The 288358-nt window shown below is 41.9% G+C and overlaps 4 protein-coding genes across 21 annotated transcripts; 1 reads left to right on the top strand and 3 right to left on the bottom strand.

The window, feature by feature from the left end:
• Nucleotides 1-64813: 64813 nt before the first annotated feature.
• GADD45G (growth arrest and DNA damage inducible gamma) lies at nucleotides 64814-66649 on the bottom strand. The gene is made up of 4 exons (XM_074569477.1): nucleotides 66392-66649; nucleotides 66174-66275; nucleotides 65867-66080; nucleotides 64814-65495 (listed from the first exon to the last, which is right to left on the bottom strand). Exons 1-4 carry the CDS (start codon nucleotides 66442-66444, stop codon nucleotides 65385-65387), a joined length of 480 nt encoding a protein of 159 aa, XP_074425578.1. The 5' UTR covers nucleotides 66445-66649; the 3' UTR covers nucleotides 64814-65384.
• Nucleotides 66650-115060: 48411 nt separating this feature from the next.
• Nucleotides 115061-220059, top strand: SEMA4D (semaphorin 4D). 10 transcript variants are annotated; one of them, XR_012584988.1, is made up of 20 exons: nucleotides 115259-115353; nucleotides 181820-182207; nucleotides 184531-184676; nucleotides 185931-185993; nucleotides 189507-189605; nucleotides 190846-190939; nucleotides 191884-191997; nucleotides 192886-193037; nucleotides 194749-194924; nucleotides 195036-195192; nucleotides 195989-196211; nucleotides 196650-196765; nucleotides 200992-201164; nucleotides 201393-201436; nucleotides 202561-202887; nucleotides 205432-205638; nucleotides 214316-214337; nucleotides 216902-217111; nucleotides 218540-218637; nucleotides 219205-219769. XR_012584988.1 is itself a non-coding variant. In XM_074570890.1 (20 exons), the coding sequence occupies exons 3-20, from the start codon at nucleotides 182117-182119 to the stop codon at nucleotides 219232-219234; spliced, it is 2520 nt and encodes an 839-aa protein (XP_074426991.1). In that variant the 5' UTR covers nucleotides 115274-115353; nucleotides 169070-169174; nucleotides 181820-182116; the 3' UTR covers nucleotides 219235-220059. The 10 variants fall into 10 exon arrangements, 9 of the variants coding, with proteins under 9 accessions (XP_074426988.1, XP_074426990.1, XP_074426989.1 ...); XM_074570890.1 differs by lacking the exon at nucleotides 214316-214337 and adding an exon at nucleotides 169070-169174 and having other exon boundaries at nucleotides 115274-115353; nucleotides 219205-220059; XM_074570889.1 differs by lacking the exon at nucleotides 214316-214337 and having other exon boundaries at nucleotides 115257-115353; nucleotides 219205-220059.
• Nucleotides 220060-223680: 3621 nt separating this feature from the next.
• SECISBP2 (SECIS binding protein 2) lies at nucleotides 223681-258294 on the bottom strand. 9 transcript variants are annotated; one of them, XM_074570876.1, is made up of 18 exons: nucleotides 258176-258292; nucleotides 256363-256508; nucleotides 254301-254493; nucleotides 252157-252286; nucleotides 251517-251740; nucleotides 250326-250413; nucleotides 248605-248750; nucleotides 247927-248085; nucleotides 244994-245095; nucleotides 243094-243213; nucleotides 241803-241935; nucleotides 232280-232449; nucleotides 230592-230730; nucleotides 229355-229484; nucleotides 227400-227620; nucleotides 226503-226657; nucleotides 225918-226119; nucleotides 223681-225114 (listed from the first exon to the last, which is right to left on the bottom strand). In XM_074570876.1, exons 1-18 carry the CDS (start codon nucleotides 258215-258217, stop codon nucleotides 225005-225007), a joined length of 2610 nt encoding a protein of 869 aa, XP_074426977.1. In that variant the 5' UTR covers nucleotides 258218-258292; the 3' UTR covers nucleotides 223681-225004. The 9 variants fall into 9 exon arrangements, with proteins under 9 accessions (XP_074426977.1, XP_074426979.1, XP_074426980.1 ...); XM_074570878.1 differs by having other exon boundaries at nucleotides 247927-248082; XM_074570879.1 differs by having other exon boundaries at nucleotides 251586-251740.
• Nucleotides 258295-259959: 1665 nt separating this feature from the next.
• CKS2 (CDC28 protein kinase regulatory subunit 2) lies at nucleotides 259960-263503 on the bottom strand. Its single transcript, XM_074570896.1, has 3 exons — nucleotides 263162-263503; nucleotides 261492-261619; nucleotides 259960-260418 (listed from the first exon to the last, which is right to left on the bottom strand). The coding sequence occupies exons 1-3, from the start codon at nucleotides 263218-263220 to the stop codon at nucleotides 260366-260368; spliced, it is 240 nt and encodes a 79-aa protein (XP_074426997.1). The 5' UTR covers nucleotides 263221-263503; the 3' UTR covers nucleotides 259960-260365.
• Nucleotides 263504-288358: the final 24855 nt, after the last annotated feature.

Here is a 288358-nt window from a genome sequence, read left to right as displayed (position 1 = left end):
TGAATAATGTGCTGCACTGTGGAGAGAAAAAAAAGAGAGATGGGAAAATATTACCAAGAAAAATGCCACAGGAGAATTCTGAAAAGTCATTAGTAGCTTATTACGCCAAAAAGCTTTTAGCAAGCTATGAATGAATACCCTCTGGAATAGCAGTCAAATATATTTATCATATTTTTCAAAAGCCTTCAAACAGTTTTAGTTAGAATGTAGCTGTAAACAAACAAATGAAAGCATGTTTGTTTTAAGAAAAAAAATATATTGCTCCAGTTATTTGTAACATGACACCCTCAGCAAGCTTTCTGCTTGCGCCTGTCCTTGGCCATACTATTTTGGTGGCCAGCAAAGGTGTATGGTACTGCATCTGGATTCACAGAATGTACAGACAGGTTAAGTCTCTGTCTGCACTAGATGACCTCAAAAGCTCAACACTATAAAGACTAAACAGTAAGTGGGTACACACTGAGTCAGTGTTTGGATGATGTGTTTGTCAGTGCTTCAGCAGCACATATGCTAATGACGAAGTGATGCCCATATTACGAAAGCCACTGCACAGCAAGGGACCCTCAGGTCTACGAAACTGAAACAAAGGGTAAAAAAAAACCAACCCAACACTGTCATCTGCAGTCTCTATACCAGTGACATCTGCGAGACAACCACTGAAGAACAAAGTTTGGTGTTGGGGCTAGCAATAACACACATGAAATTAAAAATGTCTGAAGAATGAAAAAGAGGGAAGGGAAGGGAAGGGAAGGGAAGGGAAGGGAAGGGAAGGGAAGGGAAGGGAAGGGAAGGGAAGGGAAGGGAAGGGAAGGGAAGGGAAGGGAAGGGAAGGGAAGGGAAGGGAAGGGAAGGGAAGGGAAGGGAAGGGAAGGGAAGGGAAGGGAAGGGAAGGGAGAAACAATAGGTTAGGTCCAATAAATCCTTTTATGAAAAATCAGACTGTAATAAACTAGTGAGCTGGAAGGTACCCTCTTTCAGTCCATATGGGAGAAGATCCACATTCCCTTCCTTCCTAAGAAGGAATTTGTTCACAGGCTACTGTTTCTTGCAGAGATTATTTTTAATGTTTTCTAGCTTGCAGGAGATCCAGTCTTTCTATAGGTAGAAAAATTCAGATGACGGTGACAAAACAGAAAAAACAATCACCCGCTGTGAAAAGTCTATTAACATATTAAGTAAAATGTTCTAACAGAGGGTTTTTTTTAAATCAAGTTCTGTCAAAATTTACTGATGCTTCATCCCAGTTCTAAGCACACTGAAACACTATCAGAAACAGTAAGTAACCAACTAATTATAATGAAGGTGTTCTTCCAGGAAGAGTATGATCCTGGAACAAAGTATTACAGAAGCACAAGGGTTTACACTTATATTGAAGTTTGCATGAGATAAAAAATCATAATGTGTTAAATATATGTCCCTAATGATAGTAAGACTTATGTACCAGGGAACAAACAGCTGACAACTGCGAGAGCTTTGTAACTCAAATTATTACTTGTGTTTACAAACTTTATAAAAGTAAATTCAAGCCATGATAAATTTTTTCCTGTCATTTATATACACAGCTATGATGCTGCGAAAAGCAATTTGACTTCAATAGCTCAACCTCCAAAACCGAGACTGGCACAAAGGTGCATCTCATAGAAAAACCATTCATTTTTTGCAGGTATTTTGTTTCTTTGTTCTGGTAGGAAGTGAGAAGGCTGTTTATTTTTCAGGTTGCAGTGGAATACCCAAAGCAATCTTCTGCTTCTTTTTTCATAGCCTCTCAAAGAAAATGCAAATATCGTAAGTCGAATTCTAACCACAAGGAATACCGTTCATTGCTGCATTACTCTTGATGCCACTCCTTTCGTTGTTACGCTGGTTATACACGCTGTAATGGACAGGACACGAACAAAAACCATCCACACAAAAGGTCTGTGCCATGTAGTTCTTCAGCAGTTCCATGTATTTATCCCTGTACAATGAACTTCTACAAGGCTGTTTTTTACCTGTGCTTACATTTCATTCAGAAACTGATGGGAATATGATGCATGTATAGATCCTCCCTCCCCTGCTGAGCAAGAAAAAAAAACCGAAGAAAGACATTTCACCCATGGGAAAGAGTTTGATTAATGTGTTCAGAAGAGGACACCAGAAGATGGTCTGCAGCAACTTTCATTAAAGCAGATAGACTGACTATGACTGCATTGTTTAATGCACCCATCAGAGACTACTGTAAACAAATTGACAGTGGAAGAGCACAAGGAGAAAAGGCAGTCAGTCCACCCACACACAGGGAGCCAGGTAGCACACTCATGGGAAACACTGGTGATGGTGGTGATGCAATTAAAACTCACTGACACTCCCATTCTCCCTGCTGGGTTTCCACCTCAGCTCTAATGCAATTACCCTGCCTGCCTTATGCCTGTGCCTGCACACTGCCACTGTGCTCTGAGGGGCCAGCACAGAGAGCCCTGCAGCAAGGTCCTCACCACGCCACTGCCCTGCGCACCAGGCCCACGGGGCTGCCCCTCCACAGGGCATCTCCTGCATCTGCCAAAGGTCTGCTGTGTCCCACTGGGCCCTGTGGCAATGGCTGCAGTGACTAGAAAGGTAACAAACACCCCTATTCCCACCTGCTGTTCATGCATAAACTTTATTTTAGATTTTATGAGGAAGTTAAGCTGCTTTTCCTTAATCTCACTGACTACTTAGAGAGCTGTGGTGCATGCATTCCTGCTAAGGAATATGCTATGGGAGGAAGCGTCAGAACTCCTGACTCACTCCGCCAGCTTACTTAGCTTCCCCGTCCATCAGAAAAGGGCAAAAGACTGTAGTTGCAGCTACTTTAGCACGTCGAGCCTATGAATGACCATTCTTTGGCATGGAGGGCAGCTGGCACAGAGTAGCCTGGATCCTCACTTCTTTCCAGAAGAGGATGGCTGGATGCAAGCCACCTGCTGGATGTGGGCCCTGGCTCACGCTAACTTCCAAATAAGTGCCTGGCAATTGTCTAGGGCAGCACCAGCTCGCAGGGTCTGAAACTGCAAGCAGGACTGTTTTAACAATTTAAGAGTATAGATAGTCAGGTTCCAGCGCCTGGGAACATTCCTTACACTGTACAGCTTACAAATATAGACCCAGCCAACATGCATAGCTATGCACTGCCCTCACCCCCATGTGAGCATGGTTTGGCAGCTAGGGAAGGGACCAGCTAGAGCATCAGGCTACACTCTGCAAGGCACAGTGCATCACAGATGAATCACAGCCTTCAAGGCTGATTCATTGCTAATCTTAATTATGCACGTTTTATTTCAAACTGCATCACTGGAAGTTAAAAACTACTCTTTTTCCCCAATATAGGAACAAAGAGGACTGTATGACCACAGGTATTCTTCTGTTCTGTTTGGATGGGAAGTAGCAACAAATTAATTTTTACTTCCGTGCCACCAGGACATGACCTAGACTATGTCTTGAACAGGTATTCCTGGAAGAGACTTGAAATATAACATACAATAAGTATGATAAATCAGTGTAAAAAGAAGAAGAGAACTAAAATTGAAAATGTGATCATTATAAATTATTTTTGCGGACCATAAATAACACTAGAAACCATGAAGTAACAGTACCGAGAGCCATAAGCATCAAAACATCAGTCATTTCCCACAAAGCAGGAAATAAACTAAACCCAGGTACTTTTTAATAATATTAAAAGAGAAAGATTTGGGCAGGGTTTTTTTTATTATTATTATTTCTGAAGCTTCCCTTCTTCCTTTCCCCCATATCAAGATCTCACAGCAACAAAACAGTACTAGGAAGACAGCAGCCCATGCTTTCTTTAGAGGGCTGCATGCAAGGGGGAGAGGAGTCTCATCCTCTGCCCTGTTTGAGATGCCCCAGCAAGGAGCAGAGTCTCCCTCAGCTCTTTCTGCAGGCAAGGGTGGAGAAAGTCCCTGAGAGCCCAAGCCACCTTGCCACTATCCTCCTGCAAAGCGGCAGAGCTCCCAGGTATGAGACCTATCAAATACTGACAGGCCAGCACAGAAATGGTCCACAGGAAGAGATCCCATTTCACTCTGTTCCTGTAGAGAGTGAGACTTGTAACCAACCTCTCATAAGAGAAAATACCATATATTGAACTCCATGTCAGTATTCAGATAACAAAGGAGGCAGCAGGAAGCTACTTGGAATTCATGTTTCAAGAAAGAAGGGCAAGAGCACAAACTGTCTGGCACCACCACAGACACCCATTTCCTACAGTAAGGTTCATTACTGTGTTCATTACCTCTACCTAGTGGGCAGCAGAATTCAACTGATGGCTATAAGCAAATGGATTACATTTCAGGTGTTAGAAAAAACTTTGAGGTCTAACCCTGCCCAGAGCAAAAGCTCCTTCTTAAATACAGATGGCTGTATTACAGAGAAAGAAAACAGATGTGAACAGGTATCTTAAAGCAGAAGAAGCAGACAGACAATCTCAAATGTAATGTCATCTCCAAGGGGATGATTTTAAACAATTCTCAAGTATTCATCTAGTTGCAATACATGACAGAAAACCTCTGACCATCATTTTTCACCTTTCGGGAAAGTCCCCCTAAAATGTGCTTGAATCATATTAGATTTCGTGTCCCTGATCCAGCAATGGCATGGGGGATCTGGTCCCCCAGATGTTTTCCGAAGACTCCACTTTTCATATTCAAGGCGGGTTTCAGACATAGTTTTCTATGCCTATATTAGAAAATAAAAAATAAACTAAGGCATCCCCATCTAACGCTTTCTTTTTTCCAATACATGATCTGGCCAGTAAGGATTCCCTAACATCATTGCATTGCCAGTACTGTGGCAAATACACAGTACAGAGGTACTTCCCAGCCCAGATTTAGGTATGCTTTACAGAAAAAAATAATTAAATTATTTTTCTGAAACATAAAACTTCATGCAGCAGGTGGGACAAACAACTACAGTTGTCATTTAACCACTTAAGAATAATTAATTGCCTTTATCTGACAGCTGGATCCAGTAAAACTAGTAGAAATCGGACAGCTGCTGGAGCTTAGGACCTGACTGGCTTCACTGTGATATGAGCTGATCTACTGCTTCACATGGATAGCGGGTGAGGGAAACAAAGATCTACACTGTGCATCAAAACTTTTGCCAGTGCCATCGTGTCAGCAAGGGGAGTGATTTGTAATGACAACCCTGTAATAGGAAAAGACCTGGTTTGTTATAGTTAGATGCTGCCAGAAAAGTGCTTGGCCGCTGCAGGTTTTTTTCGCCATTTAAGCGATACGACTAATGTCCCTTTAAAAATATACTCAGTAAAGAGAATCTGCAAATATATCTATCCAGGCAAACCTTTTCAATATAGACCACAACAAAATAAAACAAGCTACACTTTCATCAACTCTACAAATTTAAATTCAGATACCTTTAATAAATGTCAGTGTCACCCAGTGACTTTCATGCAACTGTAGTTTCTGCCACTGAGAGATGACATTTTCCAGGTCAGAAGACAAAAGGTAAAATAGTCAAAGACAACTTGCTAGGCTGAAACACCACACTTAAGTAGGCATTTATTCCCAGAAAACATTTGCTCTAATCTCTTGATACAGCTGCAAAATTAAGTATCTTTAGAGTTTGAGGTGCAAGGCATTTTCTGACAAGACTTAAAACTTGCTTCTTCATGTCACGAGAACCTCATTGTTCTTCCCTCTTTCGATTTAAAAAAAATGCCAATCAGAATGGAGGTGGTCATGTTAGCAAGGGAAGTCAGCCCCTGGCAAAATGGGCCTGAAACATAGTGTATCACTGGGAAGTACTCAGCCCAGATCCCAGCCCTGCTGCTGGAAAAGTAACATCATCCCTAATGCACAGATGTCATCTCTGCTTGGCCGTCCTCACCAGGAGAGGTGGTTTGCAGAGGCCAAATTCACAGAGAGTGAGATCTGACACTGGCTTTGTAATCTTGGGTGAGTCACTGCACCTCACCAATTCTTCTTCTGCAATATTACTGTCTGCCAGGATGAGGATTTACTAATGGTGACAGTTAAGAGAAATCAATTAAACTTCAAGGCATCTAAGGGAAATCAATTAAAATTGAGACAAACCTCTATAAAAGCCCCTAGGAAAGAAGCAATCATAGAAAACAGCACTCTTGAAGTTGTGTCGCAGCAGCAGGTCTTGCTTCACACTCCCAAGGACGTTGTACGGTTGCTCTGCTCTGGCTTTTCCCAGCATATCAGAAGCACAAAAGGATAGGATGGGCACCTCAAGCATTGGGCATGGCGCAAACTGTGCACTGCTTCCCAAGGGCAGGGCACGCAGCTCAGCAAGCCAAGCTGGTTGCTGAGCAGGAACAGCGGGCTTGCACAGCACCCAGCGCAGAGCACCCCTGGGAGGGAGCGGTGTGTGCTCCCAGCCATAGTGCTGGCTGCAGCACCTGCCCATGGTCCTCTCTCTATTAAGGGAAATAGCCCACAGTACTCACCTACACAGAAAGATGTCATCCCAGCACGTTCCCTTGCAGACCCCTAAAACCTCTTGCCAAGTACTCTACACTGTCTGGATGGTTTGTGTCTATCAAATGTCACCATGATGGGAGAGAGAGAAAGTGATTTAAGATGGCATGAAAAGGCATTTGAAAATGCTCTCAGCTCAATATAAAATCAGTATTTTAACTGATGAGAAAAGCACTATCCAGATACTTTTTTTTTAAATGCAAATATCCACAACTTATTTACATGCAAAATATGCATCCACAAACCCTAATCTAAATACATGCACAGTTACCGTCAAGTGCTTAGAAGTTTCATCTGCAAGTGCAAGTGAGTACTAGTCTATGCCAAAGGCACTGCATGTCCTGAAAGAAGATCATCTTCAGTCAGGAGGGCTTGAGCCAGATATGTTTTAAAAACGTCATTAAAGTAACCACTACACCCTAGTGGGAGACCCAATCATAGTATTACTTGAACTGCATTCTACAAGGGATCATAATAAGTGACTTTGCAAAAACTACTTCTCCCCAGCATAAGAGAGTTACATAGATTTTTCACAGATTTGAATTTCTCAAACCAGAAAAAAAGGTGCAGGGGGGAATCTGAAGAACAGCAAATGTTGACTTGTTGATTTACACACTGAAGCATGTTATATTGAAAAGAAATCCATTTGAGGAAAACAAATGCAGATTCCAATTAGTTATGTAAAGCCAAACTGATAACTATGTGTGTAATGAAGAAAATGAAAAAATAATATAGTGTACTAAAACTGTTTGTGTGCTTTCTCTATAATCTCTGAAATGTACTGGGGAGTCTTGTTTTGTTTTGCTCTTTCATACAAAAGATCTGCTTTTTCTGTCCTTCAGAGAAGATCTCTGGGTCTGTAACATTTTTATTTGGATGTGCACATGAAAGTGCCGTTTGATTCGTTTCACTGATGAACAACACTGCCCAGCTATTCCACTGCAACTAGATTATGACTGTATGGTATGTTCTGACTGATTTTGTGACCTTGTGACTCCAGTGTTTGTGCCTGGAATAGCAAAAATACGAGAAAAAAATTAAATAGACAAGCTGTTTACTTATCATTGTGTTTGTCTTAAATTTTGGGCGTTGTTTGAAAACGATTTAGTGGAGCTGAAACTCACATGTCACACAAACAGAAACTATCAATCTATACTAAATTCATCAGGGTTTGCAGAAATTTTGTATGGAAAATTATGTCTCGTTTGGATTTTCAGTCTTTGTGTTCCAAACAACATATTTGAAGTCTTTGCTTCTGCATCTGAGCTCAGGTGCTCCTCCAACTTTGGATGGGACTGTGACATGTCCCTGATTTTTACAGAGCAAGTCTGGGTGAACAGCAGCATTAGTAAGAAAAAAACCACAATATTTGTTCCCAACAAGTTATATTCAAAGACTGTGCAATGTCCCATGATACAGTTTTTAAAATGGCCTGTTAGTAAAGCAAAGCCTGTACTGCTGTCAGCCTGAAACTACAGTCCCATTCGGTCCTGCTCGCTGGGGATGGTAGGTCTATGGAGGAAGGCCACTTGTGGAAACCTTGCATCTTCTCTCCTCTTCCATAGCGTTCACGGTCAATAAAGCACTACTTTGAATGACTGTGTCCTGCCCGACTGGTTTATTCAAGCAAACCAATAAATCCATGGCAAAGAGTGCCTTCCTAACAGCTGCAGACACACGAGCCAAAGGAATTGATTTTTACAGAACAGAGAAATCTGAGAAAGTTTACACAGCCCTAATATAGCTACAACTATTTTGAGCTTCAGAAAAAAAAAAAAAAAAAAGAAAATCCCCTGGCTAAATGCACTTCACAAGTCAGTGATTAACACAAAACACAACTTTCTACCCGATCTGCATAAATTGTGCCCAGCATGGAAACAGCTGCAGAGCACAGCACGGTTCATTGCAGTTGTGCTACTGAGTTTACACCAGCACCCAGCCCAAGCAAGTAACCCCAGAAAGATTAAACATGCTTCTTCCCTTTCACATTCAGTCAACACTAACAAACATAGCACAACTCTCGTTTTCACAGAGGGACTCTCTCAAACCCACAGAAACTGCAAAGAGAAGCACGCAGATGCTACAGAGATGAACGCAGCATGAGGAACACCCCAACAAGATGCTGTTCCTCTTGATGAAATGGTAAAACCAGCGTATCACTGAATACGCCTCTCACAAGCTCTCTACTCTTCTGCTGTTATCTCTCACCAGATTTCTAGCAACACCACTTCCTGCTCTTCCGCAGCCATCAGACCAGAGTTTTCTTCATTTTGTGCATTTCCTTTTGTGTGGGAAACCAGCACTTACACAAGGCCAAAGTTTATAAGTGGGGAAACTTAAGTCCTTTTTTCGTAGAAGAGGTACCCTAGGAAGAGCTGCTACTTCAGACGCAGGCAGTGTGCTGCACTCACTCACGGTTCAATTCAGCCCCAGCACTGCTTTTACCCTCAGTCTCTTTGTCTATGGCACTTGCCCATTAGCTGGCACAAGCAAGAAGTACAGAGAGAGCAACTCATTTGGAGAGAAAATGCCAAGCAACGTATTCAGTTAGCCTCAAATGACTGAAGTCCACTCGACCCAAGGGAACTATGCTGATTCACTGCAGCTGAAGGTCAGCTTCTCCCTCTGTGCTACATGAAATCCTGAGATGCCTATAGGTATTTTTTCAGGCAGATCTCAAAGGCTGGTTACAGAAGAAGTTGAAAGTCTGGCTGGCTGGTGAGAGGGCTGACAAAGGTCTTAGCAGCAGAGCAAATCAAGGAAGACACGGGGAAAAAAAAGTCACTTGCAGGGTTAGCCAAGCAGGGGCCTTGGTGAAGGGAAAACCAGAAATTGCTTGGGCCTGTGTCCGGGCTGTTGAAGTGAATCTCACCCAGGCCTCCAATGGCAAGAGGATGACAAAATCTGCAAAATGCTATTGCTGTAACAGCTGCTGCTGGAAGTCCTTTCCTGCGAGCAAGTCCTGGGAAGAGCACCGTTGCACTGATCACATCGATGCCTCCAGGAATCATAGAATCATAGAGCTGCCTAGGTTGGAAGGGACCTTTCAGATCTAGTCCAACCATCAACCTAACTCTGACAAAAACCATCACTGAACCATATCTCTAAGCACTATGTCTACTCGTCTTTCAAATACCTCCAGGGATGGTGCCTCAACCACTTCCCTGGGCAGCCTGTTCCAATGCTCAATAACCCTTTGACGGGCTGTCATCTGCAGCCCTTCTCTGCTGTCACCTGTCCTTGCAGTGGGTTCAGATCCCTCCGTCCCCTTCCCCAGAACAATCTCCCAGACAAACTTTTATGACCTCTTTAACAGCAAAGCAAATGACAAGAACAGATTATCAGTCCCCTTCATCACAGGTTTTAATGCTGAGGGGGGTTACAGTGTTGTTTCATTGATGCTACTTTGGCTCTCTTCCTTGCACCAAAACTCGAACATAGCACAAAACTCAAGTGTGCATTAGAGGAGGAGCTGAGCACGTTTGCTTCTGCAAAACAGTTCACTTCCCCTGCTTAAGATTGCTCATCGGCAAGTAAACTGTTCCCAGACAGACCACTCGAGCAGAGGGGATAGGCATGACCAAGCTGTCTGTTGGCAGGAGTTATATGATGCACTATATGATGCACCTCTTATTTTCTCATTAGTGTTACTTACAATTTCTAACAAGTACATTAAGAGCTGATGGGTTTTTTTACCTACCCTTACAGGAGACATTATTTTTAAATTGTTCCCTTCCTTCTTTCCTTTAATGATTGGAAACCTTTGCCCTTCACATAACGGTTTGTAATACTTCCCTCTAGTGAAATATGAGTTAAAGCTGCCACACTTTTGGCCTTTCTAAATATTACACTTTAATAATTAAAGATGTCACCAGGCTCTCTCACAGTGTGGTTGGTAGGCATAAATTAACAGGAACCCTCACCAGCCACAAGCAATCACAGGTACGTCTTTTCTTCAGGACATGAAAGAAACAACTAATATATTAAGCAAGGCATCATGTTCCAGGCCGTGTAGACCTTATCCAAGGTCAAACACTTCCACCTCTATACACCACAAGCTGGTTTTGACAGCAGGCAGGGACTGTTTTGCAACAAGCAAGCAACAAAAAATTATCTGTCTGTGAGGAGATACTTCATTGAATGTTCTTAATCTCCCTTTGCAGGGACCCTGGCTCTCATCAGCGCACTGCTGCTTTTCACTTCAGCTTCTCCACTACCTACCCAGGAAACTGGGGGTCACAGAAAAGCATCCCAGCACCTGAGCATCCCAAGGATGATGGCTCTACTGTCGAAACACCTCCCAGGGAGGCCTTGTAACCTCCAGCTAAAGCCAGGGAGGCTGCACCAGGGACACACACCCACTCTGCACACAAGCACACCTCTGGTGTTCTGGGAAGCCAGGCCGCAAAAAAACAACCCACAGATTTTGGGTTTAATATGCATAAAAATTGAGCTATGCAGCAATATATTGCATGCAATTTAAATTCTCTCAGATGAAGAAAAATCACAAAGGATCTTTTTTTCTGGTGATTTCTGGTGATTATTGAGCACTGCTTCCCTATTTCTTGAAATGAAGTATAAATGGGCTGCAAATAAATTAGAAAGACCAACCTGTACACTTCCAGCTCCAAGAAAAAACTTAATGCAAAGGAATAATTGTATTAGAACTGTAATTGTGCATTTACTTGAAATCAACTATGTAATCATTTGGGGTATTTGTGACATACTTGCCAATAAGTCTGGAGAAGAGTCAGGGAACAGCTTCCCAGGCAACCCCTAACAATATCTTCATATCATGTTATCAAGGCATTTGAACATAGTAGATAAAGGCCAAGTATGGCATGGCCCAACTCAGATGGAAAGTAGTGCAAGTACCACTGTACAAAGCCTAGAAGACAAAGTGAAAGGGAGTTGCATGGGAAAATATGTGACTGGAGAAGAGAGTAAGATCAGGAATTTTTGCAAGAGTTTTAGTAATAGCATCACATTTGCAACACAGATCCATGCACTGCAAGAGTTAAAAAAAAAAAAAAAAACAAAACAAAGAAAAAACGAAACAGGGTTAATAATCTCTGCTGTTTACTCCACTGTTATGGATTTTGGAATGTTTTTGCAGAAGAGAGGCTGGTCATGATATCTTCATTGGTCAAAACAAAGGCACATGTTTTGCTTCCACGTACAGGCACATTCCTAAGGCCTGCAGTAAGCTAATTCACTAGAAAACACTGGCGATGATTTTCTGATAGACAACATGTTCTACTTTGGAAGCTAATCTTTCACTTAAGTAAAGCTAATTCCCCAGTCCCTGGACTGTACAGACAGCTTTAAGGGAAGAAGAGGGTGCAAATCAATACTGCAGTTACGGCCAGGTCTGTAAACAACCTGTAACAACAGCTTGAAAGCTGTGCACTCCTATGATTGATATAAAGTGAACTCTTACTTCAAACCATTAGCAGCTGTTCAAAGAAGGGAAATGGGAGCCCTTTTATTGATATTTTTCAATTTTCTCTGAAATGCAGAATTTAAGACCTCATGCAAGGATACACCTGGTAGCTTTTGATACCCCTTAAAATATATATGTATTATTTATTACAAATTCAATCTCAGTACTACCACACAGCACTTTTCTTTTTTTATGGGTGATGACTGTAGTTTCACAGAAAAATGAAGTCCATGAGTTGACACTGATAGCCTGCTACTCTACCACAGCAGGGGGAAAAAGGTTTCCTTCTAAAGAAATATTAATTAATCTTCAAATCATTGCTTAGCTGGCCTCCTAGGATTTTTTATTGGTTTTGCTCCGAGTTACAGTTAAGCTTCCTGGGTAGGTACATTTTAAGGTAAGCCTGAATCTTGAACAAAGCCACTTGAAATGACCTTTAGCACATCTGGAGTATTTTGCATCACTGAACTGAGCGCCCTTTTATACTGAAGACAATACTCCACTGTTGTCTAATGTGGATAAAAACTTAGTCTTCAGCTGGAACCCACAGTTTCTTCTTATTAAAGTAATTACATAAGAAACCATGTCTTAAAATCAGTTCTTTGACTGACATTTCTTATCAGGAACATTCAGTTCACTCTTAAATGTTTCATCAAGCCATTGTTTGCATAAAAGTAGAAGTTTATTTGTGTTATTCTAAGTTTATAGTCACTTTGTAAAATATTGGCTACAGTCAAGCATACCTATGCATGCAGCATTTGTTTATTTTTACAGCTTTATTACATGGAAACAAGGAAGATGAAGACATACTAACTCTGAAAAAGGTAGGAACCTGTTGATGGAAAATAATATTTCACCCAAGTAGTCTGGAGAAGATTACAGTGTTTTTTAAAATTTGATCACAGGGACCTTTCTTTATTACTAAATCACTAATTTTTCCAGGTAAAACTAATGGTACATCAGGGTAAGCCTAGATAATGAATGCCTGGCCATTGGAAGTCTGACTCGAACTAGCATTTTGCTTAAAAAATGTTCTTGATGTACTAACATTTTAGGGCACAAAGCAGAGGAGGTTGCATGCTTTATTAATGTCCTTATCTTGTACCAGTGCTGTTGAATTGCTAAGATGAACATGTGACCAAACTGGGGGCCTTCCTCACCAGCCACACACTCTTTCTTGAGGTTAATTTATTTTTAATATACCAGCTAACAGAGGGCTAAAGTCACTCCACTGCCTCAGAGCACATGACAGCTGGCAAAGCTATCTATACACTGGAGATTAAACAAGTTTGTCCTCATCTGCTTTACAAAAAATGTAGTATTGGATTAACTCATCAACAGCCATAAACTGTACAGAAAACTTTACAAACCTCCTGTTGCTGTGAAGCTGCTTTCAGCAACTATGAACATAGCCTGTTACCTCACCCCATATGAAACTTTTCCCTCAATTTTTTTGTTTTCACAAGAATTTGCAGAGCCCAAGGCTTGTATGGAGAACACCTTGAGGTTATCAAAGTGCCTTGTTGGTGTAAAGTAGATATCTCTCTGAAGGATAAACTGGAGACTACACCACCCTACCATTCAAATTAATTGCTTGATAGAATTATAACCCAAAAAAAAAGAAAGAAAACACCCATAATCTGATATACAGAGGCCAGGGCAGAGGCTGGGAGGGGTTGGGGCTCCCTGGTTGGCCATGTCCCCAGCTCCAGCCCCTCTTCCCCAGTGCATCGCATCCACACTGCACATTCAACCTCCTCATGCCATGGAAGCAAACGTGGGGCATTTTGGGATGGACAGACTGATGGTCAGAGGTTTCCTACCTCCACTCAGCCCCATGCATACAGCCACCCTCCAGGAGGGAAAGTCCGCTGGGCACTGGCTCCCCACAGCAATGGGGCAGCCCCATCCAGGAGAGGAGATGCCAAGGTCACAGCAAATGCTGTCTGTGTGGGATTAGGAAAGCTTTGCTGTCATCTGTCATCACTGCGGTGATGACTCATTAACATTCCTAACCCTTCCTTTCCAAACCTCTCTCTAATGTCATCCCTTGAGGGTTCTGGCCACTGCTCTAACCTTAGCAGGTAAATGCAAAGACCTCTCCATCGCTGTGCTGCTAAGCCTGTCATCCAGACCCTCTTTCCCCATCTCCATCATGGGCCTTTCTGGCCACTCTGATGTCCACATGCCCTTCGCTTCCCTCTGTGGAAGAAGACAGGTGCTGCGGTCATTGTCCTTACCCACCACCTAACAGCATGACACCCTTCTATCTTATGCAATTTCTTTTATATACCCATGGCCTCCACCTTTCTGCGGTTAAAGCTCGAAGTCTGTGATTTTCCCTGGAGTTTGTGGATAGCTCTGTCCCTCCTCCACCTCCCGTTCTGATCCCCCTCCTAGAGACATACTGGCCACCACCCTCACGCTGGATTTGAGTTCACTGCAGAAATGGGAAGACTCAGGAGTAGTCAATGAAGCAGTGAAAAGAGGGACATTTCTGCATTGTCCAAATTAGACATGGAAAAGTCTCCTCGTTTGTGCAGGCACACAGCTGCTCCATGGGTACTCCATGCATTTACTTTTTGACCAATATCCCTGCCTTCAGGGTAGGGTAAACTCACCACCCCTCACTGCTCCTTCCTCTTGCAGTCCCTCTCCTCAAGCCTCCTTCAGTTTTCTAGTTAGTTCACCATGGCTAAATACAAAGCGTTTAAGAACACTGCCGTTACATGTGATACAAGCTGCTTTAAAATCCAGATCAAGTTTGTAGTTCTCAGACTCACAACTCTGAGCATCTTTCCAGATGTAAATGCAATCCAGACCAAACCACCACTTTTTGGGTCCTGCTGCCCTCACTCACAGCACCTGCAAAAAGGAGGCTCAAGCTGCTTGTGCCCTCTCTGCCGGGCAGGTGTACTCCTCACCATGCTCTGCAGCCCGCATCCTGGGGCTCAGGCCTTGGACAGCACAAGCTCCTTGGCATCACCAGTTTTCCCTGCAACTGGTCCTCCTCTTCAAAGGAACAGCAGGATGGCTACAAACTCCTCCATTGTCTACCTGTGGCAGGACTCATGTCCATCTGTTGGTAAATCCGAGCACATCCAAGAACCCACCTGATACGCTGATGGCAGGCAATGCACCACCACATGGGTGACTCACCCACATTGACACCGCGGGAGACGAGTTCCCGCCACAGCATTTTGGTCCAAGTGTAAACCTTCACCTATTTTTGATCCTGTCTCCTGAAAGTGACTAAGAAAAACTCTGCATTAACAGATCTTCCCCCACCCACCTTGGAAAACAGCACCCCCTGAGAAAAGCATTAACACTAACCCAGAAATCCCAGCAGAGCTTGGTGAGAATTGGCATTACTCATATTTAAAAAGGGCTACTACTGCTAGCAGATCTTCCAATTGTAGAAAATAACTGGGAACAGAACACCAATCTGCTGACCCTCAGTAATGGGGCAGGTTTGCACCCACTGCCAATTGAGAGCCCAAGCTGCAGTTTCTGATGTGCACAAATTAATGTGATACTGCTTGCGTCCTCAGCAACACAGAAACTGCTGCAGTGTCAGAAGCTGCTGTTCAAGGCCCCCACTTTTGACCGCCCCCACTGGACGAGACCGGGTGCGCCGAGCTACAGAAGCAGCTAATGCAACCCATCATGGAAAGCACCACCTACAAACTGCAAGCCCCTACCACTGCAAGGCCTGAGGCTCTGGGGAGCTACCTTGCTCAACCACACAGAGCTATCACCAAGCAAGACTTTCAAGTTCATGGAAAAGTACATGGAGCAACTGAAGGAAGGACACACTCGGCTGCTGAAGGAAACGTCGGTACAGCTCTGGAGAAAAGAGGGAATCCCCAGATACATACAGTCATTCAACCTTAAAATAAAGATTGCTAACATTGACGCGAAGTTGGCTAAGTGGTCTGTAATAGTAATCAATGATAAATGGTTGGTTTAAGGCATAATGTCTGTATGTGGTTGTATTCAGAAATGTTGCAGCTCCTGTACCTGACGTTCCCCAAGCACTTTACAGAGTGTATGCACGCAATCTCCCTTCACCGCTACCACTGTTTTACCAGAGTTTCTGTTCTTCCAACTCCTCCAGGGTGTATACAGGCACCATGGCAGTGCCTCAGGGTATGCACCCCCCATCCTCCCAACAGCCTGTGTTACCCTTCCTGTGCTGGGACTGCCACCACAGCCCTGGGGCAGCAGGGTGACTCTCTCAGCAGGTACTCTGGCCTCATTAAAGGTAATTCTCATTTGGGCTAAACCCAGAAGCAGGCTGAAGCATTTCTGCAGAGCAGAGGTATAAGCCAGCATACACTGTAGGCAAAGGGCACTTGTAAGAGCTCTGCTGAACGAGAGCCAGGAAGGCAGCGCAGCACTTAAGGGCCATCTTCCCTTTTCCTCTCCTTCATTTACCCCTCAATTCATGCAGTAATGTACAGTTTCTCCCAGTTGTGCTTAAGCTTCTGCAGGGAAAAAAAAAAAAGACAAGAGGAAAAAACATCATTGCAGTAGGGTTGAGACAATGCAGACAAAAGTTCTTGCCTCTCACAAAACCAGCAAGGAGAGAAATTTTGTTCCAAGCATTGCACAAGTTCAGAGAGCTCTGTACCAGCCTTTTTTTTTTCTTTTTTTTTTCTTTTTTACCTTGTTTTATGGAGAAATGAGAGCAAGCTTGCAGTAAAAAAACCCTTGACTGCAGGAAGAAAACAATTTTGATGCTTACAAAGATACTGTCAATATTTCCCTACAAAAAACATTGAAATTGGGGCAGAGAGGAGGGGGGATCAGGATCTGCACATGTGCATGTATTTATTAGGCCTCACCCTCACGGAGAAGTTAGAAAATCCTGGGCAAGCCCCCAGCCTGGCAGCACCGAGGCAGGGGCTTGTCCCTTCCCATGGGAAGTCCCTTGAGCCCTTGCCAAGTGCTCAGGGTGACCCAAGGAGTTATATTTCACTCAGGATAGAAATCAGTATTTTCCAGCAGCTGCATGCGGAGATAACTCAGTTGCCAGCCACAGCACACATGGTTCACCCAGGGCCTCACATTGTTCAGACTCACAAGAGAAAGGATCCCAATGTGTTTTAGAGGACACACAGGATGCGTGTGACGCTAACTCCCCTTCTCCAGCACAAGGGAGGGATGAAAAACAGCTGTTAGGTGTTTCCCAGTACATTTGGTCCACATTTGAGAGCTGCTGTTTTCTTTATCACAACTGTAAACTGCTTTTTTCCTGCCTCCCTTTAAACTCCATTATTCCAAACCCTAGCAGTGCGGCCCAGCGGTGCATCTCACATACAAATTTTTGCATATGTAAATGCCACAGTAAATTTTGGCCACACAAATTTCCTGAAGATTCTGGTAAACATACCTAAGAGGAATCTTGTTATTTGAGTCAGAAATAGAATTCTGTCACCAAAAACTATTAAATTTTCAAATAAGTTTCATTGACCCACCACGTTAGCTTGCTGTAATATAGTAAGCCTGAGGTGCAATACAGGTACAAGTTTGGGATGTCATGTTGTACAGCAGGTACAATCACTAAATACATAGGGACAGGAGGATCAGCACTACTAGAAAAATATAACTATTCTTACAAGAAACTAAAACATGGCTCAGTTTAGGCTGAAATAAAAAAAAACTCAGAGCTCTAAGCGGATGCATATGGACTGTCACATTTATTAGTGCTACTCTTTAAGCTGAGATACTGTATTTTTCAATAATTAGATTCAAATATTAATTGTAACCATCTTCTATTCAACAATAAACATCTTACAGAGATTGTCACAGATAAGACTTTTTGCAAGGTGATGTTCTCCCACATATCCTTCTATCGGCTTTTGAGTTTCTAGAGCTCTCTTTAAATATTTTAAATACTTCTGCTTTTACTGTCTCCAGGATTGGCCTTGTGGGCTGATCATTTCCCATTACAGCCCCAGAGTTCCTGCTCACTCTGACAAAATTAGGATGTCTCTCAGTTCACCACGCTGCTGGGGAAATCCTCACATTTTCTTTAAATTCACACTATGAACCATGCTATCAGGGGCATCCCCAGTCAGTGGCTCAGCCTAAGTATGCAGTAGGAGGTCTGAGACTAGATTAACTACAAAGAAACCTATTTCCTTACTCCAGTGGCATTTCTCCCAGCTGGAGAGCAAGGTTTTCCTCCCATCTAGAGTGTTTCCAGAGTTCAGAAATAATCTGTGCCTGCAACTACTCAAAGCAGTTACCTCTCCTTGTTGAAAATGTGAGGAATTTCGAGACAATATTTGACAAAAGCATGTCACAAATGTCACCTGGGGAATATCTGCCAACACAAAGCCAGTGCCTTAAAGCAACATGTGTTTGCTATGCTTTGGAAACAAAGGAATTAGGTGATCCAGTGCCTGCTTTTTTCTTGTACTGAAAGGCAGAATGCCCAGAGATTATTCTCACATTGCCATAAGACATATAAACCTATGCTATATGATCCAGAAGTAGAAAACTTAGTTCTTCAGATCTTGGTATTTAATATAGGGTTTTTTTTCCATGATCATGTAGTAACTGTGGGTTTTTTGTGTGGAAACTCACACAGAGCTTAATGCATGCCTCACCCAGAATGATTTATCACTTCCGCACACAGTAGTTGTGCTTATGTTATAACTGGCATTTGGTTTTTACAGGCTGAGTGCTGTGCTGTTCACTGTGTTTTCTCTCTGCGGACTTTTTTTCCTTACCCATGATTGGGTAGAGGTGGGTAGTTCTACTTGTGGCAAGTTCAAGCAGATACTACACATATAACTATGCTTATCATAGTTACAACAATTAGCTAGTTTCCACTGAAACTGAGTCACCAGAGCTCCTCTGGAGTCACTGACAAAGTATTACTGACAGTGGGTGTTCAGCACACGATACCGTATTTCACAATCAGAAGCACTTGACTAAGGTTGTGGTTTACAAGCAGGCACTGCAACAGCGTGACAGTGGCCTGGAATGTGGCCACGGGACTGGGGCTGTCTGGCACCAGTTCTCGCCTGTGCCCTCCACGGCCCTGGGGGTACCAAGCTCTGGTAGGCCCTCAGGGCTGGTTTTCTCTGACCCCAGACCAAATTCTGGATTACAGACATTTAAAGAAAGACGCTACTAGTGCTAAAATGCACGGTAAGATTTGTTGTCAAGTAACATACATCTCAGCATCCAGTAGACTCCACATGAGAAGAGGGTGCTTAACTGCTCCCAGGGTCCCCACTCACCATCTGTTCCCTCCCGATGGAAGAATGGGGGAATGGGGAGGGAACTGCAGTCTTTTCTGTTGCCTATGCTGGGCAATGCAGTGCCGGGCTACATTTGCTGTAAAGTTGGGACTTTCTGTTTTGCACAGATTGCTTCGAACATTCACTGCTCATGAGGATAACCCCTGCTGTACTACATGCCATCCCAAACACGTACACATCCAGCTGGAGAACGGAACAATTTTCACTGCCAATAACACACACCAATAACACACACATTGGAACTTGCATTCCTACCATAATTTTTCTTTCTGACTTTCCATGTTATCCGCAATCTGGAGAGTGCAAGGGTGGCATGCATGGATCTTCATAGATGTAGCCATCATAACTACCCACACAGTAGCAGGGGAAGTCACAGCATCACTGAATCACGGAATGGTAGGGATCGGAAGGGATGTCTGGAGATCACCTAGTCCAACCCCCCTGCCAGAGCAGGGTCACCTACAGCAGGTTGCACGGGAATGCATCCAGACAGGTTTTGAATGTCTCCAGAGACAGAGACTCCACCACCTCTCTGGGCAGCCTCAGTGCTCTGCCACCCTCAAAGTAAAAATGTTCCTCCTCATGTTTAGGTGGAACTTCCTATGCTCAAGTTTGTGCCTGTTACCTCTTGTCCTGTTGCCAGTCACCACTGAAAAGAGCCTGACCCCATCATCCTGACACCCACCCTTTAAGTATCTGTAAGTGTTGATAAGATCCCCCCTCAGTCATCTTCTTTCCAGACTGAAGAGACCCAAATCCTTCAGCCTTTCTTCATAAGAGAGGTGTTCCAATCCCCTAATCATCTTCGTAGCTCATTGCTGTACCCTCTCCAGCAGTTCCCTGTCCTTCTTGAACCAGGGAGCCCAGAACTGGACACAGTACTCCAGGTGTGGCCTCACCAAGGCAGAGTAGAGGGAGAGGATGACCTCCCTCAACCTGCTGGCCACACTCTTCTTGATGCACCCCAGGATGCCATTGGCTGCCTTGGCCACAAGGGCACATTGCTGGCTCATGGTCATCCTGTTGTCCACCAGGACACCCAGGTCTCTTTCCACACACCTGCTCTCCAGCAGCTCAGCCCCCAACCTGTACTGGTGCATGGGGTTATTCCTCCCCAGGTGCAGCACCCTACACTTGCCCTTGTTGAATTTCATAAGGCTCCTCTCTGCCCAACTCTCCAGCCTGTCCAGGTCTCTCTGTATGGTGGCACAGCCTTGTGGTGTGTCAGCCACGTCCCCCAGCTTTGTGTCATCAGCAAACTTGCTGAGGGTGCACTCTATCCCTTCATCCAGGTCATTGATTGAATATATGGAACAGGACTGCGCCCAGTACTGACCCCTGGGGAACACCACTTGTCACTGACCTCCAACTAGACTCTGTGGCCCTAGTCATAACCCTCTGAGCTCTATCTTTCAGCCAGTTTTGAATCCACCCCACTGTCCATTCATCTAACTCACACTTCCTAAGCTTCCCTATGAGGATGCTGTGGGGGACTGTGTCGAAAGCCTTGCTGAAGTCAAGGTAGACAACATCCACTGTCCTCCCCTCATCTATCCGTTCAGTCATTCCATTATAGAAGACTATCTGATTAGTCAGACATGATTTCCCCTTGGTGAATCTGTGTTGACTACTTCTGATAGCGTTCTTTTCCTCCACATGCCTTGAGATGATGCCCAGAATGAGCTGTTCCATCATCTTTCCAGGGATGGAGGTGAGGCCGATGGGGTCGTAATTTCCTGGGTCTTCCTTCTTGCCCTTTTTGAAGACTGGAGTGACACTGGCTTTCCTCCAGTCCTCAGGCACCTCTCCTGTTCTCCAGGACCTTTTGAAGATGATGGAGAGTGGCCCAGCAATGACTTCTGACAGCTCCCTCAGCACTCGTGATTGCATCCCATCAGGACCCATGGACTTGTGGATATCCAGTTTACTTAATTGATCTCTAACTTGATCCTCCTCAACCAACAGGAAGTCTTCCTTTCTCCAGACTTTCCCTGTTACTTTCTCCGAAGTCTGGGACTCCTGAGGGCTGGGCCGAGTAGTACAGACCGAAGCAAAGACGTCATTCAGTAACTCCGCCTTCTCTGCATCCTCCATCACCATGACTCCTGTCTCATTCAACAGCAGGCCCACAATTTCTCTAGTTTTCCTTTTGCTTCCAATATATTTGAAGAAGCCCTTCCTGTTGAACTTGACATCCCTTGCCAGGTTTAATTCCAAGGAGCCTTTGGCTTTCCTCGTTTCATCCCTGCATACTGTGACAGCATTCTTGTAATCTTCCCACGTGGTCAGTCCCTCCTTCCACGTGCTCTAAACTTCCTTCTTCCACTTGAGCTTTTTCAGAAGCTCCCTGCTCAACCATGCAGGTCTCCTGCGTCCCTTGATGATTTCTTGGTCTTAGGGATGCACCGATCCTGAGCTTGGAGAAAGTGGTGTTTGAATACCAACCAGCTTTCTTGAGCCCCCCTGCCTTCCAGAGCCCAAGCCCACGGGATCTCTCCAAGCAGTTTCTTGAAGAGGTCAAAGTTAGCCCTCCTAAAGTCTATGGTTGCAGTTCTACTTCTTGTTGTTTTGTGAATACGGCCCATGATCCTGAACTCTATCTTCTCATGATCACTACAGCCAAGGCTGTCCCCAACCTTAATGTCCTCCACCAGTCCTTCTGTGTTTGTCAGTACCAGGTCCAGTAGTACTCCTCTCCTTGTTGGTTCCTGCACCACCACCTGTGTCAAAAAGTTATCATCAATACACTGTAGGAACCTCCTGGACTGTGCATGCCTGGCTGTGTAGACTTCCCAGCAGATATCAGGGTGATTGAAGTCCTCCATGAGAACCAAGGCCTGTGATTGCGAGGCTACTTTCATCTGTCAAGTCCACATAAGGATGCACACTGTCACACTACATGACATTTATTAACATGGAAAAGCCAGGGAAGACCACCCATTAAGTAATACTCACTGCCTTGGCAGCCACCATTGAAGGATACAGTGTTTACGGCCCTAGCCCTAACAAATGTTCAGCCCAGAGCTGCAAATATTTGCAGGCATGAATAATGTAAATTAATGGAACCCCCCTGAAAGGTCTGTACATGTGTGTGCAATTATTTTCCCACAGCTCTCCAGAACTTGCAGCTATAATGTAGGTGAAGAGCAATAACCTTTGGGCTAAACTTGCCCAAATCAGCAAGGCAAACAAGTGCATTACTGCTCAGCCACGTGAGCCTGGCCTCCCAGAAGACCAGCCCCAGAGGTCGAGCAGATTGAGCCAGCTGATATTCACCTGCTCCCCAAATGAGGCAGCAAGAGGCAGAGAGAAAACAAACGGGACTCCATTGCTGCTGAACTGATGTTATCTGCAGGCAGCTGTGCCTTTTGTGCAAGGAGCACACAGTGCCACAATTTGCAGATGTCACTGATGAATTGCTGCTGTCTCTGCAGCACATTGTAAAGAACTGTCTGCTCTTAATTACCAGGACTTTGGCTTTTTGTAGCAGTAATGCAGTAATGTCATCTAGTAATGAGTAAACCTAGTCCACAGGAAAATTAACTTCACATTAAACAAAGACTTCTCTACATTTTTCACATACTAGCATACAGAAGAAAAAATGTATGATGAATGCAGTTTTCACCTCAGACTCTGAGGCTGACGTGCACGGAGTGTATCGTTATCATTAGAGATGGAAAATAAAAGTTAAGGATTCGGCAGTATATTTGAAGATATTAGAACAGAGGTTCTGTTGCAGATCACTCTAGGATGATGGTCAGCCCTGTGAACAAAGCAAAGAAGTGATCTAGGGGCTCATATTTCAAAGAGAGTTAAGTAGCTGAACACACTTCTGGAGATGAGCCACAAAACCTAGTTGCACAATGTGTATGTCAGTTCCAGTCCTCATCTTGAAAACTCTCATCTTGGACACTGTTCTTCTTCTAAAAAGAACACTTAATAGTCAGTCATTCTATAGCATTAATGAATTAGTCTCCATTTTTCATTTCTCACCTTCTTTGCTGCTGAATATGGGATGCTGGCACTGAGAGGGTAACTTGATTTGTTGGATAGATAGCTAGTAAGCACAGCAATCCCCCTCATTTCCATTTCAAAACCAAACTGCTCCAAAGGTTTTGGCTTTGGGTTTGCATTTCACGCCCCTCCACATTGTACAACGGGAATGGTTTCAAGTTGTGCAGTATGAATGCTGTTGTGTCATAAAATACAGTAAGTGGGTCCATGAAAACATGCTGATTTATGAACTGGTATCACCACTTACTCTTCTGATTTAGCAAGTCATTATTACCACTTTTTCCCCTCTAAGTGTCAAGAGAGAGACTTCATAAATGCCAGGAATGTTTGTTATTCTCCATGCTATTCTCAGCAAATTCTTCACTTAGGCTTTTTTTTTTTTTTTTTTTTTAATGTGACCAAATAGAGCTGATGTGCCTGGGAGACAAGGTGCCAGACAGGAGTCCTTCTTCAGATCAGAACAAGCCTCTAGGTGATGAACTGCATTTTATTATATCAGACTGCTCTCAGAACGTACCATATTCTCAGTTCTCTGTCCTTCCTGTCACTTGCGGTGTTTGTGCAGGCCTTTTTGCTCTTCTTAATGCTTTGCAGAAGACTAGCCACTACTTCAAGCTTTTGAGAAGTTGCCGATGTGCACTTTGAATGGGCTAGCACATGAACACTGCGTAAACATGAGGGGGAGCACAGTACAGCCTTAGTCCTTGGTGGCACACTGAGGCAACTAGTAAGCTCAGTATCTTCCTAGGTTAACATCACAAAGATTAACCTTGAAATTTCTTGAACTATTGAAACTTCTTTAACTGCCTTTTTTTTGTCTGAAACTATAGATTTTGCCTCCTTATTCCCTAGGACAATAATCTGACATACTTTTGATTTTGGCAAACAATCAAGGATTAATTTGATACCTGTGTTGTATGCCCAAGGGTGATTCAAGTTTTACTGCACAGTGACTCTGGTGCAGACTACCATTTTACACCTGTTTGCATTGCATAACATGTACAGCAGTGTTACACCACTGCTGTAACTGGTGTCTCACCAGCTGTAATTTTTTGGCCAAAGAGAAGCCTGTGCTATATAACTATTGAAGGACATTCTTGTATCTCTAGTTCAAACAAGATCAAAATGTATATCCTTGCTTTAACAACAATTCCTGGTGCATCTTTCTTTTATCATTAGAACATTTTGTCTGCGCTTTATACTACATCTTTCAGACATGGTCCCATGTTGTTTTGTCATTCAAACTTCTGTCCTTGTTTTCTGGGAAGAAGAGCATAATGCTTAGGTAGAATATGGTTCCTCTGACATTTTAGCACCAATCCAACTTTTTACCTTTGAATGAGTTCAAAGTCATTCAGAAAAAATGGCATAATCCTAGCGAAAACAAACGTACATGTTTTTATTGAGTTGACCTATATTGAATCTTTTCACAGAAAACTGGAAAAAGTCTAAAATGCAACTACAGTGGCTTGAATGTACGCTGTAAATAAAACTAATGCTTCTATTTAGTAAGAAAAAAGGTGCCAGTAATCCCACAAAACAAAAAGACATTTTTGTCCCGATACATAGGATTTTTTGGACATGATATACAGGATTCTTACCCCTACGCCAGTACTTTCTATACATTCCAGGTAGGGCTAGAGTCCTGTCCTAAATGGTAACTATAAAAATGTCTGCCTTGAAGGTGTCACACTATATCACACTGATGATAATCAAGCATCCACTAGTAAAAGGGACATTTTATATCAGTGTGATCCAACCAGTTCAAACCAGTGTGCATCTTGCCCACTATCCTCCTCCCCAAAGAGGGCAGAAAATGACTATTGGGGCAGGATGGGCTGTCCAGGGAGCCAAATCTTCGTCTGTGCATGGCACAACACATAGCCAAGGAGCTGCCCCTGGCAGTAACCAGCCTATGAACACGGGTCATGAACTGGGATCCCACCCCAGTTCAGCCACTCTTTTGTACTCAAAGTGCCACAGACTTCTTCAAGTAAATTACCTGAGCTACCTGAAGTTGTGTTAATGACTAAAGGGTCATCATTGGCCCCTTCTATGCTCTCTTTTTTCCTACCACTTTTGTCAATTTGCAAAGTCATCGTAAGAGTATAAAGCACTTATAAATTCCCTACCATTTTTGTCATTTTGCTGTTTGGCCTACATTCTTCAAATTCCCTGCTCTCATTCGCAGCATAATCTGCTTCAGTTATTTCCTTCTTTGACCATAACATGATCCATCACAAAGTTAAACGCATAACAGTTTTGCCACTGAATTGTGCAAATCCTGCTGACTCTGTTGCAGAAAGCTTTAGTGTCACTGCAGAGATATACCTTAAAAGAAGATCTGCACTACAGTACCCAAAAATTCAGTGAATATATACTTGCAGATTTCCAAGTGACATTCAACCACCTTTCTGCCCAAAAGCAGCACAGGGGACAGCAAACCTCACTGTATGGGTATCCGCCAATTTTTACTGACTAGCTGTGACCTTCTGGAAAAACACTACACTCATGTTTATTTGTCATTTATTAATGTCAATATCTAAAACAGTGTATCTATACCTCAGTCTTGGGAAGAAACAGGGGTGATGCTCTAAGAGGCCTTTCCTATGTGAACTCATCTCCACTCCCTGTGGTGTGCCTTTTTTTTTCCAAGAGAGAAGTACTAATAAAATCTTTGAGTAGCCTTCCCTGGCGGGGTTTTTCACAAGGAGTATCTGGCGCAGTGATTTCATGGGGAGGCAGATCACCAGCATACTCAGCATGGCTCTCCTGACTTCTGATGTGAGTGGTCTTGTCATTTCTCAAGCAGGTGCAGCTTATCGTAATTTCAACCAAACTGCTCCAACTGTACCAATAAACTAGATTTCAGCTCGAGGCCAGCAGCCTGGCAAAGCACCACAGTAGATATACATACATACATACACACGTACATACATGGATGCTTTCTTCTGTATCACTTGTTGTGGAGAATAGCTCTTGCATAAACTTTTAATAGCAGCGCAGGGATTTACTTCCCCCTCTGGTCTGCGGCACACTTTTCTCCTGTTCTGTGATGTACTTTGACTAATCATTTCTTAGTCCTCTAGGTGCAGACCTTTAAAAACACAACGAGCTCTCAGTTCCCCTTTTCAGTTGCAAACGATTCATTTTTGGTGAAGTGTGGCCTCCCTATTCTTCTGCCAGCCGTTGTGTTTGTGAAAGGACCGTCTCAAATTTCTTGTGCAGGAGCAGCTGTTCCTGGACCAAGGCAGCCTTTTCAGAGCCACTCCGCAGCCGCTTTTCACTTCACGTCCTCCTCCCCTCCTTCCTCCCTCCTTTTGTCTCCCCCAAAGCAAGACCCCCCCGACCCTTCGCCTCCCTCCAGCCTACCTCCTTTGTCTGCTGCTGCAGACAAGTTCCACCCTAAATCAAGCATTGTCTCCATCTCCAGAAGCCAGCACGTGCCCACATCCCCCTAATCTTTCAATTTACCCCCAGGAAAAGGCAGCTGTTAGCGATACGCGTAATGCACAGCTGTCAGCTGGGGCCTACCGCCTGCCCACACCGAACAATGAGGAAGGCAGAGCCGGGGCCGAGGAGAATTAATATCTACATATATGTGCCTTTGGCAACAGTTGGCAGCACGTGCTCTGAAATGTGGCATTGTTGGAAAACCCACCCCTGCCTTCCCCCACCGCATCTCTGCACACGTATGAGCTTGAACTTTGGCTGATTTCTGAACAAAACACTGGGCTTCAAAGGGCAGGACTCCCCGGATAGCTGCATTATACCTTCGCTGCTGAAACAATCCCCTGCAAAATTACAGGGTATGAAAGGGACAGGCCTCCAGTAGCCCAGCGCGTGGTTTGCACATTCTCGTCTTTTACACACCAGTGGTTTGAAAGTTTTGTCCTGGAGGGAGAGCAGCATAAACAATTTGGAGCGGCAGAAAAAACCTGTACATCATGATTTTACCTATTTCCTTGGATGGTGAAGGGGGCTGGCATTTTAAAGTAAAGCAGGGACAGGCATGAGTACATGTGGCTGGGCCAGTGATCTAGCTACATTAATGTACATGGGACAATGACTTCACATCAAGATGAAGAAAAACATGGTTATTTAGGACCAGAAAAATGCAAGGCATAATTGCATCTGCGCAAACATATGCACATTTGCATGCCAAATTTGTACCTGCAAAGATGACAAGACTGCACACAAATTATAAATTGCACAACACCGCAGTCATTTGCCAGTGCAGTTGCTGGAAGTGAGCATGCAAACATAGTAGTTACAGACCCCCAATTAGTCATGTAAATGTGCTTCCCTCATTTCTTAAGTACCATGGTGCACGTAACTTTACAAAAACTGTACCTCTTTGCTCCACATTAGCACCTGCGGAACACACAGGATTTTCTTGAGGAAATTCACTTTGTGTTGAGGCTGTATAAAAACCTCATACATTTATAACTGTTTCATTTCCTTTTCCCATGTATATTACTTTAAAGTATGCAAAGTACACTTGTATTCCTCTCACCAGCCTTCTGGCTAATCATTAAATAGGAATTTGATTGATTTCTACATGCAGTGGTTCCCAAAGACTAAGCATTTAAAAAGTGACCGTCTCATCTGTTGCTTTTGCAGGGGTCTGTCACATAGTTTTCTCTCTAAGCAATAGAACAAACAAGCCTCCTTCCCAAACCTTTCATTGCCATAACCTTTTTGCAGTCAAGCAGACAATTCTGTGTTTACTTCACTGCTGTTAGTCATTTTACATGATAAGGAACAACTTCTATGTTATTGGTGCATATTCCCCAGCTTGCTCCATACATGTGTTTCGACTTGCTTTATCTCACCTGGCCTGTAATTTAAAGGACTTAAAGGATACACTACGCTAAGTGGACCATATGGCCTATGGTACACCTGCCCCGTGCTTAGCACCTGCTGAGCACGCTGTGTGTGTCAGGCTGCTTGATACAGCACTCCTGGCCAGAGGGCAAAAACATTTCCACTCATTTGCATGCTGGACGGAGGCCACGTGCCTTGGCTGTGAGCAGATCTGTCACAGCAGCCTATCAGTACATTCAAGATTAGCAAATCTGTAGAAAGCAATGGATTTAGCCAACAAAGGAGATGCCACATCGCAGAGACTTACACACATACAGACACCTCAGGGATTCTAATAACCTTGTAGTGATGAACTAGGATCTTCAATAAACGGTAGCTTGCTTTACATGGGGAATGTCAGCATTAATTGTTTAGATGCAGCCAGAGTTTTCCTAAAGTACTCAGAGAAATCACAAATGGATGTATTTTGCTGTCAGTTAGGCAAATACAAATGCCATCCTGACTCACCCCCATGCAGAGCCACGAAGGGCACAGGTAAGAAGAAACATGCAGTCAAAAACAGACACCTCAAAATAAAAATAGTAAGCATCAGGTAGAATGAAAAAGGATAAAACTTTAACACTTACAAGGGTTTAGCAAGCATGGGCCTCTGCCTTTTCATTGCTGGTTCTGCTGGCCTATGACTCACTTTCACCGTATGCAAACTGGGCCAGGAATCCTGCATTTTTGGTGCCAAGTTCTGTGAGATTTATGGATGAGGAATAGCATGCAGAAGTATCAAGAGATGCTATCATTAGGTGATCTGTTATTCCTCCTGGTAGCAGCAGCAGGTGTCCAGGTATCCAGCAAAGGCAGGAGACACCCTTAGCGCCCCATGTGGGACCTGTGGCCTCTAACACTGGGCGACTGGACAAACACATAAAATGGGGCAGCCAAAACGATTTGTCTCTCTCAGGGAGGAAACTTTATCATGCATGTGATCACCAAAGGGACACTCGGGACAGACAGGGTGTCAGGGCCCTGGTGGTGTCCCAGGCAGTGACTGGCAGGCTGCAGAGGAGCTCCGTTTTGCACCAGTGACAGTACTGGACTTTGTGCAGCTGCAATGCCACCACCACAGGAGGGGATACTGCAGGGTTTCTCTTTTTCAGGCATGCTCCAACAGAGACTCTGGAATTGCCCAGTTTAGAAGATTTCCATTTTCTGATGTGCTGCCTTTCAACAGTATGCATTGATTAATCTATCTGAAATAAATTTGGCAGTGATCTTTCTGTCCTCATGTTGGAAGGTTACCAAGTGAAACACAGAGCTATTCTCTTCTTTCATTTGTAGCTGTCTCTCCTGTTACTGGAAAGAAAAATTCTCTGGCCGGAAGGAGGTTGTCAGACTGGCACTGCCTTTATCTTCATTGCTAGAAGGATCCTATGATTGCTTAGGCCTGACAACAGCCACGACCCTGCAACAAGGATGTGTTTTTCCTGGTGTATCTGCAAACCTACCAAGCACATCAGAGCCAAACTGCAGCCCCACTGGGCAGGCTGTTCTTCACAGCACCACTGAGTCTCGCTGTCAGGGGGTTCTCTTCGTGCCATGAAACAGATTCCTTTTGCACGGCTTTCAGCCAGCCCTTCAGGTTGAGGGGGAAAGCAAAGCACTTCCAAATGCGAAGCTGTCGGCATCCCCGCCCCCAACCCGTGCGCAGGGCCGGGATACAGGTGGGCTCCCCTGCCCGCTGTGGAGGCAGTTCCTCGAGGAGCCCAGCCTGGAGGTCCTTCTGCCTTGTTCCTCCATATGGTAATCTGTGGTGAACTGAGCTATCAGCGAGTGCCCCAGGCCCCCGTGTAGCCTCAAACTACCCCGGTCCCATCTGTCACCCTTTCTGGGGCATCTCTGCCGCATGATTGGCACAGGGCTTGAAAAGGCAGCACAAGATGGGCCATGTGGCAACCCTGCTGACGGGGAGGGGGTGGCAGGGGAGCGGGATGAAATATTGTGACAGGACACTTCAAGCCCCAGCTAATCACAGCTGCTGAGGGCTGAAGAGTGCTATACATCCCCTCGCATCAGGCAGTGCATTCCTGGCAACCTTATTAATTCAGAGGAGTCCCTTTAATTTGAAGCAGAGATTAAGACTTTCCCCGGTTGGCCTCACTGTGGCTGTAAAGGCAACAGGCAGGGCTATTGTAAGGCCATTAGGGAAGAACAATAGGACGCTGAAAGGGGGATGCGGGTGAATAGGGGAAGGAGAGCTGGCTTGTGCCAGAGACTGTCTCGGTTCATTACGGGAGCGGCAGATGGAGCGTGGCCGGGTTGCTGGGCAGAGTCAGGGCTGGCAGCTGGCAGCGGCTCCCCCGCACCGCCCTCACCGCACCCCCACCGCACCACCCCGCATCCCCACCGCACCGCAGCCTCTGCCCAGCTCGAGAAACAACAGGTGGATGGAGAACGCCGCCCCTACCAGCAAAAGGAAAGAAATAAGGGCCCCCCTTTTTCCCCCTCTTGCCTCGTCCTCCCCGCGGCACTTTCTCAGGCACCCCTGAACTCTGACGAGCAGAAACGCCAAGGGCATCAGGATGGTATGGAAAGCACGCTTCCTTTTCCTCTCCGTGGTCATGCCAGTCTATGCAGGCATTGCATCCTTCTCAGCAAGGATGAATGACTGCAGAAACATGGTGGCTGTGCAGGAGATGGTGTTTTGGAGATCGTTAGACACAGGCACCTAACTGATTCATCTAACGCCTCACTGAATTTTTAGAAGCACTCAGCTTTACGGTCTTCAGAGGAAATTCCCTGTCTTATACTAATCAAGTTTTTTCTTTTCCTTTGTATGCTTGAACTCATATACGTCATGCCTGAGAGGAATGTCTAAGACACAGGTGAAAGTCCAGCCTTGCAGTCTACCAGGTGCAGTGATGTGAGCCATCCCCCAACAAACCGACTTCTGCAGCTCCCTCCTGGGGTGCAGAAGGGCAGCATGGACAAGAGTACTGCCTAAAAAGAAGCCTTGGGAAGCATCACAGGGTAGTATTTTTTTATCTTAACTGACTTAGTGAAAAAGTAATTTTCTTCTTCCAGTTTTGACAACTACTTCAACTCCCGAAGCTTGTAAAGCAACAGTTCTGGCAAACTGGGGCTGCTGGCTGGAACACTGACAGCTGCCAGGAGAGGTACACACCATTGCCTCTCCCCAGATGTGTCACAGGGGCAGCTGGATGGAGAAACCTGTTTGAATTTGACAGTTATTCCCCTGACAGTCTGGGGAAGGTCAGCCAGAAGATGTTGCTGAACATCCCAACAGAAGGCATAATTTTTTTAAGCAGGTGTTGTTTTATGGTTGGATTTCTTAAAGTTGTTTACAATACTTTTGTGCAGTCCTAAGTTGTTCCCTCTTTGGAAGAGAAACTCCTATGACCTGAAATGAGCTTGTGGCTGAGCAAATTGGCATGGTCCTAAGTGAGTGCAGGACACACAGACCAGGCACTCTGCCTTTAACAAACTGACGTCCCCTTGTCTTTATGGTCTACGTTTCCTTCCAGTTCATGGTCATGCATGTTATGGCTGATCAAACAGCAGCTGCAATGTCTTCCATGGAAAAATAATTTTAGGAAACTATGGAGAGTATTTTTAGTTACAGAGGTGGAAACAAGGAGAAGGAGCCAGCACCCTGTGATCAGGTCATTTTGTGCAGACCATCATCGGGCACTCTTTGGACCAGTCACTCTCCACAAAATGCTCTCTGGGAGCAGTGGGGTTATTAAAGATGACAGCTGCAACACAGCATGCAGAAAAGTCTCAATACTCAAAGTAACACTGTTTAGGCTGCCTTCTTCAAACATCTTTTCCTTCTCTGCACCATAGCGTTTGCACCTTATTTTCTTTCATCTTACCTGAATTTTTTTCTTTGTACTTTATTTAAAATTATCACAATATATGATCTTAAGTTTATTCAGGCTGCAACTCTATTTTCCATTCAAAGAATGCATTGGAAGTGATTATGGAAATTAATTTGATTCCTTTTATTTTTGCCATTGCTGAACTATTGTTTTTATTTTAATTTCTTGTGGTTCCAATGAAAATCAGTTCACTATCCAGCACAGTGCGCTCATTCGCACGTAGCTGCAGCTGCATAACTGGTAGCGAGCTCTTGAAGTGTGACACGAGGTGGCTAGTGGCAAAAACTGTGAGGGTAGCAACTGATGTCTACTTGTCCATTGAAGAGACCACAGCTGACTGAGGCCCACTGACAGTGTAAGTCACAAACACCATCTTAGGTCTGAACTCACACACCAGCCATGAAGCATCTCTGAGTCAGATATGTTTGTACAGATATAGGGGTGGTCAGCTCTAAGATTCCTCTTGCAAACACAGTTATTATTCACCCATAGAAGCAGAAAATGGAGAGGCTTAATGCTCAAATATAAATTTCTGAGAACTGAGAGACCTAATCATGTATGAAATTGTTGTCAGCCCTGGTACCTCTTCCAAGGGAAGACAAAAAATCCTTTCTAGTTACCTAGGCAGAAGCAGCTGATCATTCGGCTCATCCTTAGGTAGCACAGTAATTTAAGAAGTGTAAATACCTGTGCAAACAGCCAAATTTAATTCCAGAAACAGATGCAGCAGGGGAAAGTATAGCAAAGCTGTCATGCGTGGATCTGCAGAGGGTTTGCCCTGTGTCAAGATCAGCGGCACTCACCTGTCCTAGTTGTTTTGAACCGGTAAGCTTTGCTGCTTACTGTTTGCAAAGCCTGTCAGAAAACAGAGAGGAAAAAAGGTAAGAGCAGTAAGAAGCCTTGCTCTGCAACCAGCTATCACTCCAGACATGGGACTGCAATTTTCTGCATTAAACACAAAGTTTGTGCAAGGAAGGATCTAGCTGTCAAAGGGAGTTAAACCTGCTCCAGGAAGCTGGGTAATTTAACAAGCAGAGAATCAGAAACAGTTGCACTATTCTCGCAGGAGAATTTTTGTCTGCACATTTGCAGCAATCCGCTTGGTTGGTTTTGAGACAGGTACCTGAAGGTCTTTCTGTCTTTCCATTGTGAAACCAGGATGTTTATTGCTGCCCATAGTAACTTGGAGGGTCAGACCATCACTGCCAGGAGCTGCAGGCTCCTTAAACTGGCCATTTAGTAACAGCCTTGTACACACATTCACGTACACACATCGGTTCATGTCAACATTAATTCCCTGAATAGCATGTTTGGAAGGCCCAAAGGCCAAACACTTGGATTGCCAATGGAAACTTGCAGGGCAAGAGGAATAGTGAAAAAGTAAGTGTCTGGCTCTGACACCGTGTTCCCGGCACAGAGCTCTCTGTCCTTCACTGCAGGCGAGTTCATGACTCTGATGACAGCAGCTTTGCTCTCTGACCCCACAGCACATTCCCAAATGCCAGCAAACACAAAAGCCAAGAGGCAGGGCAAAGTCAAAGCACACACAGGTGGTGTCAATACAGAGCCTTTCTCCAAGGAGGAGACATGGGCCATAGGGTTATGCTGCTCTTACGCTGAGAAGATTTTAGCCTGTGATCTCTGACAGAGACACTGGCTGCCAGGGGTGCAGTTAGCATAGCTGTACACATATATTGCACATCGCCTCTCTGGAGAGCAAAGGGCAAAAGTACTGAAAATGTAGGAGCGGAGCCACATCTCACAGCTCTGCAATTTCTCTTTTAAAACATGGAGTAAGGTCAAGGACCGCATGCATATTTGTTTGTGTACAGATGTATGCAGCATACCTTAAAAGCCCTGAGAAGTGTTTGACGTCATACAGTTCTTACACCCTGAAAAGCTTCTATCAAGCTCTTATGGTTTAATTCACAGAAATTAAGTTGTACAGAGAACCATCTGTCAATGTAGCCAGGGTCCCATGTGCCAATTAAGTGTTCCAACAGACAAATCCCCTTTTTGCAGCTTTCATTTGTGCACGTAAACAATTTGCATTTGTAACTCTGGGAGCAGTGGCTGCAAATGAAGGCACACCTTTCGCATGTGCTCTTGTTTATGGGACTTGGTGTTTGTTTTTGAAAATACAGTCCTAGGTCACTGCACTGAATGAAATCAGCCACTGCACATGGCTTGAAAATGTGTTTTCTCAAAAAGGTTGCCTTGACCCACTGTCGTCAATAATAAGGCAACAAGATCAACATAAGCGTCAGGTCCTGCAATGATTTTTCATGAGGCTCCTCGCAGGGGAAATAAGGTCCAATTCATTTCTACCTAAAGTAATTAGACCATAAAGCCAGAAATGCAACCTTATTATGTAAAACCTCATTTGAGACAGCTGTTGCCATGTTCTTGTTTTTCAGCCCCTTTAAGTGAGATAAAAGAAATGGGTCTATATATTCTGACCTGTTTCCAAATGACAAGTAGTATGCCTACCATCTTCTTGGAGCAAAATCACATGTACCCTTAACTCATTTCTAGGATGAGTAGACTACCCATTTCCAAGAAAAGAGGCTCCTATAAATCTACACAGTTTGCAGGAATCAAGCCATTTTCTAAAGGATATGTATGTAGACTTTTTCTGCAGGACAAACTGTGGATCTCAACAGGAAGCACCACACATTTATTCCTCTGTAGCTGAGAACAGAGTCTGGTCCATAAACCTAGTGTGATTTGCATGCAGATGTACATTTTCAAAAAAAGTTTCCACACGTGCACTTGGAAAGAATCGCTGCATGCACACTTGTGCCTTTTTGCAACACATGCAAATACCTGCATCTTTAAATAATCTCACATCTGTAAATATGCATACATGTGCAGCCATAAAATCAACTTTGCACGTGCATTCTAGTGAACATCACAGTATAGCTAATGAAGACTCCTTGCGAAACCTATTTTGTGCAGGCAATTTATGCTGGCAAGGCCCTGAGGAGTTGATTGAGCACCCACCCGGATTTCTTGGAGGACACTGGCTAAACTGAGTGTCAGGTTACAATTTGTATCTTTTTTTTTTTTTTGTTAGAGTATATTGGGTAAATTCAAGGGCTATATGACTATACTCAAGCATAAGAGATCTTGGCCTGCACGAAGCTCCTTGAAAACAGTTATGCTTTCCTCCCGGCGGCTGTTCCCACCTGCTTTCCCCGAGCAGGGGTGAGCCAGGAGGATTGTGGGTGCCTGCCCTCTCCAGCCACCTGGTTTGATAAACTTGAGTGGGCACAAGGACCCCCTGCAAACAAATGCCGCTCAACACAATAAAACCTACCTTCACAGTGGGCAAAGTTGTAGCCTTGCAGTTAATACCCCAGAAGTGAAACAGGGTGTTACTGTAGCTATTGAGGGATTAACTGCCAAATTCCATGTACGAATAGCTCCCTAGCACGTGGTAATCATGCAATTTACCCAGCAGGTTCAGCACTTACTGCACAAGGCCAGGGTGCTAAACTGAGAAGGCTTAAAGCAGAAAGCAAATACTCAGAGACAGTCCTTTGTGTGCTGGATTCTGGCCCTTGCAATACATTTTGTGCCTATTAAGTCATCACAGGAAACAATTATTGGGAAGTGAATAATGATGGCCCCACTGCCACAGCACCCTGAGCTGCACAGTTTCTGTGGCCAGTGCCTTCTGTAACTGCAGAGGGTTGTTTTGCAGAGAGCATGTTACAAAACAAGCACCAGCTTCCTTCGATGCCTGCAGAAAGGGAAACCAAGATTTATTTTCTTCCTCTAACAATCATCAGCAGACACTGTTTTCACAGGGATCTTGAGTAAAGAGACAAACAGTGCAAATTGTGCAATTTTCACAGTATTCCTTCTGTCATTCCCCTCAGCTGCCTGAAACCCCTTTTGCTCTATAATGAGAAAGCAACAACACAGGACAGTTTGTACATAAACAGGGCTGTGCCGTGTTAGATGAGCAAAAGCCGAGATGAATTTCATAACTAGATGCCATCCCAGTCAGCAGTTAGCGTGGGAGGTGGGAAGCTGTTTTCTGTCTGCAAGCGTTGGGAGTTCTTTATTAGGAGTTTATTTATAAGCACTTTGTACCAAGGAATAAGAAGCTGCTCTTGGAAAGGACTGTTACGGTCCTATCCTAGCTATGAGGATACTACCCTAACTTAGCTTCACACACACACCCCTCTCTCCTCCCCACCCCACCCGGTCGATCCAGCCCCGCCACCAGCACACCACCCTCCTCCCTTGGACACAGCATTTTGCCTGGAGGGGGTTTTGGCACTGGCCCAGAGAGCCTATTTAAGATTTCACACAAGTAAAAGAGTAAAAGGGAATGGTGTAGCTCTCTACATGCCAACAGGTAAATTCAGCTCCAAACCTTTTCCAAATTATTGGAGAATAATAAATGTAAATGTGATTTCTCAGGGCCTTTCACAAATGCTGAATGCACTCAATATGATTAAGTGATAAACAACAATGTTGGAGAGTTTGTATTTGGTCTGCTGTAGCAGTAACATGATGTCCTGCCAGGGGCAGCACAGAATGCAATGCTGGGAGAGCAGGAAGCTAGTGGGAAAGAAAAAAAAATGCAAGCCTTGTCCTTTACGCTTTGCTGATGGGGAAAGATAAATAAAGAGCATAACCTTTCACAAAGGGCTGACTCTGGGGTCACCCTGAAGGGCTGGGCCATTCACAAGGCAGTAAAGCAAGAGGAGAAAGCACAAGAGCTGTCTTTCCCAAGTGCTGCACAGGAAATAGCCCCTCAGCAAAAACGGCACCAGTGCCTTATCTAAGGACTAAATCCTGCCACAAAGATCTGATATCACAATCCCTTCCCTTCTTTTCCATCTTAATCCCCCGCCCAACCTCCAATCTATAATAAAAGTATATTGGACAAAAGGAAGGGAAACTGGATTTGGGATTTGTTCTAAAGAGCCCACTAACAATGAGCAGGCACTGATTTCCTAGAAGGTATAGCATCCTTCCCCTCTGTAAAGCTATTTCTGCTTTATGTCAGTAAAAGGTAAAGTGGAAGCAAGCATTTCAAATCAGTCAGTGCTGAGTCTGGGCTTTTCTATTTTTAAATTATTGCTCTTGAGTGACCAATTAGTTTGTGGCTAATTCTCTGTACCAAGAGGTAAAAGATAAGCGAAAAAAGTCGCTACATGTCTTGACTGTAGGATAAGGAGGGTGGAGAGTAAGGGGAGGTGGGCTGTGCATGGCAGGAGAGGAGCAGCAATGCTGGGCGTTGTGTGCAAAGCACTTCTCAGAGCTACTCCTGCTGGCAGACGACACCTCAGGCAGCCTCACAGGGCACATGAGGATCTTGGAGAGGAGAGATGCCATCTCAGTTTCACAATTCCCTGCAGACCAACAGTGCAATGCCTGAATCAGTAATTTTTTACGCTGTGGCAGGAGAAATGGTTCTCCCTGTGGTCACACCAGAGCAGCGGTGCCATTAATCAGCACTGGTCTCAAGACATTGGGAAATTTGTCCTGTGAATGTGCACAGTTGTGCACTTACTGCATTTGAGTAAACATTGTTCTTTTCTTACTTGGATTAGCTCTGCTCACTGAAACCACATCCACTTTTTTTGCTGGCTGCTTATACTGTAAACTAACATGGAGATGTTTAAAAAAAACTTCGAGGCCCTTCATTCAGTAGCCTGCTAGTTGTTTTCTCCTTCCCCATTCCTATATGAATAGATGATAACATCACGTAAGGAACTAATACAGAACTTTAATTTTCATTTGAGTCTTTCTTCTCTGACCCTCTCTAGCTCATAGCATCTCTGCTTAAGTTTCCTAATGCGTACATTACTGTAGCATCCAGCTACCTTCCTCTGTCAAAATGGCCATAATAGGTCCCCCTCCGTTTTCTACTAGCAACTGCATTCATGATTCACTCTAGCACTACTGGTGTAGCATGTACCTCTCTTTGTGTGCGGTGAACCCATTTAAACATGCATATGCTATCACCACCTCTCCCGCTTTCAGGGTGGTTGTAAATAGACCATCAAGGCTTGCTGTGGCAACAAGAGTGTACAGGAACAGCGATGCTTCCTTGCAACCTGACAGCCAGGTGCTCTGTTGCCATGCTCTATGGGCTGCCATTCACACTCATTTGAAGTGAGTTAGACATCAGGGACACCCTGAGCTCCTGCTACAGTCCCAGATTTGCACACCATAAGCAATCATACAAGCTGAGAGAAATCCAGCACTCAGAGGTGGCAGTCAAGTGGGGATAGTGAGACTGTGGCACTGGAAGAGCCGTAAAATTTGTGCTCTTCTATGTAAAGAAATATCAGTCTAAGTTTGGTACCCAACAGGGTTTTCATGACCCACAAGAAGACATATGTTTAAGTGGCAAATGTTCTTCTTGTCTCTTAAGAGTCTAAGAGAGAGGCTGAATCTTTCTTGTCCCTGAGGAGCAGGCGAACTGGCTTACTTTTCTGTCACTTAAAAACACTAAGTGTACAACATGTAAGTTAGAACAATAACCTGTTTCTCAGCAACAACCAAAAACCTTTAAGAGAAAACACCTGCTAGCGCATTGCTATTTACCAGACTTATCAAAGGACAAGTTGTACACATAACAAATGCTACACTGCCTCCATAAATAGTCAGGTAGCAGCTGTAGAGACCACAGGAATGGTCACACGAGTGCAAAATTAACCTGTGTCCCAAGCCTTGTGGAGGAGAGCTCGCTAATGTTTTTTCACATGTACCCATGGAGTTCATGTATGGACGAGAGGGGTGCAGCTTCTGTGTTGCTGGGTATGTGGCAAAGACCAGGCCAGCAATCTTTGCGCTAAATCACTTGTAAAGGCAGTTGTTTGGGGTAATAGAAACCGCGGGCAGATGAAAGGGTGTACATTAGTATTTTGCACTTAGGGTTAGGTTAAAGGAAGCATTGCACGTGCAAAAAAATGATTATGAGGTGGGGGCTAGCTGGAATGAGCCAGCAGTATGTCTTGTCACCTACCCTGCAGTATCATTACTCAGTCTACACAAGGAAGAGATGCACCAGGCTACAGTGCCTTGACATTCTCATTGACCCAGCGGTTTCTTGTTTCCTGTGCAGTAATGGCATTGCAGAAAAATCACTACCTTCCATAGCAGTTGTAAGATCCATTTTCAAAGGCCCTTTGCTTTCTCCTCCAAGTGCTTTTACATGCTTTCACGTTGCTCGAAACTTGCATGACACTGCCAGAGGCAGTTCATCAAAGGAGTTCAATGCTCCTCCTGTGACACTGTGAGACAACCAGAAGTCCTGATAATGAAATCCAGGAAGCAGGTATTGTTTCCACATATAACATTGCTTCCCTCAAATATGTACAGAAATTTTCCCTCTTCTACCTATTCTACCAGTTTTTTGGCCTGCCGTGCTTTCGAGGGAGCATCAGCAGTTGCCCCAAAACACAGTAAAACAAACTTAAGGGCAACATGGCCCTTGCAGTGCCATGGCCTCTTCAGGGCTGACAAGACCAAGACTCCTGAAGAAATAGAACTCATGTCCCCATCCCATATAGATGTATAACATCTCACATACTCACATATCAGCTTCTGTCAGTTAGGTACTTCACTAAAACCCTAATGAAAACTACATGCCATCCACAAAATGATGGTCCCTATGCAGGCAGCAAACTGCGTGGTAGCTATAGCCTCCATGGAGTAAAAGAGTATGGGTAAGGAAAGAAGACATGTATGGATATTTCTCTCTCTCTCTCTCTCTCTCTCTCTCTCTATATATATATATATATATATTTATATATATATTTTATATGTATAGTGTCTGTTGTGTTTATTTAAAAAATAAACATTATATAAAGCATGTAATATTTGTAACCCAACTACAGGCATAAGCACTCCTCATTCACCTAAGTGGTCACTAGTTATTAAAACAGTTGCGAAGATGTTTTCTTTAGAACTCACAATGATTTTAGTTAGGCTTTACCGCCCTCCACTTCAGAATATAAAGTCACAAAAGCAGCAAGTACAGTGTCAGGAGGAGGGAAACAGAGCTGATAAATTTTACCCAGTTTGAATAATCCTGGAGACAGTTTGACAATTGTCAGAGATGTGCAGCTGAAACCTCTTCACTTCAGACTTGTACAAGCATTGTCACTACAGAACAAAATTTCGGCTATCTCTGGACTATATTTATGTTGGTTCACAAAACTGTGCTTATAATGGAGTGATAGCTTCATGTATTTGGGTATCCTTCTCAATGAAATATATTTTGGCAAATCCCCTGTATAGTAGTGAACTTTATCAAATTATACGTGCGCTGGTCTGTGAGTATTTCAGATTAAATCAGCCTAACTTCCATATATGTTAGATACAGGCTCTGCACTAATGGAAGATATTGCCTGGTGCTGGTAATTGAGATGTGAGAGGAAAGAAGGATCTGTTAGTTCTGACCAAAGCCAGATACAAGGAAATGAATGAATGTTATTGTGTATTATATGTCTAACCTGCAAAGAGCTTGTTTTGCCTGGAGCTGGGTAAAGCAAAAAGTTTAGAACGGCTTAGTCAATGGCTAAGATGAAGTCACAGTCCAGTCTTACCCCATAGATGACTGCCCCAACATAGTCATCTACCTCTAAATTGAACAGAAGAAGTTAGGCAACTTGTGACAGGTATTGAACTAAGAGCTGAATTGTACCACGGAAACGTGTTTCTCTTTTGCCAGCAGCTAAAGAAGGAGCCCCGAGTAGCTGAGATAAGGCACCCTCAGTGGGTATATCGAGCGAGGAGGAGGGTGTCAAGCTCTGGACAGACTTTGCAGCAAGGCCAGAGTGCAAAATTTTTAATGATCCAGCCCTTGTTTTGGCACCAAAGGAACCAGAAAACCTAAATGGGGATGCTGATACCAGAAAAGGAAAGCCAGTAACACCAGTTTGTGGCAGAAGCTTGGCAATGACTCCCAGCAGTACCCACGCCACCCACTCAAACGAGGGAGTGAATTCTCTCTTCTTTGCACCTTGTTTGAGAAACAAGACTATGCCAGAAGACTACGTGGCTGAAAGGGACATTCTCAGAATCTGTGAATTTTTCAGGTGCATATTAGCAAAACATGCATGTAGAGTTTGTAAAGATAACCATTTCCAGTGGAACACAAACTGTATGTCACACCAGCTCTCTTGACAGAAAGCAGTGACAGTGTTATTCCAGTCAAAACCAGGTAACACTGCTTGTACTCCAAAAGAGATGAGCAGAGTGAGTACCACTCTTTATGAAATGTAGAGTATGACACACCTCTCACCTTGAGCACTTTACAAAGAAGGGCTTTGACCTTGCATAAGAGACCACACATTTAACCTCTCTCACTTTGAGCAAGGGGAGACAGTGGGGTTTGTGAACATGCTGGATGCAGGCATACTGTACTACGACTGGGGTTTAAAGTCCTAATCCTGCAAATACTTCCCTGTGCATGGAGACATGGTGAAACCAGTGACACTCCTCATACTGCCAGAGATGAAGAGCTGAAAAAAAAAATACGCCTTTGCTACATGCCAGGGTGGGATAAAGTGCTGTACAGGTTAACTACATGTAGCTGCTGATGGACTTTTTGCTGTGCTGATTGATCTCACTTAAGGACAGTTTGGGTATCTTCACTTAACACATTTCTCAGCTTCACAGACTGACCTGTTAATCTGCATTTTCTGCCAGCAAGTGGCTGTAATAATGTCAGGCTTTCACTACACTGTCTTTCTAAATCGTTTTAATAATCATGGGATCAAATGGATAACCAAAAGTACACAGTGTGGGGAGACTGTTGATTTCTAACCAGTGCTGTTGTGATCCTGAAACACTGTGTACTTTAGCGACTAACGCTTTGAATGTGTAGCAAACAGAGCAACTGTGTAAGAGCTGCATGCAAGAGACACGGGGGTTTGACAGAAGAGACTGAGACAGCCTCCTGAAGAACTGCCCATAACACACTGAATGGAGTATTCACTGGGGACAGGGGAGATTCAAGTCCATGCTGTTTCTGTGAATAATTTCTAGATGTTCATTTATGTGCTCTCATTAGAAATTCCCCAAGTGGGCACGATACGTATGTTTTGGGTCAGAATTTGTTTTTGCTTGACCCAGAAGAGACATTATTTTGGTTTTTATTTCTGCAAGAAAAGTAAAAGGCAATTTCACTTTTAGTTGGTCTTGAATTTCTCTGGCAGTTTGATAACCAAAACAAAAAATCAGATATTCAGATACAACTTCTACTAGGACACTATTTGTCTCCAGTAGAAAGAAAATAAGTGATAAAATTAACTGCTTTAAGAAAGTTTACTTAATATCTACTTGTCATTATGTTCCTATAAAGTGTGTGATTCATTTCTTGTCTATGTTCCCGTGGAACACATGAAATTGGGATGCTTGCTGTTCCCACAGGCACAAAGTCTCAAGTCCAGGAAGTGAACAGTTAAGATTTTGTAAAATAAAAGTCTGGGCAGCCATGTATGTATCATATTGACTTACGAAGTGTCTCACTTACTCATTGTGCTCATTTTTCATACTATAATGAAAATAAGACCCATTGTCTCCCCAGCCTTTTTTTTTTCCTCCTTTGTTGTCTTTATTTTACCTAAACCTGACTTCTAAAGATCACCTTCACCTGTTCTGGGCCAAGCTGACCTTCTGTAAACAGGCCAAACTGTAGGGACCCATCGGCACACAGATTTATTTCCACTCCCTGCTACACCCATAGACAAAATAGAGGAGAGGAAGCCCAGGCAATTAACCTGCTCTTAGCTCCAGTGGTAAGCTAGGGTTCTGTCCTTGGGACTTGTGTTTGCAGGCTGCTCAAACGGATGCTGAAGGCTCCCAGTTCTGCGTTCCCTTCAGCAGGCTTTCAGCACAGGCAGGATGCCTGAAAGAGGAGGTCACTATAGGTATGACTCAGTGCCTGATGGAGTCATTGGGAGATTTTCCAAGTTGACTTTAATGGGGATTATGCTTGAAGACACTTGCCCAGACGGTATATCCCCAGTCAGACACCAGAAGTGGATCTAGATGGGTGTACAGGCTCCAAAACTATCTGGTGGGCAAGTTTCCATCATGCACCACCAGGGTCCCTGCAGCACCTCATTGGACCTCCTCGAGGCAAGGATCTTCCTAGGGGCTTTTGTCTGTGTCACCTGCAGTGGCAGGGACGATAGGACTGAGTCCTCTGCACAGGCAGCCAGGCAAGCAGCTGCTTTGCTGCCTCTTGCGTGAGCGTGCAGCAGCTGGGCTGGCAGGTAGAAAGGACAGCCTTTACCCCCTCCTCCAGTAGTGTGCCTCAGCCCACCCATTGGAGTTATAGAGCTGTAAAGAGGTCAGATGCATCATGCTCTCTGGGTTACAAGTAGAGGTACTAATTAATGTTTGGGATGTGTATAGCATCTTGAATTTAGCAGAAGACACATTTACAATAGAGCTACTCCCACTGCAAACAGACTCCAAAAAGAAGAAATAGGGTGTCTTTTGGTGAAGTCCTTGATGGGCATCCAATTGTCCTCATCCTCCATCTACTTCAGTAGCACCATGCCATCCTTTGCACAAAACAGAAGCCCTGCCCTTGCATGTGCTGGGAGGGGCAGTACTGAGTATTGTTCTGGGATGCTGAGAGGCTTTCTAAGCTACCAGGAGGACTGGGCCATGAGGAGCTGCAGGAGGAAAAGAGAAAAGCACAAATGGCTCTGAGCTTGCCTGACACCCCTTAGCGCACAGCTGCAGTGCCCTACCAGCCTCAGGCAGGCACAGCAGTGGGTCAGGAATGGAGCATGGGGCATGTAAGGGTTGCCCCAACCCTGTCAGCCACACAGGGAGCTGGGACCTTCTGTAAATAGGGCTCTATTCCCATCGCATTGGGCCCTTGTTTGCCTTGTTTTGTATCCTCACTTGACACAAACCCTTTGCAGCCACTTTCAAAAATCTTCTGTAAAGATGTTATTAGAAGCAAGTAGAGTTTGAGCTCTTTAAGTAGTGTGCAACACCAGGCTGGCCAAGCCTGAGGGTCCTGGGGTGGCTGGCACCAGCTGGGGACCCTGGGCAGGACTTGTCGTGGAGCACCCTTTCCTCTTGATGGGGCTGACATTGGCCCCACGTGGCTGACCCCGGCTTGGCTCCAGGCTGCTCACAGCCTTTGGGACTGCAGACACACCTCCTGCCTGGGTCCCCAGGCCAGCCTGTCCCCAGCACTGCCAGCTGCTGCAGGCTGCAGCCAAAAGCTGTCTGCACCAGTGTCCTATTGAGCAATGTTTCACAGACACATATCTGGCTGCAGTGCACACACAGTGACACACCCCCCTGAATACATTTCAAAGCAGAGAGGAGGATTTGGGACTCTTTGTTTTAAAAAAAAAATTACTTTATGTCTGCAAAGTAAGATGATCTCTGTGAAATCTAGGCACAAAGTGTATGTCTTCTGGAAATATCAGGTTACACTCTGCGTTCTGGTGGACACTTTTTGAAATGTAAGTTTTTGAAATAGAAGCTATGTGAGGTATTGTTTACAACACAAAGCAAGATAAAGCTGATAGGAGATATAGTTACCTTCATGAAAGTAAATTTGTCAAGGAGAGAAGGAAAGTGTGTGTCCTGACACTTCTAATATGAGCAGAAAATGGTTGGAAAATACTTACTACACATTGCTGGCTGAAATGCCCTCTGGACAGCAATGAGTGCGAACCTGTGTATGTGCTTTACTGTTGAGAAATTTGTCTATCACGTCTCAGACACCCATTTGAAGGGAAAGCTCCTCAGAAAAAGCAGACAGGCCTGAAATAACAACACCAAGGAGGAGAATCTGGCAGGTCTCCAGAAAGCTTGCTTTAGTTTACCACTTGTTCTAAGACACCAGCCTGATGACCAATTGCGGGAATGCTGAGGACGCATGGTCCAAACAGAGCCACCGCCAACTCCCTGCTCAACCAAGCTACCGGTCTGGCTTTGCTCTAATACATATTTATGCTCAGCTTTGGGGATGGGAGCCAGCTAAATAATTGCAGACCTTGTTTACGCGTTGTTCTGTTCATGTGACTGCCTGGATCCAGCCCTTTTATTCCTGAAAATAAAGGAATCGCTCTGCTGTCACTGCGGTGTCTGCCACTGAGGTGCATGCCTGCCTGTGGAAGAGGCCCTGCCAATGCTGCTGCTGCTGCTGCATGGAGAGGGGACCCCATCAGGGGAAGCTCCCCTGGGGTGATAGAGCAGGTCTGCATTCCCCAGCAGCCCGCACCCTTGGAGAAGTCAGCCTGTATGTGGAAATGTGCTCCTACTTGTCCAGCCGAAAATCCCAGCAGGAAGACGGAAAACGGAAGGAGGCTCCTCCGGAGTATTGCTTTCCACATGCCATACTTTTTCACCTCTGACCCAAAGATTGGTCAGTGCTGACACAACAGCGAGACAGAAACGCCAGTGCAACGTTACACCAGAAATCCTTCCTTTCGCCCCCGCTTCTGCATGCTTACAACTTGCAGAGAATTGGATTTATGTCTGTGCACCACTTTAATGCCAATTAAACAAATTTTTTAAAGAGTTTAAGCAGAATGCAAATCATGAATAGACTTCTATTGACCACCTGAACAGAGTAAATCTCACTTTTAAGATACAATTCTTTTTTTTTTTCATATAAGCCTCACAGCCTTTGTGTTACCGTATTGCTCATATTCCTGCATACACTCAAGCAGTATAAAGTAGGGTGCAGAGAGCATAGGCCAGCACTGCAAAGAAATCTGTTTTCCGATAGCCCTGACAGCAGGGATTTTCTCAAATGCCTGCCAGCATGCAGGCACTGTCACGTCATACTTTTGTATGTGCCATTATTGCTCTTAGGATTATGATCAGGGGGAGAAAAAAGACCCTAAACAGTGCTGGAGAACTGGAAATCAAAGCTGCTGAGTTTCTAGCATGACATGCTGTTCTAGAAACCTGAAAGAATTTCTGATAACAAGGAAATGGGGGCGTATTTGGAGATATGGGAATGACGGATCATATGAGGATATAGCTTGAACTCCTATGGCTTACTATAAACCAAACTGCAGACGAATCCATAAACACGCAGCAGCAGTGAGCAGTGAATACTAACTACAGATAGTTTTGTGAACTATGTCAAAATACTTTTGTACAAATAATATGTCTGTAAGTCTATTTACAAAAATATTTACAAAACACTTCTTGTGATTTGGCCACTTCTATAACAGCTGGGTATGTCTTGCTGCTGAAAAAGTGAATAATCTGAGGTCGTTTGTCACCAATTACCTATAAATAAGTGCAGATCAATACAAGTTAGTCTAATGTTGTAATGAGCCAAAGAAAAACTGCTGTAACAGATCACTATGGTTCAAGAAGGCAATGTGTGTTTTCCCACAAAAGGCAATACACAGAGCAGCTTATTGAGTGCATCTTGGGAACACCCAGTCTAAAGCACGTAACATGAACATCACTGCACTGTCTGGAACTGACAACATCCATGAAAATTTAGAAACGTTTCTGCCTTTCTGCATTGTGCAAGAGAGGAAAGAGAAAGGTGGAGTCAAGGCATTGCCAAATTTCTGTGTCTGCATTTGCAGGGGCTCTGCCAAGTAAAATTGTTCCTGGAGCTAGACAAGCATTGGCAGGAGCCAGCATCAGGGGATAGGCAGGAAGGAGAAAGTCCTGACCAAAACGGTGTTGAGAATGGGCTACATGAGAGGCCAAGATGTCTTTAATCAGGTGGGAATGCTGAGGGCACAAACGGCTTTTAAGGGCTTTTGCACATGCAGTCCCACGCAGTGGCTGGAGCAGGAGGCAGGAGCCAGATGGAGAGCTCCCTCTGCGCACCTGCAGAGCAGACACTGCAAGCTCCCCACCAGAAACACTCTCCAGTCACCCAACAGGTGAAAGCAGCGTATGCAAGGAGAAGTGTATACTTCACAGGTACGCACCTGAAATCATTTTTCAAATGCTCGCCCAGATACTTTTTTCAGCAGGCTCACCTTAACGTACTAACGGACACTAAGTGCTGATTTGTGTTTCTCTGGCCTTAAATCTGTCCTTGCAAGACAGTTGGGAATGAAGGTGTGAAAGGGTGAATTAACTCCTGGCAGCTCCAGGAGATCAGTAAAGCATGATGTGATCTAACGACGCTTTTCTCCTCCATCTATTCTAAATGGCAATCAGGCAGCTTAGTCTCCCTTGAAGATCAAGGCCCAGAAATAAGCACTGAGAGGCCTGAGAGTGCCCACCAAATAGAAAGGAAACATAGGATAATTTAAGTTGGAAAAGGTGGCTGGAAGCCATGCAGTTCACCCTCCTGCTCAAAACAGGGCTAACTAACACCAAAGTGAGACTGAGACTGTTTTCTATCAAGCTTTGAGTATCTCCAGGGATGGGGATGCCCAGCCTGTCCCAGTGTTCAGCCCCCTCAGGGAAAAAATGTTTTTCTTTATGTCTTGTTACAGTTCCCCTTACTGAAATTTGCAGCAGTTTGCCTGTCATCCTCTTGCTGTGCAAGTCCCGGCAGAGCTTGGCTCCCGTCTTTACTACGGCCACCCATTAGGGAATTGATGACAGTAATAGATCAATTGCTCCAGCCCCCTCAATGCCTGGACTCGTTCCAAGTTATCAATATCTTTTGTGCGCTGGACTCAGGACTCCAGCTGCAGCCTCACCAGTGCTGAGGAGAGAGAAAAAAATCACATCCCTCAATGCAGACCAGTGTGCATTTTGCTTGCTGGCTGGCACACTCAACATGCTGGCCACCAGGACCCTTGCCGTCATTTCTGCACAGATGCTGCTTTGGCTAGGCAGCCCCCCACTCATGCTGTTGCATGAGGTTTTTCCATGCTAAATGGCAGATTTTACATCTCCCATCACAGAGTTTTTGTTAGCTCCAGCTTGCTGAGGGGACCCTGAGTGTCAGCGTTGTCCTGCTAGGCGAAGACCACTCCTCAACAGTCCATCCTCAGACTCCATCAGGATGCTCTCATCCCAGCATCCCTCATGTTGCCAAGATTGGGACTAATGGCCAAATCCTTGGATGGTGGAAATCAAATCACCTACACTTCTCCTATTGGCTTCGTATGTCACTTCAGTAAGTAGTAACTGTGGAACAGCCCCTCCTTCAAAGGCAAAGGAGAGGGGAATCTGTGCATAATAAAGTTACTTTTCTCACGTAAAAGAAATGCTTTATGGAGTCTTGTCCTAAACACTGGGGACAAAGTCCCAAGTGAACATTTTCAGACCTATTTCTAGTAAATTCACAATGCTTTCATCTTTCATTTTTAGTGGTTTTATTATATATGCATTTTTTACTAGTAAATAATTCCTAGAAAATATTTGTCAACAGTCCTTTAAATTGACTTCATACTCTCTGAGGATTTTTGCTGCACACAGAAATTAAAATATTCCTTTAAATGTTGTCCCTAGTAAAATGCAAAATAAGTGTTCACCGCTCTTCTTTCCATTGATGCACAGCATCCCAAGAGTAGAAGTGGTCCCTCAATGTTGCACAGTTAGTTTTATCATCTCTTAATTTTTTAGCAATTAGTTTCTCTTTAGCTGTGCCGTCATGATTTCGATTTATTTTTACAATGAAATTTTAAAGAAATATTATAGATTCTGTAAACCTGCAAGTTTAGGGACAGGTGTTCTGGATCTAAATTTGCCTTTCTTTCTAAGGTGAAGTGAACCCATAAACAAAATCAATTTCTAACTACACTCAATAGCTTTTTTCGTCCCACAAACTAGTTTAAAACCTTAAGATGTCATGCACCCCAACATGTCAAAAGAACATGAAGCAGTTATTTTCCTCATTTCTCCTTCCTTAAGATAAAATATTGAATCAGACCCACCTGTGAAATAACTGCAGACCCACCACTCTCTTCTTTAAGCCAAAAGTTTTAATTCTTTTTCACAGAGTGTAGTTTCTGAAGGATATCAGGCTCTGCAAGCATGCTTTTACTCTGAAATGCTCTCTCCACTTTAGCTGATGGAAGGTTTTGAACCCAGTGATGAAAAAATTACAATGAGCTCCAGACCTTGACCTGCAGGCAACATCCACTAAGCAGCCAGTTTTGTAAGAAAGATCACCTTGCCTTTGGCTTCAGCTTAGCCTAAAGAGAATATGTCCAATGTTTTTGGCCCACAGAACTCCATTTCTGCAGAAAAGGTTGTGGTGGCCCAGGGATTTGTAGGGAATGTTCAGAAAGCCAAAGTCAACCTGAACGCAGAAGCTGTCTTCAGTGTCCACACTCTTTGGGCAAGCCAGATACAAGTGTTATTCACTATAGTTCTCTTCCAAGGCACTAGAGTGGAATATCATATCTACTCTCTGATAGGAAAAAAAGAATACAGAAATATCCTTAGGAAAACACAATGGTGGAGTTAAAATTATCTACATTTTACTAAGACTTGCCAGGATATTGGTCCCTTCCCAGGTCCCGTAAAACCTTTAGAGAACAAAGTCTTTTCTGTGTGGGTAAAATATCCTTCTGTACACAGCTAATAACAAATGCAAGGGCCAGACTCTGGGCAGGGAACAAATAATAATAATAAACTCTGCGAGCCTTTCCCAATTTAAAGAAATCTAAACAAAAGGGCATCACCTCACAGCCAAGAGGCTTACCCCAGCTGTCAGGCTCCGCTGACCGCCCTTCACAGCTGTCACAGCCTGTGCTTGTCCTGAGTCCTCAGACCTCATGCTGCATGCAGCACATAGAGCAGGTCTCCACGAGACTTTTCTTTTGTGAAGAGAAAACAGTCCCTAAATTTATAGATAGCTTCCCAAACATAGTGGTTGTTTTATCTTGCAGGGGTCACATCTGTTAAAGAGCTTGCGAGTTCTTTGAAGAAAATTGTGGACTGCAATCACATACACAATGGTTACATTCCAGTTTTATGTCTCTTCCCTGTTTCATTTTTAATTTTGGCTGCATTACTGCCATGCCAGCAAAACATACCTTTGTCTTTTTCAGCCTGCGTGACCCTGTGTGTGTGGGTGAGAGTGCATAGCTGGAGCGACAACCCACATGCTTGCAAGATAGACGTGCTTGTTGGCTAATCATCCTTGCTGAGGAGAGAGAGAGGGCAGCAGCTGTGCAGGAATGCAGTACCCAGCGTTGGTGCCATGATGAGTTTCAGTCCCCCATGCATGCTCAAAAAAACTGTAAGAGCACACTCTGCAATCCTCATTAAGGTTGAAAGGGCAGACAGTACATCTTGGAAGAGTGGTATTGCTTTTCCTACAAAAAGTTTTGTATGGTTTCAGCTGCAGAATCAGAAACCCACTTCCCTATTTCCTCTTTCACACGTTGTGCAAAAAAAATCAGCAGGTGCCAACAAAGGTGAGTTTTCTTGTTCTGTTTTGTTTTTTGAAGCAAGCTGCACACAATGCTTCAGTAAGGGAATCTAATATTTCAACGTTAAGACCTAGATGTTGTCTATAATTAAAAGTACATAGCAAAAGTAAACACAGAAACAGCTTCCAGGTGGGGTAGAAGCTAAGTAAAGCTGAAGACAACTAAACCATAAGGTAACATGCTGTGAGATTTTTTCATCCTACCCAATAAACAGGGACATATCTTAGCTACAACCTGCCCACACTTTGCAAAAGGGTATCCAGCTAAGCATAGGTATCGGATGTTTCAGATCTTTCAGCAACATGGACTGCACTAGCATGATGTTTATAAAACAGTCTGGAGGTCACAGTTCTCATTATCACACAAATAACACAGAGAGTCAAGGATGGGATAAATCTCACAGGACTCTGAAGCATCCGTGCAAGCCTCCCAAGGGAGACAGTTGCAAGATGACAAATTTAGCTCTCACCTCATCCAATTGAACTGGACAGAGCTATCACCAACATAGTTTGGTGTAATGTTTACAGTTCCCATTAAAGCACAGCATCTCTCCTTTTTCAGCAGCAGCACACTCTCTGTGAATTATGTAAGGATGGCAGTTTGCAAAACTGCTTTCAGTGGCTGCTCTTTCTTTCTGAGTTTTCACTCTGTAACAATATCCTGCTATATAGATACATCTGTAAACAAACACCCCATGATTCCTTCAGCTTTTGCAAAACTTAATATTTCTCCGGTGTCATTGCATGTTCCTGACAATGTTTCTGTTTGGGAGAATTTGCAACAACAAAAGATTGACATTCCTTGCAGAAGGGGCTAACTTAAGAGTTAACTCTTGTACAGTTTCATCCACATCTCTCTTCAAGCCACATAGCAATGACTAATATGACTACTGTTCATGTACATATAAAGTGATAGGGCCCAAAATAACCCTGCCTCTGTTGTATGATATGGGTGGGAGTAAAAAACCCTTCAGGTTTTCTCAGCTTTATTTGATGTGATTTTGTCAGCTGTTGGCTCCTCAGCTTGGGACTCCTGAGTACTCAGGGCTCCCTGCTTACTTACCAGTACCTGGGCTGTATAAAATACCACTGTCTTAGCCAAACACCTAAAGATTAAGGCATTTCTTGGTAACTAATAGAGATGGCACTTTGCTGCAGGTAACCCTTAATTTTGGTTTCAGACAATGGCTGTCTTCCCGCGTCTTTGCGCAGGTCCACAGGTTCAGTTCAGAATTCAGGAAACGAGTTGCAGCCTTTGCCTTTAAAGTCTCTCCTGACCTCCATCACAGGACTATCAGAGGTCCTCATGCTTGTCTGGATACAACTGTGTTGACACAGCTCACTAGGCAAAGTAGGCTGAGTGCCAGCCTGGTTGGCCATCTTGCCAAAGTGACATTTAGGTAGTGTAAAGTCTGCATCTCTGGGGCTCTTCAGTGTGTATAAGTTAGAACTAGCCTCCAGCTGATGAAATTAGATGACACTGGAAAGCACCTGGACCTCAAGAACCAACATCTCTTATTTTTGTTCAGTTTCCAAATTGTAAGGAATTTATACATCTTCTTTGAACACACCCACATCCTGGTCATGGTATACAGCTTTTCACAGAGAGCTGGTCCTGCCCAATAATACCAGAAATATCCTCTTTCTGACCCACACGTAGAACTTCACTTCCAGTATCTCTGAAAAGTTACTGGTTATAATTTCTACTTGCATCAAAAGTGTTCCTCCAAATAAAGCTTATTTGTCTCTCTCCCTGTATTTTAAGTTACAATAAAGCGTGCCTCCATTAATCAGATACCACTGAACCTTATTACTCATCTTTGGCAGTAATGAGGCTGTTATAGTTGTCTTTTTTTACTTCAGGGGCAATAACAGGCGTTAAATCATTATCAAAGTACTACTATCATCAGATGCATACATGGAACTGTAATCATTTTTGCTTAGTAAGTGGTACAGCCTTCCTTGAGTTCTAAAATATGACTTAATCAGAATAAAAGGCCTTCCTTCCAGACAAAATTAACAGTGAAGGCTTGCGATCCCTTCGTGGAAAAGGCATACCCATAAGCATGATCATTGGACCTTTGCAATGATATCTCTGCCTTTCAAAGCAAACACAATACGTAGCTTCACCTTTCACTTTTCTAGTGAAGAGAGGATCTATTGAAGCAGGCTGCATGGCGTTGAACACCCTTCTCAGACATCTTTATGCACTGTACCTCTAAACTTCTTGGAACTCTCTTTTTCTGTGTTTATAGGGTTACAGTCTTTCTTCAGGAACCATTTTGATATGCTTTTGACCTACCTGTGCACTTACCGTATACCTGCTGCCAGTAGCTGAATTTTAAGTGTTCAGCCTCTAAGCAGGGTATGTTGAAAATATGTAGTGGTGCCACAGAGCTAGGCATAGAAAGTCCCAGGACTGCAAGTTTCTTAAGAGTATCACATAGGGGAAGGATCCCTGTGTGCTTGACCTTTTCTGGTGTCCTTCTCTAGACATCTGCTCTTGGCTACTGACAGAAAGATATATTAGGCTGGATGGACCTTTGTTCAGAACCTGTATGGTTATGTATTTTGCTGAACTTTGTCCAAAAATCAAGCTGCATAGCTCACTGTTCTCACATGTGAATGCTGTAGAACATATTTTTGAATGACCATTTGTTGATAAAACAATATCTGCTAGAAAGAAAAAATTTATAACATCTCATTGAAACACAAAAATCAACAAAGACACGTTGCATTATCTAATCCATCTTGCCAATGGACAGTATACTCTATGACTTTTTTGTGATTTTTCCAAATTACTTTTAAAAATTATTGTAATGCAGCACACAGAGTCTAGCACTGGTACATCCAATTGTTATCTTATACAAAGAACAAATACAAAGAACTGTTAACAATACACCCCAAACAACTGTAAGTAACCGGAAGAACAATGAATCTCTTAAGAACAGGTCACATTTCAGAAATAACATGATCTTTTTTTCTCTTTTTTTAATGTTTTGTTTTTGATAGCAACTTAGGCACAAATAGCAGCATCAATTGAGAACTTCAGATAATGAAATCCTACATTCTTCAACATTACCTGTGTTTTCTAAATATATGGAGTCTGTCTCTACTACTTAGAAGCAGAAAGTTGGTAAGAAGACACTCTCTGCAAAAAAGGAGAAGGGCTGGCATTAGTACACTTTTAGCAGGGATGATTATTACAGGCAATTAGGCTACATAATTACCCTAGGAGAGGAAATCATCTGCTGCTAAGAAACAAAGAAACCTTAGTTTCTAGTAGCAGCCCTTACCAGCTGATGTGCTGTTGATCTGAAAGGCTTTATATAAGCGTATTTGGTAACCTCAATTGTGGGCTATATTCAGTTTTCATTTCAGTGAACAATGTGCCTGTGGCAGATTAGAATATTACTGTGAAAGCTGAATCAGGTGGCTGCTTTCTTCTGCATTGTACCAGAAAAGGAAATTTTATCTCCAGCCTCTGGAAAGAACTGCAGCTTCTTAAGTTTTCTCCTAGTCTTCTGATATTCCCTGTAGCTTCAGGCAGTCATGGGGAACCTGTCCACATTATACTTTCAGCAGATAAGTGAATGTCTCAGTTGTGGATAAACCATCTGGTCAATGGGGAGCTCTGTGAGGCTGGAGCAGGGAGGAAGCCCCTTCCCCTGGGGCAGGAGAGCGGGTGAGCTGGGTGGCTTGGCCACCTCAGGATCCCCAGGTCTGAAATCTTTGACATCTCAGAAAGTGACAGCTGGTGACATATTTGCTACCTTGTCCTGTTTTTACTTCAGCCCCTGTCAAAGAGACACTGCAGAAACCTAAAGAGGGTAACCATACCTTATAGACAAGCCCCCAGAAAGCCTGGAACAGCCCACTCCTGCCCAGGGAAGCTGCACAGATACGTCTGCAGCTGTGGGCTCTGCAGAGGCAGCAATACAGCATGTGAGCCTAAGGGGGAGAAATGCAGGTTTGGGAGGTGGGAAACCAGTTCTTGCAAAATGTCCTTAACCAGCCAAGGCTTGAGCAGTAACGTCAGCACTTCTGGGAGAAAAGTGTGCTCCAGCATCTTCTCCGCAGGGTCCTCCTGGATCTGGCCTGCATGGGTTTATTTTCCTAATTAACACTGCAATTTGTTTTAAATGACACACCACGCTAAGTTACTAGTAACTTATGTGCAGGTACAGCAAGCCCAGTCAAATGTTTACCTCGTAAACAAAGCATCATATTAGCCTTCACTTCTATGCGGATGGTCACCCGTAACTTACGTGATGCAGCAGGGCTGTTACAAAGTCCATGAGCTTTGCAGCCTGGTTTCCTCTGGATGTGTATCTCAACAGCTGATTGTGCATGCTGCCTGATGCTGTTTCTACAGCTGAAGCATTTAGAAATCCTTTCTCCAAAGAGGATTTTCTGGAGTCTGTAATAACTTATGAGCGCACACAGCAGGCTTGGCATCCGTCAGGGCACTCAGTTGCTCTGATCTATCAGGTCACCAATTTTTAGAGGCCTTGTAGGGCTTAGTCATTTTTCAAAAGTCCTGGCCCTGTAGCCACCTTCTTCAAAAGTTCAGTGTGGAGCTCTGCATAAGGGGTTCAGTGCTGCAATCGTAGGTATAGTACACCTTCTCCTACCACCAAACCCCAGAGGCCATTTTCACACCTGATGCCTTCCATTCAGCCATATCTCTCCAGTCATGCTTCCTCAAAAAGCAGTTTCTACCACATTCTTTACCACATTCAGGCTAGGTAAAGCACCACCTACCTCCTCTGGCAAATCAGGTACAGAGCAGCATGTATTTTTTATTGGTTAGATAAGGAATAATTAGGATGACAAAACCATATTATACTATTGCTTTGAAAAGTACTGCGCTGCGTTGCCTTTAGCTGCTTTGCAAGACAAGCTCTTGCACAACTCAATCCCTTCTTGCTTGAATAAATTTGGTGCTTCCTTATCAGCTCCTGCACCTCAATGCCAAGTCAGGAGCCCTTGATACCAGTGAATTGAAAATTATTCAGAAAAGTAGCACAAGAAAATTTTTCTTTGAAAACCCAGTCCAGACTCACAGAATCACAGAATTACAGAATGGTAAGGGTTGGAAGGGACCTCTGGAGATCATCTAGTCCAACCCCCCTGCCAGAGCAGGGTCACCTACAGCAGGTTGCACGGGAATGCATCCAGGCAGGTTTTGAACATCTCCAGAGACGGAGACTCCACCACCTTTCTGGGCAGCCTGGTCCAGTGCTCTGCCACCCTCGAAGTCAAGAAGTTCCTCCTCATGTTTAGGTGGAACTTCCTATGCTCAACTTTGTGCCCATTACCTCTTGTCCTGTTGCCAGTCACCACTGAAAAGAGCCTGACCCCATCCTCCTGACACCCATCCCAGTATCTGTAAGTATTGATAAGATCCTCCCTCAGTCATCTTTTTTCCAGATTGAAGAGACCCAAGTCCCTCAGCCTTTCTTCATAAGAGAGATGCTGTAGTCCCCTAATCATCTTTGTAGCCCTTTGCTGTACCCTCTCCAGCAGTTCCCTGTCCTTCTTGAACCGGGGAGCCCAGAACTGAACACAGTACTCCAGGTGTGGCCTCACCAAGGCAGAGTAGAGGGGGAGGATGACCTCCCTCAACCTGCTGGCCACACTCTTCTTGATGCACCCCAGGATGCCATTGGCTGCCTTGGCCACAAGGGCACATTGCTGGCTCATGGTCATCCTGTTGTCCACCAGGACACCCAGGTCTCTTTCCACACACCTGCTCTCCAGCAGCTCAGCCCCCAACCTGTACTGGTGCATGGGGTTATTCCTCCCCAGGTGCAGCACCCTACACTTGCCCTTGTTGAATTTCATAAGGCTCCTCTCTGCCCAACTCTCCAGCCTGTCCAGGTCTCTCTGTATGGTGGCACAGCCTTGTGGTGTGTCAGCCACGTCCCCCAGCTTTGTGTCATCAGCAAACTTGCTGAGGGTGCACTCTATCCCTTCATCCAGGTCATTGATTGAATATATGGAACAGGACTGCGCCCAGTACTGACCCCTGGGGAACACCACTCGTCACTGACTTCCAACTAGACTCTGTGCCCATAGTCATAACCCTCTGAGCTCTATCTTTCAACCAGTTTTCTATCGTCCCCACTGTCCATTCCTCTAACCCACACTTCCTAAGCTCCATGGGAGAAATACGGATAGAGGAAGTACAAGAGTTTAGAAACCCTTTGCATAGTTTTCTGAGTGTTGCTGTTGTTTTCCCACTAAGTGACCTGCCCCATGGAAAGCGTGTAACACAGCCAGACCTTCATAGCACAATATCAAGTTTGTTGGTTTGCTTTTTGTATTAAAAAGGCAAGCTTGCAGAAATTGGAAAGCCAGGGAATTCCATTCTCCAGCAGTGTTTCAGTGGTAATGCATCTTCTGACAAAAGACGGAGCAGAGCACATAGGGACAAGATACAACCCTATTTATATAGTGTCAGATATGAATCATTCTGCATCTCCTTCCTGTGTATTTTACAGCAATGCTTAAGGGTGAGACACTCTTTTGTATACATACCACAAGGACATGTTTACTCTGTGTAGGTAATGCATTTTGTCTCTTCTGGAAATATGTCTGAATTATTTTACGAGTACAACTATCATGATTCATTGCTAGCATTATTTATTTGTTTATTTAATTCAGCCACCCAGCTCCTCTAGTGCTTCTCAGGACTTAGCTCTAAATCACAATTTTTTTTTACATATTGCACATATCTTGAAGTGAAGGAAACCTTATAAAAGTCAAAAGGTACCTTAGCATAGGGAAATGACAACTTTCCCAATTCCACGATATTTTCACATGTGTTACAGGCCATGCAGAATGGCTGCATACCCGAAAGCTGCTTTAGAATGATAAAAGCAAACAAACAGCACTTTTAAAAATTTATTTAAATCAAGAAACCAGATTCTGGATTGGAAAATGCCTCTTTCCAGAGAACCACACAGACTACCTTTGTTTCAAATTAGACTTGCTAGCCAGGTGGTTAGAGAGACCTGGAACAATTTTTGTCATCATGTTTAATAGGCAGACAGCATGCTTCTATTACCCATGGCCCCAAAGCACAAGCACCTATTTTTAAACTTGCATGATTCAGTCCAACTCGGTGAGGCAGTGACCTATGCAAGACTGAGCCTGGCATCAGTGGGGATGAGTGGTTCCCACCCCACACAGCACAGGTGGTGCACAGCCCATCTATAGTTCCTCTGCAGCACTCCAGGAGGGGTGGCATCCCAATAACACTGTCATTTAGTACAAATCATGCAATGCTTGTTATTGCTTGCTTCTTCAGCAGTTTATTTGAAGGACTTTATAGCACTACTACATAGTAAACAGAGCAGTATGTAAGACAGAAAACATCTGTATTAGTGAAGGCTAGAACTGATACTTTGGAAAAAGTAAAACACTTTACCATCCTTCTGTTTTTAACTGCATCCAACTAACTTGCACTTCATTGCTCACTTTCTATAAACGTGTCTTCAGCAGCATGAAACCACCTATAATGACAGTATGCATTTTTTTGATGCATTAAGTCTTACATGCAGAAAAAAAAGCCTACAGTAAGGATTTTGTTTTTAACATAGGCAAATATAAAGCACAGAAATGTTGTACAACAGCAATAGACCTTGGCACTGGTGGAAGATTTCATAGTCTCCCATTCAGTAGCTATCACCTCCTACCATGCAAGAAGATGAAACACCTTGCACTTATCTATATTAAAAAAATGTTTTGTGACAATTTAATCCAGTGATTCAGATCTCAATGTAATATTTTCTCTTTGGGTACAGTCCTATTCATCCTTATGTCATCTGGAAATCATCTGCAAGTTTTGCATACCACTGAACCTATGAAGAAAGTCCAGCCGTATAATGAGGACAGGTTCCACATTGGGGACAGCCCCTGCTTTGGCCAGCGTAGGTCTCACATGGTGTCCCGGCTGTCCCATGGCATGGCAGTGGGTCAGGATCACCATGCATGGCCCATGGAGCCACCTGCTCCTCTGGCACAAAGGCAATGGGCCAGGCCAAGCTGTTCCAACACTGCCAGTAGGGCAGTGCTTGTCTGTTACAAACAAAAATCTTTGGCAACCACTTCTAGAAATAGTCCCATTCATCGTTCTTGCCTCAGAAACAATTAAGTTCAGCAAGCTGCTGCCAAAGCAGATTTTTAACCCTGTTAATTCAAGAGCATGCAATTGTTTAAAACAAATTGGTATGTCTATCACACTAAAGTCTGTCCTTTTGTGAAAAGTAGGCCAACGTATTTCTCTTCTCTTATTGCCAAGACTTGCCTGTTTATTCTTAATCAGCAAATAATTGTGCTGTATGTACCTCAAGTGTGGTCCCATGAACTGAATGCCCAATAGCAGCTGGAAAGCATTAGTCAACCCCTTAGAGTATGTCTTCTGGCTTGGTTTCTTCCAAGAGAAGTCCTGTTTACATGCTCCAACTCTGTTCTGCCATGTAAACCAAAGCAGGCTATCAGATGAAAATACACAGATTCATTTCAGCCACTTAACCGACCCAAGCTAAAACACCTATGCAGCTGGGCCTTATGCTACACATTCTTAAGCAGAAGAGTAAAGTCTGAAATCTGGTATGTAAGTTTCTGGGTACACAGTTAAATAAGCTGATTGGTTGGAGAGTTTCAACTTTGGGATCCCAGTTGAGCATATAGGTATCTGAATGTACCTAGTTATCTAATTGAGGCACCTTCTTTCTGAAAGCCAGATTTGAAACTTTGGGCCTTAGTTACTTGTTTAGGCATTTAAATTGAATTTAGCACCATTGCTTCTTACTGGCTTCAGTAGGATGTGAAATCTAGGCTGCTATAGCTCAGGTGCCCCAAAACAGGGAATAGGAAGCAAACCTTAGATTCACCACTCTGAAAATTCTTAACTTCATGGTGTGGTGGGACAGTAAATGTTGCTTTTGATATTGAAATTTGTCTTGGATGTTCTTTATTAAATTTTATCACTATTCTGCAGTGGATTGTAGCACATGGGACTCTATACAGGAAGTTATAACAGCTTTTCTCGAAAAAAGGGTGGCTTTTTTCTCACTAGTTGTAGCTCACAGAAAATACTAAATCCATCAGTAAACCTCTTGGTATATCTCTATAGCTCTCTCCAAAGCAGAGGAAAAAAAAAAACACACAAAAAAAAAAAATCGGCAGTGTGCACTCATACTAATTTTTCAAAATCATGATTTCTAAGTAAAGTCAGCTCTATAGAGAGGGTTAGATACACACAAGAAAATAATTTTGTGTTCTTTCCATGCATAAAAAACAGAAAATAAGCATGGCAAAATAATCATATGCCAGGGCAGTGGGAGACTGGAGGAGATTCTATAGCCACTACAACTGTTATGTCTGGGATCTGATTATACTTTTAAAGACACAAATACATTCAAATTAATACTTCACATACACTCCAATATGCTGAGAGATGTGTATAGGAATATCTTGCTGCAGGACGATGAGGAATAACAGGAGCATTCACTAATTCAGTGTGAATATGCATGTTCAGACTTTAAGTGAGCAAATCATACCTGCCATGATGAAATGCATAAGGAAAGCGAAGGAATGAGAAGCAGTTTTCATAAAAATCTGTAGAAAGAATGTCGTGGTAAGGCGTATATACTGTCTGTACAGCTCCGTCCCTCCACCAAACTCCGTTTCTACCTCTGCTGCTTTACAATGAATGAGGTCCTGTGGATGCATAGTCATGAGCACAGCTGTGCACAATGTGTGTCCCCACAAGGAATACAATATTCACACATCTTTCTCCACACATCTCTCTTACTCACGCAAGTGATGACGTTTGCTTCCACTAATAATATTTGGTCTGTATAGTTGCCATGGTTTAACCTCAGCACACACTGCTTGCTCTTCCTGATGACAGGGAATCTGAGAGCTGGAGTTAATAGATGTGTTGACATCAGCCAGGTCTCCCTTATATGTCAGACAGTGGTGCTATGACATCTTTCTGCATTTTTGCAAAGATTGTCTCCTTGCAGAACATACGTTAATTCTAACAGCATCCATGTACGACTAAAACTCCACCAGTTTGCAGAACTCTAAGACTGTAAATAGGGAACGTCAGCGCTCCTTCCCTGAGCATCCAGTGCTATAAACACTGTTTGAGCAGATTGTCTAACATATGCACAGATTTTATGCAAACATTATTCTGTGCAGCAGTTTGCCTGCCTCTTTCTAATATGCTTTTTATCTTCCTTGTTGTGTTTCCTACTGAACAGCAAAGAGAAAGCATTGTTTAGAACAACTGTATCCTGTGTGCCAGTATGCATATCTATATCCTGATAAGATAATATGGCAGCTAACTCAACATAGCATATACTAAAAGAATCAGACATATGCTAAAGGATCTAAAGAGAAAGATCATCTATAACCACAAGAGAGAGAAAAGTAAAGTCATGCACAGAAGCGCAACAGGAAGAAAAGAGCATTAAGAGAAGGAAACAGCATATGAGAGGAAACTCCTGTCAGTCAGCACTATTAGGTGGTAAAATAGATACCTAGGCAGAGAAATGTAAACCTATTGCTCAAAAAATTTTAAACAAAACTTTATACATCACTTCATTAAAAAATATGTAATTAGAAGAATAGACAGCATAACACAAATGTCTATGATTATTAGACAGTTTTGATTAAATACACAGTTTTGATCACCTAGTGGCACAGAAGTGAAGGGACTGATGGAAAGCAGACCTTCAGAAGCAGAGCCAGAAGCAACACCACTCTGTGATTCCACTCCGTGCCTTGCACCTCCTGCTGTGTCACTAGGCTGGCCCAGGTCCTGGAGAACCACCTTTATTATGAATAACTATTACTCTCAGTCTCCTCCCCAGAGTCCCCTGATGTAGCCTGCCATGGCACAAAGCAAGCTAGACTGTGAGGAGACCACGCAGCACAGCTGGGATGTAAGCAGAACTCCCAACAGTCCTTGCCAGCCCTGCAAACCCTTAGTGACCCTGTCCCAGGCACTTCTGTTTCCTGGGAAGGCAAGGTATGCGGGGCACACTGCTCGCAGAGACAAGAGGTTACTGTCCCCACCCTCCAGATCCCCCCAATACCTGACAAAATGCCCTGGACCATGTGGCGAGCCAACCAACATCTCCCAACCAGCTATCCTCACCACAGTCAGTAATACCCAGGTCTGCTGTGCATCTTTAACAACTGTATACTTGCTCCATGCACAGTTATATGTCTGGGCACATAAAGATGAAGCCTACTCAGAAACAAAGAATCATAGAATGGCTCGGGTTACAAGACCACCACTTAAAGACCACCTAGTTCCAACCCCCCTGCCATGGGCAGGGACTAGACCAGGTTGCTCAAAGCCCCATCCAGCCTGGTCTTGAACACTTCCGGGGATGGGGCATCCACAACTTCTCTGTGTAACCTGTTCCAGTGCCTCACCACCCTCCCAGTAAAGAATTTCTCCCTAGTATCTAATCTAAATCTCCCCTCTTTCAGTTTAAAACTGTTACCCCTCATCCTATCATTCCACTCCCTGATAAAGAGTCCCTCCTCATCTTTCCTGTAGGCCCCCTTCAGGTACTGGAAGGCTGCTATAAGGTCTCCCCAGAGCCTTCTCTTCTCCATGCTGAACAACCCCAACTCTCTCAGCCTGTCCTCATAGCATAGGTGCTCCAGCCCTCTGATCATCTTCGTGACCCTCCTCTGGATCTGTTCCAAGAGGTCCATGTCCTTCTTGTGCTGAGGACTTCAGGTGGGGTCTCACCAGGGTGGAGTAGAGGGGTAGAATCACCTCCCTTGACCTGCTGGCCATGGTTCTTCTGATGCAGCCCAGGATGCGGTTGTCTTTTCTGGGCCGCAAGCACACATTGCCAGCTCATGTTGAGCTTCTCATCCACCAGCACCCCCAGGTCCTTCTCCTCAGGGCTGCTCTCAAGCCATTCTCCGCCAACCTGTATTTGTGCCTGGGATTGCCATGACCCAGGTGCAGGACCTTGCACTTGGCCTGGTTGAACTTCATGAGGTTTGCACGGGCCCACCTCTCAAGCCTGTCCAGGTCCCTCCGGATGGCATTCCTTCCCTCCAGCATGTCAACTGCGCCACACAGCTTGGTGTCATCAGCAAACTTGCTGAGGGTGCACTCAATCCTAATGTCCATGTTGCCAACAAAGATGTTAAACAGCACCGGTCCCAGTACTGACCCCTGAGAAATGCCACTCATCGCTGGTTTCCACTTGGACATTGAGCCATTGAGTACAACCCTTTGAGTGTAGCTGTCTAGCCAGTTCCTTATCCACAAAGGGATCCATCTATCAAACCAATGTCATTCCAATTTAGAGACTAGGATGTCATGGGGGGCAGTGTCAAACTTGTATCGGTACTACTTGTATCAGTAGATACCAGCTGCTGAATTTTTGCTACATTGAGTAGGTTGATCATTGCAGATATTGGCAGCAGCACGTAACTTTCAAGTTACAGTTGCCTTTAGCTGCAATGCCGTATTAATTACTTTTGCAGCCTAACTCAGTTTAATACTAATTGTGTCATCCACACTGAGCCAGAAGGGATTTCAGGAGAATTGTATCGGTCACTAAAATAAGAAATGATACACCTCTCACGATGCACAGCTTACAGCTTCACAAGGCTACTGGGGAGGTGAAGTTCAACCACCTGTCTGCTAAGACACTAGAGGCAACACCCTCACAAGGGTGTTTTGGTGTTGCCTCATTAATTTCGTTGTTTGCTGCATAACATATTTCTTCCATAAAAGCTGGAAGGTTAAACTTCCTACCAGGTACAATTATCTAAGCCTACTTTCTCAGTCAACAAATCAGTTGCACTTCTTTTCTGCAATACTTTAATTGTATATGTAATTGTAATTGTATATGTCCTTGAGAAGTTCCTTCGATCTTCTTGGGCTTTTGTTTAAACCACTCAAGGCTGTAAAGTACTGCTTACACTTTACATAAAAGTTGATTTCAGGACAGTTCACTTTAATCTGTTCTTGGCTCTGAATAATGATTAGGCCCCAAGCAAAGAACAGAAATATGTTTCTCCGCTGTTAAACCATAGAAAATGAAGAAACCTGCATTTGCTAATGGAAAAATTAAAAAAAAAAAGTATAATAAAGCATCCAGGCTTGATATTTTCTAGATATTAACGCAATTGCCTTAAAGGTAGTTTCTGTTAGCACAGCTGCCAAAGCTGTTTATTCTCTTAGCTCCTCCATGTGATTTTTGTCAAAGTCCCAGAGCAGACACCAGTTGATGACTGTGGGTTAAGCAGAAAAACAGGCTGCACAGGAACTCCATCTTAAGTGCAAGAAGGAATACTTGCAGAGGTCTGAGGTCCCTATAGTTTTTGCTTCAGCCTAGACGACTCCGGCTGTGTTGCCATCCTACAGCCTCTCACAACAGAGTAACAAATGCCAGGCAGTGCTAGATAGCTCTTGTACGAGGGAGCATATTCCAGGAATGCTGGGTCTGCATTTGTACTTCCCTTATCAGGAACAATGAAACCAAGAGCAAGCAGCTTCCCAGAAACTGCAGCTATTCAAGACACCCCATGTAGAAATGACCACTTTTCAGCAAGTGCTACTGTCAATCACTGCAAGCCAGACTAGAGGAAATGTAGTTGTGATAACTGTGTATTTTTAGCGTCTGTAGAGGAAGTGAGAAGTTTAGCTTTCTTTAGCTCTCTGGAGAAGGGATCATTACTATGCTATTTTAACGTCAAGTCCTGGAGCACGCATATAGACTGTGCGCAGAAATGGGGTGATATTTTCCTTTTTAACATAGGACCAAATCAGCCTGCCTATATTAACTTTCCATGACAGGATGACTTAAAACAGACACACCATCCTTAAGTTGTTTTGGGCTTAATTTGGAGTCGTCAGGCAATTAGGTTTTGCAAAATTGGCTTCTGGAGTGACAGTTTCTGTTGTTACAGCATATGGCAACAAGAGAGCAGCTTGTGGCAGATGTGATGTTTATTCACTATTAGCTAGTTTTAGATTTAATGGCATCATTCTAATCAAAGCAAATAACAGGTGTGTTTGACATCTAAGGAGTTTTGCAGCCCCCCATCATGTTTAAGCTGCATCTGTCAAGTGGGAACACTAGCTCTGAATGAGTCTAAGTCATATTTAAGAACTAATTATGCAATTTACTGGAGGTTTGTATTCCAAAAATCCATGTGTCTAACATGTATTATGTTCCTTCAGTAGACTACAAAGACCACCTATTACAATAAGTGAGCTCATTAAGCATGCAGCTCCTCAGTCTTGCAAGCTGTTGCAATAGGCAGCTGTTGCAAGAGGGTGAAAGGTTGAATTATCAACTTGGAGAGCACAGTTCTTCAGCCAGCCAGCCCAGGAGAGAAAGTATTTGAGCAATAGCTCCATTACTTAGAGTATACCTTTGTCTACAGCACATGAGCTAAACATCAGTGGTATTTCAGTGGCATGCTTCCCCACCCAGTAAGAAAGACACTCCCAGAAATTAACTGTCAAAAATTTATTATGAAATCTTCATTAGCAGCAAGTATTTCATTAAAAATTATTGCATTATTAAACCAGTTCCACAGAATGACCCAAAAGGCCTGCTGAAGTCTGTCCACTTCGGAGTCTCTGTATTTGTCTTAGCGACCATCAGATATTAGTAGTTCATCAAATATTGAAACTTTCTTCTCTCTCATTTTATAGACAGCACCAATAGTTCCTAGTTACAGTACTCTGTCCAGTCCTTCTGGAAAGTTTTGGCCCACTTCCCCAAACTTTCTCTCTGCCTTCTGAAACAGCTCCACTTGACCAGGAAACTTGCAATACCTCGTTCGGTTCCATGGTATGTTAGCCTCTCCATAACTGCAGCCTACTGAGGCTCACTGGTGAGGTGAGCTGTTCTCCTCTTTCTCCTCCATAAGACCCCACTGCATGCCAGTCTGAGTGACCTTAATCCAGTCTCTTGACCAGGCTAATCCATAGAATCAGCAGCTTGTTGCACACTTTGGTGAACCCACACCACGTTGAGAATGCAACAAAGGTTTCAGCCTCCCCAATGCTCTGGGTCACCATCACTCAGGCAGGGTGATAGTTGGCACCCAGTCATTGACATTTCGTCTCTCTTCACAAAACAAGTTCAGCTTTTCTAGAGCTGGGTCCTTCCAGCCATCTTCATTTGGGTTCTGTCAGAAAGAAAAGAGTTGCACATCATGAATGCTGCCTGCCAGCTGAAGTCATCACAAGCATTAGCTTAGGAAGCAAGGCATTTTCAGGCAGTCTGTCCTGACACAAACAAAGCAGGAAGCAGAGATGTTACCCTTGTGGGCAATAGAGGAAATCCACAGTTAAAAGCAGCATAGACTACTGCTACTAATAGTCAGCTGACTTGCTGTACAGCGTGCACCAAGTCCCCTTTCTTTGCACAGAAGAAGATTTAGCAGGAGATGGGGCTGCCCCTGAAAGGCTCTCTAACTATCCCATCCTGTGCAGAGGCCAGCAGCACAAACACAGCCCCAGAGGAGAGCACACTGAGGACCGCTCACCGGACACCCACCGTGATAAGGATGCAGTGGAGGTCCCGCGTCTCCCCAGACTCCTCACTGGGCCCCACGATGGCCGCCAGCTTGGCCACATCATTCACCCGCACTATGTCAATGTCATTCTCACAGCAGAAGGCCTGGATCAGGGTGAAGTGGATCTGCAGAGCGATGTCCCCCTCATCGTCCTCGTCTGTAGCCAGCACGCAGAAAGCTACGTTGTCGGGATCACTGCAAGAGGCGAGCGGCACGGTGAGGCCCGCAGCCGGCCGGCCCTGAAGCCCCTCGGGCAGCCCCCCCAGGGCCCCGGCCCGCCGTACTTACACATTCATCAGCTTGGCCGACTCATAGACGCCGGCGGTGAGGCAGCCGCGGCGCTGCGCCGACACCAGCAGCTCATGGAGGGCCTTGCCGGCGCCCTGCATCCTGCGCGGCGGGAGAGGGCAGAGAGTCAGAAAGGTGCCCAACCACCCCGCAGCGCCCGCCTCGCTCCCCGCGTTCCCCACCACCGCACCCAGCCCGCCCTCACCGCCCAGGCGTACCAGTCGTGGCCCGCAGGCACAGGCTCCGGTCCGTGGATCTCCTCCAGAGTCATAGCAACGGGTCTCCCACAACACGGCCACCAGCGACAGCACCCCGCAATCGCTCGGCACCGGCTCCCACAGCGCTCTGAAGCACCAGCCCGCCGGCCGCCCAGTTTATAGCCCACGCGGCGGCGGCGCCGGCAGCTGGCGGCGCCTCCTGGCTTCCCATTGGCCGGCAGGGGAGAAAGAAGGGGTTTATCATGGTAATCGGCGCGCGCCAGCAAGGAACGTGGCGGGGGGAAGGGAGGAGGAGCGGGCGGCTCGTGCCGGGAGACCACGTGGGCGGGAGTGGGGCGGGGACGGGGGCGCAGGCACGCGCCGCGCCCCCCCCCCCCGGCCGCGCTGTAGGCAGCTCTTCCCGCGCGCTGCCTGCGACCTGCCTGCTTGCCAGGCGCGAGCTGGGCTGGGGTCAGCTGCGGGCGCTCCCTGTCCGGATGGGTTTGGCCGCTGGAAGTACCGGTGTGACTTCTGTCCCAGGCTTGGGACCAAAAATCCAAATAGCACAGGGAAAAAAAAGAAAATAAATCAGTAAAGGTTTCATCAATATGATTTAAGCAAATGCAGATACTAAGTCCTGATCCCACGAAGGTATAGCGCTTACAGCCACCTGGGCTGGGAATCGGCTCTGTGGAGAAGGCCCTAGGGCCATGGTGGGCAGCAAGCTGGGCATGGCCAGCAGTGGCCCTGGCTGCAAAAAAGGCCCACCATGCCCTGGGCTGCATGAACAGGAGCATGGCCAGTCGGTCAATGGAGGTGATAATTCCCCTCTGCTCAGCACTCATGACACAACAGCTATGCAGTTTCCCAGTTTTGGCACCCCAGGTAGAGAAAAAACATCAGCAAACTGGAGCAAGTTCAGATGAGGGCACCAAAGTCACCGAGGTGTCCAGGGCTGCAGCACTGTTCTGCCCCGCAGGCTGAGGGGCCAGGGCTGGTTCAGCCTGGAGAAGGCACAGTTTGGGGGGCACTAAACAGCAGCCCCCCAAAACCTGTGCGTCTGTCATTGAGCAGACAGGGCCAGGGTCTTCACAGCAATGCCTAGTGGGGGGACAAGACACAATGGGCATAAGTTGAATCGAGAGGCTCAGGTGGGATGTAAGGAAAACCCTTTTCCTGCTAGGGACAGTCAAGCAGTGGAGCAGGCTGCCTGCCCAGGGAGGCTGTGTAGTATCCATCCTTGCAGCGTTGCAAGCCCCAGTGGTACAAAGCCCTGAGAGACCTGGTCTGAGCTCCCCAGTGACCCTGCTGCAAGCAGGAGACCTCCTGAAGTCCCTTCCGGGCTGTATTGTCCTACTACCCTATCATTTAAAAAAAAAAATCCATCAAATAGGGATTTTTTTCAGTTGAACTTTATTAAAAGTAGATCTAAGTTGGATAGTAAGGTGAGCTCGAGTGTATCCTTTAAAATGAATTCAATATGAAATGTGTATCATTGCTGAACTCATATCTGAACCTGTTCATTGGCAAACCAAGCAATAGTAAAACAAATTTTCCCACTGTGAATTAATACTGTTTAAATATTAAAGGACAAATCGCTTTCAAGTCCTCTCAATCTCTGACATCTCAGCTTAGGCTGCCAGTTAGCAGTTGGCTGACAAGTTACCACTTCAGACAAGAACCGTCATTTCACAGAGGTTGTGGAGAGCCGTCTTGCGGTAGACCTATATCTATGGCAAACCTGCACCAGACCGAGCCCAGTGGGTTGCAGAGAGAGCTCTGTGACCTGTCACCTTTGCTGCTCCCTCACCTCCGATCACATCATCCCCTCACAAATGTGTTTAAACTCAGCCCCTGGGATGTCCAGTACTTCTCTGGGAGTCTGTGCAAGCATGGCTCGTCTGTGGCTGTGTATGGTATACGCCATCTGCTCAGTGTAAGCCTCTTTGAGCTCCGTAACTTCAGAAATGCTACTCCAACTGAGCCGCTTCAATGGCTTGCCGTGTTTCTGCTTCCAGTCGTTTCTAGTTAGTGTGACAGGCATTACTACAGGCGACAGCATTGGACTGTGCAGTAATCTCTTAGTGAGCTTCCATTTTAAACTGATGACAATAGCAGGGTCTTCTACATACATCTAACCTCTCTGAGAACACTTCTTGGGTGTAACTATGGAGCTCTCAGGACAGGGGAGACAACTCTTTGCTGTAACCATCAATTCTCAGGCCTAATGATCTTTTTCACACTGCTAACATGCAAAGGTATTCTTGACTTGTGAACCCACACCAGTGACCTGGCACGCTGAATTTGATTGAGCAGGGCATAAATTCTTGGTTTGTTTTCTTTGAAAAATACATGAGAAGTTTTCAGAAAATTATCTCCCAGTCTGTATTCATGAAATGGCAATTGTCTCCACTTGTTGGAATGGGTGTAGTTTGTGTAGGTAAAAAGGTATGAGGGTAAAAATCCTTCATACCTCTCTCTGCCTCTTTTATTATTTTTTTCTCTAGATATATAGCTGGGCAGGAATGCAGAAGACTAGCTGGAGTGATAAATGTCAGCTTCAGTTTTCCTCATTAAATTGGGTTACACACACTAAATGGTACATCTTTTAGAAGTATTGAAGCGCCTGTTTCTGATGTACTGCAGTCTCAGTGCATGATGAAATAGGTGGAAAATCCAGGACTGACTGAGAGCTAGGAAAGATGCTGATATTAACTATGACTTCAATGAGTTTCCCATTACAATGGAAATGAAAGTTACTTAAAATGGATCAAAATTAGTAGGCCAAAGTAACTTGTAGTGGCTAGCAGTGCATATGTAGTAGTGTTACATATATAAGTACTTAAAAAATAAACTGATGTATGAAGCCATGTTAACACATTAATCCTTTCACTTGCAAGCTTCCCATTTTGGCTTAATGATGCAGCACCCTGGAGTTAGGACTTCTTGTCATCACACTTTTCAGTTTGCCCCATTATTCCTGGGTGTCCTAGCACAGATGGTGCTGAAGGCCACAAAGCATTACCAGACACCCGATCCAGCTTATTTCAAACCATGGTATCAACACCAGGCCTCCAATGCAGAAGAGGAGGTGCAGGAAGGAGAGCTGTGCCTGCCCCAGGTCCTGTCCCCATTTTGAAGGCGTCAGCTCTGCCGAGGTGATACCTTTGATGTCTAATAAGCAAACTGAACTTTCATGGAGGATGGGCTCCACTGCTTGCTTTCTTGTTCTTTTCCTCCCATGTTTTTAATACGTCCATGAAAGAAATGGAAAAAAAATAAAGAAATGAGACATCCTTTTTGTTTTTCATCATTCCTGGCTGTGAACACCAGAATAAGGGTGCTGAAGGTTTCTATCTGAAAGTGTAAGTTACATTCTCCATTACCACAGGACAGCTGAGCACACTTAGGGATACTTAAGTGCCTCAGTATGCTTGTGTGCCAAATACTGAACAAAAGTCACTTCTGTAAATGCAGCTCAGTATAATCTATGCATTTGATGGAAAACTGGTGGATCAGCTGTTGAGTGATTGAAGCCATTCTGCAAACCAGGGCAGAGGGGAGTATCACACGGCAACAGCACTCAGACATGAATAAGTGGACTTTGCCGTTATATTTGATGGCAGTGATACAATGCCAGTGCCACTTAGCTGTGCTTTCCATAGCACGAAAAGGCTCATCTGCAAACCCTGGATTTTTACTGGCACCTCTAGGACATGACAAAGGCGATGCTGCATTCACAGTAAAGCTGTGACATCTGGTGGACATCTAAAATATTACTGCTACAAAAAAATTACTAACAGCCCACTAGTAAACGGTACTTAACATTTAGCTCTTATTTTCGTACCTTAATGTTTTTAGCGAAAATTTAGCAAAAAAAAAAAAAAAACAAAGTAGATGTTGGTGTTTCCTACATGAAGAAAACCCCTAAAACAGCCCCCTAATCTTATAAAAAGTCATATGCAGAGTTACAGGGAAATAATAGTGTATTCAAACACAACAAAGGCAAGTAACCTAGCAGAACGTAACAGATAAAACTGCAGATAGGTTACACCCCTGTGTAGCTGGTAGTGTGAGAAATAAGTTCCGGTCCGAATGAAGTAGGCTCAGGCAGAATCCTCGGTGAAGAAAGTAATAATGTATCTCAGCTGAAGAGCAGCAGACACAGACATCACCTTTTGGCCTAACTGAGAGAAGATAAGGCCTTCCACATCAGAAAAGCCATGCAAGCATTGGTAACAGCCAGCCCAGCCTTGAGGCTCGTACATTGCCCCATCCTGTCTGGTGTTTTCCTGGCTCGTGCTGCATTCCTGGACTTCCAATCAGAAAGACGCTTTTTACCAAGATATACCAGCCTTTCACGTTAGATGGAGTACTCCCAACTCAAGTCTTTCCAAATCCATCAGAGCTTCTCTTCTTGCTGTTCCAGTCCTCTGTCCAGTCCTCCACACAGCAAGCTTCTTTCTCCAGATATGGCAGCTCAGACAACAAAAAACAAAGGAAAAAACCTTTCTACAAAACCTAGAAGCTTTAGGAAGCAGGGCTCTGTTCCCAGCTTCCTCTACAAATCCTCTGGCTAAGATCAAGCTGGTTTTGTGTTTTCATCAGACCAACAGGTCACCTACCTAATCTTTGCATTATTTCTTTCCGCTGAACCTGACACAGGTGCTGCTTATCTCTGTGTTTAGTAAACCAGACAGCTCACTCTGCTCACACACTTCGTTCTGTGGCACTTTTGCCACAGGAATGCCACCTGACAAGACCAAACATCCACAATCTATACGCAGCAGAGACGTTTAATTTACTGAGAAAGCAGTGAAGTAAGACTTTTTGTAGCCTCTTCTTTTTCTAAAAAAAGAAACCTGCATATTACAAGTCTTGGTTGAAAATGATGCTGTTGGAATAGAAGCAGTATTCATCTGAATTACGTTTTACTGTTTTGTTAAAAAAAATCGAGTATTCCCACAAATGTAATTAAAGTGCTGTAGAATGAACACTTAACTGGCTACATAGACCTGATTATTACAGAACATAGTGCAGAGAAGCACAAAGCCCTTCTTCTGTCATCTTTTCGGTTTTTGAGCTAAAAAGGGCAAAAGCACCTCTTGCATTAATTTTGATTGGGATTTTGTATAGCACAGAACATCAAGTAGCCAAAACAGTTTGTTTGTAAGTGTTGCTGAATTCAGACTGCTGGTGTTGCTGAATTCACACTGCATTTTTCTTTCTGCAGATGCGATTCTTAAAATAAAGCAAGAAACCAGAAATGTTGATCTAATAATAGAGAAGTACCTTTCTAATAATAGATGAATGTTTCTTTCCTGTTCTAAAAAAAATACAGGATTCCTTTAGAGGTTTTACAGAGATGGCTAGTTTTAGTCAACTCTTTTCTTTTATATAGGTGGGAAGTTGAAAGAGGTAATTCTGAAAACCCATACTTGGAACAGGTGAGAACCATCATAAGAGGAAGAGCCAAGTACAGTGAAGATCAAGGGAAAGGGAGAAATACTGCACCAAGCAACTCATACTGGAGCAACTCTGTATATTCTGCCTTGTTTTGCTTCAATACAGCAGCCCTTACCTGATAATGTAAATGGTTATCACTAGCTCCAACATTTTATAATCTCACATCAGCTAACAGCATCAGCCAGCCTGAGCATTTGGGATTAGGACACAACTGAGCATCCTTGAAATCAGCTGATTGAAAAGGCTCCTTTATCCCCTTCTCACCTGAAAACACGTTGCTATTTTCCCCAGCAGGTTTGCTTTCATTGATACAGTTAAACAGAACTATTCAACAAGTTCAAGCACTTTTTCCTCTGCACACATGATTTATTTACACAGACCCTTAGATTCCTGTACTGCATTTATTTAGCCATTTGATACCTCCATTAAAGATAGTCACGTATCATGTCTTCAACATAGCATTGCATACTTCAGTTTCGTATTTTAAATAAGACATATGTCTCCTGCCCATCTCTGTCCACCAGAAGTCACTAATGGAGTTAAAGACAGGAAAAGTTTCTCTTTTAATGCTTATCTTCAACATGACAGTTCTACATTAAGTTATGCTCCTGAGAGCTCCATCCTTGTGTACATCACCGAAAAAAAGGCAAAAAAAAATATAAACTTGCATTGCCCATTCTGTATTCAGACTGTGGTAAACTGCAAGTGTGCAAAGAATATGTGTCTGGTACAGCTAGCGATGACCTTGCCAAAATCTGCATAATTTACACCCTACTGGGAGCTGGGAAGGGCAGTTCAAAGCAGCTTATGGGGGGTAGCTGATAGGATGTCAGGAGTCCCTCAGACACACCGCGAGGCATGACGATTTTGTTTGTTTGTTTGCTTGGGTTTGGTTTTGGTTTGGTTTAGTTTTGTTTTGGTTTTTTTTTAATTAAGAACTGCTGAAAGCCAGGTTTTCTTGGCAATGCCTTTTTTCTTTCAGACCAAAATTTTTATCAGGGCAAATTTTACAGGTTTTTCCCCTGGGATTTCTGTGTGTCTGTAGGTCCAGCAACTGCAACCTGATTGTGCATTCACAACAGCTCTGACTGGCTGCTATATGACTGGAAATCCTAGACACATTCACAGACCATATGCACCATGACTGCATAACACCCAGCTCAGTAAATACTATGTTTTCAGGCCAAATTGGACAGATTGTGCATGCATGTTCAATTTCCTGGCATGTGTGCCAGAAAATCTGCAGTGTCAGATTTACTATCCTGGAGCACATACCTTTGTCCAGGAATGCCTGGACAAGTATTACTTACAAGTATGACTTCTGACAGTTACTCAAGGTTAGAAAATTACATAAGAGATACTAAAAATTATATTTGCTAATAATTCAGGCCAGAAGAACAGGGGCAAATCCAAGCATCAAAAATCCCAGGTTCTGACTCTCCACTGCAGCCCACTGGCTGCTGCCAGTAATAGTCTCAAGTGAGGCTTGGTTACAAACAAAACTAGGAATTTCTTGTGATATAGCTGTTTTTCATTCCTACTTTCCTTAGTTCTTTCACATATTTTTTCTGCCATATCTGTTAATGTGCTGCACAGGGGCCCCTCTCCTCCAGCAGAATGAAACTGCTGAAAAACAGCCTTGCTTTGCTGGCTCTCCAGTCCAACCAGATGACATTGAAGACTGCTTTGAATTATGACGTTGTCTTTCCCAGTGCTAATGGCTCCACATGACACCAAAGGGAATTTTTTTACAGCTGAACATAGCTTGATCAGCATAACATTAAAGCATCTGATTTTTATTTAGTTGTGTACTGAACTTTCTTAGAGATGCCAACGAAAACTAGAAATCAAATGCTTAAGAAGATCACTGAACAGCTGTCTATGTGTTATAATGAAAGAACACAGCCTTTCCTTAGCCCAGATGCTGCCAGAATTATTATTTTCACTGGGTAATTCTGCAGCGTGAAGAACTGTAATTCAGAAAGAAGGCAAATGTGTTGCCTTATGTCAAGTGCATCTCATATCTCAGCTTAACACTGTCTAGTGGAAGTTTTATTGCAGAGACGTGACTTGCTGAGGGAAATAATGCAATCCTTCATTAGTCCTTTGGTGTCTTTTATCATAGGTGTAACAGAACAAACAATGTGAGAATGAAAATCATATGGTCAACTAGACCTTAAAAGTGTAACTCTGAGACTTTCCACATGATTTTCCTGCCTTTAAAAAAAATATGTATATGAGACTGGCTTATATCTAAACAGGTTATATGTGAGATCTGGTGGGGAAGGAGTTACTTTATCTTTACCCTTTTCTTTAAAACAAACTGAAAGGTAAGAATAGCAAAAATCTTTGCCAACCTCAGTTATTTGCTGAGACATCTGTGCTCATGACAATTTTCCCTGATCGTAAGCAACATCAAATCAGAACATTTGTATTATCCCACCTTTGTGATCGTAAAAAAAGAATCATCTTAAAGCTAGAAAATGGACGCATTTTCTCATTTCTTTTCACCCACCCAAGGCAAACAGAGAAATTTCCTTTATATATAAAGAAGTATATTAATTAAGCTACTATGTAATGGTATCTAGAAGTTGGGATTTCCTCTTTGAAGTCTTGTTAATCAAATGTTCCAAACATCATAGTGAGAAGTGAGCCATGAATGACCCCCATAACGTTACACTCTGATACATAAGGTTACAAAAAGCAAGTGATGACAGTTGATAAATATGCAGAAATAAAATCTAACATTTAGATGCCATCTAGCACTGTATAGGCCAGTTGAGAGCTGTTGATTATGAAATTGCTGCAGTAGGACTATTACTCCTGGCTATCACATTTTACTAATGAATTTTACTAAAATGTCACATTTTACACATTTTACTAAAATGTCAGCTCATCTTTAAATTCACTGAGATAGTTTTAACCAGTTTCATTAAAATATGTGTGTGCCAACTGGCTAGGTTGCTGTTGTGTCTCTGTTGATTTTTACTTTTCAGCCTTCTCATGTTCCTATCTGTAATTCCTTGACATTTTCCCACATAGTCCTATACCTCAGTTCCTGGGTATGGGATTTTGGACCGAACACATAAATCACAAGTTTCTCTCTACACATTGGGTGTTCATCTTGTGGGGAGAAGAAGGGGGGCAGGGACATAGATGTGTGTGCATAAGGAGGGGTGTGACAGGTAGCCTTCCCTTGGAAGCATGTGTTGTGACCAGGTATTACTTGGATCATGGGTATGACATTTTTTTTGGAAAATGTGGATACCTAAAACCCCTCTGACTCCAGTCAGTTTATGTATGGCCCTGGATATGACAGAGGGGCAGCACAGCACAGTAGCACTGGTAGATGTTCTTATTTATAATTAAAAATTCAGTATCCATACCAACAACAAAAGCTCCATCAGCTATTATTTATGCTTGGCCCCTGGCGCCTGCTCTGAGGATCACGTATGTTGTTTGCAATAAACAAGCATTAAGTGAAAGATGCAGTGGTCCTTCATATGGGGAGCAGAATGTAGCTTGTTTCAGCTACCTCCCCCAGGCAGTAGACAGCAGAGTCTCTAAGCAAGACTCTCTCAAGCCCAACATATAGTGGGGTTTGGTGAGGGGTGGCACTACCTACATGTAGTGGCTGAACAGAGAGGGTGTCAAGTAATGTCCATGACAGTGTAGCGTCTAGTTTGAACCAAAGATATGACCAGGGAGAGCTTCTGGCAGCCCTGGGAATGGAAACTGGGATGTAAGAGACCATTGAGCAACGTCTTCTCTGCCCACCTGAATAGACAGGACTGGCAGCACCAGCTTCACCACCAGTCCTTGTTTTGCCTAGGCAGAGCATTTGGTGCTGGGTCCAGTTTTAGATATGGATTGTGCACCCTGGACTCTCTGGGCTTGATTATAGGAGGCAGATTTGGCTGAGCTGTGGAGAAGCACCACTGAAAGTCTAAAATTGCTGTAGACATTCACGTAGGTAAGAATTCCATTTTGGGAGTGTCTCTAGCAGAAGCTGTGAACATACACAGAGGCTGGAGGAGTAAGAATTTTGCCCTCCAACTTGTAGTTGTGCATCCAAAGCTGGGCACAGCATCTTTAACTGGGAAGGCAGTGGTTTTTCAAAGTCCCAGACAAGTTTATTGAATGGTGACTCCTCTCCTTGTGACTCCATGCTTGAGAATTCATTTTAGGTCAGAGTATCTAATTTCCCAGTATGTAGCCCTGCCTCTGCAATTTGTCTAATATTGATAAGAGAGGCCATTAGCAAGCTCCTTTGGCTTGTGCCTCCAAAATTTCTGAGAAAAAGATAAGGATGCTAAAGTGGGCTTTCATGAGTTATCTTGGACAGTGACTTCATCCTCTGTATTTAGGTGTGAGGAACGAGTAACATTACTGTAATAAGTAACTAAAGGTGATTTGCTGATCGAACAAGTTAAGCAAGAGGAACGAACCCATTGTGGCAGTCTTGAGAACTCCCTGTTTTACCAGAAGAGACATGTCCACAATATTATCTTGCTACACCAAAATGGGAACTCTTGTTTGACAAAAAGCTTAACCACAATGTTATCAGAATGTATTGTTTTGAGCTGATTCTGTGACCAACATTTTATCTAAACTACCTCAAGCAAGAAGCTACGGAGGGGCGTACCGAAGATGTCGAAACCCGACCTCCGTGAAGATAAAAAGAGCTGCTCAGCTTGCTTGAATTTGCGAGCCTTTGGTGGAGCTGCGACTCCCCGGCCGCCCAGCGCTGCTTTTGCCTTCCTACCTCAATAAATATTTATTGAATCTATTTCGGACTTGATTTATTTTAAATTCAACTATAACATTACCAGCAGATGCACACTGATCTGGTCTCTCGTTTAGTATTCTTCAGTAATCTGCTGAACAGATGAGTGTGAAAAAGAAGAAGCAAAGATCTACCTGCTAATACAAGAAATGCCAGAAAATGAAAAATACATGTTACCATTTAAGGTGGCGTTCTCATACTAGTCACTTAAATCAAAATAGTTTTGATATTTGTTATCGTGTCCAAGAGCTTGAAATTTTGGTACTCGGTCCTTTCTACACTCTGCGAAGGACTTGTGTGAAACGGTCCTCTACTGGTTAAAGTGGGCATTTCTTCAAATCCTTACTGTGCCATGAAGTCCTACATCCCACACTTTCAGGGAAATTCTCCATTCAGGATCCTGGTTGAATATTTCAAAATCTAGGAATCAAATAAGATTTTTAGAAATAGAATTCCCCTTGGGTCCAGTTTGTGTCAATACAATAGGAGGAAAATGTGAATATCACTTACCCATTATTCAACTTTGTTTCTATTCAGTGTTTAGGATACACACATTTGGAGATGCGGACTACTCAAGGCTGATTAAGGAAGCCTGGAGATATTCGTGCCAACATTTAGATAACAATAATGAGACTGAATTTGCAACAGAGATCTTCTTCCACTGCACAGTGCTGTGCAACGAGCAGTCATCATTCAGAATCCAAAAGCAACTGTAAAATACCTCCCCTGAAAAAGACAATTACTGAAGGAGGGAAGTCCAGAAATTATACGAGTAGCTTGATGTATGCTAGCAAGAATTAGAGAGAGTGATGGCCAAGTAAGCTCTATTGCGATTCAAAATGGTGAATTGGCTGTAGAATTTGTCATCTCAGTTCTTCAGAAGAGGAAGACTTGTTTGGCGATTTGGGCACCTGGGCATCTATCTCTATCCAAGATGGTATGTAACACTGGGCAAATTCATAAATCCCTCTGTCCCTGGCCTAGTTCCACATGTGCAAAACAGGTTTAGCACGCTGGCTGAATCACTGCATGTTTTCTGCCATTTTTAAGTCTCTCCAGTTTTTGGGTTCATGCTAGTGAAGGAAATCTTTTTGGTTTTTCAATTAAGACTTTGTGACTCTCACAGCTTGAGAGAAAAGCTAGAAGTGAATGAACCATAAAGACTGACATCAAAATTTAAAATGAATAAAAATTAAAAAATCAAACACTACAATAAAAATAATCTGCTAATTTAAATAAAAAAATATCTTTAAACCAAAATTCATTACATTTTTGCGGGCCTGACTCATTATTTATGTATTGTTTTTATCCCTTGGGGTTACATGAGCTCACAATAATGTTGCCTTTCTAATATGACCTTCTTTCTTGACTTTGTCTAGTTAATTTGTTATAACTTTGGATAGAGTCTCTTACAATAAAACCACAGTGTCCCTCTTACTGTGATGCCCTGCTGTTAAGTGATGCCTTCAGGTGTGACCATAATGTGAATGATAATAATGTAGAATTTTAAACCAAGGGCGTCAAATAAATTATTTTCTTTTCAGTAACAAGGTTATAATGTAATGTTGTCTGCCAAGTTCAGAGTAAATCCCAGCCTTCATTTGCAAAGCTCAGTTGCTTAACTTCTATGTAAACAGAAGCAGTCACTACATTTTTGTCTGAAAAAATCTTACAAAAACTAAATATACCCCCACACAGTGTCTACTTACTCTCACTATAATCCCATATTAAAAGTTACTCACTTTTCAAGTAGAGTTGAGGGTTTGGTTTTTTTTACACTGGGCCTTGAAGATCAAGGCAATATATTTTCCTTGTTTTTCAGATAGTATCAATAAGAATAAAAAATCAGGCTTCTTGGTTGCTCTTCTGCAACCCTATTGTTAACTGAAAGCCACCAAAACCTCAAGGCAACCTCTATAACCCCACAAGTTAAATCCAATCAGGATCATTGAATACCACCAGCAGCAGTGACTGTTTCTTGGATCTTTTTTGCAGAATCACAGAATCACAGTATGTTTGATTTTGGAAGGGACCTCTGGAGGTCATCTGTCCAAAGCCCCTACCCAAGCTGGCTGCCCAGGACCACGTCTAGATAGCTTTTGAATATCTCACAAGGATGGAGACTCCAGCAGCTCTCTGGGCAACCTGTGCCAGTGCTCAGTCACTCTCACAGTAAAAAAGTGTTTCCTGATGTTTGGAAGAAACCTCCCATGTTTCAGTTTGTGCCCATTGCCTCTGGTCCTGTCTCTGGGCACCACTAAAAAGAGCCTGGGTCCACCCTCTTTGCACCCTGCCTTCAGGTTTTTATATACGTGGATGAAATCTGCTCGAGCCTTCTTTTCTCCAGGCTCAACAGTTGCAGCTTGCTTAGCCTTTCCTCAGATGTTTTAGCAAAATGGAGGTGCTATCTGCTAAAAATAGCCAAACACGTCAAGCTTTTTCCAGCAGTGTGAAATGCTGAGCACCAGAGCCCAGAAGCTATGTGCTGCTTTAGCTGCATGCCATCACCTGCAACTTTAGACAATTACATTATCAGCTTCTCTATTTTATATGATTTACAAGTGAGAAAAGTTTTGCTGACTAACAGTATAAAAATATGTGGAAAAAAATAGATTTTGTAAAACAGCACATATTTGTCATCATCAATACTAGCAATTGTCAACATTGCAAAGGAAGAGTGCTGAATACTGTCACCAGCTGGGCAGGACCTCCCTCCCTCACATACCAAAAATGTCTGCTCTCACTCTTAGCAGCCAGCCTACTCATCAGCAAAGATGAGGATGACTCTAAACCAACGACAGGCTTTTGGTTTTTCATCAATAAAGCTATCGGATCACAGGCAGAGGGTCGCTGCCAGCTAGCACCGCAGCTTCTTCTTCCTCTTCATGCACTCATGCTACAGGGGAGGGCTAGGATCTCCTTTCTTTTATACACTCCCTCATTTTCACTGGTGGCGTTACCCACCCCCGCCTGTGGCAGGTTGTGCAATTAAGAAAAAGAAAGAGGCTGTCCTGCTCCCGTAATGATTGCTCCCCATGCCTTAGCTTACATGCGCGTAACTTCACAGTAGTGACTTCAACAGCACTGCTCACAAGGTGTCACTCACAGATTACACTCTTGCAGATTTGTTGAACACAGCTTTTTAAATGACTTTTGGAAACCCGTGGAAATCCTTCCATCAGCGTTGAGTTTTCTCTTACACCCACGGCCAAGGCAGGTCATCCATGCTTCACTGTGAAATAAGACTGAACATGTACTCATTGGCCAATGCTATGCTGAGCACACCTAAAAAGTTTCCATTGTCATCACTTTCTGAAATTAAATATGAATTGCATACCAGTCTCTTTTATTTTTATTAATCTAGCATCTGCATACAAAGTGGTCAAAACAGAATAGATTTTGTGTGCCTGAGCCTAGTACAATGCTTCACAGAGCCAGGAGGAAATAGGGAAACAGATTCCCTGTTTCGCCTGTAAAGCCCCTGACTTTCAGAGAGCAACGCCTGTGCTGAGGATACCTCTGACAACCACCTATAGAAACTACTACTATTGAAAGTTCAAAGTAGTCAGGACTTTGGAAGCATGAAAGTGACCATGACTAGGAATGAAAGAACAAACAACAGGCACCAGACAACATCCGCCTGGTTTATACAGTATCCTACTTTGACTTTTTAGAATTGAATGTAGTTAGTATTCCGGTACCTGAAGCCCTGCATATATTGTAATGAGGGGTACTAAAGCTATGGTTACTTTTCAGGATACTGCTTCTTCAGTCATTTCTGTTCATGGGTAAGGTTATATATGAAAGTAACTTGAAAGTACTGTTGCAACAGGACTGTTTGCAAATGCATCAGCCTAAGCATGGATTAAATTCTTGCAGACTCAGAATGTAAGTGTTTGTTCCATTCCACAGCTTTGGAGAGTGCTTAGCACTGTCCTGACAATTTTCTGACACATCCATAACAGAAAGAGGTTAATAGCATCCCATCTGCAGTCAGACAGTCTCAGATCCCTGTAATTAGATGTTATCATTGCATTTGTGCCTGTAAAATGTCTGAAGGATCCTATGATTTCATTCTTTTGCAAACCCACAAGTCTGGTTAAAATTATACTAGAGTAAAAGCTGAATAAATATTTGTGATTTTACACAACAGTTAGATTATGATTATAATAATAATAGTAATAATTAATAAAGCTGAAGGTTTATTAATTAATTTTTACATAACTCTTTTTCCCAGCATCAAAACCCAAGAAAAGAACGTCTGCAACAGTTGAAGTGAAAGCAGAAAAAGTAAGTTTCACATTGGATGAATTGTGCACCACCCTCCCTGCAGCACACACAATCCCTTGGGTCTCCTACTCTTCCTTCCGCCTCTGCTTGCACCAGTTCCCCTGGCACACACAGAGGCACCAGCCTCTTCCAGGGGTCACCGCTCTTACCGGAGTCACTCTGCTCCCTAGAGAAACACAGCAATAACCTTCCCCCTGATTTCCTTAGTAAACTCATCACCTGCACATCCCTATTCCTGCCTGCAGAGCTGGCTGACACACTGTAAATGCTCCACTTGCAAGACACAGACCTTACATCAGCATTCAGGAAATTGAGAATTAAGTTTGTGGCTTGAACAAAAAAAAAAAAATAGAATTCAAAAAACCCAACCCAACCCAAATCCAAGGGGGAAAAAAAAGCATTTGATGTGAATAACGTGAAGACTTGTGTCTGCTTTCTCATTCAGGGCTCTTAGGCAACAAAACAGAAACAGAATACGTTAGGCTCTCTTTTTGCAGACTTGAGACTCTTTGACAGCATAGCTAGCCCTATCTGCACAACGGAACGTGGCCTGTTTCCTGTCATTAATTCATGTGTACAATGTACAATATATCCCAAAGTCCACACACAGTCCTGCTAGCTGCATGCAGGTCCTATGGAACATCTCTGGCATACGGCATATGACCAAAAAATAACACCATTAATGCACTAACATACCTCAAAATTTCACACCATTATTTTGCAAAGAAACTTCCAGAAGGCTATGAGAAATCACCATTAATTCTTCAGATCAAGTTTGCTGCTACACCAAAAGCTGTAATGCTTTTGCACCACATTTTGAGTGCAAAAGGAACAAAACCTCGCAATAATATGGGGAATTTTTGAGGATGCTTGTGGCCTGGAAAAGCCCCTTGCATTACCAAGCTGCAAGAGGGAGTTGCTTTGCCTCCATTCCTCCTGCCACAGTCCTGGGCAGTGCCAGCCATCAAGGAGATGTTGGGGGAGAAGACCGGGGCTGGCTGTGCCCTGCTGTGCGTCCCCATGTCGCAGGGGCCCCACAAGCCAGCGCTGCGCCGTCCCCTGCTGACAAACAAAGAGCAAGAGCCAATGCCTCAGTCACCCGCCTAACTTATCCTCTGCAGCTGGACAATACAAACATGACACTGCATGCACACAGATTGGCTTTGCATATTGCAGGGGTTTGGGGGCACATTAATGTATGAGATGTGGAGTTTGTTTTAGGCAACCTGAGGCTGGAAGTCTGGTCCCTTGTGTCACTTAATAAGAAGCAGTGCTCACAGTCTCTCCAACATAACAGCCTTCACAGAACATTTCAACTCATCCTTTTATAATGAATTCAGATAATTTTATTAAACTAGAATTGCAGACAGCTCAAGGACATACACTAAGCCTGAAAATAATTTGCAAGAGTCTGACTTAGCCATTTTGTAGCTGCTTGGGCCAGCTCAAGACAAGGAAATCATGCACATGGCAGAGAGATAAACATAGCTTCTGAGGAAGACGCCTATAAACAAACCACCTAGAACCCAAACTAAACGCTATCCCTTGAAACAAGTCTTCATCTTTTTATGATGTAGCAAAAGGCAAATGACAAGTAAGCCACTAGCAGCCTCAGCCGTACTCTGTCTGATGTGGAACAGGCAAGGCTCTTCAGCTTTGCTTTTTAACTTTCTGTTGCTCTCGAATCTACGGCAGGAATAGTATCATGGGAAAAGACAAATTGCTCTGCTAACCCAATTTAAAACAGTTTTGTATGATTCAGACAGTCTAGAGAGTAATATTTAACACATACTAGCAGATACATAGTTCTAAAAATGCATGAGATTCACACTTACATATGGAGCGGTGAGAGGCAGGACCCGATGGCACTAGTTTTCTGCTTAATGCATGAGACCAGACAGGCTCGTATATACAAATGTAATGCCTTGTATCTTTAAGGAACATATTTGGTATCCTAAGCAAGCATGGCCCAGGGAGCCTATTAGGCTCATTCACAGAGCACCCCTGCTTTTTTTAGGAACTGCAGCGCTACGCAATGTTCAGCGTCCCCAGTGGCCTATATTTGTTGTTTTGAGATCTGCCAGTTGGTGGCTTTCAAATATATGTTTCAGTGATAGATAAACAGCCTACCTCTGCATATTTAACGGACCTGTTCCCACCACAGCATATCATCGTACCAAGTGGTGAAGTCAGCCCCATGTTTGACTTGTGGCAATTTCAGGTTTCCTTTCAGAGAACGACCCTGTTGAAGGGCACCATGCATACAGAAGATCCCTCTCAGGTTCAGCTGCAAAGTACTCCCAATGGACAACAGTTCCCCATGTACAGCTGCTTTTTGCACTCCACAGTTATCCAGTTTTTAATTCATTCAGTAAAGGGCTGCAGCCTTTCTGTATAACACTGATAATTATTGGTTTTTATCAGCATGTGGTGGAGGCTAAGACCATTCACTCTGCCAGTTGCATCCTGTATCAGCCACTCTATTCCTCCCCGTGATGGGTGTCAGGTTCAGGAGCATTTAGTGCCCCACTCATCCCATTTACTCTTTTAAGTGATTGGCTTTTTTCCAACCCTTTTCAATTTCTCCACTGCTCCATTTTTCATTTTACATTGTGCCAACACTAATGGTTCAGAAAGCTCTTTGGCCAGATCCTGGAAGTTATCCAATTCTGCAGATTTTTAAATGTTTAAGTTTAATATCTGCCATTTAATATCCTCCCTAGCCACTTGCTAATGGAATAGAAGGTAGTCATCACCATATTCTTATACCTTTCACACATCCATCAAAAAATAAAACACCTCTTCCACAGAGAAGCTGTTTCAGATCCCTTGTCTCTGTTGGTTACCTTCCCCACCAAAGCTGGGTGCCCAAGGCAGCATGAAGGCTGGGCTGAGGCCATACTCAACTTCCACCTTGAAGTCCTGTAGGATTGGAACCCTTAAGCTCCAAACTGACTTATTTCACTTTTTCTGGTACTATTTCCTGCATCTCCTTTATTTTGCTACAGGCCCTCCTTGCATCCTTCCATGCAGCCACAAGGGAAGCAAGCCCTCCTTTTGCCATTACCACCAGGGAGTAAGCCAATTCCCTTACATTTGCCCTCTCCTTTGGCTGGGATTTTCCCGATTACCTTACCATTTCCCCCAGGAGCCCACTCAAGGATGCAGGAAGCATTACATTAAGCGCTGCATTAGGAGATGAGTGTTTACCCTGCCCCAAAGGAGAGCAGTAGACCCCAGCTGGGTCTGATCGAGCAGCATCAGCAGCGTGGTCCCTCGCAGCTGAGAGAAGCCCTGACAAACTCATCAAGTCTAACCTCACTGCAGGTACCTCGGTCAGCCTGGTAAAAATTTGTCTAAGGACAGCAAGGGACAACAGCAAGGGACAACAGCAGGGGACTGCCAGAAGGCAGTAGGTCAAAATCACATGGCACGCAGGGTAGTGATCTCCATAAACCCACTTATTTGATACTTTTTGCTCCTTATTTGCATGTCTGCAGTCTCTACTTCCCCCAAAATGCCAATCCCCCAAAACACCATTTTTTTAAAAAGATTAACCTGGATCAGACATGGGTTGAAACTAGCCGTGCCCTCAAATGCACCCTAGCTTCTGTCACCAAGATGTAGACACACTTTAAAAAACAGTGTTGGAAACAGGATATTTCTAGTTGAAGCTGATTCCCCAAAGCTACAAAGGTTCTGGTTCTCCAAAGCTATAAAGAAATACCATTGCTCTCAGACAATAAGAAACAATTATTTCTAGCTTTGGATAGTGGTCTTTGCAAAGGAGATAAGCATTATCATTATAAACCTATTTTACAGAGGGACAAACTACAGTACAGAGAGGCGAGAGGCTTATGTTCACTCATTTGGCTAGTGATGGAGATAGTCATCTGATTTCCAGTCAGATATTCTAGCCACTAATCTACCTATAGTAATGCTTATTTACAGAAACTTGTTTCCTGGTTGAGAGTTCATGACCACATGAATGGGTAACCAATAAACAGAGGAAATCACTTTTTTTTTTTAAATGTAATCCGCTTTTGTCTTTCTCTCCGTGCAAATGTCTGAGAGCTGTGTTCTTGCACTCAGATAATCTAACAGAGAGGATTTAAACAACCATCAGAGATCCCCACAGACATCTATAGATTTTTCAATAGTGTCTGACTACCCATTTAATTCAACTTACTTGTGAAAGACAGATAAGCTTTTACTGTTAGTTATACTATATTCAGGCCTGCTGACACACACTTTCAAAGCTGTTTGCAGCAGAAAAATCCTAAGGCTGAGTCTGATAAAATCATGGTACTATATTGCTAACACACAGTATGAGGAGCTGACGGTGGTAAATTGCATTCATTTCCACAGAGCAGCTTGAAGATTGCACTTTGTCCTTGCAGCACAAGAGCTGGTTAGGAAATGGTGCTTGCTGCTGACACTCCTGACAGCAGGATGTCCATCAGCATCGCTATTCTTGCTGTCACAAAGCAGATGGAGTACTCCAGCTCTGTGTTCTATGTATCTCTGCAGTCCCTGGGGATGGTGGTAGTGATTATAACCAATCCTCCAGGTGCGAAACAGTGATTTGAGCAGAAATCAGTCTCCCCATTCCTAAAACATGGATTACCTAACCCTATGCAAACTGGAAAACTGGCACCTGCAAAATAGTGAAAGTTTTCCCAAGTGCATTTCAATTCAGGTTTCTGTAGGAATCATTTAATGTTTTATTTAATAATTTACATAACAAATGAATTTGTTCTCTGCAAACCATAAATTTGCAAAGATGAGGCTGTGGGCTAGATTCAGCAGAGACACACACAGAACTTGAGTGCTGCAACAATTTTTAATTACTTGATCCTTGGAAAAAGATCAAGAGGCTTATGTTATGTCCTGTGGCTGCTGATACAGTGTGCTGGAAGTCCTCAGTGCCTCAGACTGGCAATGCAAAACATCCACTTCATGGAGCCACAAACAGCAAGCACTGAGTACCAAAAACATGTGAAATGTCATCCCACTCCAGAGGCTAAATCTGGGTCAGGGCTGCCAGAATACACCATCCCAAATCCTCTTCTGAAAAATGATTCAACCTAGTGCCTCTTCATGCAATATTGAGTTTATTTACAGTACAGAAAACAATGCAAGAGCTAAGCCTAGGAATAAAACCTGGGAGACTGAAAACCTGAGGTCTAGAATTTGCTCCAGAGGATGTTTCTGTGTATAAGATTTGTTAAGCACAAGACCAGGACATGGACCTGCCTGGTTCACTTACTGGTAGGCTACCATAATGCCCCCTCTTGAGTTCCTTCCCTCTCATTCCTTTTCCGCTCGGAGTGGCCTGGGGCGTCCCGGGTCTGGTCGGTGAGCGGCGGGGAGCGGCGGGGAGCGGCGGTTCCGTAATCGTGTTTGTATATGCCTCCGTCCGTGTTATTGTTGTTGTTTGCCTGTTCCCTTTGCTGTTCTGTTAAACTGCCTTTGTCTCAACCCAAGAGTCTTGCCTTTTTCTTCTGATTTTTCCTGTATCAGGAAGGCCCGAGCGAGCGGCCCGTGGTTCTTTGTTGTCATCTGAGGCTAAACCACGACAGTCCTTTTTGGCGCCCAACGTGGGGCTCGGAGGGTTGAGATAACGACAGAATTCAACTAGAGCTTGAAAAAACGAATGTGTTGTATGCGTTTATTGTATTAGGCAAATAGTCGCTGGTCACCATGTTGCTTGGTTTGTTCTCATGGCTGTGTTATGTGAATTCCTATATGGCTTATGTCCTCCTTCCGATGATTTTTGTTACTTCTGGGAGAGGGATGAGGATTATCATTTTGTTGTCTTGTGCAATATCGGTTTATGAGATGATAACATCACTTGTTAGACAGTTACTTTGGGGCTTTTATGTGGTGTTGCTGTCCTGTCTGTACCTTGGGCATCGTCTCTCAGAATTTATTAATAATTACACCCAGCCTGTGGGGGAAACGGGGGGGACGCTTTCCCCAGCTCTTTTGCCTCCCTTTTCTCCTTCGGGTCAGGTATGGCAGCTTTTGAGAATTTTGAATATCCTTGGGATACTCAAACCAGCCTGGTCCTATTGTTCTGTCTGCTGAATGTGTTCCAGGTCCTGTTTAAGGTTAAACAGCTATTTAAGAGTACTACCCGGAGATCTGCTCCGAGGCTGGATAGTCAGGGGTGGCATGGCATGTGGGAGAACATGGGCAGGTACCTAGAGAACTTCTCACCTCCAATGGTCTGGGACTTCACCCCTGAACAATTACAGGACCCTGATAAAGTGGTAGAATATTTGAAGGGAAAATGCTGTAGCTATTCTAGAGAGGCACAACTCACCGCGCTGTGCTGGGCCCTGGCCAGTATCTACCAGGCACTGCTCAGAATTATGCAGCACCCTCAGGGGGAAGAGATGGAAACCAGACCAGCAGCCACTGCAGCTACTGCAACCCCTGCGGCAGCCACTGCGGCTACTGCAACCCCTGCGACGGACACTGCGGCTACTGCAACCCCTGCGGCGGACACTGCGGCTACTGCAACCCCTGCGACAGACACTGCGGCTACTGCAACCCCTGTGGCAGCCACTGCAGTTACTCCAACCCCCATAGCAGCCACTGCCACTGAACCAGGGAACCAACCCGTGCCGGTATCAGTTGCCCCCATACAGAAGAAGAAGTACACAAAGAAATCAGTTCGCTTAGTAAGAGATGATGATGAACCAGGGCCATCACGAGAGCAGGAGGCAGAACCAGAGATAATTACTCGATCCCTATCCTTGAGTGAGCTGCGGGATATGCGAAAAGATTTTAGCTGACTTTTAGGCAAGCGCATTGTCACCTGGCTGCTCCGGTGCTGGGATAACAGAGCCAGTAGCCTGGAATTAGAGGGTAGGGAGGCCAGGCAGCTGGGATCCCTGTCTAGGGAAGGCGGTATTGATAAGGCAGTTGGGAAGAAGACTCAAGCCCTCAGCCTCTGGAAACGACTCCTGTCAGGCGTGAGGGAGAGGTACCCCTTCAGTGAGGATGTTGTATGTCAACCAAGCAGGTGGACTACCATGGAAAGAGGTATCCAGTACCTGAGAGAATTAGCCGTGCGGGAGATGATTTATTATGACTTTGACAATGCAGACTTACCCACAGACCCTGATGAGGTGCAATGTACAAGGCCCATGTGGCGGAAGTTTGTACGGAGCGCACCATCGTCATATGCCAACTCCCTGGCAGTAATGGAATGGAAAGGTGAAGAGGGACCAACGGTGGATGAGGTGGCTGGCCGGCTCTGGAGATATGAAGAAAGTCTCTCTTCCCCCCTTGTCTCAGCTGTGGAGAACCTGTCACGGAAGGTCCAGCAACTTGAAGAGAATATGTCCTACTCCCCACCTGCACGGGCCAGCATCTCAGCTATTAGAAGCAGGCATTTCCCCACTCAAGAGAGAGAGTCCAGAGGGTACACACCACGAGGCACCCTGTGGTTCTATCTGCGTGACCCCGGAGAGGACATGAGGAAGTGGGATGGACAACCTACTTCGATCCTGCGGACACGGGTACAGGAGTTGCAAGGAAGGACAACCACAAAAGGGGATCCCTCCAGGAAAAGTGCCACCCCAGTTTCCAGTGGGCAGTTCCCCAGGCAGAGCAGAAGGCCTGATCTTGCTTCTGATCCTCTTGAAGGAACTTCCAAGTCATTTATGCAAGAAGTGAGTAATGGATACTATGACCAGTATTAGAGGGGCCCTGCCTCTGGCCAGGTGGAGGAAAGGGACAACCGGGTTTATTGGACGGTGTGGATTCGATGGCCTGGCACATCAGACCCACAGGGGTATAAGGCTCTAGTGGACACGGGTGCACAGTGTACTTTAATACCATCAAGCTATAGAGGGGCAGAACCCATTTGTATTTCTGGGGTGACAGGGGGATCCCAAGAGTTGACTGTACTGGAGGCGGAAGTGAGCCTAACTGGGAATGAGTGGCAAAAGCATCCCATTGTGACTGGCCCAGAGGCTCCATGCATCCTTGGTATAGATTACCTCAGGAGAGGGTATTTTAAGGACCCAAAAGGGTACCGTTGGGCTTTTGGCATAGCTGCCTTGGAGACGGAGGAAGTTAAACAGTTGTCTGCCTTGCCTGGTCTCTCAGAGGACTCTGCTGTTGTGGGGTTGTTGAGGGTCGAAGAACAACAGGTGCCAATTGCTACCACAACGGTGCATCGGCGGCAATATCGCACTAACCGAGACTCTCTGATTCCCATCCATGAGCTGATTTGTCAACTAGAGGTTCAAGGAGTGATCAGCAAGACTCGCTCACCCTTTAACAGTCCCATATGGCCGGTGCGAAAATCTAATGGAGAGTGGAGACTAACTGTAGACTACCGTGGCCTGAATGAAGTCACGCCACCACTGAGCGCTGCCATGCCGGACATGCTAGAACTCCAGTACGAACTGGAGTCCAAGGCAGCCAAGTGGTATGCCACAATTGATATAGCGAATGCATTCTTCTCAATCCCTTTGGCGGCGGAGTGCAGGCCAGTTTGCTTTCACTTGGAGGGGCGTTCAATACACCTGGAATCGACTGCCCCAGGGGTGGAAACACAGCCCCACCATTTGCCATGGACTGGTCCAGACTGCACTGGAACAGGGTGAAGCTCCAGAACATCTGCAATACATTGATGACATCATTGTATGGGGAAACACAGCAGAAGAAGTTTTTGAGAAAGGGAGTAAAATAGTCCGAATCCTTCTGAAAGCTGGTTTTGCCATTAAACGAAGTAAGGTCAAGGGACCTGCGCAGGAGATCCAGTTTTTAGGAATAAAATGGCAAGATGGACGCCGTCAGATCCCAATGGATGTGATCGACAAAATAGCAGCTATGTCTCCACCAACTAGTAAAAAGGAAACACAGGCTTTCTTAGGCATTGTGGGTTTTTGGAGAATGCATATCCCAGATTACAGTCTAATTGTGAGCCCTCTGTATCAAGTAACCCGGAAGAAGAATGATTTTAAATGGGGTCCTGAGCAACGACAAGCTTTTGAACAAATCAAACAGGAAATAGTCCATGCAGTGGCCCTGGGGCCAGTCCGGGCAGGACCAGATGTTAAAAATGTGCTCTACACCGCAGCCGGGGAGAACGGCCCTACCTGGAGCCTCTGGCAGAAAGCACCAGGGGAGACCCGAGGTCGACCCCTAGGGTTTTGGAGTCGTGGATACAGAGGATCCGAAGCCCGCTACACTCCAACAGAAACAGAGATATTGGCAGCATACGAAGGGGTTCGAGCTGCTTCGGAAGTGGGTGGTACAGAAGCACAGCTCCTCTTAGCACCTCGACTGCCGGTGCTCGGTTGGATGTTCAAAGAAAGGGTCCCCACCACACATCATGCAACCGATGCTACATGGAGTAAGTGGATTGCACTGATCACACAGCGAACTCGAATGGGAAACCCCAGTCGCCCAGGAATTCTGGAAGTGATCATGGACTGACCAGAAGGCAAGGATTTCAGAATGTCACGAGAGGAGGAGGTGACGCGTGCAGAAGAGGCCCCACCATATAATAAACTGCCAGAAAATGAGAAGAAATATGCCCTGTTCACTGATGGGTCCTGACGGATTGTGGGAAAGCATCGAAAGTGGAAGGCTGCTGTGTGGAGTCCTACACGACAAGCTGCAGAAGCCAGTGAAGGACAAGGTGAATCGAGCCAGTTTGCAGAGGTGAAAGCCATTCAGCTGGCCTTGGACATTGCTAAGCGAGAAAAATGGCCAGTACTTTATCTCTACACTGATTCATGGATGGTGGCAAATGCTCTCTGGGGGTGGTTACAGCAGTGGAAGCAGGGAAATTGGCAGCGCAGAGGCAAACCCATCTGGGCTGCTGAACTATGGAAAGGTATTGCTGCCCGGGTAGAGAATCTGGTTGTGAAAGTACGCCATGTAGATGCCCACGTACCGAAGAATCGGGCCACGGAGGAACATCAGAACAACCAGCAGGTGGATCGGGCCGCTAGGATTGAAGTGGCTCAGGTGGATCTGGACTGGCAACATAAGGGTGAACTATTCATAGCTCGGTGGGCCCATGACTCCTCAGGCCATCAAGGAAGAGATGCGACATATAGATGGGCTCGTGACCGAGGGGTGGACTTGACCATGGACACTATTGCACAGGTCATCCATGAATGTGAGACATGCGCTGCAATCAAGCAAGCCAAGCGTTTGAAGCCTCTCTGGTATGGAGGGCGATGGCTGAAATACAAATATGGGGAGGCCTGGCAGATTGATTATATCACACTGCCACAAACCCGTCAAGGCAAGCACTATGTGCTCACAATGGTGGAAGCAACCGCTGGATGGCTGGAAACATACCCTGTGCCCCATGCCACTGCCCGGAACACTATCCTGGGCCTTGAAAAGCAAGTCCTGTGGCAACATGGTACCCCAGAGAGAACTGAGTCGGACAACGGGACTCATTTCCGAAACAGCCTCATAGACACCTGGGCCAAAGAGCTTGGTATCGAGTGGGTGTATCACATCCCCTATCACGCACCAGCCTCTGGGAAGATAGAACGATACAATGGACTGTTAAAAACTACACTGAGAGCAATGGGTGGTGGGACTTTCAAACACTGGGATACACATTTAGCAAAAGCTACCTGGCTAGTTAACACCAGGGGATCTAACAATCGGGCTGGCCCTGCCCAATCAAAACTTCCACGTACTGTAGAAGGGGATAAAGTCCCCGTAGTGCACATGAAGAATATGCTAGGGAAGACAGTCTGGGTTAGTCCTGCCTCAGGCAAAGGCAAACCCATCCGTGGGATTGCTTTTGCCCAAGGACCTGGGTGCACTTGGTGGGTGATGCGGCAGGATGGGGAATTCCGATGTGTACCTCATGGGGATCTGATTTTGGGTGAGAATAGCCAATGAATCAAATTGTGTGTTGTTAATTACTAAGTAACACTGTCACTGTATGTCCTCATTACTATAATTGCTATCAGTTGTACTACAAGTAAGGCACAGGGATGATGGGATAAGAACTGACCTCAGCAGCTGGCGCCCAGCAACTTCCTCAAGATCTACATCTTCAGCCCACGGACTGCATGCATGAGCCACACCAGGTGCACCAGTCACAAGCTCCGAAAAATACAGCATGGAACAGACCAGCACCACCCAGCATCTCACCTGCCCTGAGAGACTGTTCTAACAGATGGAGCCCAAAGCCATGGATTACAAGAACTCAACGGACACTTTTGGAGGGATGGCCTATAAACTAAGGGCATTATATCTGCATGAATATATATGTATATATATATGACAGGGGAGAGTGGTGGCAATTTATTGGAACCTGTAAGATCTGGGCATGGCATAGATGATATGGAATAAGGGGTGGATAATGTCCTGGTTCCGGCGGGGATAGGGTTAATTTTTCCTGGTATTCCATGCCATGTGAACCATGCCCACCCTGAGCTGCCGGGGGAGGGGGCGGGAAGTCGCTGCTCGGAGCGGACTGGGGCGTCCCGGGTCTGGTTGGTGAGCGGCAGGGAGCGGCGGTTCCGTAATCGTGTTTGTATATGCCTCTGTCTGTGTTATTGTTGTTGTTTTCTTGTTCCCTTTGCTGTTCTGTTAAACTGCCTTTGTCTCAACCCAAGAGTCTTGCCTTTTTCTTCTGATTCTTCCTGTATCGGGAAGGCCCGAGTGAGCGGCCAGTGGCTCTTTGTTGCTGTCTGAGGCTAAACCACGACATATGTATGCTTCAGAACATGAAAAGGACATGGTCTGGAAGCAAGAAGGAGAAGGGAAATCAGATTTTACAAACAGGCTTTGCATACAAAACAGTGAGCAGCCCAGCCATGGGACTTGCCATATTTAATGGGGAAAATGAGAGAGACCTGTTTAGTGAGATTTTGTACAGCAGAGCTCTCAAATAATTATGCAGTGCTTCTGGCAGCCAGAAAGATGTGTTTTAACTTGTACTTTGGCCTCTCTCACACAGCATGTTCGTATACCCTTGTTTTGACAAACTCCCTTGCTTTACTGTCTTGGGGCCAAACCAATGTGTGGTGCAAGCAGGTTCAATTCCAGATCAGCCATTCCAGTGATGGATTTGGCATCCAGAACTTGAAATTGTTCTTTTCTCAGGCGTGCTCTTGCACAGCCCTGAGCACTGACTTCTCAGTGATCATAATACAAGCTGAAAATCCTCAGCCTTTTTTAGGACTGGGCTTGAAATAATTAAGATGATCTTGAAACCACCAACCCAACCTGATGAGTCAGTTTCCTCATCCTGATTTCAGGCTTCGATATTAACTTTTTGCTGATGATCAGATTATTGACTATGTTAGTAAGCCCTTCCACGATCCTGGGTAGACAAACAAACCAGTTGTGCTTTTGGAAGACATAATTAAAGGTTGTCACAGCTCTTATAAAACTAAAAATCTTTGCATTTTAGACATAAATTAAATAAGTACATAATACTGTTTTATTATAAGAAAGGTTATAGAAAAGGTTTTATTATAGGAAAGGGTTCCTGTAATTATGCAATACTGGGTGCAATTAACTTCTGGCAGTCCTTGCATCCATCCATTAGCCTAAAATGTTAGAAACGTGTGGAGGTGCTTATAGGATGAAGTGTCCCTTTAAGATAGTAGCCATGCCAAGGTATCTTTCACAGTGAATTTGCTGACTTCATTTCTGCCATTTCTGCCATTTCTGCCATTCTGCTGACTTAATTTCAACTGCATAGAAGTGGCAGTATAATAATGTACCTGTAATATAAACCAGTATGCTTACAGTATGGTTTTGAGCTTGTATGGATAACTGCTTTCCTGAGAGGAGATCTGACACCTCACACCAAGCCCGGAAACAAGCAGGTATGCTGCTAAGTGCTTAGCTTTGGTGGAAAGACAATTTAGTGGATAGTAAGAAAAATACTAAATGTATTTTTTTTTGTACCATCTAATTTTCATAATTTTCATGAAATTTTTTGATACTAACATAACCGAACAAAATAGTTAGCTAGCCAATACTCTCCTCTCTACTTGACCAACAATCTACATGTTAATGGGGGTAAACAGTACAGTGATGCAAGCTGCAATTGATGCCAATGGGACACCACTCTAGGTACCAACAGTAACAGGGTGTGGGGAAAAGTGGCTGGGGTTCTTTTTTTATCCGTATCAGGGATCTGGATAAATTAAAGTGGGATTAGCTGCACGTTAATATACCACCAAAAAAAAAGAAAAACAAAAAGAAAACACAAAACCCAAACCAAATCCCAACCCAAAAAAACCCTTCAAAACAGACAGGAAAGAGGACCACTTTGCATTACTTTCACAGTACTAAAAGCTTGACAGGCTGCTGTAAAAGAAGCAGTGGGTATTTTCTGGGGAGTGTACAACTGGCACGATGATTCTCTGCTGCCCGCCCCTCTGGACTTTCTTCTGCTAGAGGGTACATTTGAGTAGGGGAAGAGATGGGAGGAGCTATTTCCAGATTCCCAGCTGCATTGTGCTACAGGCAATTGGCTTCTGTGAGAAATGGGCCCTTCAAAGCACCAAAAGGAAATGTGACATTTTGAAGCATCCTTCCAGGTGACTTCTAAACCAGAGAGCCCTTTGCAAACTAGAATCCACCACACTGGGAAGAGCTCCAGGTGGCAAGCACTGAAGTGGCTCTGCAGACATCCCTGCAGTTACCACAGTTCAGACCTGCACTGGCACCATGCAGTTCAAGTTCACACCAGTGCAGTGGCTAACGCCCACTGCTCATTTGCTTTATTACTCGTATACTTAAATGTCAAGAGCATGAGCAGGGCATTGCTCTACCCTGCAGATGAGAGGCTGTCCAACCCAGAGGCATTAAAAAGATGTAGTTAAGTGTGTCCAGACACCTGGGGCCCCAGGAAATCCTAGTGAAAGCACCAGGACCTAAAAAGTAATAGAGGAAGGAAGACAGCCCATATGCAAAGTGCCTGCATCCCAGGCTGGTGATGGACTCCTCTGCCACACCTCCACAGCAGCACCAGGTGTAAGATGCTGAGCCAGATCATCAAACCCCAACCCATCACCACTGCAGTGCAGCCCTTCAGCCTCACCACGTTGTGCTCTGCAAGAGCAGGTGTGCCACACCAACCTGCTGGCCATGGAAAGCCCTGCTGCCATAGACCGCACATCAGCACAGCACTGGGGAAGAAACCGCTGTCCCACTGCCTGCTTTGCCCGGCTGTGGTGGGGGCCAGGTCCAGCCAGTGGTGACCGCCACCGCTGCACTGACTTCAGCACAGCCACCCCCAGCCCTACAGGACCACCAGGACAGAACAAGCTGGAAAAACAGTGGCGGAAAAGCAGTCGGAAGGTTGTGTGAGCCCTGTGCCCTTGGCATGTTCTCCCTGCAGGGCAAAGAGCAGGTTTTCTGTTTAACCAAGCTGTAGGCACTATGTAGGTCTTTCAAAGTCATCGTGATGGCCCATTACTTAAGTCTGGATGTTGACATGTGGAACAAACATTGCGTGTAAACAAAATTACACCCTTTCCCTGGCAGCTAAATACCCAAATATGTACTGTGCACATATATAAATATGTGTGTTACTGTATGCCTAATAAATATATCAAAAACAGGTTGGAAGGTATGAGATTTTCAAATTTTTTCATGCATTATAAGCTTTTAATGAGTGATAATTCAGCACTGAAGTCAAGTAAAAGCTTGCTCTTTTGCTTTGTCAATTGTGGAATGAGGACACAGAATGGGTACATCTGGCAGGTAGAATCCCAGCTCTGAATTCCACTTCTTGCTAGCAGACCACGTCATTAATCACTGTTACCAACACAGAAAACCACAAGAGGGACAGCACAAGCTAGGGCTGCTCTCCTCATCCAACTCAGTCTCCTCTGGGGTGTTCCAGAGGCAGGCATATGCTTCCTTTAGAAAACAAACCACTCATGACAGAGTGAAGGGTGTGACAACGATAGGTATCCTGCATCTTATAGGTACTCTTATTACTGTAATTAGAAGCTTCAAGAAAGCTAGACCTGTAGCAGGCCTAGCAAAAATAGTGAGACATACTTTTTCCTGACAGACACCCGTTCGGCTGGGACAGTTGGCTTTGAAGGCACTAGAAAGACTGGGTACTGGCTGGGGCTCCTGGTCTGGCCCCTTTGATCTCAGCGTCTCTTGTCACATGATAAGCCTGTGCATGATTTGTGTCTCCAGAAATTTTCAACACCTTCCATGGTCACTTGTATAAAGGCACAGCAGGTGACATCCCCCATGCTCCTCTCCCTTCAGCAGCTCCTTCCAGCCCAGCGGGGCTGGTGGTATCTCAGCAGTGAGGATGCAGCTCTGCACCATCCTTGCAAGAGAACCAGAACAAACACTGTCCTTCAAGGAGCAAAATTCACCTTTATGGTGGCAGCATCTGGATGCTTTCTGGGAGGTGATCTGGCTGGTGTCCACCACTGGTACCTTGCAAACTATTCTTATGCTCCAGATCCTCACATTCCTCTTAGCTTGATAGGCTGTCCTCTGCCACCAGCTGTCTTTTCAGCTAGTGCTTCTGTTTTCTGTGAGCATTTCCCACCCTGGAGGTCTTGATGGCTTAGCTGGGACCAAGCTAAACCCCTGCCCTGAAAGAGGGACTGCATCAGGGAGAGGGAGAGGAGGAGGGAACGATGGTTTCAAGATGGAAGGTTCAGGGACAATGAGACCTGCAAGGGGAGGGCTGCCCTGAGTAGGCACTGAGCAAAAATGTCTGCACGTCCTCCCCAAAGATGCCCTGAGACTGCTCTGGGCCCCCTTCCTCTCTCCACCAGGATCCCTGTGCCTGACCCCTGCCCCCAGTTCTAGTCCCTCATCCCCAGTAGGACAGGTCCTACCCAGTAAACATTGCTGTCAAGTGATTTTCTGAGACCATGCCTCCTTCCAGGGGGCTGTGGCCCCTTTTATGGTGATTATGCAGTGCTGCAGTGAAGGCTGCTGAACCTTTCACCTCTTTGGTCACTCATTTTTAGGAATCACGGCACCACCACACTTTTGCATATTGCACAACTTGACCAAGGGTCTTGCTTCCAGCAGCCACGAAAATAAAAAGAGAAATCAATATTCTAAAGGTTAAAACAGTCCTCAAAGGCCAGACACTCAGCAGCTATAAATCAATGCAGTAGTATTCACTACAGGAAAGCTTACATCATTTTAGGATCTGGCCAGAAAACAATTTAAATCATAGAATTGCAGCAATGAGATGGAAAAGAATGATTAGATCATCTCCTCTGTCCCTCGGGGCAGGGCCATCAGGCTATACTGAGTGCTTTGTGCTGCAGTCAGTAAAGCTGTAGCTGGTTCAGGCTCTGCTAAGGCTTTCCACTTCTGTTTTCCTAGTGCTTCTGTTCTTTGACAAATGTATTTTGAGTGAATAATTTATGCTTGGGATATTTAAAGAACAGAAACCTAAACCCTCTATTTACTGAATTCAAACAGAGCTAGCCCAGAAGGAAACAGCTGCAATGCCTCATTTCCCATTGCCTTCTCTTTGCTGACCTGCCCAGGACCTTCACCCCAGCCCAGGGAGAGAATTCTCTCTGGCAGAAGCAGTTATTAGAAGAGTAGCCAAAATAATTCATAAGTGGCTGTGCTAAAAACGGTTTACTTGATATGTTAGGGGTCCAGGTGTGCTACAATATGTTTTTGTTCTTTGCATGTTTTACAATAAAGATGAAAGACATGCCATGTCCTCAAAAAAAGTTCAGAACTGTTCCCGGTATGTTCATGGTATCAGTTCCTGCAGCTCAAGCTTTGCCTCTCTTTTGAGCATGGACTCCAAATTATGCTATCTGATGCCATCTGGTGAATCCACAGGGCATGAGTAAACAATACCAAACTGATTTCCGTGTGTACCAAAGGAACTTGGCTTGTATTCACATTCCTTTGGAGGTAAATCATTACTATTCTGATTGCTAACTCAGATTCCACTAAGAGCACAAGGAAAGGAAGGGAACTGACAAAGGAACCTCCTTTTGCAGCATGGATGCAGTGGAGATCATGGAGACAACATGCAATAATAAAAGCAACATGATAGGGGCTGCTTTTTCATGTGTTGGTGAATCACAAGCCTTGATTTAAGCAAATAGGGCTGCATCTGCTCCACAGATAAGCAACAGGAGAAAAGTGTTGGTGAAAAATCTACTGATTTTTAATAAGGGTACGCAGCCTGAGGTGCACTTTGTTCTCATTAAATTGTCACGTAGGAAAGAAAAAATAAAACAAAACAGACAAACTTGAAAATTAGGGGTAGTAAATCTAGAAATTTATAAATTAAGGGGTGGGAGGCGGAGGGATGTCATTTAATACATACCATATATTCAAATTATTTCCTTTTGTAATTAGACCTCTCTGAACATTTATTTTCAATCTACCAAAATTGTGCAACAATTTTATAGTGAGATAGAGAAAGAGAGAGTTTTCCCCTGCAGAGACCTAATAGCGCAAAAAGACAGGTATGTCCATAGGTGTTCCACCACGTAACTGGGCAGCTGTAGAGTTTTCAGAAGGTAACACAGAGCACAGTCATGCAAAAGGTAATGGAGTCAGAAGGATGGACAGAAATTAGTTCTTTATACCATACACATTTTCAGGTGAGGTCACATCTGACTTTTATTTGCTCCATGATTTAAGCCATTAGTGCAGTGCTCAGGGGTGAGATTCTCTTCCAGCACCTGCTACAGACTTCCTGCAGAGTTTGGTGCACCACTTGGCTCGTGTGCCTCATTTTTCTGTCCATACTCAACTGCATCTCCCTGACAGACCCACCAATGCCGGCAAGTCTGAGAGCAGTAGCTCCAGCATGCCCCACACCTGACTAGCTGCATCACCCCAGCAAAGCCAGCACATCCCAGACAGACGAGAAATGTGCAAGCACAGAAGGGCTCTGCACGCGTGACAGACTCTGTGTAGAACATGGCCCAAGAGTTGCACACCACTGGCCTTGCTCTCAGAGCGTGCAAGAGCACTTCTTCAGACAGCTGCACAAAGCAGCAGATCACAGATTGCTGCTTAACACAGTGGTCTGTTGTCAAGAAGGAGAAGGATTGTCAGACATGTCCTACTTAGAGGGACGAAAAATATACCATCTCTAGACACTATATGAGTCATTATGACAGATGTAGAAGGAACCAAAAATAATGGTCCTTAATGCGATAGCATGGGGAAAATGTGGAGAGAAAAAAAATAAAAAGGCCACAATGCCCTTGCAAGGACCATGCAAGCATCTACTGGACTACTTTTGTGGAGAAAGGGCAACTGGCATCATCCTGGAAAGCAGGCTGCCAACAGTTGTGAGAACAGTGGGAAAGGGGTGTTGGGAAAGGGGTGTTTCTTCAGTGTACAGAAAGAAGGCACTCAGAATGTGTGACTTTTTTAGCTAACCCAGTGGATAACAGTAATCACATGGATGGGGGAAAAAAGCACATTTGGAGGCAGGAATGAAGAATATCCCTTAGAGGACAGCAGGGTTAACACCCAAGAGGGCCCTAAAAAGGTGGACGTGCCAAATCACCCAGGCAGCAGATACCAGGGAAACAAAAAGCACCCCCGACCCTCCCTTCAGCACCCACCTCCACCTCAGGTGGTGGCAGAGGGAAGCGATGAGGACGGGCCATGTGCCTGGGTGCCCGCCTCAGCTTCGGATGAAGGAGAGGGGCCGGGAGCAGGCTCCTTCCCCGCTGCCACCTAGTGGGGAGCCGTTGCAGGCAGGGATTTGGCAGCCCGTCCAGACCGATCCTGCGAAAGGAGAGTTTTTCTGTTTCACTTTGATTTTTTGTTTGTTTTTAAACACCAGCAGTATTTCACAGCAATTGTACTCATGTTTGCACTCATTAGCAGCAGTTAATACAGTATCTCTGCCTTGATACTTGTGGATTTAACCCATCAGTACGGCAGAAGCTTCCTTAGCTGCAGGGTGTTTGGTTTGTGCAATCCGGTTTAGGAAATCTCCATGGATTTTCCCAGGTGTTGTATACATTTAGTTTTATTGGTGGTTGCGCTCAGCACTTCAAACCCCTCTTTGCTTTTGATATGTTTTCGCGGCACTGAAAGGCCATCTGGGAAACAAAAGGAACCTCTGAGATCAAAAAACTTTCAGCTAACATACCAGCTAACACGTGACTCAGCCCTGCGATAGACTTACTTTGAGAAAAAATCTGCGTCTGAATTTTTTTGAGGAGAATTAAGTGGTTAAGAATGTAACTTATTTTGCCTCTCCCCGCCCCGCCCCCCCCCCGTCTCCCCGCCATATGTTGACGGCCTTATATTCATAATAGCTTCCCAATTAGAAGAAGACTTGTGATTAACTTTAGGGTCTGGATATCACCACGACCTGCGAACAACTTCTTAAGCATAACTATCCTCGTTTATACTTTGTGGATTCACATCTGGTCATCTGCTAGGTCATATTTTGCATTTTAATTTTAGTTAAAACATTTAATTGATGTGGAGTCAATACGTTCTCTAACACGATGCTCCCCAATACGACACTTACATAGTCAGGAAGGCTTTTCAGTTAATTCTTCCAAAAAAGAGAATGAGCAAAGTCCACCCTCCTGCCAAGGCTGTATTGATGCCCTCTATCTGGCTGCGCAGCACAGCCAGGCAGAGGGCTACTGTGTAAAAATAAATTACAAGGCAAGCATGGCTCAAATACAAAAAAGGCTTCTCCCCCCTGCCGCCGCCCGCCGCGCTGCCGCCGCTGCCCCCGCCGCATCCCTGCAGGCTCCGGCTGCCGGCGGGCGGAGGGCACGGCGGGCCCAGGGTCGGGGCAGCGGGGGAGGCGGCGGCAGAGGAACGGGGGAAGCTTTCCCGGACCTGCACGCGGACTGCAGTGGAGGGGATATGCCCCCTCTACTGCAACCTGCTCTGGGAGTTCGGGATGTACCAGGAAATTTGTGTAAATTGGCGCCTAATTTCAAAGGAAAGAATTTCATGAAGAATATGCATAACCATTAACCTAAAGTGGTAGGGCAAAGTACCTTTTCACATGCAAGCAGGCAGGTAACACATAGCTCCATGTACATGCCAATCCTCTCTTAAAGGGGGGAAGATGGCACAGTTACCAGCCTCTCCTCTCCTTCTTTTTTATAGATGAAAGTTAATCTCTGATGCTTACACAAGCCATAGCCGCGGAAGACTTTTGGCCATCGGATCTCTCATAGCATTGTTGTCTAGTCTAAAAGCTTCATTAAAATTCAGATTTCCCGTTCTACCTGATCATTCCAGCAGCAACCAGCAGGAGGTCTAACAAGAGCCGGGCAGGTGTTAATCCCTGGCACTAGCGGGTGACACATTTGTGTTTCCATGCTGCCTTTTTTGGAAAGTGGCCAAGACCAGAACCAAAAGCAACAAAATTCAAAAAATAAAAATTGTAACAAAAGATATTTTGGAAAAAAACAGTAGAATCACTAACATTCGGATAATTGCAGATGCTCACAAAAGCAATTCTAAGGGGCTTTCCAGACAATCCACATGCTGGAAGTGCCACAAATCTCATTTGTCCCTGCAGCTGGATCTCTTACCGAGATTAAGTTGTTGGAGGGAAGAAGGAAATGTTCCCACCCTTCTCCACAGGCTACATATACCTCTGCATGACAGCCAAACCAAGAACAGCACAACGTGGTGCACATCTGCTTGGAGATGTTTCTTTCTCATTTTGGCTAAAACAGAAACGTGTTTCACAAACAAGAGGGTATTTCACCAGCCTGATAGAGCACCTCTGTGGAAGTTCAATGTTTCTGTGTTGAACCGTTGTTCCAAAATGAAAATGCCCCAACCCAAAACGTTATACTCTTTAAATGGTAGGAAAAGGTGCCTTTTGCCACATCCTTCCTTCCTGAAAATGGCAAGGCCAAGAGCATTATTTTCTGCATGCTGCAGTGCCTCCTTCTTTAACAGTCTAAGCTTCATGTAAAAACAATTTCCCTCCTCTGTAACTGACATTAGACCCATTAAGCATATAACAAATTAAAAATACAATTACTTATTAATGATTAATAGTATTCATTCATAAGGATCATAGATATGGACCTCTTCTGCAAGGATTAATGCACTTTTTGGCTGCTTACCACTTACTAGCAATATTCATAGTTAACACAGTGGGGACCGAGGAGTCAGGCTGGGAGTTGCTGTGTGTTTGCAATGCACATGTAGGATGAAAGCCTTACACTGTATAAAGTAAATGAAGGTGAAGTAGTGCAGAAAGCTATTTTAAATAAGAACTTTATCCCCTTTGAGCAAAAAGGATGGAGAATGTTTATAAATAAACTGGGAGAGCAAATATTTTGGACTCCACCATAACAGGCTAGCAATAAACAGAGATTTCGGTAATGTTAATTCTGGTTCAAGCAGTAATTGTACACATATACATGCTGAGTACAATTAAATTACACCAAAATACTTTGTGCAAGGACAAATAATTCTTACCATTTTATGGTGCTACATAAATAGTAAGAAATATATCGTAGCTGCTTTCTGCAAAACCTGATCACACATCATTTTTCCCAATTTGTCATCATGCTGGTTCGTACCAACAAGTTCCCAAAGGAGTACCGTATTTTTCAGCAGACATAGCTTTCTGAGCTAGGACTGCATCTACTTACTATAACATTTCACTTGAGAAATGAAAACGTTTCTAAAAACTGGTAGTGGAGCGACACACCAGCTTCCTGGCAAGGGAACATTATAAGGCATTTACTGCTGTCAGTGCCAATTCCATTTACAAGGCTGTAGTGCATGGGAAACTTTTCTGCATTACTAATGAATAACAGCTTCTGGAAGATGGGAAATTAGTTTGATAAGAAGTCACCCAAGCCCTTGCAGAGCAGGATAAAGGCACCCAGGAATGCAGACACAGGATGGCTGAGTCAGCAGGGTGAAGCAGGATTGCTGTAAAAGGAACATGATCTCACAGCAGCATACTTTGACTTTATGAGAAGCTCCTCAGGGAATAGCTTTCCTGGGCCCTGAACGCCACAACATCAGCAGGGCACTGATTTGCACCCATCTCCACCTTCTGGTCTTCTCTGTACAGCAGAGTAGGTCCTGCAGGAGCCAGGAAAGTACTGAGACCTTCAGACTTCCCTAATTAACTCCTTAGTCATCGTAGCCCTTGATCTTTCTAGTATGCCTGTCTTCCTTGTGCTAATCCATGAAAACAAGGGAAGTGCTGACAAAAGTATAATTACTTAGGCTGTTGTTTCATGATATGGAACATTTGGTGGCAATACTGCCCCAAGGCGTTCCTTTTCCCCTCACCTGCCCACTGCCTGCTCCTGGGGAGTGGAGGACCACTCCAGCAGCCTTGATGCAAGCTGCCTGAGGAAATGCCCCTGCTTTAAAAGAAACCCGAAATCTTCAAAAAACAAACACCACACCGGAGAGAGCATGGTGCTGGGAATGAACAGCTGATTTCAGGGGAGAGACCCAGAAGCAGTGCTTTGATAGTCACAGAACACTTGGTAGCCTCATATGCATGAATGTTCAAGGGGGGGGTGTCTGTAGGTGAGAAACTCCTCTGGGAGAAACTCATTGTATTTTGTGTGCCAGGTGATAGCCAGCATGGCTAGCAATAAAACAGCTACCAAGTGTGATAATATTTCCAATAGAGAAGATGGATTTGTGTCAGGGTTCAGCAAGTGATCAAGTGCCTATGACAGCTTCAAGTCTAAAGAGTTATCAGTGCTCCTTCCTTCTTATTTTGCACTCTCAAGTCTGATTGGTATTTTTGTCTGTGAGGTCAGAGCCAAACTTATTGTTTTTTCTTTCTAATACAGTTAAAGCATTGCCGTTTTGGCTTTGTGAGATACTTTATTTAATGAAAAAGGAAAATAAGGGCTTTTATTACTACAAAGACTAGCAGGAGGCAGGGGCTGGTATTACCAAGCTTTGAGAACAGTTGCTTTCAGGAAAATTATTCTCAAAATGGATGCTGAGGGCACTGACCACAGTGAACTGAACCGCGACCTGTAATTTCATTACTTTGACTGGGCTGAGCTGCCTAAGCTTATTGCTACCTTCAGCAACAGAGCACATTGGCTTGCAGTACTATGGTTCTGCAGTGAAGGCATGTGAAAGGCTGTGAGGGTTGCTACAATTTTCTCAAGTGCCATAAAAAAAGCGGCCAATCGGTCATTAACTGATCACCCCGTAGTTTAAACAGATTGCATGCTACCGAAGTCTGGAAAATATGCTGGTTAGCACTTAGGGCAGCGCTGCCGTTAGACTAGCTCTTGCAGAATTACCATTCATATAGGAAATCTATTTGATTCCTGCATGTGTTTGTTTTTCAGACTTACAGTCTCCATGGAAGGGTGGGGAAGAAGTCAACAGTCAAATCATAATTCCCTTGAGCTCTGTGCTGCATTATTTTACTGTATGCAATCCTTTTTGTTTACTAGGCTATATATACCAGTAAAGCATTTCTTGTCCTTTCTGGCTTTTTGAAAGTAAGAGAGCAAGATGAATAGCAATCTTGCACAGTGGGTATGTATATCTGTCTGTATGCATTTATATGCAACTTTCATGTCTGTGAATTGTGTTGGACAGATAACCATGAAAACTTGGCAGACTCTCCTTGAAAGCAGTACTGTGAGAAGCAATTACATGTATTTTGAATACCAGCCGGACGAGCTTCCCACACCGTAAAACACAGTATTTAATTTTGAACCTAGAGGACAGAGTCGCATCCTGCCATCTTTAATCTGTCTTCAAATGAGATTACCTGTACTGTGCTCCAGGAAAAAAGCATGCTGCTTATCATTTGCACTAGCTGTAGGAAACCCTGGCTGAAATTCTCTGATCCCTGTGATACAAACAGTGAAACTGAATGATGAATCATCTTTAATCCTTAAAATCTGCGAATCAAAAGAGGAAAGTGAGCAGCTCACTGTGATACGAGCTGTTCTGCTACCTATGTCACAAGCCCTAGTACATAAGGCTCTGCGCTTCCTAAACTGCCTCATAAAGTCCTGCATTTATAATGGGTGTCGGTACTGGGTGTAACTAAACCGGCATGGAAAGTGGTTTAACAACATGTATGAACAAGTCTAAGCAATGCAAATCACAGTTCCTGCAACTGCTTTTGAGATGTTCTTAGAATAGGGAGGAGCGATATACAATAAAGGGTGAAAAATCATGTCAGTTTTCCCCTTCTCTAGCTTTTACTTCTCATTAATTAATTCATACTGTGAATTAGTTCTGGTTGGTGGATACATTTAGGTGTTTTGTGAGGCTGAGAGCATGTCCTACCTCCATTCAGATTAGGAAACAAGCACAACAAAAATGCCTATTGATTGGGTATTCTGATTGCATTTGGTCATTTGAGAAATCTGGCCCCATAAAGGTCAAATGCATGTCTGAGGACAGGAGGAAGGTGGAAGTATAGAGGCCCGTATGCTGCACAAAGGCTGTCAGGGGACAGGAGTTATGCGTGGGCTGTTTTGGATCTCCTGTTAACCTACTACTCCATACAACAGTGACAGCTATCTATTTACTTTTTTTAAAAAATCAAGGAATATACCTGAGCTCAATCATATTCAATTTATCATTAATCAGCACTCCAAAACTACTACCTCTAAGTCTTCACACACTACTTGCTGTAAGTCAGTCACCAGGGCTGACTGTAGAACACAGGGAAAACTTCTTCTGTGATTTCTTAATTTAATTTCCTTGATCTGAAACATCAAAAGGAGTGCTAATTATGTGGACAAAAATCGCATTCTGATTTCTCAGGATTTTAATATGTATTTTTAAACAGTTACTTGTCTTTTTCCCTAAGTAGATTGCTAGCTAGCCATTAGAAGACCAATCCCTGCTGAATTCCCTGCTGCACCTGTTTGTTGCAAAGTCGCTGGAAACTGGCCAAGATTTATATGTAAAGGCCAGAAAAGGCCAGAGGAGGATACAGCAAAATTAAGAAAAAAACCTGCGAACCTTTTAAATAATTTCATTGTCCTGTGTCGTTTCCTTCTGTGCAAAAATCTTGGACAAAGAAGGCTGTCCTTGTAGAGATTTTCACAAATCCTGTCGAGAAGGGAGGGATCATCCAGGAGGAACAAGTTGTCCTCCACATCTGTAATTTTTGCCAGACATGAAGCAATCTGCCCTGAAGCTTTTTTCCTCAGTGTTGGGTCAGGATTTTGCTCAGCTTGCTCTGGTGCAGAGCTGAGCTGGCAATACACCGCTGACATCCCCAGAAAAGGGGAGAGGGGCTGTGATGCCCTGAAACCCTGGGAAAAGGGGAGAGGTGCAACAACACCGAGGGCCAGAGGGGTCTCCCTTGCATCTGCAAGGCTCAGCATCCAAAGGGGCAGGTTGTCTTGCACTGCTCCCTGAGCAAATCTGGTTGTTGCTCAGAGAGCTAGGAGCAGATGAGACCATCCTACAGAAATTGCCGGGGAGGCTAATGCACGAAGACTGTGAACAAAAAGGTCTTCCCCTTCTGAAGACATCAGCAACTGCCTTTACAAGGCCCAGAAAGGGGCCTTATGTTATACTGCTACTATTTGCCTTCTCCATTTCATTGAAAACAAAACAATTGGGCAAGACTCAATCAGGACACAAGAAAAGACAGTAATGTTCCCCAGCCAGGACATGGTATTATTAGGCTTAAAATCCAACAGCAGTTGGTTATCCCATTTTTTTAGTGCGTTAGATAATTAGATCTCATGAAACTTAAAAGAAAACATGGTAGAAGTGAATATTATGTCACCAGTCCATTGCATTTAGGTTGGAGATAATGTGGCTCCTCATCTTGGTCCACTGTTATCACCAGGACTCTTTTCCTGAGCTCCTACCACTGGTAATTTACTGCTCAAACGGTCAATCCAACCCTGCTGTTTGGATCTGTATTTAGACTTCGGAAGACCTATCATTTATCGCTTGTGAAAGTATCTGCTATTCTTGAAAAAACAGCAGGCACCTTAACATGTTTGGATTTGGACTTGGCTTGTTTTTTTCTTCGCTTCACACAGAGAATCGTGAGCAGCTCTTTTGATGTTGTTTGCTTTTTCATCATTTTGTACTATCTAATAATTTCATATAACCAGACTTCTTTGGCTGTTATGTATAAAATGATTTCCAAGTGACTCACAGACAAACAGATGAGATTGGGCTCTGGACCAGGTAAGGGAGTGCTGGCCAGACAGCCCAGTGCTGCACGAGTCTTGCCCCAAAATATGAGATTTCACGCAGAAAAAAGGCAGAAGGAGCTGTACAAAGGGTGACAGAGACTGGAAGGGACCAATATGATAGTGATCGCTAAAATCCATTCAGGATGTATTTGATTGAGCTATTTGTTCAGCTGTGAGGTCAAAGGAAAAGTGGGCATGGAAAGCAATAAATACCATTTGCTTATCCTTTGTGGTAGGGTAGTGTGTTTTTTTCCAGTAAAGGAGAGCACACAATAGATATAAACTGAATACCCAATGCAAGTGGACTACCGGTGACTCTAAAAGGCACTGCCTTAAATTGCTTGCCCCCGGGCATATCACGCAACAAATCCCAGAAGGCGGAAACTCCAGGCCTGCCCTAACACTGAAGACAGATACAATAACCAGAAACAAGAGGCCTTGAAAGCAACTTCAAAACCCTAGGAAGTCTGGGAGTGAATTTTCTTTATTGCTCCTAATTATGGAATATTCCTATCTTTCTCTTTGTCTCAGTGCAAGAATGTGTTTATATGTGAGAAACACAAAAATAACAGGCTCTGCTGAGTTACTATATTTTTCAACATTTTTCTCTGATCTTTTTTTCTCTACCTCTTTTTTTTTTATTTTTTCTTGCCTATTTCTTAGCAAAGATGCTTGCTTTCTAGGAGACTTTTATTTCTGTACCTATTTTCATTCCTAAAGCGAAAACAAACAATAGTGATTATCAGCTGATGATGTCCTTCATGATTCCTTTGTTGACATTTTTCTTAGGCTTTTTCTTATCTCTGTTGTCCTAAAATAATTAGAAATTTTAAATATTAATCAAATAAAAAAGAAAAAGTAAATGTTATGTCACCCCTCCTCCTGGGTTAGTCCTGAGGTGGCTATAACTAAGAACGCTTGACTGAATTTAAAAGAGCCAAGGTGCCCCAGCAATGAGGTTTAGGGTGGCATTTTCACTTTTGTCCAGCAAATAAGTCCAAAGGTGCAGGGCAGTTCTCCCATGCTCCTTCCTGCCTCCTCCTTTACTCCGGCAACAACACTACAGCAGCTCCGTCAATTCTACTGCACAGCGGGTAACAGGACTGGTCCGTCTGGAAATCAGCCTACTTTTTCAGCCAAGATCAGTGCCTTGATCTGAGCTGAGGTACAGACTCCCGGTCTGTACTGCGAGTCTAACTACAGTTGTTAGTGCTGGCACAGGAGAGGTGTTGGGAGAAAGTTGCAGAGGGAAGAGTGAAGAAGCTGTTTGGGTAGCAGACCACTTTAATATCATATAAAAGAGGTGGAGAATGTTGAACCAAAATCAGAGCTAACAGATTTTACCTAACAGTTTTGCCACCCTCAGCATAGGTATACTAGTTACCATGGCCCAGCTGATGGATGGCAATGTGCAAATACCCTGCATTTCTGATGTAATTTGCCACGTAGTTGTGTCACACTGTCATGAAATCATGAGATGTAAATGTGAGTGACCAACAGACTTTTATTATTTGGTATCTATCACATTGTATTACCCAGAAGACTACTAAGAATTTTGGAAAAAGTTCCCTTGATTTTAAAGTGTTACCAACTCAAAACTAAAAAAAAAACAATACGCAAATTGTTCCCAAACAAAAGGTTAATCAAATTACTTCATTTGCAATTGAGTATTTTATTTTGTGTTAATTAACAAAAATAAAAAGTTTCAAAATAAGAAGTCCTTTAGGACAAAAACTTTTGGCTAAGGATGTCTCGGTAATTGTAAGCACAAAATAAATATTTAATCACAATAACTGAAAATGTTTCCTTGTAAATGGTTTTAATGTTCAATGGAGAATTTCCAGGATTATATAAAAAAAAAAATCCGAACTTGCTCTACAATAAAACTTTTGCTTCCTCTTCTTCCATATTTTTTTTTTTAGTTTCTCTGTTCTGCAGAGACAGGAACAAATAACTTCTAAGTGGGGTAATGTTTTAGACAGCTAAAAGTTATCTTTTGTAGGTAGTCATACCACTTGGTGCACATTAAATGCAGTAACCATAAGTCTTTGCATTTGCTGTCTTTCCGGGCGGACAGATGCGAATTTTGATATTGTACACTTCTACTCACTTAGATTGTTATGTGAGGCATAGAAAAGCTATAAAATGTTCACAATTTCTGCACACTTAAAGTGACCTTTAATGTCATTATAAGCCTCTCGTCAAAGACTGTTCTTGGTCCCTTCCACCCTATCTTTTATTTGACTTTTTCTTATTCTCTGGAACAGAGCGGTGTTCACAAGCAGGTTTTGTTGTTAGAAAATCCCACGCTTTCCTGTACTATGTGTCTTTTTATTCAATTTATAATGCTGAGGCAATCAGATCCTTTGCTTTTGTTCACCATACGAAATAACAGAAACTTAATAGGAGCAACCTGTGGAAAGGAAAACCTTACTGTAGGGCAGGAAATAAACGTCCCTGTAACATCACACTGGGGAATCATGACCTGGTTTACCTTCAGCAAAGGGGTGGTTATTAGGGCAATTTAGTTCAAACAGCAAGTTACATCAGATCTTTGCATTCTTTTGGAGGGAGAAGCACAAGGGACGCCAGCAAAAAAAAAAGAAAAAAAACTGAAAAAAGAAGAGGGCACACAAGGGGAGAAGAGAGGTCTGCGTTCAGCTTTTATTCACAGTATATTTCCGTTGCTGACTTGTCATTTTGCGGGTTTGTGGTTGTCTGAGTGTTGACAGGAATTAAATGGCTTGTGCATTAATTGAGGCAGGTCCCCAGTACAAGAACAGAAGCAACTACAAGACATATTTTTTTACATTAATATTGTTTTCTTACCAAGGTCTAAACTTGGAGTCTACAGGTTTTAGCTGGGTAATCCATCTGAAGTTACAGGCATTGGTACAAGTTAAAGAATCTCACCAGTCTTGTGATCCTCTCTGAGTTAACTGGCATGTGTGGAAAGAAATTGGATTAAGATGCTATGCTGAATGACAAAAAGGCAAACTCGCTACATAAAGGAAACAGGTCTGTGGCTTTTACAATCAAGTTTGTCACCAGACAAATCCCTTATAATTCCATTTCTTAATTTGTATATGTGAAGTCTGATATGAAAATACTAGTCTATAAAAACAATTGTGGAAAATATGAAAAAGTCATAAGCTATTGTAATAGTGCAGGCAATAAAAATGCAAGACTAGTATAAGTTTATAAATGTCTCAACCAAATACTGTCAAACCCTGTATTTGCTTTGCCTGCATTAACAGCAAAACACCTTTTTTAGCTCTCTGGTTTCTTACTTTTTCATGACTAGCACAGTTACCCCACATCAATAGTTTGATATTGACTTGTGTGAAAAACATGTAATCAAAAATAACTCCTGTGATTGGTGATGGCTGCATTTACAAATTTTCATCAACTTTGATCTTTTTGGAAATGTAATTGCATTTTAAAAAGAGAAGAAAAACAATATATTGAGTTTTAGTGTCTTCATTATTCTTCATGTACTACATTATTAATGTTGCCTCATTGACCTTGTCCCTTGAGGCAGGCACTGCTGACACCTTTTTTATTATTTTTCTCATTAATAAACATGTGGTGCCTCCTCCACTAGCCTATGCACTTATTCCACTATGTAGAGTGGATAAAGTGTCTTTCATCATTCATTTATCATCCATTGACTGCTGATCCTACGTCTTTCCAGCTTCCCATGAAAAGACCACTTGAGTGGTTAGATTCTTGTTTTGTAATATGTGTTATATTTCATAAATGTAATTTGCTAGTGAGTTCTCATTGTAAAATATGAATGCTTACACAGAAACAGAATGAGGAGAATTTCTTGCCCTCCTTCTCTAAATTCACCCTGTCTCTCATCCCTTTAGCAAACTTTTTAACAGGCTTTGCAGTGAGATTTGATGGAGACTGGACTACAGACAACTCTTTTGTCCATTGGTTAGACACTAACCTACAGTGTAGCTCCACTAAATTTGTTATTCCAGATTACGACGTAAAAAGAAAAGAAGAGGAAAATATTCTCAGTGGCCTTTACAAGGCCACTAGATCCATCAAAAGAGGAAAAAGAGAACATGGTCACCCGTGTCATCCAGCCACGCACTTCCTCTGCACTACATAATCTAAATGCAGATGTCTGTGCAGCACCTACTTAGTTCCCTCTCCTTCTGTCTTAGACCTACAAACAGACACATGGTAAATACAGGAACAGTTTTAAAGTCCTCTACATGATTGCCGTGTTTATCCATAATGATACAGGAAGTGTTCAGACCACAAAAAACCCCACAGGGTTAGGAGATAACACCCCTTGACTATTATAATTTAGTTCCATTGCCTCTGTAATTGCAAAAGTGAAGGCACTGCATTTTCTGTGCCTGATGGGGAAGATACAGAAATAAAAGATCAAGGTTTTATCTGTCTGTGGTTCTGCCACTGACTTAGTGTATAATCTTGCACAAGTCACTTTGAGATGTTGCGTATCATGTTCCTAGCAGGGATGGAAAATGATATTTTCCAGAGTAGGAAATGGTATTTTCCTGCAAATAATTTTGTCTATGCCAATTTTAGTAGTTTAATAATGTTAATCGACATGAATTTACTGGACAGTGCTTTTAAATGCCTTTTGTGTGCTTATTTTTCTATATTAAGGTTTCCCAAACTGTTTTTATTGACTTGACTTCAAAGCGCATTTAAAATGTATTTTTATCATGCTGTTTTCCCAAGATTGTTGGTTGCAAAGGGTGTTTTTTTCAGGAATACATGTTGTTTTCCTCTAGCACTGATTGATATCGATGGCAAATGATTTAAAAAGTCATGCCATCATTGCAACATAGCAATAAAACAGTATATCTTGAAACTTTGATTTTGCTTAGAATTGTTCACTAGTCACATTCATTCAACCAACTATTTATTCTTTTATCCTCTTACCCATTCATTCTCTCACATACTCTGCTACTGACCTATTCGTTGCATTATATATTGGTCTGCAAAGCTCTGGGCACGTTCACTGCCCTTTCCACCGACTTGCTAAATACCTACCACCTGTTCACTCACTCACGGACTTATCTGCCCTCAACCTCAGACCTGGCTTCTGGGCCAGCTTCAGTCTTCCTCTCTTTCCCTACTCTCCTCTGGTATCTTCTGCCCTGCAGCTTATTTCTTCCTGAGTTTAATTAAGGACTTCACGTTTAAGAGCACAGTCAGTTATAGCTTTCTTTAATTTCTTTCCTCTTTTTTTTTCCCTTTTCCTGGCACAGATTTGATACAGCTTGCTTAGACTTAAAATATGCATGTGTATATTCATCCCTCAACATGAAGTCTGAACTAGGTATATTATGGCTGCAGCAGTCTTTACATACTATTACTCCACAGCATGCATTATGTGTACTTTGGAAGATTATACTTTATTATGCTTATCATGGAGATTTTTAAAAAGCATGTTTCATGCATATCTTTGGAATACCCATTATGGAGTTGCTGTGGACATGTATTAATACTTGTTCATTATATGATCTCATTGCTGCAGCATGTAGTATTTGAAAGATGATAATAATTTTTAGCAAAACAAATTCAGTTATAATTACTGCAAGGACCAGTGTCTTTAGCGCTACACCACTAGTTCACATACAATCCAGGCTAGTGTTACAGACCTTTGGAAAACCTCCCAGATATGTGTCCACCACACCTGAGAGGCCATTTTTTTTTAAATCTTACAATGGGAACCGATAGGATTTTTCAGTGGTGCACTTTATGCTATGAGCTGTACATTCCCAATACTGTTATTATTAGTGTATTTCCTTTTTCTCATCAAGTCCCTCTCAGTAACACACTTTACTTGAAAGAAGATCTTCAATGTGACTGAGAATCTGGTATTTGACAAGGTCCAAATATCAATTCCTTGTTTTACCTCTGACCTTTCAGTCCACAAAACTCCACAGATTTTACTGAGAATGGAGATTGAAAACTATGCTACACAAATTAACAATATAGTCCTTAAAGGTCACAAAATCTAACCTGAATAGAGACAGCAGAAGTAATGGAATTTTTTGTATTGGTGCTAGCCTTTGCTTTGGTGCCTTTGTGCTGCCTTGGTTTTAGGAAACTTGTGCAGACTACAGGCTCCCTGGAGAAACCTGACAAAATCCCTGTGATTTTCTTACTTTATGCTAAGAATGGCCCTAGCACAGAATTCAAAATGCAAAAGAGATTCAAAAAGCACCTTTGTTTCTTCCCTTGGAATATCATTTTATAGCTGCATCCCTCAGGAGATGCTTAAAGTCTTGTCTACTTGAAGGTTTTGCTGGCATATTAATACCAGCAGCCAGTCCCTGAGGAGATGCAGCTTATTCTTCTGCTGGTATAAATTACGTCAATTCCCCAAATAAAATATGATACCGGTTTTTTATCCTGCTACTGTATTTGCACTAGGGATTTTCCGTCATGAGTTCAGCATTTGACCCTTTTTCATGCTCCTAGCAGACACAGGTAAATTGTCAGCAATAGCTCTCCCCCTTCCTGGCAGACCCTGTGTCCTCAGCTCCTCTTGCTCCCCAATGCTGTTGCCCCCCAGTGCTGGGTGTGACTACATGCTTCTCCATGCCTCAGATATGAAGTTTTGATGGGATGTGATCCTATTTGATGTTAATGGTGTGTTGGATGTTGATGGCCCAATGTTAAGCCTGCCTAAGTTGAATCACCATTTTGGAAACGTAATGAGGGGAAGTGGATTTCACAGTGTTTCCTACATAGAAACAAACTTTTCACTGGCTCTGCTAATATCCTCCCACAAACCCTACAGTTTCAAATACCCTGAAATATCAAGGTGACCAGGTCTTGCCTTGCATGTAAACTTTCTTCGTCGGAAGTTATCATTAAGACTCTATGTCTTTCAGAAGCTCTACTTCCTCAATAATTTAATTTTTATGGTATTTCTCAGATATAGCTAATGTGAATTATAGATATTAGAAACTGACTGTCATGTTATTGTAACAATGCATGAGCCAGTAAAGCAAATGCCAACATCTGACAAACTAAATATTTAGTTCACTCTTGCTTAAATGAATCCTATTAACCAACCTATAGCAATCAAACGATATTGGATATCACCTGTTCTGCAGCAATAAAAAACCCCATCATCGATGTGCTAGTTCATGTCATTCATCAGAACAGTCACACTGGGCGTGCTCGGACATGACGGTTATCAATAACTTATCAATGACTCAGCAGAAGCACCCCGGGCGAGATCTGTGCAGTCACTGACCTATTTTCTTTTCTATGCCAAGCTGCTCCTCCTTTAATATTACCAAGCAGTCACCTACGCGGGCCTGCACTTTAAGGTACAGTAATTCCAGTAACGTTTGTTTTCAGTATAAATCATTCATATTTCCGTGGTGCCAAGCGGCTGCATCCTGGAGGCGGTTTGCACTGTGGTTTGCAGTGAGCGGATCCATCCCGCCCGAGACGAGACGGAGCAGGGGCGGCGGCAGGGGCATGTGTCAAGCAGCACTAGGTGCGAGAAGGCGCGGCAGCTGTTGCAGAGGCTGATTAAATTGCGGGGCATCGCATCTGCCTTTGGAAGTACGTTTTCAAGCCACACAGCCCTAAATCGTTAGGGAGGAGCCCTTTGCTGGTACTATTACTGGGGGTGTAATCGAGTGGGCACCATCACACCGTTGCCCTCTGCGGCCAGCCCCTGCAGGGACGTTACCCGGAATGGGGGGTGTGCTGGGGTAGGCGGGCAGGGAAAAAAAAAGGAGTCTATAGAAAAGAGGGAGGAGCAGCCCCCCCGGCTGGGCCCTGCGGTGCGGGGGCAGCAACCCCTGGCCCTCCCCCCAGCGGAGGGCCAGGGCCGGGTCCGCCCCCAGCTGCAGCCCCGCTCCGGGCGGGCACCGCGGCCCTGCACGCCCGCCCCCCGCCGGCCCTCAGCCGCCATACTGCGGGGCAACCCAAACTTCTTACACACGGGCACCAACTCCTCCTCCTCCTCATCCTCCTCCTTCTCCTGCCGCCGCCGCCCTGCCCCCGCCGGGACGGGGAGGAGGGGGCTGCGCCGGCCCAGCCGGCCACAGGGAAGGCGCCGAGGCGGGCGGGGGCCGGGCCGAGGGAAGCGCCAGCGGACCCCCGCAGGTAGGAGCACCCGGTGGGGCGGCCTGCGCGCCGCCCGGGGCCGGGGGAGGCGGCGGCGGGGGGTGGAGGCGAAGAGGAGGAGGAGTAGGAGGCGGCGCTCGCGCTGGTGGCGGAGGCAGGGCAGTCGCCGCCGGGGCGAGCGTCTGGCCGTGCCCGCCGTGTCGCCTCCCCTCGAGGTGGGTGCGGGGGCTGCCGGGGCGGCGGGCGGGCTCCGGGGGGCGGCGGTGGCGGCGGGCCGCAGCCTGCATCGCAGCGGGCGGTGCGGGCACACCTGCGGAGCTGGGCCTCCCGCCCGGCGGGGCCGAGTCCACCGCCGGCTCCGGGGAGGGGGCGCGGGCGGCGGCGAGGTGGGACCCGGCGCGGGAGGTGGCTGCTAGAGCGAGGCGTAGAGGAGGAGCCTCCCGCGGCAAATGAGCGAGGGCTGGCAGGTTTATCAACGTGTTTTTTCTCCCGCCACCCCCCCTTTCCCCTCCCCCCCTCCTCAGACCCGCAGGCTCCGGCGGCAGCTCCCTGCCCACTGCGGCTCCCGCAGGTGCGTCCCCCGCCCGGCGGCCGGTCACCGCTCCGCAGCCGGCCCGGCCTGCACCTGCCGCGGTGGCGGGGCCGGAGGCTTCCCCCGGGGGCGGTGAGGCTACGCGCATGGCGGTTTCCCCTGGCCTGGTTGTTTCCAAGTGGCAGCGCCGGTTGCCGTTCGTGTGTGCTGGCACTCGAGGAGAGTCTGCTGCCGGCCTGGAACCGCCGACCCTTAGTCGACGAACGTGCTGTGCTGGGTGCTTCGTGTTGGGAAACCGGCTGCGTGTGTTTTGAAGGGCTGTTACGTGCTGTTTTATTTTTCAGCTGTCAGGAGACTTTAAATCGGGTCTGCACAGGGGTGTGCTGACTTTGCAAGGGATGGATAAAGTGACATGAAAGTTTCCTGTCTATTCCTGTTTGCCCTCCAGCTGTTGATAAGGGGATGTCTTAACTGCTCCGTGGAGATGCCGTGGTGTTTGCCGGCGTTTTCTCCACATACGAAACCCCGCAGCATCGGTGTTAAGGGAGAAGGAGCGAGTCGGTGAATGCAGTGATTGCAACTTTATTGTTGCAGCTCGTTTCTCTTATGTGACTGCCAATAGCAGGGAGCGGAACAGAAGCTCATTACTGCCCTGGTGTGGGAGGGAGCCTGATGGATCTGCAGGCTGAAAGACTTTTTCATGTCTGCTCTTTGGTTTTACGCTGAAACATTTTCCTGCCTCCCTCTTACCTTCTGTCTTTTATAGCCATATACCTCTTTCAAGGAGGTACTTCTGCTGAAAAATGTGAAACATCACCTTTGAGTCTGTGACACCCAATTATTTGTAATAGGCTCTGGAAATCAATATAGTAGTAAAGCCTCCTTTTTTAAGTAAAATTCCTATAGCAATTAGCTATAGCTGTTGACGGCTTTATGATCATCAGGCTCAGAAATAGCTACTGATCTCATGCTGCCTTTTGGATACCTATACAGAGGTTTTGTTAGAGAACTGTTTTATGACTTCTTTTATTAGAAGGAGTGCGAGCTGAGGCAGTTATGCAAGTGCACCTAAAGAAAGCCAGCCCGACTGCCTGTGTGGATGGCGAATGCAGAGGCTGTGCTAGAGTGGGAGTATCATTTACAAACTGGGTTAGAAAGGGGCATTGCAGCAGAGAGAACGAAGTAGCTCATATAGGGCAAAGCCCTGGACATACCCTGTTCCCTGCTGTGCCAGGGAAGTTTATAGGTACAGTGTGCTGTGCAGGGTGAGCAGGCTGTGGATGGGCACTCTACATTCCTCCAGGTAACAGAGATGAGGTGCAGGCAGCTCTTCTCCACTGAAAGCAAATGAGTGGCAAGGGAATAGGTTTCTATGTGTATGTTCATCAAGGGGAAAAAAAGAAAGCTTTGTAAATGTGGAGCTGGATTGACAGATGAAGTCTGCCTCTACTGGGATTTCTTGGCCCAGAGAGGAAATAATTGACATGCACCACCCCCTGCCCCCGCCCCGCCCCCCCCCCAAAGTAATTACTCTATGTACACTTTGTGATGGTCAGGGATTGGTACAGTCTGCTGACAAAAGCTGCTTGCATTCATACGTACCAAAATAGGTCTATATCTGTTTTGTGGTTTGTTTGGGGTTTTTGGTTTTGTTTTTGAGAGAGACAAAAGCCATTGTAGCTGGTGGGGAGGGTGGTACCTCCTTCCATAGCAAATGAAGCGTTTGATGCGAGTGGATTTATTTCAAAACTGTAAGACTGATTCGTAGTTTTTTTTTCTGGACGCTTTAAGTGTAGGTGTGTCTGGAGACTTTGTTTAATGTGCTGTGTTGCCCTCTTTGCAGGTGTTGTGATTAAGTCCACTTTCCTCCTGCAGTATGAACAGCTGTTACGTTAAACACTTGATCACCTTTTGTTAACCTGCTCACATGGGTACAGCAGTGCCCTGCTGACGGCTTGTGGCATTGTACCCCCTAGAGGTCCTGCAAGGAGAGATGATGTGGATGACCTGGTGCTTCCCTCGCTAGCCTGCCTCCTGAGCCCCTGGGCTTCAGAGTTACCTGCTTCATGCAGCCCCTTACTGGGGAGGAGCTGGAGACCTCTCAAGAGGGTCTGTGATCTCATGAGAGTTGGAGTCTGCACTGTGCTTGCTCTGCTGCATGCTCTCACCCTCACTCCCAGCCATCTTGAGGGGGGCAGGGGTGTTGAATTAACATTTTGATGTTAAAATATGTTGTCTTTCTCGCAGTGAAGTAAGTGGAGGTCTCTTTCAGTCATGCCAAAATTAACTCTTGATCTGGGCTGCTAACACTAGATCTAATACTTGCATATGCCACCTAGTTTGCAAAAGGTGTTGGATAAATTGGTAAATGGTTGTGCCTTACTCTGGTTCTAAGGATGACTTTGCAAAGCAAGGCTGTTATCAGTGGAAATAACTATAGTAGAAATGCTACAAGATTTTATGCTATCTCTGAAGTCCTCAAATGTTTTGTTTTAGTTCTTATTTTCTCCAGGAATAAATGGAATCTTCTGTAGATAATAAGAAAATAAAAGTATTTCCTCTGGATGCTCAGGGATGAGGTTGTGCAAAGGTATCTTGAAATGAGTAGTGACAGGGAAGGAAAGATGTAATTGCCAAAGTTGACTAACATTTCTTGTAAGCCTTCAGTGCTTCTAAGTATTGGATCTTGTAAATATTCATATTATTCTGTGTATTATTCTATGATTTAAATGAGTTGAAAAGAGATTTCTGAAGGTACTTGAAGTGTTATTCATGAATGGATGCTGATCTACTATGCTTCCCACTAAACTCATGTTTAATTACTTGTAGGCATGACTGAGAGAATTTTTCACAGTGTTTCACTTTTAGAAAAATTCACAAAACAGTAATATATTCCAGGTAGCTTGTGACAATAAGGATGGAGACTGGAAGGTAACAACAAAAAGAAGCAAAGAAGGTCATAAACCTCCCTGAGTTATCCTTTAAAGGTTCCTTTTTTTACACCTGTATATAAATTACTGTGTTGGAAGTTTAAAATAAGGATTTGGATTTTCATTATTATGGTAATACCCAACAGTTTTGGGGTGTTCTCTGTTGTGCCTGTATGCCGGCACAAGTTGCTGTATGATGTGTTTAGTTAGCCGAAGAAAGGTGTGCCCAGTTGGGAGGTTGTATTATAAACAAGGAGCTGGGAAGTGCTTTTGGCCATTTTATTTCATTTTTCTTTCCCTGAAGCTTTCCCCCTCCTCCAATCTCACTGGTCATTTCTCTGATGATAAAGCAGCGTTTTATAAGGCCTCCTTCGTCTGGCTTTGCATAGTCCTGTGCTTGAGTGTCTAGATAGATAGATGGAAGTGTATCAAAAAGAATGAGTAAGGTCCCACTTACTTTACTGGGGTCTTGAGATTCATGAAGGTAAAGTGGCTGCAGAGTTGCTTTTTGGTGTAGCATACGACTGGTTGTGTACCAAGAGGAGCCTGTGAACACCAAAAGGATGCTGCAGCAGCTGCCATTTGTAGAGTTAACACACCTGTGTGTTCGCGTAGCTTTAGAGGATGAGTGTAAGCTGTTTTAATTGTTTTCCTTCTGATATGAAGGTTTCATCTTTGTTTCTCAGATAAGTTAATAAAAGGAAAGAAAGTTACTCTTTCTGTTCCCACAACCATTCAGTTACAAAGCAAAAAGTAGCACCTCATATTTAAGGCTAATATGTGCCGTCATCTTGGATAGGGAAGTTACAGGTCTTGCTGTCAGGATCTTCCGGAACTGGATTAACCAGGTCTTGCATTTAATTGTTTTCTGGCCAAAAGCTTTTATGTTCTGTCTTTTATCTACCTGTAAAGTTACAGGAATGCAAAGGGCTGCTTGGCTTTCTGGAGGTACTGCTGCCGCCTGCCTTTGCTGTGCGGGAGGTTAATGCCTGCCAAGGGATGCTGGGCTCCACTTCTGCTGACCTAGAGTGTCTGGGAGCCACTCTGTCCCCTCCTGCTCCCCCCGACGCCAAGCTGTGCTGCAGCATGATTCTGAGTACCTGAACGTGTTTCTGAAAATGGCATGAGTAAATAAGAAAAAAATTTATTTTTAGTACTGTTAGTGGTCTATTTTTTCTATGATGGGGTGGAGGAGGGACAGAAACGTAAAGGCTTTTTTCAATGAGGAGGCATGCATGGTGTTTGCAGTACTGCAGCTCTTGAGATTTTTGACAAGTGTGTGTTTTAAAAGCACCAAACAGCAGCCTTTAGTTAAAGAATATGTTCTTACAGTGCCTGAGGGGGAAACAAAACAGATGGCAAATTAATAAAAACTTGAACTGTAGATGTGAGCAGATAAGGGACTTTTCTAAGGACAATAAAGTTAATTGAAGCCCACGTATCAAATTTAGAATAAACTTGTAGGTAATCTAGAAATAATACCCATTTTCCTGTCTTTCCCTCCTCTTCCACCTATTTCTTTTTCTCTCTGTTCATGTACAGCAGTGAAATCCTAATCCACCAGGCATTTTCTGCATTGATCCTCTTAAAAAATTAGTATTAGCCTATATATGAGGCAGGCCAAAGAGGATTGAACACTATGCTGCAAAGTTAGTACCCGTTGGCCTCGTTGCAAGGACAGGCAGGTTCCCTCTCTGTGAAGGGTACTTTTGGCACTGTGGTATGGCAAGGGCTTGGGAGGAGACCAGGTGATCAAGCATAACAAGGAGCTTGACTTTTGTCTTCCTGTGCAGGGTTGTGCATGCTGAGCAGGTGTGTAGGTGATGGAGCACTGATAGGAGAGTGACTAGGAAGTGTATGGAATTAGCAGGCTGGGAAATCATGACATCCTTATTGTGTCTGATTACTCAACTGAGAAGGGATACAGAAGAGGATATGTAAAGCAGGGGAAAGTTTATGGAGGCAGGCATTTCTGCTGAGAAAGTAGGCAGGAGAGTAGAAGCTTCTGCAAACTGTGTTAGCTCTTTGCTGGTATGCAACAGAGACCGACTGGTGTCTGGAGGCTAAAGCAGGTCTGCCATGACTGTAGCAAGGTGAGACAGAGTGGGGAGGCTGGTGTTCCCTTGTGCTTGAATATACATGGATTTGCATGCATTGCAAATGGCCGAGTAGGAGGAAAAGGGGGAAAAAATGCATGAAACGTGATTATAGTTCTTGCTTTGTTCAAGAATAGTTTTCAATGGCAGGCTTTAACTGTACTTCTGATGAGTTTTTTCTCCTTCCCCCAATATAAAGCAGGCATTCTTCTTGCCCCAAATAATTGGTTTTTTTATATGTATGTGTGCAATTGTGCTTCTTTTTTTTTTTTTAATAAACAAATGATGCTTTATGAACTTCGTCATTGTATATACAGAGAGATACATAGAAAAGTGGAGGCTGTTTTTTTTTTTTTTTTTTTTAAAGAATGTCTTTGTTCTCCTTTCCACTGAAAGAGATGATGCATTATGATTGTTACTGGAAAAACACTGCAGGACGTAGGAAAGAGACCTAGAGATGTGAAAGTTCTTGGGTTTGTATTTGAATTCTCATTCAGTGTAAATTTGATGTGTTCTGGGGAGAATAGAACAATATAGACTTTTTTTTAAAAATATTAAGTGTGCTATGAATTTATGTCTTAAACCAGGTCATTGAGATTATACTTGGCTTTGCTTAGGTTTGTTGTAATTGAACTCCCAAGTTTAAAATACTTCAGGTGGAGCTATCTGTCACTTGTATTGTTGAGCATAAAATCAGCTGGTCAAAGTTTGTGTCAGGACATACTAAATTTAGTAATTTATCCCTGTAAACTGCGTTATTGTACCTTCTCAGTTTGCAAGTCATTTCTTGTGACAGTAGGAAAGAATGAACCGGCTGTCCCTTGTGGTCTTGAGGACTGCCACATGCACGTAGGCAACGCTGGTTTGTTTGAGTTATAGTAACTTCTAAGAATGTATTTTACAGATATATGATATTTTACAAATACTCTTCTCTATTCTTTTACCTCATCCAGTAATGCTTAAATTTATTCAGAAGATATTTATTAAATCACATTTAAGAAATAAAATCCTCGTTGTTAACACAAGCCTGATCGGTGAAACCAGCTAAGATTCTTCTTGCTCACCCCAGGATGTAAGGAAGACAGACTTTATGGAAAGATGCTATATTGTTCATTGGACCAACTGATATAATTGGGAAAGTGATGGGAATATAGACAGGCTTTTGGGCAATCAATCTTTTCTCAACGTAATTTAATGAAACATTCGTCACCGTTCTCTGTAAGCCCCATCTTGGGAGTCCTTGTTAGGCTCGGTAATTCTTGCCAGACATTGTAGTGTGGGTCGCAAGATATATCTGTGTGTAAATCTGTACTTAATTTGAGTATGGTAAGTATTGTTTGCAAAGCATTGAGAAACAACGGAGTGTTCTGTGCACAGAAGTTAATAATCAGGGCCCTGACCTTGCTAGCAGGTTTGTGTGGGTGAGTTGGGGATGTGCCTGCAGAGGTGTTTACCTGTAGGACAGGGGCCCTGCACAACCCTGCTGTTATGACTTCTCAAAAATACCCAAAAAAAACAAAGAAAAAAAATTGCAGTAGTAACAGGGCAGTAAGTCTTTAGTTTGTTATTTTGCATATAGAAGTCTGCTGGAGCAATGTTATGCTCAAAGCTTTTTTTTTTTTTCTCTCCCACATCTCTGTTGTTTCTTTTAAGGAAGAGTGCATAAAATGGCCAGAGGCAAGAAATTACGCATTCCTGTTTCCACTCAGCAATTGTATAATTGCTAAGGATTTGCTAGAGATGCATATGTATGCGCACACAGATCCCCTTCCTGTTTGGCTGTGAATGTACCCTACCAGAAGGGTCCATTTGTCAGAAAATTAGTCGTCCATCAGAACTATAGGTGTAAAGAAAATAAGTTATTTTGATAGAATATCCCCCCTCTCCCCTGCAAGAACACAAAAAAAACCCAACCCTGCAAAGCCACTAAAAATAGTTGTCTTTTGCTAAGGAGTAAGAATTAAATTTTTTTCCATGCTAAAACCTAGTCTTATTTAGATGAGAAGAATGTCTGCCTTTTTCTTCTTGAAATTAATGTGATTGTTAAAAATCTGCAGATACATGTTTAGATGCCTGACCCTATTGAAATAAGTTTACTGTTCAGTTGAATCTAGGTTTTTACTCATATTGGTGAAATTGATAGACTGCTTTGAAAGGTCATCCTGATTATCTGCTAGGTAAGTGAGATGTATAAGGGCCTTTTCATTTCACTAGTTTTGCACGGAAAGTAGTTGTGGGGGATTGTATGATAAATATGTAAGACAGACCTTTTCACAGGCTTAAGAGCTTTTCTCTCTGTGCAATTCTGTCTCCTCAAAGAATTAAAAAAAAACCAAAACAACAAAACCCAACCCGTGTGTATATATATATATTCACAGCATATTAATGGTTTAAAATATTTGACCAGCTATTTTCAATGAGGGTGGATACTGCTGAAGTAGTTTTGTCTTCAAATATGCATACAGCTGCATAAATTAAATGTGTGTATTTGTATTTGCTCACAGAATTAAGATGCTGATAAGGAGCTGTTCTCAACTGGTTGAATTTGACTATTTGGATTTTTTTTTTTTTTTTTAAAAAAAAGGATCTGCTTGCATGTTCCCTTAAATGGGCCCCCTATGAGTGTAAATTGATTGTGCATCAAATGGTACATGCTGATATTCAGGAATTCCACTGAGGTTTTTAAGAACTTCTTTTTTCTGCTTTAGTACTGACAGCCACCAGGGGAAAAAGTAACCATTATTCAGAGCATGTCTTCTGTTCTCTAATTTAATTGGCTTTTATGAGAGTTCAGTTCCTGTCGCTGCATGTCTGCCTCTCTTTTTCTTCATAGCTATGCTCTCATCTTCTGTAACAGGATGCAGATTTATTATATGTCAATTGTTTTGGAAAAAGAAATTTGTTGACAGATTATGAAATTATGCTTTTGATCAGGTGAAGCATCTGATGGCTTTTGCACTCTCTGGTTTCTGCTTAGTGTTTGCTGAGAAGGCTGTACACACTGAAGATCAGTTTGCAGCTGTATAAAGGATGGTGCCGAAATAGGCCTGAGAGTGTGTCCAGGGAAGGGGTGAGTGCAGCAGAAAATCCATTGAGCAGGAGTGGTTAATGTTTGTCTGTGGAAGGCAAATGGAGTCAGCTGTGCTGATTTCTATGCAATAAATGGTCTTTGGGAGTCAAAGGTGTTAATGTGACCCTGTCATTACACAGCCCTTGGTGGTGAGGAGAGCTTTGAGGTTCCTACAGAGAGATCTCAGTCTGCATATTTCCATGGCAACTGCCATCACTTACACACAACCTTTGATTAAAGATACAAAAAGGAGGGGAAAACCTTTTAAATGTTACAAATGTAAAGCTTTAACTAGATCTTCTATTTTAACAATATATCTTATTTACATTCCTTGGAGTGTGGAGGTTTTATAAGGAAAGCAGCTGTCCCTTCCCCTTTGGTAGACTTTGAGATGAAATTTCAGGGCAAATGTGATGTTCTGGAGATAGTTATATGACTTTGATCATAGTCACACTGACATCATTCCACAAATTTAGTTGCTATTTATTTACATTAGTGTATTTGGTACCAAAGTTATACTTAAACTCTATTATGCAAGGAGCTTTGTGTCTTTGAGGAAAAAACCTAACACTCTGTTGAATAAAACTTATTTTTAAAGAGGAGGAACATGAGATATACCCTAAATTATAGTCTCTTAAAGAATATAATGGCTGATACAAAAAAAAGTCTTATGCTAGTGGGGAGAGCAAGCTCTTCCTGCAGAAACACAGATTTGCTATTGGCTTGCGAACTGTGTGGAAGGACGTGTTTATGCTCAGTGCATCTTCTCATCTCTCCCTCCTCTACCCCCCCTGCGTGTTCTTGAAGGTACTTTACTTCATGCTGTGATGGCCAGGTAGCAGTGCTGTGAAAGAAATGCTGTCTGTTCAGGTCAGGTATTATCACATCTAATGCTCAGGTGCAGCATGTTGCGCTTTCTGGGAATTTCTCACTGCTGGAAAGCAATGGAATATTGAAGCAATTTGCCTAATTTTCCATTATATTTTTCTGTGTTTTTTTAATCTTTTTTTTTCTTTTTCTCCCTACCTGCCACTATTTTTAAATCATCCTTGGGGAGGTGGGGGAAATGCTGATGCTGAATTTGCTAGTGGATTTTATGGTTATGCTACCAAAAGTTGAGCTGTAATGTTGGGACTAGCGCAGTGGGAGCTCTGAAGAGGGATGAAATAAGGCTGTGTTTCTTCTGTGCCTTTAGTTTGAGCAGCTGAAATTTGGGTTTGCTTTGGACTAATCAGTACTGACTGTAGGTGAGGGCAGAACTGGCTGACCGTGACTGCCTGAGTGAGAGAACATGACAAATGGAAAGGGCTGTTTTGCTAGGACTGCATGGTGAACTTCCCCAGCATTTCACTATCACCTCTTTTTTTGAGAAGGAAGAGATGTATAGATACTGCTAAGCCTAGTAGATGGCGATTGGTAGTTTAAGTGGACAGGGCTGGCTACGGTTGCCAAAACAGGGAGATTTACTGCTAATGTGTTGTTTCATCTGAATTTCTAAGGCATACTGTATGGTTACTGGTAGCCCCATGTGCTGCTTCTGCTGGGACCATGAAGCACCCTTTGTGCTGCTCTTGTACAAACCCTTAACGTTCCTTGAGAAAGTTTTAGTACTGAAAGACCTAGTTGGTTACTGTGGAAAGTTCATAACGACTGTGCAAATGCAACTGGAAAGTTCACGATACTGGGACATTTATAAGGATGTCCTCCATTATAAAAAAGAAAGAAAAAAACTTGGAGGAAAAATGAAAAGGCATTGTGAAATACTTCTTTTTTCATCCAGGCTAGCTATGAATATGGAAGCTGTTCTTAATCCACTCAGTTTTGGGTTGGGAATGGTTTTCAGTAGCTGTTGTGATACAAGTGCTTCTGGCTACCCTGTGATGTAAGAGAAATAACTGTTGCCTGCTTGGGATCTAAATATGCTTTTGAAAAGGAGGTCTTCCTGATGGCAGGACTGTATGTCCAATGGGCTTCTTGGCATAGTTACAGCATTCCCCATCATTTTAATGAATTGGAAAGGTGGGGTTTGGGATTAGTCAGTCTTCCCCCCCCGCCCTTCCTTCTCTTGATAGTCAGGGGATGAGGCATTGTTTTGGCAACTCTTCTTTTTAAACAGAGTTACAGAAATGCATTTTAAGGCTGAAGCAACTATTGGATCAAGTATCTGTACCACCTGGATACAAGACATGATGCGAATGTATCCAGTTACACCCATGAAGAGAGTCATTTGTCTTCTGATGGAAGAAGATGATCTGATGAAGATCATCAAGAAGCTGATTCCGATGGCTACAAAGATGATCAAAGGACTTGAGCACCTCACTTATGAGGAAAGGCTGAGAGACTTCGGTCCGTTTAACTTGGAGAAGAGAAGGCTGAGAGGGCATCTCATTAATGCTTATGATAAAGGACGGGTGTCAAGAGGATGGGACCAGATAATTTCCTTTACTTCAAAGCAGTTTATAAAAACATACTTGATACTTTGCTTTTAAAGACAAGTGTATTGCGTGGGGCTTAGAATTCAGGCTTCATTAAAATTCAAACCACTTTAGTTGAAATTATAATACCAAACTGCTTATGTATTTACATAGGTAAAGCAAAGTTGATATTTTAGTTAATCTTTAGTGACTACTATACATAGGTTATGTAAATCAGGTTATATGTATAGCATTTCTAGCACCTAGGATAAAGAAGAATTGTACATAAAATTTGCTTTTTGGCTGCCTAAAATTTCTAATGCTGTCATGTACAATAAATGCACGCGTAGCCGTCTGTTCTCTTAGCAAATGATGTGCTACAGATAGTCACACTGGCACAGATTTTCCAGACTCATCACGCTGAACCAACAGTGGGATGCGTGCCAGAGGGTTAAGTGTGTAGCATAACTCGCAGGGCATGTGATAATCCAGCACAGTGCCAGCAGTGTAACTATTGTCTTTTTTTGGGCTCTGTTATGGTTTCTAAAGTTTTTGCACCAATCTTTCAAAACCTTGGATTTATATGGAGGCAGCGAGTGGGAGCGTGAAAGCTTTTTGCTTTCATACAATGCACAGCAAAATGCAGAATTCATCAGAGGCTGCGTCCCGTTAGCTCAGCTGTCAGCCAGTGGGCCACTCATAGGAGTAAAGTACTTGCGCTTGTGTTGGGATCGGGCTCTGTGGCAGGTGGAAGTTGGAGTTCACTGAAACAGCTGAATGTTTGCTGCAGTGGTTGTGGAATGCTGTAACCCCCTGCTCAGCTCTTTGGCAGGAGGGACAGAGCGATCCGGTCTAGAGCCTGAGGTCAGCAACTCAGGCTTTTACATTTCTGAGAGCTGTGTGGAACAGCCTGGCTCTGAAATTGGTAAAGGGAAAGAAATTGTGATAGCAGTGAAGATCATTAAAGAAGCTTTACGCTTCTTGTCATGGCCATCTGTGGAGTCAAAAATGTGTTTGTGAGCTTCAATGCTGGTTGTGTAGTGGCTGTCTTTGTACATGGGAGTTGTGTAGACATGCATCTTAAAGGAATACATTTATTAATCAAGGAAGTGGTCTAGTGTGAATAGGAAGCTGTTAAAAGTGTGGGCTTTTCAGTAGTGTTTCCCAGTCTCGGCTCTGTTTACTGAAATAATGCAGTTTATTTGCTTCTCTGCAAAAACTTGAATGTTTTATGCACTCAGCAAAACTTCCTCGCAGTCAAGCTTTCTTTATCTACTTACCTTGCTGCCATGTTTTTTCCACTTCTTAAGCTTCTTAACATGCCTATGATCATTTTAAGGGTATAAAGCACTTCTTATTTTGGATCTCCCAAAGCAAGGATTGCTTTCTTATTTTCAAAACTCCTTAACTTACTTTTAGTACCTAATTATACATGTTTTTCAAAGTTTGTGTGAAGAGGTATAAGAGGTTTCAGTGTGACTGTGATGTGGGATGGACCAAAGGCAGTTTAATCTTCTACAGTGGATGGAAATGTGAGCTTTTAAAAATGTCCAGGAAACAGAGAAGAAAGCAAGCAGAGATTTAACTGAATCTTTGAGAGGTTGTGGAGGAGATCAGGAAGGCTCCTGAAACTTTCATCCCAACAATCAAACGCTGTCTAATAACACCAAATTAGGTAGTTCCCTTTGTGTGGAGAGGAGGGACTTGAGGGTTGGGAAAGGACAGTGTTTGTCACTTTCTCAATTAATGATTCCCATTTCCTGCAAAAACCTAAAGATGCTAGACTTAAGTGTAATTGATGGTTTTACAGTACTATCGGGGCTGTTGTATTCTGGTGGCATTCGAGGGCCCTAAGCAGAGCTTCGGTGTGTTCAGAGTTTATGGTATATAAACACATGTGTGAGACATGTTCCCTTCCTAGAGAAGTTTATACCATAGTTTGAACAAGGAGAAAGCCTTGTGGAAGGAGGAGAAGCAGAATTGGGGAGGGTGGGTTAAAGATAACTTGTATACTCCTGCTGCCTGTAGTCAATGAGCTGTGCCTTTGGCTGTTGTACCTGAAAATTATTTCCTTCAAGCCTTGCTGCAGCTGTGGATCCCAAATGCATGTGGGAGAGAAAGGGGGCAGTAGCTGTTATTAGTGTATTGAATAAGCTGCAAAATGAAATGGGTGTGGGACAGGAAATATGAGCGTCAGCCACAGTCCTGAACTGTCTGGCTTGGTGTCAAACTTCAAGAGCAGATAACCAGCAAGGGCCCAGAGTTGGGAAGAATGGATAACTGGATAAAAAGAAACAATGACTCGATTTAAGTGTCAACACTTTTTGATGACTTGTTTTGAAGAAACACACCTGTGCAATTTCTAGATGCAGATGTTTTGTTCTGGAGTAAAACCACAGCATGCATTACTGATCTGATGAAAGCTGAAATTTGTGTAATTCAGGTTCACACATTTCCTTCTTGGTATACCTACTGCAAGTGTATTAGCAAAGCCCACAGGCATGTTTTGTCTCTCCATCTCTCTGATTTACTGAGAAATAGACATGTAGTTTTATTTTTTTAGGTATTGCTGCAGAGAAGTAAATTCATTCCATTTTGTAAATCAAGTTTAACTTTACTGGTATCCTTCCTTTTCCAGGGCATGAGAACTTGCAAATCTACTGCTGCTTGTTACCATGTTCACCCTGTGATAAAAATTTGAAAATAATACAATTGGTTATTGCTTGTGTTATATATATATGTAGGTATACCAAATATGTTGTGAGTTCATCTCTACAAATGGATTTTTCCTGCGGTTTTTATGCAGGCTGCACTGATTCTGATTGATCCTTTGCAATAGCTGTATTGATATCTTAGTCCTAATAGGCAGCTGGTGTAATAGTGTGAAGTGGGTTTTTGGAGGGCAGCCTTATTGGAATATGGTTCTCATTAGGGGAGAGCACCACATTTTTAAGTCATTATAGTTCTTGATGTTGCAGTGGTGCCTTGTGGAGATGGTGCGATTACTCCAGGGAGAAGGTGGGAATGCCTCACATCATTCAGCTGTCCTCCTGCTGATTAAGGAGTGACATTGTCCAAGATGTCATTCAGAGGCAGGCAATTATTTTCAGCTGGAGAAATGTTAACCAAGAACTGAGCCTTAGGGGAGGAAAGGGTAAGCAGGGCTGCAGAGAGAGGGGGGGCACTCACAAAACATGTAGCATTTATTTTGTTGCTTCTAAGTATTGGTCTCTAGGAATCTTTCACCATTTGCATGGTGAAGCATTTAGTGCTTGCATCGGACTCTGCACAGAGCTAAGTGTTCTCCGTTCCGTATTCTTATTTTTACACTTGCTTAAATATAAAACACCTTGGTACTAATTTGCATCCTGCTGTGTAGTTAGTGAGACCAACACCGATGCTTTTTCTTCTTGCCACTCTTCTCATATAGTATTAGGGGGTTTGTTTTTGTTTTAATATTGATCCACAATCTAGCTTTAATCAGCAAAGGGATTTGTACCCAGCAGGCTGCTGCCATGTGGTCATTATTTTTATGTCAGACTCGTTACTTGATGACAAAATTCAGGCCACTGCCTACTGCTCAAGGCAACCTTTTGCTACGGTAAGAGAGCTGTGAGAACAGACATGTAGCTTGTGTTGCAGGTAAGAAAATTTTTTAGCTATTTTGTAAGGCGGCATAAATTAAAGAGCCTTTAAATGAGCTTTCATCAAGTACATCAGTTGTTACGGTTGGGAATAATTTCGTAGCAGCAGAAAATAAGTGTCTTAATTTGCAAAATGCTGTAATCTAGGCTCCAAATGAGAGGTTTGTATTGCAGAATCACAGAATGAAAGGGGCCGGAAGGGACCTCTGGAGATCATCTAGTCCAACCCCCCTGCCAGAGCAGGTTCATGTAGAGCAGGTTGCACGGGAACACATCCAGGCGGGTTTTGAATGTCTCCAGAGACAGAGACTCCACAACCTCTCTGGGCAGCCTCAGTGCTCTGCCACCCTCAAAGTAAAGAAGTTCCTCCTCATGTTTAGATGGAACTTCCTGTGTTCAAGTTTATGCCCGATACCTCTTGTCCTGTTGCTGGGCACCGCTGAAAAGAGCCTGACCCCATCCTCCTGACACCCACCCTTTAAGTATCTACAAGAATTGATAAGATCCTCCCTCAGTCATCTTTTTTCCAGATTGAAGAGACCCAAGTCCCTCAGCCTTTCTTCATAAGAGAGATGCTGTAGTCCCCTAATCATCTTTGTAGCCCTTTGCTGTACCCTCTCCAGCAGTTCCCTGTCCTTCTTGAACCGGGGAGCCCAGAACTGAACACAGTACTCCAGGTGCAGCCTCACCAAGGCAGAGTAGAGGGGGAGGATGACCTCCCTCAGCCTGCTGGCCACACTCTTCTTGATGCACCCCAGGATGCCATTGGCCGCCTTGGCCACAAGGGCACATTGCTGGCTCATGGTCATCGTGTTGTCCACCAGGACTCCCAGGTCTCTTTCCACACACCTGCTCTCCAGCAGCTCAGCCCCCAACCTGTACTGGTGCATGGGGTTATTCCTCCCCAGGTGCAGCACCCTACACTTGCTCGTATTGAATTTCATAAGGTTTCTCATTGCCCAGCTCTCCAGCCTGTCCAGGTCTCTCTGTATGGTGGCACAGCCTTGTGGTGTGTCAGCCGTGCCTCCCAGTTTTGTATCATCAGTAAACTTGCTGATCATCAGCAAACTCTATCCCTTCATCCAGGTCATTGATTGAATATATGGAACAGGACTGCGCCCAGTACTGACCCCTGGGGAATGCCACTTGTCACTGACCTCCAACTAGACTCTGTGGCCCTAGTCACAACCCTCTGAGCTCTATCTTTCAGCCAGTTTTGAATCCATCGCGCTTGTCCATTCATCTAACCCACACTTCCTAAGCTTCCCTGTGAGGATGCTGTGGGGGACTGTGTCGAAAGCCTTGCTGAAGTCAAGGTAGACAACATCTGCTGCCCTCCCCTCATCTGTCCGTTCAGTCATTCCATCGTAGAAGGCTATCAGATCAGTCAGACATGATTTCCCCTTGGTGAATCTGTGTTGACTACTTCTGATAGCGTTCTTTTCCTCCGCATGCCTTGAGATGATGCCCGGAACGAGCTGTTCCATCATTTTTCGAGGGGTGGAGGTGAGGCCGATGGGGTCGTAATTTCCTGGGTCTTCCTTCTTGCCCTTTTTGAAGACTGGAGTGACACTGGCTTTCCTCCAGTCCTCAGGCACCTCTCCTGTTCTCCAGGACCTTTTGAAGATGATGGAGAGTGGCCCAGCAATGACTTCTGACAGCTCCCTCAGCACTCGTGATTGCATCCCATCAGGACCCGTGGACTTGTGGATATCCAGTTTACTTAATTGATCTCTAACTTGATCCTCCTCAACCAACAGGAAGTCTTCCTTTCTCCAAAGTCTGTGACTCCTGAGGGCTGGCCTGAGCAGTAAAGACCGAAGCAAAGGCGGCATTCAATAACTCTGCCTTCTCTGCATCCTCCATCACCATGGCTCCTGTCTCATTCAGCAGTGGGCCCACATTTTCTCTAGTTCACCTTTTGCCTCCAGTATACTTGAAGGAACTCTTCCTGTTGACCTTGTATATTGTTGTTACTGTTGACTGACTGATTTCATTACATCACAACTAACAATGAAGCTGTTTAGTTATTCAGCAGATTGGAACTTCTTAAACTGACTGTAAGTCATATTGCTTTTTGTGGAGATTAATTGTAAATGATCTTATGTTTATGTGTGCGTTGGAGAGGGATCTCTTCCTCTGACTAGTCTTCTTAATTTCTGCAGTAGCCTCGGTCCAGCTTGAGAGTACTCGGATGCACAAAGGTGTCACCCCCACGAACAGTAACGCCTGAGCAAGTGCCACAGTGGCATTGTGATACAAACTATTGGGAAGCTGTGTTTTTTTGTTGGTACGTCGTATATAGATACTGTACTTTTTCTATTGTTATACAGCTGAAATATGAAGAATTAATGAAAAAACCTTTTGATTGGGTGTGTTGTGTAAATTGTAGCTGAACAGATGTCTGCATTGTTTACACTGTGAGTTTGCAAAACTGTAGTTTAAAACTCGTGATCTATTTTGAAGACTTTTGAAGTGATCTGTTTTAGTGCATGCAGAATAATCTGTGTTATATAAGTAACTGACAGTTGAATATCAGTATTTTTCTCCCAAAGAACAGCCATGCTGGAGTTAGAAGAATAAATGGGGGGCGGAGGGGACAAGGACAGACCTCTGTTTTGGTTCTGCTCTGGAAGGTATTATTAGGTTTTCTGGTTAAATCTAAATTTCTATTAAATCATGATCATGCTTTTGTTTTTGATGAAAACTTAGAGTATGTGTTGCATAACTAGTATATGCTTTTTCTGGTTTTACTCTTTTTAAATTTAATTGTGCCTTGATTATCAGCGTCACTGAAGCTCACTTGAATAAATGAATGGAACTCACTACACACAAACCCAAATTCGCAACCAGGCCATGAATATTAGTTTAAAGTTACGTTTCAATTGCCTAGTTGGAATTAAGGCACAAACAAGGCCAGATGTTGAAAACTCACCAGAACGATTTATTTAACAACAGTTTAAATGGTTGAAGTAGGCAGAGAGATAGAAAAGAGCAAGCAGATAGTCACCACCCGTGGATCCATTGATGTCTCATTGGTCTTTTTTTACCCAGTATATCATAGGTGGCAGCAGAAAGAGCTTACCTGTTGGTCTGTTTGGCTACCTTTCACACTTTTGGTTTCCCCTCATTTGCATACAAGGCGTAGTGAGGCGGTTCTAGGAGGTGGCTATTTGCATGTGAGGCGTAGTGGGGCGGACCATCATTTGCGTGCAAAGCACGGTAGGGCCCTTCCAGGGTGTGGTGGGTTTAGCATGTGCACAGTCACACATGAATCTTTCGACCCCTACCTTGAAGTGTTCCTTACTTAACCTTTCAGCTGGCGCAGGTGCCCTCTATAGCAAAAGCCCCAGTAACAGCAGGAAGGAGGTGGGTACAGCCCTGCCTGCGTGGCACCACACCCTGACACTCCACTCCGCACACCTCCAGCAGACACATTGCCGTGGTCACGACGGTTCCTTTGCACAAACAGCGCACGGAGGAGGGTTTGAGGCAAGGTTCCAATTTAGACTCCCGCAAGTGCAAAACAAAAGGCAAACCAAGAGCAAAATCTGCCTTTTAGGAGACATCAGAATAATCTTCCACGCTTCTAAAAGTGGATCAAAAGAAATGAACCTTTGTTACTTTGGGTTGCTTTGTGGTGGCTAGGCATGTAATGCTGTCTGAGGCTTGATGTGTTGAAATGACTTTTCCCATCCTACTATAAAAAAATAGATGTGTGTGTATATATATTTATATCTGAGGAGATGAGCAGGTAGCGGACACAATAAGAGCTGAGGATGTAGAGTGCAGAATGGGGAAAGCTTTTACAGTAAGTGAGACCATGGTGCAGACAATGAATTGGATACGTCTCTTTAGGAAGTTCATCTTTGTTGAGAAGAGGGTTTTTCCTGCAAAATGTCATGACTGAGTTAAATGGTGGCTGTGTGTCGGGGCGCAGTGAGCCAGGATGGGTGCAGGCAGGAGAGCAGCATTTCACCTGGAGGTGGTAGGTCCCTCAGAAAGAGTTTGCTGTAACAGGCTTTTCTTGGTTTTGCTTTCAGGGCTGCTGAGAGATGAGGTTTATTTTTGTGGGTGCAGTTGGCTCTTCTCTGCACTCAGCGCGAGTGATTCGAGAGGGTGATCGTATCTATTGGTGGGAGACATGTATGATACAGACCTGCTTTTCTCCCAAATGGCTGAAAACTAACACATGGTGTAATCTGGGGGAATGGTACAGCTGATACTTCCAATCTAGAGTAGCTGTCTTTGTCTCCCTCTGTGGCTGGTGCTGCTCTCCCCATTTTCTCTCTGGATACGTAGCTGTGTATGCTTTTTTCTATTATTCTTAAGCTAATCAGATGCCATGTGACTGTCTTGTATAACTCACTCTTTCAGGGGCCTGGTGTATTAATGCACTTACTTCACTACACACTATTCTGCTTTTGCTTTTGTACCTGTCCCCGATGTTGTAATTAGTTTTCCCCTGAGCTGTGCAGGCTCTGGAAGTGCTGTAGGGTGGCTCAGCAGGTCCTCTGCCCACCTGCTGGTGGTGGCTGCTGCCCTGGGAGCCTCACCTGCCGACGGGCTCTCTGCCACTGCGCCTTTGCAAAGAGATCTGCTGGTCCACCCAGGGTGTCGAGGGGGAAACCACAACAGGAGGTAGCAAGGAGAAATGAATATTCCTCCCATTAAAGTTGCATCCCCTTCCACTGCTTCTCTCTTTTGACACAAAGTGCATTTTGCTGGGACTTTTTTTTTTTTTTTTTACAACCCACAACCCCTTGTATTTTTAAAGTATTTTTCGTGATGCAATTTTCATTTGTGAACTGAGAATAACTGCTTTTTGGTAGCAGAGTTGTGCTGTAAGTATAAGCTGAAGAAGTGTAGTTGCACATCTGGAGTGGACAGTGCTTAGATTTCCTTTTTTCATTTTTCTGTCATAAGCTAAATGGTTAAAACAGTGAAGAGAGGTTTTTGGTTACTATATTTGTGTCAGTTGACTGCATGTTTTTCTTACTAATGAAATGTGGCTAACCCAGTAGTTGGCATCTGCTATGAGAGAGGGTGAATGAGAGAGGGAAATATCAAAGATCAGTTTTTTGACTTTGCTTTGTAGACCAGCTATTTAACATAGTACAGTAAAACATAGCAATTTCAGCAGTTCAGAAGGATCCTGGCATTCTCACATTGGTTTATTGCATGAACAAAGTAGCTATTGTTCTCCTGGTTGTTGCTGTTGGCCTTCATCAGTGTAAAATAAGGTCCACAAGAACTTTCTGTGAAACTAACAATCTCTTTTAAAGAGTCACAAACGTTTGAGATTAGTCCGGCATTGCTTCAGTAGCATGAACAAGAACCAGATGGGTTGTGTAGTGCAGCATGCCAGAGCAGAAGGCAGTGGTGCATGCTGGCTTTCGCAGTTGAAATGGCTTGTAAAAATAATGCTGACAAAGTCGCCCCATTGCATTAGCTTCCAGAGATGCAAACAATCAAGAGGCTTGGGGAGGGCTGCCTTGGCTGACGTGCCACGTTTTGTTTGGCCTCTGGGAGAGCCACGGCATAATCAAATACAAAATGAAGAAGCTTGTTTTTGAAAGGTTTACGGGACTTTGGGTGATAGCCTCATGATTGTGAAATTATGTGGACAACAGAAATCCGCAGTTTGAATCTTACAACTGTGAGGAAAATTTTCAACAAATTCAACAAGTGAGCTTAAAATGGCTTAAAGTTGCCTGAAAGACCAAAGTAAAATAGTGCATAAGCTGACTTTCATGCCTGTAAACATTTTTCTCCTCTTATATTAAATGTTGCTTTAAACTTTAAAGGCATCAGTCAATTAAAAAAGTCTGTACCTTTCTAAATTTTTTTATAAATACAAGTAAATATATTACTTTATTAATACATATTATAGTACCTAACATAATATATATGTTAATATATATTATTATAAGTAATTATAGTAATTACATTATTAATAATGTAAATACAAATTTTCTTGTCTGGAAATCTAGTGGAAGACAGGATCCTGAAGGGCCCTGTTTAGTTGAAGCTCAGATGTTATTCTGAGGACATAGGAGGAACTTTGAGAAGAAATAATAGGTTATACCTGTTTCTTTGGTCTGAGAAGCATCTAGTTACAAGCTCAGGAATCTTACAGCTCTTATAATAAGATCTGCCTTATTGCTTGGGGTTTGTGGGTGACAGAAGCAGATGAGATATATTTTAGGAAGTAGTTAAGGATGGAGAAGGAGGGCAGCTTGAGCTCAGTGCCAACTGATCAGGTTTTGTACATCTTTCTAGGTGATGGGGATTAATTATTTTCTGAAGGGACCATCTGTGCCTTCAGAGGGTGGAGGCTTGCAGGACTCCTGAGGAGTATGTTTAATAGTAGCACTTCCACACCAGGCAGTTCTGCTCTGCTTGAGAATTTGCAGTCTTGTGGAGGGAACAACTGGTGGGGGAAGAAAGATGCTTAATGTTGTGCTAGCACATGCTGTTGGCTTCAGCCTGGTGGATGATTTCCAGAGCAGTGGGTTCTGCTAGTATATTTTCAATAACCTTTCAGCTCATGTGTGTCTTCATCAGGGTACTAAACACTGGGAGTGCAAATGCTTTAGTCAAATGATAATTTGTGCAGAGATGTGTTACCAAGAGGAATGAGAATTCCTCCAAACCATGCTGCTAACACAGGCAAAACACCACATATTGCTGCTCTCCTTTTGCTCCAGACTGTCCCAGATGGCTTCAGATCCTGTCTCAAGTTTTAAGAGAAAGTTTTCTGAGGTCTGGCATGTATGCAGAACACACAATGTCTTGAGGCTGAAGTTTATCTTCCCATTAATTTGATTTTAAAGTCTATCACTTTCCTGGCCTACACTGAGATTTTTTTCCATGTGGAGTTTCTCATGAAGGCTCTCAATTACCATGTGCAATTTGGGGAGTTCCTCTTGTGCTGCCTTCAGCTGATGTTTTGTCAGTGTACTTACATTGTAATTTATATTGTGTTATAATTGCTGTTTATGAATTACACCTGCACTATGCTAGAGGTTATCTAGAAATTGAGAAGTAAATGGTGTAGCACAATATAAGCATAAAATATAAAATAAATGTGTGCTGAGACACTGCCTTTGCATTAGTGTGAAATGTGTCTCAGTTAAATATGCAAAAATATGCAGAGAGAACACTTGTAATAATGCCATGCAAGGTTGAAGGAGTTAATATGGAGAACTTGTATTGAAATGATTCATGGTAAATAAGAGGAGACTTAGAGGACTGTGGCTTTGTGACAGAGACATTTTAAAATCTAGGTGGGATTTTTCAAAGTTGTGTATATAACCAAAGAGAAATTAAGAAGTTTTTTTTCAAAGTAATTTTCAGATGGGTGACTGAGTAGAGCTTTGCTCCGTAATGACTAGACATTATATTTCCAAAGCACGTATGTACTGATGCTTGAGTTTAGCTTCCAACTTGGTAATGGGTTGGGCAGCGTCATAATGAGAAAAATCTGTGCTGTAAAGATTTTTTTTTTTATTTTTTTTTTGGTGTAAAAATGGAGGAATGTATTAAATACAGGCAGAAGACTGAATAGCCTTGATCTGTGTTGTCTCTCTGAGGTATATGTGTGAACTCTTTCTGAGCCCTGCATTGGGATTATGAGGTTTTCTTTTTCTGAGGGAGCAGCAGTTGGAGCAGCAGGCAGTCATGTGGATTGCTGTCCTGAAAAGGGCATGCATACTGCTGCAGCCGCTGTGCTGAAGTTTTCGTTGTTTCCGGATCTTGTAGCTACAACTGCATTGTAGAAATACTGAGGAAAAATGTAAAAAGAAGACTCTTGATAAAGCCAGGCAAACATCTGGGGGAAAACAGTTGTCTTGTATTGTCCTGCCTGTCCCTTCAGTGCCCTCTCTCTTGCCCAAGACAGAGGGTGGTGAGGCATGGTGATATGCTTTAGCTTATCTGAAGTGAAAAGATAACCTGATGCTTCCCTGAAGTACTTCCCTGAAGAAAAGCAAGTTAAAGGTGTTAGCTCCTGAGTAACATGGACATCTGGAATAACTGGGTGAAGTTCTGTACCAAGCCCTGGAATTTGTCCACTACTCTCATTTTCCCCATCCAGAAAATGGATCTCTCCTCATTTTGTTTCTAATGATTGCAAATCCCCCGTGTCATCTTATTACCAATCTCCGCATTGAGAGTCTGCACATTTTATTGTTGATCTTCAGTTTCTGGCTGCTGGATCTTTTCAGTACTTTATTAAATGAAAGACCACGCTATTCAATATCACGTTCTCCTATACCCATGATAAGCTGTAAGTTGCCTGCCTGTTGCTTAGACTGTACTAAGTGTGGGTTTGTTTAAGCAAATGGTTTTCTGTTGAAATTGTTGATCTCTGTGTTCAGAGAATGGTATAAATGTCTGTCATTAGTACTGTTAAAATTCCAGAATACAGCGTTGTAAAGCTGGAAGTCTTAAAGTATAGTAAAATGAGATTATAGGAAAGAATAAATGACTGAGCAAAATCAGTAATAAATCTTGGTTTGTTGTGTTTGTTTTTTTTTTTTTTTTGTTGGCTTATTAAATGTTTTAAATACAATGCTAAATAGCTTGCCACCTAAAAGCACAGTCCTGGAACTACCAAGCTGATAATTTGGTTTTAGGTAAATAATTAATTTTTCTTCTTTTACCTGACTGAGATGGCTGGAGGGAAGGATGGTTGATTCTGTTATTGAGTGGACTAGTTATATAACGTAGGCTTTTTACGCTGTAACTAATATTAATGCCAAATAACTCCGAGAATTAATTTGGTTTTAGTTAGTGTGCATAGAGAGCTGTAGTAGTTGCATGCTATTTAAACATGAAAACAGTGTTTAAATACAGGTGGAGTAGGAATTTCTGAACCAGCAAATGCAGCAAAATTTGATTTAAACTTCTTGTTTAATTACTTGTATGTTGGTAAACGTATCCTAACCTGTGAGCTGGAGCCGCGTGGTCTGCTGCTTCTTCTCCTGGTAAAAATAAAAGGAACCTTCAGCACAGTTGTCCCACGTCTGCTTTAAGTTGTACTTTTGCTGGCAAGTGGGAGGGGGGAAGTGTTCTAAAGACAAAGCAAGTGCCAAGGGGAGCAGCAGTTGGCCTGTGATGGGCAGCATAGGGTCGAGGCAGTGCAGTTGACAGTGTATGTGGTGGTTGGAGTCAGGATCAGGGTCCCCAAAGACGTGAGGTGGGGCAAAAAAGCTGCTTGGTGCATTGCCTGTAGGTATGCTTTCGCAGTGAAGCTGAAGTCCTAATTCTGTAGCATTAACCTCTTATTCACAGTTTTTCTAGAATATTTTTTTTAGTATAGGGAACAGTTGCTCTGCTCCTGAGTGCATTTTATTTTATTTTATTTATCTTACGTTGAAGCATGTTTCTGAACCTGGGACCAACCTTGGTTAGCTCTTAAGGTGAATCTTAGCTTTGCAGAGAAGTGTGTATACAATCAGTTTAGGAGGAGGAAACTATTCCTAGCAGTTGTGTGAAACTGTTCATGCAGATGATGCTGGCTTGCAATGGAAACATGCACTCCCATATTTATACCCTTAACTTCATGATGCTGATGTGCTTAAGTGGTGATTCTGATGAGATCTACGTATTCGGTCTCAAGTGTCCCTCCTTCACAGTAGCTTTTTGTGACATACAGTCTGTTTTTCAGTGCAATTTACCTTGAGATTCAGTGTAATTTATGTAATTTACCTTTACTCAAGTAGGGTTTTCTGTTGAAAAGGGTATATTAGCTATCTTATCGTAAGGTTTACAAAGGAATTGGGTTTAATTGCTCACACTGAAGTGCTCACCCCTCCTCACTTGCACTCACTCTGCACATGAAACATGTTAATTCTCTCCCGCCCTCCCCCCATTTCATTTTCTTTTGCATTAGTAAGGCCTTCTGGGAAATACAAGCAGAAATAAAAGGCTTTTCTGTAGCCCTTTCTCCCTCAGGAATGCATAGAAACAAGCTCCTTGGATCTGGTCCACAAACTTGAAACTTGATTTTAGGGAAAAAAACCCCACAAACCTACAATCCTGTGTACATGTTACTAAGAGAGTCCTAATTACAAATTGAGGTAAAGTTATAGGAGCTCATGGTACTGTAAAAAACAAACAAAAAACCCCCAAAAAACCCAAAACAAAGCCCCAGAACATATTCCTTATTTGCAATCTTTATGTTTTGCTGAGGTTTGTTTCCAAAGCAGGTATTTAAAGTTCTATGACCTTTTAAAAGCTTTGTGACCTTTGCTTGTCCTTCATCTTTATTAATAGTGTGTACCCAGACAGTCTAAGTAGAAGAAACTTATTTTGTTCACAAAGATTACTGAAGTGTAGTGACGGTTTCTCAACTACTAGTAGTACTCAGACATTTTACCTTAACCATAGCAAGAAGCGTGCCCTTTGCCTTGGGATAACTATCCATGCGTTCTAGTTACACATGCATGAAAATCCATGAGAAAAGGTACTGCAGGTTTTTACAGCAATGTTGTTATATTGATAATTGATATCAGTACAGTACCACAGGCAGAAAGGCCAGGCTGGGCCTCGTGTAGTCTGTACCCCACTGTGCACTGGGACATATAGGAATGCCTGCAGCTTGGAGTGGGCTGACCATCATGTTATGGAGGACCCTAAACTTTGAGCTACCTATGCATCTCAATGACTCTTGGGGCACATAGGTGCTGCACCTTCCTAAGGAAGACCTTGTGAGGAGCTAGCCTGGGGTTAGCCATAGTGGCACAGTGGTGCTGCCAGGGTAGGGAGAATACTCAGTGGTGCGATGGCTTAGGCACGTGGCCTGTCCGTGTCACCGGGCATGTGCCGGTGTCCATGCTCTCCTCTTCCCACCTAAAACAGATGTAAGCACGGCTTGAGGCATGTGAAGCATGAACACAAGCCCTTATTGGTGGGTTGATGTGGTTGTTCCCAATGTATGCTTGCCTGCGTGTTCATCTTTGCCACAGGCAAAAATAGAGTTGGCTTTTTCTCCACCGTGATTATATGTATTATTTGAATGTAGCTTGAAAATTGCATAAGAAAACTGTTATTGTGAATACATATGCAAATATCCAATGTCACCACTTGCTTGTTAAACTAACTTGAGAGCATCAGTGGTGGTGTTTTACATGGTTCATGTGATCATCGCATTTATGGAGGCTCATGCTTCTCAGTGTTGGTGCATCACTGCCATTGAATATGCCAGAAAAGCCAGCCTAAAGTTTTTTGCCAATTCCCACTCCCTCCTCTTGTATGCATGCAGCCTCTCCAGAAGTGGTGGTGCAGCTGTTTGGAGGCCTGACACACCAGTGCTGCTTGCTGATGGTATGGTATGGCCCTACCAGCAATGAAGCAGTGCTGCTGCAGGGGCAGGAGCTGCTTCAGCTAGTTTTGCCAGTGGAGGGAGTGTCGGTGAAACAGTGGTGTGATCCATGCTGTGGTGAGCTGAAGCATGAAAATGGGCATCAGCAAATTAGGGGTGAATCTGACTTGACTGAAGTAACAGTTTCTTTCAGCTGATAAAAATGTTTCATAAATACAAGCTTTCTTTCGGTTGTTACCTAGTGTGAAATAGTAGGTCGTGTTCCTTGGCAGCCACCAAAGGAGAAAATTATCTTAATTCCATGCCTCTCCCTGAAGTGAGAGATTATGATCTCTGTGATGACAGGCTGTGGGATTATCTCTTCTCTCCCCCCAAGTTTTAGGGTGGAATTGCAGAGGATGAGGTGTAGGAGACCTGTTGCACAATGTCCTCCTCCTTTTGATGCTGATGTCTTCGCCTCATGGCTTGGTGATCTCCTCTGCTCCTCCGTGTCTGTTACAGCTTGCTTTGATAATGGCATCCAACACCCCAGTGCCTCCTGCTGACAGTTTCTTAGAGTGGGCTGGCTATTTTGTTTTCTCTCTAATTTTAAGTTCAGGTTAGTAATTGATCTTGTTTGTTCAGGCACAGATTTTTGCCTTCTCGTTTGCTTTCAGCAGGTAGGACTTTGTTCTGCAGGCCATCTTGGTTTAAAAATGGACGTTCATCGTAGAGGAGGGCTCTCCCATAAGGTCAGTAGAGGTGGTGTAATCTTGTCCATAGGCTTTTGGGTATGCTGTCCAACACTGACTAGCTTGCTGGGATTAATTGCTTTGCTGCCAGTGAATTGGGGGGCATTTGCTATGTTTGTGTTATTATCAGTGTGTGGTGCTTTTTCACAGCTCACATTCTGCTTCTTAAGTGGTTTTCCCAAGATTTAATATGCTGCTTCCAACCTATATTTTTAAATTATGTTGAGCAAGTTGCTGATTTTAATAGGGAATAGTCATTCAGTAATGACTTTGAAGGCAGTAGGCGGTGGTTTGCTACAAAACTGTCATGCTTTAGCTCACCCTTGTGTGACAGTTGCCATGAAGTTTGTTGGTTCAGCTGGCTTAACACTGGACTACTTATTAGGTAAGAAGGCTGAAAGCAGTTGGTTTTGTTTAATTAGAAAACTGTTAGCTTTCTGTGGATTGGTATACTTTTCATGGAATTGTATAATACATAAATATAGGATGTGGTTAGTCTTATTTGGGAGCATCGTTTGCTTTTGAATGGTGGAAAAATGCTAAGAAAAATGTGTTAGAAACCACAGCTGTTTAATGATGGGGGATGTTAATCTACTCCTTGAGTTGAGGTTTTTATTTTTTGGTATACAGAAATCTTTCTGTATCAAAACTTGCATCATAGGGACAGAATGGTGTGTAGCTTCTTCTCTTTAGTCATCTTTCTGAGGGAAGGGATGCTATAGGCATGATGAGTCTTGAATCTATCTGTTGAAGAGTGCCTGGAGAGTAAAGCGTACTTAATCAAGCTGAGTATGTTTATCTAGCACTATAAACTCCTAATTTGCTAGATTTCTATTCTTTAGACTAGTTATATTTCAAATAATATGTGTCTGTGGAATAGGTTTTCGGAATGGGGAATGTACCTCCTCTTTTTACAAGGGGTGCGGTGTTGTTTTGTGTTCATGGGTCATAAGGGTGTGTAGATGAGCTGGGTTTCTGCAAAGCTAGAACCAGGTAACAGTTGAAGGTTTTATAGTTGTGGTTTGATTTTTTTTTTTTTTTGTTTTTTGTTTAAGTTCTAGTTCAAAGAAAAAGCATTTGCCAGTCAGGTTCTAGGTGAAAGACTTAAGCAATAGTTTAGAGATATAAAATTAGTATTGGTAAAAGCTGTCTTTGCATGCCTTAGGAAAAGAGGGTTGACCCTTAATGTGAAACAAATGGATCAGTTAATGTATTTGGCATGGATAAGATGCCTTTTAAGAGTCCAATAATTCAGTTGCATGGTTTAGCATTGAACAAAGCCCCTTCTTACAATAATAAAACTGCCTGATATTGTGCCTCAAATTATTTATGGTAGATGATAGCTGTAGACCTCCTTCCTTCTTCTGCAAGGTATTTTAATGTTTGTCACACAGGGAGCCTGGCTGTTGCAGCAGTGTTGGCTAGCCGCTGGTGGCTCAGAATGGCCAGTCCTTTGGGGCAGCCAGAGGCTGACGGGGGATGTGAGATGCAGCGAAGATCCACGGAGAATCTTCTTTGACCCAGACTCTTTGCTGAACAGAAACATAGCAGGGCGTCCATTACGGAGGGAATGATTACTGATACAACGGCAGGCTCTTAAGTTCATTTTAGTACTGTATCATCTGAGGATTTTTTTGAAGAGCATGGATTTAATTTTCTTTCTAAACTAGGTGTGGAGCTATTTACCTGTCTTGTGTTTGACAGTGACTCTTTTTTTAATATCTTGATGCTAATTTTTTGTCCCACCTTGTAAATATGTGGAGTCCTGACATGGCAATGTCTGCCTGGTGGCCGTCGGGCTGGCATCTGCAGCCTTTCTGCCCCTCTTGCAGGCATGGAGTGTCAGGGAGGACCAGCCACTGGCCATTTCCTGCCTGTGGGCGCTGTGCCCCAGCGGTGCCATCTCCATAAAGCGATGGCCTTTGTGAAGGGCCTCTGGAGCTGAATGGGTCCAAACCCTCTCTGACTGAGGACAGGCAGCAGGCATGTTCCCCCTCGGTCAATGATTGAGAGAGGTGCAGTGCTGCCACAGCTCCTCTCAGCACCATTACAGACATGGCCTCCCTTTCTACTAATTTGTGCTTCTTACCAAGTTTTTACAGGTCACAGTGTTTCCCTGTCATGAGCACCGACCTGCTCGATGAATTCTCTGCCCTGCTGCCTCCTTGCTCCCCGCCATAGCTCCCACCAGGCTGCCACCACCTGCCAGAGGGACCAGGCCCCGAGCATCTGGGAAGAGGGGTGAACTCCATTCTTTTGTCCTCCCTGTGGCTTTTTTTTGGGGAACGGTCTTGCTTGCATGGTGAACAGCTGAAATAGTGGTTTGTGAGCACAGGGGTCAAGGCTGGCCTTCAATCCAGCGCAGGGGAGGGAGCGCAAACTGTGGGACTGTGTCCCTCACAATAGCTTCAGCAGCTGTGTCCCCTTCTCACGTCAGTGAAGAGCTGTGAGTCACCTCTTTTCTGTCTGTAGAAATTGGATTCATCAAAAAGCAGGTTAGTGAGCAAGATGCCTTCTTGGAGGTTTCATGTTTGGTATCAGGTGGTGACAGGACTTGCTGTGAGAGTTGGGCTCTGTCGCTTTTGGGTAATCGTGCCATTAATGAGGTTTTCTCCTGTGTAATCTGGGAGTATTCGTTGTTCAAACTAATGTGTTTTTTCTGAATGCTAACTTGTTCCATGTGGGCCACGAGGTTTCTGTGATTTGCTGGGCTCACAGTGCAGTATTGTATTGGACTTTATTTCTGCTTTCCCCATTTTGGTGTTGCTGAGCTCTTTCCTGAAATCCTTTGGGTTCTGCAGCCTATTTTTTAAGTAGGTATTTTTACCTGTATTATTGAGGAGCTTTCCAGAGTAGACATGTTAGCCACTACCTTAAATCCCCATGGCCTCTGCTTTCCTGGTGCACTAGAGTACTGTACTGAGATGACATCAATTACTTCTTAAATAAGTCAAATTCTAAACAAAAATGGTCCCCGAAACTAGAAAGCCAACTGGTGGAAAACACAATGCCCTTTCTCTTCCCTTGTTGTCACCACTCTGTTTTCCTCCCTGTGGTGAACAGAGCACTTGTGGCTGGGAGGATGGTGGCTGGATGCAGTGGTGGCTGGGCTGGCTGTGGGACTGGGGGAGATGAGGCTGCATCGGGCAGCATGGCATGGGGGTGCTCCAGCCCCTCTGGTGTTGCTCACGGGCAGCCCTCCCCTCAGCTTCCTGCCTGTTTGTACTGAAATTTCAATTTCTTCTTGTCTATGTAACATTTTGAAACTCAGCTGAGAGGAAGGTGTTGGGATTCTCGCTGCCCAAAGAAGGTGAGTGCAGATGGTAGTTAATCAGAGTGATTTCTGCTGAGTGATGAAGGCAAGAGGTTTGCTAGCTTGTAATGGGTGAAAGGGGAAGAAGGAAACGAGTCAGAAGTTTTAATTTTGTTTGTCATAATACCATTTGACAGTGGTACCATAATACCACTTCCTTCATCCTGGAAGCTTTTATGTATGTTTTTGCTGATGGGTATTAGAGAATGAAGGTGGACTTTTTTGTCTTTTAGCAATGTGAGAACTGGACTCAGGTTGAAGGGAAGTATGTGTATTCATGGTATTGTCAAAGTTGCGTGACAAGAAAAATATGTAATAGCTGTCTCAGTAGCTTATCCCATGTCCTTACTCAGGCAGAAGGGTTTCTGCTTCTTGGCTTAGCTTGTTTACCCCCATGAAGTGGTGTACCTAGAGTCGAAAAAAGGATACAGAAGTGCCCTAAAACCTACTTTTTGTTTCCCAGCCTTAGGAGTGCTCTTTCTGTGATGATCTGGATGAAGTTGCATCACTTAATGAAAGATCTCAGTGTACCAAAATAATAGCGGATTTTAAAAAAACCCAAACAAACAAAACCAAAATACAAAAAACCCCAACAACAATGAAAAAAAGATGGTCTTACCAATGCCCCTTGGGTTGTAAAACAAGTGTATCAGTGTCTTACAGATTCTGGATAGTAGATGTTTGCTGGAGCCTTCTTCCTTTGAGTAGCTGTAGAGCCACCTAAATTGTCTTGATATCAGAGGAGCCCAGTACTGACAGTCCCCAGAGCTGCTGGTCTGAGTCACGACTTTTGGCTTTGAACCTGGTTCCTTTGGGAAGATGAGGTCTTGGACAGCCGTTGTCAAAAAAACAGATTTAAAAGCCGCTGCCAAGGATGCATTTGAAGGTTTGTGGGTTTTTGTAGTGTCTTAGCCATCGTGAACTGGGTCTATGTGTCTCTTTAATCTGTGGTGCTTGTAATGCATATCAGTTTAGCTAAGCTCACAAAAAACTTGGTTTAGTATCCTTCCAGTATCTTGTCTGCCTGTGGACAAGTCCTTGAGGGTTGGTAAGTGCTAGGAAATATGCTTATAGTGGGACAAATTCAAGAAGCACTACCCGTGTAGCTTACCAAATAAAAGGTAATGGCCATAAATTGATGAATACAAATGATGGGGAGGAGAAATTTAGTTGACCCCTCAGAGTGAGTTATGTAGGACTCTGATATTTGGAAGCTGAAAGCAGGCATTTCAGACCAGTAATAGAGCACACTTGCGTAACAGAAAATTGCTGATGGATTCTACATCTGCAAGAGGCTGTGCATTGGGTACTGTCTCCTTTTCTAAGAGCAGACTTTCACTTCAGCTGACTTGTGGAGAGGTTTAGCAGCCTCTGTTACCCAGGAGGGCAAACCAATTTTCAGTGTCAGCTTTTGGCTTTGTAGCTGCATGGTTTTTCTGTTTACATTTTCCCTCCTGTAAATGCTTAACATGTATTAACTATTCTTTGCAGGTTTGTTTCATTGCTTACAGGTTTCTTCCCCTCTAATTCACAGCTGTTGCGTTACTTACCTCTGTGTTTCAGCTTCATACCTTATTTCATCTGTATCCTAATTTAGAAGCAGAGACATTTGAAAGTAAGAGAAATGCTGATACTTAGGAGACAGTTTACAGCTACTCTGCTAATCTCTTCTAGTTTATTTTGAAGATAGCATTAAAACTAGGGTCATAAAAAGTAATGAATTTTAAGCCATTGTTTAAAGTCTTCACCTATCATTTTCATGAGATTATCACTTACAGACACTTGACATCAGCCAACCCATTTCCATATTGCTAATTCAATAACTTTTTTTCCTTACATGAATTCCTAAATCATGTGGGCTCGTTACATAACCTGACACTAACAGGCTGTGATAGAATAAATCACTACCATTAGAGGCCCTTTACTTGTCTTACCCTATTATTTCTTTTTGTTCAGAGCTTTTATTTCTTTGCTTGTTTCTGAAGGTTGGACATACTTTCATCTGTTTTGCTCTTCTTGAGAAAATTGTGATGAAAGTATTTATTTTGCTCTTTTAAGTTGGTCCTCACATTATGCCAGTTGTGATTGCTATTTGTAGTTAGAGTGATAAAACATCACAGTTTAGAAATAATAATTAGATGAATTTTTGTTTTTAAATGTGTTGCACAAATTCATGGAACACTGCCACAAGTTCAAAATCCCCCTTACGTTCCTTTATGCAAGGAACCTTCTCCTTAACTTCTCCTTCAGATAAGCGTTTTGCGACTTCTTGTTATGTCGATTTTTAATTGAAGAATAACTCTGTCCAATCACAAATGTTTTGGAAGTGGATATCTCATTTTTTGAGACATTTGGCTCATATTCAAGTGTCAAAATGTCATATTGTATTCATATGTTTGAAAACTTGCAAAAGAGCACTAAATGTGACAAATTGGGATGAGGGAAGGAGAGTAAATGGTCCGTCAAAATGCCTTGGGAGGCATTTTGTGCAATCTTCTCTGGCTAATGATAGTGGCTAAGTGATACAATGTTGAAGCTAAAAAAACCTGATGACGCTTATGAAAGGGTGCAGTTCAGTGAAAAATTGAAAATTGTAATAGAAAGTCTTTCTTTTTACTCGTTTCAGTGAAAGATCTTTTTTTGAGTTTGTTGTTGAGGAGCAACACTACCTGCAGAAGTTCAAGTCCTTGTTGACTGTACAACCATCACTTTTTGCTCTGCAGTTGAACATGTAAAGGAAAGACTAACAATGGTTTCATTATGTGGTGGCTCCCAAACACGCTGTTGCCTGATGGGCAAAGAAATGTCAGCTTTAATTAATGAGCAGTTTGTTAGTACAGTTTGTTTGTTTGAACTGTGCTAGCAGGCCCATTGCTCAGTGATACTCTAACCTACAGGAATACTTAGTCCTCTGCCTTGGAAACTCAGACTGGTGTATGAATTGCAACATCAGAAATCCACTGATAGGCAGAACAGTTAGACTGACGCCAGTAGCTGTGAATTACGATTTATCTGCTCTGAAGCTCCACTTTGGAGTGACAGGTTTAGCATGCAGCTCTGCTGACAGGGAAGTGAATGGGTACCAACCACCCTTAGACAGAAGGTTTTAATCATGGGCTTCCTCGTTCCAATTCTCAAGATGGTAATACCGACCTAAATCGATTTAGTAACTGTAGTGTTTTCTCTTTGGGAACCCGTGATGCTGTAAATTTATAGTGAGGTAGACATACTTTTTAAAATGAAGTATCACATAATTCACTACTAAGGGGTGCATAGCATGAAACGCGAAGGTTGATGAAATGCCGGTGTGTGAAAGTCTTAGTTGTATGTTAACTTATTCTTTGGCAGCTCTAAGCTTTCCTGACTACAGCTTTGGTAGAAAGCAATGCTTTCTGTCTGCTGCTTTGTCATGGCTATACCATGTGTCTTGGTCAGTCTGTCACTGTTCATTGATCTGGAGAGGGCAGCCATTAATTACTCATTTCACTGCCTGTTTCTCTAGCAGTTTTGCATTTAAGAACTGATAAGAATATCAGTCTTAACTTTGATAGAGTGAGATGTAAGTACTTGATTAAGCATTTAGTTTATTTCACATTAGGTAATTTAAAATTGTTTCTCAAAGAACCATGTCTTTCAGGTTGATTTTTGCAGTCTTTGCTTGCTGCCTGAAATTGCATGAAGCTGAGGGCTGTGAGATTTGTGTAACCATAATGCAGATAGTTCACGTTTGCCTTGGTTTTGTACATGATCCTTTATGGTATGTTCTCAGTCCTCAACATGTGGCAAGTAAGGTTTAAACATGCAAACAGTGCTTGTTCATATTTTTTTGTGATATCCAAGTAGTGAAACCAACTTGTGTTAGAAATTATACTTGCTAAACTTGTGGTTCAGGGGTTTATCTGCTTTGTCTCACAGCACGCAAATGGCTTTTGGTGTTCTGGAATCAATGAAGTTGCAAGACAAATAAAAGTAAGTAAACAGGCTTCAGCACAGGTGACTTGTCCCTCTCTTCTTCCTCAGTGGTCCTTTTTGGGTCCATTTTGAAGCATTTAGTTCCTGCCAAGGACTGGTAGCTTTCATCAGCATGGGAACGGAAGAGGGCTGTGGGAGAGCTGCGGTTCAACTGAAGCCCATGCTGTCTGTCCATTTAAGGGACTGAAACAAGGTCTGGAATGGGAAGAGGGCAGAGGTGGCGTGATCTGCGTTAAGTCCTGCTGTTCTGAGCTCCAGATCTCCTGCTTTTCAGTACATGTGTGTTTATAGGCTTTGATGTGTTGCAGATACTGTTGTAGATCAGAAGCCTTTAGCTGCATGTGGTGAGTGTGTTTCAGTGATGCTCAAGTTGGTGTTTTTGAAGTGCACTCCTGCCCGTGTGTCACAGAAGCACAGCTCGTGCATTTGTACTTGTGTTTATTCAGTCCTCTGGCATCAACATGGGGATTTCAGAGTTGACATGGCCCAGCCTTTCTGTATGCTTTTTACCTCCTTACTGGAGCTCAAACACAAGTTTCAAATAAAATCGGTTGGTGTTTGACAGCACTTTCTCACTTGGTTAGCAAGAGCGCCCTAGGAGCTGATTAACCCTGTGCGTGCTGTGAGCTGAAGAAGCGTGATTCAGAGTTCATGTCAAGTCTCTGGTGCAAGTGCCAGAAGGAGAATTATATACAAGAGACTCAAAAGATAGCCTCATGCGAGTACAAGTTAAGGAGATGGGTGTATCAGTGGAAACCCCAACTTGTGATGCTTTGTTTCATGGCAGCAACTGGTCTGGTAGCTTCCAATCTATTTTCTCTGGTTGGCAGAATTTCAGTCAAAACCTTAACGTTTTCCAAAACTGCAATTCTGCACAGTGAAAGAGACAGAGCATATTTTTCTTGAAAATCTGCAGTTAAATGAGCTTTTACTTGTTTCCATGCTCTAAGATTAAAACTGTATGGCTGTACAGTTAGCTACATTCAGAAACTGATTTGTCTGAAAAGTGACATGTCACAACCTCCATTTCTCCCCATAAAAGCAAATGGTTTGGTTTTTCAGCTGGATAAGTTTCTTGAACCAACATAAACTTTAAATTTATTAGTTTCATTTATATCTAAGAACAAGGGGAAAAAACACTGTGCACATGCAGCTTTCTGCCTCTCTCATACTAGCATATAGGTTACATATTTTCTGCTGTTAAAGTGTCATTCCAGGCACTGTCAGCCTGGTGGTTGTATAGTTTGCTGTGAATTTTTCTGCTTGTGTGTCTGGTCCTGTTCTTCTGGTCCCTTGGGTGATGACATTCTGTCCCTGATTGTGGTGGTGGAGAAGAGGTCGTTGCTGCTGCTGGCAAGTCTCTGCATCTCCATTAATGCTCTGCTAATATTTGTTCAATTTCTCTTCCCTCTCCTGCCCGACACGCTTCAAACAAGTGAGAGCTTTGGGGCTTTTCCAACTGAGCAAACTTTAAACTATTGGCAATTTATTACCTCTTTAATCCTTGTTAAGTAACACTGATCAGACACCAGACAAGAATGGGGAGAAGAAATTTGCATATGCAGATATGATTCTAGCAGTAGCCTGGAAAATATGTTTTTGTTCGACTTTTTTGTATATGTCCCAGAAGGATATTCTCTAGAACGTGTCAAGTCTGAGAAGTGCTAAAACAAGTAGCAGTATGGGTTCCTGCCTTAATCCTTTTAGCTAGGATCCCTGGTGAGAAAGGAGGTGTCTCTGGGGGAGGACTGTTTCTCTTTTTGCTGTGTTGGTAGAGAAAGCCAGCTTTCTTCCTATGTAGCCTAGGCTGGTATAGTATATGGCTGGGGACGATGCTGGGAACTTCCCTTGCTTGTGAGAAGAGGAAAAGGAGTTGGGATAAAGGTGCAGTTTGAGCAGTAATTTAAGTAGCCACTGACTACCAAGCACATATTCCTCTGCCACAGGAAGATCTTTTGTGTCCCTTTTGCACAGAGATGTGGTTTTGATTGCCTATTTTCTGGCCTGAAACCAGGAGTCTTTAGGGACTGTTTCACGGAAATGCATTTGCAGTGCTGGTGTCCAGATGATTTGCAGCAAGGCTCATCCTGCCATTGGTTTGCCAAACGTGCCTTACCACACAGACGGTGAGGCTGAAGCGAGTCAAAAGTAAAGCTTTTGCTGTCAGGGCACAATTTCTCAGGCAGTGCAGAGAAGGAGAGGTGTGTGTTTGTGTTTTTTAAATCAGTAAGTGTAGCAAACACTCTATTTAAACCATTTCCCTCTGAATTATGGGGCAGTTTTGCTTCTTAGAACAGGACATGCTGTGTGTCTTTAAAACTAGTGGCACCCTCTTAGTGCTTTCTGCTTTGGTTTTCATGAACCTCATGTTTCAGTCACTTAACATGTACAGAATAAGGAAATGGCATTATTTGCGATGGGAGAACTGGCTTCTCGTAAAAGGTGAGTTTTGGGCTTATGAAGTCCCTTTGGTGGGACTTTGGTTTGGTCCCTTTATGAAGCCCCTTGCTTTTGGAGATTCCCAGCACAGCAAAAATAAAATTATGTCTTAGTCACTGCAGTACCATTTCTACTTCTGCTTCTCCCTGCTATGAAATCCAAAAATGACAGCCTTGTCTTGTTGCTTTATGAATGTGAAAAGGCCAGCTTTGGAAGGCACACTTTTTTTAATGAGTACAAATCAAGGACTAGTTTTTATTACAGAGAAATCTGTGAGCAAAAATGTAAATCAAGATTTTGTTTGTTTGTTTTCTTCATGGTATAAGAGACTTGGCTCTGTGAAGAAGCAGCTAGTTGACAAAATGTTCTGAAGCGTGAGGGCAGAACTGGGATTTTGTGACTCTGTGCTGCAAGAGCAGAGCAACTGTTCACACTCAAGTTTTGGTGTGGCATTTCGCTGAATTTTTTATAGCAGCTTTACTCTGGTTTTTGCCTGTCCTGTGCTGCTGCCATAACTCTCCCGGGCATCAGATGATTACAGAAGTTTTGAATATGCAGTTAGATGTGACTCCCACTGAGAAACTGTGCCTTTTGAAAACTGCCATTAAAAACTTTTGGAAGAGGGATTCTTCTCCCTTCGTGGCCCTTGCCTCCAGAAGTCTTGCCATGAAAACAGTGAAACCTGAAACATGCATGTTTTATATTAAGATCTTACTCTTTTTTGGTGTCTGTAGGCTCTGCTCCCCTACAAATAAAGTTCTGGTTTTTACTATGCCCCTGACAATTTTTTGGTGGGGTTTTTTGTTGATAATGTTTTGTTTGTAACTGAACACAAAGATTAATTGTGTTGCAAAGTGATCTAGAGGTGGCTGTCAAAATTGAAGGCTCCATTGTTCTTGGTACTATGATGAATGTATTTTCTGCTTCTAGATGGCTTGCAGCACTATTAATTTCAGAGTGGTCTTGGAAACACAATGAAACTTTGAACTTGCATTGTGAGTAAAGGGTGTATTTTTCAGTTGGAAAAGCACACTTAGACTTATTTATACTGCCGGGTGCAGTAGAAGTTAATCCCATGCCGCAATATATCTCCTTGAAAAATCATATTTTAGGTCTGCTGCCAGGTGCTAACAGACAGGAAATTGGAAAAGTGTACCTCTAAGTGTGGAAGTGTTAAAAGTCAATATATGTTATGTATCTCCACTCTGTGTAAAAGAAGTAACTTCACGTAGGAGAGCTACCTGTGTTCAGGGTTTGTTCCTGCCTGGGTGTGCCTCTTCCAGTACTCTTATCCCATACATTTCTGAAGGATAGGCCACATCCTGACAGCTGAAACCGGCCGCCACAAGTGTTTAGCTGTTCAGTCATACGAGAGCCCTTTCCTTTAGTCTGTACAGCAGTTGTTTGAAATTTGTATCTCCTGGTTGGTGTTTTACAGATAGGTTTGATAGAGTTTTTGGAAAATAAATTGAACATAAGTTCTTCGTTTCTTGGTTATGCTTATACAAGTCTGTAGCACTGAGGTATTTTAAAATTCTGTATCAGTTAGCTTCCTTGATATGACATTTGTTTACCAAATAACATATTCAAATACTTCAAAACAAGAGTTGCAAGATTCAATGTTATATGCACATCGCAATTTACTATTCTATTGCCTTTCTTTAAAATACAAGTATTACCAAAAATTTTGTCAATAATATGATACCTGCATATGATATATGCAGATACTGAAATATTTTGACATATGTATGAGCAAAATGTTTTCAGTAATGTTTCTTTTTGCTTCTTGCTTTGCTTTTTGCAAAGGTTGTAGCCTTGGGATGTTAGCCAGGCAGAGGCGAGTGTAAAGAATGCAGGATGTTTTTAGAATAGTCTCAACTGTGAGGACATAGCTTAATTAAATTGTCTTTAGGAGCAAGGAGAGCAGTTGCTGCTTTTGGAAGAAAATTGGCTAGAGCAACTGCTTTTACATTGCCATCCCAAGTGTGTGGCAGGTAGCAAGAATATTTTGTACAACAATTTTATGTAAAGCAGTTGACCTATGTACCTTCAAAAATAGGTGCAGGAGAGAGGTGCCTTTGTTCTGTAAACTGATTGGTACAAATTAGAACTAAAGACCGAATATTTCGTCATTAAACTTCATGCAAATGTTTTAAATCTTGGGCAGAGGAAGCACTGCTAGTTGCTTTGCTTTTTGCTCCTCAACCCTGAACGTTTCCGATAGTTATGTTCTTTGCCACAGAATCACAGAACGAAAGGGGTTGGAGGGACCTCTGGAGATCATCTAGTCCAACCCCCCCGCCAGAGCAGGGTCACCTAAAGCAGGTTGCACAGGAACGCGTCCAGACAGGTTTTGAATGTCTCCAGAGACAGAGACTCCACAACCTCTCTGGGCAGCCTCAGTGCTCTGCCACCCTCAAAGTAAAGAAGTTCCTCCTCATGTTTAGATGGAACTTCCTGTGTTCAAGTTTATGCCCGATACCTCTTGTCCTGTTGCTGGGCACCGCTGAAAAGAGCCTGACCCCATCCTCCTGACACCCACCCTTTAAGTATCTACAAGAATTGATAAGATCCTCCCTCAGTCATCTTTTTTCCAGATTGAAGAGACCCAAGTCCCTCAGCCTTTCTTCATAAGAGAGATGCTGTAGTCCCCTAATCATCTTTGTAGCCCTTTGCTGTACCCTCTCCAGCAGTTCCCTGTCCTTCTTGAACCGGGGAGCCCAGAACTGAACACAGTACTCCAGGTGCAGCCTCACCAAGGCAGAGTAGAGGGGGAGGATGACCTCCCTCAGCCTGCTGGCCACACTCTTCTTGATGCACCCCAGGATGCCATTGGCCGCCTTGGCCACAAGGGCACATTGCTGGCTCATGGTCATCGTGTTGTCCACCAGGACTCCCAGGTCTCTTTCCACACACCTGCTCTCCAGCAGCTCAGCCCCCAACCTGTACTGGTGCATGGGGTTATTCCTCCCCAGGTGCAGCACCCTACACTTGCCCTTGTTGAATTTCATAAGGTTTCTCATTGCCCAGCTCTCCAGCCTGTCCAGGTCTCTCTGTATGGTGGCACAGCCTTGTGGTGTGTCAGCCGTGCCTCCCAGTTTTGTATCATCAGTAAACTTGCTGATCATCAGCAAACTCTATCCCTTCATCCAGGTCATTGATTGAATATATGGAACAGGACTGCGCCCAGTACTGACCCCTGGGGAATGCCACTTGTCACTGACCTCCAACTAGACTCTGTGGCCCTAGTCACAACCCTCTGAGCTCTATCTTTCAGCCAGTTTTGAATCCATCGCGCTTGTCCATTCATCTAACCCACACTTCCTAAGCTTCCCTGTGAGGATGCTGTGGGGGACTGTGTCGAAAGCCTTGCTGAAGTCAAGGTAGACAACATCTGCTGCCCTCCCCTCATCTGTCCGTTCAGTCATTCCATCGTAGAGGGCTATCAGATCAGTCAGACATGATTTCCCCTTGGTGAATCTGTGTTGACTACTTCTGATAGCTTTCTTTTCCTCCGCATGCCTTGAGATGATGCCCAGAATGAGCTGTTCCATCATCTTTCCAGGGATGGAGGTGAGGCCGATGGGGTCGTAATTTCCTGGGTCTTCCTTCTTGCCCTTTTTGAAGACTGGAGTGACACTGGCTTTCCTCCAGTCCTCAGGCACCTCTCCTGTTCTCCAGGACCTTTTGAAGATGATGGAGAGTGGCCCAGCAATGACTTCTGACAGCTCCCTCAGCACTCGTGATTGCATCCCATCAGGACCCATGGACTTGTGGATATCCAGTTTACTTAATTGATCTCTAACTTGATCCTCCTCAACCAACAGGAAGTCTTCCTTTCTCCAAAGTCTGTGACTCCTGAGGGCTGGCCTGAGCAGTAAAGACCGAAGCAAAGGCGGCATTCAATAACTCTGCCTTCTCTGCATCCTCCATCACCATGGCTCCTGTCTCATTCAGCAGTGGGCCCACATTTTCTCTAGTTCACCTTTTGCCTCCAGTATACTTGAAGGAACTCTTCCTGTTGACCTTGACAAAAATCTTCTGGTTTGTTTTACTTTTTTGCCGCCTTTTCCGGAGAACACTGAGGAAAACTACATTTATAACTAAATGTAGTTATAAATGACTTGTGAAGGAGAGTGGTATACAAAAGGTAGTTTTCTTCCTGTAGAATGCATAGACTTATGGCAGAAGTGCATCAAGAGTCTGGTTGCTCAGGGTTTCAACGTTCATGTTGATACAAATTAAGCATAGGCATTGTAAGCAAATTTTTGCTTTGCTTGGACCTAAGCTGTAATTAAGTACTTTAGGTTCAATTTGCTCTCTAGCCTTCCACCGCTGAAGTTAAAAACCAAACCTCTGAGCTTTGGGTCAAAGCAGATAACTTTTTTTGAGGCTGAATAGTCTGCTATAAGCAGAATAAAGTCTGTTGGGCTTTAAAGATGGGGATGGGTTTAAGGAGGAGAATGTGAAGCTGGCATTTGTTCTTGTAGATGAGAAGGCAGAGATGTGGAAAGATGTTGTACCTGTTAAGCCCTTCCAGAATTGTGTGTTTCCTTTAATTTGTTGTTTTTAAAATTAAATTTGGAAGCAATAGGCTTGGTAGCAGCGAAGATGGTGTCCTGCTGTAATAGTAGATTTGTTCGGTATTGACTGTTGCATATTCATTCTTTTGCCTGTGAAATGCAATTTAAATATTAACTTGTCTTAGTAGCAGAGGAGGACTGGTGGGTCTCCTGCTAGGAGGTCTGAACTCCTGTGATAAGGCTTCTCTGTTGGTTTATGGTATGTTCTGGGGAAGATTTGGCCCCTAACCAAACTGCTCAGCTGGTTTCAGCTCTATAGTCTCTTGAGATGTAGGTAATCTGTGACAGTGACATCGAGATGCTTTTGTTGTTTTAAGATCACCTAGTGAGGGGAATGCCTTTATATATGAAAGTGGTTGTAGATTAGTTTGCTTCAACTTATTAAACCAAATACTTTTCTGTAATAGTTGTGCAGAAATGTATACATGCATGTTTATATACATTTCCATAATAGAGCAAGTCCATGTTTTTTCCCCACGTTGCTTTTTAAGGGTAAATTTGTTATCTACACATGTGTTGCAGAAACTGTCTGAACCAGACATCATATTAACCTCTATCGCCACAGGATAATTTGTGCTTAATTAGAATCAATACATTCCACAATGAGAGAAGAAAATGACCTCGTTTTTGGAAGGATGAATTACTACCATGTGACTGGCCTTGTTCCAAGGTTTTTCCTGCACTATTCTCACCCCAGATTCTTCTGTTAAGTTTTATATGTCTATGGTATTAGCTTTTAAAATAGTATCTTTTTGTGTGTGTTCTCTAGAACCGTGTGATACTGAGAGGAACTGGGAGGTACTATTATTTTGATAGAATTATGTGAACAGATCCACTGTAAATAGAATTCTGGTCTTAGTTATACCTGACACTGTCTGTAAGACAAACTTTTCAGACTTATCTTGGTAGACCTTTATCAAACCTGAGTGTCTGTAATAAGACTTCAAGTGGAACATTTCCCCCCAACCCGTGGAGTATCAGGTATTTTCCAAGCCCGTGGTGTATCAGGTATTTTCCAAGACACTCAAAATTGGCAGCATTTTTTGTATCTCATTTCTCTGCTACATCTCCTTGTTGCTGACAGGTGCAGCAGTGCTGCATAGGGTCAGGGGACCCTAATGGGAAGGTTTTTTACAGCCCTGATTGTATCCCATTTTCACCTTTCCTTTGAGCAAGAACTGAACATTGTATAACTACAGTTCTGGTACATCAATGAGTTTTAGCAATATGTGCTACCAAAAATAGTCTTGTTAAACTGCAGGCCTTGCATGTCCGCTGGACAGGAACTCGTCATGTATTTGTGTCTGTCACTTTTTTGATGTTTTGCAAACATCTCACAACAAAGACGGCTAAGCCATTTGGACATCTGGACTGAATCACATTTAACTAGCTTATGTGGGCAAATGTTTCTACCCATTCATGTACTGAAATGTTCTGCTCCAGAGATGAATGGCTCAATGTGGTTATGATTAACTAAATTCACTTAGCTTATGCTGACTCTGGCTTTTTCTTATGAAGGTGGAAATGACTGCCAGTTTGCAGTCTAGGTTTTTTTGATTTTTAGATCCATGGAAATACTCTACTTTTGTACTTGCTCTGTTTAGCTGTCACCAGCTATAGAACCTTTATAAGCAGAAGAAAAGGAAAGACTGTCTGCAGACAGTCACATATCAGGTGCCTCTTGTGTCTGGTCAGCCTTGGTTTGGACCAAATAATACACAACATCTGAAAACATCTTTTGTTAGTTAGTGATGATGATGATTTTCTGTGCTGGTGGAGTAAATTATCAGCTTCCTTGAAACTGGAGCTGTAATAGTGTGTGTTAAAAAGATAAAATAGTGTGTGTTAAAAAGATAAAATGTCCACTAAGACCGAAGTATTAATAATCCTTAGATGGAGTTATAGACTGCCTTATTTCCAGAGCTTTGCTAATGTGCAGCAAAGGAAAATGGACTGGTGTTCTCATATTCACTCCAGCAGCTCAGAGCTGGTTGTTGGCACTCGAGCTCATAGGTGAGAACAGCTTCACACTGCTCCAAGCCGCTGCAGAAAGCAGCCCAGGGGCAGGAGGAAAGCCAGTCCTTCAAGCATTCAGCCTTAAGTTGTGGCTTCAGGTTACGCTTAATTCAGTAACTGCAATTGCCTGTTCCTTGTCCTGTTCCTCCCTTCCCCACCCTGCTGTGCTGCTGCTGTTTCCTTTGAACGAGATCCTAATGATGATGGGACTGTAGGGTATCATGGTTAAAAATGTGTTCTTTGTCTTGTTCCCCTGAAATAGCTTGCTAATTTTTTTTTAACTTTTATTTTTACTTTTTATCCCGACCTTACCCCGTGGCCATCGCTGTGTGGTATATCACTTGGCCAAGCAAGTTATGTTTATTCTGTTCTTGTATTCTAGTACCCTCTTTAGTGCTGAATGCAAATCCTGATAGTCAGCAAGGAGCTGTTTACTGTCCAGGTAAAAAAGTTGAGGCAGTTTCACATTAGCTTCCTTAAGTCCTGGTTGATGGGCAGTGTCCACTGTGTAGATTGAAAGCCTGAGCTGAGGTCTTTGCTCCCTGTCTTGGATGCTGTCTAAACCCTGGCCTAACTATAGACTTGCCTGCAAGAGTTGACTAATACTTGACTTTCTGGCCTGTAGACTTGCCTTATCCTCCCTCTGTTATCAGCCTTCTGCAGTCTTGTGTATGTAATTGTCACAGCCAGGCTTTTCTAAAACTGACATGTCACCCTTACTAATCCAATAGAGTTTAATCTTTTGAACTAGGAAGAATTGATGTTATTGAAATTTGACAGTAATATATGTTCCCTAAGCATTTTTGTTTGCTATTTTCCATTTAAATTTGGCAAACCAACAGCAGAAACAGCTCCCTGCTCTTCTGTGGTACCCTGCAGCTCTAAGGACCTCTTTGTTTGAGAAGCAGGATTTGTGTTTTGGGTCACATCTTCCAGCTTGCTGCAAGTAACACATTGAAGGGTTTTCTTCATCTGCTTTAATAGGTCACTTTAAGATCTTGTAAACTTAGTTGTCTTAGTTTCACAGACATTGAGGGCAAGGAGTGGGGACTACAGTATTTTTATTTTATGACCCTTTCGTCTGAGAAATGTAGTCCAGCTCTAGATTTTGTAATGCCTTTGTCCTGCACGGGCAGCAAGGTGATCCAAATAATCATGTGTTTATTTCTTGAAATCATGTGGTTTTGCCTGTTAAAGACTGTATGCTTTGCTGTCTTAGAGACCGTGCATGTTGCTTGTTGGTCTTAAATTTATCACTCATCCAGGTGTCAAAATGGTGAAACAGGACCCTGCGTAGCAGTGGGAGAGAACTGCCCACCTGGCCCTTGGCTCTTCTGGCAATGTGGGAGGCAGTGGAGGGGCTAGTGTGGGGCCCTTGCTTGCACCTCTGTCTCTCACTTACTGGAATTGTGTGGGGATGTGTTTATTTAGGGCACAGAGGAAGTCTGAGGATGCAGTTTTAGCTGCAGCTCCTTGGGAAGCAGATAGCCTGCTGCATTAGCCACTCCTCTTAATAAGTGTTATACTGATGAGTTGAGAAGAAGGTAGATGATAACCGCTCTCGTAAGGTGGTGGTAGAATTTAATCGCTGCTGCTGTGATATTTTTGTACGCGGTGCAGTGTTAGTCTGCTTGATTTCCACGTGCAAGCTGTTAAAGACCAGATAGGGTGACACTGTGAGAACAGGTGCTTTTTCAAACCTGCCTGTATTCATATGCATAAGACTAAGACTGTAATGTCTCTTCTGATGGTGTTTTCTAACCTTGCTCGTAAATACTGAAAGTACAATGACACAGCCCCATGGCAGGCGTGGGTCATTGGGTGCAGTTGGAAGAGAGCCCTGTGGCAAAGGAGGAGTGGAGGCTAGGATGAGACAGCAAGGAGTACTGGGAGATCCGCGTGGGCTGTGCTGTTGGCTTTTCAGCCCATTAAAGAGACAGAAAAATAAAGTTTATTAAACTTGTTTCCCCCCCTGAAAACTTAGTGGCTTAGTTGTAGAAGAAAACTATTTGGTGAGTGACATTAGCATTAAGAAGTTTAAGCTGAAAGTGTTGCAAACTGTGCGTAGTGCAGACTTTCACTGAAAGGTACAAATTGTAATTTTTATAAGTGACCTGAAAATCCTTATTACAGTGCTGTGGTTCTCAGTAAGCAGTCTTCTCACCTCCTTTCTATTGGAGTTGCTGAAGACTTTTTAAGTCTTCCTGATAAGTAAAATTTTTTTGTGTTTGAACTGTTGTTCCTGTGCTCTGCCAAGAAGAGTCATTCCTTGAGTCCATCATGACACTTCTCTTGGCTTCCTGAGCCTGGCTTTCACCAGGAGCCTTTGTGCACTGCATAAGCTGGTGGGGCTCTCTGCTGAGCAGCTGTTTTCCCAGGCATGGTTACCTTCTCTTGGTTTGCGGTTGCCCTGTCCTTTGGAGGTGAAGCAGTTGATCCAGGCTTCTGCACTCTCTCAGGCATGGAACTGACAACTGCACTGGCAGTTAGGAAGTTAAAAAGGAAGGTTAAACCTAATATATGTATGTGAGAGCTGGAAACGTACCAAAGCATTGGACAGGAGACAAAAGTGCCTTTGAGAAGTTCTGCGCCTTGGATGGAAAGACCCATCACCCCAGAGAGGTCTGAGAGATTGTTGGTCAGCAGCTCATCTTGGTGAGGATCTGACCAGATTGTCTTTAGGGCATGCTTTCTCAGGAACTGTCCTGTGAAACCTCACTCACATCAGACAGGAAGTACTGACATGTCTGACATGTCAGTCAAAATCTTGTAGTAGGGAGAATGAAGCAACCCGTTTTCATACCCTGAGAAGCAGCAGGAGGTAGGAGATCTTTAGTTCCCTGTGCGTCACGAGGGGTGTGGTGAACCTAGGTGAATGTTAACTAGATGATGCATCTCAAATACGTTACAGCAGTGATATAAACAAACCTAGTTTTTATCTTTTCATTAGTTTGTGATTGTCTTGCAGAAGGTTAATTTCGAGCAGTACTTTCAAACGTTAACATTTTAATTCCTCATTTCATGGCAACAAAAAAATAAGTAAGCAAGGGCTCCTTTCCTGCTGAAGAGTGATGTCAGTTCATATCATCAGAGATGACTCACAGTGTGACAGTGTTTTACTAGAAGTCTTGAGGGAGAGGTCAGCTATAGTGAAATTGCATAACCGTTGGCTGTCACTTTAACATTGGATGTGCCACTGATCTTTCAAAGCACATTAGAATTTAAAAAACTTTAACCTCTTCAGGTATTTTTAAAGAGCTAACAGTAAAATGCACGATACCATGTTAGAAAGATAGAGAAACTGTTTGAGCATGGGTACTCAAGTTATCTATGTTTTTTCTGAGGAATGACTATTAGTTTTGGGCTTTCTCAGAGGGGAGTCATGGAAATTTTGAGATCAATATGGAGCAGCTTGTTTTGTGCCTTGGTGTGCAGTTGTCTGACCTTGCCGGTGGACTTCTCAGACCATTGCACGCAAACTGTGGCCCAGTTTCTTGTGTGTCACTGAACAGTGACTCTGTTAGAGGCGGTAAGTGTTTCTGCCAAGCAGAAATATGTCTGCAGCCTTTAGGAACAAGGAATCTTAAATGAAGCTTGCTATTTAAAATCTGCTGTAATAAGTGAGGACCATCTGCAAAGAGTCTGACAGGAGGCAGGTTTCTTAGGAACAAAAATAATGAAAACTGTCATTCAGTCTTTAATTGTAGAAGAGCAGTAGCAAAACAGCTAATACCTGGCTGTTAGTCTGGAGTACTGATATGCAGCTTGTAGTCTATATACTCCTGGTACCATGGATGACTTCTAAGAGATCTGCAAAAGCTACTTAAGAAAAGCAAGCTGATTGCTATTATAAATTCTCAATGTAGATCTGCACATCCTGTAGGGAAACTTGAAAATTAGTGTTTTTCAATTTCCAAGAAAAAATTTGCTAGTGTTCAAGAAGTCTAAATAATGGTTTGCTGGAAAGAAGACTGTATGTGAGAACTTCCTCTGTTCATAAATAAATAACATTACCTAGCTAAGCTCACATTTTAATACCGGGGCATTTTTTTTCTTTGCTGTTAAGTGCTCTTGCAGTAGTTTAAAGGTAGTATTCCAATTACAGAAAATTGAGGGAAGCATGAAGGAGAGTGAGAAAGAAACTAATGCTTAGTAAGAATCATTGTCTTGTTTACTGCATTAAATCTGCCCTAATTAAAATGAACAAAGCCAAAGCAAAACAGCAAACTTTTAGCAAATGAGCAGCGTAACAGTTGAAACTTAAATTAAGGAAATTGATATATCCAGAGAGAACTTTGAACTTAAAAGTTTAATTGATTTGAATTAATATGTAATTATGATTTTTTTTTTTTAATAGAATGAGCCATGTATTTTTGAGGCCGTATGGGGACTTTGGTTTGTTTCTTGCTCTATTAAGTGTGCTTTGGAAGAGAAAGGGCATTTTGCAATGCAGAATGACACTTAGAGTACAGGTAATGGTGGTATCTTCTTGAGTCCTGTCTCTGCCTGTTCTGGGTTGTGCAGCAAGAAAGAGGATATAGCAGGTTCAAGATGTTCTTTTTCTTTGTATCTTTTGGTGATGTGATAACTGTAGCTGATGACCTCAGAAGATTATAAACAGGTACAGAGATGCAGCTAACAGCTTCAGCACCTCTGCAGGATCTGATCCACAAGTAACATCAATTGCCATTGAATTATCTGACATATCTCTCTAGGCTAGGATTAATTTTTGCATATGGCTGAGGTTAACCTGATTTTTCCACCATGGCATTTGAAATGTGAAAGCTGTGAGAGGTCTGGGGTGGGGATCTCTGGTTTGAAATAATGTGTGAATGGCTGCTGCTGCAGCATGTGGAGGTCAGCTTCACTGAGGAAGACTTTGTGTTTCACTGTTGACTCCTAAACCTTGAAGGAAAGCATATAAATCTTGTCTTGCCTCTAATGTCTTCATATAATCTTAGAGTTCTGCTTTTCTGTAATACTAAAACCCCTCAAATTTAGTGTTCAAGGGCTGGAAATTTGCAGTAATTATCTGTTTTGTGAAGAAACTTTGTGGCGGAAAGTCTGTAATGTGTAGCTCTCACATCTGTCTTTCCATTTCATAGTGTCCTTAATTATAGTGCAAACAAGATTCTTAAAAGTTAATCATCAAGTGTAATAATAACTCTCTCTGCTACATTTCATTGGGCATAAGAAGAAGGTCATTTTAGGCTTGGCAGGAGTTAAAATCCCAGTAATGCTCATGAGAATGTTCTGCAAGTAAAGCTTCTGTTAATCCCGTTCCTGACATGCTCACACATAATTTGATGTGAAATCTGAAGCACTTTCACTGAAAGATCTGCACCTGTGTTTTTGAATGTACAGAAAGTGGTAGTATGGGCACAAACTGATACCCAGTTACTAACTAAAGGTCAAACTGACCTTTGCATTGTTAACATCAACACAAGGGTTGTATTGAGGCAGGAACAGGTATAATTGATGCTCCACAACCTCATAGAGTGGATGTAGCAACGCGTGATAAATCGCTGCATTTGTGTAAGTTCTCCCAAAGTCAGAGCTGCTTTTTCAAACTCCAGGGTTAGTCATCACTAACTGAGTTGTTGTTAACCAAATTCTGCAATGGAACACCTACGTTTAATAAGTTCTGTTCTGCACAAACTTTTTTATAGTTGCTGGTATGTATTATTTCTTTCAATATCTTACAGAAGCGTGCAGACTCCCTGTCTGTACACAGTTAGTTTAAAAAATAGCAAAGGTTAGTGAGCAACAGTATAATAATCTAATGATGGTTAGTATAATCTTTGCGTGTGCTGTCTGTGAAAAGCACTAGCAGCTTTTTTCAAAAGTATGGTTGTGTTACTTTTCAGCATAAAAAACGCCAGTGTTGCTGTAGGGGTTTTAACATGAGGAAAAAAAAACTGGAGTTAAATCCAGTTGGTGTCCAGTCACAAGTGGTGTCCCCCAGGGCTCGGTGCTGGGGCCGGTTCTCTTTAATATCTTTATCAATGATCTGGATGAAGGGATTGAATGCACCCTCAGTAAGTTCGCAGATGACACTAAGCTGGGCGGGCGTGTTGATCTGCTTGAGGATAGGTTGGCTCTGCAGAGGGATCTGGACAGGCTGGACTGATGGGCTGAGACCAATGGTATGAGGTTCAACAAGGCCAAGTGCCGGGTCCTGCACTTGGGTCACAACAACCCCATGCAGTGCTACAGGATTGGGGCAGAATGGCTCGAAAGCAGCTCGACAGAAAAGGACTTGGGAGTGTTGGTTGACAGGCGGCTGAATATGAGGCAGCAGTGTGCCCAGGTGGCCAAGAAGGCCAACAGCATCCTAGCCTGTATCAGGAATAGTGTGGTGAGCCGGACTAGGGAAGTGATCATCCCCCTGTACTCGGCACTGGTGAGGCCCCACCTCGAGTACTGTGTTCAGTTTTGGGCCCCTCGCTACAAGAGGGACATTGAGGTGTTGGAGCGTGTCCAGAGAAGGGCTACAAAGCTGGTGAGGGGCCTGGAGGACAAACCTTATGAGGAACGACTGAGGGAGCTGGGGTTGTTTAGCCTGGAGAAGAGGAGGCTGAGGGGAGACCTTATCACCCTCTACAACTACCTGAAAGGAGGTTGTAGAGAGATGGGGGCTGACCTCTTCTCCCTGGTGACAAGTGATAGGACGAGGGGAAACGGGTTCAAGTTACGTCAGGGGAGGTTTAGATTAGATATTAGGAGACATTTTTTCACTGAAAGGGTTATTAAACATTGGACTAGGCTGCCCAGGGAGGTGGTGGATTCACCATCTCTGGAGGTGTTTAAAAAAAGGGTAGATGGGGCACTGAGGGACATGGTTTAGAAGTGGCTCTTGTCAGGGTAGGCTAAAGGTTGGACTTGATGATCTTAAAGGTCCCTTCCAACCTCAACGATTCTATGATTCTATGATTCTAAAAGGTAACTCTTTTCTGAGATAGAATAACCTTAAACACAGCAAAACCTCAAACCTTTTAAAATGCTTGCCACTGTAGCTGGTTGCGTTAGGTGTTTTTGTTATGGAGAAATTATGATTTCTTAAATTTTAAGGCTATTTTACTGTATTTCTATGGTGCTTGCCAAGAAAGCATGAGTTACAGCCTGCAATTGCAGATTAGTCTCCTGTCGAGATCTCGGGTATTAAAAATGACTTTTGCAGGGTGGTGTCAATTCTGAATTTTGACCCTAAACCTTAGTATATCCTGATTTGCATGGGGTTGGCTGGGACATGTGGTTGTCCCACTGTGCGTGCTGTTTGCCTGTCCTTCAGAGGCAGATAAGTATCTTGAATGTGTAAGTAAATGTAAGGTTAACACCCTTGTGGCCAGGGTTTAGCTGATGAGAAGGTGCTGTAGTTTGTTACTCACCACTGGCAGAATAAAGTAAATTGTTTTAATAATGATGCTGCAGCAGGAAAAGAGCAGTGTTTACCATCAGGGACAAAGCCCTACCCTCGGATAGTTCTGACTTCTGTCTTCGCAAGATCTCGTCCAGCAAGCAGTACTGCAGCAAGCTCAGTCCCCCGGCGGGTGCCGTGCAGCATCAGAGGGGAGAGCTGCGTTATGTCCATCAGACCTAATCCCAGACAGCCCTCAGTCCTTCAGGGTTTTCTTTTTCTGGCCAGGATCCCCCAACTCTTCCTTGCTTTTTCTTTTATTTAGCTGTGAGGTGAAGCTGGGGGGACTCAGAGTGAGTGTAGCTCTTTACTGGTCTTCCTGCTACATTTTTTTTATTATTTTTTTCCCAAGGAAGGCTCAGACAGAAGTGGCCAGAGGTAGCAGGCAGGCGTGACAACTTAAGTAAGCAGGCTGGACCCCTTGTAACTATAAGGGGGGAGAGCAGTTATCTCGCTTGTTTCTTCCAGGCCCGTTTTGGGGATCCAGGGGTTTTAAGCCCTGGATGGGCTTAAAGGTGATTTTTAAGCCGTTCTCCCTGGCACAGTGTTAAATTTCTGATGTGTCTCAAAATTAAAGTGTTTGCATAATTTCTTATTAGTGCACAGTTGTTGTCTAGGACCTATAAAGCCTAAATTTCTGTAATTAAATAAGAGTATGGATAGAAGAATGGATTACCACATATTACAAGTGGAATACTGCAGGGGAAAGAAGAAAACGGCAGTGACCTGGTGACAGGCCAGATATGAGAGCCAAGCATGTCGAACTCCTGTCAGTGCAGGGAAAACGACATTGCTGCTTGGTGCTATTGACGCTGTACCTGAAAATAAAACTTGATATTTGTTGTCTGAGGGTCAGATACCAAAGAATGGGAATGGAAGATAAAAATAAGATGTTTCTACATTTTTTTCCATTATTATGGGGATGAGCAGACCTGAGGAAAATTACCAGTTATAGTGGGAGTTTTTCTGTTATTAATCTTTAGCCTGTAGCAGGTTCTTAGTGGAAATAAATTTGCAAACTCAACTGGTTTTAGTTTGAGAAGGTTCACTGTGCAACTTCCATCCCACAACTTGTTGGTGGAGAGGAAGGAACTGATGTTCTGTTTGACTCAAAACCTCTTGTCTCTCTCATATGAAAATGTGGGTGTTGAAACTTGCTGCAGAAAAAGCAGCTTGCAAAACCAACAGCACCTCCATGGAGGCACTGGCTTCAGCTCAGTACCTGTGAAAGAGAATTGACAGCACTTGATGGTGATTTTCAAGTAGCTGACATAAAAATACAATATGTATTTTTCTTAATCAAGAAAAAAACCTGGCGTTTTGAAAGAGGGCTTTACTGCACCGCCTTTCAACATATGTACGTGCCTGATGTAGGACAACTTGCACAGCTTTTACTGTTTAGCTGGGACGATTCACATCAAATGCAAAGCTGGTTGTGTGTAGTGCGCAGCAGAAGCTGCATCCGAACCTGGAAACTTAAAATTATTATTACAGATCTGTTTGCCAGTTGAATGTTATAGTTCTTTGTCCCAAATGAAAATGGGAATGTGAATACAAAAGGATTCAGGAATGTATGAATTTCCTGTGGTCTGTTCTGGTTGTTCTGCTATCGAGTGGGGCATGTTTTTAACATGATACGAAGTATCACCCTAACCAGTCTACTGTCATTCTCATTATGTTATGACTTTGTGCAACTGGATATGGGAGAGAGGAAGATAGTTTTAAAGAGGTGTGTATGATAAGGGAATTGCAATGCATGATCATTAAGATAGGGCTATTCAGAAGCACAACAAATTTTACCTGTGTTCATAACTCAGAAATGTCCTTACATAACTTGCAAAGCTTGAGGAAATGCCTTTTTGTAGCTTTTTGGTTGTGGGTTTTTTTTTTTTGGACATGAACAGTTTTGTTTTGTTTTCACAAAGAAAAAAAAGGGTAAATTCCACCTGTGAAACTTAATTGTTTTTTAATAGTAAATACTGCTGCAAGGTTCAACTCCTGAATTTCATACAGCCAAACAGCGAAGTTTTGTTTTTGTTAGTTCTCTGCTGTTTTGAATAACTTGGTTCAAATGTCCTACTTCAGCAACATTATGCAGCTCCCCCAGGGAAGCTGTGCTGTGACTTACACAACCAGGGAGCCGACTCTCTGGCTCCTTGAACTGAAGTCGCCTGTTTTCTGAGCACAGAAGCCTTTACTCAGGACGGACAGATAACCTATACCAAGGCTTCTCTTCAGTAAGTGCACAACACTTTTCTGTGCAGGTTGGAGAAGTGCAGTTTTTTAATCTTGTGTGCTGAGATGAAAATTACTTTTCCTTTGCTTCCTCCTCCACCTAATGCCGATTCATTTTAGGGTCTGGGGGAAGAAGAAAAAGGAGGCAGTGATTCAGATGTGTTTTTAAGGTTTGTTTAAAAGCTGTCTTTGCATTTTGCCTTCTTGCTGTAGGTGCCCCTGAGCAGTGCATGCTGTTCACAATGCATAGGGAAATGTACAACCTAAGTTGGATGTTTTCAGTGGTCAAACTGGCTGAGGATGTTTTGGTACTGAAAACCTCTTGTTATTTGACAAGGTGGCTTTTCTATTTGCTTCCTCTGAGAGTCAAGAAATTTCAGGGTCTGGCACCTGTCAGTAACTGGCATAATTTGTTGAACCGACTGAAAGCCTGAAAAGCCTGAATCTGTAACTGAATAGTAGGGGTTTTCTACACTATTATAGTAAAATAGTCTGTTCTTTATGCATTGAAGACTTACTTCCATGTCTTCTCATTACCTGCATTTTTTAGAAGAGGACATGCATTTCTCAAGGCAAGAGTGAGAAAGAAAAATTTCAAGACAGCATTGAAAAATGCTAACTATGGAACACTGTGAAGTTAACACCTGGGTGTTTTGTGATCTCAGTGTTCAGATAACTCTCTTGAATATTATATCCAGACTATCACCTGTAAACACTGGTAAGTGCAGCTTATGTAAAGAACCAGAGAAAGTGAAAAAAGGAAATACTGGAGTAAAAAATAGTTGAAAAGTGACAAAAGGTGTTATCTGAAAGTGACAAAAGATGTGATCAAAGTTCTTAAGTTAGGTGGTATTGTTGATTTTTAGCTTTTCTGGGTTGCTGTATTGTCACAGTGAATATGGAAATACGTAACATTCATTCACTTTTCTTTCTAATATTATGAGGCATTTCCACATAATTGGCAGCTGATAGTCTTTTGGGTAAGACATGCCTGTGAAATAAAGCCTGTAGTACAGACTTCCTGGTGGTTGTGTGGTGTTTTTTGTTGTGTTTTTTTTGTATGTGTTTTTTTTTTTGAATGTGCTTCATTCATTCTGTTAAAGAACATTAGCCAAAAGTACAGGCAGAACTTAAACTTTGTTTTCTTTTATTTTTCATTGAATACTTAGAGTAAGATTTGGAGGCTCATCTGCTGTTTCTTCTTGTTCAGGTTTTAGCACCAACAAATCATTTTCTGGATTGGTCCTTTTCTGATAGAAGGAGGAGGAGACCTTTTAGGTTAATAAGCGGTGATGCTTGTGTGGTGAGAGAAGAGGTAATTGCCTCCTTTATACTGACCTTGTAGAAGTAAAAATGTGTTGAATATGGGGATGCTCCCAATGATCTTTGCTCTTCAAAGACTATGTATTTATTGACCAAAATATTCTAATGCTGCCTCTGAAAGAACATTTGCTTCCCTAAGCAAATGCACTCTGTTGCAAGTACATATAAATTTTACATGTCCCTAAAGTGGTGGTTTAAAAAGTTCAATCTGAAGGCAAAGTGCTGGTGTTTGCTATTTCCTTTGTGCAGCTGTGCATGCTCCTTTCCTTTCTCTAGTGCTTTGTGGCGCTTAGTCTCACACAGTTATAGTGCTGGTACCCTCTGTCTTTATTGGAATTTGATTCAGAACCACTACCATGTTTTTGATGTATTAAAATAATCTTGTGTTGATATTTGTATAATACTGTAACTGTAGGAAAGTTAGAATTGTGAAATACACCCATATTCTTTCCTGAAGAAGGTTAGGGATGCATTGATAGTATGTATCATGAATGCTCCCATCTGGTTTTGTGCAAGTTATGTTGCTTAATTACAGTTCCTCTTAACATTGTTAAAAAAGGAGGAACTCTGCTCTCAGCAGTAGCTGGGCCAACAATATTTGTATTTTCCCACCGTGACACAGGACAGATTCATAGCAGTCCTGGGCTCTCTGCCTGCACAATAGTTTCTATGTTGTTCTTGGCTTTTTTGAGGGTGCCTATGAGATCAGGGGAATGGAAAGCTGAAGATCCCAGTCCAGTTTGTGCTAAATTTATATGACTGTTTGAGACATAAGAGGGGTTTTCTGCTTTGTTCCAAAACATGGTTTAGCAGGGGCTCTGCTGCAGGTTAAAGCTCATAGACATAAAGTTAGGCCCAAGGCAAACCCACCTTTCCTTTATCATAATGTTTAGAGAAAGTTGGGGGATGTTGATAGGCCAGTAAATAGTTCTGTGAAATAAAGATGTTTTTATGAAAAGTGAATCTTTGCAAGTGGGAAAGGGGAAAAACATTTGAGGCTTTGCTGTGTAAATCCTATAGTGTGAGTGTTACTTGATTTTTTCCCCCTCAGTGTCTTGCACAGGTGTTTAGCAGCTATCACCAGTCCTGTCGAATGTGGGTGGGAGCTATGGAAATTGCTGCAGTCAGCAACAGATTTTTTTGATATATGAAGTACCCAATTATTAAAATAAAATGCTGCTAATACACACAGTTCTTGAATTTTTTAGTCTAGCCTATCTTTTTGTGTAATTACTTCATTTTAAAACTCCAAAACTACACGTAGCATTCACAGGAACATTTTTAGCGTGCTGTCTGTGGGCAGTGTGTGCAGCCTTAATTATTTATAGCTATATGTTGGCTTTACCTGTGGCTTCCATACGAGCATTTTAAATAGTTTTTCTAAGAAAACTAGCACATACATACAGACCGTGGCTGACTTGAGATATGGGTCACAAATATATCTCTAGTTGCAGTCATCAAGGTATTGATCTGGAAATTGTATTTCAGTAAGGCCAGTGAATAGTGCTGTAATACTACAAATGTTTCCAAACATAAAATTTGCCTCCATGGTTTCCTGAAGACTTTATTAAAAATAAACTATTAAGTTAGTTTATTTAGTGAATAAAAATTTACTTATAAGCTAGTTTTCTTCTGTTTTTCCTTTTTTCTTCTCATTTAAAATCCCTAGCACCTGGTTACAGCAGGCGTATGTTTGAATAGAGGATTAAAGAAATGCTTCTGATCTGGATGGTATTGATATGCAGAAGGAAGTAGTACAACTTATATGTTGGGAGTTTCTTCCGTCCGTCCTTCCTTTCCTTCTTTCTTTCCGTCCGTCCTTCCTTTCCTTCTTTCTTTCCGTCCGTCCTTCCTTTCCTTCTTTCTTTCCGTCCGTCCTTCCTTTCCTTCTTTCTTTCCGTCCGTCCTTCCTTTCCTTCTTTCTTTCCGTCCGTCCTTCCTTTCCTTCTTTCTTTCCGTCCGTCCTTCCTTTCCTTCTTTCTTTCCGTCCGTCCTTCCTTTCCTTCTTTCTTTCCGTCCGTCCTTCCTTTCCTTCTTTCTTTCCGTCCGTCCTTCCTTTCCTTCTTTCTTTCCGTCCGTCCTTCCTTTCCTTCTTTCTTTCCGTCCGTCCTTCCTTTCCTTCTTTCTTTCCGTCCGTCCTTCCTTTCCTTCTTTCTTTCCGTCCGTCCTTCAATACAAGTAGGCTATGACAATCATAAATACCTTGTAATAGACTAATGTGCTTTGGAATTTGACAGAAAGAAGAAAGTCCTCAAATAAATAAATAAGTTAAATATATACAAAGACACATACACGAATGTTTGCAGCTCTTTTATGAAAAATTTCCTTAAGGTGACTATCATGTTATTCTACATAATATATACCAGGCTGTCTTTCATTTATAATCCAGTAGATGTTTTCTTTAATCTTTGAGGACTTAGTCACACTTGTCAAAATAACAAGCTTTTCATGCTGTAATTTTTTGTTTTTCCTATACCCTCCCCCCAAGCTTAAGTAATTGTTGCCAGAAGAAACAGTCTTTTTTTTTTTTTTCCTTAAGTTTACACTGAAGTACAGTTTTCAGTCTTAACAAACCTTATATGCTTGTCAGGTTTTAGAGAGCTCCTGCAGTGCCCACTTTAAATAATCACCTGCAAGGGTTGGGTTAAACAAGAGGACCCAAAGGGTGCCTGCAAACTTGAAGTGCTTACATGGATGTTAATTTAATGCTGAAGTCCTGGTTGGATTAAAGGGTTTAATTATGTCATAGCTTTTGGCAAGCTGTGAGTAGTTACTCATGTGTGTAATGTGACTACAGGTGTTGTCCAGACAGGCAGCCAGTGGCAGCTGATCAAAGGAGAAGAATCAGCCCCTACTTGCAAGCCACCCTTCACCTGAGCCCAGCCACCCTCACAGCCAGACCCATATCTGTGGGCTTCTCTGCCAGGAACAGCAGTGGTTAGTGGCCGCTTCCCAAGGGGCAGAGCAAGGAGGGATGTGTTGCTTTTGGCAGCAAACTTCATGAGCTGAGGTGCTGTGACTTAGAATTCCTCACAGCTCTTCTGCCTCTCCTCACCCCGGTGGAGATCCGGGGTCTGACCAAAAGCCTGACCTGGGCTCCAGCCACCTGCCCACCTGGCATTTGAATCCCCAGTGGCCTCAGGCCCTAGCTTAGAAACCTGGAACCACTGGTGGAAATGTGGAAATCTACATGACAGGCTGTTTTGAGACCTAGTGAAGTCTGCAGGCCAGCTAATTTGCTGCAAGGGTTTTCATGAGAAGTTTGACACCTACTGTAGCTATTTAGATGCAAGTGCTTCATTATAACGAAAGTGCTCATAGAAGCCACAGGCTTCTAAAAGTCCTTTCTCAGCAGAGGCAGAAGAGGATTTTCTTTTCCCCTTAAGGTACGTACAACTAAAATAGATGACTATACCTTTGTTTGCTCTGCAAGCAGTAAACTGTAAGGAAGCACGCTGGGATCTGAAAAGTCTGGTTAGTAATAGTGACTGTGGTGATCAATGGCCTGTTGTGGCAAGCAGTAATTTTTATAAACTTTAAATCTTCACTTAAATATTGAGTAGCTACAGCCATAGAGATGATCTGTCATAAGCTCGTTCATGGGGAAGAGAGTGTAGAGAGATGGGGATCGGTCTCTTCTCCCAAGTGACAGGTGATAGGACAAGAGGAGATGGCCTCAAGTTGCACCAGGGGAAGTTTAGACTGGATATTAGGAAAAACTTTTACACTGAAAGGGTTACTAAGCGTTGGAACAGGCTGCCCTAGGAAGTGGTTGAGTCACCATCCCTGGAGATTTTTAAAGGATGGGTAGGCATAGTGCTTAGAGATACAGTTTAGTGATGGTTTTTGTCAGAGTTAGGTTGATGGTTGGACTAGATGATCTGAAAGGTCCCTTCCAACCTAGGCAACTCTGTGATTCTGTGGAGAGCTTCATAACTGGTTGGATGATTCACAGTTTGCCTGCTCTGTTTTCTCCAGCAGAATGAAAGGTGGTTTGTACAGCAAAAATGCTAGTGTTTATGAAAAATGTCCAGTGGGTAATAGCATAGATGGACAATGGATTTACGTGGGATATCTTGTTAAAAAAACATTGTGGTAAGAGTCAGACTAGATTCCCCTCTCTCTAACGCAAAAGGTTTTGAAAAGATATTTTTGCAAGTAAAAATGGGTTTGATGCCTGCTACTGTACTGGCAGCCACAAAACGTGCACTGTTCAATCATAGGCCAGACACTGTGCCTTTTAAAAGACCCTGTATAGGCTCTCCCTTTCTTTAGAGACCTGCAATATTGAGCTGTTTCCTGTAATACTGTCTGGCCTGTTTGTTTTGCGGCCTTCTGTCCTGTGAGCCTTTCATTATGACCTTTTGTATCAAGAATGAAGCCTTCAGATGAGCAGTGGAGATTTTTTTTTTTTTGTTTGTGCACCCTCTTCACATTTGGCTCTGTGGGTGCCCTCTAACTGTTGACTTCAGTGAAATCCAGATCAGACCCGCAGTGACTTGCATTTAAAAATACTGTCACTTCAGGTAGCCTACACCCATCTAAAAGCAGTTGGGTGAACAGTAGTAAGTGTATATGCTGAATACAAGACGATGTAACAGTATTATAAGCCTGCATATTTAGAAGTATGTTACCGAGAATAACGTTGGGATAAACGCATCATGTGTCCTGCTGTCATTGCTTTGGAGTGGCCCACTGTTCTCAACTTTGATTACACCAAAAATGAATGTGCAAACTTTCGTCGTAAATATTACGATATTTTGTTCTAAGCTTGTGCATAATATAGTCATTCAGTAATGCAGGAGAGTGTTGGCACTGCTTTATATGGATTTGGTAAAGATAATTGTAGGGCTGGCTGGCATCTAACCTATCTGAGCTTTCTGCGTGTGCTATGTACCAGTGTAAGAGGGGTCCCAGACTCTTAACAGGATCAATAATTGCTACTGCAGTGCAAATGCTGAATAATTTTATACTGAGTAGTTACTTGCCAGCTTGAGATAGAGAAAACAAATTGAGTTTGAAAAGGGCTGACGTGTATGCTTTTTATCAGGACTGCTTAATAGTTTTTTGTGTTAAGTGCAGCATCAGGATCTTGGCTCATTGGATGCAAATGTTCTGGTTTCTGTCAGAAATGATCTGCCCTGGTAATCTGAGAAATAAAAGCCAAACTTTTGGGGGAGGATTTAGTATAATTCCCATACCAGAATTTACCATTTGGGTTTACGTGGTAATGATGCTAAGCCCAGTTTCTTATCTCTTTGCGGAAGGGATGTGTTTCTGACAGCTCCCCAGCTCCAGGGGTGTGCGGGAGGCTCCAAGAAGTGGCAGGTATGTACAGTGAAACTAGGGTAACCCCCTGCAGCAAGGGGGCTGTGGTGGATGCATGGTGGCTCTGTTAAGAATGTCTTTGTTAGTAAAACAAATAAATATGCTGCAAGAACACTAGAGACAATTCATATGGAAAAACATAAACAAGAATTTAACGATACGCTCAACTTATTATTTTGTTTTGCTTCAGAATCAGAATACTTCTCAAGAAACTTAGCAGAAAAGGGACTTTTTTTTAACTTGGGAACACACTGTATGTTTACCTGTGCTTTAGTTACCACTGAAAAGGTCCCACTCAGGATTGTAGCTCTCCTGTGTTATACAGTTTGTGTGTGAGGGGGCACAGGGTTTACTTTCGGAGACATCTGGCTATTTGAAAGTGTTGCTGGACATCGAGCACACTTTTTTTAAAAATCATGTGTGGCTGTTAATTTGGACACGCAGGTACTTTCACAAGTGCCATTAGTTGCCAGTAGGCATCTTCAAATAACTTTGAACGACTGGCTCAATCTTATGAGCCTGAGAAGAAATGAGGAAGAAGCTGAGCAATATGTGAGAGTATGTTTAAGTAACAGGGGAAGATGGACTTGGAATTTCAGGGACTTCATTTCTTGGTCATTTGAACGTTTTTCAGTGCAGCACTGTCACAACCCGGGTTCAATAGCTGGGAGAACCCAGTGAGGAAGAAAAGGGTCTTAAATTGCATCTCTCCCCTGGGCAGCTCTTGAATTCGAGATTTGGGATAGCTCAACATCCAAGTTAGCAGAAGGTGCTGGCACTGCACCTGTGGTTGAGTAGTGCTGATCATCCATGTAGTTTTACATTAATAATTTCTGTTTAGTTTGTTTCTATGCAGCCAGGCTCAGGACCAATGACAGTGCCTACAATCTCTGATAGCTCAGTGGTCAACTTGTCCAAAGGCGGATTGTCCAAAGGCAGAGTTAGCTTTCTTAAAGAAAGACAAAGCAAGCAGAAGCAAACCCATTTGCTCTTTCCGGTTGCTGTTTGAAATTGAAGGCTAACATGATATTTCTAACAATCCACCCATAACAATCTGAAAAACAAGAATTTTAATCTCCTATTTGTCTTCTTGTAATCTCTTTTTTTGTTATTATACTTTGTCTTCTTGTAATCTTTGTCCCTCAAAAAAAGCGCATAGTAGTGAAGAAAAGAACAGGGATGCAAGTTAAACAGAAAAAGGATCTCTTCAAGTATCCTACTGATAATTATAAATATTTTGTGCTTCTAAGCTCAAGCATTAGTTTTCTGAGTACTACTTGATGGCGTATTGTCATGCAGAACCAAGAAGATACTAAATTTCTGTCTTTACAGAAGGTTTGAACCTAAAACTGGGGATTTCAGTTTCCTCAGAATTTTTGTCCTCTTTTGGCACTTATGCACCTCTTCCAGCAAGCTTTGTCATGGAGGTAAAGACCTCATCAAATTATCTTAAAAAGCTTCATCTAATTTGTAAGCACCTAGCAACTACAAAGTATTTTGGTTACAGTTTGAAATGTAAACAATCCCATGCTCTACATGTATATTAATCATAAAGGCTAGTGGTCTGCTAGTTTGAAGTTTTAACTTACCTCAGCAGAATATGAGTCCATGCATACTGTATAGTAAGAAAAAGATTGTAAAAATTATGTTTTTCATGAGACAGTCCAAAAATAGCACTGCGCTTGAGGTTTTGAAAGGGTGAGAATTAAAGCAAAGGATATATCTAACCTGTCCTTACTGGTCTAAAATAAGCTAACTATGTAAATAAAACTCAGCTGCCAGAGGTAAGTTGTACACTTCTTATTGTGTAATTTTGATTACTTTAAATACAAGCACTGCTAACTTTTTCTTCAGCTTTTGGAAACAAAACTTTGGGCAAATTGAAAAAATCAGGTATAAGCAAAATCTCACCGTGGGGGTTCTGTGATTTGTCTTCTAATGTATGAAGTCTTAAAATCTTTGCTATCAAATAGGCATCAATAAACCTTGAAGCAGGTCTATATTCTGTTAAAGCTTTCAAAAGCCTTTGAAGAAAGTTATTTTGGGAGAACTTGCAATTTATGCCCTCTGATAAATCCTTTAACCCCCCCCCTTTTCTGCTGGAGGAAGCAATTAGCTGGTAAAATCGCCTGTCCCCACATATTGAGCTTCATATCCCTCATCATAGTAACTTACAAGTTTTACAAATGCGTAATTTTATTTATTTATTAATCTAAAAATAACAGGGTAGGCCGCCTGAGAAACCTACCATGTTATTTTGCTTCTGGCAATGGGAAGGGAGGGTGCCTTACCATCAGTTGTCACTTACTGTGAGGCCCTCGTTTGCTGTGCCTGGACAGTGAGAGAGTGGTGTGAAAGTGATTTCATGGAGAGGTATGGCAGTATGTAATGGTCTTCCTTCTAGCCCAAAGTAAGGTGGTATTCTGTCTGACAGCATCGTCGGGGCTTGCATCACCTGTGGTCATGTAGTTGTGCACTGCTTGAGTTGGGGAGAAGGAGGTGGCAGCAGCACGGATGGGAGCATAAGCACAGAGCAGGTGAGGGATTGCAAGAAAAGATAAACCCCGAGGATGAGAATAAAGCACAATACGAAATGGGAGGAAAACGATGTGAACACTTGGTGTGCCTGGGAAATTATGACAAGAGCAACAGGATTAGGCCAGGAGGGCGAGTGCCTGTTTGACTTTCTGGATGAGGAGGCTGGATATTCTGATGCTGACAACCTTTTCTTGGGAATCACAAGGATCGTAGATAAAATGCTGACCACTGCGAGTGTGTCAGTAAATTCCATACAGTTTCAACCTTCGTAGAGAAGATAAAGATAGATCCATTTAGCAATTTGTCTAATACTGAGCAGAATTCAGAAGTTGCTCAATGCAACTAAGTATTTATTAGAAGAAAAAAGATTTCAAAACCAGGGTTGCAAAATCTGGCATTTCCTGACTTTGAAATTCCAGAATTTAGATAGCTTGTGCAATTATCACATGTACAAGATGCACACTTCAACACAGCTTTACCATGCTGACTGGGGAAGAAGGCACTGACCTCTGGGTTTTAGATGTTGTGTTTTATTACTTATAAAACAATTAATTTGGTACTGATAAGGGTTGCTGAATTGATGTCTGTGAAAGATAATTTTTATCTTCACAAGTACCTCTTTGTGCTTACTTTGCCTCTGTGTCCTGGAGGATGGGAAAGATGGCAGTCTCCTTCCCATTGTTGATTTTTCAGCTACTCCCATTGCAAGGCTAACATTTTTCATTTTTCTACGAGATGGACTGGAGCAGTGTTTCTTTGATGCCCACTGACACAGGCAATGTGAGAGCCAGATGTTTTTCAATCTTGGTAACAGTCAAGATATACTATCATAAATCCCTCCTTTCATAATTTGTGCTAGTATTCCATATTAGCACTTAGGCAGCCTAAAATTTTTCTTCTAACGGTTTTGATTTTCTGTCCTTTGAGAACGCAGAAATTTGTCTCTTTCCATTTTTCTGCCTCTGCAGTAAAATTTATGGATGTCAATGAGAATGTTCATAGCTCTGAATTTCCAGATGTGCTCTGCCAAACTGACAGGAGCTCTGTTGATTGTTTCTTCTTTTAGTCACTGTAAATAAAAGCATTATGGAAAACTCATGCAAGTACATATTATTTTGCTGTAGTTCATCATTAATTAAAATCATCAGCAGCAGGGTGCCTAAATTAAAATTACTGGTTTAACTTTACCTAGGAAAATTTTCAGCAGTTTTACAGAAAACAGAGAAGTAGACCTGTGGTCACTTTAATTATAGTTTAATTATTTATCAATGCGTTTCAAGTTTCTTTCTGTTTTACTGCTTAAGTGTTCTTGTTTTCAAGCAAATTGTGGCTCATTTTTAGGAGTAAAATCTAAAGCATTAGGAAACCTAACTTTTCAGAAATGCAAAGCACTCAAATCTAATCAAAACCAGTGAACACTGATGGAACTGAGCTAATTTGGAAATTAGGCCATTGTCTGGTGTTTTTTTCCTTTTTTTTTTTTCTTTTCCTTCTACCCCTTGTGTTATATAAAAACAGGTTCATATTAGACTATGGATGACTTCCCAGTGGATGTCAGTGAAGGAGTTGTTCCAGGTAATTTTCAGCACAGGGAAGGGAGCAGGGGGGAGAGTACTTAAATTGAAGGGTAAATTAAAGGGCAAGATCCTGAGTGCATTTTCATCTCTACTTAAAGTAATATGAATGAGAACAAAGTGGATCTTGCACGACTGGGCTGTTAATGTTCATTGAAGTCTGTCTCACAGATTTCTGCTTTGAGAGCAGTTCTCCAGCCACATGGCAAAGTAGGCACTAACAAACCCAACCAGACCTTTTGTCATCTTCAGGAGATAATGTAATTTATTTCATATTTGTTGTCATTTTGCATTTCCTGAGGTAGGTGAGCTAGGCTGGGAGCATAACCATGGCTGTAGGGAGACTCAGGATTTTCCATTACAAGGGCATAGGTTTGCTAATCCTATTTTAAAGTCCAGAAAATTTACAGAACTTCAGAAGTCTTCTCTGGAGACATCTCTACAGTATGGTATTGTACATAAATAATTGCTTATTGCTGGGACTGGTACTGAATAATAATGTTCTGGCTGTCTCTGTTTAAAAAAACCCCAAGAGTTAATGGGGAATTGATTATTATGTGGAGTCTTTTCAGTAACAAAAGGTGGCATGAAAAAAAGAATTAGCAGTGTGTACAATTGATGGCTTAAAGATGTCTCTTCAAACTTCTGCATTTCCCCTTGTTTTTCCATTAAAATGAAATTGCTAAACTGTCTTGAACTTAATCATTGTAAATACTTAACTGCAAAGCTATTTGCTTCAAAATATGTTTGTGTGATACCTTGCAACTCTGAGTGTGCACTTTTTAATGTGTTGGAGAGCAAAATGTGAAAATTGCTTGTATATGATGATAAATGGGAAGGGTGCAAGACAGATAAACAAGCCTAGTAAGCTTAATTGAAAATAAAATGCCTTAAAAAAAAAAAAGACTTATGTGATCCATTACAAACAGTTGGATCTGATGGAAAGTGCTTACCAAAACTAAAAAAATACAAAAATTACTTAAGTTCAGGTTCATCTTGAGCAACTTGTGGTTTTGTGCGGGTTTTTCCTTAGTAGACAAAAGATTTGTAGGAATAAAAGAGATTTTTAATTTTTTTTAACCTTGCCTGTGATCATTTTGTAAAGCAGGTGTAAAAGCTTCTAATGTATTTGTCTATCTTCTACTCAGCCACATTACATTTGTGTTCGTAACAGGTCTGCTGGTTGCACTTCCCAGAGGTTCCTTGCCTTTGCCTGCTTAAATGCGGACCCCCTCCCTCCCAAAGAGGCTATTGGCATCACACATGTCCTTAGAGGTGTTCTTGCTGCAGCTTTGCCTTAGTTTTTTACTTCTGTTCCCCTCAAGTGCTGCCCCTTTCCTCTTGAACACTACTAAGGATTTTGTAACCTTCCCTTCCTTCATGGTGGATAACCTCTAGGTATGACAGTTCTCTTTGATTGTGGCATGTCTCTTAGTAGCATCAACTAATGTCTCAGGCTATGACACGGTGTAAATCTAGCACCTTCTGTGCCCTGCTGCTATTGTGTCCTGCAAAGGACAATGTGCTTCTCTCACAGCCCCACCCCTCCAAATGTACAACCCTCAAAATTTATCCATATGCAGTGATGTAGTGATTGATGAATCACTCGCTTCTTCTGGTAAATATTTAAACGAGTGTCCTGGTTTGAGGTAAAACAGAACCAATTTTCTGATTTGTAATTTTCCATTTTAGCTGGGCCTCTTCTAACTGACTAAAGTCTGAAATTAACAGCATATTGTTCAGAAACTGTTCCCTCTCAGAGTGATAAGACCTGATTATACCAAGGAACGGTGTGCACAGAGGCTCTTGCTTAGACTTATTGCTATAACAACCAAGGTCAGCTAACTTCGCTGTTTGCCCCGTTAGAGGGTGGGAAGGGGAGAAGCGTAGAGGGGTCCCACCTGCAGGGAGGAGCAGATGGGACAGGTGACCCAAAACTGACCAGCAGGGTATTCCATCCCAATGCATCACGCTCAGTATAAAAGCTGAGGGATCAAAGGGGCAAGGTGGCTGTGGCTCGTTTTTTCTTCAGGGGCCGACATCTGAGGAGGACCCTGTCTGTTCATCTGCCTTTGATCTCAATCTTAGCATTCCTGACTCTAGTTCCAGAATTCAGCTCCTGTCCATCACTGACTCCAGTCTGGGACTTCCCCTGTGTCTGCTGGCAATGCAGTCATCATCCTGGGAGCTGGATAGTGTTTTGTATATATTGTATACTTTTTTCTTTAATTTTTATTATTCTATTATTATTTACTATTTTCTTATTTGTTATTATTTTCATTAAAGTAGTTTAGTTCTTTTTCTAAACTCGTAAATCTCCTTATCTCTTCCTCTCCTTTCTGAGGAGAGCGGGGGGGGGGGGGGGGGGGGGGAGGGCCATCTGTCATTCTGATTGGCCAATCCAGCCAGAACCACGACAACAAGCCTCAACCTATGAATGGTTGTGGGAAGATGAGAGCAGTGGAAACTTGTGGAAGATGGTGTAGAAAGCAGCAAATAACTGGTTTTGTTGATCGCAGAGGACAGAGCCTTTTCTGGGCCTGGGAGTAATGGGGTGGCTTGGAGACAGAATGACTTTCATAGGTCTGTCTAGCAGTTTTAGTATTTAAGCATTTTCTCCCTTTATTTCGGTATGCAGTGCATTACCTCTTTGTTTCCATAGCTGTATTTCTTTCTACTGCCTTACACCTTGAGTGCATTAGTAGCATGAAAGACTTTGCTAAAAATGACACTTTTGTTCTAAAGATCCCAAGGATGGGAGGTGCAGCAGGTTTGTGTAACTGATGCTTAAGATGAATGCTACACTTCTCATGTCCTTTGCTTTCTGAACTTAGTGATAGTGATTTTTGTTATCTTTGTTTATCATTATTAAAGAGGTGGGATTTTGTTCAACTCACTATTTAAAGTAAGAAAATACATAAACTAGAGTTGAATTTTGTGCATTAAACATAAGTGACTTCACAATATTTGTACTTGGCATTCTAGATTGAAATGATTGCTTTCAATTATTGCCTGTTTGCCATGTGATATGTGGCTTGTGTTTAAGAATTGTATTTTCACCAATTAATGTACTCTTTATCCAAATTAAGCTATGCAGACAGCTGTAGAAGTATTGCAAGATCAGTGCATACAATGTGCTACTTTTGGCAGCACTCAGTTTGCTTTCTCTTCTACTTGCTTCCCTCCTGTCTCCACAGCATCATTTATTTCTGCAATGAAACAGAAGAATGTGCTCAGTTGTGCTTCTCAGTAGCTCTGCAGCCTGTAGAGAGTGTGGGCAGTCTCTGTATGCAGCATCCTGGAAAATGTGCGTTCCCTTGAAGATCTGCTGAAAAGCACGTACTTGTACAGTTGTTCCAGCCTGCCCTGTTGCACTGCTCTCAAGGTCTGAGATGCCTGGTCTCTAATATTCCCTGGTATTTGCATTTCTTCTGCCAAAGAAACGCTACCTACTGCAGTTATCCAAGGAGCCCCAAAGAGCAAGGATACTGAAGATGGCTCTATGTGCTTTTTATGGGGTTTATTTGTTATTGGAAGCATCAGTAGCATTTGGCCCAGTACCGAGGATCACTTGGGAACACAGAGGTAAGAGGAGAAACTTAAGTAGTCTAATATGGGACATTGCCACAATCTCAGGGTTTCTGTGGGATTTGAAACTCATTGAAGCTGTATGTGCTTGCGTGCTTGCTACGAGTTTGGTAAGGTCTCGCTTGCTTTGCTCAGCTTGTGAAGTGCTTAGGACCAGAATATTAGAAAGTGACTCAGGCACTGGGTTAACTGATTTCAGATTCTTCAATCAGTTCTGAAAACATAGCCTTTTAAAGGAGGAATTCCAAATTTGGCTTTCTCAGCTGAAGGATCTTGCAGCTGAATCTTGGCTCAACAGGAAAACTCAGTAGATGTATTTTGTTTTAATAAATTATTTTTACTTTGAGATTGAACATACTAGCAAAATGCACCTCTCCAGTTAATAATATTTTTTTAATGCTTTTTCAAACTGAGAAGTATTTTGACACTCAACCATCCTGTGCACTAAATAAATCACCAGGTGGAGGAAAGATACGCATTTGGCCCTCTTCTGACAGTGTTACAGGGTGCCTAGAGTTGAAGCAATCTTTCACAAAACACTACTTTCCCTGTATTTGAAGTTGCAGCAGATATTCATAACCTCCCAATACAATTAACAGGACTCAGCAAATTTGGCACATTGGCATCAGAGAATCCTTTAGTTTTTGTTCAAAAATTTGGCCTGAGTCTGAACTCTGGAGCAAGGGCCATGAAGTAGTTATTTGCCACTGTTCATTAATTATTTTTTTTTTTCTTTACTCTCCCCTCCCCCTGCACCTCCATGTAGCATGGGTGCTTTAGGTTTTACAAGGTTTTGTGCTTGGGTCCTCCTTTACTACTAGTTAGTTAAAAACAATTACATACCCAAGAGTGCTGTGACCAAACAAAACCAAACCAGTACATGGGCAGTATGAAGAAGCAGCCTTAAATAAGGATGTTAAATACTGAGCAGTCATAGTGTTGGAAAAGATAGGTGGAGATTAAGAATGTAGGAGCAATAAGATGACTTATGAGATAACTGTAGGAAGTGTTTTTCATGTTTATTGATATAGAAGTTAGTGACTGCTGATGCAGCTTTTCAGAAAAAAATGGTCTAGACAGGGCTTGTAGTTCCTAGTTAGACTTCTTGATGCTCCTGTCTTGTATAATTTAAATTTGGCAAGTTGCTGTGTAAAGGTATTATGGTAATGCACTGCAAACCCATATCCAAATTACTGAAAATAAACAGTATTTTCATTCCTGCTATTTCTCCCTGTCTCCGTCTGCTACGAATTGTTGCATTTAAATATGTGAAGCCACTTTGAGTAGGACAGGGAATTTAGTTCAGTGGAGGAATGAACATGGGGAGTTGTATGAACCGGTTCGTCCATTTGGGGAAAGTTTTCCTGCCAAGTAAAAGATTATAAAATGACATGCTTGAGAACCTAGTTTAAAATGAATGTTTCCAGAGTATTACAGTTGAAAACGTACAATTTTTAATGTTAGAATTAGGAGCAATAATACGTTGTTTTCTTAAAAAGCCATGCTTAATTAATCTTGTGGTAGTCTCTTGCACAAAATAGAGCCTTCCAAGCTTTCAGTCATTTTTCCATTATGGTTGTACGTGCAGAAAAAATATTCCTGTATTAGTCATTTTGTGTCATCTTTCTCCAAGTCATTCTGTTCCAGTCTGCATGCTTCCTTTTTCCACTGCCTTTTCCCCCGTGTCTCCCTCTTTCTCTCGTCTTCTTCCTTTTCATCTTGGTTTTCCCCCATGTTACTTCTTTCTGTCTTGTACAGTTCATTTCATCTCTGGTGTCCACGTCAAAATCAGCTTTATTGACCCTCTGTAAATGGTTCCTTTTTAGCTTTAGTCTGTGTCTTCTTTCTGCTATGATAATATACTGAAGTGTTGTCTTTCAAGGTGCAGGATTTTGTTGTGAGATTTTTTTGGGGGGTTGCAAGGGACATAGTGACTGACCTGATTTTCCGCAGTAGGTGGAAGGGAAAAGGTGAGGAAGGACCTGACAGTATAATGGAAGGTTAGAAAAAAAGGGAATTAACAGGTAGAAAAAAAAATGAAGACGTGAGTGTTAGGGATCACTACAGACGGAAATATTTAGGCATCTGAAATTGAATGAGAAAGGGGGGACCAGTGATTTTGATGTTGGTGATGGGAGCTGCTATCTCTGCTGAACCAAGCTGCTGAGGCATTTCTCATGTTACATGGGTTGTCCAAACTAACCTTTGTTGTTTCCAAGATACCCAACAGCTATTAGACAACTTAGAAAAATGACCCACAAACTTGACCCTAAGTGGTCACGTTTCTTCATGTGTTGCTGTTTTTCTTTCATTTCAACAGAGGTACAGCTAATACATTTTCATGAATCAGAAGTGTCAAACTATTCAACCTTGCTGTTAAGTGAAGACAAAGATGTTCTATATGTAGGAGCCAGAGAAGTGATCTTTGCATTAAATGCAGTGAATATTGATGAAAAGCAGCATGAGGTATGCATTTTAATACATTATCCTTCATATAAAAATCATACTCCAAATTTGACTTAATTTCCTGATGTCACTAGCACTGTTCTTTAGGTGGTATGTACCTAAAAGAGAAAATTCTGTGTGGGGGTTGTTCCTGTGTTATTTCTGGAAGATGCTATAAAGTAAAACATGCCATCAGATGAGAGGAAGAAATGAGAAGTTGGATGTAAACAAGTAATTGGAAGTCTCCCAATTACTTCTTGGTAATATCTTCTTGGATACAGGGTGCTGGACTGGAGGGAATTTGGGTATCATCTCTAATGGTGGTTCTCATACATACTTTTATTATCAGGAGTGGTCCATCTTCTGTTAATCTGAATCAGAAAGTAATCTAATCTGAAACGAAAGCAAAGTTGGATCTTGCTCAGGAGTGGCAGGCTGCAGATGTGCTTCAGATGAAATGAAGGCCCTGTTCTTTCAGTTTCAGCTTCTGTTTTGGGTCTTTAGGTTTGTCTGCAGAGCAAGTGGTGGTGCAGACAGGTCTGATCCAGCTTGCTCAGAAAAGTACTCTGGATGTGCTGATGCTGGCTTCTCAGAGTAGATTAGCCTGTGCAGAAGTCTGCTAACATTGTATTGCTTCCAGTCCTTCCCAGGCTCCTGCTTCTTATCCCATCAGCAGCACAGGCTGACAGGAGGCATGGCATGGAGACCCACCCAGGATGTTTTGGAAGACGCTCATATGATTTTTAATCTGAACAAAATGTTCATGGGTGATGGTGGGCAATTTCACCAGCATATAAAACTCGTTTTATTAGTGCATGTAACTGTCAAAGCTGTACTTCTCCATATAGCGTAAATTGGTCCAATAAGTTTTCTCTGATTCCACTTCCCCCCTGCCCCCGAAGTATTTTTTCATTGAAGTGTGAATGAAATTGAGAATTACTTAGAATTGAAAAGTAGTTCAATCCAGTTACAGTTACATTTCCCTAATGCATATGGTAATAGAGACTTCATTAGCAATTTAAGGGGAAACTTCATGATGAACCCAAAAGACAGTAGCAGTTTTTTAGCCCCTCTTAAGGCACATGCATTTGGAATTGTCACCTCCCTGGGAAAGAATGGCTTTGAAGCTTTGAAAGCTACTTGCAGAAAGGCTGGCATTTGCTGCACATAGTCTTAGGGTTGCCTTTTTTAGTACGTTAGTGCGAGATTTACAGACTTTGCATTGAATTAAAGTGCTTTGAATGTGCCTTTTTGTTGCTTGTTTTTTTCACTTAGTTACACTGGAAGGTCACTGAAGATAAAAGGACTAAATGTGCAGTCAAGGGCAAATCAGAACAGGTATGTACTTCTATTGAACTTTGAGAAAGATGTTCTACATTTTACTTCAAGAGCAGTGATCTTAAAAGAAGAAAGTCTCCAACTGTTTGAAATAAAAATTTTCAAATAATCACCTAAATTCTTTAACTTTTTTTTTTTTTAAATTCATAGAATCATAGAATGTGTTGGGTTGGAAGGGACCTTTAAAGGTCATCTAGTCCAACCCCCCTGCAGTAAGCAGGGACATCTTCAACTAGATCAGGTTGCTCAGAGCCTCATCAAGCCTGGCCTTGAATGTCTCCAGGGATGGGGCCTCCACCACCTCTCTGGGCAACCTGTTCCAGTGTCTCACCACCCTCATTGTAAAGAACTTCTTCCTAATGTCTAATCTAAACCTACCCTGCTCTAGTTTAAAATCATTGCCCCTCGTCCTATTGCTACATGCCCTTGCAAACAGCCCCTCCCCAGCTTTCTTATAGGCCCCCTTCAGGTACTGGAAGGCTGCTATAAGGTCTCCCTGGAGCCTTCTCTTCTCCAGGCTGAACAACACCAACTGTCTCAGCCTGTCTTCATAGGAGAGGTGCTCCAGCCCTCTGATCATCTTCGTGGTCCTCCTCTGGACCCACTCCAACAGGTCCATGTCCTTCTTATGCTAAGGGCTACAGAGCTGGACACGGTACTCCAGGTGGGGTCTCGTGAGAGCAGAGTAGAGGGGCAGAATCACCTCTCTGGATCTGCTGGCCATGGTTCTTCTGATGCAGCCCAGGAAACGTTTGGCGTTCTGGGCTGCAAGTGCACATTGTTGGCTCATGTCCAGCTTTTCATCCACCAGTACCCCCCCAAGTCCTTTTCCTCAGGGCTGCTCTCTATCACATCATCCCCCAGCCTGTATTGATAATGAGGATTGTTCCGACCCAAGTGTAGTACCTTGCACGTGGCCTTGTTGAATTTCATAAGGTTTGCTCGGGCCTACCTCTCCAGCTCCTCCAGCTCCCTCTGGATGACATCCTGTCCCTCTGGCATGTCAGCCGCACCACTCAGCTTGGTGTCATCGTCAAACTTGATGAGGGTGCACTTGATCCTGCTGTCTAAATCATTGATCAAGATGTTGCACAGCACCGGTCCCAGTATGGATCCCTGAGGGACACCACTTGTCACCCCTCTCCATCTGGACATTGAGCCACCATTGACCACTGCCCTCTGGATGTGACCATCCAGCCAGTTCCTTATCCACTGAACAGTCCACCCATCAAATCCATATCTCTCCAACTTAGAAGGATGTTGTGGGGGACCATGTCAAAGGCCTTGCAGAAGTCCAGATAGTTGATATCCATTGCTCTTCCCTTGTCCACTGATGCAGTCAGTCCTTTGTAGAAAGCCACCAGGTTAGTCAGACAGGACTTGCCCCTAGTAAAGCCGTGCTGTCTGACTCGAATCACTTCCATGTCCTCCATGTGCCTTAGCATAGCTTCTAGGAGGATCTGTTCCATGATCTTCCCAGGCACAGAGGTGAGGCTGACAGGGCGGTAGTTCCCAGAGTCCTCCTTTCTACCGTTTTTAAAACTGGGTGCGATGTTTCCCTTTTTCCAGTCCCCAGGGACTTCACCTGACTGCCACGACTTTTCAGATGTCACGAAGAGTGGCTTGGCAACTACATCAGCCAGTTCTCTCAGGACTCTGGGGTGCATCTCATATTCTTAGTTCATTATTTTGCTAGTGAATATAATTTGAATGTTTGAAAGTCTGAACACACCCTGATGTGTGCTTAATGTTGCAAGTTTTTCCATTAAAATGATAAACCAGTATTGCTTTCATGGAGGTAATTGATAGCAACTGTTGTGTTCTGTTATTGCAATAATTCCACTCCAGCATTTGATTTTACAAAATGACTGAAAACTTTGTTTGCTTTGCTTTAAGGCATAGGGTTTATTATTAAGCCAGTGCTGTTCTACCAGTGTTTTGCTAAGTGCATACATCCATATTGTGGTACTTGGCGGGCACGCCCCTTGTGGTAGCACCTTCCTGGCGTGGCTGCTCAGACAGCTCCCCAGCACCTGAACATTTTGATCTCCTGCCAGCTCAGCAGTGCGGGCACCTCAGCCCCTGGGATCCCTTGGTGTTTCTGGGAACCATGGAATCCTCACAACTGCCAACACGCAGGCTGGCTTGCTCAATTTGCCTTTCTTTGGAGATGGGTTACTTGAGGTAGTTGACTGTATGTGGATGTACCTTTCCCCTTGTGTAGCACCACTTCATTTAGTGATACCTTAAAGTGAGGGTTTACTGGGCGAGACTAATGGTTAGGCTTTTAGCACAGGTCTGAAAGTGGAAATCTGCAAGCCCTGTGAATAGAAAAAGCAGTCCTAGTCTACACTTGGAGGTGTTTGATATTGGCAGCCCCAAACCTGCAGCCGCTGTGGTTCAAAGTGTTGTAAACCCCTAGGTGCTGCATCCAGAGCTGAGAGACATCCTGCATTCATGGGACTTCTTGAGGTGGGAGTGGACTCTCTCCCTTGGCTCAGCTTACTGCCTTTCCTCCTACTGACAACCGTCAGTATGCTATCCTAGCACGAGGTCTGGCGGGTATTTAAGGGATGTTTCCTCCTTGTCTGCCTCTTCAGGATGCACTCAGAGTGTTATTTTTGTTCTCCGAGTTCTGTTGGGGTTACTAGTGATAAGTCACGTACAGCCACTATGAATATGATATGAATTTCTTGCATGTGCACACAGTTTAGTGGATGCTATGTGTGTCTCCAGCAGTCCTCTGCAGAGATTATTAGTTAGAAAGGTACTTTGCCAAAGCTCCAACCCTCTCTTCCTTTTCTTTTTTTCCCTGCCCCCAGTTTAGCAAGTCAAACTTACTGCCATCTATGCTTTTTCCTCATTGTACTCATAACTTTTTATTAGTCACACTTGTGTTGTAGCTATGATATTTTGCATGGTGCAGTAGTTTCAAAAAGGTCAAGGTATTACGCCACTACTGGTATTTCTTACACTAAAATGGGCAGACTATTTCAGAGTCAAAGGAATTAAGAAGCTCCCTTGGATGAAACAGCAATTGATATCAAGGACTGAAAAAAAAAGGACAGATACAAGTAACAAAGCTTTGTAGCTAATTTAATGGTATTAGAGGTTTTTATCAAGAAACAACATTGAGTATCACTTACTGTTTCATCTAGGTTATTCTATGTTTAACTAATTGTTTCTGTGGATCAGATATGTCTCTGGAGTGTGTTGTTTTCATGGAACAACTTGACATGCACCCTGCTGAGCGTATGGTACTTGATCATGATACTCTGAATGAGGAGCTGTGCACTACTGTCTATAGGAAAACAGGTGCTGCAGGACCAGAGCTCCTGGAGACTGTAGGGTGATGGTGTGCCAGTGGTGATTGTATCACACAGCCTTGCTGGTATGGTGTGGCATAAGTATCAGCAACAGACGAGCTGCCAGCACAACTATAATTGTTTATTTATGTTGGAATGTGGAAGCTATGGTTTATCAGACCGGTCCTTTCCTTATCCTCTGTTACAGACGGAGTGTCGTAATTATGTGCGTGTCTTGCAACAGCTGAACGATACTTTTCTATATGTGTGTGGAACTAATGCGTTTCAGCCAACATGTGATTACCTGGTAAGAATGTACATACATTTTGATGCAATAACAGCTGTAATGTAAAAGCAGCTCATTTAAACAATGAGTTAATCTCCATTTCCAAGGACTGTTGCAATTTCAGTGCTGTTCATAAAGTTTGGAGCATTTATTACGCTGTCCCACAGTAATGATAGAGTATGTAAATAAACTGTACTATTCCTTTTTCAAAGTGCTTACTGAATTATTATTTCATCTTGTTTAACTGCAGATTTACTTTTTCTTAGCTTTTGTAATTCTTTGTGTATTGTGCATTAGCATAAAAACAATTTCTAAAACTGAAATTACTTTCTTTGCAACTTCCAGCCATTACCAAATCTCCCTGAAGTTTCTCAGATTCCTGCCTCTGCTTGTCTCTGCTCCTGGCTATGCCACAGGTTCATAGTGCTGAATGCTTCAGAGTGAAGTCTTGGCGCAAAATCAAAACTCCTTCCCCCCCCCCCCCTTTTTCTTTTCTGCTGACTTTTGGATCATTCACCTTTCTGCAGCTCTTAACAATTCTGGAGTTGAGAAATCTTGTAATTGTTTGTTCTTTTTGGTCTCCCCTGCCTGCAAGTCTGCCTGCCGTCACCTCTGGAACATTGCCAGAAGTCATTACCCCTAGCCTCCAATATCTTCATTATGCAGTGTAACTGATCACTTCCCCGGTACTGTGGCTACAGTTCTCCATCATCTTCCTGATCTTCATTCCCTCTGTTTTTGAGGGATTTATAAAGTAGTAGCCTAAGTGCTCTGTTGCTTTTTAAAATTCAGTTGGATTGTGCCCTATCTCACAAATTTAACATGATCTTGAAAATTGCTAAATTTACTTCAGAAAGCGTTCTTGATTTTAAAAACTCCATTTTTGTGCAGCCTAATTCAGTAATAGCCAGCTATTTCCATATATCAATTAACTTCTCTGCCTTTCCTGCTGTCTGGTTTGTGTGCTCTTTCTTGAGTTCTGTCTGGATTTAACTTCTTGTCTTCTATTCTTTTCTGCTCGCACCCTCACGAATCGTACGATCACATTTCTTCTCTGTCTGCTGGACTCAATAAGATTTTCTGAAAATGCATATGCCTTTTATAATCTTACCAATCTTACCAAAAAATGCCTTTGATGCTGAAAGTTGATAGTATAGTCTATTATTTAGTGATCATTTTTCAGTTACCTTTGCACGAGTCAAGTGGCTGAAAGAAAAAGTGCAAACAGTTGTTTTGCAGTTTTCAACTTAATTTTTTGCAGAATTTAATTTCATTTGAACTTGGAGGTAAAAATGAAGATGGTAAGGGCAGATGTCCATTTGATCCTGCTCAAAGCTACACATCTGTTATGGTTGGTAAGTTCAGACTTTGTATTCATCATTATTATGTATTAAAATTGTTCTTTTCTGCTGTCATTCTCCAGTCTCTCAATATCAAAATGGTGGATTGTGTTCATATTTTTTAATCTTTACTGTCATATCTAGATAGACATTAAATTACTTATGTAGTCAACCTTAGTGTGTTTCTTAAAAGGAGAACTTAAAAAACTCTAGGTTGTTTTGGAAACAACTTTTAAAATACTAATTTTTAAACTATGTTTTCAGGTGTTTAACATATTTAGTTCAGGTAGTCTAAATGTACTTTGAGTGCCTTTGTAGTAACAATTACTGTGATGCCAGTAAACCTAAGAAGTATATTTTTTTAGCTGTCCTGAAGACATATCCATAAGACAGAGTAGTGAAGTGAGATGTTTGTTTCAAGTATATTATTGCATGATTAGACACTACTGAACCTTGATTTGGTGAAACCAGAGTTCATGGCAGTACCCTGGTGTACCCTGAGAAGCTCAAAGTAACATGAAACTGAAAATGAGGAAGAAAAGAACACATTCCCTGCATTGTTGGCCAAATTATTAAAAGTTGAGGTTGAATAATGGTGGTATAGAAAGAGAGGGAAATAATTACTTCCAAAAATTCCGTGGCATTTCTTAAGTAAATTTGGATGTTTGTACATAAACTGTAAGTTTGCATGTTAAGTGTTGAAGTACCACAAAAACAATGCTGACTTTTTCCAGCTGCTTGTGTTAGAGCAATAGTAAACCCCAGTGTGGAAATGTTAGTCTTGAGAATGGTCAGCAGAAATGTAAACATAGAAGACATGTCTGGGGCAATTTAGAAGAACTCCTTGTTTACCTTTTGTTGTGAGAAGTTTAAGCTTACATAGTCTCCCAAAATATTTACGTACCCTTTTTGGTATCCAGTGCATAAGACAGTCTAAAATATTTGGTTTTGTGTTAAAGATGAGGAGCTTTATTCTGGGACTTCTTACAATTTCTTGGGAAGTGAACCTATCATTTCACGGCACTCTCATCAGAGCCCTCTGAGAACAGAGTATGCAATACCTTGGCTTAACGGTAAGCGGGCATGAGAACTGGCCCAACCAAATTGTTTTTCCTTCCTCTCCACAGATAAAGAGTTTAAGTGTCTTACCTGGGATAAGGGATAGTTGTCTAATATCTCATAAAGAATGGATTTTGTTATACTGGCATACACTGACCTGTGAGTGTGTGCCCTCGTGTTCTAAGGATTTTTATCAGCATTGACAATGAAAACAGCTTCAAGATATACAGGCTTTGACTTGACATTAAAGGGCTACAGTTCATTTTATATCTACTTGTTCATCATTGCAATAATGCAGCATAGTTATGATACACTAAGGAAGAGTAGTTTCAGTCTCTAGCAGGTTTTCAAATTGAGCTGATCATGGTTCCTGATGATTTCAGTTCCTGAATTTCAAAATTCACTAAGTTTTGTGAATGCTTAGAGGTTAGTGGCTTTCTGCCAAAACGGACAAAAATAATGAAGTTAACATAATCCAAAAGATGCATTCCGTCCAAAAAGTGCAGGATACTGCATTTTGTAATACATCTTGTAATGTCATTTTTGGTGTTTAAGCTGAAATCGAGTAGAGGCAGGCAAGGGAGGGTAACTCTCCAGGCCCATTAGAAAACCACACTTCCATGTGGACTGAAGAATATTGAAGTAATGATATATTAGACCACAGAGACCTCTCAGGTACCTTAGTACTTTCATGAAGGGTTTGTGGGTTTGGTTTTTCTCTATTTCTATTTTTTAAGAAATGCTATTCTTATTATGAACAGCAGACTCTATAGGTAGGTCAGTGACAGGAGAGGGTAAGTGCAGTGTGAGGTTTGGGCTAAAGGGGGCTCCTAGAGGGTCTTTGAGGGAATCAAGTTACTAGTCTCATATATAATATAAAATTATTCTCTTTCTATCTGTAGAGCCCAATTTTGTTTTTGCTGATGTGATAAGAGCAGATCAAAACAGCACTGATGGAGAAGATGACAAGATATACTTCTTTTTCACTGAGGTGTCTGTGGAGTATGAATTTGTTGGAAAATTGATGATTCCAAGAATAGCTAGAGTGTGCAAGGTGGGACATAGTTCAATTTACTTTTACTAGTTCAACTAGAACTGTGTGTGTGTGTGTTAAAAAGCATTTATTATTGTGGACTTTTTGCCAATTAAATGGAAGTGGTTGAACTTACTGAATCTTAGTAAATCAGCAATTTCAGTCAGTTCTTCAGAACTGAGAAAGCCGAATTGTTGCTTTGGGAACAAATACTTGATTTAATTTTGTACAGTGGTGAAATTTCAGTACATCTGAGGGTTCTGCTCACCCCTGGGGAAAAAACCATCCACCACAAAACCCAGCAACAGAAAAAGTGTCTCCCCTGGCATTCATTTGTATTTTTTTGTAAACAACTCTAAGTACAGCTCCCTGGGAAGACTTTGGTTGGAGCTGAGAGGACAGGGTTTTTGTCAAATTACTTTTAAGTAGCTGTATGCAAACAAAACTGTAGCTGTGTCCGCAGCAGAATAGCTCTTGACTGTGATGTAGCAGATGGGACTTCCGTGAAGCTCTTAGAGCTGCCAGAGCCTCAAGGAAAACAGTCACCAGCAGCCTGATTCTGTCACATTTGCTGTGTTTAAACCTCAATTTGTTAGGCTGATTCAAGTATGTACTCAGGAGTGTTTGTTAAAAATCTTGCTGATGAAAGAGTTTTTTTCCAGTAGAAAATGTTGATTTAACAAAAACTTTTCCAGTGGAATGTATGAATTTCCTTGGGATTTTTTTCCAACAGGAAATTTATCTAGCCACTTCATTTTGATGAAGCTGAAATGTTTTATTTTGATTTTACTGTTATATATTTAAACATGGAAGTCAAAACATCAATAACAAGTTACTGCCCTTGGGATTACCATTAAACAAACAGCTGGAGGCAGCTTTACATTGGGTTTATTGTTATGGCCCTCTTCCCACTGACAGCTTGTGTACACTTGAAAAGGGAATATGATGGAATAGAAGAGCTTTATTGCTGCTGTTTGTTTGAAACAGGAATCAATGACAGGTTGCAAATCTATAAGCATTTATACTTACTGCGTTCATACATTTTGCAGATTTCCATTAGTACTTTGCATAACAGCATTGGATAATGAGTGGGAAATGATGATGTTCTGCTTTTTAAAGAGAAGTACCAGAGCTACAGCTCAAGTATCAAATATTTTGAAACATTTGTAGTCAATATATCTTGGCTTCTTTAAGCCTTGGTATTGCAAATCCTTAATAAAAGTGGTATCTTCTTGCAGGATTAACCCACTGCTGCATTTCTTCTAATGAAATTATTAATATCAGGCAAGTTTAATTGCATATTGCAACATTAGAATTTAAATCGCAGTTTAAATGTCACAGAATAAACGCAATGTTACTTATTTCTCTTAAGGTACAGTATAATGCTTCCATGCTTATTTCACTTGTTCTAATAAGCAGGTTTTTTTCTAAGGGTACATTGCTCATCTCAATTTTTCAAGTGTTGATGAAGTATGGTTCTTTTATAGGTCTCATGTCTCGTTCTACCTCTATGTGTTGATAGAAACCATTCTGCATTATTTTTGTTGAATCAACTAATTTTTCTGTGGCTTCTTTACTTTTCTGTTTGTGAATGTGTTAACATTTGTTGATGTTGCTATAGGTCAAACATTAGAAAAGAGCAGAGCTCAGTAATTTCATGCTCTATAGCAGTTATTATAGCATGATACTAATTCTCCTGACAAATACCTTTTTATTTTTTTAATATCAAAAGAGAGACCAAGGAGGATTAAGGACCTTGCAGAAAAAATGGACTTCCTTTCTCAAGGCCAGATTGATTTGTACCATCCCTGATAAGAATTTAATTTTCAATATTATCAATGATGTTTTTATTCTCAAGTCTCCAACTTTGAAGGAACCAGTGATATACGGAGTCTTCACCCCGCAACTGTAAGTGTGGTATAGCCTTTTCCTGGATAAGTACTTTCAATATCAGTTGACTACTACAAGAAGTAATAATTACTGCTATGATTTTTTTTTTCTTTCTTTCTGAACTTTTAGGAATAATGTGGGGCTGTCAGCAGTATGTGCATACAATCTGTCTACTGTAGAAGAGGTTTTTTCAAAAGGAAAATATATGCAGAGTGCTACAGTAGAACAGTCTCATACAAAGTGGGTACGATACAATGGGGAAATTCCTAATCCTCGACCTGGTGCAGTAAGTTTCTGTAATCTTAAATTTGATGACTAGTCTTTTTTTAGTGCTCCAGGAGTAAAGAAACTAGAAAATATTATGTAACCTACTAAATCTTAATTTTAGTTTGCCCTGATCTGGATACTTTTTGTTGTAAAGACTTTGTAGAAATACACTCAAGTGATTTATTCTGAACTTTATGTCTGGGAATCAAAGTGGGTTTTGTTTAATTTATAATTGAGTTATTTGCTAGTTTTGTATTTTCATTATTTTGTTACTAATTTTCTGGTGGTGAAATAGATGACAGTACACACTAGGCAACATCAGATACTTTTTAGTTCAGATGAACAGAAGTATAGCAATCTTCGCATTGTCTCAGTAGGTTCAGCAGGCTTATTCAATGCAGTGCATTGCTCTGCAAACTGAAATATTCGTAAGTGGGTCTCTCACACACTTTTCTTACTTTCTCATGTTCCCTGCAGTCATTCTGTTGCTACTGCTGAATGAGGTGACAGTTAAAAGTAGTTAAGAAGCATAAGAGTCCAGAAAGAATGTTTTCATAAAATGTATTTTCAGCCCAAACAAAAATGTAGTCTGAAGCTCAGGGATTAGTACATCACAGAAGCCAAAGTGCTACAGGACCTGAGGACCTTCCTCAGTAAAATGTTTATAATGTAAAGGTGTGCTTACTGGCCAAAATAATGCAGAGAGGAAAATGCATGCAGCTGCTGTTAATTGTCTCTATTTTGTACAAGTAAATGATACCATTTGGTTGTCTCTTTTTTTTTTTTTCTTTGTTTGTTCCTGCTGCCCTGACTAGTGTATAAACAAGGAAGCCAGAGCATCAAACTACATGAGTTCTCTGAATTTACCAGACAAAACATTGCAGTTTGTTAAAGATCATCCTCTAATGGATGACTCAGTGACTCCAATGGGAGACAGACCTCGACTAATAAAACGAGATGTGAAGTATACTCAGATTGTAGTAGATAGAGTCAGAGCACTCAATGGTACCATATATGATGTTATGTTCATCAGTACAGGTGAGTTCTGCAAAACACTTTTTTAATGATGCACTGATTCTTTAGGCTGAAGTATGTTCTAAAAGAAACTCTTGAGATTTTAATATTTACACTGCTTTTACGCAAGCTGATATTTTCATTAAGCGTAAGGGGCCATGGTGAGTAAGTGGAGAATCTTACGTGCTTTGAAAAAGTATTGCAGGAAAAGAACTGCAAAACTGCAATGAGTGCAGAAAAAAACCCACAGATAAGATAATCCCTAAATTGTCATCATTTGTCCCACAATGTCATTTCTTGCACAGAGCTCCTTACGGTGGCAATGGTTGCCATTGGCACAGAGCTGTGTGAAGTCTTCAGCTGAACAGCAAGCAGATTGAGAGAATTTACAGCAATTGTGCATTATTTCACTGCCTTTTTATTTTAAGGATCTTGCTTAAATATATTGCTTTATTGTTTCAGATCAAGGAGCCCTGCACAAAGCTATCAGCTATGAAAATGGAATGCATATTATTGAAGAAACACAGCTTTTTCCAAATTTTGAGCCAGTCCAAACTCTCTTGCTTGCATCCAAAAAAGTAAGTGCTATAAGTATCACAGCATTCATGTCACTTTGCTCTTCCACAAAACTTTTTATTACCACCTTGCAACTGTGTCGTGATGAAAGAAGACACTGTGCACAGAAGCAAAGGCTGCATCTGTAACTCTTCACACTGCAGCAATAGCACGTATTGCCTGCTGCATTTCAGTGTATTTGGTAAATGGCAAGCTTCTGAAAGTATGTAGATATGCGGGTAGTTGTGTGTCACAGGTGTGCAGGTCTTCATTTGGATTCCATGTGCAGAAGCTGAAAGCTGTAACATGTTTTAAGGTACCAGTTTTCAGGTTTAGGAGTAGTGTGAAAATTCTGACCCCTTGTGGACATTGCAAATCTGTGAGGAAAAATCGTCGGGGGTTTAGCAAAGAATTGTTATATCTTTCTGAGGAAACAGACCTAAGAAGAGAGAACAGTCTTGTCTAGCAGAGAGACTCAGAATTGTGTAACAAATTGGATTCTGCTGTCTCAAATCTTGCAGTCTCCTACATGCTAGATGCATCGTGCAAGCAGTCATGTTTGGTGCAGCTAGAGGTGAGGACCGCTGGTGAGGTCCTGTCTGCCTGGTGCAGCACCAGCTGCAGCTGGGGGACACAAGCCTTGCCACAGGCTCCAAACTCAGCAGTTTGAAAGTTTATTAGTCAGTCACTCAATTTAATCCTGGAGTGGTTTTGTGACAGTTGGAGGATAATCACTGTGTGTACTTCGTAAACTAGTTAGGCTCCTGGCCCTCGTTACTCAGATCTGCAGATCCATGAATATCTGTGACATTATTACCCTAAGCAGTGGCTTTTAGCATCAGACTCCTCAACTGGCAAAATCTTGGCATTTCTTAAGGAAAGAATGACTTTTTTGAAGTGTCTGTAGTAATACTGGCATTCAGTAGCTACCTAGTGATCAATAAATGCTCTGCAGCTAAGGACTTAGGAATACTGCCAAGATATCTTAGAAACAGCTTTTATTTTTATGTGATATTTACTAAAACTTTGCATGCCAACATGATCAACCTAGTGGACAAGAGCTTTAGCTGTAATTCTTTCATACTCATCTTGCACACTTATTTGTCCTTTCATGCTTGTAATAGAAAGAAGTCTTGAGGACAGAGTATATTTTTGATAGAAAAATGAAAATTAATGATTAAAAACTACTGTGCTCACAGATTTCAGTAAAGATGTTTGTATTATTTTTGTATGATGCATCACACTGGCAACTTTTATATATATATATATATGTGTCGGTATACATGTGTGTGTATATATAAAATGTTTGCTGGTTTCTTCTGCTTTATCTGCAAAGAAAGCTTCAAATGCCTTGCTTTTACAGGAGGTTTCAGCATTTGCCCTGTGATAGAAGATAATGATAGATAACTCTTCTAATAAATATGCTAATACCAATTCTTCCCATTGTGAGTGAATTGTGGGATCATTCATACACCAGCTTAATTACGATTCCTCCATTTCTGGGGAGTGGAGGGGAAGGGGTAGGCATTACAACCTGATACCAAAGACACATGATCTAGCAGCTTCAGCATGCACTTGATAGCCAAGGGTAGTGTAGAAATGATGGCACAGAATTTATTTTCTCTGAATCTAGGTGCCACATTCTCAGTTCCTCAAGAATATCCTGAAAGTGGGCAGTGTGAGACATGGCATAGGGGCTGCATGGGGAACATGCTGTCTTTTCACAGAGAAACTTCTCTCAACGCTTCGGGTTGGAACAAGTCACTGCTTCCTGCCTGGCACTGTGGAGCGTAACAGCTTGTACCTTCTGCAAGGGGAAATTTTCCTTTTGCTAGAATAACTTTTGACATATAAAACTAACACTCAAAACTGAAGCAGTGCTGCCCAGTACCTTCCTGTAAAAGCAGCGGTTCTTTTCAGCAATGAGGAATAGGAGGTTGGGTCAGATGCTGGAATCGTGAAAGTTGTATAGTTGCAGTACCACCCAAACAGGGATTACTTCTGCTCCCCAGACTGAAAACACAAGTTTCTACCTCCCTGGACATCACAGTAGCAATAACAGTCAGTTGCTAGTGAAGTCCTTCATGTAGTTGGTATTGTGGTATGTGTAGTGGCATCCCATTGTAATCGGCTAACTACGAGAGCATTATAGTTGTTACTCTGACAGTGGGCTTCACACCTCTCTGGAGTCGGAGTCCTTCCTGAAGACATTATTGCAGCAGTCTCCAGGCCCTTCCCATATACCTTCACCTTGTTTGGAGGGTGGTGGGCAGAGTCAGATGCGCCTACAGTAAATCCTTCTAACTCCCAGTTGACTGAAAGATGTGTCTGGATTTTTTAAAATGGTCTGCTCGGCTCACTGTACGTTCTCTGAAATCATGGATGTACCAGCTGGGAACCATGCCAAGACACTACGACCCATGCGCAGTGTTGCACTGTTGGCTTGAACATTAGCTAGCAGAGCGCTAGGAGATGAGCAGCGCTTGGTGCCTTGTGGGAGCTTTCCATCAGAGTTGGAAACTTTTTCTAGGAAGTTGTATGTCTGCAACACCACAGACTTCCTTCTGTGGGCACTGCAGCATAGCCCAATGCTAACCTAAGTTAAATTTTAGGCCAAAAGATTGCATTTGAATATATGTCTCTGAAATTTGATTCTCTTTCAAAGTCCATCTTCTAGCAGGCAGTGCTAGCAGATACTTTTTTGATCCAGTTTTGCCTTTCATCTTGCAGTGCCAAGATTTTCCTTGAAAGCTGTTTGCATTCTTCATATGGATCTTCAGATGGATCCAAACTGATTTGTGCTTGGTCTTGTAGCTTCTTCTAAAGAATGCTGTTAGTCAGAATGCATCATTCATTAGCATAATTTGAAGACCGACTTCCTCATGATCATTACATTAAAGAGACTAACCTGTTACGAGTTCTTGTGGCAAAACCTCCTTACATCCTTAGGAAAAGAGTGACAGTGAGCCCCAAAACCTAAATTCAGCCCTAAGATGCCCTGTTAGTTGTTTTCTTGAGTCTGTTTCCAATGTCAAGACCAAAAGTCTGCACCACAAACATGAGGATTTTCTGAAGAATGTTTCTCTACTAGAAATCTTTCTTGGATGTCTGCCCATCACTTCGTGACCATATTCATTCTGCTGGAGTGAAGCAGCCTCACTGCAGACACGACCCCTGAGTACATTTCTATATACCGAGATACATATGGTTGCTGTACAGGAAAAGCCACTCTGTGCTTGAGTCCTGCTCATTTGCCATGACAACTGTGGTAGGGTGGATTTATCAGCACCCTAGGATGATGCCAACCCACTGCCAAGGTGGTGTGTGCGGTTTGACTTTGTGTGCACAGCCTCCCAAAAGGACTAGAAGGTCAGTCACTGGTGGGTTTGGGTGGTAGAGCAGGCCCCTTTCTTGAGGCTTTGCATAATAATATGTAAATTCATAGTGTACCTTTAGCCATTGGTTTCCCGGAGCTCTGAACAGATGAGTGAAATAAGGCAGCTGCCTGTCGTTTATGAGAAGGGTGGGTGTTCAGCATGAGCGTGATCTCTTCCTGCCATGCTCACAGTGAGACTTGTTTGGGATCCCCAGCAACAGTGGGTCAAACAGCTGTTCTGTTTATATCCTCCTCTTCCTAGGTGTCATACCAGTGCTGTTTCCTTTGAATACTGTCCTGTGTTCCTCCTTGAGTAGCAAGTAGGCAGCCGCATTTGACTCAAGGCTGATGCTGATGTGGCTGCAGAGACCTAACTGGTAGAAGAGCTGAAGGCAGTAGGACTGCTTTGGGTTAATGGGGGCAGAAGCAGGTCCTACATACAGTGAGCATTGCCTATTCAGGCTTGCATGTGTCTGCCGCAGACGTGTCATCAGCACAGGCTTGCTTTGCCTCATATGAGGATTGTCGGTGCATTTGTATTTGTGGAAGAACTGTGTGATAAAGCCATGGTTAGACATAGTTACTTTCCATTCTCATAAACTGTATCTATTTCAGGTTTTTGTTCTTTTGTCTTTTTGTACTTCCAGCATCACTGAATATTTTCAAGATAAGTCTCCTTTCCTTTCTAGAAATAAAAGCTAATCAAAATGCTTATTCCCCTCATGCTCCAGTTTTTACAAGCATGGCTCTGTGTATGCCACTCTTTACTTTTAGCCATTTTTAAATTGTTTCATGAATTGGGTTATTCGACTTTGAGAAAGTGATTGGCTGTGATTTTTTTTTTTGTTGTTGTTGTGCTTTGGTTTTTTTTAGGGCAGAAGATACCTCTATGCTGGTTCAAATTCTGGTGTGGTTCAGTCTCCGGTGGCATTCTGTGATAAGTACACCACTTGTGTTGACTGTGTTTTAGCAAGGGATCCTTACTGTGCTTGGAAACCCCTTAAAGCTTCCTGCATTGATATTTTTAAAGAAAGTGAAATTGAAAGGTAATGGTAGCCTTTGATTACTTTACAGTTACAATCAGTACTGTGTCAGTCTTGCCCCTTACTGGTAACTGGTATTTTTCTATGGTTTCTATTTTGAATGGTTTCAAATGCAGACTTTTTCCTATCCATCTCATGTGCTATTTAGATAAGATGAATCTTACTACGAGAGGATGGGCAAGCTGTAGGAAATAAGATTTGAAGTTGTAATACTTGGACTTCCTTTTACAGGAACTGGATTCAGAACATAGGTGGAGATGCATCGTCTTGTTCTGGTGAGTTAGTCTTTGAAGAGCTCTTTCGCATGTCTAGGTGGAGTAGTGAAAGAGTTCTGTTTAGCTCAGCTTGGTTTTTGTGATTATCTGGACACCATTTTATATTTTAATAGGTATGAGATTCTGCTTTTGAATATTAGAGCATCCGTACAGCCTGCATGTTGTCTTAAAATGTCTGTGTTTGTATACATCTCAGTGTGCAGTGCAGAAACACCTGAAATGAATGGGGTACCTCAACAGCGACTTGTGATTAAAGCGATATTTACCATAAGTACTTATATTGCAGAGGCTGCTGTCTCTGTGATACAGCATTTGACATACTGCTGTGAGCCTTGATAAGTGCTTCGTTATTGCTGCTGGATCAAAAAAAAAAAAAAAAAAAGCTGAAAAAAAGCTGGGTTTATGGTGAGAGGGGAGGGGGACTCAAAACATGATGCAGAGCAGCTGAAGTACCCTCCATAGTGCTTTAAGGCAAGTAACTACAAGTCCTTTCTTTATAGTGTGTGCTGCTGCCACCAGATCGAGGAGATCTTAAAGAGTAGTAGTGTTACAGGAAATGTGTACTTCAGTTAAAAATGCTTTGAAGAGTTTGATGTACTTCATTTTTTTCTAATACAAGCAAAGCAGGGTCCACCATGAGAGTTTAGCTTGTTAGGGTTTTTTTGTTAGTTTGTAGTGTTGCACTGTGGGTGTACCATAAATGCTGTTATTTTTTTTTAGAAGAGAATTTTGAGTAACAGCACTTTGTTCAATTTATTCTTGGTTATTTTGTAGTTACTGATTTACTTAAAATGCATTAATTGCATATAAAGTGATACCAAGTTCAGCATCTTGTCTCAGATGCATGCTCAGTTATTGATCAATAAGGTCTCATCTTTAGCAGTGGAGGCTGTCTTAGAGTTTGAGGTATCCTATCTCTTAGTTCGTCTTGATGTCTCACACACAGCTGTAGCTTGGTATTTCACTGGGAGTCTTACATGCTGTCATCTTGGTCTCGTGAGGTAATCTGAATGTCGTAATCTTTACATTTCCATTAAGACTATTGTACAGTCTCATGAAACTGTACAGATTAGAGCAAACGGGGATCCTTGCTGATACTCTGCACATTTATTTTGATGTTCCAGATAAAGTAAGAGAGAATTCCCTACAGCATACATTCAAGCATGGGAGCACAGCAGAACTCAAGTGTTCTCAAAAGTCCAATCTGGCACAGGTAGTTTGGAAGTTCAAAGATGACGTACTGAGAGTGGAGAGTCCCAAGTACCGCCTGCTGGAAAAGGCACTGCTCATATTCAATTTATCAGAAGGAGACAGTGGTGTTTACCAGTGTTTGTCAGAAGAAAAAGTGAAGAATAAGAAATTTTCTCAAGTGCTGGCTAAGCACATTTTGGAACTGAAAAAGATCCAGCACACCACAGTGGGTCCCACCACGGCAGCTGCACCAACAGAAGGTAATAGCGATGTGCCAAAAGTGTCAGCTGTATCAACCAAGGGGTCTACTGCTCACACCTTGACTACTCATATGGTACCAGTAACAACAGCAAGGGTAGTAACAAAGCCCATTGGCCCTGTCCTAACAAGTGCAGCCTCCAACACAGAGCTCTTCAATTCAGTTCCTGATGCGGTCCCAGAAAAGACAATGTTCCTCAAGTCAAATGATAACTTCCTGTTGATGTTCCTCTTCCTCGTCTTTTTTATCCTTTTCTTGTGTCTGCTGTCCTACAACTGTTACAAAGGGTACTTGCCAGGGCAGTGCTTGAAATTTCGCTCTATCATGCTGCTGGGTAAGAAGAAAACCAAGTCAGATTTTTCTGATTGTGAGCAAAGTGTGAAGGAGACACTGGTGGAGCAAGGCAGCATCAGCCACCAGAGTGGGGAGCAGCCAAAGCTGGCACATGACACCGGCTACGAGACTGAGCCTGACTGCGGGAATGGCCAGCTGCAGCCTGGGGATTCACAGGCATCCCAAGAGGCGAAGGACAAGCCCTTCGATGTCAAGTGTGAGCTCAAGTATGCCGACTCAGACGTGGATGGGGACTGAAGGACCCAATCGTCCATTTCAGTGGTGGAGATCAGCTGTGGTCCTACGACTAGCTATTTTAGCACAGAGACCGTGGGTGTGACAGCTGAGTCATAGTGGGGATTATATGCCTAAACTGTACAGCAAGCCAACTTGCTTTCAGATCTCACCCGATTAGAGAAGCAGTGTTCTTGTCTGCAGACCATAGCATCTTGTGTTGTACTGTCTTTTTTATTTTTTTTTTTAAATGGCCAGTTTCAGATCACCATTTGTTTGTTCCCAATTTTTCCCCCACCAAGTGCTTTGCTCCAGTAAACAATTACTTGCTTGTTCTTCAGCTCTGTTCTTCCATAGGATAAAAGTAACTTTCTAATTCAGTTAGCTTTAAAAGGTACTTCAGTCTACACATATTAGCTGCCATTAAAAAAAGACCTAGTTTAATTTTAATTCCAAATTGGAAATTAAGTTTAGTTTATCAGATTGGTAAATTATAGACTTTTGTCCAGATTGGGACATATTTTTTCTTTCCTTCTAGTGATTATTTTTAGTTTTATGCTTTGTGTTTTGGCACACTAGGTCTCTTTAGTTCGTTAAAGTTAATTTGTTTAACTGCATTTTAAGTATCTTAAATCTCAAGGTATAATGGGGATAGCATCGGCTTGATTTGTGTAAGACTCTCAGGGATAATCTTGTTTAAAGGCTTCTTTTCTTTGCTGCTTTCTAGAAATTTAGGTACAACAATACCAGTACATAATATGGCGTAAGTTGGAGGGGAGGGAAATAATAGATTTAGAAATGCTTTTCCTTTTTTTTTTCCCCTCTCCCCTCTTCTGTCCCCGCCCCCTGCCCCCTGCAAGCTGAACATAGTTGTGTTCTATTTCCTATTTAAAACTGGATTTTTTTAATTTTCTTTTTTTTTTTTTAATTTTTATTTGTTTGAATGAAACAGTACAGGCAAGCAGCTGCTAGTTAGCGGTGACACAGAGAGAGTTTTTTTGCACTGTGGAAGTGAAACAGGAATCGAGAAGAATTACCTACAATAATTCAGCTAGTGACTTGCTGGAATGGACGGTTAGGATACAGCCTGATGAGAAAACATTGCCGATTTTTTTTCTTTGTTTCAGATTCAGAAATAACTCAGTTTCTTTTTGTGACAAATCTTTGCAGCGTCACACTTTCTGGATGACACCTTTCAATCTCCTATACAACTGGAGGCTGAAACTGAAGCTGCTTAAACAATCAATCGTTTGAACTGTTTATGTGAATCGTGCCTGCAAACATGAAAGTGTGCATTTGGTCTTAGCCTGGTTCACAGCAGCACTGTTTGTCTGTAAAAGCATTTTGTGTGGTACAGTCCTGAAGAATTGCTCTTCTCACTGCATCTTTCTGTAACTATTGCTAGAAGTAGAATATGTTTTAACAGTAAATAGCAGTATGCCTGGGCTGCTTTTCTGTTTTAACTTTCATGCGAACATAATTTAGACCATCTTAGTGTAAACAGTTTATATTTTATAAGATTCAGTTTGCTTTTATTTTTCTATTTTTAATTATGTACATATAACAATAAATATTAAAACAAATTGTATTATATCTTGACTTTTATGAAACTTGACACAATGACACTGCTTCCCATATTGCAAGTCCCTAATGTTCCTTGTGGTTTCCTTTAAAGGGGAAAAATTAAAACTTTTGTAATTAATTTGAAGCAGATTCTCTTCTCAGCTTTAGGTGAATGGGTTGTAGCCTGGGTGTTGGGGGAGGGCAGAGACTGGAATGGAAGGATGAAGAACGAATTGTGGGTGGAGGAGGAAAGCGCTCTTCTCTAGAGGCCTAGGGACACTTCCTCTTATTACCCTTCTAAAATTCATCTGTCTTTTTGCATTATTTCTTCAGTGTGTGATGTATTTCTTACAACTTTTTTCCTTAGTACCCTCTTTTTTTTTTTTCTTCTTTTCTGTCCTCTTCTGTCACACAGCCTCATCTCCTATACCTTTCCCTCCTACTGGTACCTCCTTTTTGTCGTGTGTGGGAAGTGATTCACCTCCTTCACCCACCAGTACCCAGCCTGATGTTTGGTTTAGGACAGACCCTGTAAAGGTGATGTTATTGCCACCTTTCCTAAGTGACCAGGCACAGCATGTTAGTGTCCAGGGATCCTTTCACCTCTTCTGCCAAGCCACAGGTAAGTTGGAGGACTACTGTTTAAACTAGCATTTTCTGCATTAAAAGTTTACATACGTCACCATGTACTGTATATGTTTTACTTTTTTGATGTTTAAAAAAAAAAGAAAAAAGAAGACGACTCATTTCAAGATGTACTGGCAACATGTTGTTACAAAGAATCTGGAACTGCAAATGCTGTACTGTAAAATGCAGGCTCTGATGTAGCAGCCTACTTTAGTATATTAATAGTGAATTTTTACTTTAATAGGCTCACTTACATGCTGAAAGAGTTCTCTGAATCATGATTGCATGTGGTTGTTCACCAGGTAAATATTTTCACTGTCAGTATGTATGCAATTTAAGAAATACACTTCTGTTGTATTTGAATGTGGCGTATTCTTCTGGACCAGGTCGGTTACTCCTTTTTCACGTTAACTTATTTCAAATGGCAAAATAGTTACAGTAATGGCAACTTCCATTTTATGAAGGGTATATTGTCTGAGGTGTACAAGAGAAGAACAAAGCTGTCTTTTTCTATAGAAATTCAACATTTGTCACTCAGCTTTTTTTTTTTTTTGATAATATTTGCCTGTTTCAGCTAAGTGAGATTTAATGGATCTAACCAGGTCTTGAAATGTAACCTTATTCTTTAAAAGCAAAGAATACAGATATAGATTCATTTTAAAAAGTACCATTGTTTCATATTGCTCTGTGATTCAGTGTGTGTTAGTGTTGCATGGAATCAGATCAAAATGCATAAATCTTTTTTAGAGTACATCCTAACATGATTTGTATTTTCATGGCTAAAAAGACCAATAGCAGGATCAGGGTTCTTTCAGCAATAGTGTATTCACTGCTGCTATAGACAATTCAGAAAATTTTTATTGTCTACCATCAAAAAATTGTACAAATAGCATAAACAGCACCAAGGAGTTAAACTGCTTAATAACTGTGCTACAGAGCTGGAATTTATTTTAAAATTACTCTTTTTCTTCTAACAATGTCTGTTTTAACATGATACTCGTACTGCTTTTTAAAAATTGTCAGTAATTGCAATTGCCTTGGCAGTGAACTTAAGAAACAAGGAGCGGTGTCGTAAAGTCAGCCTGTCGAATTCACTCCGGAGGAGGCAGGGATGAATAGTGGAAACTGTAACAAGAATCAGATACCCAGGAGATGCAGTAATGGCACAGGCAGGGGCAGGGTGAGCCAGCTGTGGAGGCATTTCCAGCTTCTCTCCAAAAGCAGTGAAGGCCTGGATTTTGTGTTATGGATAGGGGCTTTACTCCCTTTGGGAAATAAGATGCTTGGCTGATACATCACACCCTTCTCTTGCCCGGAATTACAACTTTATTCCATTGATTTAAAAAAAAATCCAACAAATACAAACCAGCATACAAAACTGATTCAGATCATTTGCATCCTTCTGGGACCTGCATGTGAGGATGCAGAAGTTTCTCCTGGGTTGGAGGTGGCTAAGCAAGTGGTTTTACTATGAAGCTCTCTATTTGGATTTATTTGCATTCCTTCAGTGCCTGTTGATATGTCTTCATATACACATAGCCGGAATGGAACTTTATTTCCCTCAGCTATGAATATAAGGTAAAATGTGTTCACAAGGAGCAGAAGGATAAAATGACAGTGGCAGTGTGTTAAATGTCATACCTGTAAAAGATATGGTATCAGCAAATGTGTGATGGAAATACATGGATTGCCTCATCATCCAGTCAGAAACCTGAAGCTTAGTTTTAATTAAGTTTCTAGTTTTATTTTTATGAGAATTACTGAATCTCTTCCTTTTTTTAATTGTAAATGTCTGCTTCAATCTGTCTGGAAACTCAGCAGGAGTTGGTGAGTTCTCTTACCCATCTCTTATTCATCCCACATGTTTTAACCTGAAGGCTTACCTAAGGATAATACTTTTACAACCTTGTAACTGGCTCATTCCAGCAACGTTAAATTAAAGTGGATACAGCACAGCCACTTGTCACATGTTGTTATCTTTTTCTGGAAAATGAGGTTTTCAAGAGTGGAGTTCTGCCCTTCTGAAAAGGAAGGAATACATCTCCCTTCTCTCCCACACAAACTGCTTCCCAGTTTCTCTGCTCTCCTGAAAAGTCTCACACCTTCATGTTTCTCCAGAGAAACGTGCCTGCTAGATAACACACTGGCAAACTTTAGGTTTCTCTAGTAGAACTTTTCTCCCCTGTTACAGAATTTTTAAACCCTTTAAAGACATTTGAGGCAGGCTTCAAATAAATTGAATGAAATACACCATCTGGTGCAAGAAGAGGCAGTGAGCTGATGATGTATGCAGCTGCTTTATAGTTTCTCTGGTGTGCTCTTTTGAATTTAGGTATACTAGTAACAATTTTTCTAGCAGTTTTGGTTCTGCTTAAAGATGTTTTACTGACACCTCCTCCCCCAGCTGTAGAGTAGCATGTCCTTAACTTGACAGATGAATGTGATACTAGAATATTCTGAGCAACAACTTAAATGCATTTATAATCAGAGACGGTGCAAAACATTATGCTTTATATTTGTGTTTCTGGCCTGCAGGTTCAGACTCTGTCAAATGTCCAAATTTGTCTGAAGCTGGAGTTTTTCCATAATGGTTTCTTAACTTTTCAGTCTCATTAAAATAGCCCTGCGAGTGTGAACATAGTTCTGCAAACCCAGCAACATGCTTCAAAGGAGTTACTATTTCATGGAGATATTGAGATGAATATCTGATAACACCCATGTTCCCTGTGGCTATGCTATTTTAAAGGGAACGCAAGAAAATTTCCCAGATCTATAACTCGCAAGAATTAGAATTGCAAGTGATTCGCTGTAGTTTTTCACTGTTTAGTGATGCTTGAAGCTGCACTGAAATGCATGCAGAAGGGTGGGGAAAATATGATGCGCTGCAGGTGGATTAAAGCTAAAGCTCTAGGCAAAGTGCCTGCAGAGTGAGTCTGAAGCAGACCCTCCCAAGGGTGCGTCCAGATGTCTAAGGGTTGGCTGTAGTGGTGTCACCAAGCGCTCATGAAACACAGATCTCGGCAGTAGGGCTCAAAAGTGCCTACACGCTGATTAGCCTCTGGGAGGAAGAGCTCATCCATCAGAGACTGACTGACTTATCCGTGGAAATGAGTAAGCTGTCTCCCTGGAGGTGGCTTTGTAAGTCATTCTTGGGTGAGGTTTTTAAGTGCACTGCTGGTTGACGTGGTGCAATGCTTTAAGAGCTCAGAAAGGAAAGGCATGGAGGTGTGCAGCACCTAGAGCACAGTGAGCCTGCACAGGAAAGTGCTTTCTGCTAGGCAACAAAATGTCTAGTGCTGCAAATTAGGGCCTCTAAATGACAACATGTCCGAATCTTAAAATGGAGGTTACTTTGGTTGTTACATTGTTCTACTCTAACAAGAACACAAATATCGAATAGCAGTTTCCCATAGTTTTATAAAAAGTTGCAGTTTTCCAGCTTTTTTTCTTTTTTGTGAACTGTTGTATAAAAGAATCCTGAGCACTTCTCCTCTTCCTGCCTTCGTTAGTGTTTCTTAATAATTATGCCTGTGGACAAACACATCATTAGTTTTTGAAACCTGATAATGGTTTAACTGGCAGCCAGATGCAGAGGAGATGCTCTGCATCTCCCAGGACAATTCAATCCATCGCACAAATATTTTAAATTTTCTAAAATTTTTAAAATTTTATGTAGTATATTTTGAGATTTACATGGTGATGCTTTGTTGAAGCAATACCACTCACTTTAATCTGTATAGTTATTTCGTAACCTCTGGTTGGTTTATCCTTACACGGGAATGCTAAGTTTGTACTTTGTTAAACAGTTCTATACCCGGCTTTATGAATTAGCATCTCAGTAGACCTTTGGTGTTTTATCTCATGCCATCTGTCTACAACTCAGTTTCAGCATCTTTGGCTACAGTAATGTGATAGTAGCTGTTAATTTGTGATTTTATAGTTTTATAACACTTCATTCAGTGATTTCTGCACTGACTGAACATTTATCGCTTAAAGGCACCTTGGTACAATAAAACCATTCCTTCTTGTCGACCAGTGACATGCCACCTTTTTTGTTATTTGAGATGCATCTAGAAGATAACTTGAAAAAATTAAGATTGTTCATTTAATATATTAACTGAAAGAGGACTTAAAAGTCTTAAGGTTATAAAATCAAGTAAATATTGTAGACCCATTTTCCATTAAAAAAATCACAGACACTAGAAGTATCCTCCTTGTTACTTTAAGATTGCAATATTTTAGGGCTGCAGTTATCTTCCTACAATGTTGGCACTTCTTTTTTCAGCCTGATGGGCCTGCTGTGGCCCTCTTACATCTGACTCTGCACGCAAAGCCAACAGCATTAAACACCTTTGTAAGTGTTGGTGTTATCCTGTCTCTGATGGCTTCCTCCATAGTGACTTCTGTAAGATAATTGAAAACTAATTCCTGTAAGGACTGACATGGATGCTCCATTCTCAAACTCTGGCATTGACAGCAGCTTTTGAAACATTTCTGTAGAAATTTCTTCTGCTGTGCGCTTTTATGTGCAAATGCTATGATCACACTAAGAAATTTGTGCAAGAACAACACCTTCCCCCCCTTTTTTTTAATAAATATTTTCTTGTAAGGGCTAGAATAAACTCAATGTGAACATAATTTAAGCATAAGGCACATTAAGGTAAAAAAGGGGAGACTAAGGAGAAGTAGAACTAAGAGTGTCTTATTAATTCTTCAAAGGATTTCCTTCATTTTTTTTTTTTTTTCCCTGGTGAATAGAACACCTTTCACAGTGTGCTGCAGACTGCATTTATACAGGTTTTTCCTGTGCAATGAATAATAAGGTGCAGTTGGGAAACCTTTTCTTGTGTGATTTATGATAATTTATAAATGTTTAAAACAGAAGAAACATTAAAATATCTTTCTCCCCATGAGGAAATCACTCCAGTTAGGAATAGCTGCTGTAGCCTGCAAATAATTATTACTGTTGTAACGTGCTTAAAACATTTCAAACTGCATGCATGTTGTAGCGTGTCCCATATATACCAGTAAGTAAGTGTTCTTGCATACTCAGTGGTGAATTTTATCAGTTGCATCATATGTCAGCAGAGCGCTTGGGTAAATTAAGCCCATTGCATGGTTTTGAAAGTTTTTGATTGGTATCTGCATAGTTTGAATAAGCCATGCTTTTGAGAAAACAATTTGTCAAAGACTCTCTTGAGACCAAGGAAAACAGCTGGTACCTATATGAAGGAGTACCCCTGTGAAGTTTGCTGCTGTTTAGTTCCAGCTTACTTCTGGAATCAGGTGCTGCACAGGCCATTTGCAGACACAAACTGATTTGGTCACAGAACAGGGAGTATTTGAATTTAATTTGCATGGGGAGACTACAAGAGTGCAAGAAAAAGAGGTATTACAGGATCCATGGCAGCTTTCATAGTGTGGCTAAGTATGTATAAAAGAAGTTTGCTTCACATCAAGGTCTTTGAGATCCAAATGTAATTTCTAAATTACTTTTGGCATGTGTCATCTCTCAGGAGAGGGGTTCACTGCTGTGTATTTCCCTCTATATACCCTTTGCTTACAAGGTTTTACTTGACCTGCCAGCTTAGCCTTTCTTCTTTTGCAATTAAACACAAATATTTGAACTGTTTTTCTCCTTGCTAATATGCAACTCTGATTCACTAATATCTCATCTCGGAGCAGTACATTGGTACTAATTTCTAACCCCTGGCTGTGATTGAGAAGCTGGATTTCCCAGTCCTGCCTAGTGAGAGCTAATGGGTTTGGACTGGTGTCAAAGTCTCTGGAGCGTGACTGCAACTTTACGTTCTTCTCGTCAGAACTTCTTGTTACTGCCACCAGCCCTGTTTGCAAACTTCGTACCTGTACACTTATTTTTCTTGTCTTCCCCATGACAGCTAAAACCTGTAGACTTTTAATAATTAATCTCTCAGTGTGGTGGCTGATTTGGAACATAGCTGTCACCATTATTTAACCATTTCACCAGGGCTGCTTCAACATATCATATGCTTTGTCCCCTCAGTGGAGATGAAAATCTCATTTCCATCTCCTACAATGATATTCCTGCTGGATTTGTCTGGCAAACAAAGGAGTAAAAGCAGTAGCTGGTGCTCTCTGGAGAGCAGGAATGATTTGTGGAGAGCATGTCCCTAAAACATGTTCTCTAGTTTTCTTCACTTTATTCTAAAACTAAAAATTTAAAAATTCTAAAAACATGGTAACCTTGTTAGCTGATGGGAGTCCCAAAAATAAGTAAGCAAACTCAAACTGGAAACTATTTTTTTCTGCCAGTGCCTAGTTCTAGCTTGCTAGTGGTTCATTTATTCTTCACAGGCAATTATCTGGGTTCCAATTGAAAAAAACTTTTTTTGGACCCACTCAGAGGATATCTAAGTAAGAGCTGTTCATGCTGGGAAACGTGGAAAGTTATGATTTGCATTTTCATCTCATAGGTGAATCAGCCATTTCCCCAATCTGCTTTTAAATTTCATTCTGAGAAGGCAGATGCTGTGTCCTACTTTCATCTGCATGTGCTCTGCATCGCCAACTCTGGTGACTTCTTGCAGCTTTTTATGTGGTTCGCATTGCACTTCCTGCTGTTAATCTGCCTTGATAAGGCTGCATCAATTTTCATGCGTTGTCAGTATGAGTTATTTGGTGTTTGAAGTAATATTCTTTGTTGGCATTTCAGAGAGGCCTGTTTTCCTTGACTTTTTAAGTGATTTTTTTTTTTCTTTCGTTGCTGTCAAGCTATTTCCAGTTTGTTTTCTAGAATGTATTGCCCCTTTTAAAAAACAAAGAAACCAACCAAAAATGACCAAAAAACAAAACCACAAAAACCCCCACCAGTTATCTGAGATATGGGCTGTACATATAACAATGTACACTGTTTTCAGAAAACTGTGAAGATGCTTGTCTCAATTTAAAGATTGTTTCTTCCCCCACTTTTCCAATCTCTTACCCTCTTGATTGCTTCATTTACTATCTATTAGTTTGCTAGCTTGTCAACAAGAGTGACTCAGGCTCCTACAACTCCAGAAACTGTGACCAGCCTTAAATCTAACTTTCATTCATGTACTGGGTAGTGCTGGTGGCTGTTTTCCGTATTAGCCTAACCTTTTCCTGTGTTAACTCTGATATCTGATTGAAAGTAACCTTTCTGCACCCAGATTATAGCGTCTTTTTAAAACTTAACCCCTGCTCTAGATGAGAGCTTCCTATGTGATCTTGGTTTTCTGAAATCTCAGATGTTTAGTTCAGTAGCATCCAGTGAAAGCTGCAAGCGAGATAGCAAGCGTTAAATACAGATGCCACTATTTTTTTTTAAGATTAACTTTTTTTTTAAAATTATATGTGCTGCATGTTGTGAGCTTTGGAAAGGGTTTTGGTGTATATTGGGGAATACAGGGGAGTGTTTTCCAAAATCTATACTTTGTGTCACTGAGTATAGCCTCTGGTAGCTGTTCCATGTGTAAATTATAGGAATTCATGAAAAAGACTTTGTTACCCCGCTAGAATGTCTCTGTGGGATACCCATCAGCTATCTTCACTTGGTTTCAATTTGCTGTCAATTTTCAGAGATCAGTTTAGCTAGGGAAAGCTTTAAGAGATTTAGGCTTGCTGGTGGCTCATGCTTTGTTTTACCCAACTCATCTCCCTCTAGCTTGAAGTGTTTCTCTGAATAATGTATAGGGAAGCCTTGTTTTAATGTTACCCTCCAAGAACCATGTTAAAAATGACAAAAAACAGTGTGATAAACCAACAGCAATGGGGCAGTGCTTCTGAGTGTTTCATTATACAGCTTCATTGGGTAGCTTTTGAAACATCTACACAGCTCTGCAAGCTGCAGCATTTGGCAAAAGTTTCTAGCTTAGCCAGAACTCCCTCTTGCTCCCCCACCTCAGCCTTATGTCAGCAAACTCTACTTAATCCACAATCTCTTGCTTTTGAATTAGTATCTCCAAGCTTTCTCAAAAGACAAATGTTACTAGGATTTGATGTGGATATGGCAAATACTTAATTTGGTGCAGTTCATCAGGCACATCAGCATGCTGCTCTGAATCTGTAGCTGTATACTTCAATTCTTTAAATGTGGATTTATTTGTTTTAACCTAAGATTGAATTTACACCAATAATTCAGTGAATACAGTTAGACTGTGGGTTTTTAATGCTATTTATGGCTGCTGAAATTTCTCCTTGTGGAAAATCTTGAGGCAAAATCATCTGGCTATTAAATACATGGTTTGTGCAAACCTGCCTGACCTAACTAGGTCAGAGAACCCATTTTGCCAGCAGAAACTACCTGAACAGTACCTGGGCTGTTACTATCTGGGCAGTTCCATTTCACTCAGAGTGCTGGAAGCAGAGGTACAGAAAATGAAATATATATGGAAAAGTAGCAAACACTTCCACTGACACTGGAAATTAGGAAGGAGTTTAGGCAGAGAAAAGGGGTAGTTTGGTAGTTAACCTTTCCCCTTCTAAAATTCTTATGGTGGTGAAGTTGATTATTAATAATATATCTACTGAGACTGAAGCAATGCTTTCAAAGCTAACTGTTTGAATATCTTTCATTGTTGCTTAAATGTAGTTACGTATATATCTGACTTGCTGTTTAATTCTCTGCTTGAATGTTGTTTTAATAAGATGACTTTTTTAAATCTTTCAAGCATTCTTAAAATGGATGACAACGTAAGTAGATCAAACGTGTTAGAAATTTGTATTTTAAAGTTTGTGTTAGACATGTAATTAACTTGTATTATAGCAACAGTAGCAAATACAGAGTGTATGTTCATATTAATTCCCTTTATCTTCAAAAAATATTTCTCTAACCATTACATCCGAGTCTGAATTTATGTCACTCTAGAGTTGTAGAAAATTTGCACTTAACAAATATGATTCAATATTTTTGCAGATTAAACTGTTTCACAGAGTAGTTTTTCTACTGATCAACCCTGAAAAGGAAATAAAAGTAGAGAAACTAATAGTACGGTGCCTGAAATTCAGCAATAAACTGCAGTGAAACATAAAGATCAGTAAAAACCCTGACTACTGCTTTAACCTAGATTTTGCTGTTGACTAATCTGTATGAGTGTTACTTTCTGGGGATTTCCAGTGCTTCTGACTGTACAGAAAACAAAGCTAGGGTAAATTTGCCCAGCTGCAACTTTTTAAGGGACCAGCCTGAAACAACACAGCTTGCAAAAATTCCCGTATAGGGAAGCTGTTGGATTTTAGTCTTTAGGTGAAGTGTGTGTCTAAACTGAGCTTTTGGTAGATTTCTGAAACAATTGTGATCTTTAGACCAGAAAGTAGAGCAGGTTCTCTGGTGTGAACGGTAACATTTGAAGTAAGGTTAGGGAAGTGTCCTGCACTGAACATGCCACTTCCTCATTGGCCCTATTCCCATGTGTTAGGGCTTGAACTGCTGCAAATAAAACGAGCTTGTGGCTTTACTCAAGCAGTGGGCTTTTAGCTTTACAATGCTAGAGTAATAACACTTCTACACTTGGAAAAGTTCACCCTGATGCTTCTGCCACAGCATTCCCTCTTCTTACTGATCTTCACCGTGGTCAAATTAGTCTTAAAATCTCCAAGTCAGCTTGTCCTCTGTGAACACTATCACTTCATTTCATTTCTGTATTAATGCTGTGTCACATTTATTGTGGCATCTGTTAGAAATTATAACCCAGAGTGATTTTGAAGTAGGTTTCTACTCTTCAAAGCCTGTTTTTTTTTTTTCTTTTTTTACTTAGATGATTTCTGTTTTTCTGCTGTGCTTGACTTACTATTCCTCTCATTTGTCCAAATTCCAACTTCAGCATTAGTTTCCTGAAATAATTTGTCCTCGGTTACAGAATTCCCATGATTTTAGCAACATGCAACCTATCTACTGTTAATTTTAGAATGAGTACAATAATCCATAAAACACTTTTTTTTTTTTTCATGAGTGGGTGCTGGGCTAGCTGCTTTCAGTTTAGTGTATGCTTGCCCTCTCCGGTTTGTCAGAGCTGTTGTCAGTCCTTCTCAAGAGATTGTGTCACTTCCCTCCCTCCCTCTTTCCTTCAGAGAGATACTCTACCAGGCTTTAACTAGATCATGCTCTCTTATCATTCACCCTTTCTCTCCTTTTGTGTCTCCATATTTGTAGTATGTTAGTTTTATTTCCAAACTTTTAAAGAATTTAATATGTTATGCTGAAGAAGTGCACAGATGTAAATACTTTTTTTTTTTTTTGGTCTGCCTGCATGATTATCTAAAAACTGACATAGAATCAAATCATTTTCTAGAGAAAAATGCCACACCGCCTTGCAAACTGAAATGCTCATAGTAAAAGCTGACGTCTGTAGTAGGTTACCTGTTCTCTCAGGAGATACTTGCAAAAGTTTATTTTAAGCCAAATTTCTCTTTATGTTGTCTCTTGCTAAGGCTAATCTGCATTCCAGGCCCTGAGGGAGAAACAGGCATATTTTAAACATCAGAATTATCACAAAGTTCTTAGCTTGGCCCAGATGTCTTTCTTTTAAATGAAAAAGCTCTGACACTGCCAAGTACGCTTCAGCCAACCTTGCTAATTTTCTGGGAACAACTGTTCTGTCCTCTGGGCAAGCATCAATCTCTGATTTATTCAAATTCTGTCCTCACAGGTTAAGACGAATAATAGCAACAAGGCTAAAAGATTAGATTGCTCTTTGTTGTTGATCCAGGCTTCTTCCAAGTTCTGTCTTGCCTAATTGCCTGCTGTGACTAATGTTTCTGTGTTTTTTCCAATTCTGCTTCTTTATTACTTCCAGCATCTTTGACACACTGAGATCTTGAACTTTTTCCCCTCCTGGCCTTTATTTCAGATTTTGTAAGGCATGTCTCTGATGGTTTCGGCTTTGTACCAGAAGATAGCTTGATCAGCAGTAGGTAACATGGCCTAGCTCTACAGAAAATTGCATAGGCAGATAGAGCTGATCTTTATCATGTGCTCTATCGTGTTTGTGGGGTAAGTTCCCCCTTGTGACAATCCAGACAAAATTAATTTATACATAGGAACTGATTTACAATTATGCCTTGAACCTAAATTACCAGTGCTAGCTCCTTTTTATCCCAGGTTTTTCATTCCCAGAATTTCAGATGAAGAAACCTAAAACATTACAATCAACCATTTATGCTTTTGAGCCTAACCTTCAGGTTGTTAGGGTTTTGTTTTCTTTTCAAAGACTCATTTTGTATTTTCTTACAAAATAAGCTGACTGATGTTTTTACAGGTCCAGATGACTCCTATTTTGTCTGGAAGAAGAACGGACAGAAGATGAAGGCATGTATCACTGAACAATCTCATATGCTATTTGATGGCAGAGTGCATGTTCTGAGTTGGGTGAAAGACTCAGTATTGGAAAATACAGAATATAAATGTTCATTCATCTCAAAAGTTGGGAACATATCATCAGAAGTGCACATCACAGTGGAAGATAAAGGTAGGCTGGTTTTGAACGTATGCCATGTTTGGCTTGACTCTGATATGCATAAAGCTCAGTAATTTACACCCATAAAGCATGTGCATATCTGAAGATGGTAACTCTTGTTTACTGTATTAGTATCCACTTCAATTGTTTATGAAAAGGTTTTAGAGCCATAAAAATTTCCTTCCACACCCTCCCACAAAGGACTAACCTGCAAATTAGCAGCTGTGATCTAGAAATGAAACCAAAACTGGCATAGTCATAGGCACAAACTGGAAGTCAGAGGAGTTAAAAATAAGTACTCTGCCAGAACATTACAGGGTAATGTAGAAAAATGCTTTAATGCCAAGAAAGTCAGATGGTAAAGTGAAACACCCACCACCCAGGATTTTGAAAAATCAGATTATTTGTAAACTACCTGTAGCCGAGTGAGGGCAGTCCTCTTCACTTGGACACCAACTGAGCAGGAGGTCAGTTAGTTAACTTCTGCAGCTATGCAAGATCTTTGGGTACCCAGAACTGACTGAAGCAACTTGAGAGTCATTTGCAACTAACCTTTGAGAACTTATTCAGGCCTGGAGGTCTAAATAGTCTTTAAAAAGACAGCAAAAGCAATGAAGATGATATAGTATGGATTTTCTTGGCAGAGTGAAGGAAAAATTAATTAGCTGGTTAATAACAAACATTAATTTGTCAAGAACAACTCAACCCTTTTTTCAGTGACAGAGAAAAGCAGTAGGAGTTACACAAGTTGTCTTGCCCTCACTTCAGTTACTTTGAAGTCTGTCTCAGAAGCAGAATGGAGAACATCTTGATGAAACTATTGTAAATCTAAAACAAAGGGAGTCTTTCACTGTGCTCCAAAAGCATTATATACTGTTGCTGGTGTCCTGAGAGATAAATAGAAAATGTTACATCTGTGTATGTCACCCACGAGTGTTACATTCTGCAAGAAAAACTGGCAGACAGAATTAGAACTAGAATTTTATCAAGATGCAGTAAAATAGCGCTTCCTAGTTATTCTTTCCGTTGAGAGTTAACATTACCAAAAAATAGGGAAATTACAAACAGGACATAGTCAGCTGTACCATATCATTCTTCTCCCCAGGCTTGGTATGATCTAACTGGAGCATTCCTGTGATGCTTAAATGGGTTTGAACTTTAATGTGTAGGTCATATTTTCTAGACATTAAATCACAGATAAAGGCACTGAATCTGTTTACTCTGGAGGCTATAAAGTTTGCTGCAGAGGGGAAGAGACATAACCATTTGAATAGAACTTATTTCCAAATAACATAAGAGGAGATAGGGCAAAATGAAGCACAAGATGGTGGGTTTTGTTCCTTCTAGCCCAATCCTCCACAGGAAGTACTACAACTGAGCAGGTAATGACTTACTTCATAATTATGTAGTTATGTAATCATCTTCATGTACAATTCTCAGATAGTACTGGTCAGGACGGATGGACCAAAGAATTTGATACCTGGAGAAGCGCCATCAGCGAACATGACAAGATAATGAAAAACTGGAGAGAAATGTGGGTAAGAATTTTTGGAGAAGATACCTCTTACAATGCTTTCTACATGATCCACTACAGTCCCAATTTTATAAATAGCCTATGATGTTTCTACAACCAAATGTATTTATGTAACAAAGCGATTAGTGTTCCTGTACACGTCGTCATTCCTGACCCTCTCGGCAGTAAAATCTGCTTGATCTATGACATATATTACCCTTATGTGACCTTGCTCCTTCAGTTCACTAATCAAGTGCTAATCAGTCAGTAGTTCTTATCTTGCCCAAAACGCTAATTCTGTGTATACTGAATATAGTAGATTAATTTAATCCCATCTGTAGACTAATTGGGCTGTGGAGACTATTAGACTTAATAAATGGTACTGTCCATCAAAGCTGGCCAGCCTTTAAAAAAAAGATTTTCTCCAACAGTTAGAACTGCTGGAGACAGTCAGAACAAAGATGACTTTTGATAACTTTTGGATATGACACATGCTTGTTGCACGTAGAATAGTTAGTACAGGCAATCTTTAAACCCCGTTTCAATTTTTAAAGCAATAGTAACACATCATTCTGAATTTTTTCTTCCTCAGGAGAGCTGCAACAAGAAAACCAGCCTCTAATGGATAAAGGAATGGAGAAGCTAGAAGGAGAAATGTATGCAAGCTGGAGTACCCAGTATTACAGCATTCAAAGAGGTATTTGCAAGAGCTAGTGCTGGCAGTAAAACTGATATTTAGGAGAATCACATGAAGCTTGAGGTGGAAGAGGATATCCTTACTGTACTGAAGAGTAACTAAGTTACATGCTATTAAGAAAGGCCACCCATTTCATGCTGGAACTACCTTTGGTTTTCTGATGCCAGTTATTTCAACTTAATGAAGAACAGAAGTGGTCTCAGTAAGACTTGTGCTGCTCAAACAATATAATATGATGTATGGCTTCTGAGTTCATTAACCAAACATGTTAATTTTGGGCTTAAGGATCTTGGCATATAATTTAGAGATGTACCACATTTATTTAAAGGCATGTCAATTTATCTTCTTTAATGTGTTTACCCTTATACTCTGTTCCCAATGTTTTAAAGAGCATTCCTTTCTGGTGTTAGCAAGTTCATTTGTTCAAACACATTTCCTTTGGTAATAAAGTTTCTGTAGCAAATAAAGAGCTTTTGACTAATTCTCAAAATACAGATAGATTACAAAGCACCCAACTTAAAGCACTTGGTTTTTACAAATTATTTTTCTATATTTGAGATAATTGTGGTAGCTCTAAAAAAATTCTATGTTGAATGAATTCTAAGACTACAATTGCATCAAATTCACATATCCCTAGAGAACTGCAGATTGAAAATGTGAGAACCTACTTAATCCACAGTGAAATAATTTTACTGCATTCCCGGTCAGAGTGTTGTCCCTCTGCATGTAATAAACAAAAGTCTGAGGCATAATTCAAGTCTTCTGTCTTATCTTCTCAATGGTTTTTAACATTCTGTAAGCAAGTAAGATGCTAACTAAGAATCACTATAGCTTGAGTCCATGGGGACAGCTGCTCTTGGCAATAGCAGAGAGCTTTGTATTTATCCCTAAGTTATCCCCTAACAGGTAATATTTAAATTAGATTGTTTCCCACATTGAAGAAAGCAGCATTCTCCTCAGTCTGAGATTTTCCTCCATGACCCTTTTCATACATGAATAACCCATGTCACACATATAGGGTGAAAATTAGAATTAGAATCATAGAATTGTTAGGGTTGGAAGGGACCTTAACAAGGGACCTTGGGCAGGGACATCTCCCACTAGATCAGGTTGCTCAGAGCCCTGTCCAGCCTGGCCTTAAAGACTTCCAGGGATGGGGCTTCCACCACCTCTCTGGGCAACCTGTTCCAGTGTCTCACCACCCTCAGGGTGAAGAACTGCTTCCTAACGTCCAGTCTGAATTGTCCCATCTCTAGTTTTAATCCATTCCCTCTAGTCCTACCATTACCCGACATCCTAAAAAGTCCCTCACCAGCTTTCTTGTAGGCACCCTTAAGATACTGCTAGGCCACTACAAGGTCTCCTCGGAGCCTTCTTTTCTCCAGACTGAACAACCCCAACTGTCTCAGCCTGTCCTCATAGGAGATGTGCTCCAGCCCTCTGGCCATCCTTGTGGCCCTTCTCTGGACACGTTCCAGCACGTCCATATCTTTCGTTTAGTAGGGGCTCCAGAATTGGATGCAGTACTCCAGGTGGGGTCTCACGAGAGTGGAGTAGAGGGGGAGAATCACCTCCCTCAACCTGCTGGACATGCTTCTCCTGATGCGGCCCAGGATACGATTGGCTTTCTGGACTGCTAGTGCATGCTGACGGCTCATGTTGAGCCTCTCGTCCACCAGCATCCCCAAGTCCTTTTCTTCAGGGCTGCTCTCAAAGCCAGTCACTGCCCAGCCTATATCGGTGCTTGGGATTGCCCCGACCCAGATGGAGGACCTTGCACTTGGTCTTGTTGAACTTCAGGAGGTCGGCATGGGCCCACCTCTGCAGCCTGTCAAGGTCCCCCTGGATGGCATCCCTTCCCTCCAGCATGTCAGCTGCCCCACACAGCTTGATGTTATCAGCAAACTTGCTGAGGGTGCACTCTATGCCACTGTCCGTGTTGCTGACGAAGATGTTAAACAAGACCGGCCCCAGTACTGATCCTTGAGGGACTCCACTTGTCACTGGCCTCCACTTGGACATGGACCCCTTGATAGCCACTCTTTGGGTGCAGCCGTCAAGCCAGTTCTTTATCCACTGAATTGTCACTCCATCAAACCCATATTGTATCAGCTTGGAGACCAGGATGCCATGCAGGACGGGCTTTGCTCAGGTCCAGGTAAATGACGTCAGTTGCTCTCCCCTTGTCTATTGATGTTGTGACCTTCTCATAGAAGGCCACCAGGTTTGTCAGGCACGATTTGCCCTTGGTGAAGCCATGTTGATTGTACCCAGTCGCCTCTTCATTATTCTTCTGCCTCAGCAGTGCCTCCAGGAGGACCTGCTCCATAATCTTACCAGGCATGGAGGTTAGACTGAGTGGCCTGAACTTGGCCTGAGAGGCCTGGTTCATCCTTCTTTCCCTTTTTGAAAATGGGGATTATGTTTCCCCTTTTCCAGTCAGTGGGGCTTCACCAGACTGCCATGACTTTTGGAATATAATAGAGAGCGGTTTAGCAACCTCATCCGCCAGTTCCTTCAGTACCCGTGGGTGTATCCCATCAGGTCCCATGGACTTGTTCACTTTCAGGTTCATCAGATGGTCACGAACCTGATCTTCACTTACGATGGGCAGTTCTGTCCAACCCCTGCCATTGTCTTCTGTGATGCTGGGAGTGTGGCTGGAGCCCTTGCCAGTGAAGACTGAGGAAAAGAAGTCATTGAGAACCTCGGCCTTCTCCATATCACTTGTCACCAGCTCCCCCGTTTCCTTTCTGAGGGGGCCCACACCCTCCCTAGTCGTCTTCTTACCATTAATGTACCTATAGAAATTTTTGCTGTTTCGCTTGATCTCCTTGGCTAGATTTAATTCTAATGAGCTTTAGCTTTTCGCACCAGGTCTCTTGCTGTTCAGACAGCTTCCTTATGTGCCCCCCATTCTAGCTGTCCTTTCTTCCACTCCTTATAAAGTTTCTTTTTGTGTGACAGTGTGTCCAGGAGCTCCCTGTTCATCCAGGCAGGTCTCCTAGCATTCTTTCCTGCCTTCCTCTTTGTCGGTATAGTTTGCTCCTGGACACAGAGAAGGTGATCCGTGAATACTGACCAGCTGTCCTGGGCCCCTCTAGAGCTTTGTCCCACAGCACTTTGGCCGGCAGATCCCTGAAGAGATCAAAGTCTGCGTGCCTAAAGTACAGGGTCGTAAGCTTGGAATATATCCTTCTAGTTGCCCTGAGGATCTTAAATTCTATTGCTTCGTGGTCACTGCGGACAAGGTTATCGCTGAGTCTCATGTTGGTCACCAGTCCTTCCCTGTTGGTGAGAACGAGGTCCAGCATAGCACCTTTTCTTGTTGGTTCCCCTACCATTTGGAGGAGGAAGTTGTCGTCTGTGCATTCCAGGAACATTCTGGATTGCTGGTGCCTTGCTGTGTTGTCCCTCCAGCAGATGTCAGGGTGGCTGAAATCCCCCACGAGGACCAGGGCCTGTGAATGGGAAGCCACTTCCATCTGCCTATGGAGGGCCTCATCTGCTTGGCTCTGCTGGTCAGGTGGCCTGTAGCAGGTGACCTTCCCCTGTCTTCCCTTTAATCTTAACCCATACACTCTCAACGAGCTCCTTGTCCTTCCCCATGTGGAGCTCTATTCTTATACACAAACCATTTTCCCTATTTTTCACATTGGCAATCATAAATTAATGTTGATGCAGATTTCCAACATCAATGTTCAAAGGAAATTTTGTCCCCATTGTGTTTCTCTTATGACATCTTATAGGGCTAAGGGACAACTTGTAAAAAGACATTTCTTGAATTGTCCCTGCTCTATTTGTTCACTAGATTGCAGCAAACTACTGCAAGTAGTACAAAAAGGTTGCCAGATTTTTTGTTTAGATAACTCTGTGAAAATACATTTGTATAAAAGAATTAGTGAACACAGCTGTGACCCCTTATAAGTGCATTTTTTTTTCCCTACAAACAGGAAATAACACCCTTTGAACAAACTATAACGCTTCCAAAGTAACCTTTCATGCTCTTCTACAATAAGACAAAATAGAAAATATGACACCCCCCCCCAAAAAAGAGAAAAAGCTGTTAATATTATCTTCAGCAACTCCTCCCCATTCCATACAGTGACTAGGTTTAGCAGTTTCAGAGTTTTAGAAGTGTATCAAAGTGGCATAAGTACAAATAAAACAGAACTTACCTCTGGATCAAGGATATCCGCTAGCTGTAACGATCTTTCATCACTGGGATCTTTTACCCTTAATTTCCATTTAAGATTAGAAGAAACTAATAAAAAAAGATCATCATCATAACTAGTGACCAACTGTGCATTTCAGCTTTGGGCTGGCTTCCCTTACCAACCTTCTTCCTCAAAACTGACACTTCAAGTACCATTAAGCGCCCACCAGAAGAGTTTACTGAAGTCACAACCATACATTATAGAATCAATATATTGTAACAGATTTTATACAATTTACATTCTAGAAAATTGTTTGAAATTTCAAAATTATTTAAATTTTTTATATAACTTCTAACTTCACAAGGCAGCTACTTTCTGAAGTATTGCTCTACAAATATTCAGTGTGGTGAAGCACTTACAGACACACTTCACAGATGCTGTCAGCAGCACATGGCATCTATATCATCTTTCATAACAGCTGACAGAAATTACATGTGCATCTTCCACTTACTTTCTTTAGGTTTGTTCTCTTATGTCTGCAACTTGTGTAAACAATGGTATTTACATGGGACATTCCCACTAAGATGCTCCACCACCATTATAAGCACATTTTGTTTTAAAATTTTATCTCCTGTTTTCCCTACCTTAGATACAAATTGAGACTGATCAAGAACTCCTACATACATACACCAACACAACCCCAAAGTGAAGGAATGAGGAGCCTGTCAGCATGGGGAATATACAGATAGTGTAGCAGGCTGGCACAGTTGCTTCCTTCAGGGACCTATGATAAACTAGACACAGTAACAGCAGAAACATCATCATTGTACACTTGATCAACTTTACAAAAATTCTTAACAAAACGTTTTCACTTCAGGAATTTCAGACCTTTGTAGTTCATGTTCTTTCCTTTACACCTGTTATATGATCCCAGAAGAACAAAATACCACACAGAAGAGCTAACTGGGAACTGTGTCATCATGGCCTTCCATAATTAGTTTCAATCAAGCTGCCTGCCTAGAATTCGTTTCTTGCTGACTGGAAGAAAGGGACATTGATGCCAGCCTGCCCACCTGAGCAGGTTTATTTAGAAAAAAAACCAAACAAAATCAAGCCCACAATCAAACAACAGTTGAAGTTCTTTAAACAAGAGTTACAAATAAAAAGCAACTCCCTGCAAGCCCCAACCTGCTGGCTCATGGAATCTCTCCCAAAATAAATTTATCTTTCTAGCAAGTTCTTTTGGTATATTGTATCACTAACAAATCAATGCTAGTCCATAAAACCATTAAAGTATGCCAAGCCAGCTCAAGTGGTTTGGGGCTAAGGCAATTTGTTGTCATCTGCTACAGTAATCAGCCAAATACATAGAATGCAAAAGCATTAGCCAGTGTCTCCAGTGTGTGTTTTGCTTAAAGGGATTCAGAAAAGTTTACTTAGCTGACTTCAAATGTTTCTTAAATTTTTTAATAATGCTACCCTCTACCTAGGGGTCAAAAAAAATTAATATTAAAAGCCCAATAGAATTGGATCTGGATTTATCGATGTTCTTCTGATTTCACTATCACCATGTCAGCAGTTGCACTCTTTTCCAGTTCCAGTGCATATGGGTTATACTCTTCTTCAAGTTTTCTCTTCCAGATTTTAACTAGGGAATATTTGGGGAAAAAAAAAACAAAAACAAACAAACAAACAACAAACAGGTTACTGTATAATACTTGAGGAAAAACTTAAAATGAAAAGTCACGTTGATTCTCTACTTCCTCCTGAAAGTAAGTGCTGAGATAAGTTGGCACATGGGCATGTACGCCACGTGACATCAGATGACACATGACAGAATACTTTAGGAGTGATGGGATCCATTGAGGTCCCATTGTCCAGCGCTCTATTCAAGCAAGGTTAACTCTGAAGGTGGATCCAACTTTAAAAAAACCTACGAAGTTTTCAAAACTTTCAAAGAAGCTTTAAATTGCCTAGTATCTGTGATAACTGTCATTGTCTGGGGACTGTATGAACAGAGCTGAAGGAATGTGTTTTGAGAAGTGGAAGGCCTTTACAAAATATGAACAATTCTGGACAGGAAGATGCATCTCAAACAGGCTTCAATACAAAACTTAAGTCCACCATACTTACACATTATGCACTTCTAGATAAAAACTTAAAAAGTTTTTTAATAAATAGAAATAATAAGGAGCTCTGTTAAGCCTCCTTGGACAAAGCAATGAGTGCCACTTGCCATCAGTGGATTTCAGAGAATAATTTGCTCTAAGACTTTCTCAGCAAGAGCCAACCTCAGGTTTATAAAATTAGTGGGTGGAATTCACAGAAAAGGAGAATTTCACCCCTTACTAACCACTAAAGTGTCAGGTGTCATTTGTTTCAGTGAAAATGGTAGAATTGAAACACACTTTGAATGAAACCTGAACCAAAAACAAGTCAGTAAATACTCACTATAATTTGGTACATCCTCATCAGAGTCCTTGGAAGATGTTTTACCAGTTTCTGATAGACCGTTTTTTTCATATTCAGTGGTTAAGATGCTGGGTTGAGTTTCTCTTAGTCCTCCATCAGCTTCTTCCTCTAAAGCTGCTATCATATCTTTGTAGGCCTTCCTGGCCTCTGTTGTCAGTTGTACCATTCTATGAAAATGGTCCTATGGAAACAGAAAATATTAGTAGAGATTAAATCATACAGTAAGTTTTAACATCTCCATGAAAATCTGTAATGAATAGTCCTTACTCAGAACATGTATGTTCATATATAAAAGTTGTGCAGCTAAGTATGTATAAAGACATGAAAACCAAACCATTTACAAGCATTTATACAAACAGGAAGAGATGGCCAATCTAGTTTCTTGACCAGTGCTGAGTGGCTGTACTTCTAAAATCAATTTTTCATATAAGCCACTGACCTGGCATAAAGAGTGTTAAGCGTGCAAAAGCAAAACAAACAAAACAAAAAGTCAGAGTATTTTTTTTCCCTTAACAGGTGAAAAGTAAAGCTAAGCAAAACCATGAACCTACATATTTAGCTTACCTGAGCACCATCATAGCTAAAAATTCCCACCACACTCACAGGCACTGCTTTGTTCACACAGCGGCCTAGGGCCTTGCGATTAAGGGCAAAAACAAACGGGATATTCTGTTCACAGGCGCAGTCAATAATGTTGTGTAGAGTCTCATCCAACCCACCTGAAGCAGACAAAAGAATTAGCAAAGAATGACACTATTCAAGCCGATTATAACTAAAGGCCAGTACAGTTAAACGATGGCAAAAAATACCCCAAGATTATAGGTGCGTTTTGAAATCACAAAAGTTTATAGGAAAAAAATAGAGATTTCAATAATAGTGTTAAATCTCCATTTTTAAAGCAGAATTTGACATTTTTTTCTTAATTCTTAATTAGCAGTCTCCTTAGACTGACAGTATTCCATATTTTGTTATATGTGTAGTATAGTCTAACGTAGTATTAAAAAGAAGAGCCATCTGCTAAGAAATTATTTAGAAGTTAGTAGAAAGTAAAGACAATAATTACAATAAATTTTAAACAAACTATCACTGACAACTTATTGTCAATCTGTGGCCTAGAAGAGACTGAAACAGCAGGACTTCTTGTGGTGGTACAGCTGGCATCAGTAACCTTTGTGTCCTCTCAGCTGTGCTAGGACAATCTTTTGTGCAGCTGTACTGCAAATTGATAACTAAACAGATTCTAGCTTCAGATAATTTCTCCCACCCCTGACAGTCTTGTGCAGCTCACACTACAGCTGCACACCAGTAAACAATCTAAAGAGGGAAGACACCTTTATATGACTGGATTTCCAAGGCTACTCAAATAAATTGCTCCGATGATAATACTGCTGTCTGTATACCGAGTCTGCTTTTTCACATTTCTTTTATTAAACAAACGTATATTTTTTCAAACTTATTTACCCTTTGACATAATCTTTTCACAGTTAGGAGAGATGATGACACACTTCAGTTTTTTCAGCTTCAGATGTTTCAAAACTTCTCTAAGACCCATAACAAGTCTGCGTTTTATCTTGGCCTTTACTGGGTCTTTCTGATACAAGCGATCTTGGAAACGAACCAGTTCTTTTAAGAGATCTGTCACACAACTGTCAACTTCTTTACTAAGTACCTGGCTGCAATAACTGGAAAAAAGAATCGATTAAATGTTAAAACCCCTAAAATTACTAATATGTAACACATAAATATATAATATGTAAAATAGAAACAGTTTACCTTCTGTCTTTGTCTTTTTTCTATTTCCACTCCAAACACACTTGTTATATACATGAAAACACAAATTTACTTAAGATTTTTTTCAGGGACTGAGAATGTATAGAAAGTTTTGTTACTTGTGGTATCTGTCTCCCCTACCAAACCATACTAAAAATACATACACACATGTACAATAAACCTATATATATATGTTTTATACCAATTTGTACATATGTACATAAGTTTTTCTATTGAAGCATTTTTCTGAGGGCATTTATTTTGACCTACATAAATCAAAGTACAGCCACCAAAATATAAAATGCTAATTTACTTCTTAACAAAGATGGAAATCTGGATCAAACTACTCCTCCCCAGGTTCATAGTTTTTGTCTGTCATCCTATTTCACTTACCAACTACAGCCTTGTGGGGTTCAAAAGGAAAAGATAATAACAGATCTATTTCATGCTTCTAGTGACCCCTGGGAAAGATCAGGGCTCCAAATTATTTCCCTCCCCCAAATTTTACACAAAAAATGTTCAGTAAAGAAGGGTCTCAAAGAGAAAAATTAAAGATATCTCAACTGCACAGTCAACAGAAAGGTGCCAAGTGGCAAATTCACATAAGATTATGAGAAGAGATACCTGGATTTAAAGATACAATTATCTCAAAATTTTATTTAAATTACAAGAGTTTTTATTTATTATTTCCAGTTGATTTCACTAAGTGTCAAAGACAAGTCTACTAAACCAATGAAAATCTAATCTAGAGACACAAAATAGTCCAAGCTTTGCTGAATGCTCTACATCCTATAATAAGTAGGTAGGACTCAGTTGCCCTGGGCATATTCAACCCAAACCGTGCTTTCAGTAAAAGTGTTGCATAGACATAAATTTAAGTCATTTTTAATGCAGTTGTAAGTTGAATTAGAACTAACACATGGCATCAGGAAGTTAAAGAATGGACGTAGCAATATCAACCTTTACTATAACATGAATTGCAAAAAGGCCAGCTGTGCCTTTTTGGGAGGAAAACTAAAACGCTGCTTACCTAAAGTAATTGTTTTAAACTGTCATGACTGGATCTCTGCCCTCTTCACATATAGTAATGATTATTTCTCCTTTTATAAGGAAACACATATACACATCTGTTTAAACAAACTAAAAGTGTTTGCACATCATAACCTCTAAATCTTTCCTTTCTTTCTCTGCCTAGCTATAACATGAAAATATCATCTGGCTAGTCACATTCTTTACATTTTTGCCATTTGGTCTGGCAGAAGAAAACCAAAGTACACACTAAAAGTAAGTAAGGTGTACTACTCTTTTCCCTAAAATAATAAACTGGCATTCCATTTATTTAAAATAAGGTACTTTAACAGCAGCTCCTTATCCTTCCTTAGCCTCTAATGAATTTCTGATCTTTTTTTTCCTTCAAGAAACATGCATTTTGAAGTGAGAATTACAGCCATGTACAGAAATATATGTATCTCTGGATATGATTTCTTTGTTTGTGTGTCAGCTTACAGAAAAACTGAAAAAGAACTTAGAACCTTCAGCCTAAACTCCAATTAGTGTAGCACAAAACACACTTGAAGTATCTTGTTTGAAAAATGCCATATCAGTGGTACTGTGGAAAAACAGACAACGATACAATTGATACTTACTCTCTAAACTTCCTGCTATGGATTTTTGGAAGATTGGAGGTTAGCTGCTTTGAAGTCATAGAACCTTCTGTAGATTCCTTGATCCCTGTGTTCTCCAGAAACCCTTCAGCAACTTGTGTTACAGGAACAGCTACCATGTAAATAAAGATATTTCAATAAAAAGACAGATCAAAAAGCACTGTGAAGAGACAAAAAAGTTGCCAAGTATATCTTGAAGAGTCATTACTTCAGTATCACAACAGTCTGTGGTAGTAGGGGAACCGGTAATACATTTTTTATCTCTTAGTTTTTATTACCATACCTCTTTTTAAACAGATTGCCGGAAAGAGATGCAGGGACTCTCATTACAACATATAATAAATCAAACAGGCACAAAAGTATGGAACATTAATCAGAATCCCAATTACTCAACTACATTGACTATCAACTTTGGCAGACTTTAAAATCTTGATAAGCCCAAACTGAATCTTAGAAAATTCTGAAGTGAGAGTTTTCATTTGGTACACATTTTTGAAAGTACTATGTGTGCGCATTCTCAAACCTCCATCTACATACTTGTCCTGGTTTGAGCAACAAAGGACCAATTTATCTTCTAATACTTTGGAAAACTGCACTTTTAGAAGAGCTAGTGTCTCAATTTGAGAAAATATTTACTTTATAGCCAGCTATGGTATGTAGATTTCAAGGTATCAGTGTTTTCAAGTTAGCTTGATGCAGGGATGAGAAGGAGTGAGACCTGGGCACTTGACCCAAGCTGGCCAACAGTATTACTTCATAACATGAATGTCACATTCAATATAAATTAGAAAGTTTGCTGCAAAGTTCTCTCTTCCTTGACAGGAGTGATCCAGAGAATTTCTTGCCCCTGTGCTGGACCCCTGAGGCCTTCCCTTCCTGCCGAAGCCGTAGCACTCACAGTGTCTGACGTTTGCTGTCCACTGCTGGGAGTGTACAGCTTCCTGCTGGTAGAGCTGTCTGAGTATAATCCTTGTACATTTTATATTGGTATCGGGATCAATATTGGTACTTCAGTGTTATTAATGTTAATTATCGAGTCTTATTCTATGAAATCTCTTTATATTTCAACCCTAGGGTTTCCTTGTTTTTTCCCCCCAGTTGCCCTTCCCACGTGGGTAGGGGTCATCGGGTGATAGAATAATTGTCTAAATTACAATAAATTGTTGTGGGTTTCTCAAACCATAACAATACTGTATGATAGCCTTTTCTTGAAAGATACCTGCTTGACTACGCTGTGGAAACATTTCATCTTCAGTAATATTTTCTGCAGACCAACAAATATTATCTTCATCTTTTGGTACCACTGTCTGTTCTAACAGGTGTTGCTGTTTTCGTTGTTCTCTTTCTTTCAGAATAATCTAAATATAAAGACCAAACCAATTTAAAGTCACATAGATAGCAAAGCAGTTTGTCTTACCAAGTGCTTACATAAAGACCATTCATAAGGAAGTCTGGCACTATCATTCAAAGTTTACAGTATCTGTTTTGTTTTTTTTTTTTTAATTTGCACATAAAAAGAAGGAAAGATATTCCTAAATCTACAAATAACAGGACTTATTCCTTGATACCAACGTCTGGGTGGAGATAATAATTGCTCAGGATCAACTACAAGGGCAGAACTAAAGTTAAAGTGATGAATTGCTTCAATGCAGAGAAGCAGGTGAAAAAGTCTCACTCTTTACCTTACTAATTCACACCGTCAATTTGTAGCAATTCAGCCAACCGCTCAAGTACTTATACATATACGTATATATATATGCACAGTTACTCTGAGCCCTAATTCCCCTGTTAAAAATCTTGAGTCAGTCTAATAGATCGCTGTCTCTGAATTTGCTGGTTGAAGAAAAAGAGAAGAAATTACCATGGATAGCTAAGCTTTATGGTACACAGAAGGAAGAAAAGTAGAACGTATGCTGGATCCAAACATGCTATTGTAGGTGAATGCAATAATCAGTTTCCTGAAACTCATCTTCCTTCTCCGCTTTCATAACTGCTAAGAAGTATATAGCAGTATATATGACCATTAGCTCAGCAAATCTACCCAAAATTTGTAATTAATTACACCACAACATCTAATTGCTCAAGTAAATTTCTCCCTTTGCATTTGTCAATGAACAAAAGAACAAAAATAAGCTCCCTACCATACGCAGAACACAGCTATTACACAGACAAAGCAATCTTTGTCTTCTCAAACCTACTTTGGAAAATAGAGGGCATGAAGATAGAACAGCTGAAGACACAGTAATTAGTATCACTCCCCAGAGTTGTTATATATGTTGTTTATATTGCACAGTTCTCAAATTCAACTAAGCAGCACAGAATGACCACTAAACTACTTTCATTACCTCTGTAAGAATTGTTCTAGACCAAAAAGTGACCGAGCAATGGAGTGGTACCTCAAAATCCTCGATATAGAAGACATGATAGGAAGCAACACAAATGGGCAAAGAGGGAAGATACAAGAGAAATCACCAGGTGGATCTAACACTAGTTGCTGCAGAATCAGCTGAAGTTCTGGCTCAGAAGAGCACAGAAACGTTAAACACTACCTTTGTTTGATCCATTTTCCCCAGTCCTGCAAATACGCATATCTTATCCAAACCAAGTAAGATTTCTTTGGATCTTCCCCTAAATGATGTGTGGACACTTCTGTAGTGGCACTGCTTCAGCTATCAAGTGACTTAAATGAGAAAATATATTTTGGGGGAATTTGTATATGCTATTTAGCAAGACTCGCCTCTTCTCCCCAACCCGTTCCCCTTTTTTAAATGAAGGAAAGCTAAAACTGAATTTAGACAAGTGGATGCTGAGATGCAGATATCCATACCAGAAGGTTTAACAGATTCACAGAGTAACAATGAAGTTACATTAGCCTATTTGTACTATTTAAGGTAAAAATATGAGCACCTTTTTAAGACGTGTTGGTCTCTTTGCTTTAGGGACTTCTCTCTGTTTCCCTTTCTTTACCAAAGGAGCACTGGAATCCAAAGGGTTATGAGGCATCTTTCCTTGGTTTAACCGGTGACTTTTTGTGGCTGTAGCAGGTTGTTTAGAAAGCAATGGCATGGCACCACCAACTGAAATAAAAAAAGTCTGCATCAGACAACCATAAACAATATCTAAACTAGAATCCAATGCAAGTTTCATGACTGGATTAGGCCTAGCACATACATATTAAAATTGTGTTGTGTCGCTATTAAGAATATTTACAGGCAATACTGTCTCATTAAATGATGTTATTTAATAAAGATACTCCTCCCAAAAGACTAACATGTTCTCTACTTTTATTATACAACTAAAATCACAAGCTCTGTCCCTGAACTCCCAAATGTAGTATTTGGTGAAATGTTGCACTCCAAGCTACCTTCAACACCACACCATGCCAGCTTGGTAACCTTCAGGAATCTCCACATTTCATAGTAACAGCATCTCCTCCTCCACAGATTCTGTACTGCGTTAAGATAAATCCTGAGCTGCAATATTACAGATTTTAGATTTAATAGCTGTAAATAATCTGGAGAACTTACTCCAACTATTTGTTACACCTTAATGAAGTGGATGAATTCCATTTGCAGATGGGTAATGAGTAATTGAAAGCTACAGTTAAGTCTCTTTTGCTTAACCAGCACAGCTCTCAGAAGATGTCTATTTTACTTGCATTTTTCTGAGGGTTTAGAGCACAGAATCTTTAAATGATGGGCCAAGTCACTGAACTTGGACTTTCCAAACCATGACCTCACACCCTAAAAACTACTCTCCTTCTTCGACTCACTATCAGTTGAGTAGGAATTGCTGTATCATGTGAGAGCACTTTGTCAAACTTCAGTTACCTGCAATACAAATGAGGTTACATTAGCAAGTCAATGAAGAGGATGAGATAAGTCTCAGTGGAATGTGCTTGACACCTTTGTGCCTCAGGCAACCTCTCTCCCCTAAACAACACCAAAGCTTCTGGCAGCTTGTTTTAAGCCATCTATCACACTTCCGAAGTATTATACGCTGATCCTCCAATACTGTAAGAAAGGCAGGTATTGTTTTTGCAATAGAGAAAAGCCGTTTCCATCAGAGCTGACATGATAAGGGAAGGACTAGACAAAGAGGCTCCAACAAAGGCTTGTAGAACATCTCCTACCCCACAGACAAAAGGACAAACTGATTCATACCGGATTCGTGTCTAGAAGGGTAGTCAAACATTTAACCAGGGCTAATGACATTGCGTAATTTCAACAAAAAGGAAAGAAATAAACTAGTCTGATAAGCCCTCTAGGTGTAGCATAAAAAGAAGTAAACAGAGGCAGGACATCCAGGAATAATTTCAGGTGCTCTGGACAGGCTCTGAACCCTGGAGTACCTAACCAATGGGAAACAGGGGAGGGAAAATTCAGCCAGCGTTAGGAAATAGAAAGGTGTGTTTCAAGAACCAAAAGTGTGCCTACTTGCTAGGTCACCCGCTCTTGCAAGAATGTTTAAATAAAATGTGTGTCGTATCGTTCACTGCCTGAGCCATTGTTATTGGATAAGGAGCATTTCTCACAATCTGGGTGCTTGTCCAGGATCCGAAGTCATCCCCTTGTCGCTGAAGGACAGAAAAACATGTCTCCTTGATTTCAACGGTCTCATGTATCATTGCCTGGAGCTCCAAAGGGAATCGAATAGGATCGCAAGACGAATAGGATCCCAAGACTTCGTAAGCGGCAGACCATACCAAAAACAAAGGGGGAAAAAATGAACTTAAGGCAGAAGGCACAGAGATTACCACCAGGCAACTCTGTGCACGGACCAAGGTAAGAAAGTTGGATTGTCTTAAGTATTGCCTTGGTGGTTGGGGACATTCTAAGAGATTTGATGGGTGTGAGTGACTGAGATGTACTGTGGTACGAAGTGAGTGTGGAGTCCAGATCCGCGGTTCTGTAGTCCCATGAGGGGTGCAGCTGGAGAAGAACGAAATGAAAGGAAGAAGTGTAAGAAAAGTCTCTGTTCAGAATGGGAAATAAGAATTCTAGGCCTAGGATGAAAAAGGGGATAATAAGAAAGACCCCGGAAACATTCCCCCAGACAGTCCTTTAGGGAGAATGTTGATGTTTTGGCATGATTCTTGTACAAGATATAAAGATAAAACGAAAATGATACGTTATTGTTGGTTTTGTTTGAACCGCATCCTGGGGGGTCCCAGGGGTGTCCCAGGGTGTCCTGTATCCAGCTTAGAGGATTCCAGGGGTGTCTGGGGCGGTGGGCGTCCTGGGGACATCCCTGGGGCTCCCGTGTCCATCCTGGGGGATCTTCGGGGTGTCCCAGGGGGACGTGTTTGCATTTGCATTTGAATTTGTTTGGACCAAAGAACCCATAAGACCTTCTAGTGTATTTTGGCCCAAATTTGGATCTGATGAAGACTAGATCTGTCAGACCTTAAACATGCATGTGGATAATAAGGAATCACCCTCATTAGAAGAATGTGAATATGCTTTTTGCTGGGTCAAGATGAATAGATTCAGGATTTGGGGACGTCAAAATCCATTCTATACGTTCGCAGCCCAAACCGTTCGTGATGTTTCAACTGAAAAAGAAGCTGAATCCCTTAAGTGTCCCTAAGTGAATCCCCCTTAGACTGTTACTTGGGGGTGAGGAAGAGGGGTGAATAACAGGGGAAGAGGACTGCCTCGACAACTCCTACCAGCAGCTCAAGGTTCACCAGGAGGGTGTTATCATTGTGGGATTTATGGAATCCCCTAATTTGTTTGGGCAAGTGCTAGAAAAAGTGCTTGAACAATTCAAACCTCCTTCAGGAGTAGCCCTGCTTCAGTATGTGGATGACTTATTGGTATCTGGGGAGAAAGAAGGCAGGGAAAAATAAGCCACAAAAGAGTTATTGAACTTTTTGGGACAGCAAGGTTTGAGGGTCTCAAAAACGAAACTGCAATATGTGGAAACAGAAGTGAAGTACCTAGGACATCTAGTCAGTGAAGGGAGTCGAAAAATAACTCCTGAAAGGATCAAAGGAATAGTAGACTTAACCTCTGCCAAAGACCAAGAAGGAACTGAGAAAATTTTTGGGGCTGACTGGGTACTTTAGACTGTGGATAGAGGGGTATGCTCAAAAGACTAAAGGACTATATTCCAAACTGTTAGCTGAAGAACGTAGCTGAAGAATGTATTGGTTTGGACAGGAGAAGAGGAGGATTTAGTGCAAGATTTAAAACAGAGCCTAATTAGAGCTCCAGTTTTAGCCTTATCTTCTTTGGAGAAACCTTTTCAACTATTTGTAACTGTAGACAAAGGGGCTGTGTTAGGAATGTTAACTCGAGATTTGGGGGATAAACGGCAGCCAGTGGCCTACTTATCTAAACTCAGATCCGGTCTCCCGAGGGTGGCCAGGGGAATGATAGAAGTTAGTAAACCTCACCAGTAAAAACCATTTTAGCGCAAACCATGGGAAAATGGCTAACTGATTCAAGAATACCAAAGTATGAAGGAATTTTAATTGAAAAGGCTGATTTGATTTTAACTACCAGCTCTTGCCTTAACCCAGCGAGCTTTATGTGGAAAGGAAAAGTAGAGGCAAAGGATGAAGAACTTACGCACGAATGCGTAGATGTAATTGAGTACCAGACTAGGATACGATCTGACTTAAGGGAAGAACCCCTGTCTGGGGGTCTTCATTTGTTTGTAGACGGTTCTTCAAGAGTGACAGAAGGAAAGAGGTGTAATGGATATGCGGTGGTGCATGGAATGAGCCAACAACTAAAAGCATCTGAAAAATTACCTAGTGCACGATCTGCTCAAACGTGTGAGATGTATGCCTTAAACCAGGCACTAAAGTTAACTGGAGAAGGGGAAGGAACAATTTATACAGACTCTTGTTATGCCTTTGGGGTAGTGCATACCTTTGGTAAAATTTGGGAAGAACGAGGACTAATAAATAGCAAAGAGAAAGAACTTGTACATGAAGAATGTACAAAGCAGGTGTTAGCTAATATATTAATACCAAGTGAAATAGCTGTTGTACATGTTAAAGGCCACCAGAGAGGCAATTCAATTACTGCAAGGGGAAATAGATTAGCCAACAAGGTGGCAAAAGAGGTGGCCTTGGGGCAGGAAACTATTAAGATTTACAATCTTGTTCCTCAAGTACCAACAGTAAGGACCCCATTGATATCCACTGAAAAAGAAAAGGAAGCAATGACAGAAGCAGGGGCAGTGGAGAAAGATGGTAAATGGATTCTGCCTGACGGAAGGGAAATGGTTAATAAACAAACAATGAGAGAAATAATGGCAGTGTTATATCAGGGAAGCCACTGGGGAACACATGCAATGTGTGATATAGTTTTGCAGAAGTATGGATGTTTTGGCATTTACATGGTAGCAAATCAAATCTGCAAAAGGTGCATTATTTGTAAGAAAATAAATAAGACGACCCTTAGAAAACAAGCCCGAGGAGGACGGGAACCAGGGTTAAGGCCATTCCAAAGTATACAAGTTGATTTTACTGAACTACCACCAATAGGCAGGTTTAAGTACCTCTTAGTCCTGGCAGATCACCTTACTGGATGGGTGGAAGCTTATCCCTTAGTCTCAGCAACAGCTGCAGGAGTGACATGAGTAATGATAGAGCAAATAATTCCTAGGTACGGAATAGTGGAAAATGAGTATTAAGCCATTTTACGTCAAAGGTGCTACAGGGACTGATGACAAGTTTAGGGATAACGTGGGATTATCACACTCCCTGGCACCCCCCATCATCTGGAAAGGTTGAAAGAATGAATCAAACCATTAAGAGGCAACTATCTAAATTGGTTCTTCAGACAAAATTACCATGGATTTTAAGTGTTTACCAATAGCACTATTAGGAATATGGACCTCCCCCAAAAAAGATTAAATGCTTTTTGGACTACCTTACGCTGGACATACAGGTGTGCCCACATTTGAAACCAAGGACGTGTTCCTTAAGAAATATATACTGGGGCTGTTGTCTTCTCTCTCTTTCCTCAGAATTAAAGGCATTCTTGCTCAAACTCCACCGCTGGAATTTGTCATTGACCTGTAAAAACCAGGGGACTGGGTACTAGTCAAGTCCTGGAAGGAGAGTAAGCTCCAACTGGAGTGGAAAAGACCATTCCAAGTACTCCTCACTACTGAAACGGCAGTAAGAACAGTGTAAAAACATTGGACTCACTACACCTGGCTAAAAGGACGAGTTGAATCCCCGCTGACAGATCCGGTAGAACAGTGGACTGTACATTCTACTTACAACCCACTGTGACTAACCCTAAAAAGAAAATAAGCCGTGGGTTGGGGCGGGATGATCCAGTCAGAAGCTATAAATCTGTGTACGCCATGAATTTTAAGAAGTGTTTTGCCATGATACTGGTCGTAGGGGCAGTATTGCGCTTCCCACTAGGAAGCTGGAGTGTACACCCAGATCACCTATGGAGCATACATCCAGATACCCCACAGACCATACTCGATGATGCCTGTCAAGTACTGAAGTGTGGGGATCTAGAGGCCCAAAGACAGTTGAATGGTGAAAACAAGTACCTGTGCCCAGAAATTTGGAGGGTCGTAGAGAGATATCCAGATATCCTGAGCCTGCATCTTGTGAACAACAGAGTGAAGTGTGGTGGAACACACAAATTGGAGGGTGGACCACTGATGACGGGTGGATCAAGTGACCTAATATATGGTATAGGAGCAGATGTGTCTGGAAGAGATCCAAGGGGAAGATTTAGAATAGCTGTACTGGAAAATAGCAGTTAAGCAGAAGGGACAACTACAACTACTAAAATCCCAGTAATACAACACTGGGAACCACTGAATGATCCAGCCCTGGTAACAGTTACTGAGATTAAAGATCTTAGACAAACATTTGAGATTGAGACAGGGTACAGTGAGACAAATGCTTGGGTAGAATGGGTAAAATATACTGTTAATAGTTTGAACCAAAGCAATTGCTACGCTTGTGCCTCAGGAAGGCCCCCAGCACAGATCGTCCCTTTTCCCTTAGGGTGGACGAAAGATTCTGTAGGGATATGGTCTATGACAGCATTATACCAAGAAAGGACCGCCTGGGGAAATGAGGCCTGTCATTCACTTTCCTTACTGCTTCCTGCCTTGGAGTCTAGAGATGTTAAAGTGCCACCAGTATTTTCCACAGCAGTTAGTAACCATACAGCGTGCCTCTCATGGCACGGTGTGAATGCTACCTGTGGGGGGATTTACCCTGTGCACTGAAACTCTGAATGTGACCAAGGATGTAAACGGAAACTACTCAGTGATAAAAGTGCCTCGGGTGGATCTCTGGTGGTATTGTGGAGGGAAGACCTTGCGATCTGTGTTGCTGGCTAACTGGAAAGGTACATGCGGAATAGTACAATTGGCAATACCATTCACCCTAGCATTTGAAAAAGGAACAGGAACCCTGAGCTCAGGCAATAGAGTAAAAAGAAGTGTGGGTTCATCCTATTGATGAACATATATATATATAGATTCCACTGGAATCCCTAGAGGAGTCCCAGTTGAACGCAAAGCAAGGAATCAGATAGGAGCAGGATTCAAATCTGTCCTTTTCTGTAACTATAAACAAAAATGTAGATTGGATAAATTATATTTACTATAACCAACAGAGGTTTATTAATTATACCAGAGATGCATTAAAAGGAATAGTGGAACAACTGGATGCAACCAGCCAACTGGCATAGGAAAAAAGGATCACCCTGGACATGATCTTGGCGGAGAAGGGAGGTGTATGTGTAATGCTAGTGAACCGATTGTGCCCTTTTATACCAAACAATACGGCACCTGATGGTACTGTAACCAATGCTCTCAAGGACTCACAACTTTAGCTGAAGAAATAACTTGAAAATTTAACGATAGATAGTTCTTTAAACAGGTGGTTAGATTCTTGGTTTGGGAAACGGAAGGGAATGGTAGTATCCATCTTAACCTCACTAATCATATTAGCCAGAGTGTTAGTTGCTGTAGGGTGCTGCATCATCCCTTGCATCCAAGGGTTAGTACAACAGCTGATAGAAACTGCCCTGACAAAGCAAATGGAAGTAGATCCCCCTCCATATCCTGGAAAAAATGCTTCGTCTAGAAGAAGAAAATAAAAACTCTTGAGAAGGAGAAGAATGTAACATCATGCTGTCAGCCTTAGAGGCCTCCTATGGAACCATGCCCTAGAAATGCAAAAAGTAATAGGATTATAAAAAAGGAAAGGGGGAAACTGTAGAAAGGCAGGTATTGTTTTTGCAATAGAGAAAAGCCGTTTCCATCAGAGCTGACATGATAAGGGAAGGACTAGACAAAGAGGCTCCAACAAAGGCTTGTAGAACATCTCCTACCCCACAGACAAAAGGACAAACTGATTCATACCGGATTCGTGTCTAGAAGGGTAGTCAAACATTTAACCAGGGCTAATGACATTGCGTAATTTCAACAAAAAGGAAAGAAATAAACTAGTCTGATAAGCCCTCTAGGTGTAGCATAAAAAGAAGTAAACAGAGGCAGGACATCCAGGAATAATTTCAGGTGCTCTGGACAGGCTCTGAACCCTGGAGTACCTAACCAATGGGAAACAGGGGAGGGAAAATTCAGCCAGCGTTAGGAAATAGAAAGGTGTGTTTCAAGAACCAAAAGTGTGCCTACTTGCTAGGTCACCCGCTCTTGCAAGAATGTTTAAATAAAATGTGCGTCGTATCGTTCACTGCCTGAGCCATTGTTATTGGATAAGGAGCATTTCTCACAATATCACATACAAAACATATATAGCAACAGTTTACTTCATAGAACTGCTACACCGCAACTTCTCGGTTTTAATTCTGTGTAACAAAGGCAAATTGAGAACTGCCAAGAACGTTGTGCAGTATGTTAACATAGGCGGCTACAAGAATTAAAGCTGGATTTGAAGTAATATGTAAGTCTACATCCTGCAGCACATGGTATTTCCTTCACCGTGTACATCGCTTCTTCATTTCAAATTCAGAGTTCTCATGTTCCTGAACTTGATGGCTTTAACAGTTTGTGTCATTTTGCATGACTGATATATTTGCAAAATGTAATTTAAATTCAAATAATTACTGCTTTACTATTCTATTCCATCCACACATTATTTACCATATGAAGTAATAAGTGGAATGAAATAACTCTGTCTGCAGTCCTTGCCCTTCTTATTCACTGTGTTCCTCTTCTGGTTACAGAGGTCAGCACAATGCCACTTCACAAACTGAAGTCACATTTTGGTACACACCAATTTAATGGGTGCACTGAACGTTAAAAAAAAAAAGTATAAAGCTGAGGTAACATCTGCCTTACACTTACGGGATATGAACATGACACAGATTTCTCTTCTGCAGCAGATTCAGACACAGGCAATTTAATATTAGAAAACAGGTACTGTGACTCCTACCTTTGTGCTCCACCAGGTACTCACCAATCCATGCACTGGATAGTTTTATATAAACAAAACTGGTTATTAGTACCTCTGCAGCATTTAGACTGACTCAAATGAAAAAAAGAGATCAACTGCAGAAAAAGACTTTTAAAAAGCATCTTCCAAGTTCTCTCAGTTAGTGAAGGAAAATCTCATTGATGCTTCATATTTTGAGCCTTTTTAAAAAATGTTCAGCTTCACATTAAACATTGTGAGATGAATTCTCTCATGATTAGCTCTTTCTGAAATAATTTTTAGAAAGTTCCTTACTGAAATAAGGAGAGAAATTTTATCATCATTTAATTCTAGCAAACATCATGCCTCCTTTTGCAAACTATACTGCACTAACATAGCTAAGACTAAATTTTGACCCACAATGAAAAACACACTAAGCTATTTGTTTCTGCTTCCTGATTACACATCTACAAGGTCTGAAAGACTCTGCATCACCAAAACCTAGCATTTTGTTAAGGGCAATTATTTCACAATTATCAGACACGGCAGAACTCACCCTTTGGCTTGGGCTGATTGACTCTAACACAACCTCTGTGTTTGCAAAGAAGCTCTTCCACTCAAGTTACAGATCTAGGATTTCTAGCATCAGAGGAGCTTAAGAAAGCCTTTGTTACTGTGCAGCCCCTTCCTTCAGGTCCACATCACAACAGTAACACATATGTTTAAGACAAAGCAAAAATCTCCACAAACATTAGTATTTTCATCAAAGCTAAATTTCAACCACCTCTGATATTATATAATAAGATATTATTTTGCAAATCATTGTCCTGAAGATTTTTCTTTCCCCAAGTCTTCCTCCAAGCAATTCAGACTGCCATGCTCTTAATTTTTTTTTTTTAAAAGAACCTTCATTTTCTCTTTTATCTGGTGAACTGGGCTCCTGTCTGCATATTCATGGATCATTACAGATCAGAAATCAGGCTACATTTAATGTTTGAATACTTAAAACCAATTCAAGTTGAAGAAAGGAAATTCCATCATAAAAAATACCTGAAAACACAACAGGTTTAGAAGACTGTTTTGACTTCTCTGTTTGTTGCTTCTGCTCCAAGACTGCCAGCATGCCACCCAAATCCAATTGCACAGGAATTTGACTCTTCTTGCCAGTGCTCCTGGATGTTTCCTGAAAAAGTTCAGTACCAATTAGTAATGCTCACCATTTCAGACTGTAAAGACTGTATTTTGTATGGTGTGTAATACACTCTTAACATCTTCATTCATGATACTTTTGATTTTTAACTTGACTCAATGAAAGTATTTTGACCTTTAAATAAACATCATCTTTAATGTGAAAAATAAAAAATCAGAAACAGTTCAAATAACTTTTGAGTAGCTGGAGGAAGTGCTTTATGTCAGGTTCCCACTTCAGTCAGACTGCCACCTATCTTTGAAAAAAGAAAAAAGCCTTACCAGAATTGAAGTTTTATTAAAAATACAGAAAAAATTCTCTATCTTCCAGATTATGTGATTGCAATACACATATATCATTATCTTCAATGCTTTATTAAAATGGGAGTTCATTGACTTTAATTAAGTACCAGCTCATCATAAGCAGTAACCTTTCTGTCTGCTTTGAAGAGAAGGCACAAGTGGTGTCCCATACTTGACACCACATTTAGTGATTCGGAATATAAAAAGATTACAAATGAATAGTCTAGCAAAGACTATGAAAGGGCAAACTGCGATGGCAGAACATGTTAAGGAAATGACTCACAGATTTTATACTTTCAGAAGTCTTATCCTGGAAGATCAATTCATTATAGCTTCTGTTACAATAGGGTTAAGGAACGTGACCTCTGCCTTTTGAGCCTAGGATCTCATCTTGCACCTGAGCTATGCCAGAACCTACTCACCAACATGGAACTACTTACTGACCTCATTGTTGCTCTGTATTTCTCCTCCCAGCCCCAAGCTAATTGGATTTCCTTGCCTCCTTGTCTTAATCTGGCAGAACCACTTTTAAGAGGTTCCCAAATCCTTAAGACAATCAGTTTGGACTGGATTTACGCCATGATCAAATAAGACAGATGAAAGAAAAATTCCTGATATCTGAAACTTGCAGACATTAATGAAAAACTAGTATTTCTTCCAAAACGCTGTATCACAAACTGGGGGCTAGTAATTACTACCACTGTCTGCTTCCAATCAAGACAATCTTGTCACTTATTTCAAACTATGAATACAATTGCAGATGAGCTTGGATCTAGTCTTATATTTAAATATGCTAATTTTCTTTGTCATTTTGAGTTGTAAATTTCTTTTCAAACATGAATTAATTTACCTGCATTTTCTTTCTTTCTGATACTGAAGACGAAGCTTGTTTGCCTGAGAGTCCATCCACCTTGGGATTTCCATCCACTGTGGGAGACCAACTATCCCAAGGCTCTTCAGGGAGATGAATCTTTGAAATTTAGAGACAAAAGGTGAGACAGAGGAAGAGAAAATATTTAAAGACACGTAAAGTGAAGATGATTTTAAATTCAAATAGAACATAGACAGTGGGATTGAGTCTACCCTCAGCAAGTTTGTGAATGACACCAAGCTAAGTAGTACAGTTGATAGACTTCAGGGACAGGATGTCATCCAGAGGAACCTTGACAGGCTTGAGGAGTTGGCCTGTGTGAACATCATGAAGTTCAGCAAGGCCAAGTGCAAGGTTCTGGACCTGGGCACTCCCCAATATCAAAACAGACTGGGGGATGAAGGGATTGAGAGCAGCCTTGCAGAGAAGGACCTGCACGTACTGGTGGACAAAAAACTGGACATGTACTGGCAATGTGCACTCGCAGCCCAGAAAGCCAATTCTGTCCTGGGCTGTGTAAAAATAAGTTTGGCCAGCAAATCAAGGGAGCCAATCCTCCCCCTCTACTTTGCTCTGGTGTCCCCCCACCTGGAGTCCTGTGTGCAATTCTGTGGACCCCAGCACAAGAAATACATGGAGCTATGAGGGCATGTCCAGAGGAGGACGACAAAAATCGTCAAGAGGGCTGGAGCAGCTCTCCTAAGGCTAAGAGAGACAAGGTTGTTCAACCTGAAGAGAAGGCTCCAGGGAGACCATACTGTGGCCTTCTAAAAGTGCAATCATTTATTGGCTGCCATACTACTTAATCAGACTCATTATTTCATTTTTTTTTTTTCAGATTTGGAAGAAAAAATCAGCAAGGCAGTTTCATCTTCAAATATTTGCTACAGAGAAGTACAAGTGGCTTAATGATCACATGTCTCTACAACTTATGTAAGCTTTGAGAGGTTATACCCCACTTACGCTTAGAAAGCTAAAAGGTTTCTCTCAATTGAGCCACAAGTCTGTATAACACTTTCTTTATAACAAATCTCGTTTGAGCAATTACTGTGTCTTCTGCTGCTCATTCCTCCCTGTTGATTCAATTTACTGCCTCAAAGTAAACAAGGGTTTTGGGTTTTTGTGTTTGGCTTTTTTTTTTCTTTAAACCACATATTCACAATGAAATAAAACCAAGCGCAAAAAGTTCTAGCAGCTAAATTAGGTTCAAAGAAACAGAAACCTGGAGTTTCACCTTTATTATTTATGGTTTTTGCTTTGCAAGAGCAATCCTATTTCCAGACCCTGTGATTCATATTTGGGATTCATTCCCATATTGAATGAATTTCCAAAGTAATCCTTGGGATGCATTTCACTCATGTTAAAAAAATAAAGCTTGGATTTATAATGGACGTTAGATTTAAATTCTTACCCTTGCACAGCTTTAGAACGAAGCGTTACACTGTTCGGATGCCCTTGAAATTTGATTATATGAACAAACAGCAAAGGCAGAAATTGAAAGGGTCTGAGTATTAATTTTATGAAGTACAAAATTAAACCAGAACACTACCTGTAGGAAAATAAAATACATAAAGAGAATTCTTCTCAACTAACTTCAAGTGCCCACAACAGAGGTGTCTATATCAGAATTAGTAGCCCAGAATTTATGCAGCAGTTCAGAGACCAAAAAGATATCTGCTTTGGAATGATATGAATCTATTGAATACAGTGAGTAGCTCTTCGCTGTCTACACAGTATCTAAGAGGACTGCCATGGGCAGATCCCACAGTTTAAGTGCCTACATTTAGTCAAAAGAATTCCAGCTTCATTCTCATTTAAAAATTGCAGTCTTTTCCTGCTTATTTTCTTAACGTTCACATAACGTCGTAAGATTACTTACTTCAGTCTGCTTTCTGACAGCAGGAGTAAATGATGATTTCTGAGATCCTAGTCTGTTTCTTCTATCAGAAGCAGCTGCCAGATCAGGAAATTCCTCAGCATCCTAAACAAATAAATCAGAAGATGATTTTACAAGAACTATCAAGTCCATATTCTCAAAACTGAATTTTCCTACATTCAAACAATTTTCTCCCTGCTTATCATTCATTCACCTTGATGTGTTTCACTGTACAAAAATTCAGAAGCCAAGTGCAGTACCACCAACTATAATCAGCACTACAATGGTTAAATCATCTATGCAACAGCTAATTCGGGGCTGAAAGAGCTTACAAGAGAAATGCTTCCAACAGCAGCTTGTTATTGCTGTCAGCTGATACAAATAATTAGAGGTAAACGGTTCCTAAAGGAGTGCTTTTCAGATCATTTAACAGCCTTGCAAACAACTTCCCTCCTCATCCACTACAGTCTCCAGCTATGCAATTCTGCCTTAAACATGTGAGTGTTGAAGAACAAAAAGGGGAGGCAAAAGGGTAATAACTCTTGACTACTGTATGGAAATAAACAGACAAATCACTCAAGTGATTATGTAGGCTTAGACACAAGAATAAATTTTATTAGCAGAAGATACATTACCTGGACTCCAAATTAACTAAGTGTAGACAGCCTGGAGCTTGCTCTGCACTGGTTACCTTATATCCACTACCTCAATCATTATGATCCTGATCCTGATTGGTTTTCATTCGGTTGCTTCTCCTACCACTGCTTCTCCTCTGAGAGGCGTTTTTAGCTGTGATACAATACTACTGAACACACCAATACTTCTGCAGCCCTCATTTAAACTGTCCAAGCTAGGAAGCCCCAGTGTAAGGACAGTCACACCTCACTAATTAACTATTTTTAAAGAAGCTTGGAAGTAGAAGATGGCTGCAAGAAAGGAAAAAATATTTCACAAACACACTTTTGAGCATAGAGACTGGAATCAAAGGTAGTACTTTCACATTTAAATAGCCCTCATTAGAATAAATTTTAATTTCAGTCTGTCCAATCACTTCCTGAATTCAAATAAATGTCTGGCATTTCCTGTAGCAAAATGAATAATTATAACACAGCACTCACTGTAATATTATACCTCCTTACATTTGTTAACTCATCACCTATAGGAACCAGAGAACATCAAACAAAATTATGAGAAAGATCAATTAATTTCCCTTTTATTTCCCTGTCACTTCTGATTCACACTTAGCCATCTATTTTACTGACTGAGAAGCCCTAGTTTATTCAGTCTTGCCTCCTACAGAAATTGCTTCATACCTTTGATTATTTTTGGAGCCCTCTGTCTATTTTTTTTAGTTCAACTATGTATATTTTTTTTAAGGAGTGGGGGAAACACAAGAAAACAAAATCCATACTATATTTAGATAGGACACACATCCTGGATTTATGTACTGTCATAATTGAATTTTTTTTCTATTTACCTAATAATTCCCAGCACTGTTTACCTGTTTGATCAGTACTACCAGCATCGACCTGATTATCAACAGCGGCTTCAACTTCTTCCCCCTCAGAGAAAATAAATAGCTAGCTCAGGGCCTATCACTGTATATAGAAAAACAGGATTACTTTTCCCAAATGCTCATTAACAGTGGCTACAAATGAGTGACTTTTACAAAAATAGTAAACAATCTAATATATTGCTCCAGTAAGCTGCTGCACATAGCAGAACCCTCTTAAATCTCCTGGGTGCCCAGAAGTTTTACGTGTGTGATCCTTTCACGCTCTTCCATTTCAAGAGTATCATACAAGCTCAACCCATTTTCAAAGCAATGAGCACACAAGCATTCCTAGCAAAACAGGAGGGTCTGAAGGCTGCCCCCCACTGCCACAACAGATGATGCATCCACATCATGGATTTCAGTGCAATGCATGTGTCCTGTTCCATGACTCAGAGCCATTTTTTTCTGCTTTTGTCTTCAATAATCCCATTACCTTCCTACTATTTCTCATGGCTCCTGCCATTCTCTTTCTCTTTAGATGTTAAGTCATTCACATGTCAGACACTGTATAGTAGCATATAGTAAAAATGGGGATGTTCTCATGAAGGAAAGAACCTGCAGATCTTTGCTTCTACCAATAATTCTCTAACAAAGAGGTCTGTAAACAGTAATTTCTCGTGCAGTTCCAGGACAATGAACTACATTATTAAAAGAATGTGTAGCCACAATTCTGCACCATGTTCCATGTTAAAGTGTACAGAACAGAAGCCAGCCAGGAAAGCTTCTTTATGCTGTAATTTCAAAGACTAAACATTACGTACACTAGATGAAACAAGTCAACACATGTACATAGCGCTTTCAATGAATGTGGGAGGGCCTAAAGCATTCTGATAGACAGAAGTATCAAAATATTAATATGCAAATTACAGCTACATGAAATTGAAAAAAAACCTGGAACGGGCAATCAGGAATGTAAGCAGCGACAACTGTGTTCCACAGAAACCACCTCCAGATGTGAGATGGGTAGAAGTGTAATACCAGTACCACATTCTTTAAAACTGTGGCATACTATGGTACCCAGTATATTCCCCGTTCCTTGTTCACTTTGGTTTCTGCAATAATTTCTACAGAATAATTTTAATTTAGGAAATTTGACTTTTATTGTTGCCTGCTAACATTCAGACCCTCAGATGCATAATTCCAAATTTGCTCCTAAGTCTCTTCTGCAATTCTCTGTGCTCACTGAATACATGGTAAGTCAAAAGGCACAACTGTTCCGTACCAGTAGCTTCTGACAAACATCTCAACTGAAATGGACCTGAACCAATATCCTCTACAAATGGCATCTGAACTTAAAATTGTACAAAGCTGTGTTAACATCTGGTCTTCCAGTACACTTATAACGCTTAAAAGAACAACAATAAAACCCTCTTTTGTGTACCTCAATCCTTGGTGGTTCCTGTATTGTAGTAGATTCATTTTGAGGTTTCTCTACATCAGTGGGTGACTTTGTTTTTTTTTTCTTTTTCTTCTTTTTTTTCTTCTTTTCTGACCCTTCTTCAGGCTCAGTTTCACTAGCATCATTTTTTGTTTCTGACTGCTGAAGAAAATCATGAGGTGCAACCATTAGAAGATGATTTATTTCCATACCACCTACCAAAATATATGCAAGTGACCACACTTACGCAACTAAACAGTATCTTAATCAATCCAGATTAGGACATTATGGGGACAAGGAAAATTCAAGATCTCTTAGAAATTCAGCGCTACTGCAAAAACTGTTAATTTGAAGTACACTGTATGATTATCAGAATGCATCAGGAACTACTGAAGGTCAGGAATTTGAAAAAAGTCCAGCCTAAAAGTAACATATTCAAATCAGCTATTTTGGAAGTTCATGTTGCTGGAGTAACACTGTCTTTTTGATATCTTGTTATTCTTTTCCACTACAAGAGAAGAAAAATTCTAATAAGGACTAGGTGACTTAATATTAATTCTTAAAAGCTACATTACCAGTGGACACTGTACAGAGCCCAGGAAAAAAATCGCAATGTCTCACATCAAAAGACACAATCACACAGTGACAGAAATTAGTTTAGAGCAGACAATTCTCAACTACCTTCGCTTCACTATCCTGCTTCCCTTTGCCTCTGGGAAGATCTTCAGATGCTGGTGATGACACAGTTTTCTTTGGGGGCTGTGAAAGTACCATGGCCCAAGACACATGTGGCTGAGCAGAGCCATCTGCAGGTGTTTCAGGAAATGCTGTTGGGAAAAAAAGTAATATACAAAGATGTCTCAAAAATATTTCTCAAATATTCAAAAGAAAAAGGATCAGCAAAAAATTAATCAAGGACTAGCAGGTACAGCACAGAGACGTATTCCTTCTGAGGAATGACTGAAATAAGACACTCATACGTTTTGTTTCACCAGAAAGCTTTCTAGAATTGTAACTACTCCATATATTGTCCAGCACTATATACATATATTTAGCCTAATTAAATTATAAATGGGAGATTCTCTGTCATACTAACCACATACAAATAATTCCATGCTCATTTTCTAAGTTATTTTTCTTTAAAATAATGAACTTCTGCTGTATTTATATACAAAATTCCTTTAATATTTATCCCACTCAGTCATACAGCTTTCACATACAAGGCCACATCAGTATTTTCTCAGAAAACTTCCCAGTTTTACAGACATACAAACCAGCTGAAAGACTTCCTAATATGCCTAAGTGTACAAGAATTTCACCATTAGCACTCAGACGTATCAATATTTTGAAAGAATTCACACTTAATTGATTTTGTAAATATTCCAAACACACAGCAAATACAGAGCAAAATCTGAATTTCTTTTAAGAATGAGGAAAACTTTCATTGAACAATTACAGAGCACAGTGGTTTTACATGGCAAGGTTTTGGTAGCAGGTGGAGGCTGCAGGGGTAGCCTCAGTTAGAAGCTGGACACTGCCAGCCCCAGCCAGCTCCAAGAGGGACCCGGACTGGTGCATGTCTGTGTATACACAGAAATCCAGTGAGAGACACTTAGACAATTCGATACATAATGCACATGATGCCTCTAAGACAGAGTCCTGCTGAACAGAACCTTTTTTCAAACAATTATGGATTTAAGTATCAATATTAATTGAAGTATTATTAAATTTAAGTATTCCAATTAAATTGAAAAACTTACTTGAAACTAGCCACCTGACAGTTTGTGGCAATTTAAAAATAACAAAAAAAAAAAGAGTTCTGCATCCCACAGCTAGACGGGAAAATAAAAAAAAGGGGGGGATATTTCAGCACCAAAGTTCTCCACAGCTATCCTTTGTTTAACAGGCTTGACAGAAATAACATATGCCACAGAATAATTTTTACGTACATACTAGAACCTAGACTGCCAGCTACCGAAAATAAATCTGCTTATCAAGACTGGTGGAATATTTACCTCTCATTTAGTCTTGAAAAAAATCTGAAAATGACTCAAAAGACTTCCAATAATATGCATTACTTCCTCTCCTCTTAAACAACATGTGAGGCAACTAGAGCAATATTTGCCCTTGAGCACCGATGAAACAGCAGAGAAGGAAGATAATCCCAGTTTTGATGTGCTGATGAAATCTATAAGCAAGAATGAGCTATAAGTGGTCATCTCATCTGAAAAAAAACTGATATAGCCTTATTTGTTCCTTTTTTTTCTTCTGTAGTGCATTTGTTGTTTAATTCCTTTTTTTATTTCAAACATCAATAGCTCCTCAGAACACTTTAGTTTTCCAAATTGATGAGATATAGCCAGTTAAAACACAGGGAAATAATTTGTGTCTGGAGAACTTACCTCTACCATCAAACGAAGAGGGAATTAAGCTGGTTACTGTTTCATCTAAAGTTTTTGATGAAGCTTTGCTTTCCACAGAAGTAGTTTCCTGGAAAATAGGCAGTCAGGTATCATAAAAGCAGGAATAAAAATCACTGACCTAAACAGAGCTAAAGATAAAAAACCACCTTAAATTAAAAAATCCTCAACCTGTGCACAGATAAAGGTGTAGGGAATTTTGTAGCCTGATTTTTTCCTGTTGTTTTTCTAAGTGGAACCATCATTTTGACCCTATAGTATTACAAAATATAAGCAGACACCTCTCCACCACTGTACAAAGCAAGATGATGCCTTCTTACATCCAAACAAGCATCCAAACAATGACTCTAAGAACAAACAAGAAAAAGTTTTATTGTTCCAAGTACATTAAAAACAAAGCCCATCATCAAATTCAAAGTAGCAATGACAAAGGAAACTCAAGTGACCGCAGCAAGGTCTTTTTTCCACAACAGGCAGTTTTCCACTGAGGCACATTGGAAATATTATGCTGTTTGGATCCTTCAAAATTATTCGTGTTTAATCACTGTTGAAAACTCTGATTCAATATACATGACATACTGCTGAATGTGTCAGCATTGTACTTACTAACAAATAGGGAATTGAGGAAATCAAGAAAAAGAACAAAGTTAAATGCTTATGTCTTAATAATATTTTTGTCTCCTTCTAGAATTCAGTTTCTTATTTTTATCCTTTAGCACAAAGCAATTAAGTACAATATTCCAGACTTTCTTTTTTTTTAATCTGGTAAAACAATTGGGTAAGTGACTGCTTACCTATTATCTCCAGGCGAGAGAGAAAACAAGAAGCTATTAAGAAAGCTGCAAAGTATATGTGCTCCATACAGGCAAGATAGAAGTCTGGATCATAGCAGTACCAATCTAAATTCTAACTGTATTTGACCTTCCCCTATCTACTGGCAGCAGAGACAAGGAAAGAACAGTGAGAAAGGGTAAAAGAGGAGTCAGCAAGCACTGACACCACCATCTACAAAAAGAACCATAAAACCTCTAGCTTATTAAATTCCTTGCTTGTAAGGTACTTAAATAAGTCTTTAGCTACCATACTGAATGCAAAATACTTGCATTCAGAAATGCTTGAACTTTAAACAAGTTTTATTTTTATGAATTCTACAACATGAAAGCATTAGCTAACCTCTGTGTTCAACAAAAGAGACATCTGTGGTTGACTAAGGCACATCATGGCATTTTCCGATGAACATACCGGTCCACTTTTATGCTGTACATTCAATATCTCACTGCTTCCCAAACTCCGTGACTTGCAGACATCCAAAATGGTAGCTTCAAATGTGTGTATAGGAAGAGACTCTGGTTTTGGAGTTTGAGTTGATTTCTTGTTTGTAGTTTTATTGAACCTGTCTGAATAAAGCATGTGAAGTCTAGATAATTAAACTTGCATGTGATCATTTCTAGGTATGTTTTATAGTACACTAGTTGACATAACTACAGTAATTGTCACAGGAACTATTGCAACGCATAGCTCATTAAAAAAACAACCTAGCAATTCTAACCGATGTGTATACACAACACGAAAGTAACAGGCAACTGTAAATTCAGACACTTGCTTAGGAAATTTTTCCTATCAGTTTACATGAATGTCTTCAATCAGCAAAAAGACGGTAAGTCAACATCCCATGTCATAAAGTCACACGGGAAAAAAATATTGTCCTTTAATTATTCTAGATTTAGAAACATGGTCACAAACTGGAGGATATAGCACAGTCAACCACTTTATGGCTATCTGATGTATTCCTAACCCAACAACAGATTTGTACCTGGCTTCACGGAATCTCTGGTGCATGCGGAGGTCTGGAACGAAGTCCTGTTCACAATTCTGACAGAAGAGTCCTCTCCACCATGCCTTTTCTTGTCTAATTTTTTCTCACCCTCTTTTGATCTCCTCTGCTGCAAGTATTTGTGACATATTTAGTTGATTTTACCTGAACTTCGTAAAGTCACCAAGTTTGCCTTAACTTAACAGCTAACCACCTCTGCATCTGGAGCTTGACCATCAAGTTAATACAACATAAATAGTTAGTATACCATAACCACAAATAACCAATAAAAACCAGCAACAGCCAGTTAAAGATTTGTTATTTAATTTTACCTACCTTGTTAACCATACCATTTTTACCACATATTATAGCCCAAGCAAGACAAATTATTCCATATGTTCGTAGACAACCATGCTTTTAAATCTCATTAATCAGAGCCTTTTGAACAGTTTAAAATGGTTTGGTCTTAAATCATCCAGTCTGATTTTCCAAAACTAAGTTTATTCTAGAATAGAGCTAAAATCTTAAAAGCATTCCAATCTTTTGACTAAACTACATATTGTGGGCAAAACTAGGCAAGACTGCTGTCACAACAACGAAAACACTTGGAGCAGGGAGAAAGTAATTAGAAAAAATACACCTATATGATCCCAGTAAAGGAAATACATTCACCTATACTGTAAAGTCCTGAAAGTCTTGTGATCCTTTCAAGAAACACAGTTTGGCAAAGCTGGACTCAGGAATCACCGTGGCAGGCAAGGAACAAGCACTAGGCTTGTAACTATGCAAAGTTTACTGTATCGACCTAGATGAGTAGTTTAACTCTTTGGGATTACAGGATGCTGGACTAAATTCAAAGTAAATCTGACAGCAACATTGTTTTCTTGAGTGGGAGGACAAGCCATTTCCTGACCTCCAAAGCTAAATTGTTAAAGCTTTAGGACATGTGAAGGCAAAGCCACAGGTCAATCATTTCTCTTCAAGCTCACAAAAAACCCCCAACCAAATGACAGGGAGCAACAAAAAAAGACTATCAAACAGTACATAGCTGAACCCAAGCCCCTACAAAGATGACAGAACTCCCAGCAGCTAAACTAAGCTTCTTCATGTTACATTACTTGTGCTGACACTGGAGATAATCATCTCTCCTGACCGCTTCAGTGTTTGATTTTTCTCTCAGCAAGAAAACTACTAACTTTGGGTCTCTAGCCTTGGTATCTTATGCCTAGTAATGCATGCTTAGGACCTAATCGTACAACTGCCTCTACACAGGCTTGACCGCAGTGAAGTTACCATGTGTCTGCCTACAGAGTAAGGTCCACCAGAAGGATGTGACCATAGAACAGACTACTTGAACCTGTTGGAAACAACACCAGCCTTACAAATCCAAGAGACACGACATCTAACCACAGAGGAAAATGGGTTGATAATATATTTGATTTTTTCCCTGATTTTTATATTTTGATGAGCCTATCTATTTTTTGTTTGAAAATACACAAGTTTCAGGAAATTTATCCCCAGTCAGCCACACACACAAAATGACAGATGTTAACTGAACATTTGTTTTACCTTTAATTGAAAGAAAACATTTCTAACATGAACCTCTCTTCCCTCTCCACACCAATACAAGTTCCTACTCTCTTGTGTGGATTGTTTTCTACCTGTAGCAGGTCTTGGAAATCCTTCAAAAACAGATGTGGTCTCATCACTTATCAGCCACATAACTGATTACAGCCACCAGGTGTCTCTAAACTCAGGTTCATAGAACCTGCCACTGGGCTCAAAGAAAGCCCTTCCCCCCTCCCCCAAGCCCAAATAGTGAACAAAGGAAAGCATAGTTCACAAATGGTCTTTTTGTATTCCCCCCCCGCGCCCAGATCCTGCTTTCTGAGGAAAAATAATTAAATTCCCCTTAAGTTCCAAAAATAGTGCCTGAAAAACTGTATTAATTCGAACTGTAGAATTCCATTAACTTTTTTGAAATCTGAAGTTGGGCACATTACTATCATCCTCTTTAAATGCTATTTATTATCACTACAGAGAGTGATTATTCACTTTAAAAAATGAAACAAATATTTAGAAATATTGATTTAAAATACAAATTTAATTTTAATTTAAAAAAAACCAAACATGTATTTGCTCACCTTTGAAAGATTCTTACTTTCTTGTCTGATTGGATATGTTTGCTCAGCAGATTCACTGACTATTCCTGAACCATTATAGTGTGTTGCGTTGTTAGAATGATATTGTGAGCCAGCTACTGGATATACATTTGAAACAACATCAGGTGAGTAAGGGCAGCTGGGGTATTCACGGAAGGCAGGATCTCCCAGAACACTACGTGACGGACATTGAGAAAGAGATGAGAAGTCATCCCAAGGCAAATCTGCAGCATATACTTGTTGCCTAGATAAATATATCATTCCTTGGCTGAAGAATTTGTTTAACAAGAAAGCTATATTTCAAAAGAAAACTACTCTATGTTACTTCAATTAAGTATTTATTCACTGGTATGGCCTGCTTTAAAAACAATTAATTTTGTTTTGGGAAAACATGCAGTTAAGCAAATATTTTAAAACACAGCTGTTACCTCTTTCCAAGTTTCAAAACTAGTCTGCTTTGCAGTTACAGTCTTAATTTCTGTTTAAGGTGATCAAGACTCTTCAGACTTATTTTCAGTAAGTTTTTTTCTTGTGAAACAAACCAAAAGCACAGTACAACATCACATGCATCACATACTTGACTACAAAAAGACAAACATTAAAGAGTAAAACCTGTCTTAAAATGCCATAACAACAAAGTAGAAGTGCAGCATTTTATGGGGTATAAGACATGTATGAAATACAACACAGAATTATAAAATAATAATTAACTGACCTGAATTTAACCATCACAGTTTATGAAAACATATGTGTGGGGCATGCCTTTTTCCTTCAAATGTATAGTCAAAATCCCCTTCCAATTTCCTCACAAATTTTGTACAGAAACTATATGCTGAGATACAAAGTTGATAAGGGAGAAAGGAAATTTCTCACCTAAGTAAGTTGCATTTAATTTTTAAAGCTGTTCACCATAAAGTGGTCAACCTCTGAATCTTGGGTAGGTAATGAGAAACAGAGAAACTTTCCCATCTGAACATGAAACTTCCGATAACACATTTCTTACTGCCTGTTGCAATTCTACTAGACTGTAGCCAAAACTCTTACAACCATAGTTTACACATAGAGAAGAAAAACAACAAATGAGGGTCAAAAAACCCCACCATGTCTCACTCCCACCAAGGCAAAATATTCATCAGAATATTGCCACTGTCTGCTTGTTTGTTTTTTTTAAATGCTAATCGATTTAATGCTATGTTTTTTCTAATGCATAGATCAGGCCATACTCACCTCAATGTTAAATTTCTATTACAAGTCAAAATAGCTTGAAAATACCGATATTTTGCACAGGATAAAATGAAGGCCTACAATGCATGTGTTCACTAAGGCTCTAACTGAACTTGTTAGGATGCACCAATACCTTTGCAATAACTGCAAAATTAATCCAATGCTTAGAGTTCTGAGAAGCAACTAGAGAACTATGTAACACCACAAGACTCTTAGAAGACTCAATTATTTCCTATCCTACCACGTGGGCTTTTTTCTAGCTTGCTGTGGGGTTAAGGATACTTTTATAAGTCTACCATGAATGCCTTTTTTTCAGGCCTTATTAGAAAAAAACCTTTAGAAACTTCTAGCATTCTTACTAAAATGGCCTTTCTGAGGTTGCACAGGTTATAGAGAGGAGATCCAGAAGGAGCCCCATACATTATTTTAATGTTTTACAGCATGAGAAACCTTCTTGAAGGATCTTCATCTTCCTTGTATATGACTATATTTACCCCAGCCTTGTCATAACACAACCATTCTTTCACCCAAGGACTGGATTCTGCTATTTCCAAAGCACAAACAAGCAGATCAATCATTACAGACCAACAAATCCTCCTTAATGCACTGTAATAATACAGGCCCTTGGGAGCAAGGGACAAGGCACCAGCTATATGCCCAGAGAACATAAATGCAAAAACCTGAGTCATGAAGACAACGCACAAGTGTTCCTATAGTTATAATGTTAATGTATCAGAACTTTGACTCCATAATAGTATTCAATGTCTGAAACCGAAGGTTAAAATCCCCCAAAGAAATAAGATTCAGAAAATATACATACTTATCCAAAGATGGTTCCTGAACAAATGGGTAGCATGTAGTTAAGTACCTAGGAAAGACATATGCTTCTGAGGGTTCTGACCATGCCACAGTTACCGCCGCATGTTTTGGAACAAATGGTTTGACCTCTGCTGACAACTTGATGCCCTGAGAAACAAAACGTTTTTTGGCTACATGCATTTGGAGATTATGCCATAAGTGAAAAATACTCATCCTTGTGAGCTTAACTGTCATAGTACAGTGTTAGTTTGCTCACTTCTAACAAAACATGCAAAACAATAAAGCCCACCAAAAGGAAATGGAAGAAGAGGGAGAAACAAAACATAGGGATTCTAAGAGAAATGTGACTGCTCTGGAAAGTTATTTCCTTTAATATTCACATTTATCATGGAATACTCACAAAGGTCGGTTACGGAAAGGGCAGAGACTTACTTAACACAAGATGCTAAGTAAATGCTAATATACATGTAAATGCTAATATCTAAATTCTACTTTAGACTTGAACAATGTAAGCTAAAGCTCATAACATACTAGCACAACTGTAAAATCAGACTCGGAAGTATGTAATGATAGAGGCTTTGTGTACATCTGAATTTTAAGGTAGCCTGTCTGAAATCAATATTTAATTATATAGCCTTGACATGTCTGGCACAACACAAATCTATTAAGAAGAATTTTCCATCTGTTCTGAATTACCATCATCTTAAACTGGATACATATATATGGAAGGACATTGAAATGAGAGTCAAAATATTTATTGCCATTACAGTGTTACGCAGCTTTATGCACCCTAATGTATGCCACAAATCGTTCCTCTAGTTGACTGTGTATTTTAGGGTACTTGACTTACATGAAAACTGGGATTTTTTCACTTGTCAAAGCCAATTTCAATAACTAACATACAGGGGTTTTAAAAATATTTGAATGGTAATGTCAATGCTTGAGCATATAAACTGGACTCCCTGCATCCTCTAGTGGCTCTGCAGTCACTTGTGTGATTTAAAGAACTCTGACAACCTAAGTAAATTAAAAGTAACTAAAACCTCTTCAGTTTCTGAATTTACCACGCAGATCCAAATACACAATAACCATCCATTGTACCACAGACCAATAGAACGTGAAACTGGCACAGTTAAGTACACTAATACATATGAAAAGCATTAGCTTGGGATGTAATTAAAGCAAAGCATTATTGAACAATTATTGAGAATACTTCTTTCACTAAACACGTAGCGTGTCACAGGAAGCAACTACGATTGCAGGCTAACCACTAACTTTAAAGACCCCCGACTCTGACCAGGTAGTAAGTCCATGCCCAATGTTAACGCCACGGTTACTGGTCAGCACTTGTGCACCCATCTTTAAAGTGACAGGATGTCCGCCTGTCCCCGCAAGACTCTCCACTCTCTCAAAGAGAAGCCCGTTTCACATTAATCTCGCTGGAGGTTATGTCTGGGGTTCCCCCTCCCGAGAGGTGGGGAGTGACTCGCTGTGCATCAATCGGAACTGCGCCTTCCCCGCTCCAGGCCTTTCCGAAGGACTCCCCTCCCCTGGCCCGAACTGTAGGCTAATTCAAGGCGCGGTGCGAATCGCGCGCCCCGCCCCGGCGGATGCCTGTGGGCAGGCGGAGGGCTCGGCCCCGCGGGCAGTCCCCGGCATCCGCCGGCTCGGACACCGGGCCAGAGAAAAGCGGCTCTCCGCGGGTCCCAGGCCGCCCGCAGCTCCCCACGGGCAGCGGTTCCGCACCGCCGTTACGCAACAGGTCGGGAGAAGTTGGGGAGGGAGCGGGGGACCGCGGGCGCCGCCGCCCTTACCTCGCCGCCTCCACCGGGGCTCGGCCGCTTCTCCGCGGACATGGCGCGGGCGGGCTCGCCACCGCCCCCCTGCCCTCGGCTCAGTGGCGCATCGCGATGACGTCACCGCCCGAGGCCGGTCAGGTGACCTGCGAGGAGGCGTGGCAGTGCCTGCGCGGAGAGCAGCGCCGGAGCGGGCGGGGACTGGCGGCTTTGCGGGGGGCTCAGCCCGCAGGGCATCCGCGTCCTGGCCGAGGACGGCACAGAGGCTGACACCTGCAGGTGGCAGGCCGGCAAGAAGGCCTTTAAGGAGCACCAGTGGGACACCACGGGACAACGCGCAGGACTCCGGTGCGCGGGTTAAGCATGGCTGGTGGACAGCTGTAGCAACCCACGAGAGTTATTTTCCTCACCAAACTCAGCATGTTACTTACAGGTTACTTCTTGTCCATCATCATAAAGACCTCGATGGCACACACACATGACACAGGGAGAACATGTACTCTTATCAGTTAAGCTACAGGTAGATATTCCTGGGTTTGTTGGCCTTCCACATGCCCCACAGCCATAATGCTAGCTTGTGTTTGAAATGGACCAGACACAACGAGGTGCACAGGTACTAGATGGAGTAATTCAAACACCAACTATACTGAAGGACCTTTTTAAAACATCAGATTGCTTGGCTACTAGTACAGGGCCCCAAGATACCACAGTGACCATTCTGATGCAATTTATTACTTGTCAGGAGCTCACCTTTGCTGGCACACAGCTTCCTACAAGAGGGCCGGTCAGAGTTTCACTGTATTAGCCCTGACCTTTCATAGGTCAAGGAAACCAAGTTCATGCTGTCCTACAACCAGCAGCTGCTTTTATCAGATGAAAAGCACTCTGTTTACTTTGACAACTCTTCCAAACCACTTCTGCCTACACAGAGTACAACCTGGCTTCCAGAAAAAAAACCAAACCAGGATGCAAGACCAGAAGTACAGGCCAAAACTGCATGCTAAAAAGTCTACAGCAGAAAGATGAACTGGTACTATCAAATCCAACAAGCATGAAAATATCTCTCTGAAATATCAAGTACCTTTTAACACCCTAAGACAAGTTTATACCAAGTCATCATTAAATATCCTGCATTGGAAACGACCAACAAGGATCAAGTCCAACTGCTGACTCCACACAAGGCATCCTTAAAGTTAAACCGCATCTCAAGAGCATTTTCCGGACACTTCTCGAATGCCCACAGGACACTTCTCGAATGCCCACAGGACACTTCTCGAATGCCCACAGGACACTTCTCGAATGCCCACAGGACACTTCTCGAATGCCCACAGGCTTGGGGCCATGACCACCTCCCCAGGGAGCTTGTTCCAGTGCATGACCACCCTTCTCAGTGAGTAACTTTTTCCCAATATCCAACCTGAATTTCCCCTGACACAGCATTAAGCCATTCCCTTGCGTTGTCACTGGACACCTCATGAGAAGTAAGATAAGAAGTAGTCATTGCAGAATAATTAATCCCATTATAACCTACATCAACTACAGAGTCCCATAATTTGAGCATGTCAGAAGCTAATTTGAGCATTACCTATCAATGACAGCTTTCTTTTCAGATTGCTTGCTGTTCCCAATTTCAATCAGGGTTAGGAACTTTGGCCTGTAGAGCAAAATAATACTTGCAGAGAAAAAAAATAGGTTCACTAAGTTAATTCTTTCCTGTAGTAGGTACCACCTGAAGTAGGTACTCTCAACATGTAAAACAATGAATATTTGTTTTGTCTGGTGAATTAGGACTCTTAGGTTTTAGAGATCATTTAAACCAGTTTATTTCTTTATGCCTACTACAAAAGAGGTGAGCCATTGAATTTGAACATGCTATACACTTCAGCAGAAAAGTTGAGCGCAAAAGTTATTGAACACAGGTAAGAAGTGATCACATAGTCAGACCATGCAATATGTAACTTCTAATAAACAGAATTCACTGAAAAGTCACATAGGCACTTACATTAACAGTATAAAAGATAAGTTCATCACTCTTTGAACACCATAGCAGCCTACTTGGAATTGCATTTGACTGAGCTTTGTTGCTGTGAATAATACAGCTCATGCACAGGTATGGATGTAAGTTTTGTACATTTTAAAGTATTCACTGAATACTACCAACATATATACACTCATATACATAGTTCCAGAAGATTTATAGACAATGGTTCATTTCTGCATATCCTTTGGAAGAGGTCTTCGGAAGAGAAGAATATGCGGTTCTGTGGAAATAAAATTGAACAAAGCATTAGTCTGTCACCTAAATCTTGATTATAGGGATTTCTTTCATTTAGGAAGTCTTGAACAATAGTTGAAGCTTGCTGTCAAATAATAAACAGATTAAGTAGTCAAGTCCACAAATATGGCCCCACGTGTAGTATCAACAGACCAACTTCACAGTAACCTTACAACAATCAAACAGGTGCTTTTGAAAGTTTCATACCAAATATTGGCAGTATCATAAACTTAAGATACTTAGAAGAAGGAAGTACTGGAAAAAAATTACAGATGCCACTATTACTGATCTCACTTAATTGTAAACTCCTCCTCCTCCAGAAATGCCTAAAGTATTAAAGGCGCCCAGGGAAGGGAAACACTGGAAGTTTACTCTAATTTCTTCACACAGTTCCTTCAGAAACTTGGAATCTATGGTGCTGCGATTCATCTGTCACCAGTTATTTTTCGTCAGGCTTGTCAACAGTAAGTTATCTTGAATGTCTGTTCTCAGTACACCCTAGTTGCTAAGAGTTTTTGAGCTTCACGCCTCATTAATTGAAAGACTGGTTTTAAGGGCAGCTTTAACTAGGCTGTATAACTACAGTTCAAACTATACTGTAGACTTTTCAGAGCATTAATACAGGACCTTGTCCAAGTTTTTGTAAAAAAAGTAGGTGTGTCAGCTTTATGATTTAAAGATATGCCTCTATATAAAGTTTGGTTCAGTCACTGAGATGCTGACATTATTCATGAGCACACAAGAAGCCCATTTCTTTTGGCAGAAGTAGGAACAGTTTCCAGTCTCGCATGTTTTGTCTACTGATGCATACCTAGGCCAAGGCTAGAATTTTGCAGTTCTAGGAGCAAGATGTGAAAGTTTAAAATAGAGTCTGTTATGTTGCCTTTGCTGACAAATGGCTAAAGGAGCAAGGAAATAAAGAGGAGTCTAAACACTGAGTAGTGAATTCCAGATGGATTCCACTGCAGGAGCAATTATGTACTACATACTTTAGCTGAGCACCAGGCAGTTGATATTTTAGACTCTTTTGTTCATTTCATTCTCTCCAGATGTGCTTACCTGGCTCATGGATCATGTAGTGAACCCAGCCAAGACTTTGCTGAACACCAAGTCTTCTCCACTCCTCTTCAGACATTAGATGGGATTTTGGGACTTGTTTTGAAAGTTCTCTTGGCAGCATCACATGTCTGTAGAGGTTTAATTATTAAATACACACTACATACACTAATGTCTGCATACACTAGAAAATCTGTACAGATCTACGCTGAAAGACAGTAAGGAAGTTCAGTTATTAATACCATCATTCCCTATAAAAAAAGCCTAGGGTGCTGTTTGATTATAAAGCATCTGTCCCAGAATCCAGTTTTAAAAATCATTTTGTCAACTAAACATTACATCTGTAATGCAACTATATACTGAAAGAGCCAACCTACTTCCTAGAAGAGATTAATTCCCTTGCATGCTCTAATCATTCTACTTGTATAGAAGTATGTGCAACTGTCATATCAGCTAGTTGAAAAATATCAATCATCCTAAAACTCCAAAGTCCTTAAAGTCACTTGTTTGTATTTTGCATTTTGTAACCAGCAATATATTTTCCACAGAGACTACAGTGCTGGTTTAGAAAGACAGAACACTAACAATACCGAAGAGTCTGATCTGTCAGCTGAGGAGAAGCATAGACCCTGCTCTCCACATTTGCACGTTCTTTTATCAATTAATAGAAAGCAAAACATTCAATCTTGTTTTTGAGATCATAGGAGTCAGCTGATAAGAGGGACACTTAGACCTCTACACAGAGGAAAAAAAGTCACCTGAGTTGTAGCAGTGCTTTCACGTCTAGAGGACTGAACTTCCACAGTATCAGTTATAATCCAGAACTGACTGCTGTTAAAGCTTTGAAAACTAGCAGGTAGAGGACTGTCTTGAAGGCTTTATGAACTACATTTATTAGTGTTGTGTTTTGACATGGCCTTATGAACTGCCTTCAAAGCTAATGCATTAATTAAAATGCACGCTTCATCCACATTTAGAGCTGGAATTGAGATTGAGGCAGTACAAGACGTTACGCTTAGCTGCGTTAAGCATTCTGAACACGGGGGTTTCAGTTCCCTGCCTCAGCTTCTCATAGCCTCTAAGCAAGCCAGACGCCAGGACCCGGGGCGGCCCGGAGGGGCCCTGCCCTCCTCCCCGGGCAGGCCCCGCCGCCCCGCCCCTCGCCCTCCGGGCAGTAAGCGCCAGCGCCACCAGCAGGCGCGGGGGTCGTCCGGGCCACCACTCTGCGCTCTGCAGCGGTCGCCACCTGGGTTTCGCCAGCAGGGGCCGAGCGCTCCCCGCCGGCAGCGCTGCCTCAGCCCAGCTCCGCCACAGCCGCTTCGCCAGGGAGGCGCAACAGCCTTCGCCCGCCGCCTACCCTGCTTCCTTTGGCGCCTTCTGGCTGGGGCTTGCGCTGCCCGCTCACCGAACGATCGCCCTGGAAGGGCCAGCGCTCGAATCACCCCGCCCTAGCTGGTGGAAAGCTACGCAACCCTCCGCCATGGGGGACAAGGCACGGGCCCTGCCCCCTCAGGCTTTAAGCCCTCCTGGCTCCAGGGAAGTCTAAGCCACGCTCACCGCCGCCATCGGTAGAGCTTACTCCCTAAGGGTATCGCCCAAGCCACCCCACCCGCCCGAAAGGGCCAGCAGGAGCCCCTTCCTAACCCCTTCAAACCGCCCCCCCAGACTCGTACCGGTACTCGTACTGCTCATCAAAGTACTTGTCAGAATAGTAGATTTGCTTCTGGGCCATGTCGGGCGGCAGCACAAACAGCAGGCACAGCTCTCCTCACAGGCGTCCCCACAGACTAACTGCCCGCTTCCGCGCCGCCCTCGGTTTGAATCCAAGAGCCCAACTCTCATTGGTCTTTCCGGGCCAGCCAATGGCGTGCCGCGCCCGCCGCGCCGCCACGTGACTCGGGTGGTCGCCTTCCCACCCGATCCCCGGGAGCTGCAGGGGAGCCTTGCGTAAGGGGGTGGTGGTTGGGAGAGCGGCGGGGCTCGGCGCCGTTGCTGGGGCGGGGCAGGAGAGAGGCGCAGTGATTGGCCAGCCGCAGGCGGTTCCGGGCGGTTCCAGCATTTTCTAGACTGTAGGGGGGAGGGGAGCGGCTGTTGGAGCTGTTGGGTCATCACTGAGCGCAGTATGGCTCGGCTTGGCCCGGTCCGGCCTTGTTTGCGTCACGGTCGGCTTGGCGCGGCCCTTGCGGCGGGGAGCGGCTTTGGTCCTAGGTGTCACGGCAGGAAGCAGGAGGGAGCCTCTTCCGGCCTGTTCATGAAGCTTCAGACTTAAATGCCCTGGAGGTCACTTCTGTACCGTGAACGCTGGGTCTGGGTGGGGGTTGTAAGCTGGTGGAATGCTGGGCTATGTCCGTTCCACAAACACGGCTGCTCCCCTGGTTTGGGAGGCTGTAGTATCGGTAGTACTTGATGTGCTACTTGCTCAGAGCACAAACAGAAATTAAGAGTGGGGTGCAGGCGTGTTTGGAGCAGTGTGTGGTCTGTGCACAGGATTTTGGTTTACAAATACTACCCAGCAAAATAGTACAGTAAATACTTTCATGGTAAAACTGTAGGCAGCTTACCAGGATTTGATAAGAGCCACTGCAGTTCTTAGGATATGAATGTTATTTTTGGCAGCAGTTTGTTTTCAGTAGGTAAGTGCTGAATTCTGCGCTTTCCTAAGGTGCAGTTGTGGCAGATCTACGAGCAGAGGCCTGCGTACGGCCAAAGACACGGTGAGCAGAGCACACAGAAAGAGGAACACAGATGTCTATATGGATGGAACGAAGAGGAACTGGTCTAATATAAACATGGAACAACAAAACAGCTTCATGTGCTTGTCTTGGTGGGAACTGAATAAGGTGACTGGGTTAGTGATCTGAGATATGTGTTTACTTGCCTAGCAGGTGGATGGAAAGTTTTAGAGCTCAGGTATAAAAGCCGAGGCTTGAGAAGCAATAAATGATGTGCTTATCACAGGCGGAGTCCGTGCCTTCATACACCGCATGCAGTGGTATTTCTTGGGTGTAGTTACCCTGTGAGATGAGATAAGCTTAGTGGGAATGTTGCCAGGAAGGGTGATCTTGCTGTGAGAAATACGTTTCAGTCCGAATAAAATAGGCTTGGGTGGAATCCTCTGTGAAGCACATTTTTATTCACGTTCTTGCAAGAGCGGGTGACCTAGCAAGTAGGCACACTTTTGGTTCTTGAAACACACCTATTTCCTAACGCTGGCTGAATTTTCCCTCCCCTGTTTCCCATTGGTTAGGTATTCCAGGGTTCAGAGCCTGTCCAGAGCACCTGAAATTATTCCTGGATGTCCTGCCTCTGTTTACTTCTCTTTATGCTACACCTAGAGGGCTTATCAGACTAGTTTATTTCTTTCCTTTTTGTTGAAATTACGCAATGTCATTAGCCCTGGTTAAATGTTTGACTACCCTTCTAGACACTAATCCGGTATGAATCAGTTTGTCCTTTTGTCTGTGGGGTAGGAGATGTTCTACAAGCCTTTGTTGGAGCCTCTTTGTCTAGTCCTTCCCTTATCATGTCAGCTCTGATGGAAACGGCTTTTCTCTATTGCAAAAACAGTACCTGCCTTTCTTACATGGCTGTTGCTTTCTTCGTGTTCTGTGCGCCCTGCCTACTGCTGCTGCTGTTTCCTTCTTGAGCCTCTGTAGTAAAAGAAGACTAGTTTAATTTTCTGCCTTCATGATGCTGCCAGAAACACGGGTATTGTCTGTGATAATATAATACATCTGTCTGAAAACTGCGCTGATGGGGCAAAAAAAAAAAAAGGAAGTCATGTGAGGCACAAGTGCTGACACATATGCATGGGTCGAGATTGTTGGTTTTAGCAGCATTTTTTTACTAGTACTGCAGCCTGATGTCTTAAATGCCAAAGTTTAAACCAGGTTCACACAGGAGTGCTTATCATAATCTAGCAGTAGTATTTTTCTCTTAACTGGGCTGCATCTGAAGGCATGTTGACACAGGTCATTTACAGGCGAAATTAAGTCAGTATTTTTGTACTGGTGCAAATGTGTTAAATCTGTGAAATTCATTAACAAAGATCTTCAGGTGGAGTATCACTTCCAGTAAAATCATACAAGTACAAACCACCTGCAAGTTTTCTAAGGTATTGGTTGGGTTATTCAAAACAGAGTGTGGGGTGTTTTGGCTTAGTTGCAGGCAGCACAACTGTTATTTCTGAATACTTAAGGCAGACAGTACACAAGAATTTCTGTTAGGAATTGTGTTGTGTAATAATGGGAAAAAAAAGATCAAACCACTATGACAGAGGGATTCAGCTGGATGGAAGACGTTTCATCTATGTGCCTTCTTTATAACCTTTCAGTTTCTCACACATATTGAACGTGAGAGAAAATTGACCTTTATGGAAGCCGATGTATAAGCCCCCTTTGAGTTCAGTCAGAAGTGAAAGTCTGGAGTTCCTTTAAAACAACTTTTCCTTCTATTGCAAACACTCATGTTTATACTAAATCATAATTTTGAAGAGGATTAAAAGGATTCTTGGGCAGATATGTGTCCAGTTTTCTTTGAAATCCATCAAAATTATTTTGAAAAATCCTTATTCCTCAGGATTGAACAACTGTATTTGTCAGGCAACTGGTAGAGCTAATGAAACTAACATACTGATTTTAGTAATCCAGGGTTAGGAGACCTTATTTAGTACCAGAGTGCCATTTCAGCCGCTTCTTTCATCAGTTCTTTTCTCTGACAAGACTTTGAAACGATGAATGGTATATAATGCAACAGTACCAGGAATTTGTTAAGTTCCACTATTAAAATGAAAATGTTAGGGGTATTATTTGTAAAATTACTGAAATAAAGTAATAAGCTGTCATGAAAGTGTGAGATCAACAAAATACGTTCCAAAAATCAGTTTTAATGGTGTCAGGAAAAGGGTGGAATAGTCAAGTTGAAAGGGATCTTATATTACAAACATCTCAGCAGGCACAACTTACAGGTTCAGGATGTCGGTTGGGAACTAATACTGTATGACATGTAGCTGGATCTTGGCTTAGAATGTGGACTCAAAATGCACAAAACATTCACCTTTGAGGTTAGGACTCTGAATCCTGGGAAGTTACTTTGGACGGCGTCCTGACCCAAAGGGAGGGCTTCCAATCACAGATCAGCTGCTCCAAGGAGAATCACTCCAAAGGGTTCTCCGGTGGGGGCCCCATTTTATAGCTTGGTCAGATCTGATTTGTGATCATCTGTTGGTCGTGTCACCTCAGTAGGCTCGTTGACCGAGGTAGTTTCTGGGGCTTGGGTATCTGGGGTGTGTGGCTAGTGACACTGTCCACATGACTTGCAGCTCATGTGCTTCCTGCCAGGCCAACCACTGTGCCCTTGTGCTGTGCTGTTAGACGTGTGGGGGGTCTCCTGCTACATTGGTTAAGCTTGGTAATCATTTCCAGGTACATGAACAACAACAAAAGCATCAAGATCAGTCAGTCTGGACTCATGAAGGGCAAGTCACGCTTGATCAAGTTGTTAAACTTCCGTGATTAAATGGCCTTGCAGAGACAGGCAGAGAGCAGTGATTATTGTCTACCTAGACTTTGGTAAGGCTTTTGACACTTCCATAATATCTTCATAGAGAAGCTGTTGATAAATGGGCTGGATGTGCAGACAGTGAGGTGAATGGCCAGGCCCAGAGGGTGGTGATGAACTGGTGGTGTATCCCAGGGGTCAGTACAGGGTCTGATCCTGTTCAACATCCTCATTAATGATCTACACAGTGGGAGAGAGCATACCTTCAGCAAGTTTGCAGATGACAGGAAGCTGGGAGAAGTGATTGAAGTACCAAACAGTTGTGCTGCCAGGTCAATAGGCTGCAGAAATGGGCTGAGAGGAACCTTGTGAAGTTGAATAAGGGGAAGTGCAAAGTCCTGCACCTGGACAGGAGCAACGACAGGCACCAGTAAATGGTGGGAACCACCCAGCTGGTGATTAGTTTTGCAGAAAAGGAGCTGGGAGTCTTGGTGGACACCAAGTTGAACGTGAGCCAGCAATGTGCCTTTGCAGCAAAGAAGGCTAATGGTATCCTGGGTTGCATTAGGACAACTGTTGCCAGCAGGTTGAAGGCGCTGATCCTTCCCCTCCATTCATCACAGGTGGGGCCACTGCTGGAGTACGTTCTGGGCTCCGCAGTATAAGAGAGAGATGGAGCTACTGGAGAGAATCCAATGAAGGGCCACAAAGATGGTGAGGGGTCTGGAGCATCTCTCCTGTGAGGAAAGACTGAGAGATCTGGGACTGGTCAGCCTGGAGTAGAGGAGGCTCAGGGGTGACCTTATCAGCATATATAAAAACCTGAAGGCAAGGTGCAAAGAAGACAGAGACGGGCTCTTTCCAGTGGTCTCCAGTGACGTGACCAAAGGCAATGGGCACAAACTGAAACATGGAATGTTCCTCCTGAACATCAGGAAACACTTTTTTACTGTGAGGGCGATGGGGCACTGGCAGAGATTTCGCAGAGAGCTGCTGGAGTCTCCATCCTTGGACATCTTCCAAAGATGTCTAGACATGGTCCTGGCCATGCTTGAGCAGGGATGCCAGACCAGATGACCTCCATAAGACCCTTCCAACCGCAGCCATGCTGTGTGATACTGTGTGAAAGAGGGCTGTTAAACATTTACTTCAGAATGTTGTTATACACAAAGGCTGTGACGGTCACACTGCAAAGAAGGGAGTAAATTGTTCTGTGTACAGTGTGGAGAGAATAAAAATGCTTAAACTTTGTCAAGGCAGCTTTGGGCTAGACCTTAGGAAATAATTCCTACCAGTACCTAATTTAATTATCTAGGACATTTTAGAAAAAAATACGTCCTGCAGGAATGTTTTAGGTCCAACTGATCCTGTCTCTGATCATTGATTTCTTTGAGGCCTGCTTTCAGTGGTTGTGTCAGTTATGCCTGCCTTTGTAACTTTTGCCAGTAGATAGCTGTAGAACAAAAGTAATTTTTTTTCCCCAGGGTTCTAGAATGACCTTTTGATTTGAATTGTAATACATTTTCATAGTCAAATAAATTGGTTTCTGGAATTAGGTGGTGGATTCAGATCCTGACTGAAGCTTCTGAGCCAGGTCAGAAGTGAATGAAACAACAAATACGTACATTTATTAAAAATAAAAGCTATTGACTAGCTCTTACCATGCACTCATGCATCAGTGTGTTGAAGGCATGTATCAAAGCAAATATGAAAGAAGTTTGCCATACCCTGTACTCATACTTTGTACTCAGCACTGGTGAGGCCACACCTTGAGTATTGTGTCCAGTTCTGGGCACCTGAATACAAGAGAGATATCAAGGTGCTGGAGCGAGTGCAGAGGAGGGCAGCGAAGCTGGTGAAGGGCCTGGAGAATAAATCTTATGAGGAGCGATTGAAGGAGCTGGAACTGTTTAGTTTGAGGAAGAGGAGGCTGAGGGGAGACCTCATTACTGTCTACAACTACTTGAAAGGACATCGTAGAGAGGTTGGTGCTGGTCTCTTCTCATAGGTAATTAGTGATAGAACGAGAGGGAATGGGTTCAAGCTGCAGCAGGGTAGGTTTAGGCTGGACATTAGGAAAAAGCTCTTCACAGAAAGAGTGGTCAGACACTGGAATAGGCTGCCCAGGGAGGTGGTGGAGTCACCATCCCTGAATGTGTTTAAGAGTCATTTAGATGTGGTGTTAAGGGATATGGTGTAAGGGAGAACTTTGTAGAGTGGAGTTGATGGTTGGACTCGATGATCCCAAGGGTCTTTTCCAACCTAAATGATTCTATGATTCTATAGTACAGACTGAAAAGGGTTCTGCATAGTCTCAGGGGCATTGGTCTGTTGGGAAAAACACGTGAGCTGCTCAGCTGGAAAGCATGCTCCTGCTCAAAGCCCTGTCTGATTAGCTCTTGATGCTGAAACAAGATAAAATGGCAAAAGCAAGAGGAGAATATTCTTGAGCTTCTCCCTCTGTCTTCTGTAGCTGTTGTGCAGCCACATACAGTTTTGAACAGCAGTATTCTATGTTCCCTATGAGAACAGCATGACTGTAGTCAACGTAGAGCCTCTTTGGGACTAAAGATGGACCATGAAGATGTTTTTTCTGGATGATCTTGTGTATCTAGACAGGAGCAGATTTAAATCCTCTGTGTAACCTGTTGTTTGTGAGCAAGGCCATCCACAGAGTAATGTGGGCTATGGTAAATATTATGTTATATTGATGGGCCCATGTGCACCTTACTATTGCATATACAGAATTCAGGATGTAAGTTATGGTGTATAAAAATATTTTCTGTGGTTTTTGACAGAAGGTGCAAAGTTTCCCATCTGTCATGGGCATAGCAATTTATGATTATAATTCTCTGCAGCTTTTCCTGTTCAGTTCTGTGGGATATTTGAAAGATTTAAGTTCCATGTACTTACTGCAGTTCTATTTTCAAACATGTCCTTATAAAACACTAATGTCAGATACATGAATGTATTTTCCTGAATAGAACAGCAGGATCAGAGTCAAGGAACCTTTTGTACTGTCTTCATGAGTCATAATCATATACACAGTTAATAATTTGTGAATAATTTGAGTGTGAATCACATAATATATATTGATGAACTGTTATCTGTGCTTTTATGTTTTTAATGTTCCCTATGGAAGCAAGGCTTAAACAATTGTACTCCCTGTTGGTTTTCATCCTCAATTAGCTTTTGAACCTGTTGGCTGGTTTGGTCAAACTTAATAAGAGATGTTGATCAAAAAATCATTGCGGGTTTCATGATAACAGGTGGACAGATAGAGCAGAGGCACTCTGATGGGGGATGACATTATAGTTAAACTCATACCTTACTAGACACCAAAGAATCTGCATGGGAAAAAAGACTGTATATAAGTGCCTCAGTAGTAAATATCCTTCAGCCTTTGGCATGCAGGCCTTCTGAGACAGTAAAGCCAGTCATTCACAAACCATGAGTCAGTAGAAAATCAGTCTCACTTAGTTCTGCTATTCAGTAAAATAACTCTTTATTTGACTGTGATTTTATTTTCTGTCTTTATAGGGTATTTGCCTAGTTTTTCACAACCCCGGTAATCCTCGAAGCACTGATCCTACAGACGTAATCAGGCTTCTCCTATGTGTAATATTAACAGTATTTGTCTTTGCAGACTCAGTCTCCAAAATTAGTTTACCTCAATTTAGATAGTTATATTTGGATTTATTGCCTTACTCAATTTGGAAAACATTTTCATAAGCATGGACTTGTTTGTGTGTTATTTAATCCGCCATCAGTTCGTGAAGAAAATGGATTTTGCTTGTTTTGTTTCTCAGTTCAAACACAAATGTGAATCAAGTCTTGGAGAGGCTAAAGAATGAAGCTATGTTTTGATGGTTTAGCTGTCTCTAGATAAGCTAATATAAGTGTTGAAAATAATCTATCTGAGTTACTGAGGATTTTCATCTGAGAGGATAAACTGCCTTGAGAAATAGAGCCAATTATGATGCATGCTCCTTTCAGTACCTGCGCTGGTTCAAGAACTGCATTTTGAAGGCGTTCTTGAATAAATTACTCCCATGTCATAGAAGAGCCCAGCTTGCAGGGTCAGGGTACAGATATAGAATGTCTGTGATCCGTTCAGAACCTTGCAGAGCTTGGAAGCTAGTATTGACCTCTGTTGTTTCAGTGAGATTTAATTCTCTCTAACTCTCTTTCTGTGGATTTTCCTGTGAAAGGAGTGATCAGAACCTTGTCTAAAGACTACAGCTCAGATCTGCAAAGGATCCATACTGAAGTATTCCCATGTTAAACAAAGTCAATAATGTTGAATTTAGCAGATGGTTTCCACAGCAACCAACACTCATATAACAAATTCAGGATGATACGGTATCATGACTGGAGAATAAAGCACATGAAGATGCTGTCAAATGAGGCACCATCCTGCCCAGATTTTTCTTGTAGGCTGTGCAAAATGGCAATATCTCAAAGTGGATCAATGGCAAAAAATCTGCAATGGAATTGCAGAGTTCTTCAGTTACTGGATATTTTTGACACAGTGGTTAAATAGTTTGAGTAAAGATTTTACTTAAAAATGTCAGTGCTAGACCTGAGAAAAGGTCCTTTTAGCCAACCGTATCTTTGCAGCTTTCTATAACGGATGCCTTCTGTACCAGAAGAGTGTAAGAGCTGAAGGAGTATGTGATGATACGTTCCCAGGTTAGTCTAGACTCTAGGGATTACTGATGGGGGATTTCTTTGCAAATAACAGGCCCAGGTGGATTTTTGTTTCACGAATTTTCCAGTCGCCTTTGGGCCAAACATCCTGTCTTCACACTGTCTTGTTGCAATGGGTTCTGTGGCTGAGTGAGAACAAGCATCCTTTGTTTATGTTAAATCTGCCACATCCTGGGTTATGTGTTGGAAGAGCCTGTGAACGATTTATTCATTGTTACAGATGTTTGTAGTTTCCGGAGATAGGATTTATATACTGCAGGATTATAGACTAGGACTTTGAATTTGAGCCCAATGCATAGACTTTTTTTCTTCCCCTCCCCTTAGGTAAATATTGATTTCTGTGAAGTTACTCGAATGTTTAAAATTAATAACTTGTAAATTTTGTGCATAGGAGGGAAAGCAAATGTATGCAAGCTGAAAATACATCTGTTTGCATGTATTATAGAGCCTTTTAATAGGTTGCTACAAAATTTTGTTTGTTTAAGGTAGTAGAAGATGACTGAATTCAAAGGAAATTCAATGGAATCTGAAAAAACCTACATATGTACACACAGTTTTTCTTACGGTTATTGTGACAATGTGAGGTTTAAAATAGCCACTAGAGGGCTCACTGATTTCATGTTAAATGACAAGCTGGTCTTTGAAAGCCAGTACCTAACAGTTTTTGGCTAAGATGCTATTAGTTTGTGCGCTAACAATATGAAGAAGACTGGTTGATAACAGAATTTTTTGCAGATAATGGGCAGAGAGCATTTATATTTTTATTTCAAAGAATAACAGTCTTGTGATTAATACTTGTGTCACGGTGTGGGAACATTTGCAAAGGTTTGGAAGGTAGGAGGATCTAAATGTCATAGAATGAACATGAAGGACCAGAGTTCCCACCACCTTACCATAAAAATCTAAAAATTTGTCCTGTCAGGTAGCAGGGTTTCCCCATTTTGAGGAGCCACTGACACGTCTTACAGATTTTCCCCTCCCTCCTCTCTTCTGTGGGTGACACCGAAGCCTCAGGGATGAGTCAGGCCCAGGGGTGTGGCCTCCTTGAACTACTTGGTAGAGCTGGGATCAAATGCAACACATTTAATTGGTATCATTTTCTCCTGTCATTTTGAATCAAGTCTTCCTTTCATTGCAGTTAAACAGAACTTAGTTTTCAAAAACTTTGGGAACAATGAATTCTACTTACATATTCTAATCTTTTTGTATTTACCTCACCTTGAATTTGTCCTTTGTCCTTGCTTTTTTTGGTGTAGATTATTTTCTTCTCCCTGATACAATAATTGCAGCTAAACTGTTATATTCTGTATTGCCATCTTGCGTGATTTCACAGCACTGTTTACCACTCTTCTATGGGATAAACACGTGCTGAACAAAATACACTGTTTCTGCAGAGATTTTTCCAGTCATATGTGGGGTTCCATCATTCTGTCTGCTCCTGTGAGTATCTATTATCCCAGAACTTCACTAAGTCTGTTGCCTTACTTCATGGAAACTCATCTGATTTGTTGTTCTTCAGTGGTCATTTTCAGTTCTGCTTATTTCCAAATATTTCCCTTGCACTGAATAGCTATTTGAATTCTTTCCCATGGTTTTTAATGCTCCGTTTTGCAAGCTAATTCTATCCTTTTTTAATCCCTGTTTATATGCCTCAATTTTCAGTGTTTCCAGTGACCCCCTTCTTTCTTTATTTTAGATACTAGAACAGTCATCTCTTGCAGGCGATACACAGAACTTTGAATTTGTCTTGGCAGTTATACCTCTTTTATCATTCACAATTAAGTATATATATTTTTAGTTTCTTAGTGTGTAACGCACATCTTCCTAACAATCAGCTTTTTAGGTATTCATCTAAAGAAAAATATCCACCAGTTAAAATCTCCCATTATATATTACCCTGCAGTATCTATACAGAAAATAATTTAACAGTTATAACATAGGTGGGAAGAAGATTCTACCTGGAAATAAATTCTGTCAGAATCCATCCTTTCTACTGCTCAGACTAAAAGTGTTAATCAAACTCACCGCTGTGTTGCCTTTGCCCCAGTTCTGCTGTTCATGGGGTAATGTTGCAAATCTGATACAAAAAAGAACTTCAGATGACATCACTTCTAAAACTGGTGTATGTTAGAAATATGCTTGGTTTGAAACCTTGGCCTTTTTTTCCAGCTGTATCCCTTTATCTGATTAAACGAATTGCCTCTGCTGTAAACTGTTTCAGTTAGAAGAACACAGGAGAACATGCCTGTTTTCAGTTATCCTAAGAATGTCCTTGACTGAAGTCTTGCTTGGCCATACTTCAATCTTACATCATTACATACACATATATACAGGCTTACCTTTGAAAAAGAATAAAAAGTTCAGCAAATTCATAGAAGAGAAACGCAGGCAAACTGATTCAGCTGGCTTTACAGGTATTAAAACTAATGCCTTTTCTTGTTTTTAGCAGCACATCAGCAGTGTTGTCATGGATACTGAGCCAGGTCCTGTGTTGACAGCTTGCAGGTGTGCTAAAAATGGGATTTTCCTTTCCCATCTGTTAACCATTCTTATGGACTTGATTGAGGGTCCACTGAAATCAGTGAAAAGTCTTGGGTCATCTCAGCAGATTTTGAACTAAGGTGTAAGTGAACAGTAGAATGCCAGCAAATGTTATGTTTCATAATACTTGTTGAATATTTTTTATGTTGTATTCCACCGTTGAAAATCAGATACATGTATGAGCTTTTTTCTCATGCCAGAACACACCAAGCTTCTGCTGGCTTAGTCTGGTAGTGCAGCTCCTGCATCTTGTTACTCCTCCCATGGTAACCTATCGTCACTGCAAGAGAGGCATGCAGGCTCAAACGGTTAGGTTTTGGGGCTACCTTTTTGTAAAATTGTTGTTTTAAGCTTTTATTTTGGGGCATAATCTTTGCATCAGATGTCCAATGTGTGGACTGACAGCAGATTTGGAAATCATTCTCTTATATTGTATCTTCTGATACTTTCAGCTCAGTGTAAGTGCCCTGGGAGCATGCTCCCCCTCTGAGTGGAATTAGCTGAGGGGACCAGGACTAGCGCTGAGCCAGTGCAGCCGACGGTGGCCCCTTCCCACTGGTGACAGTGGTGGGATGAGGCTCCCAAGCTATGGGGGAGGCTGTGCTAGGGTCGACCCCAGTCTGCAGGAGTTGCTTGCCGCTGGGTCCAGACTGAGCTCCAGTCACCGCTGTGTTACAGGCATGTGTGTGCCTGGCAAGGCACCCTGGACCTGCTGTCTGTGCTGTCACACTGGGCTCCCAGCGCCCCTTCTCTTATGGAGCTGTTCGTCCATGCTTGCCCCCAACAGTAAAATTTTTCAGCTGTATCTTAAAACTGTCACTTCTGTAATACCTCCTTTTTTTGTCTTTTACTGTAAATTCAAACACTGCCAGTACTGTGTGCTAGCTTACAGAGGGAGCTAGCGAGATTTCAGTTTCCGTTCTTCCCGAAACCCTTTTTCCAGTTCACCCTCCCCTCTGTGATGGGGGAATTGCTTGCCTTTTGCAAAAGCGCAGCACTGCCACCTCTGACCCACTGGTCCTGCTCATCCTACGTGCTGTACAGCACAAAGCTGGATTCTGTGTCATGACTCTGCCCATCCTCAGCCTCACGCCAGAGCTTGTATGATGCACTGTATCTCAAAATATTGCTAGTAGCTGAGACTATATGAATTGTGTCTTAATGTTTTTTTGGTGAAATTCCCTAAACTTACTCCTGGCCATGCTGATTTTAATCTTCAATGAAACAGTAAAGGCTATGTAAAACACTAGCTTGATTCTTTGTGAAGACAGTAAAATATTGTTAATTCATCTCTTTATGTGCATTCTGGAGTGGGATGTTTGGTAACATAACCACTGCGGTGCCAGCATTTGGCAGGGGGAGATGTGAGGATGTGTAATTTTGATTCAGATTTTTAACTGAATCTGCACTGTGGCACTGTACATACGTCTATGCCTGTGGGCTGTGCCTGCCAGAATGCATCCTGGGCTCTCCATCCCTGTACTGCACAGACCAAGGACTGGCCAAAATGTGCCATAACTTTATTTCCTATGAAAACTACAGTGGGTGATGGAAGTGGCTTGCAGTGATGTCTTTACTGAACTGTAATCTGTGAGACACAGTTGCCATACACGTCCAAACCTGGTTAGAGCTTCCCCTTTCAGCCTCCTCAGCTTAAATAACTTGCCTTACAAATTTGTATATTAAGACCATTGCTACGTCTTTGGTATCTATAGCTTTCCAATAGAGTATAACTTTACTATAAATCGTACAGCTGTCTATAAATAGAACTAGGACAAATATTGTCACTGCTCTTGGTTTGCAACTGCAGTATGGTAAAGATGTAAGTCTGAAACAGAAGTGTTTAAAAAAGCCATGAAATGCATGAAACTTTGAGAATGTACTCAGGTTTTAGATTTACAAATCTGTTTTGGGAAGGTAGGAGAAACAGAACTGGGGTTAAGGAGGATGTGTTTCAGGATGCCAGGTAAATTAATTGTTGGCTGAGATTGAGTCACAGTTTTTTGATTCAGTGTTACAAAAAATGCTTACAAAAATTGTTATGCTTTGGGTAGATGGTGGTATACTTGGAGTTTGGGTCTTGACAGATAGAAAACATTTCATGTTGGAAAAAAAATGGATTTCAAAGATCTTATGTTGTCACATTTGCTGTTTTGTATGTATGCATAATGGCAAAACAAATCTGAAATGAGTCCCCATCCTTTGGAAAAATTCAGATGACACTTGTCTATTATTACTATTATAATTATCATATATGAGGCAAGTTTGCAACAGAAATAAGATTAAATAGCAAAGCATAAACTCAGACTCATTATCCAGCCTGAAAGCAAGAGATGGAGTTCTTTCTCTATGGGCTCCACTTGGCAGAAATATGCAAGCACAGTATAGATCTGCATGGATGTTTTCTCTTGTGAGATGAAAGGCTGCCTATGGGATAAATGCTCTGGCTTGATCATGCTCTGTTTTCTCTTGCTTGATATCAGCTACTAATCTGTGCTGCTGCCAGGGAGCCCTCAGTGAAGACAGGGCTAGTTTAAGGGTACAAGAGCAGTCTAAACTTAGTATAGCTAGTCATCTAGATCTCTTCGGTGACAGAGATGGACTTTCACAAATGAGACAAAATTACTATGTGCTCTGAATTTTCCTGTAAAAGAATCTTCTGCTGACAGGAGGTGTAGCCTAGGCATATTAACCTGTTGTCCCTCAAAGTGAATCCTTATGTGTATCACTTGTCTTTTAATGATACTGATCATTGACATCAGTAGCTGGATGCTGAGCAGTGAAGTTTAAACTTCAAAATTGCTAGCTGATGCTTTGAGAGCCCTTGAAGTGTATTTTAAACAGCAAAATGTGTTGCATCTGTGATGTGTCATTAGGGACAGACACGTTTTCCACTGTCTGTGTATTATAATTTTTTAATGTAAAATATATATAAATTACAAATCTATGAAATCTCCTAAAATAGTATCTCTGAAGTGTTTCTTTGACATTATTCTGCATTTTTCTCTGTCTTAGTTATGCCTGAGGAGTCTGAAAACTTTCTTTAATATGTCTTGTAGCATAGCAAGCGTTACCATGGCACCTTGTAACATTTTTCCAATCAGCAGATGGAGCCACAAGGGGAAAAAAAAAGATTAAGTGAAGAATTTTGGAACGGAATAATGCTAAAATAAACTTGTTATAAAAATGCTTCGTATGATTGATGAAAATTAAAGCAAACAGTCCTGCAATGTATATCTGTTAGTTAAATGTGTTCTCTCATTTATCTGATCTGTACATAACCAAAGTCAATTACTGTAAATTAGTGACAGCTATTGACAGCCTTTACTTAACTTGAAGCTCTATACCGCTTATTTAAACCCTCACCCTAATATTTGAAAGAGTGGGAAAAATTAACCTTCAGGATGTTTAATATGTGCTTTCTCAAAAGGTAAAATTAGAATAGAGCCATCAGACTGAATGTGGGAATCAGGAATGTGGTGATCTAGGATTTTCATAGAGTTGGTTTGTCAATGCATTCAGCTCCTTTCTGGAGGTGGGGTGGGGTGTGAGAGGGAAAAGGTCTTCCCAAAGGATATTAAGTGGTAGCAAGGCAGCTCACCAATCCATTGAAGACTGGTAGAGATGCTTAAAGAAATCCATAGTTTACCCAAATTTTTCAAAGCACGTATTCCTAATGACTGCCACAATACATCACTTTGCCCTGTTACAGAGCACCTCACTAACTGATGTTTCATCATGTTTCCAGGAGATGAGCTAGGTAGTGAGGCTTTAAATATGTTGCTTTTTTAATATGGTCAATCACATGATTGAGCTTTTATAACTACAACATGCTTCTAGAAGACATACTGCTTTATCAGTGTGGAATGCTTTGTATGCTGTAGTTTCAACTTGTCACAGGATAAGGATGTGTTTTCCTGCAACTGTTGTTCAAGATGACATTTTTTTAGATGACACTATATAAATTGCAATGTGGATTGTACAATCCAGTAACCAAGTGCTGAATTTACTCTACTCTGGCATTTCAAAGAACAAGAGGAGAAGTTAGACAGTAAGAGGATGAAATTATTTTTGTCCTTTTGTTTGCTTCACTTTTATAGTGATCAAAATAAAGACATGAGGGAAGAATCGAAGTCTCAGAGTCTAAGAGTTCAGTCTAAAGTTAGCAATTCTTCAAATTGTATTTTGGCTCTGTCAGAATTCTTCCTGCTGCATGAAGCAGATTAAAAAGAAGCAGTTGGGTATTTTGCAACACTACAAATGTAACTGCACAAGTCTACCTCAGATTTTAACTTGGAAAAACGATAGCTTGAATTTTACTTACCTTGGTGATACGTCTTGCATCAAGGTGCCATTGCATTGGCTATTAATACTGTCTCTTCTGTGAATGAACAGAGAATTTCAGTATTCAGGGTGACATCTTTGGAAGCATTAAATGCATATACAAGCACTTTTAAATGGCAGAATGTAATCAGAGCCATGAGTTTGACAGTAATTCCTACAAAATTACAATATTTTTCATTGTGCAGAAGGCAAAACTAAATGAAATGGATTTTGTTAGCTTCTGGTAAGCATGATCACAGTCTTTTTGAGCTGGTTGGATGTCATATTTATGGCACTCTGAGAGAGATCTGTAGCTGTGACTGCTTGTGCCTTACCATTCAATTGTTGCATCTCAATCTGCCCGATTTATAATTGGGCGTTATGGAGGATGCCCCTTTCTGCAGTTACAAAATATGTGGGGGGAGGAAGTCAAGTTTCCTTTAGTTGTTCAACCAGGAGTGCTCCAGCGTAATCACACATGCAGCCACATGCACAAGACCTATTATTTGGGAAAACAACTGTCTAGTATTTTCCCATTGCAAATATTGCCAGGAACAGAATAGATGCCTTGAATTCAATTCTCCTTCTCCATTTAAGATTAGGAAAAACACCACTTTACTTCTGGTCCTGCAGCTACTCTGGTCACCTTTTTGCTCGTGTTAATACCCTGTACTGAATATTAACTTTGCTATATGCATGACATAGTAGCACACATGTTCCCTAGTGTTGAAAGAAGAGTCATGATTTGAAGCGGCATAGGTGTGGGTTATTTGCATAAATTCCTTGCATTCTTCTAGTTCCCCATGAATTTCTATCAGTGGTGCACTAAAGAGTATGTATGCATCATAGGGGTGAATAAGAGTATGTTAATTTCGCAGTCTGTAGGCCAAAATGTGTATTTACTCACTTACTACTTTCCGTACATCACAGTTACCCTTTTAGAATGGTTTAGCTGTATGTGAAGCCCCCTGCTCTATGGGATTTTCTTGGGCTGCAAGATTTCTGTTGTTTTTTTTTTTTTCTTTTTGTTTGCGTGCAGTGTCTTCTATAATGGTGTTATGGTCCTTGACAAATGTCACTGAAATATGAATCATGAAGATTATAATTAGAAGGAAGATAATGGTAGCATGGTCCCAGTTTGGTTTTAAATGAATCTAGAGATTCTGATTTACTGAGTTTAAAACAAGCCTTCTGAAGGAAATGAGAAAGATTCCTGTAATCTTGCATTATTTGTGCATCATTGTTAATTAACAGGCTTCACTGGACTTCACTGTCTCCTCAAAAATGCTATAAATGAGAGAAGGATGTATTTTCTTGCTTCTGATCTTTGTCTTAGATATTCTACAAAGAAAATAATATCCTAGTGAATAGTGAGCGATAAAAGATTTAATGGGAAAATGGAAATATCCTTCCATTTTATACTTGCATGAAATGTATTTTTATTCATTAATTTATTCATTTATATATTACTTCACCTCCAAAAGGTTTGTTGTCTTCTCGCAATGCAAGTAATAAAATGCAGTACCTCTTCTGAAATGTTTATAGTGTAATATTTGTATACATCTGCAGTAAATTCCAATAATGTTGTGGGGCCCTGAACAGGTAAAGGTGTGTCCTGCAAGATGTACTGCGGAATTGCCTCTCAGATTGTCAAAGTATATAATAAAGAAGGAGAAGTTGCAAGTTGAAGTTTTTCAAGTAAAAGCCTTTAATACAAAGTAAATACCTTGTGTCTCCTATGTATGATGTTGCTAGAATGCAGAAACTGCTAATGAGGAAGGCTCTGTAGGTAGATTTTCTGAGCAGCTATGATGGAATGTAGACCTGAAGCTGTAGCAATATGGTTTTTGTTCCAGGAGATAAGCTTTTTCCTGAAGAAAATTTTTTTAATAGGTATGTATTGTAACTTAGCAATCAGGAGCTAATTATATCTAAAGATGTTTAAAATTCAACTAGGTTTGGATTTGTTGGGGTTTTTTTTCACATTTGCTTGGTTCTGTTTTTGCAGTTGCGTTCCATGCTTTTGCCTTTATTCAGTCAACTATATTTGGCTCAGAAAATGTATCATTATATTATATACACTGACTAGATAGGTTCCTGTATTGATATTTTTAAACTGTAGATGGTTGAAATGGAAAAGGCAATAAATACCATTAATTTTCCTATTACCATTTTTCAAGACATGCTGTGTCATCCTGTAAAATGGTTGAAGTGCAACTGTCAACACGTTTTTGTCAGAGTGTAAAATCTTTTTTGGAGTAAAATTGATAAATGATGATACCTTCCGCGTCTTACGCTTACTAACTAGCATGTGGGATGGAGCAGGGGTTTCAACTGTGAGAACAGAAAGCCCTTGAACACCATTCAAAGTATTTGGGAGTTATAGGTATCTTTACAGTATGCTAAGCCATTAGGTGGACAAGCTGCTCACCCACCTGTAATTATCAGAAAAACACAACTCTGTTGTGCTAGTCTCCTAGAGAATAGATTATTACTTATTTGCCACCTGAGGAAACAGGAGGAGAAAGGAGGAAGAATTATCTCTTTTAAAAGATACTTAATAGAGAAGGAATAGTGATTAAAAGGCCACTGAGTTGCTTTTCACAGAAACAGCTAATGAGAAGACTGAATTAGGGGAGAGAAGTATACAGCTTATTTAATGATTACATGGAATTTGTTTGTTCCAAATGCTATTCAAACAATTGAACTGCTAATATGGAGATAGCTTTAGTATGAATTACTAAGCAGGCATTTACTAAATGTAATTCAGCTGTGGTGAAATCTAATCAGCCCTCTACCACTGACTGTCTCTTTACGTAGCCTGCAGAGAGAGTTTAATATGACTGCGTTTCTAACTTAAGCCCCTCCACTAAGTGACTAAAATTAGATATGTTGAAAATAGACTTAAGGGACATGCCACTCAACGACAAAACAAGCTTTGAACCTTGGAACTCCCACCTACAATCTGTATATTAACTTGTCAGAAGCGTGTGCTGTATATGGATGGGATAGAAACAGTTGTGCTGTTTATGGTCACATTGCATTTCTGCTGAGATGCAATAATTATACTTGAGATGGCTTTCTGTGGCTATTTCAAACACTGAATTCTCATTGACATGTTTGAACTTTCCAAGCAAACATTCACAGATCTTATTCATCACCTTTATTTGTTGCTCTTAAAAGACTCATTTTTGTTGGTCAACCTGTTACTGTCCAGAAGTTAATTTTTCACAAATACCACAAATGGCAATTATGAATTATAAAAGATACCTGATCTTAGTCAGCTTTTAAAAATTGAAAATCTTTATCTTCCTTTTCTTGTCTATGCCATTGAGAGAATATCCTCTTTTCCGTAAAATATGCGGTCAAAAATCTGGCTTCTGGCAGTGTCAGCAGTGCCCTTTTCCCAAGTCAGTAACCTCCTTTGGGCAAAGCCCTGAAATTAACCTATCATGGATATGACTAGCACTTTATGACCTGGCCATGATAAATGGAGAATTAGTCTTGTGTTACTCTTCCATTCTAGTTAATCATTTTGCAATTTCAAAACAGTAGAGGTAGGTTAATATTGTATTCTTTATTAACATTAGGAAAACTATTTTCGCCTGAGCAATGTCACACAGTTGTTAACATCACAGAAATGTGACCTCACCTAGGACCTCAGTAGTCTTGGATCCCAGCATTAATATTGTTTAATTATATAATATGATTTATCACTAAGTTTGTTAGTTTCCTTCAAAATGTAAGAGAAATGTTTTACAACATTGGTAACCATTAGAACTACATCATTGGGACATAGGACAATGTTATGTTCTTTTGATTAATTATATCTCATGTTGTCCTATTATAGCAATATATTTTTGTACTAGGGATTCACTGAAGAGAGTGACCAACAAAAAGCACAAAGGACAAACTTTGCCATTTTCCATTTGCTACTTCAAATTCTTTGCAGCAGTCTTCTGAGCTTTAATGCAGGTGGAGGTGGAGTGACCTGTTACCCAAAATTTTAGTGCTGATTCCTAATTCTCTATCTGATAATAGTGCTTTTGAAAAGATCATTCTCATCTATGAGAGTTTTTTCATGCTCTCCGAATATAGCAGTAGGATATTTACTTTGTTGTTTTTTTATGATTTTTTCCAATAAATTGTTTAATGCTTTGTTGCAGTTTGTAAGCATGGAACTATTCCTTTTTAGCAACAAATATTAACTAGAAATATACTGGTTTTTTTCTTTTTTTTTTTTTTTTTTGGCAAACAGTCATTGAGAATATTTTCAAGTCTATGTTACGAAACCTAGGTGCCCTGTCCAGATCAAAAAAACCTGCTCTTCTTTGAGGACTTTGGTATTTTTAAGTTTACCAATTATTTCTAAATTAAACTTATCCTATTGCAACCATTAATGTATTTCCAAATTTCTGCAGAGTCTCTTGCTAAATTATTCTTCAGGTATGTTTCTAGTCTGGGCTGTTTTTTCTTTTTTTCTTCTTCCTTTTGCTTTCATCTTCTTTTTCTTGACTGTACGTATATGATTTTTCTCTTTTCCTATGCTTAATCTGCGTGAGCTGACACAGGTAGGATGCAGGAACAACCACAAAACCAGGGATGAAATGCAAAGAGTTAATTTTATCTTGATACCTCAGGAACTGGGGGATCTCCAAAGCAGCACCCAGGCTGCACACAACTGGGAACACAGGCACTGTGGAGCTTGGTCCTTGCTCGAGAGAGTGGTTGCCAGTGACAGGGTCCCTGCTAGAGAGGGCGAGAGAGAGAGAGAGAGAGAGAGAGACGGGGGAAGAGAGAGAGAGAGAGTCCGAATCTGCTGTTCTCGCCTGTATTTCAGGGATTCACGCAGGCGTAGTTTTACACTGTGCATTGATCTTTCCGACAGCAAGGCAGGAATCTCAAGCATGTTTGAGTCTATCACAGGCCTGTGTTATCTAAGCACAGATGTTCTACTTGTCAAGCACAGAAGACTAAACAATTAGTGTTATATATGTGGTTTTTAACACCTCAGCTGCAGGTCACTTGAGTATGTTTACAGTCCTCCTCGCCAACCTTCACACATCTGTAAGTGAGGACCTTCATTCTTTTCCTCATGTGCATCCATTTTTTCTTCAAATACAGCATTTTGTTACCCTTCCAAGGAAGGATATTTGAATAATAAGGTTTGTATTTTTTCAATTTCATTTGGTTCTTTCTCGGTTTCTTTTTTGATTTATGATAAGAAACTAATTTCCCTCATTCCTGTATGCTTTATATCTGTGGACACTGTTTTTGGATTACTTCTGTCTTTCATGTAAATATAAAATGAGTTTTTATTCTGATAACATGTCAAGCACCCCAATTTGTCATTAGGGGATTCTTCAGCATTCAAGCCTTTCTACAGGATCATTATTTTTCATGGCAAATGAGAGTTAAAATCTTCATCAGTTGTGCCTATGCTTGGATATAAGATATGAAGCTGTAACATCTGCTACTAAGAATGATGTAACTGATCTGGTATTTAAAAATGCCAGAGTGAGTAGGTAGTTGTAGGAGATGATATGAACGCTTTTAGCAGGTGCCTTGCTTTCCAATAACCATGGACCTTAATATGGGATTATAGATACATGACTTATTAGCATTTATTGGTTGATTTTTTCACTAGAATCTTGTTTGAGTTTCACCTTTTGTATGTGGTATCCAAATGCTCAAGCAAGTAAACAATTACACTTAACAGATTAGTTAACAGGCAAATGAGGTATCAAGCCAAAGATAGAATTTGCAGTGAGTAAACATGGCACAGAACTAGGAATGTGAAGGTGAAGGGAGCAGGGAGTTGTTCTTCTGCTTTACAAACCCTCAGGAGCACATAACAGGTTTTTTTCAGCTTCACAGCTAAGATTGCTTTTCTGTAGGTTTAACAGCTTTCAGCGTTCACTTTATTGAAATATTTTGTTTCAAAAGTTTTATACCACTCTGTGTGAGCCGGCACAGGCAGGACACAGTAAAAATCACAAAACCACAGATGAAATGCAAAAAGTAATTATTTTTGTTACCTCGCCAACCAGGGCATCCCTGAAGCAATACCCGGGCAGAGGCACATAAGCAGGGATGCAGGCACCACGGAGCTCTATCATTGCTAGAGGATCACTGAAGCTGCTGTTTTCATATGTAAACCAGGGATTCACACTGGCGTAGTTTACCACTGTGCTTTGATCTTTTCCAAAGCAGTGCAGGAATCTCAAGCGTGTTCAATAAGGTGCCTCTGCATCACAGGCCTGAACACAGAAGTTCTACTTGTCAGGCACACAAGACTAAACAATGACTAGTGTGATGTATGTGTTTTTCTACACCTCACCTGCAAATCACTTGACCACATTTACAATCCTTGCCAATCTTCCATTATTTTCCTACACACAGATACTAGAATTCATTGCATTTGTTTTGCTATGCAAATCAATGAATTAGAGAATCACAGAATGATAGGGGTTGGAAGGGACCTCTAGATATCATCTAGTCCAACCCCCAATACTTTTGTTTGTTGTTTGGTATGGGTTTGTGTTTTTTTTCATCTGGAAGTGATCATTACCAACACATGTGGGAGATCTAAGCTGAAGAGAAAGCGAAAAAGTCATTTCACTTTAAGGCTATTATTCGCTATTTTTTTTGCACTCAAAGAAAACATTCTATGAGAAACAGTATTTTTGTGTCGTTCCAGCATTAGTCGTTAGAGCTACAGCATTAACCAAAGGCTGCATACACACCGACAGTGTAGCATTTTGCTCTTGTGTGCTGATACGATTAGAGTCCTCTCCCTACTGTCTCGAATGCAGTTCAATTCAGCACTGGATGCTGCAGTCTTCTATTGTGGTGCAGGTCACGTAGCAGTGAATGAACAAGATAGCATGAGTAATGTGCTTTTTATTCAGCGATTGGTTAAAAATGAGTGCCCTCAACACCTACGTATATCCAATCTCCACCACTTCCTATGTCCTTATTCTTCCTGAAGCTTTAATTATTTATCCTTGGAGAGAACTTGTTGGTTAGAAGTAGTCACAACTCAGCAGGTTAACCCTACAAACACCAGAACCGATTTCCATATCAAGTACACTCAAACATCTCATGGAATCATTGTCGATTTTGAAGCGGTATGACTCCCAATTAACAAAAAAAAAAATGCATTCCTAAATACTACGTATTTTTAAGTCTGACACTGTCTTTAATGAGATTAAAATTGGTCTAATATTCTTGCTAATTTCAAAAGGTAGTCCTTAAAGACTGAAGAGTGTGATATGCTCTAAATACCGACACTGGTATTCTGCAATGAAAATGCATTTTCAGGAGACAATGGTCAAGTAATGAGGAAAGCGACATTGGTTAACAAGCCAAAATATATGCATAGTTGCCTATCATACAGTATTGCACAGTGATGAGAAAAAAAAAATTGAATTATAGAAGGCATCTGCTCATTTTGCTACTTGTTCTTTATACAATGTGTTCAGATGATAGCAAAACTCTATGCATAATAGGAGTCAGTATATCAGTATACATTAAGAGAAAAAGAGCCTTAGATCTAACCTGCTTCTTTATATTGGTTTATATATAGAGAAAGGGAGGGTGCCTGTGCGTGTATGTGTGTATATAGACATTTTTTCCACTTGATCTGAACGCAAGATCACAAAGAAACAGTAAAAGTATTTTTCATGTCAACATTGCTGCAGCTCTTTTTTGCAAAGGATATTGTCTTCTCTGCCTTCCACTCTCCCTGGCAATCATGCCCTGCACAGGCTCAGATTTTTTTTCATTCTTCTTTTAGGGAGGCCTTCAACACTTCTATATCAAAATTAGAAGTAACAGCAGAATATCATTACTGTTAGGGTCCATAATCAGGGTCCATAATAGAACAGAGAAATTTGTCTATGTTTTTGCCTGTAGATTGTACCCTTGCTCTCGTGAATAATGTTACTGTATTATCTGACTGGACTACATGAATCATGGTGGGTGGGGGCAAATCTGTCTGTATCATTAGGCTGCATAATGTAGGAGTATGCCCAGCACTGGTAGCTACTAATGGATTGGTTTAAGCCTTAAGGGTTACCTAGAAAATCTACACCTGATACGGGCCTTATTTATCTCCTCATGCTAAGAACAGACTCGAAAGTGTAACGTGAGGTGGTTTTGTTTTGTGCTTTTTTTTTACAAACAGTAGACAATTGGGTGACTAGCAATTTACTCAGCATTGTGACAGCCTGTCTGAATTTTTGATAATCACTAGGTATTTTCCTTGAAAGTAATACAGTGGTCCAGTGAAGAATTAATTCACAGAAGGCATGTTCCCTGTGTTATGTGAAAGATTAGATATTAACAGCAGTTCCTTTTTACCTTTTGTTCTAGAATTATTAACTGTAAATATTAGGGTTAAGTTTATTTCAGGCCTGTTGGTAAACTGCAAATTGCATAGTGTCATATTTAGTGCTACTGAACTGAATGTGCAACCGAGGAGCTGGACTGGTGGTTAAGATTTGCCAAAATACTGAGGAATCCTGAGTTTTGTATTCTAATTAGCGATAGTAATCATGATCACGATGAGATGGATCTTTGACAGATGAACTGAATTGGTTCTAATTGCTTTAGTATATGTAAGTTGGAAAGCAAAGATTTTAAATTTTTGACTGTTAGCATGAGAGGTATTAACTGAGATAACCATAATAAAAACAAGCATACAGAAGTATAATGATGTGCCAAGGTACTGTCAAGTGATTCTTTTAAGCATTTATGACAGGTTTATCCCAGTCTGCACGAAGGTAAGGGTGAAAGGTAGGTTGACACATTTTGTGAGACAGATTAAGGGCATATGAGTCTCAGGATTTTGGAGAAAGGAGAATGTGGTCTGGAGCTCCAAACTTAGAAAAGCATTCTTACTCCTAAATGTAAACACTGCTCTATGGCATAATAGAAAGTCTTTTTCCTCCAATACAATGGCAGCAAACCAACTCTTGCTAACCATGTTGATTATATTGCCAATGTCTTTGATGTTGACTGTGAAGTTTTGCAAGACTGACAATATCTCCAGTAATATTTAAAGCATGTTTATTAAAAGCATTAGATTTTAAGAAATACGGACTAACACTATGGTGCCTTCCTCTCTGGAGGCATGGGTAGAATTTCACCTTTTTTCCTGCCTGCTTACTCTGTGAACATGTTGTTATTTAACATATTTGAAACCTCCCCTTCTTTGTAGTTTTTGGCTGAATTTGGTCAGTAGTTTCATTAACTGTTGATTGACCAATGATATACAGGTACAGAGTTACTGAGCAATTACAGGGGTAACCAAGGAAGGGAAACCAGTCTAAAGGATCATGAATTTGATAGTCACTGTGTATGAGTAAAAGACACTTACATGGTAGTTTCCTAGCAACTAATTTTAATTTACTTTGGCCAAAGTTCTATTTAAAACAAACAAATTAATGATGGTTTGGAAAATAAATAGCTTTCTCAAAAAGACATTTAACAGCCCATAAAGAATATTTTCATATTGGTGAAGTTCAGTAAAATCTCTGGTGATGCCAAATCAATATTCTGCTGGTTCAGCCCACTGTTTATTTATCAATAAGATTCTGGGCATCTGGTGTAGTTTCAAATTTTATTATCTTGAGGTAAAAATTAATTGATAAAAGGGAAATTTTTTTGCGGGGAATAGAAAAATGTCTCTTACTTTTTGACTGTTACTAGCTATGTTATGAACAATTTACCTCTTTTTTTTAGTCATCCATTTGGTCTGTTTGCTGGTTCATAGATACAAGATAATTTTGTGG

This window comes from Larus michahellis, chromosome Z, assembly GCF_964199755.1.
Source record: "Larus michahellis chromosome Z, bLarMic1.1, whole genome shotgun sequence".
In the NCBI taxonomy this organism is placed as follows: domain Eukaryota; kingdom Metazoa; phylum Chordata; class Aves; order Charadriiformes; family Laridae; genus Larus; species Larus michahellis.
Note: the sequence above shows the minus strand (reverse complement) of the source record. Positions and strands in the feature narration are given on the sequence as shown.

What these genes read in the sequence shown, in the direction of transcription:
- GADD45G (XM_074569477.1), bottom strand. Translation starts at nt 66,444, where the DNA reads ATGACTCTGGAGGAGATCCACGGACCGGAGCCTGTGCCTGCGGGCCAC. An exon ending in TCGGCCAAGCTGATGAATGT is followed by an intron (nt 66,081 to 66,173) that starts GTAAGTACGGCG and finishes CGCCTCTTGCAG; the next exon opens with TGATCCCGACAACGTAGCTT. An exon ending in TCCACTGCATCCTTATCACG is followed by an intron (nt 65,496 to 65,866) that starts GTGGGTGTCCGG and finishes TCTTTCTGACAG; the next exon opens with AACCCAAATGAAGATGGCTG.
- SEMA4D (XM_074570887.1), top strand. Translation starts at nt 182,117, where the DNA reads ATGGCTCTATGTGCTTTTTATGGGGTTTATTTGTTATTGGAAGCATCA. An exon ending in TGCAATACCTTGGCTTAACG is followed by an intron (nt 191,998 to 192,885) that starts GTAAGCGGGCAT and finishes TTCTATCTGTAG; the next exon opens with AGCCCAATTTTGTTTTTGCT. An exon ending in GAATAGCTAGAGTGTGCAAG is followed by an intron (nt 193,038 to 194,748) that starts GTGGGACATAGT and finishes TAATATCAAAAG; the next exon opens with AGAGACCAAGGAGGATTAAG.
- SECISBP2 (XM_074570876.1), bottom strand. Translation starts at nt 258,217, where the DNA reads ATGTCCGCGGAGAAGCGGCCGAGCCCCGGTGGAGGCGGCGAG. An exon ending in GCCCCGGTGGAGGCGGCGAG is followed by an intron (nt 256,509 to 258,175) that starts GTAAGGGCGGCG and finishes TTTGTTTCTCAG; the next exon opens with GGCATCAAGTTGTCAGCAGA. An exon ending in GACCAACACGTCTTAAAAAG is followed by an intron (nt 230,731 to 232,279) that starts GTGCTCATATTT and finishes CTTTATATTTAG; the next exon opens with ATTATTCTGAAAGAAAGAGA.
- CKS2 (XM_074570896.1), bottom strand. Translation starts at nt 263,220, where the DNA reads ATGGCCCAGAAGCAAATCTACTATTCTGACAAGTACTTTGATGAGCAG. An exon ending in GATGAGCAGTACGAGTACCG is followed by an intron (nt 261,620 to 263,161) that starts GTACGAGTCTGG and finishes AAACCTCTACAG; the next exon opens with ACATGTGATGCTGCCAAGAG. An exon ending in CTACATGATCCATGAGCCAG is followed by an intron (nt 260,419 to 261,491) that starts GTAAGCACATCT and finishes TTATTTCCACAG; the next exon opens with AACCGCATATTCTTCTCTTC.